This window comes from Microtus oregoni, unplaced genomic scaffold (genome assembly GCF_018167655.1).
Source record: "Microtus oregoni isolate MIOR12 unplaced genomic scaffold, Mior012 000056F_ref0000123, whole genome shotgun sequence".
Lineage (NCBI taxonomy): Eukaryota > Metazoa > Chordata > Mammalia > Rodentia > Cricetidae > Microtus > Microtus oregoni.
The window spans coordinates 8,212,455-8,467,651 of record NW_024543832.1 but is presented as its reverse complement, the minus strand read 5'-3'; the positions used below and the strand labels follow the sequence as shown (position 1 = coordinate 8,467,651).

General features: G+C 43.7%; 7 protein-coding genes and 1 non-coding gene across 16 annotated transcripts; 2 read left to right on the top strand and 6 right to left on the bottom strand.

Annotated features, from left to right (window-relative positions):
* Positions 1-14,217: 14,217 nt before the first annotated feature.
* Rpgrip1 (RPGR interacting protein 1) lies at positions 14,218-68,905 on the top strand. Of its 2 annotated transcripts, XM_041638932.1 has the most exons (24): positions 14,218-14,290; positions 17,234-17,372; positions 20,793-21,007; positions 23,555-23,654; positions 24,523-24,639; positions 29,109-29,214; positions 30,472-30,495; positions 33,423-33,569; positions 35,168-35,241; positions 37,876-38,018; positions 40,133-40,296; positions 41,591-41,734; positions 42,078-42,228; positions 45,980-46,432; positions 46,690-46,841; positions 47,835-48,177; positions 52,294-52,475; positions 52,710-52,913; positions 53,483-53,621; positions 58,595-58,695; positions 64,576-64,768; positions 65,960-66,044; positions 68,041-68,171; positions 68,793-68,905. In XM_041638932.1, the coding sequence occupies exons 1-24, from the start codon at positions 14,218-14,220 to the stop codon at positions 68,903-68,905; spliced, it is 3,693 nt and encodes a 1,230-aa protein (XP_041494866.1). The 2 variants fall into 2 exon arrangements, with proteins under 2 accessions (XP_041494866.1, XP_041494867.1); XM_041638933.1 differs by lacking the exons at positions 14,218-14,290; positions 17,234-17,372; positions 20,793-21,007; ... (9 more) ...; positions 46,690-46,841; positions 47,835-48,177 and having other exon boundaries at positions 41,696-41,734; positions 58,592-58,695.
* Positions 68,906-69,170: 265 nt separating this feature from the next.
* On the bottom strand, positions 69,171-104,123 carry Supt16h (SPT16 homolog, facilitates chromatin remodeling subunit). 2 transcript variants are annotated; one of them, XM_041638934.1, is made up of 26 exons: positions 103,958-104,123; positions 91,878-91,970; positions 90,626-90,796; positions 89,648-89,800; positions 89,057-89,203; positions 88,540-88,691; positions 87,570-87,742; positions 87,108-87,198; positions 85,975-86,048; positions 85,767-85,879; positions 84,095-84,160; positions 83,883-83,978; positions 83,547-83,662; positions 83,298-83,451; positions 82,324-82,451; positions 81,070-81,205; positions 80,855-80,981; positions 80,567-80,685; positions 79,223-79,348; positions 78,791-78,903; positions 78,421-78,496; positions 77,628-77,797; positions 72,782-72,911; positions 71,733-71,862; positions 71,252-71,329; positions 69,171-70,485 (listed from the first exon to the last, which is right to left on the bottom strand). In XM_041638934.1, exons 1-26 carry the CDS (start codon positions 104,021-104,023, stop codon positions 70,340-70,342), a joined length of 3,144 nt encoding a protein of 1,047 aa, XP_041494868.1. In that variant the 5' UTR covers positions 104,024-104,123; the 3' UTR covers positions 69,171-70,339. The 2 variants fall into 2 exon arrangements, with proteins under 2 accessions (XP_041494868.1, XP_041494869.1); XM_041638935.1 differs by lacking the exons at positions 69,171-70,485; positions 71,252-71,329; positions 71,733-71,862; positions 72,782-72,911 and adding an exon at positions 76,975-77,307.
* Positions 104,124-104,660: 537 nt separating this feature from the next.
* On the bottom strand, positions 104,661-177,885 carry Chd8 (chromodomain helicase DNA binding protein 8). 4 transcript variants are annotated; one of them, XM_041638836.1, is made up of 38 exons: positions 177,793-177,885; positions 153,254-154,304; positions 150,704-151,075; positions 148,065-148,450; positions 146,631-146,745; positions 134,750-134,932; positions 134,468-134,536; positions 133,840-133,895; positions 133,199-133,316; positions 131,667-131,750; positions 129,480-129,617; positions 128,375-128,496; positions 127,990-128,233; positions 126,703-126,879; positions 125,702-125,845; positions 125,250-125,505; positions 124,063-124,273; positions 123,713-123,908; positions 122,441-122,608; positions 121,887-122,066; positions 121,638-121,748; positions 120,543-120,739; positions 120,113-120,312; positions 119,852-120,032; positions 119,687-119,776; positions 118,668-118,771; positions 117,463-117,592; positions 115,454-115,529; positions 114,722-114,776; positions 114,344-114,551; positions 112,779-112,987; positions 111,976-112,689; positions 111,626-111,777; positions 111,096-111,398; positions 109,222-109,335; positions 108,880-109,059; positions 108,441-108,557; positions 104,696-105,802 (listed from the first exon to the last, which is right to left on the bottom strand). In XM_041638836.1, the coding sequence occupies exons 2-38, from the start codon at positions 154,094-154,096 to the stop codon at positions 105,251-105,253; spliced, it is 7,755 nt and encodes a 2,584-aa protein (XP_041494770.1). In that variant the 5' UTR covers positions 154,097-154,304; positions 177,793-177,885; the 3' UTR covers positions 104,696-105,250. The 4 variants fall into 4 exon arrangements, with proteins under 4 accessions (XP_041494773.1, XP_041494770.1, XP_041494771.1 ...); XM_041638837.1 differs by lacking the exon at positions 177,793-177,885 and adding an exon at positions 160,990-161,045; XM_041638838.1 differs by having other exon boundaries at positions 104,698-105,802; positions 119,852-120,008.
* LOC121438721 lies at positions 116,818-116,927 on the bottom strand. Its single transcript, XR_005973109.1, has one exon. It is a non-coding gene; the product is annotated as a small nucleolar RNA U6-53/MBII-28 (small nucleolar RNA).
* Positions 177,886-181,020: 3,135 nt separating the features above from the next.
* Rab2b (RAB2B, member RAS oncogene family) lies at positions 181,021-204,418 on the bottom strand. Its single transcript, XM_041638888.1, has 8 exons — positions 204,180-204,418; positions 203,895-203,966; positions 199,982-200,049; positions 194,852-194,934; positions 194,608-194,700; positions 185,791-185,902; positions 184,187-184,255; positions 181,021-183,099 (listed from the first exon to the last, which is right to left on the bottom strand). The coding sequence occupies exons 1-8, from the start codon at positions 204,223-204,225 to the stop codon at positions 182,992-182,994; spliced, it is 651 nt and encodes a 216-aa protein (XP_041494822.1). The 5' UTR covers positions 204,226-204,418; the 3' UTR covers positions 181,021-182,991.
* Tox4 (TOX high mobility group box family member 4) lies at positions 204,121-218,783 on the top strand. The gene is made up of 10 exons (XM_041638886.1): positions 204,121-204,216; positions 204,371-204,628; positions 204,718-204,786; positions 211,363-211,605; positions 212,504-212,764; positions 213,241-213,471; positions 215,439-215,519; positions 215,952-216,695; positions 217,052-217,215; positions 217,712-218,783. The coding sequence occupies exons 2-10, from the start codon at positions 204,623-204,625 to the stop codon at positions 217,770-217,772; spliced, it is 1,860 nt and encodes a 619-aa protein (XP_041494820.1). The 5' UTR covers positions 204,121-204,216; positions 204,371-204,622; the 3' UTR covers positions 217,773-218,783.
* A 394-nt stretch (positions 218,784-219,177) lies between these two features.
* On the bottom strand, positions 219,178-230,728 carry Mettl3 (methyltransferase like 3). The gene is made up of 11 exons (XM_041638887.1): positions 230,513-230,728; positions 224,354-224,571; positions 223,867-224,271; positions 222,884-223,059; positions 222,177-222,393; positions 221,781-221,968; positions 221,362-221,400; positions 221,118-221,226; positions 220,954-221,019; positions 220,350-220,462; positions 219,178-219,376 (listed from the first exon to the last, which is right to left on the bottom strand). Exons 1-11 carry the CDS (start codon positions 230,610-230,612, stop codon positions 219,265-219,267), a joined length of 1,743 nt encoding a protein of 580 aa, XP_041494821.1. The 5' UTR covers positions 230,613-230,728; the 3' UTR covers positions 219,178-219,264.
* On the bottom strand, positions 226,239-252,779 carry Sall2 (spalt like transcription factor 2). Of its 4 annotated transcripts, none has more exons than XM_041638883.1 (3): positions 252,669-252,779; positions 238,473-241,234; positions 226,239-226,382 (listed from the first exon to the last, which is right to left on the bottom strand). In XM_041638883.1, the coding sequence occupies exons 1-3, from the start codon at positions 252,742-252,744 to the stop codon at positions 226,344-226,346; spliced, it is 2,877 nt and encodes a 958-aa protein (XP_041494817.1). In that variant the 5' UTR covers positions 252,745-252,779; the 3' UTR covers positions 226,239-226,343. The 4 variants fall into 4 exon arrangements, with proteins under 4 accessions (XP_041494817.1, XP_041494815.1, XP_041494818.1 ...); XM_041638881.1 differs by lacking the exon at positions 226,239-226,382 and adding an exon at positions 236,818-237,590; XM_041638884.1 differs by lacking the exon at positions 226,239-226,382 and having other exon boundaries at positions 236,818-240,796; positions 240,917-241,234.
* Positions 252,780-255,197: the final 2,418 nt, after the last annotated feature.

The following is a 255,197-nucleotide window of genomic DNA, read 5'->3' as shown; positions in this document are numbered from 1 at the left end:
GCTTTATAAATCTAGAAATATGGTTTAATATTACTTACACAACCCATTCAGTTGTCTTGATATTTCCTATTGGGCAGGTATTTTTCCATCTGTCAGTATCCAAACATCCAGGGTCCCTTGAATTTCTCAAAGATGAGTGTTTTCCTGTGGAGATAAGAACAGAACCCTGCCCCCATTCTATATGTTTTTCTTACCACCCGTATGAATATCATCGTTGTGGATGAGTTGTCATTTCTCCTTTCCAAGAGGTTTCTCCTCTTCAAATCGAAACTTTATTAATTTTGATGGTATCCACAATTTTTCTTCTCCTGTGGAAACAAGAGCAAAACCCCTTCCCCAACGTAGCACATCTCCTGGCTTCCACTGAGAGGTCAGCACATCTTTGAAATAAATCGGTTGATTTAGTTCAGCAGACTTTTCCATTATTCAATGTCTTTCTGCTGCTGTTGTTCCTTTCTCATTAGCGTTAAGAAAATTCAAGGTTAATAAAGCATTATGTAATCTATTTCTGGGGGTATTTTCAGTCCCTTTCTGTTTGTTCAGCATATCCTTTATAGTACGATTCGATCTTTCTATAATTGCCTGACCTGTTGGATTATTTGGTATACCTGTAATGTGTTTTATATTATAATAATCAAAAAAGCGTTTCATTTTCTTAGATACATATGCTGGACCATTATCTGTCTTTATTTGCGCAGGTATACCCATGATGGCCATAACTTCCAATAAATATGTGATTACTGAATCAGCCTTTTCTGAGCTCAGGGCAGTAGCCCATTGAAAACCTGAATACGTGTCTATGGTGTGGTGTACATATTTTAATTTACCAAATTACATAAAGTGGAACACATCCATCTGCCAGATTTCATTTCTCTTAGTACCCTTTGGGTTACTCCCTGCAGGCAATTGTGTTTGATTATAGAAAGAACAAGTAGGACATCTCTTTATAATGTCCTTAGCTTGTTGCCAAGTAATGGAAAATTCTTTCTTTAGGCCTTTACTATTGACATGATGCTTCTTATGAAATTCTGAGGCCTGCAACACACTTCCAATCAATAATTGATCAATCTCAGCATTGCCTTGGGCTAGAGGACCAGGCAGACCTGTATGGGACCGGATGTGTGTTATGTACATCGGACAAAGCCTGTTCCTGATTATGTCTTGTACCTGGATAAACAATGAAGTCAACTCTGTGTCATCTGGTATAAATTCAGCGGTTTCAATATGCAAGATAACTCTTTCTGCATATTGTGAATCTGTAACTATATTAAGAGGTTCTTTAAAATCCTTTAGCACCATGAGAATGGCATATAATTCTGCCTTCTGGACAGAATTATAAGGGCTTTGTTCCACCTTACTCAATTCATCTGACTTGTAACCTGCTTTCCCTGATTTATTTGCATCAGTATAGAACGTACGGGCTCCAGTTATTGGAGCATCACGTACAATTCTAGGAAGAATCCAAGAAGTTCTTTTTATGAGATTAAGTCTATCACTTTTGGGATAGTTGCTATTAATTTCTCCCAAAAAGTTAGCACAAGCTCTTTGCCACGGTTCATTGTCTTCCCATAACTTTTTCATTTCTTCAGTAGTAAAAGGCACTATAATTTCTGCTGGATCTATACCTGCTAGTTGACGAAGTCTCAGCTTACCTTTTATAATTAATTCAGAGACTTTTTCCACATAAGTTTTTAATTTTTTACTTGGTTTATTAGGTATAAATATCCACTCTAAAATAATATCTTCCCTCTGCATTAGAATCCCTGTAGGAGAAATTCTGGAAGGCAATATGACTAGGATGCAGCTAAGATTTGGGTTCACCCTATCCACATGTGCCTCCTGTAATTTTTCCTCAATCATTGTCAGTTCCTTTTCTGCTTCAGCTGTCAGTTCTCTTGGACTATTCAAATCTTTATCACCATCTAAGGTTTTGTTTAAATGAACTATTAGATCAGGTGTTATCCCAACAGCTGGTCGTAGGCTGGAAATGTCTCCTAACAATCTTTGGAAGTCATTAAGAGTCTTTAACCGGTCTCTCCTAATTTGTGCCTTTTGCGTTTTAATTTTCTCTAACCCTATTCTGTAACCTAGGTAATTAATAGAATTTCCTCTTTGAATCTTTTCAGGGGCAATTTGTAATCCCCACCTAGGCAAGACTTTCTTTACTTCTTCAAACATCCTTTCTAAAGTATCTTTATTTGAATCAGATAACAAGATGTCATCCATGTAATGATAAATGATGGACTTGGGGAATTGTTTACGAATTATTTCCAATGGCTTACTTACAAAATATTGGCACAGTGTAGGACTATTGAGCATACCCTGTGGGAGGACAGTCCATTGATATCTCCTATTAGGCTGAGAATTATTATAACTAGGCACTGTGAAGGCAAATTTTTCTCTATCCTTTTCTTGTAACGGTATAGTGAAAAAACAATCTTTCAAATCAATAACTATAAGAGGCCATCCTTTTGGTAACAGAGAAGGCAAAGGAATTCCAGATTGTAGTGGGCCCATAGGTTGAATTACTTTGTTGACAGCTCTTAGATCTGTCACCAATCTCCATTTACCAGATTTCTTTTTTACAACAAACACAGGAGAATTCCAAGGGCTGGTTGATTCTTCAATATGGTGAGCATCTAGTTGCTCTTGCACCAGCTGTTCCAATGCCTGTAGTTTATCTTCAGCTAGAGGCCATTGTTTGGTCCATATTGGCTTCTCAGTTAGCCATTTTAAAGGTAGGGCTGTTGGTACCTCTAAAGGTTTGGTATTTGTGCTGTATGTTCTTGTACAGCCTGAATGGCTGGTGACCTTTTTCCATAATACCTCATCATATCCTTCCCAGAATTATGAGTTCCTGGAAATACAGGAATATTAATCTGGGTATCCCATTGCTGTAGCAGGTCAAGGCCCCATAAATTTATGGCAATATTGGCTATATATGGCCTTAGTCTTCCTATTTGCCCTTCGGGCCCTATGCATTCAACCCATCTTGTGCTTTGTTTTACACGAGATAGGGTTCCAATTCCCAGGAACTGAACATCTACCTCTTGAAGAGGCCAATTCGGATTCCAAGATTCTGGGGTAATGATACTCACATCCGCACCTGTGTCTAATAAGCCGTCAATAAAAGTGCCATTTATATAGACTCTTAGCTTTGGTCTTTGATTATTAATAGAAGTCTGCCAAAATATACGTTTACTCTGTCCTATTGCGTTTTTTTGACTCATCCTCCTCACGTAATTCTTCATTTAGACCAGTATTACTTTTTACAGCAGAAATTGGAGCTTTTAATTTTCTTGGTGAGGCACGTTCTCCACTGTGACTGGGAATGACTGGGCCACTGTTGGCTTGGGGGCCTGCGAGAGGCCCCCCAAGGAGTTTCCCGATGATATCGGATTGCCCCGTCTGTCTGTTGTTGACCTACATTCGTTGGACCAATGTCTGCCTTTACCGCATCTCCTACATATACCTGAAGGCCGAGGTCTCCTATTTTTGTCATTCCCAGAAGAGATATTATTCCTAGAAATTCTTTGCCTGCAATCCCTTTGCAAATGTCCTAATTTACCACAATTAAAACACCTGGCAGTTTGATGTCTCCTCATTGCTTTGGAAATCGCTTCTCCTACCCAAGATTCATCATTATAGCTAAACGTCTCAACATTCATCGTATGCTGAATCCATTCATCCATAGGTGCTGATCTAGACTTTAAAGGCCCAATTATATTTTTGCATTCTATGTTTGCATTCTCAAAAGCTAGAGATTCAAGAAGTATTCGTCTAGCTTCTGGGTCTGTTACCCCTATGTCCAGAGCCTTAATTAATCTTTGCAAAAAGTCAATAAAGGGTTCTCTCTGTCCCTGCCTAATTCTGGTATATGATTCAACCCTTTTTGCTGGATCTTGTATCCTATTCCAAGCATTTAAAGCTGCTTGGTGACATAGACACAGTACTTCATCGTCATAAAGAGCTTGGACCTGTGGATCAGCATATTCTCCTGCACCAAGAATTTGATCTTGGGAAACCTCAATACCTTTTGCTCTTCCTTGCTGTTCCATATGTTTGGATTTTTCTCTGAAATAAATTCCAAACATCAAGGAAGGTCCATTATCTAAAACTGCAGACACTAACTGATGGAAATCATGGGGAGTAGCTCTAGCATTAGAAGCCCAAGTCCTTATCATTTCCTTTACATATGCATTGTGCAAGCCAAAATTAGCAACAGCTTGCTTAATTTCTTTCAGATCATTCATTGCTATTGGCGTCTATCTAGCTTCTCTGACTCCCTTTGAGCCTTTAGAAGTTGATGCTTTTTCAGAATTAAGTATAGGGTATGTTGCTAGAACCCTGGGTAAGCCAGTTCTAATAGCTGGTGGAGGCATTGTATCCTGTCCTTGTGCCTCCTTACTCTGTTCACCAGCTGCAATAATTTCCCCAATCTTTTCAAATCTTTTTATCATTGTCTCTCTTAAATCCTGAATCTCCTGACCTGTATCTATTTCCAGTGACTTCACTGAGGTATCAATTTTTTGGTCCCCATTCTGCACCTGTGATTCCAAAGGTTTAATTTTTTCCTTCAAAGATAACATGTCCTCCTTAAACTTTTCTTGTATATCATGTAGATTCCCATCTTGGAGGTACATTCTGTCTGTTACCTTATCAAAACTTTGTGATAAAGTCTGAAGGTCAAATTCAACAGCCTGAACCCTTTCAGGTAACTTTCTAATACCCTTGGATATGGAATCAATTTTGTCTGTCATAGTATACACTTGTTCAGATAACCTCTGATTTTCAATAATTTTAATCCTGTCAATTAGTTGTTCATTATTAGTTCGTAAAGATTCTATCATTCTTAGGAGTGCCATATTCTTCTGTTCATTGTTAGTTTGTAAAGATTCTATCGTTTTTAGGAGTGCCATATTCTTCCTTAATGATAGAATATGGAAAAGAAAACTGAGGCCTAGTAACAAGCAAATTAAGGTATCCCCATAATCATATAAACCTTGTATGATGTAATTCATTGTATTAGTAAATATAAGTTTACTAATCCATTGTATTAGTGAAAACAAAGCAGTAAAATTTGCGTTAGAAAAGAAAACTGCCATATTACCTATTATCCAGCAGGTGGCACTGTTGCAGAGTCGCGGTGAAAACATGGTCCTGTTTCAGTGCCTTAGTAGATGTTAAAAACTGGAAAATGCAAGTTTCTCAACAAAGTAAATGTAATTAAATCAATTCCTGAGACGGAACCAGAAACCCAGAATCCAGGGGTAGAGAAGAGCAACCTGGATGCCGCTTATGCCTCCACGTGACAGAGTCACCCTGAGGGGTTGCAGCTTTCAGCAACTGCGTGCTCTGGTTCGTGCCACTTAAGAGCTGTACTTGCAAGGGAGATTTAAAAATGACTCAGAAAAGAGCAAACCACGCGGGCAGAGACTATGCGGGCCTGTGGAGTTTAAATCCACGTGGGGAGTCCAAGGCCACCGCTGCAAGGCACAGGCAGCGGCTGAGGAAGGGAGGGCTCCCGCCTAGCCAAACTCGCGGCTGCCAAGCCGAACTCACGGCTGCGAGCGGGGAAAGGAGAGGTTCTGAAACCAAACTTTGGGTGCCAAAATGAAGGCGTAAGTCACAAACAATGCCACACCAATTCGGGGTTATGATTATTAGGGTGGTATTTATTTAAAGGGGAAAAAACTTACAGATCACTGTCCCAGGCAACAGCCCTCTACGCAACCAGGAAAGGAGTCTAGTTGCCTGCAGAGCAGGAAGTGAAGAGAGAGAGGAGAGGGAAGTGGCCGCTTTTTTAAAGGGAGAGAGACCATGCCCCAATGGGCTGGTATCTCAGCGGTGATAGGCTGGAGGAGTGGGAGGACCTCCCGCAACACCCCCTCTCTGTTCTCACAACACTGTTCAGTCTGGATCCTTCCAGGTACCCCTGACCAAGCCCTCTCCCATATCTACACTAAACCTTCTCCTCAATCATTTCTTGGAGTGGGTCTCACTTTTCGTTCCCCTTCTACCATCAATTATTATCATAGACCCTGCTCCAGTGAAATGAATTTGCTGCAAGCTCCCCAGCAGCTTGCTGTGGTAAGCAGTCAGTCCCAAGCAGGGACGGCACAGGAGGCCACATGGCAGGTCTCCGTCCAGGTCTCCATGTGATGGCTGTGGGCGGGCGAGAGAGACAGATACATGAATAGGCACACCATGCAGAGTGAGGCTGGATGTTTATTCAGGGGGTTATGGAGGGGGGAGGGAGAAGGGGAGAAAAACAGAGAGAGAGAGAGAGAGAGAGAGAGAAATGGGGAGAGAGGCAGAAGCTGCCTCTCCAAGAGGAAGACAGAAGAGCGCTCAGGCCAGAAGCTGAAGATCAGCCTGCCACCTCGGATGGGGGAGGGAGTGGGCATGGGCATGGCTTGTCTCTTAAAGAGACAGAACAATCATTACACCAGCTAATATTCATCTTAATTATTTGTAAGGCTTTCTGACCAGCGCAATCTAGACTCAAAGATGGTGGTCACTTTATGCCTGAGTGCAGAAGTTAGGCCTCAAATTCGTAAGCCTCGCCGGGCGATGGTGGCGCACGCCTTTAATCCCAGCACTCGGGAGGCAGAGGTAGGCGGATCTCTGTGAGTTCGAGGCCAGCCTGGTCTACAGAGCTAGTTCCAGGACAGGCTCCAAAGCCACAGAGAAACCCTGTCTCGAAAAAACCAAAAAAAAAAAAAAAAAATTCGTAAGCCTCTTGCCTCAGCCTCAAGCTCTTTTGAGTACAGAACTGCACCAGATACTCTGGTTTTTCTTTCTTTTTTATTGTTTGTTGTTGGGTGTTTTGTTTTGTTGTTTTTTTCTGAGGCAGGGTTTCTCTGTGTAGTCCTGGTTGTCTTGGGAATCACTCTGTAGACTAGGCTGGCCTGTAACTCAGAGCCCTGCCTGCGTCTGTCTTTCCGTCTGCCTCCCAAGGGCTGGGGTCAAAGGCTGCTGCCACCACTGCATCTTTCTACTTTTAACACTTATTGTAAGCCGGGCGGTGGTGGCGCAGGCCTTTAATCCCAGCACTCGGAAGGCAGAGGCAGGCGGATCTCTGTGAGTTCGAGGCCATCCTGGTCTACAAGAGCTAGTGCCAGGACAGGCTCCAAAGCTACAGAGAAACCCTGTCTCGGAAAAACTAAAAAAAAAAAAAACCTAAAAAAAAACCCCAAAAAACCCACATATTGTAAGTTGGTGTGTTCGCATCACACAAGCACGTCAAAAGCGAATTGGTTTTCTCCAGCACACACCCATAGCTTTTCACCAGGGCACCCCCAAAATATGGGTTCCAGAAATTGAACTGAGGTGGCTGGTCTTGGCAACAAGAATCTTGACCCTCTCAGGTATCTCACCATCCCCAGAGCAGCAATTAAAGACTCTGTCTTGGAAACAATGTCCGAGTGCAACAGGAGAAAAGAGTCTCTCAGGTATCTCACCATCCCCAGAGCAGCAATTAAAGACTCTGTCTTGGAAACAATGTCCGAGTGCAACAGGAGAAAAGAGACAGGAGAAACCTACATTAAAGTTAACATAGGAAGCCTTTTGGCAGAGACTGAAAGCGGTTCCTGGGTGACATACTATGAACAAAGCATGCTCAAGCAGAGCCCCAAACATGGGAGTCATATGTAAATGATGTATGAAGAGACACTGTGGTGCGCGGTGCGGCTGGGCTGATTTCTAACCACGTGTCCTTGGTCGTGCTCTTGTCTTCCTTGATCACAAGAGTCTGGATACTCCAGTGGGCGTCTGCTCCCTCACCCCCCACTTCCGCCTCTCTAACCTCATTCCACCCCAGCCCCGGGCACCCATCCTTAGAGCGGGAATGGAACAGGAGGCTCCATTTCAAGCCTCTCCCCTGGGAATAGCTTTGGTCTGGACTCCACCTCTGAGAAAGCTCACCAAGCGGTGACCCCTCCCCAGAGAGGGCCAAAAAAGCCTGCCAAACAGTGGACCATGCCCACAGGCTATTTAGACTGCTGCCCAGAAAGGGAACACATGGTCTCCGGGTAGTGCATGGTCTCCCCCTCTCTTTCTTCCCCTCCCCATGCTCCTGGGCCACCCGGGAGCGCTGCGTTAAAGATGGGCATCTTTTATTCGATCCAATTTTGTCTGATTGGAATTATTTGCATCAGCGGAGAGGCTCATTTTTAAGAAACATACCTAGCCGGGCGGTGGTGGCGCACGCCTTTAATCCCAGCATTTGGGAGGCAGAGGCAGGCGGCTCTCTGTGAGTTCGAGGCCAGCCTGGTCTACAAGAGCTAGTTCCAGGACAGGAACCTAAAGCTACATAAAACCCTGAATCGAAAAACCAAAAAAAATAAAAAATAAAAAATAAAAATAAAGAAGGGGCTCCATCTTAAGCAACATGATGAGCAGGGGGTGGGGGTGGTAGGTCTCAGCTCCAGAAATGTGCAGCAGTAGCAGAAACTTGAACAGATACCCTAAAAATAGCCAATTAAGGAGCTAGGGAGTAGGGCCATAAAATTTAATGAGTTCAGATGCTCCTAGGAGGCCTCCTGTCCTTAAAGACACCTTGTCAGTAATTTATGGCTCTTTGTCAGGTTTTCACACCCAAAACTGACCAATGGGTTCAGAAACTACATTACCCCTATGCCCTCCTTACCCAATCCAAAAACGACAGGACCTGAACTCCCCAGATTATGGCATTTCCCATTTAAAAGTTCTACCCTCCCAGGGCTCCCAGCCACACTTTCTGGACCCACCATGCTTGGGTGCTGGAAAGGTGTTGGTACAAACTTGAGTTTGAATATTAAAAAAACTTCATGTAATTTGTATCAGACATGCAGCTCCATGAATTCATCTGGGGACCAGAAACTTGGGCGTAATACCTTCAACTCAGACCACTCCTGCCTCAGCCTTGCAGAGTCCTGGGATTACAGGAATGGGGTCCTATACCCGGCCCTTTAAGAAGATATGTAAAAATAATTTTCCCAATGCCAACTCATTTTTATTAGCCATAGTCAAACATGTATTTTCCAGCAGTAGTTTTAGTGAAGTTCATGTGTTAAGTGATGCTTTCATTGCGGTCTCTCCGAGTTCAACATGCATCAAGAGAAGGCAGTCTGCTGGATGGTGGTGGTGCACACCTTTGATCCCAGCACTCGGAGGCAGAGGCGGGTGGGTCTCTGTGAGTTCAAGGCCAGCCTGGTCTACAAAAGCTAGTTCCCAGACAGGCTCCAATGCTACAGAGAACCCTGTTTCAAAAATAAAAATAAAATAAAAAAGTAGTCTTCACTAGAAAGCTAAACAGATCTACAAAGAGTTAATAGCTAAAAGTGTTAGTGGATTAGCATCTCCTTGGGCCTGCAGGAGGACAAGAGGATTGGAAGAGGAGTATTAAAGGCAGCAGGAAACCCAGAGAGAAGGACTACACAAAACTCGCTGGAAGAAGCCAAGATTGTAAGATCATATCTAATACATAGATATAATTTCTCATCATTTACCCCAGATAACTTTGAGAAGAACAAATAAGTGTATTTATTTTGTGTCATTTCACCAGCCTCGGAGGTGCCTGCCAAGGTATGTGAAATCCTGTCGCTTTCTTAGGTCCGTTCAACATCCAGGCCTCTCTTCCTTCCCTTGGCCTCCCTGCTTCCCAGGGTTTTCCTGAACAAGGGCAAGGCCTTCCTAGTTCCCCACCCCCTCAGTACTCACTGTTTGTTTTTCACTCTCTGAGAAGGGTCTTGCCCCAGCTAGTCTGGACTTCACTGTGTAGACCAAGCTGCTCCTCCTACCTCTGTCTTCCCAGGGCTGGTTTTACAGGCGTGAACCATCACACCCAGGCTTCCCCCACTCTGCTGATTTAGAGCAGGGTGAATTTTCTCAAAATGCCACATTTTTACCTCTATTGATCTGTCATTCAAAGGAGAGGGATTCCTGACTTTTGTTGTCAGGTTTACTGCTTGTTTCTTAGACAAGGTCTCTCTGTTTTTTTGTTTTTTGTTTTTGTTTGTTTGTTTTTGGTTTTTCAAGACAGAGTTTCTCTGTGGCTTTGGAGCCTGTCCTGGAACTAGCTCTGTAGACCAGGCTGGTCTCGAACTCACAGAGAGCCGCCTGCCTCTGCCTCCCGAGTGCTGGGATTAAAGGCGTGCACCACCATCACCCGGCGACAAGGTCTCTCTGGAACTCACGATGTAGACCACACTGGCCTCAAACTCATAGAAAACCTGTTTGATTCTGTCTCCCTGTACTGAGATTAAAGGCATGTGCCTTTTTTGAAACACTATCTCACTATGTAGCCCAGACTGACCTCAAACTTATTATCCTCCTGCCTCTAGTAAGGATGAGGAGATGCCTCTTTCTAAATTCCCTCCAACCCCAAGCACAGCAACCATCTCCATTTTTGCGTTCCTTGGCGTAGACAGATTGTATTTCACAAATACGACAGCCGGGCATGTTGATACAAGCCGTTAATCCCAGCACTCCAGAGGCCAAGAGATGAGTTTCAGACCTGGCTGGTCTACATAGAAAGTTCTAGGTCAGTCAGGGATACATAATGAGACTCTGTTTTAAGAAAACAGATACAGGTAACAAAGAAGAGGAAGAGGGAAAAATCAAGGGTTTTGATTTGGCCCCTTCATGGCATCCTCTCTCTTATTTACTTGGTATATTTGGGGGGGGGGGTTGCTATTGTTTTCTAGAAAAGATTTCAGGAGCTATACAAGATATGCAAATGTAATGAGCTATATTGATTTTCTTCCTTCAAAGTCATTATATTTTAGATGGGGGGCAGACAATAAAGAAGTATAAATAAGAGATAATGATACCTGAGTATTAACAGTGTGATAGGAGGGGGCCTGGAGAGATGGCTCAGAGGTTAAGAGCACTGACTGCTCTTCCAGAGGTCCTGAGTTCGATTCCCAGCAACCATATGGTGGCTCATAGCCATCTGTAATGAGGTCTGGTGCCCTCTTCTGGCCTGCAAGCATACCTACAGACAGAACACTGTATACATAACAAGTAAATAAATCTTAACAAAAAAACAACAAGGTGATAGGAGCCTGGCAGTGATAGCCCATGCCTTTGATCTCAGCACTCAGGAAGCAGAGGCAGGCATATCTTTGTAAATTTGAGGTCAGCCTGATCTTACAAAGTGAGTTTCAGGACAGCCAAAGATACACAATGAAACCCTAAAAAAAAAAAAAGGATATGACAGAGATTGAGCTGGGTTTGGTGGTGGTGCATGCCTTTAATCCCAGTACTGGAGAAGCAGAGGCAGACAGATCCCTTGAGTTTGAGGCCACTTTTATATATAGGATAGTCAGTGCTACACAGAGAAACCCTGTCTCTAACACACACACACGCACACACACACACACACACACACACACACACATGATGGGGTAATAAGCAGATCAGAGCAAGTTCTTTCTTTCTTTCTTTCTTTCTTTCTTTTTGGTTTTTCGAGACAGGGTTTCTCTGGGTTCTATCCTGGAACTAGTTCTTGTATACCAAGCTGGCCTCAAACTCACTGAGATCCACCTGTCTCTGCCTCCCAGGTGCTGGGATTAAAGGTGTGCACCACCAACGCCTGGCCAGAGCAAGTTCTTTTGGCATATGGAAAGATGCTGAGGACTGGAGATGTGGCTCAGTGGTAGAGGATTTGTGTAGCACAAACGAGGCCCTGGGTTTGATCCCTAGGCCCATCGCCCTTACCCCAAGGGACAAAATGCTGAGAGACTGAACAATGAAGAGGCAATCAATTTAAAGACAAAAGAAAAAGAGGCCTTGGTGGCGCACGCCTTTAATCCCAGCCTTCAGGAGGCAGAGGCAGGAAGATCTCTGTGAGTTTGAGGCCAATCTATCTGGTCTACAGAGTGAGTTTCATGACAGCCAGAGCTGTGTAGAGAGATCCTGTCTCAAAATCCAATCAGTCGATCCATCAATAATGGTAAAAGAGCAAGAGAAACAGCTCCAGGAATGTTCAAGAGCCGTGGAGATTGGTGGGAGAGGGAGGATGTGAGGACCAGGAATGAGCAGTGTGGTGAGCTGAACTCAGGAGGCAGAGCCTGGCTTGCGCAGTCTGAGAAAGGCACCACGTTGTTCAGATGTCATTCTAAGGTACTGAAACCTCCCTTTTAAGCCTTATACATGTGGGTTACTTTATAGTCACCATGAATGTTTTCGGGATAACTGATCGAGTTTAGACAGGGAAAACATGGCAGTTCAGGAAAGACACACAGATGCCCGAATGGTGGACAGCGTGAACTTGAGGAAGAAGCCAGAGAAGAAGCTAGATTAGGGAAAGAGAGGGATCAAGGCTTTGGGACTGCTAGGGGGCCAGCAGCACACACAGAGATGGGGATAGGGATTAAAGAAATGGGAGCTCTGCTCGGCAGGCTGAGTTTGAGATATCTAGGTGCCATGCAAGTTATGATGCTTAAAAGACATCAAGTATCATGTGAGGGTTGATGCCGGAGACATAAATTTGGATGCAGCGGCATATTGGTACTCAGAATCTAAAACCAGGGGAGAGTGTTGACCAAGATATGAGACACATGCAGATAGGATTTCTCTGTCATTCAGGACAGAGAAGAAAGAATGGGACTGTCCTGGAGTTCCCATTCACAGAGATTAGTTTAAACTCTTCCCTCCCTCTTGCTCCCACTCCTCTCCTCCATCTTTTTTTTTAGGGGGTGAGATTCGAGAAAGGATTTCTGTGTGTATTCCTGGCTGTCCTGGAACTCACTGTTGACCAGGCTGGCCTCAAACTCAGAGATCCACCTGCCTCTGCTTCCCGAGTGCTGGGATTAAAGGCGTGCGCCACCACTACTACCCGGCTGGCCCCTATTTTTTTAATATTGATTTTATTTAATTTTTGTGCATATGTATGTGTGCCTGAATGTATATCTATGCATCCAGGATCCTGTGGACATCGAAGAGGCATCAGATTCCCTGGAACTGTGGGTGCTGGGAATTGAACTCAGGACCTCTGGGAGAGCACCTGCTGCTCTTAACCTCTGAGCCATCTCTCTAGACCTTCTCTTTCTTTTTTTTAAATTTATGTATGTTTGTATGTATGTATGTATGTGTGTGTGTGTGTGTGTGTGTATGTATGTATGTATACAGTGTTCTATCTGCATGTATCCCTGCAGGCCAGAAGAGGGCACCAAATCTCATTACAGATGGTAGTGAGCCACCACCATGTGGTTTCAGGGAATTGAACTCAAGACCTCTGGAAGAACAGGCAGAGCTCTTAACCACTGAGCCATCTCTCCAGTCCTAGACCTTCTCTTTCTTATTTTAACAGCATCTAGCTAAGTGGCCCAGACAGGATTCAAACTTTGAATCCTCCTGCCTTGGTCAGTGATGGGATTACCAGTATTTCCCACCATACCTAACTTAATTTAACTTTCTTTGCCCTTTTCCAGCTCTCCAGGAGATAGTACATGACTTATTGAACTCTCGTCAGATACATTAGCTATGGGGACTAGGTTGTAGGATATAAACGGGTAAGAGTCGGTCCCTGTAATCTGAGAGGAAGGAGGGTTTAGAAGCCCATTTTCCAGAGAGAAGGGTTGGTCATTTGCTCCCAGGATGAACAGACACATAAAATTAATCAAAAATGGTAAATATCAGCCGCGCGGTGGTGGCGCACGCCTTTAATCCCAGCACTCGGGAGGCAGAGTCAGGCGGATCTCTGAGTTCAAGACCAGCCTGGTCTACAAGAGCTAGTTCCAGGACAGGCTCCAAAACCACAGAGAAACCCTGTCTCGAAAAACCAAAAAAAAAAAAAAAAAAAAACACACACACAAAAAAAGGTAAATATCAACTCATCCTAAGTCTATTTATTTATCTACTATGTATACAGTGTTCTGCCTGCATGTATATACTGCAGGCCAGAAGAGGGCACCAAATGTCATTACAGATGGCTGTGAGCCACCATGTGGTTGCTGGGAATTGAACTCAGGACCTCTGGAAGAGCAGCCGGTGCTCTTAACCTCTGAGCCATCTTTCCAGCCCTAATTTTAATTTTGAACAAATAATATCATGATTACTGAGTGCATGGCCTGTTGTTGTTCACACTATCACCACCACAAATAGAACTGTGGTGTGTCACATACCACCACAAAAGTACTAGAAACTCCTCCTGCAGCAAGTTACACTTCATAAAGACTTTGCCTTTGTTTAGGGTCTTCTAGGATCTCCTGGAGCCTGATAACCGAGGTGATGATACAGCTCCTGGACCACACACCAGAGGACCTGCCAGTTAGAGACACGGATGACTCCATTCTCCTGGCGGAAGGTAGGCAACCCCACCGTGTCTAGATGTGGATGTCTTCACTGCCAGAAAGTATCACCAGTCTATCACGCCGGACAGTGTGACAGTCTGCACAACAGAAACCGTTTGCTTCCAGCCCTTTCCCTACAATTTCTTCTTATGTCAGTATTCAGGTATTTAATTGTATGAGTATGCACGTGCACCTGAGTGTATGTGTGCGTCACAGGTGTTGTAGTACTGTGTTCGTCAGGTCCCTCAAACAGGTAGGTGGTTGTGAGGCACCGTGTGGGAGCTGAACCCAGGTCCTCTGCCAGAGCAGTGCATACCCGTGACCACCGAGCCACTTCTGAGCCTCCTAAGGTTTCCTTAGTATTGTATTCTGATTCTGTGTATGTGTGTCTGTGTGCATGTGGCACGTACACACTAGAGATCAAAGGACAACCTTGGGTGTAGGCACCTGCTGCCTTTTGTTTTAAGACAGGCTCACATATTGGCTTGGGATCTGACTGTGTAAGCTAGGGAGCTTTCTGTGAGCTTGCAGGTGTTCTCCCATCCTGAGCGCCTGGTCTGCCACTGCTGGGGTCACAGGCACATGCCACCATGACTGACCTTTTATGTAGGTTATGGAGATCTAAACTCAGATCCTCAGGCTGGTGAGGTGTGCACTTTATTGACTCAGGCATCGCCTTAGTCATTCAAGTTCTTGTGTTTTTTTTAAATTATTTATTTATTTATTATGTATACAATATTCTTCCTGCGTGTATGCCTGAAGGCCAGAAGAGGGCACCAGACCTCATTACAGATGGTTGTGAGCCACCATGTGGTTGCTGGGAATTGAACTCAGGACCTTTGGAAGAGCAGGCAATGCTCTTAACCGCTGAGCCATCTCTCCAGGCCCTTGTGTTTTTTTTTTAATTAATTTAAAAGTTAAACAATTTTATTAGTAAATGAAACCAATGAAGACCTACCATCCTTGTTGTCCTGGATGCTCAACTTCCAGTTCAAGGGGAGCCTGGAGAAGGGCTGGGCATACTCTGGGACAGAATGCCCTGGGATTCTTTTCCTTGTTTTTGTTTTTGTAGACAGGGCTTCTCTGTGCACCAGCCCTAGCTATTCTGGATTCGGAAACTCGCTCTGTAGACCAGGCTGCCCTCACACTCACAGAAACCTGCCTGCCTCTACCTCCTGAGTGCTGGGATTAAAGGCGTGCGGCACCACAGCCCAGCAAGATTCTTTTTTAAAAATTGTTTATTTTTATGTGCATTGATGTTTTGCCTGTGTGTATGTCTAGGTGAGGGTCTCAGGTCACCTGGAACTGGAGTTACAGACAATTGTGAGCTGCCATGTGAGTACTGGGAATTGAACCCGGGTCCTCTGTAAGAACAGCCAGTGCTCTTAACCCCTGAGCCATCCCTCCAGCTCCCACCTGGCAAGACTCTTCTCTCTCTCTCTCTCTCTCTCTCTCTCTCTCTCTCTCTCTCTCTGTCTAAAAAAAAGAAAACAAACTATCTTTTTCCATTTTACATACTAATCCAAGTTTCCACTCCCTCCCCTCCTCCCATTCCCTCTACACACCCTCCCACCCCATTCCCCATCCACTCCTCAGAGAAGGTAAGGCACATTGTTGTGGGGAAGGTCCAAGACCCTCCTCACTATATCTAGGCTGAGCAAGGTATTCATCCAAAGAGAATAGGTTTTCAAAAACCCAGTACAAGCAATAGGGATAAATCCTGGTTCCACTGCCTATGGCCCCTTAGTCTCTGGTAAGACTCTTTTTTTGTTTTTGTTTTTTTTTTTGTTTTGTTTTTGGAGACAGGGTTTCTCTGTGGCTTTGGAGCCTGTCCTGGAACTAACTCTGTAGACCAGGCTGGTCTCGAACTCACAGAGATCCGCCTGCCTCTGCCTCCCGAGTGCTGGGATTAAAGGCGTGCGCCACCACCGCCCGGCTCTGGTAAGACTCTTAAAAAATTAACTAATAAAGAAAGATCCAGAGCCGGGCGGTGGTGGCACATGCCTTTAATCTCAGCACTTGGGAGACAGAGGCAGGCGGATCTCTGTGAGTTCGAGGCCAGCCTGGTCTACAAGAGCTAGTTCCAGGACAGGCTCCAAAACCACAGAGAAACCCTGTCTCGAAAAACCAAAAAAAAAAAAAAGGTCCAAGACAGGCACCTTTAATCCCAGCACTAGAGAGGCAAAGGCAGGTGGATCTCTGTGAATTCGAGGCCAGCCTAGACTACAAAGAGAGTTCTAAAACAGTTTCCAGGGCTGGAGAGATGGCTCAGTGGTTAAGAGCATTGCCTGCTCTTCCAAAGGTCCTGAGTTCAATTCCCAGCAACCACATGGTGGCTCACAACCATCTGTAATGAGATCTGGTGCCCTCTTCTGGCCTGCAGACATACACACAGACAGAATATTGTATATATAACAAATAAATAAATAAATATTAAAAAAAAAAACAGTTTCCAAAGTTACACAGAGAAACCTTGTGTCAAAAAAAAGAAAAGAAGAGAAAAGAAAAGAAAGAAAGGGGGGCTGGAGAGATGGCTCAGTGGTTAAGAGCATTGCCTGCTCTTCCAAAGGTCATGAGTTCAATTCCCGGCAACCACATGGTGGCTCACAATCATCTGTAATGGGGTCTGCTCTGCTTGCCCTCTTATGGTCTGCAAACACACACAGACAGAATATTGCATACAAAATAAATAAATAAATATTTAAAAAAAAGAAAAGAAAGAAAGAGAAAAAAAGAAAAGAAAGATCCAGGTAGTGGTGGTCCACGCCTTTAATCCCCGCACTCTGGCAACACAGGCAGATCTCTTAGTTAACGGTCACCTGGTCTACAGATTAAGTTCCAGGACAGTCAGGGTTACACAGAAAAACCTTGTCTTGAAAAAAATCATACAAACAAACAAAAAATAGAATAAACAAGACAAAAATGCAAAAATATTCTGCAACTTCTCTCTTCATGGGCTTCAGGTAAGAGCGTGAAGGCTCAGCCACACTTGGGCAGGATGAGCCAGGAACTGAACTGCAGACTCTGCCATCTTCACGAAGAGCCCGTATTGATGAAGGAAGTTTCTTGGAAGCAACAAGATAAAAGCAAAAGGTACCCAGAGGCGGCGGCGGTGGCGGCTTCTACTTCTTCTTCTTCTTCTTCTTCTTCTTCTTCTTCTTCTTCTTCTTCTTCTCCTTCTCTTCCTCCTCCTCCTCCTCTTCCCCCTCCCCCTTTCCCCTCCTCCTCTTCCTCTTCCTTCCCCTCCTCCTTCTTCCTTGAAACAGGGTTTCTCTGTAACTTTGGAGCCTGTCCTGGAACTTCTCCCATAGACCAGGCTGGCCTTGAACTCACAGAGACCAGCCTGGCCTGCCTCTGCCTCCTGAGTGCTGGGATTAAAGGTGTGTGCCAGCAGCACCCAACTGGGCCCAGAGTCCTTACATTTCAACAGCTGTGTCTGCAGCAGATCGGATCCACACAAAACTGAAAGGATTATGTTTCCCTCAGATGTCTGTACCAAAAATGACTCAAAGGATGTCAGGCTCAAAAATAATTGTTTTTTTTATTTTATTTTATTTTTCAAGACAGGGTTTCTCTGTTTAGCTTTGGTATCTGTCCCAGAGCTCACTCTGTAGATCAGGCAGGCCTCGAACTCACAGAGATCTGCCTGTCTCTGCCTCCCAAGTGCTAGGATTAAAGGCGTGCGCCACGACTGTCTGGCCACACCTCATAATTTAAATAGCACAAAGCAGTCCAAGTAACCTGGTGATGGCATATCAATGCACAGAGCAAGAGACTCGGCAGGTTTCTGTTTGCCTGTTAAGGGAGGAGACAGAGACAGGGTGAATGGTAAAATCTTGGCACAGGGAGGTAGGTACAAGTATGAAAAGGAAGTTTCCTTTTGAAAAGTAAACTTGATTATTTACTGAATCCAGGCATATTGTGTGTTCTGTACAAATAAATCTGTTGATTCATTTACTCGTGTCTTAGGTAAGGTTTCTTTCTCTGTGAAGAGACACCACACATGTATAGATACCAGAAGAGGGCACCAGATCTCATTACAGATGGTTGTGTGTCACCTTGTGGGTGCTGGGAATTGAACCTGTGGAAGAGCAGCCAGGGCTCTTAACCTCTGGGCCATTTTTCCAGCCCTGGAAACTCTTACAAAGGACAACATTTAATTTTTCCGTCTCTCATCATGGTGGGACATACAGCATGCAGGCAGACATGGTGCTGGACAGGCAACAGGAAGTGGTCTGTCTCACTGAGTGTGACTTGAGCACATACCAGACAGAAAGCCCGCCTCCACACTTCTTCCAACAAGACAGTACCTACTCCAAGGCCACACCTCCCAATCACACTGCTCCCTTTGGAGGCCATTTTCTTTCAAACCACTACTAGTGTGAAGGCAGGGTATTATCAGGAGGGAAAGGGAACCTGAAGAGCCAAACAACTTGCCCATGACCACACCTTGTGTTGTAATAAGGAGCTGCGTCCCTGGCACCCAGCCGCCCCCACGGATAGCTTTACCTGAAATAATTACACGGAAACTGTATTCTTTTAAACACTGTTTGGCCCATTTCTATCTAGCCTCTTCTAGGCTAGCTCTCACACCTGGACTAGCCCATATCTAATAATCTGCTGTAGCCCACGAGCTGGCTTACCAGGAATGATCTTAACCTGCATCTGTCTGGAGTGTGAGAATCATGGCGACTCACTGATTCAGCTTCTTTCTCCCAGCCTTCTGTTCTGTTTACTCCACCCACCTAAGGGTGGGCCTATCAAATGGGCCTAGCAGTTTCTTTATTGCTTAACCAATGAAATCAACAGATTGATATATGACACTCCCACATCAACCTTGGAAGTGGAGAGCTACAGCCCTTAACTCCAAGCTTTCAGTGGTGGCTCTCTGGGTACACCTGGGCAGGAATGCGAGACAGTGCAGAGATGTGTAGGAGAACAGGCATCCTGAAGTCCACCTTAGACACTTTAAATCTGGTGTCAGGATCCTTAGTCATCAGAGAAATGCAAATCAAAACAGCTCTGAGATTCCATCTTACACCTGTAAGAATGGCCAAGATCAAAAACACTGATGACAACTTATGCTGGAGAGGTTGCGGGGAAAAGGAACACTTCTGCATTGCTGGTGGGAATGCAAGCTGGTACAGCCCCTTTGGATGTCAGTGTGGTGATTTCTCAGAAAATTAGGAAACCACCTTCCTCAAGACCCAGTAATACTACTTTTGGGTATATACCCAAAGGATGTTCATTGTGCCACAAGGACATGTGCTCAACTATGTTCATAGCAGCTTTGTTTGTCATAGCCAGAACCTGGAAACAACCTAAATGCCCTCTGATCAAAGAACGGATAAGGAAAATGTGGTACATTTACACAATGGAGTACTACACAGCAGGAAAAAATAACGACAGCTTGAATTTTGCAGGAAAATGGATGGAGCTAGAAAACATCATTTTGAGTGAGGTAACCCAGACACAGAAAGACAATCATCACATGTACTCACTCATAGATGGTTTTTAAACATAAAGCAAAGAAAACCAGCCTACAAACCACAATCCCAGAGAACTTAGACAACTACGAGGACCCTAAGAGAGACTTACATAGATCTAATCTACATGGGAAGTGGAAAGTAGAAAAAGACAAGATCTCCTGAGTAAACTGGGAGCTTGGGGACCTTGGGGGAGGATTGAAGGGGAAGGGGAGAGACAGGGAGGGGAGCAGAGAAAAATGTAGAGCTCAATAAATATCAATAAAATAAAATAATAAATTAAAAAAACTGGTGTCAGGGCCTTGCCAAGACCAACATTAGGAACATAGTGTAGTAGATTGGGTTTTTTTGTTTGTTTTCAAATAGGGTCTTGCTATGTGTCACTGACCGGCCTGAAACTCACTATGTGGACCAGGCTGGTCTCAAAATCATATAGATTAGCTTGACTCTGTCTCCAGAGTGCTGGAATTACAGGTGTGTACCACCCCCGACCCCGCTGCTCATACGTGTCATTGAGCAACCTGGAGTTGTTGTTGCTTGTTTCAGCTTAGACAGACAGAGCCTAGAGGAAATGCGCACCACAAGGGGACCCAAGGCAGCTCAGTCAATGTGCAAGGTGTGAGCTCCTGCTTTGGTTTGAGACAGGATTTCTCCATATAACGGCCCTAGCTGTCCTGGAACTTGTTATGTAGACCAGGCTGATCTCTGACTCATAGAGATTTCTTATAGAATCCAGGCTCCCTCAGTCTCTACATCTGTTCCTGCCTCCAGGTTCAGGCCCTTTTGAGAGTTCTTATCCTGTCTTCCTTCAGGGATGAACTACAATGTGGAAACATAAGCCAAGTAAACCTTTTTTTCTCACAAATTGTTTTCTGGTCAGGGTATTTCATCCAAGCAATTGTTAACCCGAAGACGCCAAAGCTGGAGCTAGCTCTGAGGCTTGCTTGCTCAGCTAGAATCCAGCCTTGAGTTCAAACCCAGGGTGGGCTGGTGGATGGGGAAACCCATGTGGTCTGTTTTGCCATAGGCGGAGGAGTACCGTTAAGCAATACATCACTACCCAATTGGACCTGAGGGAACTTGTTGCACTCAGGGAGCCTGCGAGGCGGCCGCGCTCCTCTGCACCCCAGCGCCCCTTGGTTTCTAGGAGAAAAGCTCATCTACAACACTCCTGTCCCTCCAGCATGACAGGCAGTGCACAGCCTCGACCCCACGCGGGAGGAAGACTGTCCCAGACGCCAGGTGTGTAACTGCAGCAGAAACTCACGAGGGAACCGAGACAGCCATGTTTCTTCCCTGCTTTATTCTTTTTTTTTTTTTTTTGGTTTTTCGAGACAGGGTTTCTCTGTGGCTTTGGAGCCTGTCCTGGAACTAGCTCTTGTAGACCAGGCTGGTCTAGAATGCTTTATTCTTTTTTGTTTGATTTTTACTTTCAGAGACAAGGTTTCTCTGTGCAACCCTGGCTGCCTCAAACTCAGAGATCCACCTGCCTCTACGGAGTGCTGGGATTAAAGGCGAGCGCCCATCATCACCCAGCATTCCCTGCTTTAGAGTCCCCACTAACCCATCCTTGTCTCACCTTTCTACCTTCCTAAAAGCCTGCCCGCCGCCTCCTGTGGAGGTCCAGTATAAATTTCTGAATTTACTCCAGCATGTGGCTCAGTGGCAGGGGACTTGCTTAACATGATTGAGGCTGTAGATTCATCTCCAGGACCACCAAAAACAAACAAAACAACAATAACAAAAACAAACCAAGGGGAGAGCAGTTAAGCACAGGGTGATGGGAAGTGGGAGTCAGGAGGGAAGATTATCTGCGGGAGGGAAGAGAACCCTCCAGGGAAGGCGTAGGGGAGACAAAGCGGGAGACACAAAGCAGCAGTACTTATGTACAACTACAGAGAGACCCATCACTGTGTATACTACAAAAAATTAAACCTTAAAAAAAAGTCGAGACTGCCCGGCATGGTGGAGTATTCTTTAATACACTGGATGGCAGAGGCAGGAGAATCTCCATGAGTCCAAGCCAGTCTGATCTACAGACCGAGTTCCAGAACAGCCAGGAAGAAATAGAGAGACCCTGTCTCAAAACAAAACAAATAAAGGAGAGAAAGGAAGGGGGGAAAAATCGGGGCTGGAGCAATGACTCAGCAGTTGAGAGCAATTGGTGCTTTTGTAGAGGACTGGGGTTCAATATGGAGGCTCTTCTGGCCACGGTGGGAGCCAACACACATGACCTATATTCTTTCACTTAAATAACAATAATAAAAATCTTAAAAAACAACAGCTGGGCCCTGCGGTAGTGACACACGCCTTAATCTCAGCACTCGGGAGGCAGAGGATCTCTGTGAACAGTGCATGAGGATGGGCAAAGCTACACAGAGAAACCCTTACTGGAAAAACAAAACAAAACCAACAGCTGGTTGTGATAATCCCCACTCCTCCAGAGTTAAGCAGCTACAGAATCTGATAATCCCTGCCCTACATAGCAAGCTTAAAGCCAGCCAGCAGTCCATAGTGAACCCCCTTCTCACAAAAGAAAACAAAGAACCCAGTTTGCCAAAGATAAGCAGACAGTAGAAACAGAAGTTTTGCTGGTGAGATCCACAGCAGTCTAGAAAGGAGGTACCTTGAGTACTGGGACTATGCTTAGGCATGAGACTGGGAAGCCAGGATTTGCAGGACAACTGAGCCTCTGTGCTTTGATTTTGGAGAAGAGGGCTACTTTGAAACCATGACCATATTTAAGGTCCTCCCAAGAAAACTTGGCACACACACAAACTACACATGATTCTGTAGGTTCAGTGTTTCCCTGAGAGCAGCTGTGGCTGAGGTCTGGAAACCGAAGAGCCAATGATCAGCACGGGTTGTACTTTCTCTTTGATTGGCTCACTCCAACGTGGATCTCAACAGCAGCCTCCAAGACAGTTTATTCTCAAGAACCCACGTTAGTGATGAGAGGAAATCTACAAACAACAGTTTATCTAAATACTCTTATCTTATTGCTAAACACTCATTTGGTTTTTTTGTTTGCTGTCCTGGAACTCACTCTGTAGACCAGGCTGGACTCGAACTCAGAGATCTGCCTGCTTCTACCTCTTGAGTGCTGGAACTAAAGTTGTATGCCACCCCCGCTCTGAAAGACTCACTTGTTTGTGTAGTATGGTTCTAGACTTTCCAGTCCTATATTCCAGATAAGCAAACATTTGCAAAAAAAACAGCTGAAAAAGTAGGAGTCTAAATTTTAGTGCTGAGGCAGGCATCTCTTTTGTAATTCCAGCACTCAGGAGGCTGAGGAAGGATTGCTACTCTGAACTTCAGAGTGAGACTCTATGTCTCAAAACAACATCAACAAATCTGGGAGTGGTGGAGCACATGCTTTTAATCCCAGTACTTTCTAGGCAGCTGAATCTCTGTGTTCCAGGACCATGCATATAAGAATGAGCACCCGAAACACTGTCTCGAAAAACCAAAAAAAAAAAAAAAAAAAAAGAATGAGCACCCGTTGTGTACTAGGTTAGGGCTGGACACAAGCCTGGCTTGGACCAGCTTGAGTTCTTCCCTCCTCCCACTTGGACCTACCCCCTGAGTCAGTGTTCTTGGCTGAAGACATTTGCAGTTGTGATTTTTATGATGGAGGAAGGAAGCACCTTTGTGGCTAATTGTCACGTAAGGATTTCCCCCAGATCTCAAGGCCCACGGTGGCCAGCTCTTGCTGTCCAGGGTTTGGTATGTGGAGTTCTGGAAGGTACTGTGGCTACATCTCACATCTTTCTCCACCTAAACTTTCAGGGCCGAAAGACAGGCACAGCTACACAGGCCCCTCCACATTCAAGGGATGTGTGACAGATGGAAACAGCAGAACAGAAATAACCAGTGAGCCCAGCCAACTGTGAGTCTTCTTTCCAGGCCCAGGTTGTTACCAAAAAAGCTAGAGTGGAAATGTATCATTTAAGGGTCAGTGAGTGTTGCAGCTGAAAGTCAAATCTCACCTCCTTTGTTTAAAAATACAAAACAGTAGCCAAGAGGATTAGCTTTCTTTGACTCCCTCCCTCTCCCCAGCCCTCCCTTCCCCCTACTCTCTCACTCACCTGCACAGGCCAACCGGGGCTACACAGTGAGGCCCTGTCAAAATTCACATATACATTCATATTAATATTTATAAAACAAGCATTTCTCTGTTCTCTGAGGAAAAAAAAATTCTTTTCATAATGTTAATCCTGAAATTCACCAGAATAGCCAGTTCCATCATTTTGGCTGAATTTAAGCAAGCTTTTATTAAAATTTACATATCGACCGAGATGGAATTTGCTCAGAACCAACATCTGGAAACATCCAGGTAACTGACTCCTAGACAGGTGTTGGTGGGGTTTATATGGACACAACCCATGGGCCACCGTACTTTCCCATGAAGCTTTATTTTTTTTTAAGAACCACAGCTCCCAGAATTCCAGGAAGTTACCTGGTCCTTAGGTAGGTAGGGTTTACAGGTTAACTTCAGGTCTAACAACCGAAAGTGTTTCCCCTTCCTTCTAGTTTTTATCTACTATGTTGACATTTGAGGCTACATTTTGTAAGATTACCCTCTAGATCACTAACTTTTATCTAACTCTTTGGTGAGTTAACAGCTCAATTCAAGGTCTTATAAACGTTTCTGCTTCTCCCTTTTGAGGTTAATCTTCCTCTAAATGTAACAGTCTACTTTTTATCAGCCAAGTCCTGATCTGGGCTAAATTCGTTGGTCTATGTATGCCCTACAGTGCTCCCATTAGGACTACAGAGGTGGAAGAAGCAAACAAGTCTAAGGAAACGCCCAGAGAGGAAAAGTTCGTTCAGAGGAGCTCACTGGAGCGTGCGCAGAAGGCTGCCGAGCTTCGGTGAGAGCTAACATTCTTTGCTTCAAACTATACTGAGCAGAAAAAGGAAGGCCTTTTTGTTTATTTGAGCTTTTCTTCACCACAGAGGAAAAGTGATTATTTAGGGATAGATTAAATCTAGAAATAGACCTGGAGTGAGAAACCCTGAATATAAAGAGGTAGGTGGGTTAGATCTTGTGGCACATGCCTGATCTACATAGAGACAGGGTGACAGGATAAAACCAAAGAGGAGAGGGGAGGGGAAGGAATGAATTTCTCCCTGTAGTCCTGGCTGCCCTGGAACTCACTATGTAGACCAAGCTGGCCTCGAACTCACAGAGACCTGCCTGCCTCTACCTCTCAAGTGCTGGGATTAAAGGTGTGTGCCACCACTGCCCGGCTGGAGCTGATTCTTTTATTCCATCGAACGTTTCGAGAACTGAACTTGTAGCCGGGCGGTGGTGGCGCACGCCTTTAATCCCAGCACTTGGGAGGCAGAGGCAGGCGGATCTCTGTGAGTTCGAGACCAGCCTGGACTACAAGAGCTAGTTCCAGGACAGGCTCCAAAACCATAGAGAAACCCTGTCTCGAAAAACCAAAAAAAAAAAAAAAAAAAAAAAAGAACTGAACTTGTCTGACTTCTGTGGCAAGTACTTCTATGTGCTGGTCGAAGGACTGGGGACTTAGCTCAGGGCAGAGATGGCTTGCCTCTGCCTCTGGGGTGCTAGAATATAAGACTCGCAATACCCTGAAGGCGTAAGTCACAAACAATGCCACACCAGTTTGGAATTATGATTAATAGGGTGGTATTTATTTAAAGGGGAAAAAACTTACAGATCACCGTCCCAGACAACAGCCCTCTGCGCAACCAGGAAGGGAGTCTAGTCCCCGGCGGAGCAGGAAGAAAGGAGAGGAAAGTGGCCGCTTTTTTAAAGGGAGAGAGACCACGCCCCAATGGGCTGGTATCTTAGCGGCTATAGGCTGGAGGAGCGGAAGGACCTCCCGCAACAATACCTGACAAAGAGAAAAAGAGATGAGAGAGATGGCTCAGTCAGTACACTGCTTGTCACACAAGCCTGCGGACCAGGGTTTGAAACCTCAGCACCCAGAAGAAAGCAGGTTAGCCCTGCACTAGGGTGTCAGAGACAAGGGGCTCTCTGGAGCTCATTGCTAGCCAGGTTCTGTGTGAGAGACCTTGTCTTGATATGTAAAGTGGAGCGCAGGAGAGGAAGATACCCAGCATCAACCTCTGGCCTCCACATGTGTGTGTGAGCATTAGTGTGAACACACACACACCACATGGATAAGTGACTGCATTGTTTAGATCAGCTTTTTAGTTTCATAACAAAATTGAATAAGGAGTATCACACACCCTTGTCTCCACAGCCTTTTCAGGTTATTTTTTATTTAGATTTTTAATTTTCATTTTATGTATTGTTGGACTCTAGCGTCCAAACACCGAGAAGGAGTCGCCCCCAGAGACCATCTCATACACACAGCCGATGCAAAAGCATGAGATTTTATTAATTCTGCCATGACAGGGTCCCCCAGCATTTGGGAAGCTGAGGGACCTCGAATAGCGGGTACAGTCTACTTTTAAAGGGGTCACAGAAGCAAGGGGGTTGTTCTTTGATTATTCTGATTGGCTTATTTGAAAGGACTATTACCAATAATTGACTGGAGAGCTGTTGCCAGATCAGATGAGGTAAGAGGTCATTTTGACCCCGTTTCCCAGGGGACCGAACCAAAACTTACGTATATGGGTATTTGTTCAGGAACTGAGTACGTGCAAGTGTAGCTGTTAGGTCTTTGGTTCCCAGGGGAGGAGGGGAAGCACTATGGCACAGAGGCTGAGAGGATTCAGAATTGTCAAAAATGGCTTCAGGATTGTCTTAAAGTCTTACAGTATATGACTGTTTTGCTTGAGTATATGTGAGTTGCTGATACCCGTGGAGGGCAGAAGTTGGATCCAGCAACCATGTGATGCTGGGAATAGAACCCCAGTCCTCTGCAAGAGCAACAAGTGCCCTTAACTTAACCACAAGGCCAACTTTTCAGCTCCTCCTTATTTTTCAGATTTATGTATTTTTTTTAATGTAGGATGTTAGTGCACTGTGTGCGTCTGGTGCCCAAAGAGCCAGAAGAAGGCGCCAGATCCCTTGGAACCTGGGTTGGCTGCTGTTTAACCTGGGACTAGAATCTGTGCTTGCCAAGAACAGCAAGTGTTATTTACCACTGAACCCGAAGTAGAGCCTTTATTACAAAAATTAACTAATAACCAGAACACACCTTTAATCCCAGCACTTGGGAGGCAGAGGAGGGCAGATCTCAGTGAATTTGAGGCCAGCCTGGTCTACAAGGTGAGTTCCAGGACAGCTAGGGCTGTTACACAGAGAAACTCTGTCTCAAGACACAAACGAATGAATGAATGAATGAGTAAGCGAATGAATGAATGAATGAATGTTTACTGACGGCCAGACCTGGTGGCACGTGTTTTTAATTCAGCACTTGGGAGGCAGAAACAGGCTAAACCTTAGGAATTCAAGGCCAGCTGGATTAGAGAATTCCAGGCGAACTAAGGTTATGTAGTAGGACCCTTTCTCAATGAAAATAGAAATAAAAAGAACACCAAAACAAGCTAATATTGACACAGAGTCAACAGTTGATATCAAAGTTCATTCTTAGCGGGGCATTGGTGGCACACACCTTCAGTCCTAGCACTCTGGAGAGTCAGGGCGGATCTCTGTGAATTCCAGGCCAGCCTGGTCTACAAAGTGAGTTTCAGGACAGCCAGGGTTTTGTAGAGAAACCTTGTCTCAAAAGAAAAAAAAAAGTTCATTCTTGCTGTTGTGCATGCTGGGAGTTTGGGCAAATGTGTAATTATACGGATCTGGATCTATTGTAAATCACAGGGTATTCGCCGCCCTGAAAAGTTCTTGTGTTCTGCCTGTTTATGTCTCTTTCCCCAACCTCTGATGACCGTTGATCCTTTCGATCTCACTGTTGCTTTTCCTTTTACCTAAAGCACTGTTTAGCTGGGACTGTGCGAATACAGCTTTGTGGGTTCCCGCTTTTCACTTCATAATACGCATTTAGGAGTCCACCCGGTTTCCATCCCTTGAAGGCAGCCCACCTCCGCCCCACCCGCCACCTCGGGCTGAATAACAAACCGTCCATTGAGTTTTGTTTTTGTTCTTTTCTTTTTGAGACAGTGTTTCATATAACCCAGGCTGACCCAAGCTCACCGTGGAGCAGAGGATAATCTTGAAGCTCTGATCCTCCTGCTTCTACCTTCCAAGTCTGGGGTTACAGGCATTCACCACCACCTCTGTTTTATACAGGGCGGGGGACCAAGTTCAGGACCTATCAACTGAGCTAGAACCGCAAGCCTGTGGAGACCGGCTCAGTGCTGAAAGGCTAAGTCCCACATGTAATTACTCGGAGGTCAAGTCTAAGCAACAATGTAATTTTAAAGACCTCGTTCATATATAACTAGTCAGGACTGAGGGTGAGAGTCACTGGGGCAGAGCGAGCCTAAATCCTTACTAATATCTTTTAAACCTTTTTTCATTTTCTTTTCTTTTTTTTCTCCTTTCTTTTTCTTTTCTTTTTTTCTCTTTTCTTTTCTTTTGAGACAGGATTTACTGGCTGTCCTGGAACTTACTCTGTGACATCAAACTCACAGAGATCTACCTGCCTCTGCCTCCTAAGTGTTGGGATTAAAAGTGTATGTCATCAAATTTTTTTTTTATTTTGAGACAGGGTTTCTTTGTGTAGCCCTGGCTGTCCTAGAACTCTCTCTGTAGACTAAACTGGCCTTGAACTCAGAGATCCACTCTGCCTCCCAAATTCCACAGTGCTAGGATTAAAGGTATGCCCCACCATGCCCAGCTAAGTTATTTTTTTAAAAAGAAAAAAAGAAAAAGGCCTTACAGACCAGGCAGTGGTGACACACACCTTTAATTCCAGTAGCCACACTAGCTTGCCATGAAACTGGGTGGTAGTGGTGCACGCCTTTAATCCCAGTCCTAGAGAGGAATATAAGACAGGAGGAGACAGCTCTTAGACACAGTCTCTTCTTGAGATTCCTGGAGGCAGGATCGCCATTTTAGACTGAGGTAAGAGCCAGTGGCTGACTGGCTGATTTGCTTTTCTGACATTTAGGTTGAACCCCAATATTTGTTTCTGGGTTTTTATTAATCATGCTACAGTGGGGTTTGCCTTTAACCCCAGCACTCAGGAGGCAGAAGCAGGTGAATCTCTGTGAGTTCAAGGCCAATCTGGTCTACAGAGTGAGTTCCAGGACAGGCTCCAAAGCTACAGAGAAGCCCTGTTTCAGGGAAGAAAAAAAAAATTAGCAACAACAAAATAGGAGGAAGGACATTTTGCAGACTATGTTTCAACTTCCGATGTGTTCTGGGGCAACAGAAGAGGCAACAGCAGAAGGTACTGGGTCCCTGATGAAACCGTTCAGTGTCTTCTGTTTACAGAGTTTCCATTAAGGAGAACGTGGAGCTGATTCGGCTTAAGAAACTCTTATATGAAAAGAATGCCTCATTAGCAGCCACAGAAGCCCAATTAACACAAGTTCAAGAGGTGAGTTGCTATAATCAACTGTGCTTTTTAGACAAGGGAAAGCCAATTAGTTCTTGTATGAAGTCCTAGGTTCATTCCCTAGTACTGCAAAAAGGGGAGGGGGTGTTACTTAAAAAAGAAAACTAGCAAGGCCGTGGTGATGTGCATCTTTAATCTCAGCACTGGGAAGGCAGAGGCAGGCAGATCTCTATGAGTTGGGGAGGTGAATGCAGACACACTGAAGGTCAGAGGTCAGGTCCTAGAACCTGTCTGTTAGGAGGTGAATGCACACACACTGAAGGTCAGAGGTCAGGTCCTAGAACCTGTCTGTTAGGAGGTGAATGCGGACACTGGAGGTCAGAGGTCAGGTCCTAGAACCTGTCTGTTAGGAGGTGAATGTGAACACTGAAGGTCAGGTCCAAGGACCTGCCTGTGATGCTTCAGCACATAGACAGTGCACAGTTGGAGATGGGTTTTGAACAAGCTGGTCATAAGCTCAAATTCTTCTCTCCAAAAGATCTCAAAGCCTTTGAAATGCATGATATTTGAAATTCATTTTAGTACATAGAGAGAGAATATCTTTAGGAAAGTGATTACAGGCCGGGCGGTGGTGGCGCACGCCTTTAATCCCAGCACTCGGGAGGCAGAGGCAGATGGATCTTTGTGAGTTCGAGGCCGGCCTGGTCTACAAGAGCTAGTTCCAGGACAGGCACCAAAACTACAAAGAAACCCTGTCTCCAAAAACAAAACAAACCAAACCAAAAGAAGTCCATGACAGGAGAACTACGCAGACTAGTTGAGGACCCAGTGAGAGAGAAGACTGCAGAGAAAAGGGATCTCACTTTGATAAATCCAGGACAGAGAAGAATGAGTTCTGTCCTCAAAAGGAGAGAGAGTGGGGGCAATGGAGAAATGGAAGGTGGCTTCTGGACTCCCGCTTTAGGTGAGTAGACCTGGTGGCATCAGTCTCCACAGTCGGACCTTCCCATCCCGCAATCAGCACTGTTCAAGACCTGGGTGCTCCGCTGAGGCATGGAGTATCTTCTCTTTTCCCCTCTCTCTTTCTGAAATAAGGTCTCACTGTGTAGCCCTGGTGGGCTTTGAACTTGCTCTGTAGACCAAGCTGGACTCAAACTCATAGAGACCCACTTGCCTCTGCCTCCCAGGTGCTGGGGTTCAAGGCGTGGGATACCACAGCCAACTATATCTTATAGAGATGTCAAATTTCTCATGAAATTGGTGATTATTGGTGAAATAATACTTACTTATTTCTTCCAGGCATATGAAGACTTGCTCCAGAAGGTAATTGTTGTTGTTGTTTTTAAGACAGGATCTGTATCAGCACTTTCTCATCAGGACCCCCAGCCCACAAATGATTACCCAGGAACTTATTAATTATGAAAGGCTACCTGATTTATCATTTTTAAGCTATTTATTTTTCTATGACTGTCTGTACCCATTTTCTTTGATTCAGTATCTAACTACATTTTAAAGCATCCTATATCTGTTTAGAGCTTTTCTCGGTCTGGGCCTGACTTCACTGCATTCCTGCAGCATTCTCTGACCACATCAGAGAGATCTTAAACTGTTTGGCCTGGTCCTCTGCCACGGCTTTGGCTTACGACACTGGCATCCGGCTCAGCCCACTCTGGGTCCTCCTAACTGTCCCAGCTCTGGGAAGCCGCTGTGTCTTCCCTGCAGCCTTTGTATCTGGTTTCCTGCTGCAGCATTGTGAATCAGCTGCTCCTAGCAGTGCCTCTGAAGTGAGCCTCAGGGCCTCTTAACCCAGCCTCCTCTCTCTCTCTCTCTCTCTCTCTCTTTCCCTCTCTCTCTCTCTCTCTTTCTCTCTCTCTCTCCAGGGTTTCTCTGTGTAACAGTCCTAGCTGTCCTGGAAGTAGCTCTCACAGAGATCCACCTGCCTCTGCCCCCTGACTACGAGCCTGGCCTTTGAAATGAGGTGTGTTTCTGTACCTGGCAGCAGTTATGCACTGTGTACATGGCCCATGTTGGGTGCCAAATGTAGTCAGATTTTTCTTTGGGCCATCAACTCACAAATAATGACCTAGAGACTTAGTATAAATTGTGAAAGCTCAGCCTTACCTTAGGCTTGTTCCTAACTACATTGTATAAGTTAAATTAACCCCCCTCTTTTTGGGGGGTTTTTCAAAACAGAATTTCTCTATGTAGCTTTGCAGCCTGTCCTGGAACTCATTCTGTAGACCAGGCTGACCTTGAACTCCTGCATGATGGGGTTAAAGGTATGGGTCATCACCACCTAACTAACCCATATTTTTAAATCTATGTTCTTCCACGAGGCTTGTTACCTCATCTCCATGCTGCCCATCCTGCTGTATCCATAACTGTCTCTTGACTCTGCCCTTCTTCCCAGATTCCTCTCTGTCCTCACAAGTTCTGCTTAACCTTTTCCTGCCTTGCTACTGGCCATTCAGCTTTTTATTGAACCAATCGGAAGACACCTTGTCAAAGACACATCTTAACCGCATAGACCAGTATTCCACAATAAGGACCGCTCTCCATAGTTTTGTTTTGTTTTTCAAGACAGAGTTTCTCTGTGTAACAGCTCTGACTGTCCTGGTGCTCCCTTTGCAGACCAGGCTGGTCTCGAACTCACAGAGATCCGCCTGCCTCTGCCTCCCGAGAGTTTCTCTGTGTAACAGCTCTGACTGTCCTGGTGCTCCCTTTGTAGACCAGGCTGGCTTCAAACTCAGAGATTCACCTGTCTCTGACTCCCAAGTGCTGGGATAAAAAGGTGTGTGCCACCACTGCCCAGTCAAAAGGTAATTAATAAAGTTTCTTTAAATTTATTTCTTAGAGCATCAGGCTGGAGAGATGGCTCAGTGGTTAAGAGCACTGACTGCTCTTCCAGAGGACTGGGGTTCAATTCCCAGCACCCACATGGCAGCTCACAACTGTCTGAAGATCCAGTTCCAGGGGATCTGACACCTTCATACCAATGCACATAAAATAAAAGTTAAATAAACCATAAAAAATTGAAAAAATTATTTCTTAGTAATTAGAGCAATCAAACCCAAAGAAATCTATGTTCTTCTCCGGGTTAAATTATAGCAGAATTAAGGCATCTAAGTTAGTTATTGTTTCTTTTTTCTTTTCTTTTCTCTCTCTCACTCTCTTTTTTTTTTTGGTCATATTCTTTCTATTTGTTATTTGTTGTATATTTGTTTTGAGAAAAATTGAAATACAATTTCTGAGTTGAGAAATATTTGGAGTGGTATTTTTTTAGCTTATTATCACAGCAAATTATAACACTCAAAAACTTCCAGGAGTATTCTTTTGATAAGCAATGAGTTATCCTGTGTCTGTCGCAGATACTCTGGTGTCTCTAGTCTTTGGGCGAACTCACTACTGTGAATGGGGTCCAGACAAAACTTTGGCTGAGGGTCACCAGGAAGCTCATCTGGTCTCAACAGAAGCAATCACAGAAGATGGCTCACAGCTTCAAGAGCTGGCATAGTGTTTTCCAAGGAGCAAGGGGAAAATTATCATTTTAGAAATCATTCAAATATCTTAGAAAATCAAGGCAGCTTTTGAAAATGGCACCTAACTTAGAGCCAGGGATAGCATCTCAGTCCTGCCTAAGAGGAAAACTGCTCACAGAGACGCGCTAAGGAGAAAAGCATGGTCTCTTTACGGTGACCAGGCATTGTGTTGCTCATTGTCCTCCAAGTCTGTCTTAGTCAGTGTGCTGGGAAGAGACACCATGACCACGGCAACTTTTCTAAGAGAAAGCATTGTTTGGGGTTTGCTCACCGTTTCAGAGGTTGAGTCCGTTGTCACTGTCGTGGTAGCTTTCACTGTGGTGGGAACAGTAACCGCACACAGCCACATACAGTGTTGGAGAGGTTCTGCATCCAGATCCCTAGGCAACAGGAAGAGAGAGAGGGAGCCACTGGGCTTGGCTGGTCTTCTGAAACCCCAAAGCCCACCTCCCGGTGACACACTTCCTCTCACAAGGTCACACCCACTCCAATAAGGCTAGACCTCCTAAATCCAATCAAGTACTCACTCCTAGATGACCAAGCATACAAATATATAAACCTATGGGAACCTTTTTTATTCAAACCACCACATGGTCGTTCTTGGTGGCCTTTGCCTAAGAATGTTGGAGTTGCTGCTGTCTGGAGACCATTTCTGCAGAGTCACGGTCTCAGCTGATAATCGGTCCTAGAGGAATTTCCCGTTGTCTGCAGAATCAGGGAATACTGAATGCAACCCATGACGCCTTCCTCAGCCAAGTGAATGAGCTCAAGGCGGAGCTAATGGAGGAGAGCAAGAAGGTCGTGAGCTTGAAGACACAATTGGAAGATGTGTCTGTCTTGCAGATAACGCTGAAAGAGGTAAATAACAGCGGTGCCGTATTCCAGGGGTGGAAGCAGCTCTTTTATAGAGTACTTACCTAGCACAGATAAAGCCCTGGATTTGATCCCCAGCATGGCATGAAGGCAGGTGTGGTGCTGGGCATGGTGTCACATGCCTTTAGTTCCAGCACTGCAGAGGCAGAGAGGCAGGGGGATCCCTGAATTCATTCTGTCCCACTGAAACCCCACCTCAAAGCAAAGCACGTGGTGCTGATGCACAGCTGTGGTCTCAGCAATCTAAAAAAAGAAACAAGAAGGTGAGATATTTAAGGTCTTTTGTGAGCTTGAGGCCAGCTTGGGCTACATGATAAACAAACAAACAAACAAAAAAGAGCTTCGTAGCAACAATATACCTTTCCATGAAAACATTTCTTTTCCGTCTATTCTCGCTTTGCTTGCCTGGGTGTCTGTGCACCACATGAGTATCTGCTGAAGTCAGAAGAAGACATTAGATCTCCTGAAAATTGGAATTACAGATGCTTGTGAGCCATCCTGTGGGTCCTGTGAATCAAATAGGTTCTCTAGAACAGCAAGTGTTCTTAGTTCTAACTGTCTCTCCAGCCTTGCTACTTAATCTTTTTATATGAGAACAGTGAGCCTCAAAAGTGGTTAAACCACATAGTTTAGATGATTGCAATATTTGAGAATCTATACTTCTCTATTTTCTAGACTCATTTGTCTTTTCTCTTTTTCTTTTATTTTTTTGAGACAGGGTCTCACTGGGTAGCTCTGGCTAGTCTGGAATTCACTATGTAGGCCAACTGGCCTCAAACTCACAGAGATCTTCCTGCCCCTGCCTCCTGAGTGCCAGGGTTAATTGTGTGTACCACCAGGATTGGCTGCTTCTTTTTTTCGTTATGTTTGTTTGGTCGTGTGTCTGTATATGCTGGTACATAGACCACAACTCAAGGGTGGAGGTCAGAGGGCAACTTTGGAGTCAGTTTTCTCTTTCTGTCATGAGGGTCCTGAGGATCAGACTCAAGTCAGACTCAAGGCTTGGTGGCAATCACCTTTATGTTCTGAGCCATCTCCCTGACCACTTTCATATTTCATGATGCTTTGCCATTTCTCTGATGGTTGTAAGGAAAACGTACATCAAAGAGTTCACTAACTCCAATAAAAGTTCTCAGCCTACTTTTTTGTTGTTGTTGTTTTGTTTTTGTTTTTCAAGTCAGGATTTCTCTGTAGCTTTGGAGTCTGTCTTAGAACTCTCTCTGTAGACCAGGCTGGCCTCGGACTCACAGAGATCCTCCTGCCTCTGCCTCCTGAGTGCTGGGATTAAAGGCTTGTGCCACCACCGCCTGGCACTCAGCCTTCTTTCAATTAGCTCCAATCTTTTGTTTGTTTTTGTTTTTTGAGAGAGGGTTTTACCGTGTGGCCCTGGAGGTCCTGGCACTTGCTCACTCTGTAGACTAGACTGGTAGCAAACTCAGAGACTTGACTGCCTCTGCCCTGGGTTTTAAGGTGTGCGCCACTGACAGCCAGTCTTTCAAATGACAACTTGTAGAGCCTGTGTAGAGAAGCCCATGCCGTGACATGCAAGACGAGCGTGCTCGCTAGGATTCTGTCATTCTTAGTTTCAGGTCAGAGTTGAAGATTTGGAAAATGAACGGAAATTGCTGAATGACAGTTATGACAGACTTGTGGAAAAGTAAGTACAAAGCATGAGAGAATTATGGAGCCTTACAAATTTTAAACAGATAACAGGCATGGTGGCACATGCCTTTAATCCCAGCATTCCAGAGGCAAACGCAGACGGAGATGGAGGCCAGAAGGCCAACCTAATCTACAGAGTGATTTCCAGGACAGCCAGGGCTATATATAGAGAAAGCCTGTCTCAAAGAGCAAAACAAAACAGAACAGAACAAAAAACAAAGAGATAATAATGTTCAGAGGAAAGGCAAGCTGTAAACAGGTGTAAACCTGTCCTGTCCTGTGTTTTAGTGCTGAGACTGGAGGTCATACCTTCACTTCCATTCTAGGTCTTTTATCACTTTTATTTAGTTAATTTTTACTGCTGGGTGGTGGTGGCGCACGCCTTTAATCCCAGCACTCAGGAGGCAGAGGCAGGCGGATCTCAGTGAGTTAGAGGCTAGCATGGTCTATAGAGCAAGTTCCAGAACATGGCCATACACACAGAAACCCTGTCCTGAAGAAACAAACAAACAAAACCTTTTTAAAAAACTTATTTTTATTTTATGCATCTGGGTGTGTTGCCAGCATGTGTGCCTGGGTGTCTGCCTCTGGAGACTAGAAGAGGGTGCTAGATCTCAGGGAACTGGAGTTACAGATGGCTGCGAACCACCACGTATGTGCTGGGAACTGAACCTAGGCGCCCTGGAAGAACAAACTAGTGTTCTTAATCGCTGAGCCATCTCTCCAGCCCCCTCCTTTTTCTTTTCTTTTTTTTTTTCTGCTTTGTTTGAGACAGCATTTCCTCTGAGTATCTGCTGTCTGCTGTCCTGGAGCTCTCTGTAGACCAGACTGGCCTCAAATTCAGAGATCCTCCTGCCTCCACTTCCCAAATGCTAGGATTAAAGGTAGACACCACTACCACAGGTCTGCGGTAAAAAACAAAATAAACACAAACAAATAAACAAAAAAAAACATTTTTTTCTTCAAAATTTGTTTTGGACTTACTTGTTTTATCTTATGTGTATGAGTGTTTGGCCTGCATGTGTGTTTGCACCATGTGTGTGCCTAGTGCGCAGAGGTCAGAAGAGAGTGCTGGATTCCCTCAAACTGGAGTGATGGATGTTTGTGCATCAGGGTATGAGTGCTGGGAATGGAGCCTGGGTTCCCTGGCTGAGTCCCAGAAGCCGTAGAAGGGCTGGTCCTTGCTGGATCAGACAGGCCTAGTCCCAGAAGCCTTAGGAGGACTGGTCCTCGCTGGATCAGACTGGCCTAGTCCCAGAAGCCTTAGGAGGACTGGTCCTCGCTGGATCAGACTGGCCTAGTCCCAGAAGCCTTAGGAGGACTGGTCCTGGCTTGCCTCTCTTCATTTGTTCACAATTACGTCTTAGGAGAAGCGCACACCACAGCACGCATGTGGAGGGCAGAGGGCAGATTTTGGAAGTCTGTTCTTTCCTTTACCCTGTGGTACCTGGGAACTGAACTCGGTTGTCAGGCTTGACAGAGGGACCCATACACACTGCACCATCTCACTGCCCACCCAACCCAGCAGGCTAGTTTTTCTTTCTTTTTCCTTTTTTAAATAGGGCTTCCCTCCCTATGTAGACCAGGTTAGCCTCACAGAAATCTACCTGCCTTTGCTTCCTGAGGGTTGTCACTAAAGGCCAGGATCTTGGGGTTTTTTTTTTTTTGGTTTTTTTCTTTGTTTGTTTGTTTGTTTTTCGAGACAGGGCTTTTCTGTGTAGCTTTGGAGCTTGTCCTGGAACTTTCTCTGTAGAACAGGCTGGCCTTGAAGTCACAGAGAGATCTGCTTGTCTCTGACTCCTGAGTGCTGGGATTAAAGGCATGGACCACCACCATCCTGTTTAATTCTTTTTTTTTTTTTAATTTTGGATTTTTGAAACTGCATTTCTCTGTGTAGCCCTGGCTATCCCGGAATTCACTCTGTAGACCAGGCTGTCCTTGAACTCCACCTGCCTCTGGGTGTTGTGTGGTGTGTCTGTGTGTTCGTGTGTCCTCGTCCCCCCCCTTCCAGTGCGCAACAATTGCCCAAACACGGTGTCTCGGCGTCTCTTGTTTTTTGGGGGTGGGGCAGGGAGTTTTTAACGTCAGTGTCATTCCATCACTAGGGCCTGGCCTTGTTTGTTTTATACTCAAGACAAATCTAACAGCTGAATACCTCGGAATGGAGGTACAGGTGTTGAACAGCTTGTTTTTGTCCTTGAGTATAGTAAATAGTTTAAAGATACGAGTTCTCTAATGTAGCCATTGGCAAAGGCAGATGGGGGGGATAAGGTGAGAAAGGAAAGATCTTGTTTTCTCAGTTCTAACTCAGGAGGTCTCAGCACATCTAACATACTGTTTGCCTAAAGAAAGCCATCCTGTTGGAGAAGTTCCTAGAGAAATGAATGTTTGGGGTGCTCGCACAGTGGAACCCTGGAGACTTAAGTAGAAGGAACACTGAGCCACCCTCAATGCCGCCCAAAAGTTCCAAAGCAGTTGGCAAATGACAGTTACAAATAAAGCCAGGGCAGAGAAAACATGTGGAGAAAGGAACGATCAGCTCGGTCCCAGAGATGCTGAAACTGTGTAACAAAGACACCGCAGCCTTCCCCTTGGAGGGGCCCCCTGACACCTCGCCTCCGCTTCTCAGCCTGCTGGAGAGCAGCCATCAGCCTCCCTGGAGCGGGGAGCTCTTCAGAGAGCAGCAGCCGCAGGAAGCCTGTCCGCAGCAAGACCAGCTGGGTCCTGGGCTGGAGGAAACAAAAGTCCTGCTTCAGGCAGCCAACGAGAAAGGTGGGTCAGGCCTGAAAGAGCTTTCTCAAGTGCAGTCTCTGTGTATGACTTGGGAGGCGGGAACTTGGGCCTCTATGCCTCTAGTCTCCCCACATGATCCCGTATTTTGTGGGTCACCAATACTAAAATTAAAACGTGGGCAGTTAGGTCTTATTTAGCCAGGAAGACACGACACCTGCACACATGACATACATGCCTTGCCCCAAGTATTTTTGATTTATTGCTTTTAAACTTTTACTTTATTGGTCATGCTAAAAACAGATTTCTCACCCTGTGTGGTGCATGCCTTTAATCCCAACACTTGAGAAGCAGAGGCAGGTGGATCTCTGTGAGTTCCAGGCCAGTCAGGGCTACGTTAGTGAGACACTGTTTCAAAATATCAAAAGGAGCTGGGCGGTGGTGGCGCATGCCTTTAATCCCAGCATTTGGGAGGCAGAGGCAGGCGGATCTCTGTGAGTTCGAGGCCAGCCTGGTCTACAAGAGCTAGTTCCAGGACAGGCACCAAAGCTACAGAGAAACCCTGTCTCGAAAATAAAAAAATAAATAAATAAATAAATCAAAAATCAAAAGAAAAGAAAGAGAATTTGTTTGTCTTTAATTTGGTCATATCTGAGATAAGTGAAAAAAAATCACTCATGTTTTAATTTTGTTTTGTTTTTTCCACCTGATGTTTAAAATTGAGTATCGAATTACTACTCTTGATTGGTTCCTGGCTTCTACTAACATTTTAGTTTCTGACTCTTCTTCCCGTTGATTTGGTGCTGGGGATTTTGTTTCTTTATTTTGTTTTTTTGAGACAGGGTTTCTCTGTGTAGTTTTGAAGCCTATCCAGGAACTCTCTCTATAGATCAGGCAGGCCTCGAACTCACAGAGACCCTCCTGCCTCCGCCTCCTGAGTGCTAGGATTAAAGGTGTGCGCCACTACCGCCTGGTTGTTTAAAAGGCTTTTAAACACTGTCAAGATGACTGTCTTCTTCATCCGGTCTCAGATGCTGCTGTATAGTCTTTTTCAATTTGTCTTTAGATCCTAGTTTATTCAAATAAGAAAGTAGCCGGGCGGTGGTGGCGCACGCCTTTAATCCCAGCACTCGGGAGGCAGAGGCAGGCGGATCTCTGTGAGTTCGAGGCCAGCCTGGTCTACAAGAGCTAGTTCCAGGACAGGAACCAAAAGCTACAGAGAAACCCTGTCTCGAAAAATCCCCCCCCCCAAAGAAAAAAAAACATCAAATAAGAAAGTATAGGGAAAGAAAGATGACGCAAGGCCCCTACCTTTGCCTCCCAGGACATGGCAGGAAGATGGAGAGTTTGAAGCTAGCCTGGGCTAGTGAGATTCTGTCTGTCTCACACAAAACAAAACAACAAGAAAGAGCCTTCATGTTGGGCAGTAGTGCATGCCTTTTGGATCTCTGAGTTTGAGACCAGCCTGGTTTAGAGAATGAGTTCTAGGACAGTTAGAGCTCCACAGGGAAACCCTGTATCAAACAAACAAAAGAGCTTTCAGGCAGAAGCCATAAAATAAGAAAGCTTAGGAATGTATCCCAAGCACCTTGTGGTATACATAAAATACAAACTAAGTCCTACAAGATCCGAGGAATTCTCGTGTAACTTCCCTGAGACGTGCACATAACCCCCAGCCTCCCTTCAGTCAAGGTGGGTATGAGATGGGGGCTACAGAGCACGAATGGCCAAAAGTCACAATGAAGCGAAGGTGGTGAGAGACTGGTTGGACTGCCATCAGAAAGGTAATATTTGGTGGGCATGTAGTTGAGTTGGTGGAGTGCTTTTGAATGATAAGACCCTGGTATTCACCATCTGCATTATCCCCTCCTCCTCCTGACCCTGCCCGTCCAGGCAGCCATGTGACTGTCCTGTTTTCATTTCCCTCTTCATCCCACAATTCTTGGATGTTCTTCTATCATCTTGATTTTAGCTTAGAAGTACAAGTGTTGCCTGGGTTGACAGGTTCAGCTGGCTAGAGGTCCTTTTGTGTCAGCAGAGGGAATTGCTTTTCTGTAATGCTTGAAGCCATACAGAGAAACATTGTTTCAGATCACACTGATTCAGCTCCGTGCTGGCCATAACTGGTTTCTGTTCTCGGCATTTCTTCTTCTCAGCAGATCAAGGTGAAGATATGAAGCTTGAAGTCCCCAACATCTGTCACGAACATAAATGGGAAGAAGAGAGTCTCCAGACAACAGATACGGCGCCCCCGTCTCCGGGAGAGCCGTCTGAACCGCATGGTCTGCCCGCTCTGCTCCAACAGATACCTCAGGGAGAGGTAAAGGAGCGACTTTACTGAGAGGTCTCTGGTAGGGAGAAGCTAAAGGGGCCAGACAGTGCCGAGGAGGCTCACAGTAAGAAGAGTTTTGTGAGCCCCACCCAGCACCCCCATGCCTTACCGCTCAGAGGTAGACTTCTTATTTTTCATTGAAATTTTAAAAAAGAGTTATTTATTTTATTTAATATGTGAGTGTTGTGTTTGCATGTATGTCTGTGCACCATGTGTGTACCAGTGCCCATGGTAGTTGGCAGAAGGCATTAGATTCCCTGGAACTGGAGTTATGGATGGTTGTGAATTACCATGTGGGTACTGGGAAACAAACCTTAGCCTGCAGCAGGGGCAGTAAGTGCTCTTACTCGTTGAGCCTACTTTCTAATCCTTTTGTTTCATTTTTTAAAATAATTTATTTAATTTTATTTTTTGTGCATTGGTGTATTGGTGTGAAGGTATCGGATCCACTGGAACTGGAGTTACAGACAGTTGTGAGCTGCCATGTGGGTGCTGGGAATTGAATCTGGGTTCTCTGGAAGAGCAGCCAGTGCTGTTAACCACTGAGCCATCTCTCCAGCCCCCGAAAATTTTTTTTTTTCTTTTTGGATTTTTGAGACAGGGTTTCTCTGGAGTTTTTGGTGCCTGTCCTGGAACTAATTCTTCTAGACCAGGCTGGCCTCAAACTCATGGAGATCCGCCTGCCTCTGCCTCCACCTTTTGTTTCATTTTTAAAGATTTCTTTATTTATTTTTACTTTATGCATATGAGTGCTTTGTTTTCATGTATGTATGTGCGCTACATGTGTGCAGTGGCTATGGAGGTCGGAAGAGGTCACTTCATGAATCCCCTGAAACTAGAGTTACAAACGGTGAGCTGCCGTGTGGGTTCTGGGAGTTGAACCTGGGTCCTTTGCAAAAGAAGGCAGTGCTCTTACCCATTGAGCCCTGTCTCCTGTCTCTAGACTCGAACTTGAAATGATTGGCTGAACCTGCCATTTGATTTTATTCATTATCGTTTTGTGTATGTGTATGACAAGTGTGTGTGGGCACATGTGCTGTGGTGCACGTGTGGAGTTCGGGGTGGGGGGAGGGGCAACTCTGGATGGCACAGCGAGCGCTTTGTCCCTGCAGTCATCTCTCCAGTCTCCACAGCCATCTGAGCACCGCGTCACCCACACACTGACACACTGAAATGCAGCCAGCCTCGTCCTTTCTGAAGGAAACTGGCTGCTGGCCTGTTACAGCTCTCCATAGCTGCTTTAGAGAGAAGGTGACGCTTTCCCCCTGTTTTCACTCTGTAGTCCAGTGAACCGAAAGCTCAAGAAGAAAACAACCTGTCTCAGATGCTAAGCGAGTTGCAGGTGTCGCACGCAGAGACCACACTGGAACTAGAAAAGACCAGGGACATGCTCTTCCTGCAGCGCAAAATCAACGTGTGTTATCAGGTGCGAGGAAAGACAGCCCAGGAAGGGGACAGGGAGCTGGCATATGAGAAGGCCCAGGTTTCTAGGGCTGGTGGTTAGCGATGCCCGGCCCGTGGAAGAACTTGGGGACCCATATGCCCACGCACCCTGGCCCAGAAGTCAGCTAAGGGGCATCTCATGAAAGGCGAGTGCTGGACTTCTAGGTTCCTCTCTCCCCAAAGACCTTAGGGAGCTGCCAGTGCAGCCAGGCGTGAAGGTTCCTGGGGAACCTTAGCTTTCTTCCTGGTCATACCCTCCTGCTGAGGAGGCCCAGTTTTAAAGTCTGTGCCACTAAGGGGAAAGTTCACTGTCCCTTTTCTTCCAGGAGGAGCTAGAGGCGATGATGACAAAGGCTGATAATGAAAATCGGGACCACAAAAAGAAGCTGGAGAGACTGAACCACCTCCTAGACCTCAAGAACTGCCGCATAAAGCAGCTGGAAGGTATCTTAAGAAGCCACGGCCTTCCAGCATCTGGCAAGTCTGAGTCCTTTGTTTTCATTTTGGGTGATGTCACATGACTGACAGTGATCCTCCTGACTTTCTCTCCTGCTCTCTTCCTCTCTTCTCTGTAGGGTTTGTTTGTTTGCTTTATTTTTTGAGACAGTATTTCTCTGTGTTTAACCTTGGGTGTCCTGGGACTCACATAGATTCCCCTGCCTGCCTCTGTCTCCCAAGTGCTGGGGTTAAAGGCATGCATCGCCACTGCCCAGCTCACCTCTGTAGTTTTGATGCACGGCTTGTAATTTCCTTTCTCTGATTTTTTATTTTTTAAGTTTTAAATATTTATTATATGCAGTGTTCTGTCTGCATGCATGCCTGTATACCAGCAGAGGGCACCAGATTGCATTACAGATGGTTGTGAGCCACCCTGTGGTTGCTGGGAATTGAACTTGGGACCTCTGGAAGAGCAGCCAGTGCTCTTAACCTCTGAGTCATCACTCCAGTCCTGAGTATCTGATTTTTCTGGAGAATTTCAACAGGACCAGTGGTGCTTCCAGGTCATCCTAAGTGACTCTCTGGTCTCTTTTCCTGTCAGTCATTTCCCAACACAAGCCTGTCAGCCTCCAAGGCAATTACTGTCATTCATTTTCTGTCATTCTTTCCTGTGATTTTTCTCTAAAATCTCTGTTGCAATACAAGGATGTTAGCAGAGGCAGGGGAGCTGTCTTCTTATGTCAGTTTGGGGACAGGCTCTGGTTTCTACCTTGAGTGTCCAGAAGCAGGCTTCGTTATTATGCTGTGTCGGGAGAGATGACTTAACCCTCACCAAACTCACCACAGTCTGACATTTAAAGCAGAACACAAGTCACTATCCTCAACATAGGAGGAGCCACTGTGGAGTGGATTTTCTTTTCTGGCAAGAAAGTCAGTCATAAGCTGGTTTCTTGTGAGCACAGCACTAGAGGTGAGTTTGGTAAGGCTGCTGCCAAATAAAAAGGCAGTCTTCTGCTGGGTGGTAGTTGTGCACGCCTTTAATCCCAGCATTTGGGAGCCAGAGGCAGGTGGATCTCTGTGAGTTCAAGACCAGCCTGTTCTACAGAGCGAGTTCCAGGACAGCCAGGGCTACAGAGAGAAAAAAAAAGGCAATCCTTGCTTGAATTGAGTCCTCCTGGCTATGACTGAAGGTCATCTGCTTTCATTTACTGTGCTTTGACCTCTGCTGAGGTAGAATAGTTTTTCCATGTATACCACTTAGTTGTGTTATTTCTTTTTTCTTTTGGTTTCTCAAGACAGGGTTTTCTGACTGTCCTGGAACTCACTCTGTAAACCAGAATGGCCTCCAACTCATAGAGATCCACCTGCCTCTGCCTGACAAATTCTTGGATTAAAGGTATGCACCTTTGAGCCTGACACGTTTGCTGTGTAATATAGGCTGGTGTCAAACATGCAATCCTCCTTTCTGTTTCCTCGTCCTGAGAGAATGGGCGTTCAGTACCACATTTCCTTTTCTTTTTTCTTTTTTTTCTTTTTTTGATTTTTCGAGACAGGGTTTCTCCGTAGCTTTTGGTTCTTGTCCTGGAACTAGCTCTTGTAGACCAGGCTGGTCTCGAACTCACAGAGATCCGCCTGCCTCTGCCTCCCGAGTGCTGGGATTAAAGGCGTGCGCCACCACCGCCCGGCTTCCTTTTCTTTTTTAAAAGCATTTATATACTGCGTGCATGTGTGTGTGTGCACGCACGTGCGTGCGTGTGTTTTTGTGTAACGTGACACACTTATGGGGTTAGAGGACATCCTGCAGGAACCGGCTCTCTCCTTCCATCTTGTAGGCTCTACAGATTCAAACTCAGGTCCCCAGGCTTAGCAGCCAGCACACTTAGCTACTGTCCCATCTTGACAGCCTCTCTCCTGCCCACCTTCTCACATGAAGACACGGGGGTGCTGGAGAGATGGCTCAGAAGTTAAGAACAGTTGTTGTTTTTGCAGAGGACCTGTTTCAGTTCCCAGAACTCACAGGGAGGCCAACAACTATCTCTAACTCCAGTCCCAGGGGATCCACCAGACTCCCCTGTCCTTGTGGAAACATGGGGTATACATACGTATATGCTGGCAGAGCACATAAAATAACAATTTTTATTTATATTGGTGGTTTGCTGTCATGGATGTCTGCGCATCATGTTTGTGCCGGTAAAGATGAGAAGAGGGTGTCAATCCAATAGAACTGGTGTTTCAGACAGTCATGAGCTAGCTGCCTTGTAGGTACGGGAATCAAACTCTGCTCCTCTGGGAGGGCAGCCAGTGTTCTTATCGACTGGCCCATCTCTCAGCTACCAGCATGTCCCATTCTTTAACAAACAATTTAGGTTTAGTTCCACTTACGTGCACGCATTTGTCTGTGTGGAAATATATGCATATGTGTGAAGGTGCCCACAGAGGCCAGAAGAGAATGCTGAAGGCCCTGGAGCCGGAGTTACAGGCAGCTGTGAGCCACCTTACGTGGGTGCTGGGAATGAAACTCGGGTCCTCTGGAAGAGCAATGCATGGTCTTAGCCATGGAACCATCTCTCCAGGCCAACAAACAAATGAACAATAGATAAACATTCTGATATACTCAGAAATTTTTATTCTTCTGATTTAACTCTTTCTTCTTTGTCTTCTCCTCCCACCCTGAGACAGGGTTTTTCTGTATAGCCCTGGCTGTCCTGGAACTCACTTTATAGATCAGGCTGACCTTGAACTCAGAGATCTGCCTGCCTCTGCCTCTAAAGTGTGTTTGTCTCCATCGCCCAGCTAGATTTAACTTTTAAAGTAAGGTGTTCACCATCAACACACTGTAAGGATTCAGATGTTCCCATTGTTGGCCTTGAGAACGATGTGCAGATTCTGCCAGTCTCCAGGTCTCATATCCCTTTGGCAGTATTTTCAACCTCTTTCCTGTAAGTTTTCTTTCTTACATTTTAACTCATTACCCTTTGTTTTAAGGTGATTTCTTGATCTCTTGTAATGAAATCAATGTCTGGACAGAGAACAAGCTCATAACGGAGCTGGCTCCAGACAGCCTTTCCAGGTGGCCAGGGATGAAGGGATGAACACTGCCACATCTTATCCTTTCCAAGGCTAGCGGCACAGTCTTTTGGAAACAGTTTGTTTCCAGAGTAACCTATGAATCCACAGGCCCTTGATGGGAGTCAATGTCATTAGTGTGATACCTTGTATCTCCTGATTGTCAATGTCATTAGTGTGATACCTTGTATCTCCTGATTGTCAATGTCATTAGTGTGATACCTTGTATCTCCTGATTGTCAATGTCATTAGTGTGATACCTTGTATCTCCTGATTGTCAATGTCATTAGTGTGATACCTTGTATCTCCTGATTGTCAATGTCATTAGTGTGATACCTTGTATCTCCGGATTGTCAATGTCATTAGTGTGATACCTTGTATCTCCGGATTGTCAATGTCATTAGTGTGATACCTTGTATCTCCGGATTGTCAATGTCATTAGTGTGATACCTTGTATCTCCTGATTGTCAATGTCATTAGTGTGATACCTTGTATCTCCTGATTGTAGTGCTCCCTTCCCTGCCTCTCACTTGCACTCTCCTATGAGGCCTTGAGAATTCAAAACTTCTGCTTGTCATTGTGTTGCTTTTCTTTTTGAATCATGTGGTTTCTTGAAATAATCTCAGCTTGGCCTTCCACGGTTTATTTTCCTTCCACTTATCCTCCATCCCAAGGATGAGCTCTCTACCTTTTAATGCATAGGCAGTGTTCTTTCCCCCTGTAGAGCAGCTCAGAGACATTGCTTATGGCACTCGGCAACCGTCATTGTGTCCGGAGTCATTGCCAGCCCACAGAGGTGAGGATGAAGTGGACATTGCTCTGCTGCATCGAAACGAGAACCTTTTTGAACTGCACATCCACCAGGCCTTCCTGACACCCGGTGCCCTCATGCAGGCTGCAGATACCCAGCCTACCACGTTCTGCACTTATTCCTTCTACGATTTTGAAACCCATTGCACCCCATTCTCTGTTGGGCCACAGCCTCTCTATGATTTCACCTCCCAGTTTGTAGTGCAGATCGATTCCCTTTTCTTGCACTACCTTCAAGAGACTTCAGTCCGGCTTGATCTCCATCAGGCCGTGGCTAGTGAGCATCATATCCTTGCAACTGGATGGATTTCATTTGACAAGGTGCTAGAGACTGTGGAGAAAGTCCATGGCTTGGCCACACTTACTGGTAAGTGCTTTTGGCTTCTTGTAGTTCTTAGGACTAGAGGCTTTGGGAGAGCAAAGAAATTGCCAAAGCCTGGAGCTGCTTTCTGGTATTTTCCCTTTCCCATCCTCTGCCCCCAGGCTGGCCCTGGACTCATGACAATCCTCCTGCTTCAGCCTCTCAAGTGCTGTGATGTCACGCCCTCACCAGCCTGGCTTTTGCTCTACCCTTGACTTTCACTACACTCTGTCTTCCATGCCTTTCACACTTTCACCATTCAGGAGCTGGTGGAGAAGACTTGGGGGTGTTAGAGTACTGGATGAGGCTGCGCTTGCCGCTAAAATCCAGCCTCCAGGCCTGCAATAAGCAGAAGAAAGCCCAGGCCTACCTGTCAGTCAATGCGCTTGGAGCTTGGAAGGCCTGGAAGGATGAGGTGAGAAAAAAGTTGTACTTATGCATCTTAGGTCATCAGCCAGGCAGCCCTAGAGAGGCCTTGCTTTCCTGTTCCCTGTGAGTGCTTGTGAATGTGGAAGCTGCTGTATCAAAGTCGGTCTTCTCATGGTGAAACGTGAGTAGAAATGAATTCCTGCCCATGGTTAGATAATTTTCTTTGTGGTGAACAAGTCAGCTTTTCCCTATCATTCTCTTTATGGAGTTGTAATTTTTATTACATTTGGTGACTGGCACCGAAATGAAAGTGATCTTGGAGGGCTATGCCTTCAGAGACTGGAGTTGGGCAGGTTTTCACAATTCCCCAGTAGCAAAACTCAGATTCAGTCTTAACACCCAGAGCTCCTACTCCACACTGACTTCAAGGTCAGTCCCACTTGTCAGCCTGTTTCTAGGTGTCTGGACTGGCAGTATCCTCCTCCTTCATTTTAGCGAGTTGGTGACCTTCCTGTCCTGTAAATCAGTCTTCACTAGAGCTGGGAATTTGGGGACCATTAACTTTCAGATATTCTTTTCACTCTAATCACAGCCTCACCCTAGTGTAGCACTGTTCCACAGGGAATACCTGCTGAGTTCCTCCCACCTTGGTCATCATTTTTGTCCTCTCTAAGCTTTAGTTCAGATATTCCCGCTGCTATAGCTTCATTAACTTTCTATGGAATAAAATCTAACATTCAGTTCAAATGAATGAACAACATGCCATGGTGTGCATGTAGCTGTCAGAGGACTACACGTGGGAGTCGTTTTTCTTCTCCTACTGTGTTGGAACTGGGATCAAAGCTTGCTCCAATCTCTCTATCGTGCAGTAGGGTTAACTTTAGAATGATCTACACCTCAGCTACCAGAGCCAGCCAGGGCCAGGCAGACCATGGTCATCAGGCTTCCTCACCACCTGGCAGAATAGGTTTCTAGGTCACTGTTCTTGCCTATGGCGGTGGCTCAGGCTGCCCTGAGTCCAAGATCAACATCTTTCCAGTCCAGATCCGAGACTTGGACACTTCAGAACGAACTGCGGATTGAAATCACCAGATGCTGCGGTCTCCGGAGCCGATGGCTGGGAACTCAGCCCAGCCCATATGTCATGTATCGCTTCTTCACCTTTCCTGACCATGACACCGCCGTCATCCCAGCCAGTGACAGTCCACACTTTATAGACCAGGCTCTGTTCCCAGTGCGTGTGACCTCTGACCTGGACCAGTATCTGAGACGGGAGGCCCTGTCTATATACGTTTTCGATGACGAAGACTCAGAACCCGGCTCCTATCTTGGCAGGGCTCACGTGCCCTTGCTGCCTCTTGCACAAAACAAACCCATCAGAGGTGGGCGTCCCCCCTCTCAGCGCTCTCTCCCGTGTCCCCCCATCCTCACTCAACTTTCTTTGCTCGCTGGCTTAGAATAGTCGTGGTCGCTCTTCCATTTAAAAAAATAATTATCTTGATTATGTGTGTGTGTGTGTGTACATGATGTGAGTCTATGCGTGAGCCATTGTACTTGGAGGCCAGGGGACAACTTTGCAGGGTCAGTTCTTTCTTTCCTTCCTTCCATCTTTACGTGAGTTCTGGAGACTGAACTCAGGTTCTTAGACTTGTGTGGCAAGCGCCTTTTCCTGCCGAGTCGTGTTGGCCCAGAACAGTCTCTCTTAAGATCTGAGATGATTCTGGGCATTATCAAGAGCAACAGAATGAAAGATTTACAACTGCCTTGCTCTTTAGCTTCCTCCAGCTGCTCAGTCAGCCCACGGCCTCTGAAAACCTTATTTAAAGTGTCTCGTGCCGTTAACCCCAGCACTTGGCTACATAGTGTGTTCCAGGCCATCTGGGGCTCTCTTGTGTAGACAGAGACTGCTCATTAGTTCCCCACTGCCCAGACCCAAATAACCACACAGAAACTATATTACAACACTGCTTGCTTGGCTTATTAGCTCAAGCTTCTCTTTAAATAACTCTCACATCTTAAATTAATCCACTTCTATTAATCTCTGTATCACCATGAGGCTGTGGCCTATCGGGAAGGTTCTGGTGACTGTCTCCTTCAGTAGCTACATGGCGTCTCCCTGACTTCTCCTACTTTCTATCTGTATCTCTGTTCAAATTTCCTGCCTGACTATTCTGCCCTGCCATAGGCCAAAGCACCTTCTTTATTAACCAATGGTAGTAAAACATATTCACAGCATACAGAAGGAAGGAAATCCTACATCATCTCCCCTTTTCTGTCTAAATAAAAAGGAAGGTTTTAGCTTTAACATGTAAAATTGCATATAACAAAACAGTTATCAAGAAAGAATTATAGTTGGAGTATTTCTTTGTGAGTCTAAAGTTTCATATCTATCTTTTATCATAACTAAGGAAAATTGTAACTGTCTTCAGTTCTTCAAAGACCCCAGAAAGATATAATATTACCTAAGTAAACAGGAAATGCATTGTAAGCAACTTCCAAAATTCTAGAATTGACAGAGACATCTTGCTGCCTGGACAATCACCCAACGTTCTTCTGTAATGTTGGGGCATTCATCTTCAGCCTACAGGCCTGTAGTATCTGACAGACTTTTCCATGAAGCAGAACATTTGAAAGGTTGTTTCACCTTTAGGCAAGTCCAGCAGTCATTTCTGTGGGTCCTGCATGTCTGCTTCAGACAGAATACCATCAAGCAGTCCAGGCAAGAGCAGCTTCTTGCCCAAATGGCTAATCTTGTCACAATGGCAATAAACTCCATAAGGAGTTTTTTCAATGCCCATCATCTCAAAAGTAAATTGGTGCTGCCAGGAGCAGATATAGCTCATTGTCAAGAAAAGTTTAAGTCCTTAAAACATTTTAAATGCCATATTCTGTAGGTTTTTGAAGTGCTGAAGATTATGTATCTGAAATATCTCTCTGTATATCTAGAAAACCTAACTAACATGACTGACTACAGGTTTGACTATTATAAATGACTACCTATTAATCTGCAATTTTTAATTATACAGTATATTTTAAAATGAGCTGTATAAACATAATACTTTAGACAAGAGTAAAAAAATATATATGACAAAATTGACCTTAAACTTGTATCAATAAACCCAAATCCAGGGGCTGGAGAGATGGCTCAGTGGTTAAGAGCATTGCCTGCTCTTCCAAAGGTCCTGAGTTCAATTCCCAGCAACCACATGGTGGCTCACAACCACCTGTAATGGGGTCTGGTGCCCTCTTCTGGCCAGCAGGCATACACACAGACAGAATATTGTATACATAACAAATAAATAAATAAATACATATTTAAAAAAAAAAAAAATAAACCCAAATCCATACCAATACAAAATATTCATTTCTATATCATATCACCCTTTAAATGAAAACAAACATTTATAAACAATCATTTTGGGAATTTGGGTATAGTTTTCTCCAAACTGTTTCCTGCTGTTTGTTGAGTGAAGTTATTTTTAGGGTTCATGGAGACCTTTTTGGGGGGGATCTTGTTCCATCAAACCACATTAACCTGGAAGAAATCCATAGGTTCTCATCTTCTGTGGAAACAAAAGCAGAGCCTCTTTTCCAAAACAACATATCCTTAGACTCAAATTTTGAAGTCAAAATTATGTTGGTTTAACTTAGCAGCCCCAGAATCAAATGTCTCTCTGCAGTTAAAAAATTCAAAGAAAACACAATAATAAAGATCATCCAGACAAACACAATAATATATATCATCCAAACAAACCCAATAATATACATCATCCAGACAAACACAATAATATACATCATCCAGGCAAACACAATAATATACATCATCCAGACTCTGTGTGTATTCCATCTTTTTTGGTTTATTTGGTTTTTGGTTTTTTGGTTTTTTGTTTGTTTGTTTTTTGTTTTTTTGACACGTGGTTTCTCTGTAGCCTTGGAGCCTGTTCTGGAACTAGCTCTTGCAGACCAGGCTGGCCTTGAACTCCGCCTGCCTCTGCCTCCCAAGTGCTAGGATTAAAGGCATGCACAACCACCGTCTGGCTATTGTCTCTTTATATTTTAAAACTATTTCTTTCTATAACTGCTTATACCAATTCCAATTTTCTTTTTTCTTAAGCCAAGTACATTTTTAGACACACTATGACCCTTCAGAGGTGTATTTTTGTCTGAATCTGTCTTTCTTGCACATCTGTAATCCTTTTTCAATCACCGTTGTAAACTGTTGCAGGCAGAGCGGCTGCTTTGCCTATTGGTTCCACCCTGCTTGGCTTTCCAACATGGCGGAGGTCCATTTCCTGCCAGCTCTGGAAGCCATGTTTATCACCCCAACTCTCGGAGACCACCAAGTAACTTGCAGCACACTGCCCATTCAAGTGTTCAACCTCCCGAAAGATCCAAAGCTGTTAGTGCTGCTGGCATAAACCTGGAAGCTGTCTCTCAAAGAAGCCACACCCCTTTTGCTGCCAATGCTGAGTCAGAAAGACTCTCTTAAAGGAGCCACGCCTCTGCTCGCTGCCACAAACAGAGCCCACCAGAGACAATGCTGTTACCAAGAAGCTGTGCTTGACCCCCATTTTTGTTGGTCTAGATGCCCTCTTTTTTTTTTTTTCTTTTCTTAAGCTTTCTTTAAGGTCTTATATGAATTCATGTCCCAGAAAGGCTAGGCAATTCTTTGCCCAAAGACCAGTTTTGCCAAGAAGAAAACAAGCTCCAAGTGGAGTGTCTTCAGTGCTCAACAATATAGCAAGACCTTGTCTCACAAAAACCAAACCAAACACAACAACAACAAACTCTCCCGTGCTGCCCAGCACTCACACGGCTTTCAGAGCATCAGAGATGGCTGTGGCAGACAACAGGCAGCTTCAGGGGTCTGGAGCTGAGCTCTTTTCTGCCTTCCTTCCTTGCTTACTCGGGGTTGTGGGTCTGGTTTCTGTCTGGAGAGGGTTGAAGCAGTGATTTCCAGATTTTCACTAACTAGTCTGTATAGTCTGAGTGCCCTTGGGAGTACACGAGGCCTCTCTCTGGCTGGCATCATAGTTCTTTAAAAGACACTTCTGCCTAAGAGGAGAGGCGAGCCACCTACCAAGCAGGGCTTCGGAACAGGCAGAAACCTGCCACTCAGGAAAAAGCCACTTTGCTTGTATTCTTGGTTCCACTTGCACAGGTGGTAGTTTTCTGGGGGTGGCCACAGTACTTACTAGTGACAGTGAAGGTGATTCTGTCACGGTCACCAGCTGAACGACAGGTGACAGGTAAGCTGCATTCCTGCCCAAGCACCTTTTGATCATTTCTTCTGAAACTGGGAAATGCCTGTCTTTCCTATGACACTCTCACTACATGTCATATTATGTTAACTTCGTTTATGTTACAAGTTTGAATGTATGTTCATACATTACTAACAATCGCAATGAATTTTTAAATGGGAAGAAGTAGGTATGATGCTCATAAACACTAGCCTTTCTCATAAGACCAGGTGTGACCAGTTTCTCTGTGTCTCTAAGGTGAGTTCAATCTCACGGATCCTTCAGAGAAGTCCAGCGGATCCATCCAAGTGCAGCTAGACTGGATGTCTCAGTACCTGCCCCCAGAGGTCCAGAAACCAGAAGCTGAGATGGAGGATAAGGACAACAAAGATGACTTGAAGGCCTCCATCACAGAAGACCCGGCCCCTTCTCTTCCTCAGGTAACTAGCTCTCTAGAACTCCCTGGACAGTGGATCTCTCTACGCACGCGATATAGCCAATTGGAGAGAAGAGGCTTAGGGCTGGAGTAAAGGAAATTCCTTTCACGAGCTCTGTGTGTAATCAGATGTAATCTAGAAGCTTCTGATGGACAGGACCTGAGGAGCAAGAGCAGAGAGAAAGACAGACTTGGAGCTGCCATCGTTTAAGGCTCTGTCTCTGATTTGTCTGTTCAGAACCAGACGACATCTATAGAGACACCTATCGAGGCTGGCCAACATCAAGCAAAGAGAAAATCTCCTCCCACAGCAGAAAGGAAGGCAAAAGAACACCAGATTGCATGCTACTCAAGAAGAAAGCACAGCAAAAGAACGGGCGCCCAAGGCAAGAACCGAATGGAATATCTGAGCTGTAACATCCTGGACGGGAATACACTGCAGGTAAGACCTCAGAGAGGCCAGAGAGCAGAACCCGTGCCGCCATCAGAGGGGAGGAGGGGTGAAGGCAGATCATCGCGATTTAACCCAGCACGATAATGCCATGCACACTGTAACCGAGGCTTAGAATCCTAATCCTATGTACGCAAGGCATTTCTTTAAAATGGACGATTTTTTTTTTTTTTTTTTGGTTTTTTGAGACAGGGATTCTCGGCCCGGACGGAATTTTTAAAGTCAAAAAAGGCTAGTATTAAGAAAGAAGTGTAATCTGGGTGATGGTGACGCACACCTTTAATCCCAGCACTTGAGAGGCAGAGGCAGGTGAACCTTTATGAGTTCGAGGCCAGCCTGGTCTACAATGTTCCAGGACAGCCAGGTGTGTTACACAGAGAAACCCTGTCTCAAAAAACCCAAATATCAAACCAAACCAAAGCGACAGCAACAAAACAACAAAAAGGAAGGAAATGTCAAGTCTATGCCACTCATGTAGTATTGCTGTCCTCGTATGCCACTCATGTAGTATTGCTGTCCTCGTATGCCACTCATGTAGTATTGCTGTCCTCGCTCTCAAGCAGATACACTTCACCGAACAGAAGTTCTCAGGGCTCAAGAAGTCTGAAGATGATGGCTTTAAAATTCAGGACAAGGAAGAGAAAATGCCGCCATCTCATTCAGCTCCAAGACAGGAGACCCCCTCACCTCCTGTAAATGGTATTGTCTTTCACTGAATTATTTTCTTTTTATAGTATTTATGTTTATTACTTTCTATTATGTGTCATATGTGCCTGCTGGTGGCTACTGAGTCCAGAAATGTGGAGTCTGGGTGCTGGGACCCGAGCGCAGGTCCTCCAGAAGACTGAGTGTTCTTAACCACAGGGCCAACCCTCCAGCTCCTGAATTATTTTCTAAAGCCAATTATCTTAGTTACTTTCCTGTTGCTGTGTGTGATAAGACACCGTGACCTGGGCAACTTTTAAATTTGTTTTTTATTTTTGTTTGTTTGTTTGTTTGTTTGAGACAGGGTTTCTCTGTGTAGCCCTGGCTGTCCTGGAACTCACTTTGTAGACCAGGCTGGCCTTGAACTCACAGAACTAACTCTTCCTGATTCTGTCTCTGGAGTACAGGGAGGCTCCATGCCTGACTGACCTAGGCAATTTTATAAAACAGTTTCTTTGGGACTTACAGTTTCAGTGGGTAAGTCCATGACCATTATAGCAGGGAGCATCTTATCAGGCAGGTGGGCATGGTACCAAGAAAGCTGATAGCTCAGAGCTTGAGATACAGTCATGAGGAAGAGAAAACACTAGGAATGGCCTGAGTCTTTTGAAACTTCAAAGTTGTCCCCAGTGACACACCAAGTCCACACCTGTGTCATCCGCACCACCTGGAACTGCCGTCGGGCAACGGTCTGGGGAGTAAAGAACACAGGTCACTCTTGGAGCAAGAATGCCAATTTTATTGTGGTCCAGGGCAGCTTGTATAGTGCTCTCCTGGACTGGTGGCCACGCCCTAGCCCTCAGGATTTTCTACTGCAAGCTCACCAGAAACCACTCCCTTGTTATCAGGAACTCTTGAGGGTTTCATGCTCAGAGCAGCTACAAGCATAGAAAAACAAGTTATTTACATCCAGCCAGCAAAAGGTCATAGAAAATTCAGGGTCTGAGGGACTGTAGCTCCCAACACACACCTCTTAATCTTTCCCAAAGAGCATCACCGGTAACTGGGGACCAAGCATCCAAACCTATGAGCCTTTTGGGACCATTCTTATTCAAACCACCACATAGTGATAAACAGTTAATGGAAAATTAAGTTCCTAAGTCTTTCTTACATTAAAAGTGTGAGAAATTAGTCCAACGCAGGCTTGAATTCTCAAAGGAAGCTACTTTTCTATACGCGTAAGCAAGCTAGCGTAGTTTCCTAGTGTTTGTAATGTGTTAAGTTTCCCTAGCGCTTGGTAACTAAGGTCTACAAAGAAATAAGAGGGGTTTAGAGGTTCATTTGTGGGCGTGAGATTCCTCTAACATAGAGTGCAGCTGGGCTGGAGAGATGTCTCATGGTTGGTTGAGAACCCTGGCAGCCAAGGTCCTCCGGAGGACCTTGGTTTGATTCTCACCACTCACAGCCATCTGGAATCTCAGTTCCAGAGACTTGAACACTGCTTTCTGGCCTCTGCGCACACCAGGCATTCACGTGGTATGCAGACATATAGATAGGGTTTGGGAATTAAACCTGGGTCCTCCGCAAGAGCAACATATGGTCTTAAGTGCTGAGCCCTCTCTCTGGCTCCTTAATATTTTAAAAAACAGATTATACACCATGACCAAGTAAAAATAGTTCCATAAGCACCAGATTAGTTTCAAAATAGGAAATTATTCAGGTTTGGTGGCCTAAGCCTTTAATCCCAGCACTCCGGAGGCAGAGGTTGGTGGGACCATTATGAATATGAGACCAACTTGAGCTACATAGAGTATACCAGGCCAGCCAGGAATACACAGCGAGACCCTGTCTCAGAAAAATTCCACATAGGCAATTAACTTCATATGCCATAGCATTAAAGTCTAATTTGAGCTTTGAGACCATTTCATTATTTTGAGGAAAAGCAATTTTACAAAATACACCTTCCGTTCTTGATAAAAATTCTCAGAAACCTAGGAATAGAAGGAAATTGCTTTGAATGACTAAAGTATAATAAATAAAACCCATAGCGAGCACCCTCCTCTGAGGTAACCCTGAAGATGAAAACAGGGTGTCCATTTCTATGGCTCTTTCTGTTCTGGCTGTCCTGGAACATACTACATTCATCTACAGACAAGGCTGGTGTTCAACTAAGAGATCTGTTTGTCTCTGCCCCCGTATACAGATATTAAACCCACGTACAACCATGCCTGGCATAATGCAGATTCTAGGGGCTGGAGAGATGGTTCAGAGGTTAAGAGCACTGCCTGCTCTTCCAAAGGTCCTGAGTTCAGTTCCCAGCAACCACATGGTGGCTCACAACCATCTGTAATGAGATCTGGTGTTCTCTTCTGGCCAGCAGGCATACACGCAGACAGAATATTGTATCCATAATAAATAAATATAAAAAAACAATGCAGATTCTAACCAGTGAAACAAGGGGAGGAAAAACCGTAAAAATTACACAGCCTGGAAAGCAAATAGGCTTCTCTTTATTTGCAGTTGAAAAATCATGTTTGTAAGAAATCATTAAAAAAATCTACAAAAGGGGTCGCTGGAGAGATAGCCTAGTTCAGCAAATGACTGATTGACCAAATATCAACCATATTTTCACACATTAACAATGAACTATCCAAAGAAGACATCCAGGAGACAGTTTTTTTCACAGTATCATAAGAAAGAATTAAATATTTGGTGATAGACTTGACAGGTGCAGCGAAAACTACAGATTCTCAGGAATCATTGGGTGACCTAGGTAAAGTCATTAACCTGAGGCCCTTAGTTTGACCCTAAGAATCCAGAATGAAGTCCAGACCTTCATCTCTGTAATTCTAGTACTCCTAGACAGCAAGATGGGAGACAAAGACAGAATTACTTGGAGTCTCTGTGTGAGACCCTGCCTCAAAAACAAGATGGAAGTAAAGAACCCACTCCCAATAAATAATTAAATCTTTTCTAAAAAGTAATTGGGGTAATTAAAAGGGGATTTCCAGTTCAGGGAATGGTACCATCCACACTTGACATAAGATTTCCCCTAGCCTGGGCATGATGGTGCACACTGTTAATACCCATACTAAGGAGGCAAAGACCAATGGCTTTCTGTAAGTTCTAGTTCATTTTGGTCTACATGATCAGGTCAGCCAGGGTTACAGAGGGAGAGACCCTTGCTCAAAAAACCAAAAAAAAAAAAAACCCAAAACACTAGGGGAGTTACGTCAGTCAGGATAATCCCCCATAGACAAGACCAAATGTCCGTCTCTCAGGTGATTCAAGGTCCTGTCTATTGACATTTAACATTAAACATCATGTGTAATTTTTGTAAAAGAGCAAGCCCCACGTGGCCCACACTGGCCTTGAACTTACTATGTAGCTGAGGATAAAACCCCAAACTCCTGATTTTCCTGCTTTCCCATCCCAGGGGCTGGGATTACAGTCATGAGCCACTGTGCCTGTGTCTCTGTCACAAAGGTCTACCTCAGCAGAAGGGCAGTCAGGTGTGGGAGGTGCTGCACTCCACACGAACACACACGTCACAGTGCTTGCTTTTCCTTAGTGTGGTCATTTTCTTCAAGCTTCCAGAGAGGCTACTAGCCTGCCTGCATACTTTCTTATTTTTCTACAAATTTTTAATTTTTAAAATTTTATTTTATGTTTTGTTTGTATGTTTGTCTATGTACCACATGATACATGGTACCCACAGTAATCAGAAGAGGGTGTTATAGTCCCCTAGAGTTGGAGTTACAGGTGACTGTCAGCTGTCCTGCCAGGTTTTCTGGAAGAGGAGCCAGTGCCTGTAACTAAACCATCTCTCGACTCCATACTTTTTTTTTTCTTATAAGGAAAAACATTTAATTGGGGGGCTGGCTTACAGTTTCAGAGGTTAGCTCATCTAGTATCATCATGGTGGGTGGTGTGCAGGCAGACATGGTGCTGTGAAAGGAACTGAGACTTCTGCATCTTGAGCTCCAGGCAACAAGAAGTGAACAGTGTTCTACACTGACTGTGGCTTGAGCAAGAGAGACCTCAAAGCCTGACCCCACAGTGACACACTTCCTTCAACAAAGAAGACTACATCTACTCCAACAGAGCTACACTTCCACTCTCTGGTTCCCACCCCCCCAAAGTTGATAGCCATATCATAATGCAAAAATGCATTCAGTCCAACTTCAAAAGTCCCCATAGTTTATCACAGTCTCAAACTTATTTAAAAGTCTAAAGTTCAAAGTCTTTTCTGAGAATCATGCAATCTCTTAACTGCAAATCAAAAAGCAGATCACATACTTGCAACGAATATGACACAGGACATACATCACCATTTCAAAACGCAGGGAAGGGAGCATTGTGAGGAAATACTGGACCAAAGCAAGACCAAAAACCAGCTGGGCAAACTCCCACCTCTGCATCTCCATCCATGTCTGATATCGAAGCAATCTTCAGAGCTCCAAATCCTTTCAACTTTGCTGACTAAAACACACTTCTCTCTCTTGGGATGTTTGCAGTCCCTGTTAGCAGCTCCCCTCAGCAGGCACCCCATTGCTCTGGCATCTCCAACATCTTGGGGTCTCAAAGACAGTCCAGACTTCAGCTTCACAACTTCACACAATAGCCCCTCTGAGCCTCGATGCTAGGAAACTCTTGCCACATCCCTGGCCTCGGTGGCTTTCCTTAGTCACAGAGGGAGATTCCATAACCCCTTCTATTCTGGGTCTAATCTGCTTGCTGGTGCTGGAACCTGGTTCCCTCTCCACCCCATCCTTTCCCTTTTCCTCCCTCCTCCCTCTCCCACTCTCCTCCATTCTCCTCTTCTCTCCTTTTCTCTGTTCATCCTTTTCTCTCTCCTCCCCCCTGCAATGCACCCTGTGACAACAGACTTCTGAATCTTTGAAGTGCAGAGTTTGATGCTGAAGTTAATGTGATGAAACAGGGGAGCTGGTGTGGGCACTGACTCTTTGCGTGGAGTGGAGGAAGTGTTTTGAATGTGTTCTGCAATTCAGCCTCTCCTCTAGCAGATCAAGAATCCTCGAGACAAGCTTCTGAAGCGAGTGAAGCCCAGACTCTCGATAGTGATGACATCATAGTGACCCCCCAGTCTCAGTCGTGTCCCAAAGCCGTAAGTACCTGGGGTGACCATTACCTGTTAGAGGACAGTCATGAGTAACGGAGCGCTGAGTGGCTGCATGCGGTGACGTCTACTGCAGTGATGCAGGCTTCTCTGATTTTGGTGCAAATGCCAGCCGAGTGCAATGTTTCTCTTTCCTGTCTGGAACTTGTTCACACCCAGCTCAGGCTGAGGTCATTTTTCAGACTTCATGGAAGAGACGGAGACTGTAAGAAAGGAAGGGATTCTTTGTGGAGGGTTCAGAAAAATGTTTCAGTTTCTGCAGTTTTTGACTCCTCCTCCTCCTACCCCCCTCCCTCTCCCTCCTCAGGGATCAGGATGTATTACTCAGCTGCTTCTCCAGCACCACACCTATGTGCTGCACACTCTCTGCCGTAATTCTAATGGACTAAGCCTTGGAAACTGTAAGCAAGCCTCTTCTTGTAAGAGTTGCCTTGGTGGGCTGGAGAGATGGCTCAGTGGTTAAGAGCACCACCTACTTGCGTAAATGGTCCTGAGTTCAATTCCCAGCAACCACATGGTGGCTCACAACCATCTGTAATGAGATCTAGTGCCCTCTTCTGACCTGCAAACATGCATGGAGGCAGAATACGGTATACGCAATAAATAAATATTTTTTTTAAAAAAAGAGTTGCCTTGGTGGGGTTGGCGAGATGGCTCAGTGGTTAACAGCACTGGCCACTCTTCCAGAAGAACTGGGTTCAATTCCCAATACCCACATGGTAGCTCACAACTGTCTGCAACTCCTGTTCCAGGGGATTTGACACTCTTACACAGATATACATGTGGGCAAAACACCAAAGCACATAAGATACAAATAAATAAATTATGTATATATAAGAGTTGACTTGGACACGGTGTCTCTTCACAATGGTCTCACTATCTAGCCAAGGCTGGCCTGGGAACTCACAGATCCTCCTGCTCTGCCTCCCGAGTGCTGGGATTATGTTATGGACCACCATGTCCAGTTCATTCCTTCCTTTAAATTGATCATCAGTATTCGATTGGAGGGACACATGACCTTTAATTTAGACAGAATTCTGCTGGGAATTGCTGACTGAGCTTCTGTGCTGTGTGCCACACACATATTGGATGTTCATCCTCTCACATCACCTCAGCTGCTCATTCTTCTTACAAGTGATGATGGGATGCTCATCTTAGCAGCGGGCTCTGGGCACGCACAATGATTCATGTGTCAGGCTCGGTCCTCTTGTTTTGTTTGAGACAGGAGCTCACGCTGAAGCCCAGGCTCGCTTCAGACTTTTTTGTAGGAACTTGGCCTAACCCTCCTGAGTTCTGGGATTTCAGGCATGAGCTATCCACACTTGCATTGGTCCCTGTACTGGTTAAGTTTTGTCAACTTGATATGAAATAGAATCACCTGCAACAAGGCAGCCTCAACAGAATAATTTTCTCCATCAGAGTGGCCTGTGTGTGGGCGTTTTCTTGATCTCTCTCCTTAACTTGGGGTTGGCCAGTCTGAGCAAAGACAGGGAGACTGGGGGGTTCATAGTGCTGAGCTGAGCATGTCAGATCCAGGACTGGGGGGTTCATAGTGCTGAGCTGAGCATGTCAGATCCAGGACTGGGGGGTTCATAGTGCTGAGCTGAGCATGTCAGATCCAGGACTGGGGGGTTCACAGTGCTGAGCTGAGCATGTCAGATCCAGCCTTGAGCTCGCCTTGTGGTCTATGGGCACAGATGTCCTGCTGGTGGGAGGAGCCTTGTGGTCTATGGGCACAGATGTCCTGCTGGTGGGAGGAGCCTTGTGGTCTATGGGCACAGATGTCCTGCTGGTGGGAGGAGCCTTGTGGTCTATGGGCACAGATGTCCTGCTGGTGGGAGGAGCCTTGTGGTCTATGGGCACAGATGTCCTGCTGGCGGGAGGAGCCTGTGGTCTATGGGCACAGATGTCCTGCTGGTGGGAGGAGCCTTGTGGTCTATGGGCACAGATGTCCTGCTGGTGGGAGGAGCCTTGTGGTCTATGGGCACAGATGTCCTGCTGGTGGGAGGAGCCTTGTGGTCTATGGGCACAGATGTCCTGCTGGTGGGAGGAGCCTTGTGGTCTATGGGCACAGATGTCCTGCTGGTGGGAGGAGCCTTGTGGTCTATGGGCACAGATGTCCTGCTGGTGGGAGGAGCATGGCTAGCAGGCTGGCACGCAGTGTTGGAGAAGCAACTGAGGGCACACACCTGATCCACAGTTGCAGAGAGAGAGAGAGAGAGAGAGAGAGAGAGAGAGAGAGAACAAGATTGGTTCTGGTGTGGATTTTTGAAACCTCGAAAGCCACCTCCAGTGACACACCTCTTCCAATAAGGCCATACTTCCTAAACATTCCCAAAACGAGGACCAAACAGTCAAGCATATGATTTCATGGAGCCATTTTCATTCAAACCACCACACTCCCTCCCTGGCCTCCATAGGCTTGTAGCCATATCCTAATGCAAAGATGCATTTAGTACAGCTTCAAAAATCCTGATACATGCCGGGCGGTGGTGGTACATGCCTTTAATTCCAGCACTCAGGAGGCAGAGACAGGCAGGTCTTTGTGAGTTGAGACCAGCCTGATCCACGGAGCAAGTTCCTTCCAGGACAGGCTCTAAAGATAAACGCTGTTTCAAACAACAACAACAACAAACCTCAAAAAACCAAACCAAAACAAAAGTCCACCGCTTTCCAAGCTAGATGGGAAAGGGGAAGGAAGGAGGAGGGCCATAGAAAAGAGGTGGTAGACTGCAAAGAGAAAGGAAGGGACAGGAGGTGTACCTTAGTTGATAGACTCCTTAGGCAGATGCAGGAAGTCCTGGTGGTACTTCATGCCTGTGATCCTAGCACTTGAAAGATGGAGGCAGAAGGATCAGAAGTTCAAGGTTATCCCACTCCTAGACACCTACAAAAGCAGTTCAAGGCCAGCCTGGGCTAAAAGGAGCTGATGATCTTTGTGCTAAAGGTAAGAAGGTCAAATAAGTGATTTGAGAGTACAAGACTGGATAGATACTAAATAAAAATTTAAGTTGCATTTATTCATGGTGTGCACATGAGTGTGTGCCACTATATGTATGTGGAAGTTAGAGTACAACCTGCAGGAGTTGGGGGGTCCTTCTTTACCATGTGCGTCCCAGGGATTGAACTCAGTTTAGCGTATAATCTGCAGGAGTTGGGGGGTCCTTCTCTACCATGTGCGTCCCAGGGATTGAACTCAGTTTAGCGTATAATCTGCAGGAGTTGGGGGGTCCTTCTCTACCATGTGCATCCCAGGGATTGAACTCAGGTTGCCAGGCTTGGCAGCTAGTACCTTCCTCTTTTTTTTTATTGTTGTTAAGAACACAGGCTTATGAAATACAAGAAGTGCCAGACTGCACAGTAAGGAGAATATTGCCTTCAATAATTAATGTCTAACCCTTATTGCAGCAGCAGCCTGAGGAGCTATGCCACAGACCTTATGTAGGCAAAATCAGTTATCAGTGGCTTCAGCACAGAAAAGAATATCAAGCTGATGAAGTTTACTGAAGTAGAGAGAAAGGCACTGAAGGAAAGAATAAGGTGCAGGCTTCTCAGAAGAGTCCCGACCAGGGGCCTTGTTGTTGTTTTGTTTTGTTTTTCCAAGACGGGGTTTTTCTGTGTTGCCCTGACTGTCCTGCAATTTGCTTTGTTGACCAAGCTGGCCTTGAACTCGCTGAGATCCACCCACCTCTGCCTCCCAAGTGCTGGTACTTGGTGGTGTGCGCCACTACCGCCCAGCTCTGAATTCATTGAATAACAAATTCATTAAGTTGTTTCAGTAGAAGCAACTTACCAGATAACCTTGCTTTCCTTGATAGCCCTGTGGGGAGAGCATAAGTTCTTTTATTGTTGATCAATAAGTTGATTATTGATACTAACTCTCAAACCATACATTATGTATTACTTTAAAAACTGTAAAGGGGTGAGGCTGGAGAGATGGCTCTGCAGTTAAGAGCACTGGTTGCTCTTCCAGAGGTCCTGAGTTCAATTCCCAGCAACCACATGGTGACTCCCAACCAACCATAATGAGATCTGGTGCCTTTTGCTGGCTTGCAGCAAATAAATAAACAAATCTTAAAAAAGACTCTAAAGGGTTAAGAGACCACAACAAAATTCAAGAAGTATCAGAGCGGAGAAACTGGTGGCTGTAAGATGACAAACCTGCTGGGTCCTCTGCACAAGTGCTGTGGCTGCACTGTTGAGCTGAGCTGCAGGGGAGGCGAAGGACAGGCAGAGATGGTGAACCTGACTGGCTGGCAGCAATTTAAGCGGATTGGTCGCCTCCTCACATAGCAGGACCTGAGCTAAGTGAAAGCCCTGGGGTCTGCTGGGAATTCTTCTCCTGTCAGTCCCCCGACATACACATCAGATTGTTAGATGTCAGAGGATGGGCAGGGCTCAGGCTGGCATTTCTGATAAATCCTCAGGCCTGGTTTCCCGATATGCTTCTAGTATGCACATATGCTCCGTAGCTTTTGGTTCCTGTCCTGGAACTAGCGGTTGTAGACGAGGCTGGCCTCGAACTCACAGAGATCCGCCTGCCTCTGCCTCCCGAGTGCTGGGATTAAAGGCGTGCGCCACCACCGCCCGGCTACGGCTGATCTTAATAACAACTGTGTTCTAGTCTGTGTGTCCTTCTCTAATGCATTTTATTTTTATTGCTTTGTCCTTTTTTTAAGATTTATTTTTATTTCATGTGTGAAGGTGTTTTGTGTGCACGTATGTCTGTGTACCACATGTACGTCTGGTGCCACTGGAGGCTTGAAGTGGGAGTCAGATCCCCTGGAGCCTAGAGTCAGATGGCTATGGGACATGTAGCGGCTGGGAATTGAAACAGTCCTCCGGACCTCAGAGCCTCCTCGCCACCCCTCAAATCTATCTTATCTTATTCTTCCATTTTGAAGAGTGGTAGTTAGAAACAGAGAAAGAGAAGTCAGTGGTTTCCTTGTGTGGGTTCCTGAGAAGAAAACAAGCCATTTGAAGAAGAGTCCATTTGACTGCAACGCAGACTCACTGGGGGGTTGTGCCCGCTGCACTCCTCTCAAGACTCAGAAGCTCCTCTTGTTTCTGGAAATAGGCAGGGTAGAGGCTGGTGCTTGGGTACCATGGCTTGATGCTAACTGGCTGCCACTCTGCACGAGGGGCTCATGCTCGCTTGTATACCTTTGGAAACTAGACGAACGTCAATCTTCTGACACCTCCGTGAAAAGAGGCTGGTGTGGCAGTGACTTTGAAAGGGAGCTGAAGCAGACCAGATGCTGTGTGGGGCCCGGCGGCCTCCTCTTTGGCGCATGTCAGTCTAATTGGGCTCTTTGCGATAGTGACTGAGGCTGCTGTACCTCACAGGGAAATGCCGATGTGGGTGGCACTGAGGAAGTGAAACATCCATCCTTTCAGAGACTTTTCTTTATCCTTGGTGTGTGTGTGTCTCATTTATTTTTTCAGACAGGGTTTCTCTGTGTAGCCCTGGCTGTCCTGGAACTTGCTGTCGATCAGGCTGGCCTCAATCTAGAGATCCATCTGTCTCTCCCTCTTGAGTGCTGGGATTAAAGCTGTGTGCCACCATGTCCAGCCTAGCGTGTGTGTCCAAGATAGGATCTTATTACATAGCCCCAGATGGTCTTGGACTCGGGATCTCCCTGCCTCGGCTTCCCCAGTAAACGACCACTCCTAGCTTTTTCATTCCGTGTCTGTGGACATAGCCAGGAGATAGACTTAGCAGGAGATAGACTCTGTGGCAGTTTCATCTAGTTGTCTGCTGGTAGCCATTTAGCCTGTGAATTGTCAGTAAATGGCTTCTTGTAGTGTGCTATGACGAGTTTCTAGAGCTTTCTGTTAACCTTTAGGAAATCAATATTTCCATTTCAGGATTCAGAGAAGATGTGCATTGAGATTGTCTCCCTGGCCTTCTGCCCAGAGGCTGAAGTCATGTCTGATGAGAACATACAGCAGGTGTACGTGGAGTACAAGTTCTATGATCTGCCGCTCTCAGAGACAGAGACTCCGGTGTCCCTGAGGAAACCTAGGGCAGGAGAGGAAATCCACTTCCACTTTAACAAGGGTGAGCTCTCCTGAAGGGTGAGTGGGCACAGGAGGCAACCAGACATTTGTTGGGATGCAGGTGAATCCAACCATTTCCCTAGTCAACATATTGACCAAAGTAGTATATGCACATGGCTCTTCCTGCCTCTACCCCATGACTGAACTCTCTGCAATGGCTCAATTTTTTTTTTTTTGGCTATTTTAAAGAATTACTCATATATCTAAATATTTCCACTGAAATTCTAGGATATAGTAGTTGTAGATATTCCTAGCTCAGATAAAAATTTTAAGCTAGACAACTCTACATCCATGTCCTTCATTCCCACACAATTGGGTCATAATTTTTATTTCAATTATTATTTGTTATTCTAGAATATATATTAACTCTTGCAGTGCTAAGTACCTTCACTTGTTTCAGTTAACCCTCCTTTTACATTTTCTGCCTGCCTCTGCAGAGTGCGGAATTAAAGGCACACACTACCATGTGGGTTTTTTTTTTCTTGGTTTTTCGAGACAGGGTTTCTCTGTGGTTTTGGAGCCTGTCCTGGAACTAGCTCTTGTAGACCAGGCTGGTCTCGAACTCACAGAGATCCGCCTGCCTCTGCCTCCCGAGTGCTGGGATTAAAGGTGTCCGCTACCACCGCCCAGCTATTTGTATATAAATCTATACACGAGGCAGGCAGCCATAGATAGTATGCACACAGAGATGATTTTAGCTACTTTCTTTTAAATTTTTATTTAGATTTTTTTATTTCACGTCTGGGTATTCTTCCCACATGTATGTCTGCTCATCACATGCATGCAGGACCTGCAGAGGTCAGAAGATTCCCTTGGAAGGACAGTTACAGATAGTAGTTAGCCACCAGTGGGCGCTGGGAGCTGAACCTGGACTCTCAATGCTCTTCACCTGTGTCATCTCTTCAGCTCCAATTTTAGCTATTTTCTTTTTGGTTTTTCAAGTCAGTATTTCTCTATGTAACAGCCCTGGCTGTCCTGGAACTCGCTTTAGACTAGGCTGGCCTCAAACTCAGATTGGCCAGCCTCTGCCTCCCAAGTGCACCCCTATGACACAGCCAGCTCAAGTCTAGCTATCTGCAATGACATCTTCGACACAGAGCCAACCTGCAGGACCCCTTGCACACGAGGGAAACACTGTACCACTGGGCTACAGCCTCATCCCTGTGTTCTTTTTCTTTTACCTTTCATACAGTGATAGACCTGGATCCAGTGGAGCAACAGGGCAGAAGGCAGTTTCTGTTTGCCATGCTGCATGCTCAAGATCCGGAAGAGGGACGGTGAGCTACTTCACACTGGCAGTGCAGACATTCAGAGAACATTTACAGTCTGAGTTTAGACAAGATCCGGAAGAGGGACGGTGAGCCACTTCACACTGGCAGTGCAGACATTCAGAGAGCATTTACAGTCTGAGTTTAGACAAGATCCGGAAGAGGGACGGTGAGCCACTTCACACTGGCAGTGCAGACTTAATTTCTTCTTGATGACTCTCCCATCTACTCGAGTCAACTTCTTGTATCTGACTGCCCGTTCAGTGTAGATTCAGTTCATATTTCACTGGTGGAAGGGACTTGTATGTGGGTAACTGCAACATTATGAATCTCGATAGTGTCCTACACTGGGCAGACAGATCATTTGGATTTTTTAAGGTAACTTGCTGGCCTCAAACTCACAGATCCACCTGCCTCTATCTCAAGTGCTGGGATTCAAGGCATGAAACACTACTACCACCTGGTTTATACTTATATTTTAAAATACTTCAAAAATTGTATGTGGGGGCTGTCGAGATGGCTCAGTGGTTAAGAGCACTGACTGCTCTTCCAGAGGACCTGGGTTCAATTCCCAGCACCAACATGGCAGCTCGTAGCTGTCTGTAACTCCAGTTCCAGAGAATCTGACATCATTATACCAATGTCCATAAAATAAAGTTAAATAAAGTTCTTAAAAAATAAAAATTGTATGTGTGAGGTGGAGTGATGGCTCAGCAGCAACACTGGTTGCCCTTTCAGAGGACCCAGGTTTGGCCCCTAGTACTCCCACGACAGTTCACAACTATCTGTAATTTCTTTTTTTTTTTTTTTTTTTTGTTTTTTCGAGACAGGGTTTCCCTGTGGTTTTGGAGCCTGTCCTGGAACTAGGTCTTGTAGACCAGGCTGGTCTCGAACTCACAGAGATCCGCCTGCCTCTGCCTCCCGAGTGCTGGGATTAAAGGCGTGCGCCACCACCGCCCGGCAACTATCTGTAATTTCATTCAGGGCATCTAAAACCCTCTTCTGGCTTCTTGCAGGCACTATGCATAAGGTTCACAAAAACAAAATTTTATAAAACTTATACTCATGTGCATGGGTGTTTTGTCTTTCTGTCCACTCCTTCCTTCATTGTTTTCCTTCTGCTCCGTGTGACTTCAGCTGACTTTGCCTTTGATGTTTGCACCTCTTTGTCAGAGCTGGCTTTGAATCTGTGGTCTTTGCAGTGTTGCTCCATTGCCCTTTCAAGAGTGACAGACTTTCCACAGTAGTTGGTCTTGTCTCAAGCTGGCTTTCTGTAGACACAGGGCAGGGACTCTTTCACAGAGCTGAGGTTCACTATAGGGGTCCATGCCGCTCTGCTCCAGCTAGGGGATGTGGTCTTTCAGAACTAACAACACTTTGCTTTTCAAAGGTTAAGGAGTCAGGAGGGTTGGCACATACTGCAGTCATAGCATTTAGGAAGTGGAAGCAGGAGGCCAATCTCAGCTATGTAGCGAGTTGCAGGCCAGACTGAGCTAATGTAGCTTTTTGAGATTGTCTCAAAAAGGCTGAGACAGCTTCCAAATCTAATGGCTTGAGTTCAATCCCCAGGATACACATGGTGTCCTCATTTCCACAGGTGCCTAACCCTTCCCGAAACTGATTCCTGACTCTTGGCTCCTTAGGCAATGGAGGGAGGAAGGGGTGGGATTCAGATTCAGGGAAAACACTACATTTGTGATTACTTTCCGACTTGTATGGGTGTTTGCCTGCCATGTCTGTACCACGTGGCATGCCCACAGAGCCTGCCACAGTAGTGATAAATGATATGAGCCACCAGGTGGGTGGTAGTCAAACCTGTGTCCTCGGGGAGACTAGCCAGTATTCTTATTCCCTTAGCCGCCTCTCCAAACTCCATGATTACTTTTGGGGGTGAGGGGTTCACTTTGTTGCCCTGGCTGCCCTTGACCTCAGAGATCCAACCGCCTCTACCTCCGCAGTGCAATTACATGTGTTCATAACCGTGCTCCTTTTTATTTACTTTCAGTTTAAAGTTTACAGTGGTAAGTGACCCTCTGGATGAAGAAAAGAATGAATGTCAAGATGTAGGCTATGCGTACCTTGAACTGTGGCAGGTACTTCAATCTGGAAGCGATATCCTAGAGCAAGAACTAAAGAGTGAGTAGTAAAATTTTATACTTCTTAGTTCCATTTATTCAGAGGAAATAACCTACTCGTGTAACTCTGCTAACCTGCTGACATTAGCTGCTGTGAAGTCCTTCCTTAACAGCTGTATGTATTTAATTCTGGACCATGTCTATGCTTGTTTGGACTCAATCCCCAGAAGTGGAGAAAAAAGCTGGTCTTTAAAAAAAACAAACAAAAACCCAACATTTATTATACAAGTGTACACATGTGTGAACGTCAGGGGACGATCTGTAGGGCTCAGTTTCTTGCCTTCCACTCTGTAGGTTCTGGGGATCTTCACCCACTGAGTCATCTGTCCGGTCCTAAAAACCCTTTCTTCTCTATTCTGGCTTCACTTTCTTATGAAAGGAGGCACCACTGCATGTGACAAACGGCAGGTATATGTGAAAATGTATAACTGAACGGGTGTGACGGTATAGACCTTTAATCCCAGCAGCACTCAGGAGGCAAGGGCACGGTCTCTAAATTTGAGGTCAGCCTGGTCTGTACAGTGAGTTATGAGTCAGCCAGGGCTAGAGTGAGACCTTGTCTCAAACAAAAGAGTGTAAACGGAACACGGTCGCTGCCTTACGTCTCTATCCTTCTCCACAGTTGTGAGCCCTGGAGACCAGGCCATCCAAATCGGAAGGCTGAAGGTTTCCCTTCGTGCAGCTGCTGCCCTCCATAGCATTTACAAGGAAATGACTGAAGATTTGTTTTCATGAAAGAACTACTCCACTCTAAGATTTGAGGGAATCTCCTATAAAGTCACATGCTATGCCACAAATCTGGTCTCCTGTGCTATCTGCTGTCTGTTTCTCAAACTAATGGTAAGGCTCATCACAACCACCAGTGAACTTTTATAGTACTAGTTGGATAAAGGCATTTTGTTTTAACATCTTAACATTCTAGTATGCAAAACTTGATTTCAGAAACTGCAAAGAAATTGCCATAAAAGACAAATTTACAAAAAACAAAACAAAAAAAAAATCCCGGTTTATTTATCTTTTAGTTCTTCCAAAATTCAAAATATCAAGTCCTACTGCTAAGGAGAGAAAACAAACAAACATAAAATCTGAGAAGCCCCTTCTCTTAAGAGTCACAGAAGAGGAGGCCAAGTGGGACAGGCGGACGCAGAGAACCTGCAGGGAGGACGGCAAGATAAAGTCCCCCAGTGCTTCAAAGCTGATCATCACAAGTGACCAACATAAGACGCTGCGGAGAAAGGAAAGGCAGGAGCAGCAGAGTCCAGCCTTGTGCTGTGGCCTCCTTCCTGTTCTCTTCTTGTCAAGATACTTTATGCCAAAACATGACTGTGTTGACTCCCTCACCTGCAGGCCGAGGCATGACCATTCTTCCTTAGCTGTGGCAGAAGACAGTGGTAACTGTGCCTTCCAGCACTGGAAGGAGATAACCCAGCCATGGAGTGCCAGTACTCATGTCTTCTAAGGCAGCAGAAATGCCTCAAAATACGTGTGAAGCAAGAACCCAGGAAAACTTAAGGCCAGCCATCAACCCGCTCTGCCGTTAGCTCAGCTGTGTATATCACATCATTAGCAAAGCCCAAGAACCTTTCTTGAGAACTTCAGATCTGGAACTTAAAAGGGACAAGAGGAGAACTGAACCTGCAGGGCCAGAACCATGCTTCAGCTAAGGACGGCGGCTCAGGCCTGCAATCCCAGCACGTGGGAGGCAGAGCAAGAGGATTACAAGTTTGAGGCCAGCCTGGTTTACAGTGACTTCAAGGTCAGCCACAGCTACATAACAAGACTGTCTCAAAAAGCCATGAAAAAATAAAAATGCAAAGAAAAAGAACCATAGTAGAAATAGTTAATGGTCAGCTTATACCGCTGTCTTGGTAATTCAGCTTTGAAACACCAAAGATAGGTTGTCAGAAGAAAACAAACGGTATCAAGGGTGGGAGGAGCCTCCTGCCCTTCAACACCGCCTCCCTCGCCAGCCATCTGAACGGGGCCACTGGCACATGTCCTGGTGGGCCTGGAATTCCCCGAGTAGCTTGGTCCACACAAATGGCCCCTAAACCCATAAACACAAACGGCAAAACTTCAACGAAACCAAAAGGAGAAACAGTTTCTATGTCATGTCGGATTGTTAGGAGTTGTCTGCAGAGAGAATGGAGCAGAGGACCAAGGTTCATATTACTTTCTCTTCTTCTTGGGGGGTGCAGAGCTGTGTCTGGAACCACGGTTTAAGCCACGGCCTGAACTATGTACAGATGCCTTCCTCTTCCGGCTCATACTTCGACTCTGTTCTTCTTCCTCCTCATAACGGCTTTCACGATCCGCTAAGCAGAAGGCAGAATGATTCATTAGCTTAAGACACATACTATCAATGGATAGCACGAGCCAGCCTGTCACCCCAGTGTGACTCTCCATCCAGTCAGCACAGGATCCAGACAAGTGCTTAATCTTTCAGAGACTGAGCTTATTTACAAGGAGAATTCAAAGGCTACCTGCCCAAAGCACTTACCACACTGCTAACACATTCATTTTAACTTTTAATAACTTGTGTACCAGCACCAACTAGATAATACTCTTAACCATAACTCTCTGACTGGGGAGTCACACTGCTATGCGCAGTGAGAAGATTACAGAGATGGAGTCAAGCCCACCTCTCCTCTGGCCAAGTTCCACCTGTTCTCATATGTATGCATGTGTATTCTGTGTGCCCATGTTTGGGGAAGCACGCAGGGCAGAGGCTGACATTAGCTGTCTCCCTCCACTGCTCTCCACCTTAGGAGACAGGGTCTGGGACTGAACCTGGCGTAGACAGGCCAGCCAACAAAGGCCCAAGGATCTTTGCCTCCCCAGCACTGGGATCACAGGCACACGTGTTTAAATTTTATATAAGGATTCTGGGGCCCCATACTCAAGTTCCTAAGCCTCAACGCAACCACGTTTCCCACTGAGCCGTCTCCCTAACAATTTTATAGTGATCTTCCCAATCCTCATGGGCTTTTAACATTAACATCTCAGAACAAAGAATAGTGCCAAGCATTAGTACATAAATTAAATGAGTAAGTCACCCAAAACAACAAATTTTAAAATTACCTTTTCGAGCTTCTTCTTCTAGCTCATCCCAGTCCTTCCCGCTTTCTTCTTCACTGCCCAGAGATTCCTTGGAATAGTCTGGAAAAATATTGAGTGCATATTACTCATGCAGAAATACAATAGAATGTTGAATATTTTCCTTTTCTAAAAGCAATCTCTAGGAATGATATCAGATGAGGAAGCCATGATAGGTGTCTTCTCCTTTAAAACTGGTGTCTCCTGTGCGTATGGAGGCCAGAGGAGGATGTTTAATGCCCTCTCCTTTACCTTACTGCCTTCCATTGGGGCCTCTCAGTGGGCCTGCAACTCCTCTTTCTTTCCTTCCCACGGTTCTCACTTCTGCGCCCCCTCCCCGACTCTCTCATTCCCTAGTGCTATGACTGACTTTACGCGCACGCAGAGGATCCAGCTCAGGACGTGTAAGAGCGAGTGTTGCTCCAAACACTGAGTCATTTCTATAGTCCAACAAATACTCTCTAACCTGATTCTTCTGCCTCTGACGAGTAATCTTCATCACTGTCCTCTTCTTCCTCTTCATAGTCATCCTCAGAAGGATTAAAAGTCTCATCTTCAATCTCAGACTCAGAATCCCCATCCTCAGCGTCACTCCCCTGGTGAAGTACAGAAAGCATAAGTCTCATTTACTACTTCTCTCATATTCGCCTTATTAACAAAGTAACTTAATATACTCAGTCCACTAGCATTTCATATATAAAAAGAGAGCCAAATGACCAAGAAATAAAGCATCTGTCTTAAAATTATTCATTAAAGTACACTTATTAGATTCTCAAACAGCCAATTCCTGTTTTTATCTGTAGAAATTAATGACAGAAACACACTTTGTATTAAAGCTCTATGCCAAAGTAGGAGCTCTATTTAAAGTAGGTTTTTAATTAAAAATAAGAATTTATCTTTGAGACATGGCCTCACTGTGTAGCCCTTACCCGGTACTTGCTATATAGACTAGGCTAGTCTTGAATTCAGACACCTCCTTGCTTCTGAGTGCAGACATGAAAGGTGTGCATCACCACAGTTGGGGACTATTTATTTTTTCAAGATTCTATTTTTTTTTAAATTTTGTATGTATGAGAATTTACCTGCATGTATGCCTACAAACCATGTGTGGCAATGCTGTGGAGACAGAAGAGGGCTTCAAATCCTCTGGAACTAGAGTTGGATGGCTGTGGGCTACCATGTAGGTGCTAGGATTTAACTCGGGTCCTCTGGGGGAGTAGGCAGTGCTCTTAACTGCTGAGTTATCTCTTCAGCCTCAGGAGGACAATTTTTTTTTGAAGTACTTTTTGAAATAAGCCTCAATCCCATCTCCTCCAAACACTAAGAAACTTTGTGAGGAATGATTTTATAAATTAAAGCAATGTGGCTAGTGACTACCAATGCCCAATGACTTCATCGTTTACCTAAAGAAACAATAATACCACGTTGTGCTGGTCAGGCCCTTTAGCCCTACCTCTAGATGGCATTAGGCAACCCTGCATACCAAACTAAAAAAGAAACCCCACACTCACGCACCTCACCCTCAGGTTCCAGGAAAGACCAGCCACCTTGTTCAAAGAAGCCCTCAGGATCATCAACAATGGTCTTCATGATTTTAGTCCAGTTGAGGGATTGCACTCCTTCTGTGTACTTCAGGTCACAGGAACTAAAACAACGTTACAAAATCAGAATCAAACTCTATTTTCTGACAAGGTAAAGGCATGAATTCCCAGAGCACTGACCCTCACGGCAGAAAAGGATTCCAGCCCACACACATGCTTGTTCCTCACAATTCTGAGTTCATCCTTCCCCTTCCTCAGCACCAATGAGTCTGTTCTTTGACCACCCCTTAGCTTAGAACCACTGGGTCTGTCCCACAACAGTGCCCTGTTTTCCTATCTGAGGATGGGCATATCTTTCTAAGTGTGTAAAATGTTTTCAATATCTAAGGAGCTTACATGACTATTTACTAACTTGTTTTGTGGACTGCTATGTAGAGTGGATGACTGAGAAAGGAGGTCCAGAGAGAGGGCCCAGCAGTTACGAGCTCTTGCAGAGGATCCACGCTTAGTGACTATTACCCACTCGATGGCTCACAACCACCTACAACTCTAGTTCTAGGGGACCAGAATCCCTCTTCCAAGCTCCACAGGCACCAGGCAAATGTGAGTTGCACATACATGGAAGCAGAAAAATAACCCTAAAAAAGGTCCTGCCTGAGACCTACTAAAGAATCTGCTTTACGCAACGCTACCTACATTAAGATTTCTACTTTTAAATCTTTTTTTTAAATATTTATTTATTTATTTATTTATTTATTTATTTTTTGGTTTTTTTGAGACAGGGTTTCTCTGTGGCTTTGGAGCCTGTCCTGGCACTAGCTCTTGTAGACCAGGCTGGTCTCGAACTCACAGAGATCCACCTGCCTCTGCCTCCCGAATAATAACATATTTATTATGTATACAATATTCTGTCTGTATGACTGAAGGCCAGATGAGGGCGCCAGACCTCTTTACAGATGGTTGTGAGCCACCATGTGGTTGCTGGGAATTGAACTCAGGACCTTTGGAAGAGCAGGCAATGCTCTTAACCACTGAGCCATCTCTCCAGCCCTCTACTTTTAAATCTTAATAATTAACCTGGGCCCTCTGCAAGCGCTCCTATCTGATGAACCATTAGACCCTCCTTTACTCTTAGTGGTAAGGTAAGCAGGGAGTACAGTCCTTTCCACACTGAAACAACTAGAAAGCCAAATGGAAGAACAGTTTCTAGAAAATGGAAGAGATCAGCAAGAATGTAGTTTAGTTCTTTGAAAGATGAAAACAAATAAAGTTTTGTTTTAAAATCTACCTCAGTTCTCTACCTGGGGCAACTCAAGGTAGAATACAGGAAATCAAGAAACACTAGATTGCTTTCATATTCTACACCCCATGCTCTCTCTCTTCTTTTGTTCTTTGCGGGCAGGTTTTAGGAACCTCTGTCAATTGATTGTATGATGTCAGCCTCCCTTACCCTTCACCACCCTTCCCATTCTCTTTTCTAGATGCACTGTCCTTCTTTTTCTGTAAACACAGACTAGTCACTAGTGTTACTGAGGTTGGATTTTGTCTTCCCATTTGCATCCAAAGTAACCAATGCACCAGGTATACTCCATTACTATATGTTCATTATAGATTGCCCTTTCATAGTGATTAATTCTGCAGACAATATTTTCAAAGCAAGGTAAGACTGGAGATCAAGCCTGGTGACTTGGCTACCAGTCCAGCTGGGGAAAACAAGACTGCAACTTGAAACAAGAAAGGTAGTTAGGTTTAAAAAAAAAAAACAAAACAAATCCAACCAATGACCAGACAGGTAAAAGTGATAAAAAAAAAAAAAGCAGGGTGACATTACTCCTCCCAAAAATCTTTGACCTGTAGTGATGGATTAGATGAAACTTCAGAAAAAGAACAGAGAAAGCAAAATCCACACAAACTCCTAAACAAATTTCAAGAGAACACTATTGCTGAAGCAAATAAGAGAATATAAGCTATGAAAATATAAGCCATGGGGCTAGAGAGATGGCTCAGCTGCTGGAACACTGGCTGTTCTTCTAGAGGACCCGGTTCAATTCCCAGCACCCACCTGACAGTTCACAACTACAGTTACAACTCCTGTTCCAGGGGATCTGATACCTTCACACCAGTGCACATAAAATAAAGTTAAATAAAAGAGGAATTACATAGAGAGAAACAATGAAGAAACCACACTGAAATTGGCTATCAGAGGGAATCCTTCAAACTGAAGAGAAAATAGACACATCCTTGAAGCCACAGATAAGAAAATACAATAGGACATTGAGACAGGAATAAAAAAAACACCAAGCATTATAAAGTCAATCAAACCAGATGGTGGGGGCACCCACTTTTCATCCCAGCACTTGGGAGGCAGAGGCAAGAGCATCTCTGAGTTTAATGCCAGCCTTGTCTACGGAGTGAGTTCCAAGGACAGTCAGAACTATACCGAGAAACCCCGCCTCCAAAATAAATAAATAAATAAATAAAACAATAAATAAAACACAAACACAAAAACAAACAAACAAATTCAGACCAACACTCCCATCCCCACCAGGTGTGAAAATGGACATCTACAGATTCAATACAATCCCAGTCAAAATTCCAATGCATTTTTTCACAAAACGTAAAACAAATGAAGAAAAAACTTAAAATTCATTTGAAAGTACATATGATCTCAGATACCCAAAGCAATCTTAACAAGAAAGTGTAAATTCTCTTACAGCCACAGTGACAAAAACAGCATTGTAATTACACAGAACAGACACAGATCAAAGGAGCAGAAAAGAAAATCCATACACAGTGATAACCAAATGATTTTTGACGAAGATGGCAAAAATACACACCGGGGAAAAGTGTCTCTTCATTTAACAAAAAGGTGTTATAAAAAGAATATTCATGCCGGGTGGTGGTGGCACACGCACTTAGGAGGCAGTGGCAGATGGATCTCTGTGAGTTTGAGGCCAGCCTGGTCTACACAAAGAAACCTTGTCTTAAAAAACAAATGCCAGGGCTGGAGAGATGGCTCAGTGGTTAAGAGTATTGCCTGCTCTTCCAAAGGTCCTGAGTTCAATTCCCAGCAACCACATGGTGGCTCACAACCATCTGTAATGAGGTCTGGTGCCCTCTTCTGGCCTGCAGGCATACATGCAGACAGAATACTGTATACATAATAAATAAATAAATATTTAAAAAAAAAACAAAAACAAATGCCAAATGGGACCTCATAAAATTAAAAAGCTGTACAGGATTAAAAAGCTGTACAGGAAGTTAATTGAGTGAAGCTAGCTTACAAGGAGAGGAAAATCTTTGCTGATATCCGTCACAGGATTAATGTCTAGAATAAAGACAAAGACTGCTCTTCTAGAGGAGTTGGGTATGGTCCCCAGCACCCATATGTAACGCCAGTTCTAAGGGATAAGGTGGCATCTTCTGGTTTCCATGGCGCCAGGCATTTAAGTAGTGCACAGTCATACATGTAGGCAAAACATCCATACATAAAAATGAAATAAATACAAGGAACTTAAAACCTAACAAGAAATGAAACAAACCAATAATAAATGGGTTAACGTGCAGATGGGAGCCTAAGGATGGAGCCTGATTGTAGTGTGCTTCCCTTAGCACCCACAAGGCCCTAGGTTTGACCTCCAAAACGGCATAAGCTGTGTGCGAGCACACATGGGCAAACCCAGCACTCAGGAGGCAGAACAGGATTAGAAGAAGTTCAAAATTATCCTAGGTGCTACATAATGAGTCGAGACCAGCCTTGGCTTCATGAGACTGTCTCAAGAGAAGAACAACAAAATCTCAGCAACAAGACTCATCGGGGAGGGACCTGCATCCGAGCCCCTGGACCAGTATGGCAGAAGGAAAGAACCGACTCCACACTGAGTTGTGGCATGATGCTGCATTCCCTGCCAACAAATAAATAAATGTACAACATTTTGGGCCAGAGGGATGGCTTACTGCTCTTGTAAAGGACCCTGGTTCAGTTTCCCAACCTAGTCTTCTTTTGGTTCCCATGGGTTTTTACATACACACGGCACATACATATAACACAGGCACACAGATTCACAAGAAATACAATTGTTTTTTTTTTTAGATTTTTTTTTAAATTTATTATGTATACAACATTCTGCCTCAATTTATGCCCGCACGCCAGAGGAGGGCGCCAGATCTTAGTACAGATGGTTGTGAGCCACCATGTGGTTGCTGGGAATTGAACTCAGGACCTCTTGAAGAGCAGCCAGTGCTCTTAACCTCTGAGCCATCTCTCCAGAACCAAGAAATACAATTGTTAATGAAAATATGATATAAGTCACCAAGAAAGAATCAAGTGACAGTGTGGGTGTGGACAAGAGAATCCTCACACCACACTCTGTGGTAACCAGTATGAAGGTTTCTCAAGCCTAGAAATCTGGTCCATCTCTGCAGTCCAAGTCAACACATCACAGAGGTACTGTAGCTCCCTTCACAGGAACCAACCCAGGTGTCTAAGCAGATAAGGACCTGATATACATAAATTTGAAAGTCAGGACTATGTTTTCTCTCATTTAGGGTTCCTAGATTTATAGTCACATAAATTCAAGCAGCTATAGATTAAGTCAAAGTAGACATCAAATGTTTAGGTGAACAGAGGTGATTAAAGGGAGGAGAGGGTGTATATTATATACACCCAATCCATATACTTATAAATGAATGAATGAATAAAAAAATCAGAGACAAGATTCTCATATTATTACTTGGGCTGGATGCCATTTCTGGACTCAGGCACCTGAGTAGCTGGGACTATAGGCACACACCATGGTGTAACAGACAGGTTTACTTACTTCAGCCACTCTTTGATGGGGTCTAGAGAGGCGACAGGAATGGCATTGATCATTGTGACTTTCTTGCTGTAATCTTTGTAGACAATCACCATATCAAAGTTCTTCAGGTGAAACTGCACCCTCTCAAAATGGATCAGCTCCACTTCATCCAGTGTCACCACAAAGGGTGGCTGTTAAAACAAGGACCGCGTCACTACTAGTAAACCCTTCTCCTAAGACCGCATCACTGCCACATAAACCCTTCCCCCAAGACCGCATCACTACCATGTAAACCCTTCCATTAAGATTGCATCACTACCATGTAAACCCTTCCCCTAAGACCGCATCACTACCATGTTAAACCCTTCCCCTAAGACTGCATCACTACCATGTAGATCCTTCCTCCAAGACTGCGTCATTACCATGTAAACCCTTCACAAGGACTGTATCACTACCATGTTTAAACCACTGCCCAGCTCCGTCCCCTTTCTAACAACCGTGTTACTAAGAGTAAGCAGGAAGGATGTGGGTGTTACTTAGTAGTATAGCATGTCCTCAGCAAGCAGCAGACTATGGGTTTAATCTCTGAACAGTGGGGTAGGAAGAAAAGTGAAAAGGAAAAGACCAGAAAACTAAAAGTAACAGTAAGGGGGACTGGAGAGATTGCTAAGTGGTTAAGTGTACTGGCTACTATTCCAGAGAACCGGGGTTCAATTCCCAGAACCCACACAGTGTCTTAACAATGGTCTCAAACTCCTCTTCTGGTTTCTGAGAGCACCGGCATGCACACGTGAAAGGATGCACGAATACTCACCCACTCTGTAGCATTCACCAGTGCACTACTAGTGGGCTGCAGGAGACAGGTACTCCTGTAGGGAGCCCCGTTGAATCTGAAAGAGAGCAGGAAAGCAAACCGTCCACTTACTCCACCAGAGACTGCTGCTGACACCACACAAGCATCTCCCCTTCTCTCAGCCAAACAGCTCCCACGGAAATCACTCACGGAAACTCTTAGGATATTAAAAATATTTGTATCTATCTTTTATACACGTGTGCCTGAATGTGAGTGTGTGCGTGTGAGTGCAGGTGCCAGAGGCATCCGGTCCTCCTGGCAGTTTTGGGTTGTTGTCTGAAAGGTGAATGAGTCTCTGTGATATTAAATTACCGGAGAGGAAGTGCATTACCCCAGGTCCCTGAATGGCACTTCAAACTCCAGTTCCTCCTTTGTTAGAGCCTCGACTTTTTCAATAAAATTTTTAAAGGCTGTTTTCAGTTTGTGTCTCATTTCTCGTTCCATCTGTAGAGGAAAAGAGATTTATTCAGTTATCATATGACTTGTTAATAGTATTTCCCCTCAAAAACTTACAAATTCTTTTATAGTTTCAATTTTCTGACACTTATTTTAAATTTCTGACACTTTTATCTTATTTAAGGCTCATACCATAAACCATAAAGGTGACTCTCTAAGCTACGTCTAACTTATAAGTCATTACGCTGAACCACCAGAGCAGATACTGAAGCTATTTGGTACCTATTTAGGAGCATAAGCTATAACCCTCAGCTCATACTTAACCCTTCTCTACTACTCTGCAAATAGGATTCTGAATTTCTCAGACCTGCTCAGCATAGAGGTCATCTCGGTCATGCATATGTTGATGTTTCCCCAAATCCGTAGTGATCTCTCCAACTTCTGTGTAGAACTGTACATCTGTGTGTCGTTTCTTCCCAAACATAATAGCATTCTAATGATAAACCAGAGAGAAGAGGAAAATGAGAAGACTTAGGTCACCCAACCTACAAAAAGATAAAATGCAAACACAGTGGCGCACGACCTTAATCCCAAGACTCAGGAGGCAAAGACAGGTGGATCTCTGTGAGTCTACAGAGTAGGTTCTAGGATAGGCTTCTAAGCTACAGAGAAACACTGTATTGAAAACCACCTCCCCCAAAAGAGACAAGACGCTTTAAGAAACAAAACACAGTTGGGCATGGAGGAGCACACCTTTAATCCCAGCACTCAGAAGGCAGAGGCAGAATCTTGCCTGATGACAAGTGACAGGGTTTCTCTATTGCTTTGGAGTTTGTCCTGGAACTAGCTCTTAATAGATCAGGCTGGCTTCGAACTCAGAGAGAGATCTGCCTGTCTCTGCTTCCTGAGTGTGGAATAGTGGCAAGCCTGTTATGGGGTAACCAACTACCTGATTATAATAGGGGCTCACCTACAGGAGGGAATTCATGTGTTACTGAAAACCTAGTCAAATGCCATGAGGTGGGGAAGTCATAGGTCCCAGTGGGGAAACTACAGCTGTTGTTTTGCTAAATGGGTAAGATACACACATCAAATTACCTTCTAAGTAGTTACACTAATCCCTATAGATTAGTTCTGCTTTCAACTCATCTTTGGTCAGAGAAGCTTCTTTTGCAGTGTGCATTAGTAACTACAGAAACTTGTAACTAGTCAAAGCGCTAAGACTAAGTCACTGGGTCACAGTAATTTATAAACATATTATTAAAATCTTTTATTTTTTGGCGGGTGTGTGTGTGGGGGGGTAGTTTCTCTGTGTAATAGTCCTTGCTGTACCTGTCCTGGAACTTGCTTTGTAGACCAGCAGACTGGCCTCAGGCTCATAAAGATCCACCTGCCTCTGCCTCCCAAGTACTGGAATTAAAGGCATGCATCTCAGGCCGGGCGGTGGTGGCGCACGCCTTTAATCCCAGCACTCGGGAGGCAGAGGCAGGCGGATCTCTGTGAGTTCGAGACCAGCCTGGTCTACAAGACCTAGTTCCAGGACAGGCTCCAAAACCACAGAGGAACCCTGTCTCGAAAAACCAAAAAAAAAAAAAAAAAAAAAAAAAAAGGCATGCATCTCCTTTGCCCGGTTATGATTTTATGTAATAAATGAAAAACTTAAGTTTTTGTTGAGAGCATTAATCACAGCTAGCGTAGGTGAAGAATGTACCTTGAGGTGAAAGTGCAAGACAATAATCATCTCCCCATCACAGGGCTGGAACAAAGCGTGCTTAATGTTATTGTACAGAATATCCACCTTATCTCCTCGAACAGACGTGAAGCGGAAACCTGGACAAATGACAAGGTTACCAACTGTCAAGTAGTCTTAGGTCAGGCCAAAGACAGTGTATCTCTCTGTTCAGCTCAGCTCAACAAGAGCAGAGGAAGCAGAACTATCAAGTTGGCACTCTGTGTGTCTGTCTTGTAATAGAGGAAGCGACAATCCAGGCACACGTACCATTGACGTGGGCCTCCAGCGAGCCTTGCATTCTCTTCTGAGCAATGTTGGGGCGGATGTACAGGTCCTTCAGCTTTGGGTTACTGCGGTTTAGATTGATCACGAGGGAGTCTTGTTTCACAATGCCCTGTGCGTGACAAACAGCACGTGAATGCGCGTAGATCCTCACACAAACACCAGCACCCGCATGAAGCCTTGTCTGTGTTCAGACTCACCTCTTTTTCTTTCTCTTCAGCTTCTCGGGTCTTGTAACGTTTCTGTACCTCTTTTATAATTCGGAAAGCATTCTGAAGATTTAAGGCTGGTACAGTTTGTTCTCCAGGTGCTTTCATATTTGAAGCTCGGTATGTACTATTGAAGAAGGAAAATTTTGATAGATATTAGGCTAGCAATCTGATCCATTACTGTAACTTATAAGTGGGTTAATCTTTCTACTGTGTTTATGTGCTGATGTCTGTGCTGTGTGGAAGTCAGAGGTCAACACTGTCTTTCTTAATCACTCTCTGCCCTTTTATTGAGAAGTTCTTTCACAGACCTGTACAGATGGGCTGGTTAGCAAGATCAGGGCCCCTGTCTTCACCTGGGACTACAGACGCGATCTGCTGCACTTCATTTTTTTATTTTTTAATATGTGGGTTCTGGGGATCTAAGCCTAGGTCTTTAAGCTTGCACGACAATCATTTTTACCGATTCTCTCTCTCCAAGACTATCTTTTAAAAGACATCTTCATATACTCCAAGCTGGCCTTGAATTCCTGATCTACCTGTTGTATACCCTCCACCCCCAACAAGTGCTACCCTGCCTAGATGGTTTAATGTTTCTGTAAGTAAAACAACTACTGCCCGGTGGTGGTGTAGCACACCATTAATCAATCCTAGCACTCTGAGATTAATCCTAGATCTCTGAATTCAAGGCCAAGGTCAGGCTCCAAAGCTACAGAGAAACCCTTCTCGAAACCCCCCTCTCCCTCCCCCCAAAAAGAAAAACAACTACCACCAAATATGAGAATGGTCAGAAATCAGAGAACAAACAAAAAAATCTTGTCTTTAAAATGGAAAGTATTAACAGCTAATCCACTGGAGTAGGGAAATCACACTTGTATTTTTTCAAACCTGACACAGTATCTCCCAATATTCCATCCCACTCCACGAAGGAAGAACCTAATGTAGCACACACTTTGTTTTTTCTGAGATGGGTTTCACTATAGTTCAGGGTTGTTTGGAATTCACTCTGTAGCCCAGGATGGCCCTGAACTTGTGAATTTTCTGCCTCAGCCTCTTGAATGTGAGCTTCAAACTGTACTGTGTGTCACCATAGTTGGCCCACACACATTTTCTTTTTAACCTGAGAATTCTATTGCAAAATGTGTACTGTGAATATAAAATTGCCTTATGATGATTCTAAGCTAGAATCCATACTTAAAACATCACAAAGTCAGCAGTGTAATCCTTGTTTCCCGGGGGACTCACATTTCCTTGACGAAAGTGGCTTCAGGGTTGGGAAAGATGTTGCCTTCATTCCTGCCAAGAGCACTGCCTGGACAATAAAAGTTGATTCGCAAGTAAGTGTAATCTCCCTCCACAGACATACTTATGTTCTGTTCAAAGAAAGAGAGAAAAGTTAGGTTTGTTATTAGACTACAGAATGAAGCCCGGAGGCTGAGCATTTATCTATAGTGCACACGGTCCTAGTTCAATTCTTAACTGTAGAAGAAAAAAGTCTGCATTTTGGTGCTTGAGTCAAACCTATGAAACTGAACCAAAATCAAGACAGACACATTCAGCACTGTTTGTCACATGATCAAGTGACTGCCTCTCAAAAACAGATAAATAAATGAATAATAACCTAATTATAAAATACCTTATGACAGGAACACATTTTAAGGTTAAATAATGACTACAAATTCAGAGACACAAACTATAGGGGCTATAAGAGACGGCTCAGGTGGTAAAGTGCTTGCTGCAAAAACACGAGGACCCAGGTTTGCATGCCCAGCATCCACACAAAACTCAAGTTTGGTATGTATATCTATAATCCTAGGGCTAAAGGCAGGCAGAGACCTGGTGAATTCCCAGAGTTTGGTGGACAGTCAGTCACTTTAGCCAATTGTTCAGTCAGGGCTCAGTGGTAGAGAGAGCCTGGGTTAAGACACTGGACACTGACCTATGGCACATGCACCTATATGCCCCCACACAAACATACTCAAACATATGAAACACAAACAAATTAAGAAACCAAATAACTGGAAAATCATCTTTCTGGACTAATTTAATTTCCTACAAAGTGAAAACTAGAAGTGGGGGGGGGGGCACCAAGAGCAGGAGACAAAGGAGGCAGGGAGGCAGCAGCGGAGTGTAGGGTGAATGTTCAGAATAGGAGGAGAGCGGAGGAGAGAGTATTAAAGAAAACACAATGAGGACACCTGGCCAGGGAGTACTGGTACCTTGATTGTGGCAATATGAAAGGGTGTGGCAATGCCAAAGACGGGCATTATCACAGTCTCATATTTCTTATCAATATAGATCTTCATTTCTCGAATATGTGGTTCCTTAGGCATCAGAGATGGGTTTTTGTAGGATACATTAGATTTACGAGCTCTGGAGTGGGGTTAAAGAAACAAAACAAAAGGTAATTGAGAAACCTCGGCAGTTACGTATCTTTAGACAACAGCCTCCTCCACGTGGACGCCTACTTCTGAATCTGCTGCTCCCCCTTCTGCTCTGTCAGCCTCCTCTTGGCTTCCTCGTTGAGCTGGGCTGCCAGTTCCTTCTGATGTGCTCTCCGCTTCTCTTCTGCAGTCATTTCATTCTAGGAAAGTGAGAATCAATTCACCGGAACACGTGGAGCACACGTAGGACAGTTTTTGTCAGTCTCCTAATGCCTCCATGGTTGGCCTGCACCGTCTATGCGGCCCTAGCAGGAACTAACCTGGGGATTCTCTCGCCTCAGGCTGCTGAGTGTTGGGATTACAGAGGTGCATTAGCATATCCTACTCCATGGCCCCTGTGATCTAAAACGGTAAACTTACCCGTGTTCTTTCTGTCAGTAACGCTGCCCTAGAACCTCTTCCCAGAAGGTCCTCTGCCTCATCTTTCTCTTCTTCCTCCTCTTCTTCATCCTCATTCTGTTGAACAAGGTATAATACAAATACCATTTACTGCTTTTTGAAAAACTGAGGCTGCTTAACTCTTCTATTACACTCAGATTCCTCTAACAACCATTTAGGTAGGGCTTCCTCACCTTTAGGAAGATCCCCACATTCTTTACTTTCTTTTTCACCGAAGTAAGAACAGTGGCTGGGCCATCCTAGAATACAGAAGAATTTAGACCTTTAACACTTGCTCTTAACTAAGTTGGGCAATATCAAGAACTTTCTAGATTCTTCTTTTGTTGTTGTCTTGTTTTTTTGAGACAGGGTTTCTCTGTGTAGCTTTGGAGCCTGTCCTGGCACTAGCTCTTGTACACCAGGCTGGCCTCAAATTCAGAGATCTGTCTACCTCCACCTCCCAAGAGCTGGGATTAAAGGTGTGTGGTATCACCAGCCAGCTGAACTTTCTAGAATCTAAAAGATTTTTTTTTTCTTCTCTGTAGCTTTGTAGCCGATCCTGGAACTCACTCTGTAGACCAGGCTGGCCTCAAATTCACAGAGATCCTAAGAACAACAAACAGTTCTTCCTCTCCCTGTTTCTCTTCAGGAACTATAATTTGAGCAATGGCTGACTTGAAAATAGATGGCTCAGCAGCTAAGAGTGCATATTGCTATTGCACAGGTAAGACCTGAGCTCAGTCCCAACACGTGCTAGGCAACCCGTAACTGCAGCTCCAGCTCCAGGGATCCAAAGCTACTGGCATCCACAGGCACTCATACATGTACAAACACTTGGAAACAAAATCCATTTTGGGGATGATGAGATGGCTAGCCACAGGAAGAGAACAATTACTAATGAAGAACCCATACAAAAAGCTGGTGAGTGCCGGGCTGATGTGGGAGTGTCATGTATCAATTTGTTGATTTCACTGGTTAATTAATATAGAAACTGCTTGGCCTGATAGGTTAGAACGTAGGTGGGTGGAGTAAACAGAACAGAATGCCGGGAGGAAGAGGAAGTGAGGCAGACGCCATGCTTCTCCTCTCCAGGGCAGACGCCATGAAGCAAGCCACCAAGTCAGACATGCTGAATCTTTCCCGGTAAGACTGGTGCTACACAGATTACTAAATATGGGTTAGGCAAGATATGAGAGTTAGCCAAAAAGAGGCTAGATATAATGGGACCAAGCAGTGTTTAAATGAATACAGTTTCCGTGTAATTATTTTGGAGCATAAGCTAGCTGGTGGCCAGGAGCCGGGTGGCAGGAACGCAGCTCACAGCTCCTTCTACACCGGGCAGTGGTTCCAGCACTCCAGAGGCAGTCAGGTCTATCTCTAGGAGTTCAAGGTCAGCCTGAGTCTGGTCCAGGATAGACTCTAAAGCTACAGACAAACCCTGTGTTGAAAAACCAACCCACCCAAAACAAAACAAACAAGCTGGGTGAGGTCACGTATATCTGTAACCCCAGCTCTGAGTGAGACAGGTGGATTCCAGGGAATTGTTCTTACTATCCCAGCCACAAAACTTGCATCGCCCCCTTTCTAGTCTCTATGGGTACATGTGTACACACATGTATGCAAACACTCAGAGTCATACACACATACAAATGAACATGAAAAAAAGCAAATTTCAGTATTAGAATTAATTCCTGATTTAAAACACCCACACGTGTCTGGGCCAGAGTCTCTATTCCCAACCGTTCTAATAAGTCTATGTAATGGACTTCCCCACATAGAAGCCATTAACAAAGACCAGAAGTACCAGAGCCCACGACAGACTATAAAGATCAGTTTGTGAACACGGAAAGTTTAAAGATAGTGCACCTCATCTACAAGCACTGTGTCACCAATGAACAGGGCATAGGTTTTCTCTTCTGGTTTCTTCCCTTCTTTGTTGGTCAGGTCTGAAAATCCCAGGTTAATGCTGAAAACCATTCCTAAAGTAACAAAATGGCTACAGTCAGTGGCCACAGAGGGTATAGAAAAGGAAAATTTATACAGAAAAGGAATAACAGGGAATCACTCAAATTACCTTTCTTCAGCTTGTACTGATTTTTACTATTGATTACTAGAGAGCCTTCACGGAATTCAATTCCCATCCCAAATCTGAAAACAAAGAAAAATATAAGCAGGTTAAAACATCAGTAATATGGCCCACATGTGATTCCAACTTTCAAATAAAGCAGGCCAACAAGTAAAAGTAATCTACCCTTGATGCTCTATTAGTAAAGGAAGAAATTAACAAAACGAAGCAAAATAAATAAATAAATAAATAAAAACGCAAAAACCAAAAACCCAACCAAAAATTCCCCCAAAACAAAGAAGACAGTTTTAGGCCTAAATGTTATATAATTCCATTATCAAAAAATAATTCCCAGGCCCAGTGAGATGGCTCACTCGCTAAGTGCCCATCCACGAGAGAGAAAAGAATTGCTTTGAGATTTGACCTCTGATCTTCACATGCACACCACAGGACACAAGACATAAGTAAATGTAAAAAAAAAAAAAAAAAAAGTTCAAAAGTTTCCTAATCACTTCACAAAACATTTATAGAGATTTAATATTAGCATATAGTAATATTTTTAGCTTTAAAATTTAAATTTAATGTACCATTAAATAAAAAAGAGAGTTTTTCTATAAATAATACAGAGGAGACTGAACTGAGAGGCAGTTTTTCAGTAGACTAGGACTTGTTATAAGCCCGAGTCCAGGAAGAACACACACAGTGAAGAGTGCATCTAGAACTGGTTCCCACGAGCTCTCTAACGTTTTACCCAGCATTTCTGAGTAATCAGTCACTGGTCAAATAGTTTTTGACAAACACTGTATCAAGTTCAGAATAAATCCAGTAGGCCATCCTAGAGCCATTTAATTGCTCTCTCTCTCTGGTAACATTTGCTTGGCACACACGAACGTACCCATGCAAAATACTGGTGACAAAAGGAAAACAAACAAAAATACTGGTTAGACAACTGATGGCAGACGCCTGCAGGTCCAGTGCTTGACAAGTTTTGTGTAACTCAGGCTGGAAGGGGTTGGGAGGTCAGTGTGAGTTATTGTAGGAAACCCCATCTCATAACACAAAATCAAATACTCCCAAACATTAGAGAGATCAGTCTAAGAATACAGACTGACTGCTAGACACAGCACAACACTGCAACACACCCTAGGTTTTTCGTGATTTTGTTCAGCAGCTCTGGCTTCTGTTTCTTCACCACATCCATGACAGAGTTATATACATCACATATCTTTACGCCTAATGAGAGAAAAGAGACATTAAGTATTTTTTCAGTGGAAGACAACAAAATGACATCATGTAATGAAGTTATTTTTACCTACTAAGTCCCTTAAAGTAGCGTTTTTCAAAGTGTGAAAGGAGGAGTATCTGCCATGACAGGAATTAGGAATCTGAATTTTTAAAACAGAAAGCATATAATCATTTGTTTCTTTTGTGGTGCTGGGAACTGAAGCTGGTCTCTTTCGGCTGTGCTAAGGATGAAATCCAGGCCCTGCACAATCTAGACAAGCTACATCCTCAGTCCCTGAAAACCATTACTCAGAATCCCGGATCCAGGGGGACCATGAAACAGCCAGGACCTCCAGACCAGCCTTTCTTTGGAATCTTACCATGTCTTAATTCTTTTAGCAACTCCTCTTGAAGCTGGAGTAAAAAATTGTAATTTTCTTGAACTTCCTGAGTAGGGTCAACCATCAAGGTGCGAACAAGGTTGGAGCAGTAAGATTTGAAGCGAATGCCCATGGCACACGTAATGGCCCCAAAATGCATATGATTTTTATCACTAGGGAGCAAAAAAAGAAAGCATTTTATCAGCAAATCCGGCAGAGCAGCACACTCCCAACAGAATAGACGTAAACTCCTTCCACCCTAGACACACCACTTATAGTTATCACGTAATGATTAGAGACCCAAACTTTAGGATAAAAATCCAGGGAGAGATAATAACTGCAGTATAAAATGGAAAGACAGAACATGTTATGGGTGTTGGGAAGTTACTTACTTTCTGGTCCTCTATGACCTAAAATTATAATTTTTCTGTGTGTGTTTGTGTTTGGTGGTGTTGGGGATCAAACCTTCTGACACCCTAAGCCAGTGCTCTACTACTGAACTGCGGCCCTAGCAGAGCCCTTTCCACAGTAGGTCTTAATATTAAATAAAGAAATTACCTGATGGTATACCTGCCCTTTTAATTTCTTTTAGTTTATTTTGCATTTTCTAGCACTGCCCACCAGGGTCTCTCTGTAACTCTGGCTGGCCTTGGACTCGGGAGGCCCCTGACCCTTGGAGCTGTCTGCTGTAGGTAGCGGTATTTCAACTGTAGTCCTCACAGTAGAGCAGAGATATGTGCTCTTAACCAATGAACTATCTCTCCCCCTTATCTAGCATTATTTAAGAATTTGGACAAAAATATTTATTATCAACTGCCAATGTAAGATGTAATGAAATACACATATACATGATTATATGTAAAGCAGATTAGTTATTCTGTCTCTTGCTTTTTGAAAAAGTCAAAAGAAAAAAAAAAAAAAAACAGGTTAAAATGCCCTGGCCACTGTATTATGAAGTTTCCATACTTACCTCACCACACTGAATTTGAGATTATAGTTGCCACCACTCTGAATGATGGGAGGGTAACACATTTCCACAGTAGAAGGGTCAGCCCCAGCTAGGTATTTTTTCTCTTCAATGGCCTTTTCCACAGACTCAGCCAATTTGCTATGCCGAACTTTCTAGAGTATGCAGAAATACAGCAACACTCACTGGAGGGTAGCACACACAAGTGTAAGTAGAACGTGTCATTTGAAGGCACAGCACGCACATGTTGATAATAGCGTGGTGTACACACCAAACGGTATATTGATATCAAAAGAAATGTGGAGCTTACGTGGCATTCATAGCTTTCCAGGATTCTTCAGTAAAATAACAGCTTCAATGAACCACAGTACGTGTTTACTTATTTTGAAGGAGGGACAGCAGTTACCAATTTCAAAGGAAGTAAAACAAAAAACAAAAACCCTGAAAATGTGGTCCAAGCTGAGCAGAGACTCGGTACTACTTCATCAATACACTAAACACAGCCTCCCTCTTTCATTACCTCATCTGCATCCACTATTTCCATGACTCTTTCCTTGAAGAATTTGTTGAAGACCTCAGAGGTGATGCTGGCTGCTTTCTTCATCAGGTTGAGCTCACCATCCTCCTTCACAGCAATGGTGTACGCCACAACAGCACTAATATCTACCTGCAGGCGAAGTGGTGAATCTCTAACTGCCAGACACAACCCCCAGCAATGCATGCCTCAGAACGCTCAGTCTCTTCCGGAACTGAATGAACACTTAAAATGCCTCTCTTAGGACACACGTGCATTCTATGAGACATTAAGCCAATGTACTACTGAACACAAAAATTTATCTTTCTAGGTTGGAGAAGGCAGGAAGGCAGGGAAAGATGAGTCCAAAACAGTTTTTGAGTAAGAGATTCTTCTCAGCTATCTAATGTGAGTTACCTAATGTGGCCGCACCACTTCTGAATGCCTTATCTTCTAAAGGAAAATTAAACAGGAATATGACTTAGCCAAAGGACATGAAAATCAGAACTGTGAAGAATGAACATGGGTTTTCCCAAATGAAAACCCTCTGCTGTGAAGGAAGCCCACGCTGCCTCCTGTGTCTCTGGAGAACCTTACTTTGTCAAAGCCCTCCTTGTTGAGACAGTCACTCCAGCTCTTCATGAACTCTCCTGGGAACTTGTCTTTGCTGAACACTCCAATTTTCTTGCCATTCTTGCTTTCTTTAATGGCTTCAATCATTTTGTCAAAGCTGCTCTTATTACTTTCGTTCTATCAATGCCACAGGAAAGGAAATGTTAATTGAAGAATTAGACTTCTATTTTCTACCTAGCAACAAGCAGAGAGTAAACGCATGGAAAGGATGCGTTTTCTGAGCCCCACCCATTTCTTCAGAGCAGATTACCACATGCCCAATACTGACAGACATTTTTTGGGGGTATTTTGACAAGACTATTCTTTTTCTTTATACAAAGACAGAAAACTCAAATACAGAAAATTCTGAGAAATGAGCACATCTAAGTTTTTTTTTTTAAGGACTTTTATTTTTTTTTTAAATATTTATTTTATTTATTATGTATACAATATTCTGTCTGTGTATATGCCTGCAGGCCAGAAGAGGGCACCAGACCTCATTACAGATGGTTGAGAGCCACCATGTGGTTGCTGGGAATTGAACTCAGGACCTTTGGAAGACCAGGCAATGCTCTTAACCACTGAGCCATCTCTCCAGCCCTTTAAAGGACTTTTAGGTTAAGAGCTCTAATTAGTTATTGTAATAGAAAAAAATTGCATCCTCAGAAAGTGGTCAAGTTAGTACTACTCACCAAACTACAGGTCATTCCACTGCTGCCAAGCTAAGAGCTCCAGAGCTCCTTTCTTCCCATCCAACTGAAGACTCAGCACTGTGATTAAAGCTACAACTTTCTTACTTTTTGTTTGTTCTGAGAGACCTGCTTATCTCTGTGTTCCAAGTGCTGGGATTAAACACTCACTGCGTCTGGCCTTCTTTTCGTGCATTTTATAAGTCCCCAAGGCACTTGTGCTCAATGCTTAACATTCTATCCCACATTTTAAACAACATTTACTGGTCCTGACCTTCTCTCTCACGAGCAGTGTTATGGCAGGGGCTCCATTAGCATTCTCATTGCCTTTAGTATTGGCAATCTGTTTCAAAAATTCCACTTTTTTTTTGCTGGCCATGAAGATGATTTTGTCATCACAGAAGACCATGATTGTATCAGTTAGCTCATAACCAAAGAGCCATGTCTATGGAAAAAAAACAACAATGACAAAAGCATTATAGAAAACATATTTTTGGATGAACTAACACATCTGGGTTAACTTTAAAATCTGGGATGGAGTAGCTTTGATGTAGATACAAATAAAAGAATCTGGATCAAGGGTTGAATAGTAAGTGCTGAACGGTGTGTATGTGAGACATAGGATTCCATCTGCTCTTATATGCACAAAATATTTCATAGTTAAGAACATAAAATCATCGGGAGGCAAAGGCAGGCAGATCTGTGTGAGTTTGAGGCCAGCCTGGTCTACAAAGTGAGTTTCAGGACAGCTAGGGCTACACAGAAAAACCCTGTCTCAAAAAATGAAAAACCCAAACAAAAAAGTTTACTGTAAAAAACATCAAATTATTTGGACAATTTTATGTTTCATTTATGTTTCCCTGGCAATGAAGGGAGTCTAGGCCTCAGGAAAGCTAAGTTCCAGAAATCCTATGCCACGGGAGCTACCTGACTGCTCAGAACAGAAACACACAGCGTGAGCAACAGCACATTTCCATTCCATCTCCTTAGAGACCGCAGCTGACCACAACTATTCATGTCTTCATTCACAGCAAAACTATTCCTGACCCTTTCTGCCATGGTACGGCTGGCTACTAGATTATATCTCAGCCAATAAGAAATAACTATATCTATTATGTCAGACGTCAAGTAAGTCATTTTAAAACAGGAAGGTTGCTAGTTTTCCTTTCTCTGTATTTCTGCTTAGAGTAAAGAATGACCAAAGTTCTAGCAGCTACTTCATATCAAGAGCAAAGTGGAATAGTAGGAAGCTGGATACAGCCTGAGTTCCTGAAAACTGTATATAAGAAAAATACTTTGTTTAACCCACTCTTACATATAATTAAATACAGTTCATCTACACACACCTTCTTTCCTTAAATTCTACTCAGTGCTAAAGACAATGGAAACGTATGTGGCGAGGAAGACATTCCATACCTCCTCTAACCTGTAAGTGAGGACCACTGAGAGCCTCCCAAACATCAAGCACATCTTTTACTACTGAGCTGCGCACTAAACCCAGGAACTGAACGCTGTAAGCCTCTTACCTGTAAGGCAGTTGACTTGGCATACACAATTTCTTCATCCACCCCCACTGATACAACAATGGCATCAATACTGGCATATTCGTCTTCTCCTTTCTGAAAAGAGAGGATAATTTACTTACTTTCTTTATGTATGTGTTCCTGGAGGCCAAAGCAGGGTATGGGACGTCTTTTACTGCTCTGTCTTTCTGCTTTGAAACAGGGTCTCTCACTACACCAGAAATTTGTCATTTGTCTAGGCTAGCTAGGAGTTGAGATCTGTGGTCCAACGCTGAAGTTAAAGGCATGTGTGTCTCTGGTGACCTTATGTAGGTGCTGAGGATTTGAAGTCAAGTCATGCCTGCAGAAAAATTGCACATCCCAGAACCTTATTACTTTTCACACACTAGTAACAGAAATATAGATTTCAGTATCTGCCTCAGGTACAAAGTTCCTAATAGCAGGAAACCTGACGTGCACGCCTGCTTGACAACAACCATCAAGTCACCTCTTTTAGAGACTCAGCTTTGAGATACACTCACACACAACTAAAGCCACCCATTTTCGGTTCAGTGCCCTCCTAATGTACTCAGATACGGAAACATCACCATCACCAAACTTCAGAACACCTCCATCTCCTCCAAAAGAAACCTTTCACTTCTCTTTGCTTCCTCTCCAACTTTTGGAAACACTGTTTCTAATGATCTGGGTACTCTGGACATGCCATACAGCACTACTGTTAGTATCTAGTGTTTGTGTGTGACTTCTTTCACTTAACATGCTTTCATTATCAATACTTCACTGTGTGCATGGGCACATGTGGAAGCCAGAGGTTAAGATGTTGGTGTCTTCCTCAACTGCTTGCAACCTTAGTTTACTAAGACATGGCCTCACTATGTAGCCAGTGAATCGGGCTCAAACTTACAGATATCCTACTGCTGTCCAACAAGTGTGCAACCTTCTTTGAGTCGCGGTCTCAGGCTAGCTGGCCATGAGCTCCATGGAGGTCTGTCTAACTCTCCATTCCCAGCACTGGGTACACACGCTGATGCACTGGCTTTTACCTAGGTGCTAAGACTTGAACTTAAGTCTCATGCTTGTACAGAAAATACTTAATTGATAGCCAAATCATTTCATTATGTGGATATATTTCAATTTATTAACCCAATCAGCAGCTGCTTTAACATTTGGCTAATTTTTGCTTTAAAATTTGTAGTTTTATGTGTTTTAAGTGTGAGCTGGAGTAAACATGGAATGAATGTGGAACCGGCACAACCTTTAGGAGTGGCCTCCCGGGACTGAACTCAGGTCTCCAGGCTTGTGCAGCAGTGCCATCCTGTCGTATTTCCAGTTTTGAGCTATTATGAATAATGCTACTCAACCATTTGTGGACAAGGTTTCCTTTGCATAAAGCTATCTTGTGCAAGTGTTTAAGAGAGAAATTGTTTGGACATATGGTAAAAGACAGCTTTCCAGTAACTGTACTATTTTATTTTCTTTACTAGACTGTATAAGAATTCTCTCCTTCTAGTACATGGGCCCTAGAGATAGAACTCAGGCTGTCAGGCTTGGCGGTGAGCACCTTTACTGAGCCTCCTCTGTGGCCCAATTAGTATCTTAGTGCTGTTGATTTGATTTTCCCTGGTAGCTAATAATGTGTATTTTGTAACTATTTAGATTGTTCGCATGCATGCATGTGTACAATGTGTATGCCCATAAATTGTCCTCTGGCCTCCACGCATGCACACCAACCACCCTTGCCCCCACATAAAAATAAAAAAATTTAAAGTTTTCTCATTTAATTTTGGTCTTACATTTAGATGTGATTTACTCTGAAATGTTTTTGAGCGTGTGTTTATGAGTGAATGAATTTATGTACATAAACCGGGTGTGACCAAGTGCCCATGGAAGGCAGGAAAAGAAGGTATCAGATCCCCTGCACTGAAGTTGAAGGCTTTTGTGAGCTGCTATGTTGTGTTAGGAACTGAACCCAGGTCTTCTGCAAGAGAAGCCAGTTCTTAACCATGGAGCCATCTTTCATCCCCTACTCTGAAATAATCTTTATGTATTATAGCTGGAGATGTCCAACCTAACTCTCTGGACATATGTATTTGTTCAGTGTGGGAAAGACTCTTCCTCGTTGAACTGTGCTGACTCTTTTGTCCAGTATCAATCACACTGTGCTGTACAGCTTTGTAGTCTGACACTGAGATGCAGAAGTCTTCTGACTGCTAACCACTCTTGGAATGTTCCACAGCAACTAAACAATGGCAACTATAGCTTCCCCATAGGGCTTCTGATATTTCTTCTTTTTTATATCTTCCTAAAATAGAAACAGGTATTCTGACTGACATACCACCGTATCCCTTCTGTGTTTGGTATGTTGTGAGCTGCTACCCACCCTTCCTCTGTCCTCATCCCTCTGCCCTTCTGAACCAGTTGGCACTATTCATTATTCAGGTGGACCTTTAATCAAACAATTCTGTGGTAGAATTTAATTATTTCTTTTAAAATAACATTTAGATCTCCTGGAGCTAGCTAGGTAGTTGTAAGCTGCCTGATGTGGGTGCTGGAAACCAAACTCCAGCTCTCTGAGCCACCACTTGAGCCTCTGGTGTCTTCTAAAGACAAACACTGCGTGCTGTGTAGCTAGACTTGAACTTCCCACCTTCCCACCTCTAGAACCGAGTGTGACTATGGGTGTGCACTCATTCTGTGCTTGAGCGATAGTCCACTGTGTTTATGTGCCATATTTGTCTTACACATTCATTCCTGGACAGACAAGTAGGTTAGCTGCATATTTTGGGGCTGTGAACAGTAATACAACAAACAAACAAACAAACAAGGTATCTCCTGGATACACAGCTTTAATTTACTTTGCTAACTACCGAGAGGAAAGCTAACAGTATCACATGGCAGATCATTGGTATCATTCTGCATAGTGGCCACATTAATTTACATTCCCACCAACAGTATCTGAGGCTTCCCTTTCCTCCCATTGTAGCTGGCATGCTGATTTTTGATAATAGCATCATAACTGGAACAGGGATTCAACGTGCATTTTCCTGATGTTAAAATCTAACAAAACCACACATGCTAAGTTTTATTAAAAACTCATTGGAAAAGTTTTATTAAGTCTTAGAATCTCTGACAAGCTTTATCAGATAGGATATTAGTACTAGTAATTTATTTTCTTTTGAGACAAGGTTTCTCTATGTAACTAAAAATGGCCTTGAATTCATGCTCTTTCTACCTCAGCACCCTGAATAATTTCTTTCAGCAACTCCAAGAAATGGGTATTGTTGCTGCTGTATAGTCTATATTTAGAGAAATAGTATGTGTACTAGACAAACGTTAAGATCAGACTACTGTTGGCTTTTAAACCCACTTAATTTTAACCTAAACTTTCTGAACTCTAGTCTTTATCTTCTGAAGTGTTGTCCTGAGAATCACAAGAGTTAATGTTATTGTAATAATGTACAGCTCCCAGGAATCATTATCAGTATTTTCTCTCTTTAAGACTAAAATGGCGGGCTGGAGAGATGGCTTAGAGGTTAAGAGCACTGCCTGCTCTTCCAAAGGTCCTGAGTTCAATTCCCAGCAACCACATGGTGGCTCACAACCATCTGTAATGAGGTCTGGTGCCCTCTTCTGGCCTGCAGGCATACACACAGAATAATGTATACATAATAAATAAATAAATAAATATTTAAAAAAAAAAAGACTAAAATGGCTCTTAACTAAAACTCTCATTGCAAACCAGAAAGGTAACGTTACTGTTATCATATATATATATATATATATATATATATATATATATATATATATATGCGCTAGTCATCATATATAACCAGCACAAAATAAATACAGTGTATCTAGTTCTGAAAACCTATACAGCTCAAAAGGAAATGGTATGACTTCAAATAGTCAAACTCAGAGTAAAAGCGACAGTTTCCAGTTTTCTTTTACTCTTGGTCACATTAGGAATGTATATGCTTGAGCTGGTCCCTAACACTTACTACAATTTGTTAAAACAGTGGCACTTACATTATTTTTATTTTTGACATGTGACATACTTCGCGCTTATACTGGTACACACTATCATTTAAAAAATAATGTAAAGAGTTTAATAGTTTTTCAAAAGAACAACAGCAAATGAGCAAGCAGAGCTCAACTAACTACACCTGTACAAACAAGCCCTCCACTGGGAAGAAATTGGTAAGAGGTCTCATAGAAATCCAGGAAATACTAAGTACCACAGAAGGGGAATCCAGGAAATACTAAGTACCAGAGAAGGGGGGATGGGGTCCGTATATAAGAGCAGGGCTGATAGGGGTCACACATCTCCAATTCTCAGGAGTCCTGATCTAATCCCTCTGCAAAATAATTTAATTTTCATTAGAAACCACCTAGCAAAGCATTAAGCGTGCTTGGAAATGCTCAACTCAGATACTACACCCAGAAGACATGTTCTAATTTATCAGGAAATTAAATTCTGTATTCTAGATAACAATACTTGTAAACAAATCACAAGATGAGCTAAAATAAAAAATGCTCAACTTTGAACATATTTCCTGAATCCAGGAAAAACAAAACAATGCAAAATGAAAGATACTGACATTTTCTGGTTCTCTATGGAATAAGCATAGCCAATCCCCTCTTTCCAGATGAGAGGCCCTGTTCATAGAGTGCCTTAACGCCTTATTGTTAATGTGGAGAGACTATTTTTTTTCTTTAAAACAAGGTCCCACTATGTAGCCTACATGGCTTGTAACCCTCCATTCTGAGCTTACCAAGTGCTGCATTATAGGTATGCACGAACATACTTGGCTTTCATTTTGGTTTCTTAGATCGGCAAAACTTGAGCGATATAGACATATTCATCATATAGGAAGCAACCAAGACAGGGCTGAAAATCTTTCATTAAAGACTCCATAAGAGGAAAAAAAAATAAAGCAGGGGTACAACTGATGAGAAACAAGCACTAGGTGATATCACTATTATATGAACAGCACAATTTGCTCTCCCCAAGCTAGGCAGTACATAGACGGCACAAGGCAAACACCGAACATATTCTTGCTACGGGCCAGGCAGTGGTGGTGCATGCCTTTAATCCCAGCACTTGGGATGCAGAGGCAGAGGCAAGCAGATACAGAGCGAGTTCCAGGACAGGCTCCAAGGCTCCTGAGAAACCCTGTCTCGAAAAACCGAAAAGAGGCGTGGCAATGCTGGAGAGATGATTATGAGTAGTGGTTGCTTTTCCAGAGGACAAGGTTCAATTTCCAGCATCCACAATTTACAACTGTCTGTAACTCTAGTTCTGGGGAAACCAATGCTCTTTTCTGGTCTCCTCAGGCACCAAGTATGCACTTGGTGCACAGACATACATGCAGGTGAAACACCCACACACATAAAGAAAGGCACAATGTTTTACAATGACTTTCCCCCCTTTCTTCTCTTCTAGGCAGGATATCATGTAGCTCAGGTGGCCTCAAACTTTCCTATGTAACGAAGGATGACTTTTTTTTTTTTTTTTCGAGACAGGGTTTCTCTGTGGTTTTGGAGCCTGTCCTGGAACTAGCTCTTGTAGACCAGGCTGGTTTCGAACTCACAGAGATCCGCCTGCCTCTGCCTCCCGAGTGCTGGGATTAAAGGATGACTTTTAACTCCTAATCCTGCTTCCACTTACTGAGACCTGTGATCACAGGTATGTATGGGACACCGTGCTTCCGAGATCTTCCCCCGCCTCGAGACAGGGAGATTATCCCTTGGAACTTGACTTGCAGTTGGTTGAGAGTTTTCATGTGGGTGCTGGGAATCTAACCTGGGTCCTATGGAAGAGCAGTCAGTACTGAGCTGTCTCTCCAGGCCCCAGTGAGTGTTTAAAAATAAGTACACTTTCTGGGTAGGGTAGTGCATGCCTATATAACCCCAGCACTCTGGGAGACAGAGGCAGGAGGATGGTTAAGAGTTCCAGGAGTCCCTGCCCCCACCCTGAGACACCAAAACAATGCTAAAAATATAGTGCACTAAATATACAACCAGTAACATCACTATCAAGAGTCGTCAACTTCTTTTGAGACACAGGGTTTCCCTACCTGTAGCCCCCTGGCTGTTTCTGTAGATGAGGTTGGCCTTGAACTCAGAGACCCACCCACTCTGAACACTGGGAGTAAGGGCAGTGCCACTGCCTCCACACAGGGGGTGTTCTATCACCACAAACTGTAAAACCGTGAATGCGACTATAGGACTGAGTGGCGGACTGTAAGCTCCACTCTGAACGGCACTGCACTGCGGTCTGAGTAGTGGTGTGTAGCAAACACATGAACTACGAATAAGGACTGAGCTGCTAGAGATTAACAGCATAAGTCAGAGCAACGCACTGAAAGACGACAAATAAGACAGATAAAAAGTAAAATTAAAAAAAATTGCCAGTTTTAACCCAAATGGTATAAAATTACTGGGTAGGGATGTCAAGCAATAAAGCAGTAACTGCAGAGGGAACTCAAGTATCAGCATCACAGGACATGGATTTGACGTTAAAAGGACCCATAAATCAATGTAAAGGAAAGGGGACCTATTCTAACACACACTATTATGAAATTTCAAAAGGAATACCAGGTTTTCTCCAAAAGTAATACTGAAAGCCTGAAGAGCGACAAAATTCTGAGTAGAAAATTATTTTCAACCTTTAAGGAACAAAACAAAACAAAACAAAACAAAAAGGAAAGATCACTATGCAGTCCTTGCTGGCCTGCAACTCATTGAGATCTACCTGTATCTGCCTCTACTTAATGCTGAGATTAATGGCAATCCACCTTTTAAATTACTTTTCTATGGACAGATCTGCTTACTGTCTAATATATTTAAATAATAAACCAAACACCCTTACCAACGTCATGCTTGCCTCTGATCTTTCCAACATAAAATCACTACACCCCCACTTCAGTGGTCAACAAACATTTTGCACAGCTTCCTCAACAATGAGTTTTTTGAAACTGGCAATTTGAGCATTTTGGATCATTTTCTACAGGCCCTGACTAGCTGTAGGGCTCTCAGCTGGGATTGGTGGACCAGCTCAACCGTGGCAAAGTGCCCAAGTATGGCCAATCTAGGATAGCTTTGAGTAAACCATAGTTGTGCCCCAAAGAAAAGTCTCTATTGAAATTTTAATTCTATATTTTCTGTGGATATGTGTGGTACATGTGCCACAGTGCACATGTGGATGTTAGAAAACAATTCATGGAGTTGCTTCTCCACTTGTGTGGCTTCTGGGGACTGAGCTCGGGTTGTCAGGCTCGTACAGTTAGTACCTCATTAAGCTGTCTCACTGGTCCCGTAATTACATCATACATAGGGGAATGTGTGCCGTGGTACATCTGTAGAGATCAGAGAACATCTTTTCAGAGTTCCTTCTCCTTCCACGGTAAGATATGAGGATCAAATTCATGTTGTCAGTCTTATTCAGTGAATGCTTTAACCCAGTGAGCCATTCTATGGCCCACTGAATTCTTTAACCCAAAGTGGGTTGGAGAGACGGCTCAACAAATAAGAGCAATGGCAGCTCTTCCAGAGAACACAGTCCAATTCCCAGGAGCTATCTGGTGGCTCACAACCATTTGTACTCCACTTTCAGAGGATCTGACCCCCTCTCCTGTCTTCTGTGGGTACCAGGCATACAAGTGGTACATAATACACACGGCAGACACATACACTCATAATACACATATACTCATAAAATCTTAAAAAAAAATAATCCAAAAGAAAGATAAACGCTAAAGTTTGAATCATGAATTGCACCTCAAAATTCCCATGCCAAAGGCTTGATTTCCTTCCCACGACACTCTGCGAGGTAGATCTAGTGGAAGTTAGGTAAGGGGTGCCCTTGAAGGAGATGTTGTAACCTTGATCCCTCCTCTTTTTCAGGAGTGTGAGATGAGACGCCTCTTTGGTTGTGTTGTACAGTTTGTCACAATGCCAAAAGGAAAGGGACCAACTAACAACAGATTAGGACCTCTGAAAACAGGGGCTCCCAATGAGCCTTTCCTCGTTTTAAGTTTCCTCAGCTTGCTTTCTTTAAAAAGAGTGGTAGAAAGCTATCTACCACAAAAAATAACACATTTTAAAGATATGAAAAGACTTGATAAATTTACATTCTGTTTACCCATCTTTAAAAACGTTAGGATAAAATGTTCTCAAAACAAAAACAAAAACCAGGGATTGGGGGCTGGAGAGACGGCTTGGTGAATATTGCACTTTCTGTGCCAAAAGCACTCACAAAAACACGATGAACATCCCTAAGATCTGCTAGACTTTCTGTAAGAAATGTAGCAAGTACCAGCCCCACAAAGTGATACAGTATAAGAAGGCAAGGGTTCTCCTTATGCCCAGTGAAAGTGGCCTGATGACAGGGAATGGAGTGGCCATGGTGGGCAGACTAAGCTTATTTTCCACAAAAAAGCCAAAACTACAAAGAAGATTATGCTGAGATTTGAGAGTACTAAGCCCAACTGTAGATCTAAGGGAATGTTGGCTAGTGATAGATGCAAGCATTTTGAACTGAGAGGAGACAAGAGAAAAGGGCCAAGCGATCCACTTCTAAGCTGATCTTGTTATGAAGACAACAAAATCATAAGGTTTTATTTACCCTTCCTGCCAAAAAGAACACTTGCTGCTTTTGCAGTGGACCCAGGTTTGGTTCCTAGAACCCACATGGTAGCTTACAACTGTTTGCAACTCTAGTTCCAGGACATCTGACGTCTCTTTCTGGCCATCATGGGGACTGCATGCATACTGTGGGCACATCCAGACAGACATACATGTATGCAAAACACCCATAAACACAAACATCACGACAGAACAAAAACTAACGAAGGAGTAGCAGTAGCCGAGCACTGTGACATTCTATGATTCCCAGAACTCTTGAGGGTGAGGTACATGGATCTCTGAGACAGGGTTTCTCTGTGTAGCCCTGGCTGTCCTGAAACTCATTCTGTAGATCAGGCTGTCCTTGAACTCAGAGATCCACTTGTCTCTGCCTCCCGAGTGCCGGGATTATTTTGTGCCGTCACCTCCAGGCTGATTTATTGTTTTCTTATCCTGCCAGGCCACAGACCCTAACAGAAAACAAATACGGAAAAAAAATGGAGATTTTTTCAGTGCTTTGCTGAAAGTAATGCAAGAACTCTCTACATCCCACTCCCCTGCAAAAAAATCTTCTCAAACCATGAAAATAGCTGACTACTCAGAGGAAATCCAGAAAAAGACAGCAAAAGCCAGAACGCAGCACAGACGACCTGATACTCCGGCGAGACATCCCCTCTGTAGTACTTTCTTTCTTTCGGGGTCACAGCTACCCATTACCTCAGCATGACGGCTGGCAAGTTGACTACATACATGAACAAAACAGCTACAATTCTAGAACTTTATGTAATTTAAGAAAAAAAGGCAGGTGGGTGGAGCTAAGTTCATTCATAGGATGTTCTGATAATTCTCAAATTATTAGTAGGTGCTTGAACAGTAACCCTTATTCCTCAAAACAGCTACAAATCCAGGAAGGATTTTTGTTCCCCTCTACCCCATAAGTAGTATAGATCACGTTAATGATTAAAAACAATCACAAAGAATAGGCTTAAAATCTTTGAGTACGTACCCAATAAACAGAAAAGCCACAGGACAAACCTGTAGCCCAATTCATGACCTATAATTATCACCTGATACTTCCTAAAGCAAAAACAAGACAGGTACTGCAAATATATTTTATTCTTAGCAGCTCTAATATTGAAAATAGAAAAAGTAAGTCGGGCGATGGTGGCGCATGCCTTTAATCCCAGCACTCGGGAGGCAGAGGCAGGCGGATCTCTGGGAGTTCGAGACCAGCCTGGTCTACAGAGCTAGTTCCAGGATAGGCTCCAAAGCCACAGAGAAACCCTGTCTCGAAAAACCAAAAAAAAAAAAAAAAAAAGAAAGACTGGACTAGATTCAAATGTCTTAAGAATTATGAGAAATGGGCTGGTGAGATTGCTCAGTAGATAAAGATGCTTGCTGTGCAAGCCTACCAAATTGAGTTGGATTCCCAGAACCCAAATAAAGGTGGATAAAGAGAAACAATTCTACAGAGTTATCCTCTGACCTCTAACTACATGTAAGCAGTGGCACCCATACCTGCACACTTTTTTTTTAAATAATAAAAGAGTAGTAAGGTCTCCTGTTCGTTTAATTAAAAAAACAACATGGTGTTGAGGGTCCAACTTAGGACCCCACACATTAGGCAAGCATTCTCTGCCATTCAACTATAATCTTTGGCAGAACTGATTTTTTTTTTTTTATCTCAGAATCAGCCTTCTATATCCATGAGTTCAATTGTAGATTTAACTTACTTCGGATTGAAAGTATCTGAGAGAAAAAAAGAATCACATATACTCTGAACATCAGTTCAGAAGATTATCCTCTGGACAAATGCCATATTCACATCACTGACATTGATGTATGGCTTTTAGTAATGAGCAGGTATTCTGATGACTTTGTGCATAAACCGTATGTACATAACTCACCACTTAAAGACTTATGCTCCAAGCTTGTGATGACTTTCAGAAGAAGGCTTAATGTGTTAGGCATTTCAATTAAAAAATATGAGATGCTGTACTTGAGTTAGAACATGTTACAAAAAGTATAATTAAGAAACATGTTATTTATAACAAACTTAAAATGAAATACCTTAATGAACTCTAAGACTACAGAAACCACCAATAGTGTATCCCCCTCCCACCCACGCCCGGGGGCTGGGGAGGCGCTCAGTGGTTAAGAGCACTGGTTGCTCTTCCAAAGGACCAGAGTTCACATGGACCCACACAATAGCAAAGAACCTTCTGTAACTTCAGTTCCAGGGCATCGATGCCCTCTTGTGACTTTTTCAGGCAATGCATGCACGGGGTGCACAAGCATACAGGAAGGCAAAACACCCATATGCATAAAAAAACAAACTTAAAAAAGTGTATTATCTCAGGGTTGATGGTGGAAACAAGGGCTTCTGATTATCTGCGTAGCATACCAGGACGCAACGACCATTAGAAAATATCAGAGAACAGGGGTAGGGAAGACAGCTGAATGGTGCTCGCTATAAAGTGCGAAGTGGTAGGATTAATCTTCAGTACCATAAGAAACTTTTTGTTCAAATATAATTTTGCAGAAGAGATAATTTTTTTTTAGTATGGCTTTTTAGTAATGAGACAGAGAATGTTTTACTTTCAGTATGCAATGCATGTTGCTTAAAAGATAGACAGGCATTTTTTTCAGATAAGAGGCAGGTAACAACCAACTTCAGTAGATGATAAATTTTATTTACTTGGCGACTAGTTGACTGCTAAGCACAGGCTGGCTTGAAACTGGTGATTTTCCTACTTCAGCCTCCAAAATCCTGGAATTATGGGCATAAGATTAGACTGTAGAGATCAATCAGTAAGATAGTAGACAACGCTAAAACTAGAGTTGATATTTTATCAGGGCATTTTCGGGTTCTTTTTTATCGGTTGTATTTTCCCTCACTCAAAAGGTCTCAGGGCCCAGACCTATGTTAGACCGTTCAGACAGCATCACAATAGGCAACCAATAAAACATTTAAGTTAACAAGTTACTAACAACAAAAAAAAGTTCTTAATTATGAGCGATTATTAAACAGGAAAACTGCCCCATCTTTGATGAAGCCCTGGAACTTCCACGGCCCTTTCCTGAACACGTGCCCCGGGTATGCTGCCGACATGGGAACCAGGTATGAGGCATCCCACCAGTTTTATTCTTATTTCCCGGCACGGGTCTATTACCCTCGCCGGGCCTAACGTGAAGCACCAGAGCGCGGGAGCACTATTTCTCAACTCCAGCAGAGGCCCACAGGCGGAGAGCGCCAAGAGCTGCAGACATCCTTCGCGCCCCTCCTTCCCGCAGACGGTAATTCTGGCGGGACCGGGGCGGCTGCGGGGCGGGCCAGCCGCGTGCGGACCCCGCAGGCGCAGCGCGGCGCGGCAGCGCCGGGCGGGCGGAGGAGAAAAGGGCGCCGGGAAGCGGGCTATTATGGGATGTGGGGCTCCCGGGGACGCCGGGCTCCTTACCCGCCAGTTACTGTACAGTCTCTTAACTCGCCGGTAGTACGCGTCTTTATCCAGAGTCACAGCCATAGCCCTGGACGCCGCTTCCCGTCGGGCTCCGAGAATCACGCGAGGTCCCAGCTCCACCGCCCGCGCTCGGCCCGGAATCCCGCACTCTCGGTGACCCGGAAGTACCGACCGCACGAAAACCCCTTCCGCTTCCGGGTCCCGATAGCGTCGAAGCTCTGTGGAGCGGAAGGAGAACAGAGAGAAAGCCGCCAAAGTGGACAAGTCAACGGGATGCACGGCGCGGAGCCAGCTCGCGGGGCCTGCAGCGCCTCCCCGCCGCCGTCACGTGACCCAAGCGCCGGGCGGAGGTGGGAGGGGAGCAGAAAGAGCGGGACCGCGTGCGACCGGGCAGCTTCCTTTAATAGATTGACTGGTAGAATGGAAGGAAACAAATGGATTGAGGGACCCGAACTCTAGGTTTTGCCAGTCCCCTGGAGACCCAAGTTATGACAAGTACCCTTTCTGTCAGCCTGTACCTTTGCTGTACAGGCATAAAAAGCAACACTATTCTCTGGCTTTCCCCAAGCATGGTTTCAGTTACTCAAAAAAAAAAAAAAAAGTGATTCTTGAAATTCATCCTTGTCTATAAACAATGGGGCCCAACTCAAAACATTTACCTCCTTACCTTGGCTCATTTCCCTAGCTTTAGCAAGCTGACAATCCACGATTATATATATATATATATACACCTCTGAATATATACAGAGGAATACAAATGATTTTTCTACTAGTGGTATAACTACTTAACTGTTGGAGAGTGATGTTTAAATTATTCAGCATGCTTAAAATTAGTACTTATATTGTGTTTGAGCAAACAGAACATGGAAAGAATGGAAAAGGATTAACTTAAATTTATTAATGCCAAGGGGAAGGAAGGTAACAGTTCCTGACCCTCCAGCTGTATCCACAGTTTGGCCAGGAACAGGCTCTGCCAGAGGCTAGGGCCAGCACTACAGTCTGTGGTTAATGGAGGTGCTGAGGAGGGGCGAGCACACCAGCTGCTCTAGGCTCCTTTGCTTCCCCAGAAATGAGGAAGTGGTCATTTATTATTTTTTAGGAGTTTCCCTGCCCACCCAATCCTCTCAAAATTGGGAGCAATCGGGTACAAGTTTTTTTTTTTCTTTTCCTTTTCACCTCCTGAAAAGTCTTGGGTTTCCCCATATTGTTCCCTGCCCCTCCCACATTTCCAAGTCCAAGGGCCAGAGGAAGAGAATCCAGCAGCCACCCAGCAATGAGAATGCTGGGGCTTCAGTCATCAGCATCATCACTGGAGTCTGAGTTGGCTGGCATCATAGGATCATCGATGAGTGAGAAGTCCCTTTCTGAGCTCTCATAGCCCTGAGATAAATCATCATCCTCTTCCTCCTCTTCCTCATCGTCCTCATGTTGCAGTGTTGGTAACCGCAAGGCAGTACCAGAGGTGGCGGTAGCTGGTGAAGAAGGGTAGCCAGTGGTTCTCAAGCCTGGATGGTGATGGTGGGGGTGGGGGTGGGGATGGTGGTGATGAAGCATGGTGCTGGAGTCTACATGAGGGGACGCTGCTGCACCACCCATCACAAACGGCATAAACGGCAGAGTTGCAGAAGTGGTGCTGCTGGGACCGAGAGACGACACAGACTGTAGGTTACCACTGCTGTGCTGAAAGGTGTTATGCAGAGACAGGGACCCAGCGCTTCCACCCTGCATCAGGGCCATCATCTTAGAAAGGTCTGGTCTTGTCCTACGGACACGCTTCTTGCTGTTCTCTGGTGCAATAGGCCCTGGCAAAACCCGGTTGAATGCAGTTTCTGCATAGTGTCCCTGTGTGGAAGGAACAACAGAAGACAGTAAAACGATGGGGGTTAAGTCAGGCAGTGGTGGCGCACACCTTAAATCCCAGCACTTGGGAGGAAGAGGCAGGTGGATCTCTGTGAGTTCAAGTCCAGCCTGGTCTACAGAGTTCCAGGACACCTGGGTCCACATAGAGAAACCGGTTTTGGAAAAAAAAAAGTGGAGGCAGGGGAAGACAGGACTCAACCCAGAAACCTAGCTCAGAAATGATTGCTCAACAGTCAAATTTGGCCAGACTGGTGGTAATGGGGGGAAGGAAATGCTGTACTTAACTGGCTGAAGCATTCTGATATTGAGAGTGAAATCAATATTTGACCAAGTTTTTCTCCTCTTCACATAACATCATACTTTCATCGTAGGGAACCATTTCACAAATGCTTTTCCTTAGCTAGCAAGGGGTCTGAGTGAGACAGTGCACAGAGAAATGTCCTGAGTGTAGAGGGCCAGCAGCTTCCTGACGTGATCTTACATGCAGCACAACGACACGGACATGTCCTGCATCATCACACAGGGGCAGGGCAGCCTAAGACATCTAGGTTGGAATACAGCTATTTTTAAGCCAGCTTGGACTACTGAGTGAGAATTTATCTCAAAACAAAGAGGAGGAAGACAAAAAGCACACGCAAATAAATCTCTACAAAAAAAAAAAAAATCTTGGTCTGGAGAGATGGCTCAGAGGTTAAGAGCATTGCCTGTTCTTCCAAAGGTCCTGAGTTCAATTCTCAGCAACCATGTGGTGGTTCACAACCATCTGTAATGAGGTCTGGTGCCCTCTTCTGGCCTTCAGGCATAACGCAGAAAGAATATTGTATACATAATAAATAAATAAGTAAATATTTAAAAAAAAAATCTTACCTCGGCCTAATTTTAAATTCCTGCCCTAGATATTTTAATTTGGTTATACTCAATAAGGCTAGAACCTACTACCTTAGACTTTGTTTTGCTACTGTCCCAAGCACCACATGGGATGAACTACATTAAGCACATACATTAGGTACCTGAGTCTCTGGATATTTCAAGGTTTAAAATTCAAACTTAACAGTTGACGTAGAACACACCCTTTTAACCCGGAAAAGTGAACATTTAACACATGATTACAATAATGCCTAGACTCCTGCAGGTCTCAGGAATAATGTAGCATTAGAATTGCTGCCAGTTTTAGACTAAGAGGTAAGAACTGTGGAACTAAGAATTGCACCTGGTAAGGAGACATATGTCTACAGTCCCAGCTATTGAGGAGATAGCGGGAGGAGGATCACTGTGGCCTAGGAGTTTGGGGATAGCCCGAGGACAATTTTATGGAGTTGGTCTCTCCTTCCACTGTGATCTGTACTCTGAGGATTGAACAGGTTATCAGGCTAGCTTAGCAGGAAGCACTTTTACCACCAGCCCGAAGTGTTGATAGGTTAAACTGAATGTACACGATCAAATCTAAACATTATATTTGAAAATTACTATAATAATATATGTATCATAAACTATAGTATATATTATACTACACACAGCAATATATAACATATAAAACTGTACACGGGGACACTAAGAGAGACTTACATAGATCTAATCTACATGGGAAGTAGAAAAAGACAAGATCTCCTGAGTAAACTGGGAGCTTGGGGACCTTGGGGGAGGATTGAAGAGGGAGGGGAGAAGCAGGGAGGGGAGCAGAGAAAAATGTAGAGCTCAATAAAAAAAAATAAAAAAAACTGTCCACGCAATGTATAGTATAATTATTATACACACACATATATACATATAGACTATATAGATTAAGGGAAGCATGATAAAGAGGAACTTACAGAGTTATGTTTTGGTAGGAAAAAGAAAAGATGCACAATTAATCTACCAAATGGTCTATAAGTTTGGTATGAAAGAGTCTCATTGATTAAAATTGGTATTAATTTGAAAAATCTGTTTTGGGGTCTGGAGAGAGAGCACTGGCTGCTCCAGGACGTAGACCAGATCCTTAGCATTCACACAACAGCTCACAGTGGTCGGCAACTCCAGTCCCAGGGAACCTGACCCCCTTCTGACCTTTGAGGGAATCAGACGTGTAGGCGACACACAGACATACATGAAGATGAGCAGTCATAAAATGTGGTTTCCTATGCTATTTCTATTACTGACATATTATTAGTGATCCTCAATCTCCCATAACTATTTTTCTTAGTAGCAACTACTCAAGCCAATTAATTGTATATTAAGGTAGTGGGTTTAATCTAAAAAACACCCCCCCCCCCGTAATTTTTTTTTTTTTTTTGGAGACAGGGTCTCACTATGTGGCTCTGCCTGGTCTAGAACTCTATGTAGTTCAGGGTGAACCCAAACTCAAGAGATTCACCTGCCTCTGCCTCTCAAATGCTGGAATTAAAGGTATACACACCACTATTCTGAGCTTAAAACATCCAACTATGAAAGAGGTAAAGGACTTGAAAAAAAGTCCTTGTCTTGTGGAAGACAAGGATGAGCCTTGATGCTTCCTTTAACACCAAAAGTACTACAGCTGAAAACATCAATAAATAAAGTTTCTCTGTTGAACTCAGGGTAACTTTACTCAAACCGTACAGAGGACATGTCAGGAAGCAGGAGCAAAGTGCTATGCTCTCACCTTCTTCCCATTTCTAGAGTTGGCAGGCTGTATTGGTTCCATTCCCAAACAGTTCAAGTCTGTCTTATTATTTTTTTTACATCTCTGCCACTTCTGTTTTCTGCGTTCCTCCACATACTGCAATAGAAAAGAGCTGATTACCCTAGAGGAGTGTCTGTCTGACCATAAACAACTCAAAATCAGTCGCCATGGAAACTGCCATTAGAGGGAACGGGGAGGGTGTCTGTGTAATCGTTTGACAGGAACACTTAGTAAGGGATTAGTTTTAACAAGTCCCTGGATATTACAGTGTTTTGAATCTCAGAATAATTCAAGGAAACAACACTGGATGTTCCCATTCTTAGTTTGCAGATGCAGAAACTGGTACAAAATATGGCATGATTTCTTGGTCTCATACACCTAAATACCAAGAGATCTAGCTAGATGGAGCTCCACTCACCGCTAGAAATCGGGGATCAACAGCAAACTCTGGATGACCCTGTAACCACATCTCCAGTTCCGCCCGGCGAGGGGCCTCCTCACCCACCAGCAAAGTACCATCCACCTTATTGATGACAGGGATCCGGGTCTCCAAGTTCAGATCGAGGTGATTAGGCTCCTCCATGCACTCCACCTCCAGCTGCAAACCCAGAATCCACCCCCATGAGCACATACTCTGTGGAGTGAGTGGGGAGGGAAGGGAGTCGGGGCCAATGGGACCTCAATCCCAAATGCCATCAATTACTAATGATCTAGTCACAAGGTAGTTTTTTCACGAGGCAATTGGTTCCTTACCACTCACCTCCACCAGCTTTTTCCTGCTCCCCTTCTTCTTATGGAACAGTGGGTGTCCGTCTCCCATCACACCGTTAGCCATCAGTCTGTGTTTCTGGAATGTTAGCTTCAGCCCTTCTTCCTGTGGAGACAAGCGCCCACCCGAGAGATCACATCGATGTTCTTATAATAAACTGTGACTAATGGCTATCCTATGGTTCAATGATGACCAAAGAATAGAAATCAGATACACAATGAAACCCTTTCCTTAGACTTCCTATCTTCAACTAATAGCCCCCATGCAGTTTTTGTTCTATTTTTTAAAAATTACTTTTTTAGACTTTAGATTATAATATATTAACATCATTTCCCTCTTCCCTTTCCTCCCTCCAAACTCTCCTGTAAACTTTTCCTTATTCTCCTTCAAATTCATGGCCTCATTTTTCACTAATTGTTGTTTCTCAGGGCTGACATTTGGTATTGGATGCCCGGTCACTGTGCACCTGGTGGTGAGAACTACAATGTCTCCATTCGCAGCCATCTTTAGTTGTCTGTAGTTCTTTTGTCTGGGGGCGAGGCCTCGAGAGCACCCCCCTCTCATGGGAGCATGTCTATTTGCTGTCACCCTCGATTGGCTCATGTTTAGGCAGTAATGTTGGCGAGACATTATGGTGTAGCTTCTTTCTCTTTCTTGTTTTAATTTGAGACAGGGTCTCTGTATCAGTGGTGCTCCACCTTGTTAATGCTGTGATCTCTTAACACAGTTCCTCACATTGTGCTGACCCCCAACCATAAAATTATTTTCATTGGTACTTCAAAACTATAATTTTGCTACTGTCATGAATAATAATGTAAATATCTGTGTATTCCATCGGTCTTAGGTGATCCCTGTGAAAGAGCCATTCAACCCCTTAAAAAGGCCATGATCCACAGTTTAAGAACCACTGCTTTCTTCAAGCTTACTATGTAGACCAGGCTGATCTTGAACTCACAGACATCCTCTTGTCTCTCTCTGACATGAAATTAAAGGTGCATATCACCATGCCCAGCTAGCTGTAGCTTCAGTAGTCCCTAAGAGACACAGTCTCAGGGAAAGGCCTCATGGCTCTTAAAACTGGCTCAGCTCCTATGTTGCAGATCTGTCAGTTGGGTTTGGCTCTGTGCTCCTCCTACCCCCAGATGATCACAACAGCTAATTTAAGTTTTAAAACACTGAAGAACTGTTGTCCAGTATCAGCATAGCAGGTCATTATGGGTAAAATCCTGTTCTTATTAAATACTAATTTAATGCACTTTTTTTCCCCCTTTCAGTAAGGTTCATAAGGCTAGGTAACCAGGAAAAATAGAAATCTCCATATATAAGATAAAAAACAATTTTAGAATTTTAGTAAGAATAATTTTTTTGTTTTAATGTCTCAAAATCTTCAGGTGTGATTTGAACAGCATTCTTATAATCTATTTTCACACTTAAACAATCAGGCTCAGAACTAGAATTTAGCCTTCTGAAAGTTTTGTGTTTAATTCATTTCCCCCCCAAAAAATGATTTCTAATTAAACAACCTATGATATCTTTTAATTTCATTTTCAGGAGGCTCATCCTTTCTTTATGAAAAGATTTTCCCAAGAGGTCTGGCACCCTCTTCTGGCCTTCAGGCATACAGACAGAATATTGTATACATAATAAATAAATTAAAAAAAATAAAAGATTTTCCCTAAGTTTACTCTGATTTTTACGGTGTTTACCACCTTTTTTTTTTTTTTTTGAGACGGTAGTCTCACTATGTAGGATGGTCTACACATGTACTCCACTTGCCCTACCTCCCAAGTCCTATATTCTAGTAATTAAGTTAGTTATCAAGTTGCAGGTCCTCCCCTACTTCTCAACTCCTATGCTGAGCTTACATCTTTGATCTGAACCGTAAACTCCTTCTCATCCATGCCTCGGCGAAGTTTGGTAAACTGGGCTGCCGCTGTGGTGACTGCAGATGCTTCCTCCTCTACCATGGAAGCCGCACTACTACTTCGTGGGGTGGGGACCGGCGAGTCCCCATATTCTCCTGGGGTCAAAGAGGGGCTGTCTAATAAATGATTGCCTGGCCCCAAAATTCCTCCTGTTGTCATTTCCTGACTCCGGCGGATAGAAGGCCATTTTCCTGAGAGTACAGCCTGGCAGACGAGGTCAATGCGGTTTATCAGAACACGATCCTGAATGACAGAAAAAAAAAATACTTTAAGAGTCTGAATAGTATGCAACCCTCATCTCCACGGTCATGCCATTGTTATACCAGGTACAATGAAAAGACAGAAAGGAAGTAATTCTATCACATCCTTAAATAAACTATAGTGTTTCATAGAAACATAGGCAATGCTAAACAAAGGAGAAACCAAAGGAGCAACACCATCTCCTGTGTGTGTAGATAGGAGAATGGTACCTTGGGCCATTCAGAGGCTCTTTGTCTTTCCTGCAGCAGCAGCAGCTCAGGGGTCATCTGTTCTCCATCTTCATTTGGAAATCCATCTTGGGACATAGTGAGGGACAGAAGGCTCTCTTCATCATAGAGCTTCGGACGGGACCGGTCAGCAGCTAGAGATCACACACAGCATGTGTGAGCAAGGATGATTGTGTTAAATTGGAATGATACTATGTGAACTAGGCCCAACAAATAATAGATGTACTATGACATTTTATCAAGTAAAAACTGTACTCTCTCAAGAGGATGCATTTTAAAAGGGAAGGAGCAGAGGGTAGGGAGGGAGCCTACAGCCTGCTCCATGCACTCACTTAACTTCTCTTCCTTTTCGTCCTCACTCTCGTCAGTGCTGGAGCTGGAGCTGGATGAGGATGAAGAAGAGGACGACGGTGACAACTTGCTCAAGTCCAGCTCAGAGTCTGAATCCTCCTCATCCTCCAGTTTGACTGGTGGAATACTTCGGGGCAAAGGGGTTGTATCCGAAGAGGCTACACGCATTTCATAGTCTTGTGGGGCGAGTCGGCTCCTAGCCACCACCTCATTTTCTAGCTTTAAAGTCAGACTCTCCAGACTGGGGACCTGGACAGCAGTCTCCTCAGGTGACTTTTCCACAGGAGCGTCTGGGCGCAGGGGTGATGGTGAGGCAGTGCGTGAGGGACACTGCTGGTGCAGCAGTGGAGTAGAGCATCGCGACAGGGACGCAGCTGACGCTCCTGCCTGATGGTTCTGCATATAATTCATCCTGGCAGCCAGGAAAGAGAAGTCTGGGTCCTGCATGATGTTGCAGTCTGTTTGGCTCACTCCGTGGCGGGCTGCCCCTCGTAGAAGCTCCCCATCATGACGGACAGGTTCCCACCATTTGGGCAATTCAAGACCTGGAGGCTGACACAATGCCAGCCGATCTTCTAAAAGGGGGTGGCATAAAACTTGTTCCCGTAAGCGCCGAAGCAATTCAATACGGTAGAGGGTCCGCGAGGCTCTCTCTTCAGTAATGGGCTCAATGAACAGATTAGGGTCTGGGGGTTCTGCAAGAGACAAAGGTGAAAAAAGAAGTTAGCCAAAGGCTGATCTGTTAGCAACACAGCCCCGTTTACCACAGACTCTACAATCTCACCATCGCCAGCAGCTGGAGGAAGGCGGCACACTTGTCGACACATGGCCACAAAGCCATGGAAGTACTTGGTAAGGCTTTCATCTGTTTTCTTGTCCAGTCGAGCAAAAGTGCGGAAGCGATCCCAGTGAAACTGCATGTTGTCAGGGTCGTACTCTACACCAAAGGTAGACACTACTCGATAGAAATCAGTTTGCTCACGCCTTGTCCACCTAAGGAAGGAAGAGTTAAACCATTGATCACAACACAGGAAAACCGATTATTATGTAGGCTGATTTAGAATACTAGAAAATACAGAAATTAAGTCTAAAACTAACAAAGCCCAAAAGAGGTAATGAGAGGAACTACGTGACATATAGGATTATCAAGTGAAGGGGAAGATGATTTAGGCAAACACACAGTGAGATGAAGTGGAGGTCAACCACTGGGTATATACGACGGTCCTTTCGTTATCATGCCTCTGCCCATCTCTTTCTTGCTCAGTCCCTTTGTTTACAACTATACTAAAACCTTTCCATAATGAATTCCATCGTCATTAATAAAATAAAGAAAAAAGGTGAATTCGAGGCCAGCTTGGTCTACAAGAGCTAGTTCTAGATAAGTGCCAAGGCTTCAGAGAAACTGTGCCTTGAAAAACCAATAAAGAAAGAAGTAAGGGAAGGGAAGGGAAAAGAAGGGAAAGGAAGGGCTGAGGAGCCAGCTTAGTGGTTAAGAGTACTGACTCTTTCACAGAGGTTTGGTTCCCAGAACTCACTTGGCAGCTAACAACAATCCATTACTCTAGTTCCAGGGTATCTGCAACCCTTGCTGACCTTGCTGGGTACCAGGCACACACGTCACACATACATGCAAGCAAAACAATCATTCCTACAAGCATAATGAAATTTTAAAAATGCTTTTTCCTGGGCATGATGGTAAAACTTTTAATCCCAGCAGTCAGGAGGCAGAGGCAGGCAGACCTCTGTGAGTTCAAAGTCAGCCTGGTCTACCTGTTAAGTTCCAGGCCAGCTGGGGCCACATTGCCACAGAAGAAAAAAAAAGTAAAGAGGGGCGAGATGGCTCAGTGGTTAAGAGTGCTTGCTTTTCTTGCAGAGGACCAGAGTTCAATTCCCAGCATCTGCATGGAGTGGCTCACTGCTGCCAGAAACTCCTGCTTCTAATGTCCTCTTCTGGCTTCCGTCGAAAGCTATAAACAAGTGGCATTCACTCACACAGACACATACACACAGATACTTAAAAAATAAAAACAATAAAAAAGAGTCTTAAAGAACAAGTACACAGGACATCTTCCTATCATTTTGGTTGTTAAACCTAAGTGAATTGGTTTTCTTTTAAAATATCAGTAGAAGGGATTTTAGAGCCTAAGACTCTGCACATGGAAGGAAGGGCTGTGCCACTGAGCTGTATCCCCAGCCCATAGCAAAACCCTAAGTACTAGTTCGAGAGGAAGGCAGAAAGGATGATCCGTCTAGGGAATTCAAGTAAATCCTTCCTGCCATACTTCTCAGAACAGGCCCACAGCTGACCACAAACTTAGAGCTCAGTCCAAACTCCTAGCTATGCTATACCGTTGTTGCTTTTCCCGCCTTGCAATTTCTTTGAGTTTAAAGGCTGCTTCACAACGTCGGCGTCTCCGGTCCCCACGCTCTGCCGCCTCTATCTTCATCTGTTCTCTCTTGTAGCTGCGCTGATAGGCTGTGACTAGGCGGCGGAGCCTGGCTGTTAGGGCAGAGCCCGGAGGCCAGAATAAATGCCCTGGCTGTTGAGTCACCTGGGCTGTGGGAAACAAAGCAGAATGAATAGGAGGTACAGACAGAAGAGTAGAAATGATACTTGTGTTTCTACCCATGAAAAGGCAAAGCTTTTAGATATCCCAGCATAAGACAGTAGTCAAAAATCCCCCAACCTAACCCTTACAAAAATAGGCTGTTTGATCTAGAATTTACCTTCTTCTCCATCAATGACTGAGATCTCCTCATCCATCATCATCAAGGGATCACCCTAGAGAAGGAGATCCACCCCACAGGATGGAGAGGGGAGTGAAAGGGGAGAAGTTGGCACTCTGAAATCACTTTCTTGTGTATGTCCTTCTGGGGCACCAAGGGATAAGAAAAATTTCTAATGAAAGGAACTCTCACAAAAATTTGGAAGCAACCAAAGAAAAGAACAAGTAGAACCCAAACAGTTAGTTCTTGATAACGGTGAGACTCCAGGATTGGGAATTTGTTGAATAACACTTATTAACGCCCAGTTTGCATCCCACTTCCTCCGAACCAGCTCACCCATGTCCTTCAGCTGGCACTGTCATCCTTGTCATCAGTTACATTCTGTTATTCTAAGACTGATTTCTATTATCCGTGTATGGGTGCTTTGCCCGCATGTGTGTGCACTGTGCGTGTGCCTGCTGCCTGTGCAGACCAGGAATGGGAATCACAGCGTCTAGAACTGGAGTTATACAGCTGGGTCCTCTAGGAAGAACAGTCGGTGCTCTTTAACCACTGAGTCACCTTGCGAGCACTTGTGGTTTAATTCTTAAAAGTTGATTTACTTCCCACATACACAGATGCATTAGCATAATTAACACACTTCAAGTATAATTAGAATGATATACTTCAAGGTTCAGAGAATGAGATAAGACCTACTATCAGATAAAAGCTACACTCTAAAGAAGTTCTCACCTCATCCTCTGGGTCCTTTGGGGGACCCTGCAGTGGCTTATATTCAGGATCTTCACAATCCTTATCAAAGTCAATCCTAGAATTATCCAGAAACAAAGAAAATAGAACAATATATATGCTATCACAAGGAGATCTGACCAAACATACAAGCCAGCAAAGACTACTCTTTAATCTCATGCTTTCGGGAATGGGGGCCAGGATTCAAACTGTGCTTATGTTAAGAATTGCTCTGAGGGAATAAATAATTGTAATTTAACAAAGCACATATCAAAATTTCCTGACTTAGAAAAACAAAACACTTTTATCCATTTTTTAGAATGGTTTTTATGTGTATGGATGTTTTAACTATATGCACACCTGTGCATTATGTGCGGTGTGCCGGGCGCACATGGGACTGGAGTTACATACAGTATTTAGACATCATTTGGGTACTGGAAACTGAACCTGGGTCCTCTGGAAGAGCAACTAGTGTTCTTAAGTGCTGAGCCACCTCTCCATCTCTGTAGTCCTAATTTTTTGGACAGACTCAAGCATCTTTCTGCTTCAAGCTTCCAGACTACCTGCCACCATAGCTAGCAGTAAGTCAAATATTTTGATCCATCCTCCCTTTTCTTTACTCTTTTTATTGTTTAATTACTTCTCCCTCCTTCACAACTATTTACCATTTATTGTTTTTGCATGGTTTGTGTTTTTTCAAAGATTTATTTTATGTGTATGTGTGAGTGCCTAAGCAATGTATGTTTGTGTACTATGTGCCTGTCTGTTGTTGGGATGGATGTCGAATCCTTTAGAATGGAAGCTTCAGGGAATTGTGAGTAAATCTGCACCCCCTGAGAGAGCTGGAAGTGCTCTTAAGTACTGAGCCACTGGTGTTGGCTTCACACAAGCTGGAGTCATCTGAAAGGAGGAAGCTCCACTGAGGAAATGCCTCCTCAAGACTGGGCTGTGGGCAAGTCAGTAAGACATTCTTAAAATTAGTGATTGGTGGAGGAGGGCCCAGTCCACTGTGGGTTCCTGCTTTGTATACAGAGTTTCTGCCCTCACTGCTTTGATGATGAACTGTTTTATGGGATTGTAGCTGAAATAAACCCTTTCCTCCCTAAGTTGCTTTGGTCATGGTATTTCATCAAAGCAATAATAACACTAACTAAGATACCATCTCTCCAAACAATGTTCATATTTTTTTTACAATGTATTAATTTTCTCTACTTTGCTCTTGAGCAGAAGGGTGATAGAATGATTTGCAATAAATACATTTCTTTTGTTAGTCCTTTACAAACCAAAGTGAAGATGTAGTCAGTCATCAAGTCTTGCTCATGCAGAAATTTATAGAGAGCCCTTAACAAAACCCATCCTTGCAACATGTCCCTCAGGTCTCCATGTGAGAAGTTTTGTTAAACTCACTGGCACCCAAACCAGGGCAACACTGCCCTACTTGGTGACTCAGTATTAGCATGGCAGCTCATCATCAGGACATGTCCCCAGATGTTTCAGATACCATGGGAAATGACAAACTGTCTAAAGCTCTGCCATATCAGTAACCTATGAGAACCAATAGAATTAGTTTATCTTCCCAGTTACTTCAGCTATACTGTGATTATTGTGTAAGCCTTCTGGGAAGAACACAGATTTTCACTTGCAGTTACAACAATGTGTGATTAAGGCCAGTGTCTAGAGTCCAATCTGCTGGTCCTATAATTTAGTAAGAACTTGTCACACATGAGTATAACCACCATCTTAAATCTCAGTGATGGGCTGAGTCTGGTGGTGCACGCCTTTAATCCCAGCACTCGGAAGGGAGAGGCAGGTGGATCTTTGAGTTTGAGGTGCGCCTGGTCTACAGAGCAAGTTCCAGGCCGTCAGAAAGACCTATGAAAGAACTCTATGAGACCCTGTCTCAAAACAAAAACAAAAATAGAGTAAAACATTCATCAGCCCAGGCTAGCGTTAGGTAGAATCAGCACAAGCAGCAATGAGCAGACCCAAGTGAAGGCACCACCAATGCTTACCCTTCCACCAGGTCAGAGAAATTATCTAGCACTCTATGTTCCGCTGCAATAGCTTTGTCATCTGGCCTGCCAGCCTTTTCCAGGAAGCACAAGGCCGGGTCTGCCCTCATGGTGTTATATTTCTCATAGCCTAGAAGAACAAGGGACACAGATTGAAGAAATTCCAATGTCTGTATTTATTTTGTATACTGTTATTATTATTAGACTATGGCTTTGGTCAGAATAACAAATATTAACTTGGATAGGTGTTAATACCACTGTGTTTATAACTTTTGTCATTTTCATCTGGTTGACAATAACAATACATAACTCATCTTAAGGTGACTGGTCTATAGAGTCAGTTAATAATTTTTAGATTACTATTCTTAGTACAGAAATGAAGAAAATAGCTTAATAATTTATGATTTTTATCACACATTCTCAAATGAAGAACAAGAAACATACCTGAAAGTAAAGAGATTCCCAGTGAGTACTTATACTAAACTCTAAACTTCTGTGTCTTGCTAGAAAATCAAATGCCCATCTTTTAATTAATTAATTAATTAATTTTTTAACTAGGATCTCCTTGTGTAGCCCTGGCCGCCTGCGTCTGCCTTCCACGTGCTGGGATTGAAGGGATGCACCACCTAATGTCTGGACACACGCGATCTGCCTGTGTCTGCACTCCAGTGCTGGGATCGAAGGGATGCACCACCTAATGTTTGGCTTGTTCACAACTTTTCTTAGCCCATTACATTTCTAAAGAACATGTAAATTAAGTAATTTTATTTTAGGAAGTAAACAGAAAGAGTATGTTTAAAAAATTCATTCCAGTGCATCAAAGGATAAAGCTAATATTCACTGACTCTAATCCTGGAATTTCTTATCAATTTTTGCCTGATAAGAAATTAGTACTCACTGCTACCTCAGACTACTAAATCTTTAGACAAGTGAGACATAAGAAAAGTCACTGAAATTAAGTATGGTTATTATTAACAGAACTTGACATATATTGCTTGCTTTGACTTGTAGAATCCTAATATCGATCCTACAATATACAGGGAGGTGAGAAGACAGAGAGGCTCCCTGCCTTTAATCATCTATCTGGAATTCCTTGAACATTTCATTATAGAACTAGTCTGTTACAGACATTTGAATGAATTGCTCACCACAAGTACTTTGTGACACATCTTTAACAGAAAAGCAATACTGCAGAGGGTACCTACCATGCTTAAAGACGCCAATGAGCAGGGACTTATCAGCTTCACTGTCCCACCACGTTGTTGGAACTTCCAGCTGATCCACTACTGGGAACCATATGTCAATCTCACTAAATGTGAAGTCAGTAAAGCAATGTTAGAAATAGAAGTGATAATCCCTTGAAAGATTATTAAAGCCCGGCGATGGTGGCACACGCCTTTAATCCCAGCACTCGGGAGGCAGAGGCAGGCAGATCTCTGTGAGTTCGAGACCAGCCTGGTCTACAGAGCTAGTTCCAGGACAGGCTCCAAAACCACAAAGAAACCCTGCCTCGAAAAACAACAACAACAACAACAAAAAAAAAAGGAAAGATTATTAAAGGTTGCTTGCTTTATTCATTACTTTAAATGATTATGCTTATGCCATATTTCTATGAACTTGTGCTAAATACAGGATTAAAGGCCTGATACAGAGATTTTTAATTATTAGATATGTCTTATATTTTTGGTTGTGAGCCTAGCCTTTAATGGCTCATATCTCAAAGACAGTACAGGAGGAAGTAAGCAAACCAGTCACTCCTGGAGCAAGGAAGGAAATAACATGAAAGAGTACATGAATACAAAGAGGCTGGCAAGGTGGCTCAGCAGGTGAAGGAGCTTGCTACCAAGCCTGACACCCTGAGTTCAATCCCTGGAACCCACAGAGAGAAACTATGCTGGCAATTTGTCTTCTGAGTGCCACAAGCATGTCATGGCATATCCCTTTCCTCTCCACAACACAAAACGATAGATAGATAGATAGATAGATAGGAGATAGATAGATGGATGGATAGATAGGAGATAGATAGATAGATGATAGATAGATGACAGATGATAGATAGATAGATAGATAGACAGATAGACAGACAGACGATAGATGGATGGATGGATGGATGGATGGATAGATGATAGATAGATAGGAGATAGATGATGGATGGATGGATGGATGGATGGATGGATGGATGATGGACGGACAGATATAGGAGTGAATGTTAAAGGGACTTTACCTTGCGATGGCACCCCCCAACACCTTCTCTGCTTGGTCTCCAATAACTTCTTGCCTCAGATAGTACAGCATCCTTACTCTCAACAGTACCCTAAAAGGGAGAAAGAGACACCTTAGCAACAATGTAGCAAGCCTTCATGAGGACTTATCTGAACAGCACTCTTACTTGTTACACTGATGTTTCAAGTGCTTCTTATAACTCTCATCTTGGAACAGAGTATCAGGGTTATATTTCCGGATCCAGTCTGCCTTATGAATGTCAAAAGTATTTTGTGACTTTACTTTTTTCCCCTTACGCCCACGTGGCACAGGGATAGACAGACCTGGGAAAGGGGAGACATCAAAGACTTGGATTGAGAAAAACCCTTACAACTGAAAAGGACTAAATACCTTGTAGAAAGACAAAAGGGTAGGAGTTGATAATTACCTGAATGATTCTGCAATTCTTTTGTCTTGCCATTTTCAGCAGGGCTAATCAAGTCCCAAATGAAGCTTTTGATGTTCTCATCCCCACGGTAGTGCAGAAGACAGTACACAAGGATGGCACGGCATATTGTCTCCACATCTCTTTCAGTCATGCGTCGCTTAAAGCGTCCATGAGACAAAATATCTCGCCAACGTCCCCAACTAACAAAACAGGAAAGGCAACAACACATATATTTTTGGAGAGATTCAAATTCAGTGATATTATCCTGGCTCCCAGAATTGCCATCATCCCGAAAGTGGAAAACAGAAGCTCCCTCAAAGGTAGTGTTTCTACATGTTGCCTCTTGGGACACATCCTCCAATATGAAAGGCAACAGCGTCAGGAGTCAGTCAGCACAGGTATTCTACTGCTTGGCCAGTTGCATTCTTACCCATATACCAGGAGATGCTTTTCCACACGAAAGCAGTCAGTGCGCCCGTAGGTGTGATGCCGGTCATGTCTTCGGGAACGCGGCCGCTCATCATCCTCACTTTCCAAATCAGAAAACTCAACCAGGTCATCATCTTTCAGAGTGCTGAAGTGTCGAGTCTGTTTCCGCACTCGAGGCGTGTCAATCACCAAGTTATTCTATATAAAGAGCGAGAGATATTGTTCTGGTCTGCTCACAGGCAAGGTCACTTATGAACTGACATAATCTTGAATGTAAGTTACGAAAGTACTCAAGAGTTTAGGGCATGTAAAACCATCTACAAGGCTCAGGAAGGAAAAGGTGGTTGAAATAAAAATGGCCCCACAGAATCACAGATTTGAATGCTTGGTCACCAGCGAGTGCACTATTAGAAAGGATCAGAGCACAAGGCCTTGCTGCAGTAGTGTGGCCTTGTTGGAGGAAGTATGTCACTTGAGGTGGGCTTTAGGGTTTCAAAAGCTCAAGCCAGGCCCTATGTCTTTGTCTTCCTGCAGCCTTTGGATCTTATATGAAGAACTCTGAGCTACCATGTCTGCCTGTGTACCATCATGCTTCCTGCCATGACACTAACGGACTCAACCTCTGAAGTGTAAGCAAGAACCAATTAAATGCTTTGCTTTGTTGCCATGGTTGTGCTGTTTCTTCACAGCTAAAGAGCAATGACCAAGACAACATGTAAGTGTCTTTCTTTAGAGTGTATCCTTGGTAGAGAACGGTTCTATAAACTTTGTATATAATATTCTACCATAAGTTTTTTTTTTAAGATTTTATTTATTTATTATGTATACAGTATCCTCAGTATTCTGTCTGAATGTCTGCCTGCAGGCCAGAAGAGGGCACCAGATCTCATTATAAATGGTTGTGAGCCATCATGTGGTTGCTGGGGATTGAACTCATGACCTTTGGAAGAGCAGGCAGCGCTCTTAACCACTGAGCCATCTCTCCAGCCCCTTTACCATAAGTTTTAATTAGCATTAAAGAATTGGAACTAATAGAAAATGAAAGTACTTTGCCTTCTACAATATAGCCTCCCACTCAAAGGAGGGATAAGCTCACCTTGCTATTCAGCAGATCCATGTCTAGGTCTGCCTTTTTCGCCCATTTTTGCCAAAAGTTTGGATCATCCAGGGAAATATCTGTCCTATTTTCAGAAGCAACAAAGCTTGCCTAGGGAGAAATAAAGGCAGAATAAAGTTAATTACAATCTTTTATACACAAAGGGAAATTAGAAAGTATTTAAAAATCTTTAAATCCTGGAGATTGCTGTCTCCATCTCTGCCTGCCCACGGAGGATCTACCACAGACCTTAGCAAAGGTGGACCCTTTCCCTTCAGACTCAATAGTGATGGTTGTGGTCCGCCTTAGTAAGATCTGGTCTATGTCCTCCTCACAAAACTTAGAACCCTCATCATCTTCCTCCATTATGGCGGCATATGCGCCTTTCCTTAAGAGATCTTCAATCTCTTTTTTGGAGAACTGTTGAATCTGGGGGGAAAAAAGACAAGGATAAAAATCTTAAAAAAAAAAAAAAGAATAGTCGACATTTTATTCTACTTTAAAAAATGATCATCTATCCAATTCCTGGCGCTCTGCACTTGACCTCCAGAACCCACATGAGGGTGAAGGAGAACTGACTCCACAAAGCTCCTCCAAGTTCTGTATGCTCATAAACACACACAAGTTCTGTATGCACATAAACACACACAAGTTCTGTATTCACATAAACACACATAAATTCTGTATGCACATAAACACACACAAATTCTGTATGCACATAAACACACACAAGCGTCCTCTAAAACAATTGCTGTTTATCTCCCTCTATTACCGGGACCCCACAAAAGTATCTGCAGACTTACTCCAGTGATGTTGCCATCCCGACCACTCATGGACTGGAGCACAGCCTTATCCAATCCCAACTTGAGGCTAGCTTTATCAAACATCTCTCTCTCGTAGGAATTACGAGTGATGAGTCGGTAAACCTTCACAGCTTTGCTCTGTCCAATTCGATGACACCGTGCCTGGGCCTGGTTAAAAGAGCAAAGATGCACATAATATCAAGTCTTAGTTCTTCACACTCATAAAGAGCCATGAAATCAATCCCAAACCAAAAATTTCAGAAAGAAATTTCTGCCCCATCTTGTTTAACAGGGGTCAGCAAATTAGTTTTGTTTCTTTCTTCCGTTTTCCTTTTCTTTTTTGGAGACACTGTCCTGACTCACAGAAACCCCCTGCCTCTGCCTGGGATTAAAGATGTGAGCCACCATATCCACCTCTGCAAACTAGTTTGTATGCCTATCTCTCATGAAAAGGAATAATAAATGAAATCTGACTGAAACACAGACCATTCACCTCCATGCCATCTGTTATTGGCTTTGTGCCACAGCAGCGGCTGAAACAGAAACTACAGCCTCCACTCAGTATTAGATTCCCTACAGATGTTAGCTGACTACAGCCTCCACTCAGTATTAGATTCCCTACAGATGTTAGCCGACTACAGCCTCCACATCCTCCACTCAGTATTAGATTCCCTACAGATGTTAGCCGACTACAGCCTCCACTCAGTATTAGATTCCCTACAGATGTTAGCCGACTACAGCCTCCACATCCTCCACTCAGTATTAGATTCCCTACAGATGTTAGCCGACTACAGCCTCCACTCAGTATTAGATTCCCTACAGATGTTAGCCGACTACAGCCTCCACATCCTCCACTCAGTATTAGATTCCCTACAGATGTTAGCTGACTACAGCCTCCATGGCCTCCACTCAGTATTAGATTCCCTACAGATGTTAGCTGACTCGTGACCAAGTTACCAGCTCTAGGTAAATAATTTCCTCTTCTTGAAAAAGGAGTCTTTCTAAGAGAACGTGATTTATTAAAAATCTCTTGGATTAGGCACATAGTTTGTTTGTTTGTTTGTTTTTTTCTAGACAAGGTTTCTTTGTAGTTTTGATGCCTGTCCTGGAACTTGCTCTTGTAGACCAGGCTGGCCTCAAACTCACAGAGATCCACCTGCCTCTGCTTCCTGAGTACTGGGATTAAAAGCGTGAGCCACCACTGCCTGGCTTACTATTATTATTATTAATTTTTTTTTGGCACGTAGTTTTTAAGGAAATAATTTCCTTTACCTGCAGGTCATTCTGTGGATTCCAGTCTGAATCAAAGATAATACAAGTATCAGCAGCTGTAAGATTAATACCAAGTCCACCAGCACGGGTGCACAGCAAAAAGACAAAGCGGTCTGAATCAGGCTTGCTAAAGCGGTCAATAGCAGCCTGTCGAAGGTTGCCTCTAACTCGCCCATCAATTCGTTCATATAAGTACCTGGTAAGAATGGGTGGATATCAAGAGGGAAAAAGTGGTTAAGCAGAGAAGCCAAGGTCCTGCATGTGCCAAGCAAACATTCTACCACTGCACAACAACTATCCTTGAAGCTTTATGAAGATATAGAGACATTTTATCATGACTCATTTCTTACCTCCTCTGGATTAGATAATCCTCTAGGATATCTAGACAGCGTACCATCTGGGAAAAGATCAGAACTTTATGGCCCCCAGCTTTAAGCTTTGGAAGTAACTTGTCAATAAGAACCAACTTGCCAGCTGACCGAACCATGGCCTGCAAGTGGAAATCTTGAGGTATAATATGGCAAGCTTCCCGAAACTCCATCAGGATTTTTTCTTCTGCACCTACAAATATAATAATCAAAGGTGAAGTCGTGAATAAGTGAGAACATACAAAGTCTTATTTAACATAACAGCTTGAGATAAATAAGCAAAGTAAAAAGCAGTATGATCGTTGACCCTTCTTTCCTCCCTCTGTTAGCGCGCACCACACACAGACACACGCGCACACACACGCAGACATGCGCATATCACAGACACACACACACGCACACACACGCATACAGACACACGCGCGTGCGCACACACACAGACATGCGCATACACACAGACACACACACACACACACGCAGGTTCTGCTCTACCATTCTGTCACAGTCTATTGGGCAGAGGCTCTCAAAGTGAACACAGAGAACTAGGCTTGTAGCTGACACACCCACAATCCCCTTGGCATTTAAGTTACAGGTGTGCGGTAACTTAAATTGTACAAATTGGTATATGGGTACAGGGAATGCAAATTCATGTCCTCATGCTTATGCAGCAAATGCATTAATAGCAGCATTTCTCACAAAAAGTTCCAAACTTTTATATCCAAGCTAATTCTCTATTCTGCTATACAAAGCATGTTAATTAAGACAGGTCTTTCATAGACAATGACCAAACTGGAACATACCTACTATTATTAACAAACAATCACCTCCCCATGAAAATATTCATTATGAGGTACCAGTAAGAACATTTATCCAGAATGCAGAATAATCTGAGTCCTTACTCATGAAATTCTACATAAAAAAATCCTATTTAATTCGGGAAATTTTTTGTAAAACCAAGGAAATAGAAATAATCAGAATGGTCAGCAAGATTGTTCAAAAGATAAAGGTGCCTGCCTCGCAAGCCTGGCTACCCGAGTGTGATCCCAATAGCCCACATGGAGGTGGAAGGAGAGACGATTCCACAGTGTTGCCCTCACTCAAGTCCCAGCCCCCATCACAACAGACACACACGCACCCCCCCACACTGTCCAGGACTAGAGCGCCCTCACCATTGATGAGGTACGGGTGGTTACAGCACTTGCGTAACTCCATCATCGTGTTCAGCAGGTTAGGCATGTTGGTGTGACCTGCTCCTTTGGAAAGGAAGGAGAAATTCTTCTCTAAAATGGCTCGGTAGTACTTCTTCTGGATGTTGGTAAGCTCTACTTCAATGATAGTTTCCTGTTTGGGAGCCAAATTTTTTTCCACATCCTCTTTGAGTCTTCTCAGCATCATTGGCTTGAGAATGGCCTGTAGTTTTTGAACCTGTGGTTCATTATAAAGAGACAAAGAAACCACTAACATTACATTATATCAGAAGGGAAAAAGAAACAAATATCACATTACATCATAAAGAAAAAAGAAACCAATAGGATTACATTACAACATGAAACAAAATTAGTTCTCTACTATCTGAAGATTGTAGATTATGAGTTAATACCTCATCAGACAGATTTCTTACCTGCTCCTCTGTCTTGAGATCTCCAAAATCCTTAAGGAACTCTGATTCTGAAGGGAACTGTGAAGGCTCCAAGAAATGGAGCAGGCTGAAGAGTTCCTCTACAGTGTTCTGCAGTGGTGTTCCTGTGAGTAACACTTTATGCTCCTGTACGGGAGAAGACAGAGGATTTGGAGAGATCCACCAAGCATGCAGTCAGTTGAGTTTTATCGACACTATGACCCCATCATGGGTCAGATTACTGCCTTAACTTTTCTTTTACTTGCTCACTCAGTTACAAAGCTATTTAGGAGATGCCCTTATCTGACAGACTAAAACAAAGTAAATACCGACTTTAACCAAATAAAGTACTAGTAACTCAGATTACACTATCCAAATTCATGTCTCTCCACATTAACATAGAAATCCTAATTCGCTCCTCTGTGGACTGTTTTTGTGGTCATTAGTTCTCTGTAATTCCTCCCAGTAAGGCTCCCCGCTGGAACCCAGGCTGCCCTGTGACTGGCCTGACAAAGAGAATGCACTGGAGTCGGAGTTCAAGGGCTCCACACTCCACCTGACCCTTCTCCCTGGGGTCAGTCTGTAAGGAAGCCCACCCAATCTGGCCCACTAGAAGAAGAAAGGCCAGGAGTAAGATAACCTAAGTGTTCCAAAATATAACTACTATCAACTGTCAGCTGCAGCAACATTAGTGACCCAGGAAAGACCACCAGGAGAACATATTAGTTGAGTGTGGCCCAAGAGGCTCAACCAGAGAATCATGAAAAATAGAGTTGTTGTTTTAAATATTAATCTTTGGGACAGGTAACTAAGGTACCTTCCCACTGTACCTCATGATTAAGAAGCACTCATTTATAGCTAATTTTCAAATCTAAAACTTATAATGTTTATGACTTTCAGAGGCCCTCTAATATGGGTTTTCATTCTAGGGCAGTTTTCATTTCACAGGAAAGTTAGATTAAATTTCAGATGTCTGTGTGTATAAGTAACTTTGGAGTACTCACCAGGTCCATATGCTTCAGACTATCGAGTAGCTTGCAATTACGGTTCTTCAGTCTGTGGGCTTCATCGATGATAACACAGCGCCACTCAATTTCACGAAGCTCAGGACAGTCTGACAAAATCATCTCAAAAGTGGTGATCAAGGCATCAAACTTATATGCACCTGGGATGAGGCGACCCTAATTATGAAACCAGTGCAGTCAGAAGAGGCACCTCCTAAACACGTGCCCACCTGCAGAGTTCTGCATTTCCTTACATACTTAAGGAAGTTTACACAGCACAACTGCACTACTACCAACTTCTGCCACTGTTTATATTCCCAACAGTCAGTGCCAAATCACAGACGTGATATGCACTTTTCTCAACAGATTCAGCTTCTTGAAAAGAATAACATGCCTACCTCACTGAGTGGAGCTGGATATTTCTGACTATTGCATGCTTAGCTAATGTAAATCTGTCTTAGATCATTCCTTGGTTAACAATGAGGTGCACAAGATGTTGAGCAATGCTAAAACATACTACAGGGAAAAGTGGAAGCCGAGCCAGGTAGCTCCGTGTAACCTAGCTGACTCAGGGAGCTGAGGCAATAGCAGCACAGTTTGAGGCCAACCTGGGCTACATATGGAGCCCTTATTTCAAAACCACTACAATAAATAAAAAAATACAAGTGGCAATAGCTAATACAGAACATGTTAATATTGGACCCTAAAATTCAAATAATTTTAACAAAATTAAGAACTATAATATATGAGAAAATTTAGCTTAGAGATAAAAATCATAAAAAAGCAGCAATAAATAATTAATTATACAAAATGGGTGATTCAAAATTTTTTTCTTCAGGAAAAAGCACCTATTAAAATTTCAGTCATTCAAAAAAAAGGGCAATTGTATTTAAGTTTATTACCACATGTAAGTTTATCACTCTGAAAAATACTTTAAAACTCATCAGTGCTTTTAAAATTCTACTTAAATTACATGTACCAGCTGGGTATCGTGGTGCTTAACTATCATCTCGGTATTCAGGGAGCTAAAGCCAGGCCAGGCTGCACTGCAGAACTTGACTCAAGCAAAGAAACCAATTCATCAGAATGATGCATTCATATGTGAAATCAGAACGGCCAGTGACTCACGGGTAGAAACAGCTAAGTCCAGGCCCACTATTGCATAAAAGAAGACCTTAAATCACAGAGAGCCTCAGAAAACATCTTTAACTCCTAAGCAGCCCCTGAAATACTAGGTATGTAGGCCTACGTTCACTACGCACAACATTCCCAAGACATACCACTCACCCGAGAATCCTTACAGTACATTTCATACTGCTGAATCATCTGCCTGCTTGCCAGGCTGCCATGGTACACAATCGTGTTCATCTCCGTCCACGTGTTGAATTCTCGCTCCCAGTTAGTAATGGTGGACAAGGGAGCAATGACCAAAAAGGGACCGTGGATGCCTACATTATATACCTCCTGCAGGAAGGCAATCGACTGAATGGTTTTGCCTAATCCCATTTCATCAGCGAGGATGCAGTTCTGCCTGCAGATTTCGAGGTAGGAACAGGAGAGAAGAATATGTCAAAAATTTATCATCTTAATGAAAAGAATTTACCTAGGAAAAAATATATATAAGAATAATTCCTAGACTAAGCTTACATGCTATAAGATCACTTTTCTTTACCTGTTATACCAGTTGAAGAGGAGCCAATTGACTCCTTCTAACTGATATTCCCTCAGTTGGTTCCTGTTTTTATATTCATGTGACAGCTCCAATTTCTTCCAGGCACTTGCCTGTGGACGATTCTAAAAAATAAAAAAATCTGAATTAGTGGTGCAGCGACACTTATAAAATTACTAATTCTAGTAGTTCAATCAAATGAAAAACTTGCTTGGATTATAATCTGTGAAATACATTTAAATTTATGACTGCATGTTATTTTTAAAGGAAAGAATGCCCACTGGGTAACTTAGGAAGAACCCAGGAAACTACTTTAAGAAATTTGGGGTGGGGGCTGGAGAGATGGCTCAGAGGGTAAGAGCACTGGCTGCTCTTCCAGAGGTCCTGAGTTCAATTCCCAGCAACCACATGGTGGCTCACAACCATCTGTAATGAGATCTGGTGCCCTCCTCTGGCGTGTGGGCATACAAGGAGGCAGAATGTTGTATACATAATAAATAAATAAAATTAAAAAAAAAAAAAAGAAATTTGGGGTGGGGGGGCTGGAGAGATGGCTCAGTGGTTAAGAGCACTGGCTGCTCTTCCAAAGGTCCTGAGTTTAATTCCCAGCAACCACATGGTGGCTCACAACCATCTGTAATGAGATTTGGTGTCCTCTTCTGCCCTGCAGGGATACATGCAGGCAGAGCACTATATACATAATAAATAAATAAAATAACTGTTTAAAAAAAAAGAAAAAAAGAAATTTAGGGGGCTGGAGAGATAGTTCAAAAGTAAAGAACACTGGCCAGTCTTCCAGAGGTCCTGAGTTCAATTTCAGCATTCACGTGGAGGTTCCCAACTGTCTATAACCACAGAAGGATGGGCGTCAATGCCCTCTCCTGGTGTGCAGACAAAACATCCATACACATAAAGTAAATAAATATTTAAAAAAGGAAATAAATAAAGGATGGGTACATTATTAGTCAACCCTTCTTTACATGTTAGAGAATTTTCACTGTAGAAAGCTAAATTAACAAAAACTTCTGCAAGTAGGGAAAAAAATAAAGCCTTGAAATAACAACCCTTTCCATTAGCACATTTATCATCGACACCCACATGAACCTACCACTCTTTTGAGTTCTGGGTGCCTTGACTGGATCCGCTTAAATTCTCGAATCTTGCCCTCATCAACATCCTCTTTTAGCTCCCATGTACTGTCCTCGTAGGGCAGAGAGCACCACTTCACCAGGTAGTAGATGACAGGCTGGGAGAGAGCAAAGCCAAAGCAGCTGATTAAAGGGAGGAACCGGACTCTCATACGGGATGTCAAGGTATTCGTCCATAGGTGCTGAAAACACCAGGCTGAACCCACAACCACACGCTCAAGGAAGAAATGCTGAAGCTCCAACTGAGACCTATTCTATAGGTGTCCACTGTAGAAGGGGAGACAATACCTCTTCTCTTTTTGTAATTTAAGATAGTCACTGCTGGGCTGGAGTGCTGGCCCTAGTATGCTGAGGACTCTGGGTCTGATTCTAGGGACCACAAAAATAAAATTAAAAAGATGATCATTCAGTCCTGCAAAAGTATTTCCATTATAGGCTTATATAAAGCAGGTACAATTGGACAGATCAGGCATAGCCAGGTGTGGTGACCCATGCCTTTAATCACAGCACACAGGATCTATCTGAGTCCAAGGCCAGTGTGGTCTACAGAGGAAAGCGCTAGGCAGGAAAGGGCACAAAGAAACCCTGAACAAAAATTTTTGGGAGAGTGCACTCATAGGAATCTCTATGAATTCACGATTCCTCCTTGAAACAGCTCCCATTAGGGTGTATGTGTTTCAAACAGAAATGATCCAATGGCTCTTTCTTTACCGTGGTGACTCGAGCCATTCCATCCAAAACCTTTTGTACAAGTCACATGTTTCTAGCATATCAGCTTATTTTTTCTAAATAATATACTTATTTCTATTGTTAGCTAATGAAAAATAGAAATCAAACCTACTTTGGAGAGGGGGAAATGAATTCACAGAATACTACTGTCAAATACTGGGAACATTAACTATAATATCAAAAGGCCAGAACATTTTCAGCACACCAGTTGTACATTTCAAAGGGTCCAAACATAAGGCCAGTTACTTTGGCTAAGTACGGTGACAGGAAACATAAGACTGCCATGGTAGAAAAGACTGAGGAGGACATATATTATATACGTTATACTTAGTAGACTATTTAGACATTAAAACATTAATAGGCCCTGAGTATCTAAGGTCCTATCTGAGTTCCTCTGAAGTCTGAGAAAACAACTTTGCAATGTCACAGAAGGAGGACTGACTCACAGATCCTGTTGGGAGTGACATGTGGGAATGAATCTCATAGCTCATAAGCCTAGCTTACCACTTAGCATTGGTGCCTGAACAGAAATCTATTCTCTCCTGGTCACTGAAACAGGCCATAAAAACTTTGTGAACATTTTAGAAGAAAAGGAAGTCTGACATGTAGATATAATTTAAGACGGGGGTGAGTTCATTTTTGGCTTAGATCAAGTGTGACTCTTTGGAAAATGAAAAAGGAAACTTCAAATACATGACCATAAACAGAATATGTTCACTAATCTATAGAAGTTTTAGTACAGTGATTCCCAAACAGTTTATGAAAGAAATATTCCCAGAAAACAAACTTGAAAATACATATCTTGTACCTTCAGTCTAAATTTATACAACAGGAACTGTAGGTTCCAAAATGGTCCAAAATGACAAATGAAAATTACTAAATTGCTGGGCAGTGGTGGCGCATGCCTTTAATCCCAGCACTCAAGAGGCAGAGGCAGGTGAGTCTCTGAGTTAAAGGCCAGCTGGGTCTACAGAGCAAATTCCAGGGTGGCCAGAGTTGTTACACAGAGAAACCTTGTCTTGAAAAACCAAACCAACCAAACAAACAAACAAACAAAAATGTACTGAACTAATGGTAAGTTCAGGAAATACAGAAAGCCGGAAACCTGTGGAGTGTTTTTATACTCATTGATTTAAGGATTAGTGTGCAGGGTCTCCACACAGCCTGAAGGAAAGGGAGAGACCACAGTGAGTAGCTCTTCTATACTTGCAAATGGAGCTCTAAGAGCCATGAAAAGCTATCTCTAGTTCTTGTACTCCTTTGCCTTCCCACTATATTCTAAGAATCCCACAAAAGAAACTCAGAAATACCTTTTCAGTCCAATTGGTTTTTCGGCCACATCTGAAAAATAAAGGATTGGCAAGCAAACCAGCAGAAACCTGAAGAAAGTCTCTCATGTTTCTCCATGCCCAACTCACCTCACCATTATCCTTGTCAACACTGTGAGACTCGTCCAGTATCCTATCAACCTCTACGTAGTCTGGATTGAAGGGTTCTTCATCCTAGGTGAGTTATGAAATCAAACAGTAAGGGAGGAAAATCACTGCCAGTAAACCTAGCTATACCTTTCTATTTCATCTTTACAAGTTTAAAAAAATAAATTAATTGGAATTGTGTATTTTTCATAGCATTAAAATATATAAATTTTACTCAGGAGGATCTCTGTGAATTCAAGGCTTCCCTGGTTTATAGAGCTAGTTCTAGAACAGCCAAGACTAACACAGAAACCCTGTCTCAAAAAACAAACAAAACCTATAAATCTATTTCTTACTGTTACCAGACACAGAATCTCTTCTCCCTAACAGGCTACTGGATGTTCTGGATGCTTTCTGGTCTTCTGAGTACTCTCTATCTGTTGAACTAGTCACCAACACATATAAACTTGCTCTATTATATTTCATAATGCAAACAAATGCCTCTTCTTGACTATCACTCTGAAACTGTCTTTCTGCTCTGCTTTATTGAGCTTTCCCAAGTGTTTCACAAAGATGCCACCTCCATTGGTGGAGAATATAGTGGGAAGGCAAAGGAGTACAAGAACTAGAGATAGCTTTTCATTATTAGAGTAATAAGGCCTTAAATGAGGCAGAGCAGATTACAGGGATTTTATCACCTCCATTGGTGGCATCTTTTCACTCTCCCTTATGCTTGTATAATACAGTTACAAGTCAAGGTCATGAAAAACTTCTAATTGTTAAATATAATGGACACATTTCTTTGCTTATGTAGCTTCTTTGCTTAATTAATTAGTAGTAATTCTAGATATAAGAAATTAAATTTCCTTTATTAGTATTTCTACCAATACTACATGAGAAATCTGATTTTTAAAAGTTTTCTCAGACTGGAGATGAAGTTCAGTTGACAGAATGTTGTTCAGCACAAAAAGCCATGGATCACATCTCCAGCACACATAAACTATGACCCAGCACTCAGAGGGAAAGGCGGTTTAAGGTCAGAGTTACACAGTAAGTCAGCCTGAATGTCTCAACAAAACAAGTTTTCTCTTAGTGAGAAAGTTGTTTGTATCTAAAGAAACAGCTGATAGTTGAAAGTTAAAAGACCAGTATAGGAGAGAAGAGAGCTGAGTGTGGATCAGGCTACTTTATCGTCTTCCAGAAAATCCTCCACGCACAGACTTATCACAATCTCACAGTGCTGAACTTTATACCTCTCTAACAGACTGTAACCAAACCCAATAAAACAATGGAATGGTACCAATTAAATAATCAAAATTAAAATTCTATACTCATGCACACAAGTCAAGCATATCTTTTGCAGAGGCTGATAGCCTGGTAACTAATTTGTGCCAGGAAAGAAAGGGAAGGCCATGTGATGGGTACGGCTCTGTAATAGCAGCCCTTGAGAGGGGAGTCTGAGGACAGCCTGGATACAAGAGCCTGTCATCTCATAAGAAAGTAGAAAGTAATAGTCAATATTGAGTCCTAATTACCTCATGAAAGAAGTGTCTCATCTGAGCCATTTTTGTTTTGAACCGCTTTAGTTTCTGATGGATCCTCTTATCCTTCTCCAGCTGGGAGATAGTTGCCCACTCACAGTGCAGGTAGGAGCTACAGTGGGTGGAAACAGCCAATCACGCCATGAGAAACCAGCAACAGGTGGGGCAAATGTGTGCTTTAACAGAAGACAGCTTAGGCCAATGTCTTAAAACTTGAACTGTGCAAATCACCTACTCTGGTACACATCTAGACACCCACACTTCCTACCAGCTACCAAGCAATGCTAACTCTGTTTGTTTACAAACTACAGTTTACAGTAATAAGGTCTTAAATGAAGCAGGGCAGATTACAAGGAATTTTATCAGAAACTGCCCTCGCCTTACTTTGCTAAAAGGAAACAGTCATATTAATTCCTGAGATTGTCTGATTAGCCCTTGGAAAAACTTAAAACAAAAAACAAATAGACAAACAAACCAACAAAAAAAGGAGGGGATAAGGCATATTCCCAAGCACATAGGTCTCCATGAGAGACTCCTTCAGAACTTGTGGACTCAGGGTGAGCAGTAGTCTTGATGGGAGACCCTTCCCCATCCTGTTGACATAGGGTGAGCAGCTCTGACTGCATGTAACTTACTAGTTCTTATACTTGACAAAAAACTCCTCGGCCTCAGTGTACTGTCCAGAAGGAAGCTGAGAAGAAGTATAGAAATTATAGTCATTTATATATCAAAGACAGATCTTTTAATTTCATCAACACACGGCAGAACTTCATTCTAATGTTTCCTAAATATTTCATTAATCAAGGGACTAATCTGGCACCAGAGGTCTGAGAGCTAAAAACAGTAATCTCTTATCCATTGTAAACAAAACAGTGAAAGAAGTGTTTTCTAGCTAGTTTTCATACAGCATCTTAAAACCATACCCTAGCAATATACTCTGCTATTGAAAGGTGTTCACTAAATAAAACTTGTGTGGGCTGGAGAGATGGCTCAGAGGTTAAGAGCACTGACTGCTCTTCCAGAGGTCCTGAGTTCAATTCCCAGCAACCACATGATGGCTCACAACCATCTATGAGATCTGGCGCCCTCTTCTGGTGTGTGGGAAGCAGAATGTTGTACACATAATAAATAAATAAATTAATTAAAAAAAAACAAATAAATAAAACTTGTGAACTATAGATGCAGTCCCTGTCACAGGGAAAATAAACCTATGAATGCAACATAAAAATGCTACGAATGACATTAAGGACAGAGAGGCCTCACCTCTTTCTTCACAACTCGCATGGAAAGCACTTTGTCCACAATAGCAGCATCTTCTTCACTGGGATTCTCCTGTGGCAAAAGATGTTGTCAGTCAACTAATGGTTGAAAGAACAAAATGAGTGTGGCCATTCACGCCAATAACCCTGCACTCCAGAGGCTGAGGCAAGAGGATTGCTGCCTGGCCTGTAGAGTAAACCCTATCTAAAAACAACAACAACAAACAGTAAAACACACACACACACACACACCGCACAAACTCTCACATGGCTAACGCTAGCTTACCACAAAGAACTGCATGGAAGGCAGAGTCTCTCCATCAGGTTCCTGCACTGGTTCTGGGATGATGGGCTCGGGTTTTATTGGACCAGTTACATCGACCTCCTCCTCTTCTTCATCATCTGTTATCTTTATATCCAAGTCCTCTGTATATTTTTTTCGTTTAACTTGGCGGTTTGAACGTCTCTTCTGTAGAGGAAATACAAAGTGAGAATTTTTTGAGGCAGTGACTCATGTATCTGTGTTATAGGTTGGCCCTGAACTAAAGTATTGATATTACTTCCATGCCATTTTTTTTGTTTTAAATATTTATATATTTATTTAGTATACAATGTTCTGTCTGTATGCCTACAGGCCAGAAGAGGGCGCCAGACCTCATTACAGATGGTTGTGAGCCACCATGTGGTTGCTGGGAATTGAACTCAGGACCTTTGGAAGAGCAGGCAATGCTCTTAACCACTGAGCCATCTCTCAAGCCCCCATGCCATTTTTCAAAAAGAAAACTTTGAAAGGTATTTGCCTATGCTAGACGTACATTTTATTCCAAAGTTCTCATGAAAAAACAAAATTCTGTGTGTGTGTGTGTTCGCGCACACGCGTAGTGTATAGTTCAGGTGTCAGGAAACTTTTGGATCAATTCTCTCTGTCCACCTTAGGTTCAAGGATCAAATTCAGGTAGTCAGGCCTGCATGGGAAACTCTTTTACCCCATGAGCTGTTTCTACTGGCCTTTGATATTTTGACAAAAATATCCATTTTCATATGTAGTCTTCTGTCACTTTTTCAGCTAACGCTACTTCTTTTCTCTTTTCCTTCCTTCGGTTTTCTTTTCCTTTTTGGTTTTACAAGGCAAGGTTTCTTTGTGTAACAGCCCTGAAACTGGGCTATTCTGGAACTTGCTTTGCACACCAGGCTGGCCTCAAACTCAGAGATCCGCCTACCTCTGCCTCCCAAATGCTGGGATTAAAGGCATGGACCACCAACTCCCAGCTCTTCCTTTTTTGTTTATTGTTTTTATAAGGCAAGTCTCTCTCTGCATAACCCCAGCTGTCCTAGAACTCACTATATAGATCAGGGTGGCCTTGAAGTCTGCCTCTACCTCCAGAGTTCTAGGATTAAGGGTATGTGTTACCATGCCTTCAAGTTTAGTTAACAATATTCCTTTGAGACAGTTTTCTCACTTCCCTGTTTTCTTAAATTTTTAAAATTTTTATTTTATGTGAATGGATGTTTTTGCTTGCAGGTATGTATGTCTGTCCACCACTTTTACACCTGAGGCACACAAAGGTCAGAAGAGGATGTGGGACCCCCTGGAACTGCCATGTCGGTGATAGGAATCCAACTTAGGTCCTCTGAAAGAGCTGTCAGTGCTCTTAATCATAGAGCCACCTCTCCAGTCTTGAGACAGTTTTCTTAATAAATTTTAGGTCGGTTGGGCATAGCAGCACATGCCTTTAATCCCAGCACTCAGGAGGTAGTCAAAGGTGGATCTGAGTTCAAGACAGCCTGGTCTACAGAGCTAGTTGCAGGACATCCAGGGCCACACAGAAACCCTGTCTCCAAAAATCAATAAATATAATACATATATATTTATGTTATATCTATAATAATGTAACACACACCATATAAATATATAGGTATATGTATGAATATTTATATATCTATGCATATATAGACATGTATATTTAGATCTACTTTATTCTTCCAAATGGCTAAATAAGTCATTTTTACTGTAATTTAATATTTGCAGTTCATAATACAAAAATAGGGAAGCAGAAATTATTTTTCAGCATAATATATCCCCAGAAAAAGAATCAAATTACAGAAATAATAGAATTGAGCAAACTTGCATAACATAAAATGACTTTGTAAAGTCAATATTCCTAGGGTTTGGGAGATGGCCCAGTGGTAGGGCACTTGCCTAGCACACACAGTCTTGGGTAAAGTCCCTCAGCACAGCAAATAGATAAATAAATGAATCAGTAACAATATTCCTTTTTGGAGGAGGACAGAATGCAGTGAAAAAAGGATACCATTTATAAAAGTAAATACTAGCTAGATGATTAAATCTCTTAAGACACAAAATCATATGAAGAAAAAAAATTATAGGTTATAAAGACAAATTTTGGTAAATGGGTATATAAACTTGATCTAAAACATTTAATTAGAGAAGCTGATCCTAAAATACGGAGAAATAAAACAGTTATTCTGAGAAAGAAACCAAGAGAAAAAAATATAACTTAAAAAAGCCCTAAAGAGGGTAAAAGATCTCTAAAATTAAAACTTTAAATACTGGTGCATATAGAGTCTCTGTGAGACTTTCTTTGGGGCCAAACGACTGTGGGAACTGGGCAGGACAGAAACCCCAACAAGCCGGCCCTCCCTCATGTTACAAAATACAAAATAGAAACCACTACAAGAAAAGACTCCCCTACTCACAGAGTTAAGGAACTAGTGTCACAAAAAGTGGTCCATCTCCAAAAGTAATTTACAGACTTGATGTATCCCTGTCAAAATGACCACAATCCCTTCCAGCAATAGAACAAAAACCTTAAAATTATATGGAAGCACAATAGACAAACCCGAGGACCCGGGTTCAATTCCCAGCACATACAAGACAGGCAGCTCTCACTGTCCATCTCTCCAGGATCTGACACCCTCACACATACACACAACAGGCAGCTCTCATTGTCCATCACTCCAGGATCTGACACCCTCACACATATACACGACAGGATCTGACACCCTCACACATACACACATGGCAGGCAGCTCACACTGTCCATCTCTCCAGGATCTGACACCCTCACACATACACACAACAGGCAGCTCTCACTGTCCATCACTCCAGGATCTGACACCCTCACACATACACACATGGCAGGCAGCTCACACTGTCCATCTCTCCAGGATCTGATACCCTCACACTGTCCATCTCTCCAGGATCTGACACCCTCACACATACACACATGCATGCAAAACCCCAATGCACATGAAATAAAAATAAATAAATTAAAGGGGGGGGCACTGGAGATGGTTCAGCAGTTACGAGCACTGACTACCCTCCAGAGGACCCAGTTTTAATTCCCAGCACCCATACGGCAGCCACAACCGTCTGTAACTCTAGTTTCATGGGATCCAACATCCTCACACAGACCTGCATGCAGGCAAAACACCAATGCACATAAAACAATAAATTACTTAAAAAAATATAGTAAAACCATCATTCTGTACACAGAATAAACATTATATAAAACAATAAATAAACATCAGATAATCAAAAGGTGAAGTAGGAACACTTCCTCACACTCACTGAGCCTCAGAGCACGACAAGCTCGCGGCCTCTGAGGGAAGCAAATGAGGTCATGCCCAGGAACTGACCAGAGACTGCCAGCCAGGCAGACAGTAGCAAAGAAACACCTCCGAAAGAAAGATGCTAAATATGTAAGACAATCTAAACATCTTCTAAAATAATTTGAGTATGCAAAATTATTCTAAAAATGGGCAAATTTGATAATATTTACTAATTTAAGGTTATATGCAAAAATAATCCAATATAAAGAAAGCTAGAGAAAACAAAGAAAAATGCTGTAGATATACTTCTTAAGCATAAGAATTCTGAATAACACAAAGCGTTGACTATCAAAATAAAGGAAAATGACATGAAACAGTTAAAAAAAAAAGATATAATTGAAAAAAAAATTGTTTGGGACTCAGGCAGGCATCAAGCTTTCTATGTAAGAAGTGATGACCCTGAACTTCTGACTCTCCTGCTTCTACCTCCCAAGTGCTGGGGCGAGAATCATAAGCTATGATGCTCATCTGTAACCTGTTTGTGCACTGTGTATGTGCAGTGCCTATGGAGGGCAAACGAGGGCATCTTTTCCTGCAGCTGGAGTTAGGCGTTAATTGCCAAGCCGTCTCTCCAATCCCTATACTGAGTTTTTCGTGCTTTTTCTTTTTCCCTCCCTACCTAGCAGACTGGAAAAAATTCAGAACATTTGAGGAAAACATTTTAAACATAGGCTAGGAAAATACTTGAGTGGAAATATTTGTCTAACATGCTCAAGACCCTAAATTTGATGCCCAAAACAGAAGGAAAAAGAAAAATCAGGGAACTCAGAAATGCTTGGTTGGGTGTATCAATGTGCATGATCAGTGGAGGAAACTTTGGCTTTATCCTTTGACAGCAAATATACTTCAAAATGCTGTTTTACATATTTGTACATGTACACAAATTTCTGTAGTGTTAACTGCAGGAAAATACCAGAAAGAAAATGACCATAGACAGAGCACAAATTAAAGAAATCATGTCATAGCCTTAAAATAAAATAGCACAGAATTATTAAACAGATGAGACAAATGGAAAAGTTTCAGCTGTATAACAGAATCCAGGGCAGGGCAGTGGTGGTACACACTTTTAATCCCAGCACTTGGGAGACAGAGGCAGGTGATCCTCAGGGAGTTCCAGGACAACAGGACTACACAGAGAAACCCTGTCTAAAAAGACAAAACAAAACAAAAACCAGAAACGCTTATTTAAAAGGGTAAAATCTGTTTTACAAATGACACATCATTTGTTTTTTTTTTAAAGATTTATTTATTGTGTATACTGTGTTCTGTCTGCATGTATGCCTGCAGGCCAGAAGAGGGCGCCAGATCTCACTTCAGATGCTTGTGAGCCACCATGTGGTTGCTGGGAACTGAACTCAGAACCTCTAGAAGAGCAGTCAGTGCTCTTAACCTCTGAGCCATCTCTCCAGCCCCATGACACATCATTTATAAAACAGATTTTAGCCAGTTATATGCTTACCCTATAGTTATTAATTTGATTTCTAAGGGTGTAGTAATAAGACATGAAAATCTATCCAAAAATAATTTGTGCTAAAATTTCTCATTTAACCCTTGCTCATTAACAGTAACAAAGCATATAACTCAAATGTCCATCAACAGGAGAATGGATACACAAATTATACTCATACCTAATTTAAGTCAAATAATTCTCATTGAGAATGTAATGACACATTCATCACTGATGATCTCTTTTCTGTTGTTGTTGGTTTTGTGTGTGTGTGAGCATGTGCATGTGTGTGTTCTTGAGACAGGGTTTCTCTGTGTCCTTGGCTGTCCTGGAACTCACTCTGCAGACCAGGCTGGCCTCAAATTCACAGAGATCCGCTCGCCTCTGCCGTCCAAGTGCCACCACTACTTGGTAACTGACAATCTCAAAACATTTGAAAGCAATGAGATCCCAGATCAACCCCAGGACCATTAATTAATTAATTAATTAAGAAAGAAAGAAAGGGAAAAAAGGCAGGCACAGCCATTTACATCTGTAATCTCACATCAGGTGGAGGTAGAAGGCTTGTCAGATGTTCAAGGCTTTGAGGTAAGCCAAGCTACCTAGTGAGCTGAAGGCCATACTGACCACAGTACAACAGCAACCAGATCACAGATGTAACGTACACATATGACTGTGTCCTATTACGCCTTATATCACCTAGGTACTCGGCCAACAAGTTACCACATGAAGGCTATCCACCAGGTGGTGGCTGTGGTGTGTGCCTTTAAACCCAACACTGCAAGGGAAAGGTACGCCACAGCAACACGGAGAAACTCTGCCTCATGGGGGGGGGGCGACTACAAGAGCAACAAATAAACCAAGAAACAAAATAAATTTCATTTTGTTGAAATATGCCAATAACACACGATAATGTGTTATCTCGAACTGAAAACTGATTGATACAACTCACATTTGTTGTACATCCCTAAGGAAAATCTCGTTACTGAGAAAGGATTACGGACACTCTCCACTTTTTACCTTCTGTATTACTTGCTTTTATAGTTATTGTGTAGCATTCTTAAGATAACACTATTTAAGAGACAGGATCTCACTATTAATTTGTTTCAAGACAGTCTCTTTGTGTAGCCTTGGCAGTCTCACTAGGTAGATCAAGCTGGCCTTCAACTCACAGAGATTTGCCTTCCTGTACCTGGGATTAAAGATATGCACCACCACACCTGGTTTAAAATAGCATTTTTTTTTTAATTTAAAAAAAGTTTTAAAGTAAATAGGTTTACTTTAAAAAACCTATTTTTTAAATAGGGGCAATGGCCATCTATCGGTAAATCCTTAAGTAGGCATGGGATACCAGTATTAAGTGGCAGCAGCCATTTCTGGAAGGGTGGGAAAGCACCCTGCACCCTCACTCAAACTAAACTGGTTCTTGGGGAGAACTGGCGGGTCTGGTGTCTGGAATGGAACCTTTTTGTTCAGATGGTTTCTTTTTTGTTTTTTTGACTTGTATGGTACACACTGTGACAACTGGTTGTCTTTCTTCAACTGCCCTCCACTTTATTCATTATTGAAACAAAGTTTCACTGTGTAGCTCTGGCAACCTTGAATTTAGAGATGATTTGCTAGAGTTATGTATGTACCTCCCCCAACACACACCTTTTTTACAGTGTTTCACAATGACCCTGGTGTTAATGGATGTGGTTAGGTTTACTGAGCTTTAGAGGCCCATCTGCCCCCAACACCCCCAGCACTAATTTTGGGGAATCTTTTTTTCTTTGGGGAATGGGTGGTTTTCGAAACAAGGTTTCTCTGTGTAGCTTTGGAGCCTGTCCTGGAACTTGATCTATAGACCAGGCTGGCCTTGAATCCAGAGATCTGCCTGCCTCTGCTTCCTGAGTGCTGACCACCGCCCAGCTTAGTTTTGGGGAATCTGTACTGAGGTTCTAATGCTTTGGGGCAAACAATTTCCCAGCTGGACCACATCTCAGTTCTTTGTTCTGTGTTTTTGATAAAGAATCTCACTCAGCAGCCCAGGTTATCCTTGAACTCACAGCAATCATTTTTATCTCAGTTCCTCAAATATTTATCTCAGTTTTCCAAATTTTCCACTTGGTTTGGAACAAAATTTCATAGTTTACAAATTTAGCATTGCTAAACTTTTTCTCAGATCTCTATGTATATGTGTATTTAATACATGTTCTCAGATCCCTGCAAGTATGTGAGTATGTGTATTTAATACATGGTCTCAGTTCCCTATGTGTATGTGAGTATGTGTATTTAATACATGGTCTCAGATTCCTATGTGTATGTAAAATGTGGTCTCAGATTCTTGGTTTCAAGTAATCTCTTGCCTTAACCTCTCTACAAGTTAGACACACAGAGTTCTCTACCATGTGCAGGTCTCAATTATGTGTGTGTATACATGTGTAATTTTCTTTTTGAGCCAATGTGTCATGGATCATTGAACTTACTGTGTACATGAGAATGGCCCTGGTTTCCCTCCCCGTGCTGGGATCACAGGTGTTTGCCATCATGCAGAGGCTGACACTCGGGACACTCTACCAATGGAACCACATCCTAGCCCCAAATGTTTTAGCTAAAAAAAAGAAAATGGCTAATGGCTAAATATCAAACAATCAAACAAAGAGCATCACAGTCCCAGAGGATAAAAAGAATATAATAATCATGATTTCACTTATGTTAATTAATTAAAGTTAATTCTTAAAAGCTGGACCTTATCCAAGGCTGGTGTTCCCTTCCCTGATTCATGTTGTTTTCTTCCCTTTCCTTCTCTCCTCTTCCCTGTTCCTCTCACTAACATTTTTTTTCCTTGCTATTTCCTTTCCCCTTTTAAATTATTCTTCTTAATATGCTGCTAGACTGGCCTCCCAGATTCAAGTCTTACAGACATATGGCGTCACCCTTGGCCTTGTGTTCTTGTGAGAAAAGGAATTGTGACCAGAGTGTGGCTCATACCCGTAATCCCAGAACTCAGTATGTGTAAGAAAGTCTGGGATACAGAGTGCCTTACCAACCGTCCAAATAAATAAACCTGAAATTTGGACACTAACACACCAGGGCCATGTACTGGTGGAGAAAAGACCGTGTGAGGACCCAACAAGGGTGATCAGCTACAGCTCAAGGAAACCGTCTCAGGAAATCGTAGAAGATCTTAGCTCTTCTTGGACTTCTAGGCTCTCAGACTATCAGAAATAAATATTTATCTGGGCACAGTAGTACACCCTGTAATCCCAGCTACTCGGGAGGCTAGGTGGGAAAGTAAAGTTTGAAATCAGGCTGGCCAACATAGCAAAACTGTTCCCAAAATAAAGCAAAGGGCTGGGGACATACCTCAACAGCAGAATCCTTGTCTAGAATGTACAGGGCCCCAGGATTAACCCTAATTTCAAAACCACACACGACACACAAAACAACCAAGTGCTAAGCCGCACTAATCTGTGATATTTTGATAAAATGGTCCTAGTGAATTAATATACTACCTCCAAAATTTTACTTATTATTTATATTATAAAAATTTGTTTTTCATCTTAATACATAGTTAAAAAAATTCTTGCTAGGCAGTGGGGCTTTATTCCCAGTCAGTATTCGGGGAGGCAGAGGCAGGCAGATCTCTGAGTTCAAGGCCAACTTGATCTACAGGGCAAATTCCAGGACAGCCAAGGCTACACTGTCTCAAAAAACAAAGACCAAAAATCTAGCAAGTTATATAAACTACTTAATATTAGCAGTTTTAGGACAGCAGGGCTACACAGAGAAACCCTGTCTCGAAAAAGACAGAACAAAAACAAAATTTTTGGAAGAATTTCATATATGCACACAAAGCATTTCTATCATCCAAAGTATTACTTAATCTTGTTTGTTGAACAAACAGGGACAGTGCTTTCATTTGTTCTTGATTGTATTAGTTGAGACGTCTCTCTATGTAGTGCACGCTGTCCTAAAACTAAAACTAAACCAGGTTGGCCTTAAACTCAGAGATTCATCTGCCTGCCTCCAGAGTACTGGATTAAAGGACATGCACAGATGGGTGGGGTTCTTTCGTGGAAGATGGTAGATGAATGGATCAAATGGGGAAGGGGATAGTCATACGGAAGAGATGGCGCATGCTTGATAACATAGATGTTATCTTTTTTGAACAAAATTAAGTTGGTATAAACAGTCTGTTGATTATGTTAATATATTGAATTATGTTAATAAGAGCTATATAATTGACACAGTATGTGTAAATGCATTGTGTACTATATGTATTTAATGTACTATGTGCATTATTAATACTGGATGGGGCACTACACCCGGTTTTCATTATGATTTTATCAAGAGCTAAGCATTATTTTATGAATGTTTACATTTAATCCGACTAAGCGTATAACAGTATCTTCATTTTATAGTGAAGAAATCAGGTACCAATAGGTTAAGTAATGTGCTCACAGTGAAAAGGTTAATAAATAAAAGAAGTAGGGTTGAGACCACATGAGAGAAACTATGTTTATTTCTGGAATATTTTTATCATTGTGTGTGTGTGTTTGTGTGTGTGTGTGTGTATACTTATGATTTTGAATTTTTAAGATTGTATTTTTCAGGCTGGAAAGATGGCTCAGTGGTGACTGGTCGCTCTTCTAGAGCATGTGTGTTCAATTCCTAGCACTCACGTGGTAACTCACAACCATCTGTAACTCCAGTCCTAGGGAATGCAAAAGCTCTTCTGGCTTAACAGGCACTGTACACATGTGGTGGACATACATAATGCAGATAAACACCAATATGCATAAAAATAAATAATAATTTTTTTAAAAGGTTTATTTTTATTTTATGTGAATGACTGCTTTCCTATATGTACGAATATACACCAAGTGCATGCCTGGTGATCTCGGAGGCCAGAAGGCATTGGTAATCTTAGCACTCAAAATGCAAACGCAGAAGAATCACGAATTTGAGGCCAACATGGGCAATAAAAGACTGTCTAAAAAACAATAGGGCTGGGTATGATGGCATCATTTGACCACTCGGGAAGCAGAGGCAGTCTCTGCTGCATAGAGAGCTGAACACCAAGCTAAACCAAAACCCAGAAAGAAAGGAAGAAAAGAGGAGAAAAGAAAGGAAAGGAATGGCGGTATAGGCTGAAAAGGAGGCTCAGTGTTAGGTGTCCTGCTTGTCTTGTCAGCATGAAGACCTGAATTCACATAAAAAGTTGGGTTTTCTAGCCACCAGCCTGGCTCCAGGTTCAATTTGAGACTGTCTCAAAAGAATAAGGCAGATGGCAGTAGAGAAGGACTCTCAACATCCTCTTGTAGTCTCAAAACATATATGAGCATGTGCACATTTACATTCACAAACTAAAAATGAATTAGTATAAAAAAATAGAAAGGGGCTAGAGAGATGGCTCAGCAGGTAAGAGCACTAGCTGCTCTTCCAGAGGAATTTGGAAATATTCAATTTCCAGCAACCACATGGTGGCTTACTCACTAACTCCAACCACAGGGTCGGGTATTTGACTCCTCTTCTGACCTCCATAGGCACAAGACATGCATGTGACACACATATATACATGAAAGCAAAACACCCATACACACAAAATAATAAAGTGGAGTTTGTTTTGGTTTGGTGTTTTGGTTTTTTGAGACAGGGCTTCTCTGTGTAACAGCTCTGGCTGTCCTGGAACTCACAGAGATCTGCCTCCTTCCCAAGTGTTAGGATGAAAGGCCAGCACCACCTGATAAGGTGATCAGTTTTAGTCAGCAAATTTTAGTTCTTTCTGTCGTTACAAACTGTGAAACAGACAGCAGTGCATGGCAGCAGAAGAGACCTGGACGCTGGGCTTCTGCCCTGGCCTCTCTGAGAATCGGAACCTGAGCACAGAGGAGGAGGAAGTGTCAGCCGCCACAGCCTCTGCAGTGCATTAGGAGCTCACATGCTTTGCTCAGTTTTTGAAACAAAGAAATTTAGGGAAACGAGTATTGACATTTTAATAGTGATTGTTTTTATTTCAAATGTTCAGAACTAGAATGTTCCCGTTTTGCAAAGTTTCCTGAATGCCACTAACAGGTTGTTTGCCCAAAAAGGCAGAAATTTAGATATATTAACTAGGTCCAACCTCTTTTTGGGCATTTTTTTGGTTCTGGTTTATTAGCTCCATTTAGGCATTTTTTTTTTCTACAGGTGAACTATACCTTACACAAAAGGTTTAGGACTAAAAGTAGTCCAGATTTGAGCTTTTTCAGTTTTAGAATATTTGCAAATACACAGCAACGCCCAGTAGTTCAGACCCGTAGTCCTAGTCACTCAGGAAGCTGAGGCAAATAGGGTGAAAATTCAAGCCTAACTTGGGCTACAGGGTGAAGATGAGAGCAATTCTGTTTCGCTTCAAAACAAACACAGGGCTAGTTCAGTGGCAGAGCATTTATCTAGAGCATTTGGCTTCCACATCTAACACACACACAAAATGTGTGCATATACTAAATACTATGATCACTTAACACTTATACAATAGCGAAAAGCACTTTTATACATTGTTTTTATAAGATTAGAAATGAAACTTTATTTTCCCCTTGACTTTTCGAGACAAGATTTCTCTGTATAGCTTTGGAGCCTGTCCTGGAACTCTCTCTGTAGACCAGGCTGGACTTGAACTCACAGAGATCCCCCTGCCTCCGCCTCCTAAGTGCTAAGATTAAAGGCGTGTGTCACCACCACCCCAGGTGCACGAAATTTTTTTCTCACTTGTGTCGCATTGACACACAAAAAAATTTGGACATCGGGGCTGGAAGGAAATTTCTGGCTCAGTGTTAAGAGCACACACTGCTCTTACAGAGGACCTGGGCTCAGTTACCAGCACTTATGGAGTGGCTCACAACTGCTGTAGGCACTGTATGCACATGGTGCACACAGACACACAAGCACATACACACAAAGAAGTTTTAGACTGTAAACTGGATATGCATAACTATAATCCCAGAATCTGGGAAGTCCAAGAGGCAGGGGAATGACTCACCAATGACAAGGCTCTCTAGGCTAGCCTGAACCATATGGACTACTTTAGTTTCAGGTGTTTATGCCCTGCTGAGTTCTTTACCTGGATGCTGCTCTCTTCATCCTCCCGGGGTGACTGTGCAGGCATGACTTCCACATCAGAGTTGTCAGAAGACGTGTTACGTTTTCTCTTCTTGCCCACGACTGGAGTGATGGTACTGAAAAAAAAAAAAAAACAACGAAGGCAAAGATACCTTACGAGTGAGAAAAGCACGAATACAAACCATCACATACCAAACTTCCAGTCAGAAATATGTGGGGTCTAAAGATAATAAAAATGTTCGACATTCCAGTCTACAGTACAAATACTGCTGAGTATAATGTCTGAAAAAGACGACACTCGGGCTTGAAAGAGTAACCCAGGCCTGAAAGACACTTTGCTAAGGAGCTAAGGACCAAATAACAGAAATGAAGACGTATTTATTTTACGTGGAAGAAGTGTTTTGTCTACATATATGTGGATGTACCAGCTGTACAGAACTCAGAAGAGGGTCTCAGATCCCCTGAAATGGAGCTATAGATGATTGTAAGTTCCATGTGGTGCTTGAGAACTGAACCCGGTCCTCAGCAATGGCAACAAGCATTCTTCCTGCTGAACCATCTCTCCAATCCCCCCAAACCTGCCTTTTGATAAAGTGAAGTCATATAGCTACCCAGCTTGAAGAACACATACAGAGTAGAAGCCAATAAAAAAAAAAAAACAGTTACAAGAAAAAAGACATAGATTACAAGAACCATAGCAAGCCCCACTCCCTCAACAAGGTAAATGGTTGACAGTGACTGAAGTTTAAGGGTAGGGAAGCTGTGTCCTGCAGCTGTCTTGTGAGCGGATGGTAGGGGTACTAAGAAATCTCTTTTACACAACAGTAAGGAAAATGTGCAGTCACAGCTGTCTGAGACACAATTCATCTGCCCTTTTGAAAATACACATATTTGCCAGGCAGTGGTGGTGCACGCTTTTAATCCCAGCACTTGGAGGCAGAAGCAGGCAGATATCTGTGAGTTTGAGGCCAGCCAAGTCTACAAGAGCTAGTTCCAGGACAAGCTCCAAAGCCACAGAAAAACCCTGTCTCAAAAAAAAGAAAAAAAAAAGGGGGGGGGCTGGAGAGATGGCTCAGAGGGTAAGAGCATTGCCTGCTCTTCTAAAGATCCTGAGTTCAGTTCCCAGCATCCACATGGTGGCTCACAACCATCTGTAATGAGGTCTGGTGCCTTCCATGCCAGCAGTACATTGTATGCTTAATAAATAAATAAACAAAAAGAAAAAGAAAGGAAAAAAACGAAAATACACGTGTTTATACATTTCTGCTACACATATAAGCACCAGGATAGAGAAGCAGACGCTTATCTTCTGTGGCAGGTCCAATGGGCAGCTGCTATACACAGCTTCCCCCAACTGGAGTAGGAACTCTCGCAGGACTGCGCTGCCCCCCCCCCCACCTCACCCAACTGGGCAGGGGCAGCAGGGAGCACTCACTTCAGCTTACTCTTGCCCTTCGTTTTGGAGGCACCAGAGGTTTTGTTCTTCTTTGGCTTTTCCTCCTTCAGCCTTTCTCCGCTGCTCTTCTTCCTGCGTTTCTTTTCACCTTCCTCCTCTGGCCGGACGCTAGGCAGCTCATCCTCGTTCAGGACTCGAGGTATGTTCTGCTCGCCCCGAGCCCGGGCCCTAGCAATGGCCTCTGCTACAATCCGATTTGCTTTCTCTTGCTTTTTCTGGTGCTCCAGCCTGCGGTTTTCCTCCATTCCAGTCTTCCCCCCAGGATGAGGAGCACAGTTTGCTGGTGTGGACAGGGCTGCCACTTCACTGGCACTTAGAACTTTCACCACAGAGAGGCCAGAAGAGGCTCCCTGAGAAGAGCCAGCCTGGAGAAACAAGGACACTACAATTTCAGTATGTCTACAATTTAAGTAGCCTAAAAACAAAAACAAACCCAGGTGTACTCAGCCAGACATGGGGGCAGAGGCCTATAATTCTAGTACCAGGAGGCAGAGGAAATCAAATTGATTGCCCAGTAGTCAACCTGGTCTATATAGTTAAGTACCAGGTCAACAATAGGTTACATAATGAGACCTTGTCTTCACACTCACTCACACACCCCACAAACTAACTAGGTATTTACTTAAAAATCAGGCTCAGAGTTAAGACTCACTGAACCTAGATCCATTTAAAAAATAAATGTCGTTTCTGATGAGAAGAGAAAAGAATTCTAGAAAATTAAACTACATAATCTTTTTAGGGGATGGGTGTTAAGATAGGGTTTCTCTGTGTATCCCTGGCTGTCCTCGAACTGGTTCTGTAGACCAGGCTGGCCTCAAACCCTGAGAGACCCACCTGTCTCTGCCTACAAGTACTGGGATTAAAGGCGTGCGCCACCACCAACTGGCTCAAACTTTACGTATTCTTTTGCTATGCTTTTATAGTCACTGTTTTAGAAAAATTACAACCTACAAAACCACTACTGATCTTTGTCCTAAACATTAAAAAGTTTGAATCATTCCCTTAAGTTACCTTTATCACCCTGGTGTGTGTGTGTGTGTGTGTGTGTGTGTGTGTGTGTACATATGCACATGAGTGCAGGTGCCCCAGGAGTCAGAGGCATCGAAGTGGAATTACAGGTAGTTATGAGCCACCTGATGTGGGTTCTGGGAACTGAACTCAGATCCTCTGAAAGAGCAGGAGTACTCTTAATCACTGAGTCATCTTACCAGATTCATTAACTATTTCTTTATCCTTCAAATGAAACACAATTTCATCCAAATAATATTAACTAGTATGTATGTGGTGTGAGCTAGGAAGATGATGGATGTTCTCTCTTGCTCTGACTAATTTTCCGTGAGACAGTTTCCACTAAACCTGGAGTTAAACTAGTAACCAACAAGTCCCAAAGATCCTCTTTGTCCCTCAGCAGGACTGGAGTTAAACCCACTTTTTAATGTAGATGCTAGACATTTGAACTCAGGTCCTCATGCTTGTACAGCCACACAGCCATCTCCTCTCCATGTTTAAATGCTGATTCTCTGTGTGCTCTATGTGTATGTACATGTTTGGAGAGTGTGCTCTATGTGTATGTATATGGAGTGTGCTCTTTGTGTATGTACATGGAGTGTGCTCTATGTGTATGTACATGTTTGGAGAGTGTGCTCTATGTGTATGTACATGTTTGGAGAGTGTGCTCTATGTGTATGTACATGTTTGGAGAGTGTGCTCTATGTGTATGTACATGTTTGGAGTATGTTCTATGTGTATGTACGTATTTGGAGTATGTTCTATGTGTATGTACATGTTTGGAGTATGTTCTATGTGTATGTACATATTTGCAGTGTGCTCTATGTGTACGTACATGGAGTGTGCTCTATGTGTATGTACATGTTTGGAGAGTGTGCTCTATGTGTATGTACATGTTTGGAGAGTGTGCTCTATGTGTATGTACATGTTTGGAGAGTGTGATCTATGTGTATGTACATGTTTGCAGTGTGCTCTATGTGTATGTACATGGAGTATGCACAGCACATTGAGGACCAAAGGACAATTTTCTTTTCTGTGTCTCCCTCAATTGCTTTCCACTTTGCTTTGTTGTTGTTTTGTTTTGTTTTTAAGATAAGTTCTCACCACTTAATTCTAGCTGGTCTCTGCCTCCCAAATGCTGGGATTAAAGGCGTGCGCCACCACCGCCCAGCTCAAACCATTCTTTTCTTAAATTTTTATCCATTTCTTTGAGACAGGGCCTGGCTCTCCTGGAATTCACTATGTAGACCGGACTGACCTCAGACTCACAGACATGCATCTACCTCTGTCTATCACCATGCCTGGCTCTTTTTGGGGTGTGTGTGTGGAAACAGTCTTGCTATGCAATACAGTCTAGGTCCAATTTTCCCCCTACCCATAATACTATAATAAAAGACCAAGGTTTAAAGACAACTATTACAGAAATCATCACCTCAAACTCAACAATAATTCCTAATCTTTGTATGACTGAATCAAAACAAGATTCTCATGGATGAAATAACAAATTGCACCTCAGTTCTAGACCATAAGTTAGAATTCCTCCGTTAGCGATAGAGGCTACTGAAGGAAGGCAGGGAAAAGAGACTAAGGGGAGGTTTCAAGTCACTCACCTGTGGCTGCAGCACCATTTTGAGTGGCACTGAAAGCCTCTGTCCTGGGCTTTGTCCTGGTCCCATTATCTGAGCCTGCTGCACAGAGGAAAGTGTCAGAGGCTGGGCTGCGGGTGGCGGCTGTGGTTGTGGCTGTGAAGAAGGAGGCTGGGGTACAATCTGGATTTTCTGCTGTGGCTGCTGTACCTGCAGCTGAATAGTTACGACTTTGGCAGGCTGCCCCTGGGCATTCTTGGCTTGAGTCAAGGCTGCCAGCTGGTTGCCCTGTAACACTATCTTGCCTGGTAGACTCCCTAACACAACATGCCGATGTCCTTGGGGACCTCCGGTCTGTGGCTGCTGGAGGACCAAGGTGATGCGTTTCGATTCACCCTACATGGAAAAAGGAAATCACAGAAGAGGGACATTAAAGAATATTATACACAGAAGTATTTATATCAGCTTTCTTCATCTGAGATTCATAAAGGTGAATGTCGAAAGAGAATCCATTTTTGTTTACCCTCCAAATGTCTCTAGGGCATATTTTTCTGTAACACCTCTGCCCAGTGGTTATCAAGCCTATCACACACACACATACAACTTTTAATAGCTATCTTCTAAGGCAGTCATTTAATGTTTAAAATGAAACATGCCTCCACATCACTTCCATCCATTTCGGTGTCTACAGGTGCTCCCCAAATTTCTAGGCCTTTATTGAAAGCTCTTCCTTTGCATGACAGAAGCAGGAAGAGAACAGCAGTGTTAGCAATGATGGGAGAGAAAGGTGCAGTGGCTCGTGTGCAATCTGGGCATCAGGACACTGAGATGGAGGAGGTCAAGTTTGAGGACAGCTTAGACTACTACACAGTGAGACCCTCTCAAAAACAAAAGCCCCTACAATTGGTGTGATGGCACACACCTCTAATTCCAGCAGTAAGGAGGTGGAGGAAAGTCGATCTCAAGTTTGAGGCCAGCCTTCCTTGGCTATATAGAATCCCAGGCCAGCCTGGGCTATACAGCAAGAATCTGTCTCAATAAATAAATAGATAGATAAAAAGGAGAGCACTTAACAAGTCTTGCAAATATGTGTTCCCAGAACACACTATATTAAATGACAACTTACAGCATACATTTACTGTGAATTTTTGTTTAATGTCCGCATCTCCCTGCAGAGCTTGTGGTAAGAGCTGAGAGGCTCACAGACAGTAATTACTACCACCAAAACTGTTAACAAGTGGCTGTCAAAGCTCATTGGTGAAAAGTAAAGACAGTCAGACGGTGGTGTCATGATGGAGGAAGGTCATTGGTTAAATAAAAAGAAACTGCTTGGCCCTCATTGGTTAGAAGATAGGTGGGAGGAGTAAACAGAACAGAACGCTGGGAGGAAGAGGAAGTGAGCTCAGACTCCACAGCTCTCCTCTCGGGAGCAGACGCCTCAGAGAGATGCACGCGACGAAGCTCCGACCCAGGATGGACATAGGCTAGAATCTTCCCGGTAAGCACACCTAGGGGCTACAGCAGATTATTAGAAATGGGATAGTCCAGGTGTGAGAGCTAGCCTAGAAGAGGCTAGACAGAAATGAGCCAAGCCGTGATTAAATGAATACAGTTTGTGTGTTATTTCGGGCATAAGCTAGCCAGGCAGCTGGGGTGCTGGGGGCGCAGCCCCGCTGCCCTTATTACTACAGTGTCATACCCCCTTAATCCCAGCACTTGACAGGCAGAGGCAAGCAGATCACTGAGTTTGAGGCCAGCCTGGTCTACAGAGTAAGTTCCAAGACAGACAGGGCTACAGAGAAACCTTGTCTTGAAAGAACCTCCCCCACTCCAAAGAAAAGACAGTCACACATGGTGGTTAGTGCCTGTAATCCCCACACTTGAAGACCAAGACAGAAAGACTGCCATGAGTTTGGGACCAGCCCCAGTTAGAGTGACTTTGTTCCAAAAAAGCCCATAATCTGCAAGATGACAGATCTGAACAGACTTTCCTGTAAACAGTTCCTATGTACCAGTGTTCTACGTCCTACGTACCGGTGTTTCCTGTAAACAGTTCTTATGTACCGGTGTTCTCTCCCTCCACCCTCATTGTTCCTAAGTCCTATGTACCAGTGTTTCCTGTAAACAGTTCTTTGTACCGGTGTTCTTTCCCTCCACCCTCACCGTTCCTACGTCCTATGTACCGGTGTTTCCTGTAAACAGTTCTTTGTACCGGTGTTCTTTCCCTCCACCCTCACCGTTCCTACGTCCTATGTACCGGTGTTTCCTGTAAACAGTTCTTTGTACTGGTGTTCTCTCCCTCCGTCCTCACCGTTCCTACGTCCTATGTACCGGTGTTTCCTGTAAACAGTTCTATGTACCGGTGTTGTCTCCCTCCGTCCTCACTGTTCCTACGTCCTATGTACCGGTGTTTCCTGTAAACAGTTCTTTGTACTGGTGTTCTCTCCCTCCGTCCTCACTGTTCCTACGTCCTATGTACAGGTGTTTCCTATAAACAGTTCTATGTACCGGTGTTCTCTCCCTCCGCCCTCACTGTTCCTACATCCTCTAGAAACCACAATTCACTCAAGTCACCTGGGTAGGTGTAGAAGTCAGTGTGACTGCAGGCTTCAGTGGGGGTCCTGCAGCCCCAGGGTTTCCAGCAGGAGCTGAACCCTTAACTGGCTGGAGGACTAGCTGCTTTACTGGTCGGCTTGGCTGGACAATGCGCTGAACAGCAGCCTGGCTCCCAGGGACCTTGGTGGCCAACACTGTATTACCAGAGACAATGGAGACACCTGGTCGAAGGGGTGTACCAGTTAGCACTTTGGTAAAGGTGACTTTTCCACCATTGGCTGTGCCAGCCACTAGGGGCTGAGCCGTACTGGTGATACCTTGGGCCTGAATTTGTGCCACATGGGCACCCGTGACTGAGGAGTTTGGTGGGGCTTTAAGGATAACAATCTTAGGGGCTGACTGAGATGGTTGCCCTCCAGTATTACTGGGAGAGACAGCTGTGGCAGAGACACCCATGAAAGGATTCCCTTGGCTCAGGATCTCTTGGCTCTTGGAGACCTGCAAAAGTCCTGATGCTGGCACTGACGTCTGCAAGACAGGTTGGGCTGGCTGTTCTTGGCTGGCGGGCTGAGTGGTATAATCATGCAAGGTTAAGGATTCTGGAGCTGGAGCTGTGGATTCTTTGGGAAGTTCAGGAGGAGCTGTATCCTCTGGTTGGGGAACCAGGTCACTTGCTGATGAATTTCCCACATCAACACCTCCGCCATCTTGGTTCATCTGATCCAAGGAGTCCAGAGAGCTTGGCAGTCCAAGTGCTTCTTCAATGGGGTCTTGAGTGACCTGATTAAAGCTGTCATCAGTCAGGGAGTCCAGGCCAAATAAATTCGGGTCATCAAACAAATCCATGATGGGGTCTGCCATCTTGGTAAAGCAATGAAGGGTATCTGTAGAAGTCTACGGAGGGAAGGGGAGGGGGGGAACCAGTTCTCCCCTCCCCTTCCCTATGAAGAAAACAATGGACACAATGGACGAAAACTATTCTTCAAGTGAAGATACAAGAAACAAGTGCATGTCAGATTGTCCTGACCTTCATGAACAGCAAAATCTTCAGAGGAAGAAGATGGAGCTCCTATGATGGAATATAAATATAAACATAAATGAACAAAGTTGGTGATTTCAACGAAAAGTCCTAAGGTACCATCTAAGGTTTCAATTCTGTTAGAATAATAGGACGATATGAGGGACTTTGTAGATGAACACATGATAAAAAGAATACCCACATTTTTGTCTCAAAACTAAAAATTAAGAAGAAATAACCCCCATTTTAGGCTCTTATAGCTCTACACCTTGAAGTTTCTATCAAGAATATTCAGCTTGTTAGGTGTGGTGACACACAGTTTTATCGCAGAACCTGGAAGGCAGAGGCAGAAGGGTCTCTATGAGTTCCAGGACAGCTAACCAGAGTTACACAGTGAGGCCCTGTGTCCAAAAGCCAAAGAAACAAAAACTAACAAATAATAAAAACATATTAATCAGGGGTGGGGAAAAAACAAAAAAAAAATCATTAAGCCTGTTTCTGCTCATTTCGTTTGACAATTATCTTTTTAAAATAATATTAATAAAGTTTACATTTACTAACTGTTAAATTGGCACAACTCTAAAATGTAGCAAGAACACCTAAAAAAGTAGATTAAAGTTTCTGGATCCATTGTTATAAATTCTCCTTTCAGTCCAGATACTTCTTCTACTTACGACTGGTAAAAAAGCAAGCCACCTGTAACCAAGCTCCTAACAATGTGAGCTGAGGCCAGTGTACTTTCTCTAACAATATTCCACTAAGCATTTATACACAGCATTTTCAGATGTTTTCTTTAATGCCTTTCTTATATTTAAGATTAAAAATATTTGCCAGAATGGTGGTACATACCTTTAATTCCAGCACTTGGGAGGCAGAGGCAGGCGAATGTCTGTGAGTTCAAGGACAGCCTGGTCTACAAATCGAGTTCGAAGACAGCCAGGGCTGTTAAACAGAGAAACCCTGTCTCAAAAAAACAAAACAACAAAAACCTTTCTTTGCAGGAGACTTAGCCTCTCAGTTCTAACTCACACACCCAGCTCTCCCCCTGACCATTACCTGTACAAATCCTACATCCTACCTAGGGAGTTCTTGTGTCCATCATGCTGTGGTATCTACACAGAACATAGCCTCTTCCACCCTTTCATCCCACTGCACACATCCCTTCCAGCAGAGAAACTACCCACCCAAAGCTCTGTATGATGACTTGATTGATCTTCTACTTGATATAAAAAGCTACAGCATTCTATCTTATTAAGGCACATATGCCTTGAGTTTCTTATGCACATCCTATGAAGGTATGAATCATACCTTTGAGCAGGTTACAGAAAAACTACCAACTTCTCAAGATGCTTGTCTAACATGCGTGAGAAATTATCATAAATACATAAAAGTGAACAATTATGGATCTTATTCAGGACAATGTATTATGACCCAGCTCCTGAGAGATCCTTGATGATGGGAAATCTGTAGGACAACACACACAGGAGCCATCCAACAAACGGTTAAAGGTAACACTTGCTCACATTACTGGAATAAGTTTTTCATTCTTCACAGAAATCACAATATATAAGACAGTGTGAAAGCCTCCTATCTTGGAAAACTGCGCCATAAATGATATGTTGATAAATTTCACATCTATGGCTTAAAGTTTACGAAAATGCTAGTGGGGAAACAAAGGAAATTAAACAACCATGTGAAAAGGAGAGGTGGCTCAGCAGTTAAGAGCACTGACTGCTTTTTCAGAGGACCCAGGCTCTCCAGCAGCCACATGGAGGCTCACAATCATCCTTAACTCCAGCCCCAGGGTATCCTTTGCGGGCACGAGGCATGCACACAGTACACACACACTTATATGAAGATGTTTGCTCTTGGGCTAGTGAGATGGCTCAGTGGATGAAGGTGACGGGAGTTCAATCCCCAGGACCCACATAAAGGTAGAGGAAAAGAGCTGACTCCAGAAAGCCATCCTCTGACCTACACACGTCTACCATGGCACATCCACAGCCATAATGATAAACCTCATAAAACACTCTAAAAGAGTATAATGTCATAACAATCTAGGAAGACCTTTTCCTAGCTATCTGAAGACATCGAATAAAAAATCTGTCAGGAAATATAATGTAGTCTGACAAAAAAGACTTTTCCACAGAAGTTTCATGCTCTGTATGTGTGTCTGTGAGAATGTGCATGTCTGCTGGGGATGGGAGGGTTGAGGAGTTCTTGTTTTTTGTTTTTAAAGACAAGGTCTCAGCATAGAACAAAAGATATAACCTATCCCAGGATGGTCTCAAACTCACAAGCCTCCTGTCTCGGCTTCCCGAGTGCTGGGATAATGGGTCTGTGCTACCAGTGGACTGGGCTTCCAGCTCTCCTTACAAACAATGTAGTAGATCAGGATTTCTTCCCGGCGTCAATAACTGTATCTTTTCAAGTCTCAAGATCTGTATCAATGCCTATTTTTGGCCAAACTATTCCAGCATCTCATTCCAACTTGTAATATTTGCCCACAAATTACTCAAAATGGTAATCAGCACATTTATGCATATTTCTTGATATAATGAAAAACCTATTCAATAATTTTTTTTTTTTTTTTTTTTTTTTTTTTTTTAAATATTTATTTATTTATTATGTATACAACATTCCTTCCATGCCTGCCTGCATGCCAGAAGAGGGCACCAGATCTCATTATAGATGGTTGTGAGCCACCATGTGGTTGCTGGGAATTGAACTCAGGACCTTTGGAAGAGCAGGCAATGCTCCTAACCTCTGAGCCATCTCTCCAGCCCTCAATAATTTTATATATTTAAGTCTCAACAACTTTTTTTTTTCCTGGTTATGCCCCATTTTGCCATCTATGATCTTTTCTCTACTCACGGTCAGAAGTTACACTAAGCATCTGTAGCTAAATGTCAAACAAAACAACAAGGGACAGTACAGTGGCTCATGCCTGTAGTCCCAGCATAAACACTACTACAAGTTTAACTGACAATAATCTACAGGAGTATACACTTCACAATAACTTGTTTATTCATTCTACTCCCACTGCGCCCAGTCAGGGGTAAAACTCTGGCAATGATCTTTTAAAAAGTATTTATGAGATAGTCTTCTATGCTGCCTAAACTGGCTCTGGGTTTGGCAATCCTTTGCACAGGTCTGCAAAGGCCAGGATTATAAGCATGTATCACTTTGTTCAGAAATTTTGTTTTTCATTTTGCAGTACTGGTAACTGAACTCAGGGCTTTGAGGATGCCAACTAAGAACATCACCACAAAGTTAATTTCACCTTTTTATTTTTTAAATTTAAATTTTTATTTTGGGCCCAGCACAGTGGCATACTTTTAATCTCAGTACTGGGGAAGCAGAGGCAGGAGGATATTTGTGGTTTCCAGGCCAGCTTGGTCTACACAGCAAATTCCATGACATCTAAGGCTATATAGAGAAACCTGTCTAAAAATATTTATTTCTTTAAAATTTTTGTATGTGATTTTTACATGTATGCCACTGCACTGCATGCCTGCCCGTGGTGCCTGCAGAGACAGAAGAGGACATCAGATCTTCTGGAGCTGGAAATTACTAGCAGAAGTGAGCTTCCTTTCACGTGGGAGTTGGGAAACACACCAAGGTGCTCTGGAAGAGCTCTTACAGCCCCTCACTTTACCTTCTGTTTAGACATTGTCTCACTAAGTTGCACAGTCTGGCCTTGAAATTATTCAGTAGACTAAGCAGGCTTTGGTTCTCTTCCACATCAGCCTTCAAAGGAGCTGTGTTTACAGGTCTGCACTACCAGACTGCAATAAAGATGGTACTTTTTAATAAGAAACAGTACCTGAACTTTTTCCCCTCAAATATTTCACTGCATGTGACTCAATTATTAAGCTTTAAAAATCAGTGTATTATCTTAGTCCTTGTCTCCCAAATCTCTTTTTGGCCAAATGCAGATGTTTTAGTGTGGGCTTAAGCATGAGGGTTAAGTCAAAAAAGACTCAGTGAGGCACACTAGACCAGGTGAGGGTTTCCTTGAAATAGGTACTTTTTGTTTCTTTGTAGACAGGGCTTCTCTGTGTAGCCCTGAGGGGTCCTCAAATTCAAAGATCTGTCTGCCTCTGCCTATCAGTGCAGGGTTTAAAGGTATGAACCAGAAGGTGCACCACCATGCCCAATCTTACTCTTTTTTTTTTTTTTTAAATAAGGTCTATGTAGCCCAGACTGTTCACAAACTTGAAACAATCCACCTATTCAGTTTCCTGAGTGCTAAGATTGTAGCCATTACTATTTCTGCTTTCTACTTGTCAGTCTAGATTCAACAACTTGAAAGTCTCCCCAGGTACGGTGGCTTACCCTGCAACCCCAGAATTTGAGAGGCTGAGGCAGGACTGCTATGAGTTTGAGGACAGACTGATCGCAGAGGGAGTATCAAGGCCACCCAAGGTTACATAGCGAGAATGTCTCAAAAATAACCGTGCTTCAAACCCTGGCAACTGACTCAATCCCACAATAAAGTATTACTACTTCTCAACTGCTAACTTGTGAGGTTTTAAGCCTAGCTCCAGATTCTCTGACTCCCGTTTTAAACATCCTGGATTTTCACAAGTCCAAGCCTCCCTATACCTCTAACTTTCTTAATTGCTCTACTCCTGTACATATGGATCATCCTGCCTGCACCAATATACAGCTTAGTTTACCATCTGACACACCGCATGAATTCTCTTTCTACAGCTCGAACCCTGGTAAAACAAAAAATGGATGTTCTACAGGTTTTAAGGTAAAATAACTATCTAGATAATAAAGTGACATCAGACTTTGTGTTACTAAGAAGGAAAATGTAGTCTTCACCTACCACTGCCCTAAAGAGAAGCACATGCATGTACCCTAAAGGAAAGCCAGGATTTAGTGGTTGCACTTAATCACTTTCCATAATCAAAATATATAGATTCATGATACAAATCCCAAGGGAAATTCAAGGTCACCAGGATAATGTCGTCTGTTGTCTTCCCAGAAGTCCCCACACCGGTGCTCGAGGCCTGGCCACCTTCAATACCATTCTTGTACGTCTGGAGCCTTGGCGCTCCGACTCCCTGATCCTTGTGTTTTGTAATAATCTTGCCCATTTCTATCCCTTGTCTGTCTCATCACACTGTATTTTAATTCTATTCTACTCATCTACCACAAAATCTTCATGTCTTTCAACCAAATGGTGACCGCACACAGGGTGTGGAAGGAAGGTACGCACACTGAGAAGAGCTATCATGGGGTGGGTGGGGTGGGAAGTGTAGTTTTTAAATGTGCACCTAGCATCACGATTCTGTATTTGTACTTATACTTCCTTTCTATTACTGTCAGTACAAATGGACAAAATCTTGACCAGTACGGATCTGTAAAAGACAATGGGCAAGGGAACTGATGTCAGTAGGAAGAAAAGAGCATGAAAAAAGTCACTAGTACCTCTAGGCTGGGGTAAGAGTTCTCACATCACCCCCAAAGGGCATTTATTGTAGTTTACTGTTTACAATGCGAGAGAAACACTGCAGTAGATACCATTTCATCACCTAACAGATACATTATATAAACTGAACTACAGGCACAGATTCTCCATTTGTAGATTTCTCAATGAATAAATGACATACTGAGCAACATTGACTCTTTTCTGTAGTATACAGTCTTAGAAAGCCTACTCATGCCCACCTAACCTCTACGCCCAAAGATTCAGAAAATAAACTTTTTTTTTTACTTCAAAGCATAAACCTTATTGGAAATTGTATCATTTTCAGGAGATTGAGTTAGACACAGATATTAAAACACAGAATGAATAGGGAAAGTTTAATTTAAACAAGAAATACCTTGAAAATAAAATGAATATAACATTTAAAAAGACAAAACAAAAAATAACCCAATAATTTATAGAAGGGAACACTAAAAAACTATGCCATAGAAACATTTGGGACACTCGGAGAATCTTAAACCTTAAAGATAAATGAGAAATAGACACCCAAAGTGAATAAAATCACAAGTTAGGGTCAAAGAATGATGAGGCTGGAAGGACACAGAACACAAGAAATGAAGCTAATAACTTGGAGCCACTCAGGCTTCCTCAAATAAGTCGAGAGCCTATCTTCTCTGTATTCACCATTCAGTCAAATGAGTGGCAACTCTGTTTCTGTTTTCTAATCGCTGTAGGAAGAAGCATACCCAAATTACGGGTGCAGACATTTGGGGGGCAAATATGGCTGGTAACAAGGAGCACCTCGTTAAAAATTGGGAAAGCTAAATAGCCAACCATAAAACCTAAAACCATGTATTTTTCAGAGGCCAAGAGGGAAACTGTAGAAATTAATGTTATTCATACGGGGAAAGGGAAGGAAGTAGAACTGATGGAGAGGTAAACGCTACTGAAAGTGGGGGTGGGAAGAGGGGTCGGGTACATTACCTGCTCTTACTGCCGGGGTTGGTGCCAGTAAGGCCCATACGGCAGAGGCAGGCACAGGCACGGGCGGGAGACTTCAGGCCAACTAGATCCCCAAAAGGAGTTGAAGTACATGCACTTAAGCGAGGGAGCTATCGGGGGCACCCTCCGAGGTGGGGATGGTCAAGATGGGAAGATGCGGGGGGTGGGGGTGGGGGTGTGATGCCTGGGGAAGAAGCAACGTTAGGACGCAGGCTGCAGGTTGAGAGGCCTAGCAAGCCCCGAAGGAGAAAAGGGCCTGCACCTCACCCCGATGGGAGGCAAAGGTGGCTTTACCTGCGGTGGCCGTGGGGCCGGTTCGCTTCTCGCTGTCTCTCCAGCACCAGTTCCCCTCCTTCTGCGCAACCTAACTTGATGCGCTTGCCCGCCCCACACTTCCATTGGTCGAATCGCACTGCCACTCAAACAAAGGCGCAGAGACGCAAAACAGCGCAAGGGCGGGACTAGAAGCAGCTCCCTTCCCCCGCAGGTTAGGTTGAGAGCGCACAGCGAGGCCTATCCGGTTTCTAGGGCCGAGACCAAGCCTGCAGCTTGCTTGAAAACGAAGGTGCAAAGAGCGCAATCCTAAGGGTGGTTTCTTAGCACTCACACCGCTAGCACATCCGAGAGGAGCTCTGGGAAGGTGTTCTGCACTAGGCCAGCTCCGCCTCCCTCTGGAACCCCTGCCTTCCGGCAGCCCTGTCACTCCCTCCCACTCCCCACCACAAGGTGCCCAGACGATACCAGGAGGCAGTACAGTTGCTGGGCACGCAGCCTTTCGCTCTCCTCTTCCAAGATAAAACACTCTGTGCTATAACCCAGGAAACTGGCTTGCATGCTTGACACTTCTGCTTCCACAAAGTTAGCTCAGGTGCTTCTAACAATTCTGTGACCCGGTGCCCTCCAAAATACACACCCAGTCCTCCCCCAGGCTCTTTCTCTCCAAACAGTGAGTTTGACTTCGCTCTCACGGCACTGAGATCCATCCCCATTGTCCCAAGCAGTCTAGGAGAAAGATCAACTTGAACTTAAACCTCCTACTTTTAAAGACCCCAGTGTTGCCTACCACAAGACAAGCCAGGAACACCCAGTTAGACTGTAGTAGTATTAAGGCTTCCTATTTAGGCTGGCTCTGAACCTCCATATTTAGCATCCAATTAACTGCCAAGTCCTACTGACACAACGGCAATGTATTGGAACAGACTTCAGAACCTGCACTGCGCTATGGTTGAAACTCAACCACTTTGAATCAGACGAGAAAACCGAGCCGCTGAAGAATCCAACTAAGAAACTAAGTAGCAAAGTCAGGATTTGCTTTCTTGCAAGTCTCGTAAACGATCTTTCTCACTCCTGATCCCATCTTGCTACTTTAATTATCTTTTCTTTTATTGTTGTTTTGTTTTTCGAGACTCTGTAGCTTTTTGGAGATGTCCTGGAACTCGTTCTGTAGACCAGGCTGGCCTCGAACTCAAAGATCCACCTATCTCTACTTTCCCTGTGCTGGTATTAAAGGAATGCCCCAACACTGCCTGGCCTAATTTTCTAATACACAATTTGACCAAACAAACTTCATGCTTAAGAACTTTCAAAGACATCCTGTTAGTCTTGTAAATGTGTGGGGCATGTCTGCAATTCTAGCATGCAGGAGGCTAAGGTAGATTTAATAGCACACCTTGCCCTTTTTGTACTAGTTCCCACTGTTATTCGATGCAAACACTTACATGCTAGTCAAAAAAGTCATTACTATTGCTATATGTTTTCTCATATGGGTCTAGTCAATACTGCTGCATTCAAACTGTATACTACCATTGATTTGCTGTGTCCAAATCTTACGTTCTAAGATCTACATTTCTTCATTCACTACCTCAATTTTTGTCTGAGACAGGGTCTCACAGTACATAATCTAGATTGCCTTGGAACTCACTATGTAGCCCAAGCTTGCCACAAATTTATGGTGATTCTCCTGCCTCAGCCTCCCCAGTGCTGAAATTACAGCCATGATTTCAGGATTACCATGCCCAGTTATCTAAACATTTACTGAGGAGCTGGAGAGATGGCTCAGCCGTTAAGAGCACTGACTGCTCTTCCAGAGGTCCTCACCACATGGTGGCTCAGAACCACCTATAATGAGATCTGGTGCCCTCTTCTGGCCTACAGGCAGGATACTGTATAAATAAATAAATCAATAAATAAAAAAAATTACTGAGTAGACAGTATACTACTAAGTAACTTGATAATATTAGGAGTCCAAAAATAAATAACCCATTACCCACCAGACATGATGGTGCATGCCTGTAATCTAGCACTTGAAGGGGGGGGGGGAGGAGACAGGAGTATCAGGCACTCAAGGCCTATTTAAACAAAAACAAGATAGAAGGAGGGAGATGGGAGGGGAGTGTGTGTGAGAGATAATCACTACTCCTATTGGATGTGTGTAATGTGGGAAAAGGTAAGTAGTAGGCACTATGATAATAACAAGTGGGCAAGTATAAACAGTTACAAGACGGTAACACAACCAGCAGGGCTCACTACAGAGACAAAAGAAGAAGGTAAAATTAATTTAGGAGGAAAAGATACCAGGAAGTAGTTTCTTAAATTATAGGAGATAGGTTAAGGTGGACCACACGAAAAAGACAACCAAGCAGCAGAGATAGCAAGAAGGAAGGCAAAAACAAAAGCATGCAAATGAAGAGTATGTGACACAGAATTCTGTGGTTCAATCCTACCAACACATACATCACAGGAAACTGAACAGACAGAAAGCTGAAGGGCAGGCAAGAGTCAGGCATCAGAGAGCCATTGTCTTACAGAAACAAAAGTAATGACTTGATCAGAACTAACCTTAGTTACCTAACTTGCTTTGAGGGATGGAAGAGCAGAAGATGTAGGGTCAGTCAGGAGAGTGCCATGAGTCCAGTAAAGATACTGGAGATTTACTAACATGCTCTTTCTGTCCAGCAATAAAAGGCATATATGATGAGATACTTATGCATGAGACGTTGGGGGGAAGTCCTATCTGCAGAGCCACATTGTTCAGTGTTGTGTCTGGTCTCTGTGGACATACCTCTCTGGCTTTCAGACCATCTTTTAAACCTTCAATTTGTGAGCCACTTAATAAGCTTCCAATAAATTCCCCTTCTGCATCCTACCTAACAAGATAATTAAGATCTGAACTATAGCAATGTGATTCAAAATATGACGGGAGGAAGGAACAGGGCCCAGAAACAGGCCAAATGTAGTTTGAATAGAAGGCAAGAGCTAATAAAAGAGGATGGATGTTAGGCTGGGTGGTGGTGGCACAGGCAGGCAGATCTCTGAGTTCTAGGCCACCCTGGTCTTCAAAGTGAGATAAAAATTAGTAGACTATGGAACTTAGCTATACTGAATGAGTTGTTTATAGCATATTAAATTGTGACATTCAATAAACTGGCTGTAAAAAATGCAGTTTGTTGATAGATTTAGAGAGTCCTCATAACTAGATGGTAGATTTAAAAGTGGAGACTAGCTAAGAAATGTGAGCAATAGACCAGGTATAAGAAAAACTGCTCTGATATCATTGAGAGACTAGAAGATGTTGGTGTCTGTGAGAAACTGGAGAGACCAGGATTTCACTACATAGCCCTGACTGGCCTGAACTCACAGAAATCCACCTGCGTCTGCCTTGGGAATTAAAACAGTGGATCAGGGATTTAAAAAGTTTACCACACATGGCCTCCCTAGGTCCCCTTTAAACAAAGTAGCTACTATAAGAAATATATATCCAAGATGGAGAGAGAAATTTTGATTTCTCAAAAGTTAGAAATGTAGAGTTCGTATGTAATATCTGTACTTTCAAGTGTAGATACCTAATTTAATATAATGCAGACTAAACAAAATATTTAGCTGGAGGCCAAATGCAGTTTGAATAGAAGGCAAGAGCTAATAAAAGAGGATGGATGTTAGGCTGGGTGGTGGTGGCACAGGCAGCAGATCTCTGAGTTCTAGGCCACCCTGGTCTTCAAAGTGAGTTCCTGAACAGCCAGGGCTAAGCAGTGAAACCTTATCTCGAAAAACAAACAAACAAACAAACAAACACAAAAACAAACAAAATGGGGGGACATTATAATTTAAGGAACAGAATGAGCTATGACAACTTAAAAAAAATAAACAGAAAGGAACTAGAGATGAAGGGAGCAAGCAAGGAGAGTAAAGATTTTAAGGATGGAGACCAGTTTATCCTATCAAAGGAAAAATACCCATTGGAGGGACAGAGGGCTCAGGAGTTAAGAATACTTGCTGCTCCAGCAGAGGGCTCGGGTTCAGTTCTCAGCATCCGTGTGGTAGCTCACAACTACCCATTTTAGTTCCAGGGCATCCAAAGCCTTCTTCTGGCCCCTGAAGGTACCGGGCACACATGTGATTGCAGAAAACCACCCTCTCCTTACACATCTTCCTCCTGGCTTCAAGGCCCCATGTTGGTTTTCCCTCTGCCTCTGCAGCCACTTCTCTCTTCTCTCTGCTCTGAGATTCACTCAGGCTCCCAGGTTTCTTCTCTTCACACCGTCCTTTCTTCAAGGATGTCTAATTCGTACAGCCCCAACTGCTATTCTTTCATTTCTTCACTGAATGATCCACATGCCCTCACTTCTTTCATTTCTACCTCTGAACCCACTGCCCCAGTTAAAAGCTTACTCAACATTCTTTCTTGGTGCCTCTCCAATCCCCCACCACTAAACATGACCACCTTCCAGCAACCTCCTATCAAGTCACAGCCAGAAACAAGACATCCTTTTCTTTACCTCCTGTATCACCTACTTTTGCTCTATCCGTTCTGGTTACTACTGGACCACTGCACTTGTCTTGTAACCGAAGTAATCCTTTCCTTCTCCTTTCTCTCTGCTCCAATCCAACGTCACATGGTATTAAGGAGGAATTAATAACCTAGGAACTGCCGGGCGGTGGTGGCGCACGCCTTTAATCCCAGCACTCGGGAGGCAGAGGCAGGCGTATCTCTGTGAGTTTGAGGCCAGCCTGGTCTACAAGAGCTAGTTCCAGGACAGGAACAAAAAGCTACGAAGAAACCCTGTCTCGAAAAATCAAAAAAAAAAAGAAATAACCTAGGAACTGCTCTACTAACAAATTATACTCAACCTTAATTTTCTTAACAAGCTGAAACACTTATCTTGAGGAAAATGAGACATAAGAGATTATTAATTTGTCCAATATCCTACAGCCAGTAAAAAAAGTAGTACCAGATTTAAATCTAGGCAATGTAACTACCATACCATATCTACTGTCCTAAGATACATACTCCTACTATAAATTCTCTTAGCCAGGCATGGTAGGTAGTTCATGGCTATTATCCTAACACTCAGGAGGCAGGCAGGAGGATCATTTGTGAGTCAAAGGCCAGCCTGAGCCACAAGCAGAGTTCCAGGCAAATCAGGGTTATAGAGGAAGACCCTATCTCAAAAACAAAAACAAACTAATAATCAATAAAGTCACTCTTAATAATCAATACTTTCTCCTTTTAAGTGGAGACTGAATAACCAATTACATAGTTTTTGATGTCTTCCTTGTTAGAATGTAAGCAAAGACTATTTCTAACCTGTCTTGGTGGTGATGGGCATTCGATGTACTTTTGCTGAAGAACGTATTAAACCTCCAATCAAAAGTGTGTATGAGGCTCCAAAGCCACAGAGAAACCCTGTCTCGAAAAACCAAAAAAAAAAGTGTGTATGAGTGAAGCCCTCATCTCTTTCAACGTCTTCCCTTACTAAACATACAACAAACGAGAGGGGAAACGAGAGGGGAAAGGCTTCACTCAGAAAAGGCATCATAAACCAAAATCACCTTCACTTCTCAGGACCAGTTGTGGGCACAGCCTTACACAGAGCAAAAGAAGCCGTAAGACTAGAGACTCTTCCAGAGACACCATGTTTGATTCTCAGCACACACACACACACACACACACACACACACACACACACACGACAGCCCGCACCATCTGTAACTCTAGTCCCAGGAGACCCAATACTCTTTTCTGACCTTCATAGATACTGAACAAGCAAACAGTGCAGATATACTTGCAGGCAAACCTGTACACATCAAATTAAAAACAAGGGGGTATACATACACACAAAAGACTTTTCTACGGCATGTATCACTATCGGCAGAAGTGAAATTTTGGTGATCCCTTTTATGTTTAGAATGATGACTCCTCGTCTATGGCCATACCACCCTGAACACTCCCGATCTCGTCTGATCTTGGAAGCTAAGCAGGGTCAGGCCTGGTTAGTACTTGAATGGGGGAATGATGACTTAAATTATCCAGTGGTGATAATTTAAGGTGGTGGCAAAAAGCAAGTGTTAACAGTATATACACCCACAGGACTTAAAAATAGGGTCTGTTCGAGACCAGCCTGGTCTACAGAGCGAGTTCCAGGACAGGCTCCAAAGCCACAGAGAAACCCTGTCTCCGAAAAAAAAAAAAAAAAAAATAGGGTCTGGACTTTTTTTTGTTTTGTTTTGTTTTGTTTTTTTGAGACAGAGTTTCTCTGTAGTTTTGGAGCCTGTTCTGGAACTCACTCTGTAGACCAGACTGGCCTCATACTCAGAGAGATCCACCTGCCTCTGCCTCCCAAGTGCTGAGATTAAAGGCATGCACCATCACTGACTGGCAAAACTTCTTCAAGCACAGAGCAGGTAAGTGATGAACAGGAACCCAGTGATCCTTTATTTTTTTGCCTGCCACCCCGGCCAGACAGGGTTTCTCTGTGTAGTTTTGGAGCCAGTCCTTGGAATTAGCTCTTGTAGACTAGGCTGGCCTCGAACTTACAGAGATCCGCCTGCCTCTGCTCTCCCTAGTGCTGGGATTAAAGGCGTGCACCATGATCCAGCCTGGACTCTTTTTTTTAAGTCAACCTCATTGTAGAATTTTTTTTTTTTTAACTACAGGTAAAACTCTAGAGTTTTGGTCTAAGCCTGAAGAGAGAAAATAAGAGTGTAATCTTTGAGTCTTTAAGGATCTTTGCCCTTAAACTCAGGCTGAATCTGAAGCAATACCGCATCACTGGCTCATGGTCAGAGAAGGAGAAACTATGGAGCTGAGGACAGGTCTGATGCTCAATGGGAAAGGAGATTGCCACTCAAGAGGAAAAGGTTGAGTTCAGGTCCTGGAACACGTGTGCAGGAGGAGAGAACTGATGGCTCCAGACAGCAGACACACGCCTACCCACACGTACACGATAGAAACACTCACAAAATGATGATGACGGAGTTCCAGAGAAGTCTAACCTGACCAGGACAGCGACTGCTGCTGCTACCTCTGGGTGTGTAAATCACCACGTAGAGCACTCAGCTAACAGCCCCGGTCTCCACCTCCATGCAACCTAGCTTTCCCTATTTTAAGTAAGCCACTCTTCATACATTGTTCTGAGTGTTTCCTCAATCAACTACATGCTATAAAACTAACAGACCATGCATTCAAAGCAATCCTAAAGAGTAGAAGATAATATGTAACGTTTGACACAGAGTAGGCAAATGAAGAGGAATTTATTCCTTAGCCAATATTTTATAACAATGCCACTAAAATCCATCATCTAACGTCTGCTAGGCAGGAAGATGGGAAACCAAATTACACAAATGAGTTTCCCAGCTGGAGCTGCAGGGCCAAGGGACCTGGCATTAACATGCAGAGCGAGCGCAGCCCTCAGTAGATCTCAGCATTAGAATCCAGGGCGATGCTGAGGAATCCAACTCACCACCACGTGCGCAGGAGTACCTCAGCATCTATCATACAGGATGTTCTTTTTTTTTTTAAGATTTATTTATTTATTTATTTATTTATTTATTTATTTATTATGTACACAGTGTTCAGCCTCCATGTATGCCAGAAGAGGGCACCAGATATCATTACAGATGGTTGTGAGCCAGCATGTGGTTGCTGGGAATTGAATGAACTCAGGACCTCCAGAAGAGCAGTCAGTGCTCTTAACCTCTGAGCCATCTCTCCAGCCGCCCCTCCCTCCCAGGATGTTCTTGTGTAATTCGTAATTCCCTTGCTAGCTCAGGCCCAGCTCCTGCAGACTTAAGCCTGCACCAACTTTCATGAGAGAAATAAGGAAATGACCAAAACCTGTACAGATATTTAAATGCCTCATTTAAAAAAAGTTCCCTAGCAGGGCAATGATGGTGAATACCTTTAATCCCAGCACTAGGAAAACAGAGGCAGGTAGAACTCTGTGAGTTTGAGGCCAGTCTGGTCTAAGAAAGAGCTTCAGACACAGAAAAACCCTTGTCTCAAAAAAAAAAAAAAAAAAGGAAGGAAGGGAAGGAAGAGAAGGAAGGGAGGGAGGGAGGGTGGGAGGGAAGGGAAGGAAGGAAGGAAGGAAGGAAGGAAGGAAGGAAGGGGAAGGGAAGGAAGGGGAAGGGAAGGAAGGAAAGAAGGGAGGGAGGGAAGGATGGAAAGAAGGAAGGGAGGGAAAAGAGAGGGAAGGAGGGAGGGAGGGAGGGAAGGAAGAGAGGGAAGAAGGGAAGGAGGGAGGAAGGGAGGGAAGGAAGAGAGGGAAGAAGGGAAGGAGGGAGGAAGGGAGGGAAGGAAGAGAGGGAAGAAGGGAAGGAGGGAGGAAGGGAGGGAAGGAAGAGAGGGAAGGAGGAATGGAGGGAAGGATGGAAAGAAGGAAGGGAGAGAGGGAGGAAGGAAGGGAAAAAAGAGAGGGAAGGAGGGAAGGAGGGAGGGAAGGAAGAGAGGGAAGGAGGGAAGGAGGGAGGGAAGGAAGAGAGGGAAGAAGGGAGGGAGGGAAGGAGGAGAGTCATACTCTGCGCTGGCAGAGGTTGGTTCCCAGCATCCAGAGGTGGCTCAGAACCATCTAAATAAAACTTCATCTCCAAAAGGATCTAACTCTGGCTCTTTAGGCACCATGCTCTACGCACCTACACACACACACACACACACACACACACACACACACACACAGCACACACACAAAAGTTAAAATAAATCTTTTAAGAAAAAAAGGGAGCCGGGCGATGGTGGCACACGCCTTTAATCCCAGCACTTGGGAGGCAGAGGCAGGCGGATCTCTGTGAGTTCGAGACCATCCTGGTCTACAGAGCTAGTTCCAGGACAGGCTCCAAAGCTACAGAGAAACCCTGTCTCGGAAAAAAAAAGGGGGCGGGGGTTAGTATAGAAGAGAAACAAGGAAGAACAAAACACTAACAAAAGTCAAAACCCCCAGCAATGCCATTCATGGTGGTGTAGGCCTTACATCCTAGCACCAAGGAGGCAGAAGCAAGTAGATCTGTGTGAGTTCAAAGAGAGCCTGGTCTACATAGTAAGTTCCTGAAAAGCCAGGGCTATATAGAAACCTAGTCTCCAAACCTCCCCTCTCCCACAAAACAAAAACAAAAACCCAAGAAAAGAAAAAAAGAAAACTCAGAAACAGATGATACAGTTCACTGGGCTAGCTCTGGTCCCATCCCTATACAGCAACACACACACACTCATGTACACACGCATGCACACAGACACTCATGTACACACACTCATGCACACACGCATGCACGCACACACAAAATCGACCAGAAAAAGCTTCTCACTGATGTAGTTTACTTAGACAAACCTAAAACCACACCTCACCTTCCAAATTCTGTTATCTGAACTCTAAATAGGCAATTAACATACAAAAATCACTAATTTCTCGACTGGGGATATATTTAAATGCCTTGTTTTAAAAACAATAAAAAACAAAAACTCCTAGAGCCAGGAAAAGAAAAAAAAATCACTAAATTTTCAAAGAACCAGCTAAAAAGAAATTCTATCACTAATGGAACAATATACTTACAAATACTTATTATGTCCCATCACCAAAGATGTCTTCAGCTCACTCTCAAAATATGCAGTGGAATTTTTTTAAAAAGGCAGGAAATCCCTAAGGTTTCTATAATGACCATAAGGTGCAATTCCAAGAATCCTGCAGGATCCACAAGTGTTCAGGAGCTTGGCTGCCTTCTCAAATGAATTTAAGAATTAAGTTGCATGGGGCTGGAAATCTCAGGGGTTAAGAGCACTTGCTGCTCTTGCAAAGGCCCTCCTGATTTTGGTTTCCAGTACCCACAGGGAGGCTCACAAACATCTGTAACTCCAGCTCCAGGAGATCCAAGACTCTCCTTTAGCTTTCTTGTGTACCAGGCATACACATGGTACACATACATACATGCAGACAATATTCATACACATATTTGGAGATAGAGTTTCTCTGTGTAGCTTTGGAGCCTGTCCTGGAACTTGCTCTGTAGACCAGGCTGGCCTTGAACTGACAGAGATCCGCCTGCCTCTGCCTCCCGAGTGCTGGTGTGAAAGGGTGAGCCACCACTTCCAGCTACGTAATCTTTTTATTTCTAATTCAGTTACCGTGGCTGAGGGAAACGTTCAATGGTAGAGAAGATCCTGAATTCAGTCCCTAAGCACACCAGATAGAAAGGCATTTACTTACTATATAACCTTTCTCAGAAAGTTATTGACCTAATACCATAGGTTGTAAACTCAGCATGGTGGTTCAAGTGCATAATCCCTGCAGTCAGGAGTTGTGACAGGAAGACTGCGTAAAAGTCCCAGGCAGGGCAGGAGATGGTTCAGTGGTTAAGAGCACTTGCTGTTCTTGTAGAGGACCTGGATTTGATTTCTAGCACCCACACCGGGCAGCTCACGACCACCAGTAACTCCAGTTCCAGGAGATCTGATGCCCAGGTCTGGTCTTCACAGGCACCCGAATAAAAGTGGTGCCCACAGACTTAAGGCACACACATTACAATGAAAAAACCATATCTAAGCCAGTCTATGGTAGTTAGTGATTCCAGGCCAACCTGGGTTAGAATAAGATCCTGTCTCAAAGGGGGGGGGGGGTGCGTTTTGTGTACTGGAGATAGCTCAGTAGCTAAAAAGACTTGCAGCAAATCAAGAGGACCACAGTTCAGATCTAGCACCCCCCCTAACAAGCCAGACCTTATGTGATTGTAGTGCTCTCTTCTGGAGGCACATGCCTTAAATCCCAGCATTTGGGAGACAGAGGCAGGTAGATTCTTTGTGAGTTCAAGGCCAGCCTGGTCTACATCATGAGTTAAAAGACAGCCAGCACTATGCAGAGAGACTCTGTCTCAAAACAAAACGAATAATGATAGAAATAAAAACACTAAAAAATTAAAGTTTTAAAAAAGAAGCTATAGAATCTCAGAACAAAAGGTCATTATGGGGAAAAAAAGGTCATTATGCAATTATTTTACCAGACTGTGGGGAATTAGGAAAAGTTTATCACAATCACATTTTAGGTGCTGACATATGGGGAGGGTTCAATCCTAGAAATTTCTGCCAAGTAATTTCGGTAGAATGCTACTGGACTATCATTTCAAAATAAAGTGAGGTTATATACTACAAATTTCTCTGGAGATATGCAGAAGAAATAAAATCAGGGATATTTTATTCTTTCAACAATAAAAAGAACTTAATAATTATGCATACCAATAAATAATTATTTTTGGCAATCTTTTCAAATAAATTAGTGAGACCATACAATGATAACTAGAATTTGAAGAAGATAGAATTTTGTCTAAGCTCCCTAAACTGTTTAGTGCTCAGAATATACTCTTGGATCTATTCCTGCTGAAGACGAATATGATGCGATTATCCATGCAAGGTTCATTGCTATCTATGTCTACCGACTTTTCTGATTTTTTTTTTTTTGGTGGTATTATAGACAGGACTCGGGGCCTGTAAATACTAGGCAAGTGTTACATCAACAGCCCCTTCTATTGGACCTTTGATAACTGTGTAATATACAGTTAGTGAATGGAATTTAAATATTTCAGTTTTTAAAAAGACCCTTGCTATAATCCAAAAGCAAAATATAAGTTTGAACATTTTGCTTCATGTGGCACTAAACAATCCAGGAAACCCCACTGAAGGACAGAAAGTAATGGACAATAAGAAAAAAGTAAGAAGTCAGGTGGTGGCGGCGCACACCTTTAATCCCAACACTCAGGAGAGAGAGGCATGTGGATCTCTGTGAGTTGGAGGCCAGCCTGGTCTACAGAGTGAGTTCCAGGACAGCCAGAGATACACAGAGAAACCCTGCCTCAAAAACCCAAAAAACAAACAAACAAAAAAACAAAAACCCCCCAAAAAAGAAAGAAAAGAAAATAAAAATGGCGGCACAGACCTGCTCTGTCAGCATCTGGGGATATTTAGGAAGATGGATTAACAAGTTCAAAGCCAGTCTCAGGCATATAGCAGAGTTCAAGGGTAGCCTAACTATGTGAGACCTGCCTCAAAACAAAAAACAAACAACAAAAAACAAAGCAACCCCCACCAAAGTCAAGATCCTGCTACTCCTTAAAGAAGAGTTATAGGCAATTAATGAAAGAGGAAGAATCAGTCCTGTCTAAAAATGAGCCCCCCATAGTTAAGCCACACCAGAAGGTCGGTCCTAAGTACATATACACGGAAGCAACACTGGATGGACTCAGCAGGCGTGCACACACACACTAATAATTAAAGAGGTCAATAATGTGAGGAATCAGGGGGCATGGGAGGAACTGGAGGGGAAAGAAGAATGGAAATGATATAAACATAGCATTCCTGACTGAAATTATCAAAGAAGGAAAATTAAGAGAGAGAGAGAGAAAAAAAATTCCCTACAGAATAGTTTAACTATACTGGGAATTTAACCCATAGCTTTGTATATTCTTTGCAGGTGTGCTACCAAGCTGTATCCTTCACTCCTTACAATGAAAAATTTAAAATATAAAGTACAGCAACAAAACACAAAGAGTGAACTTTGAGCCAGGCAGTGGTGGCGCACACCTTCAATCCCAGCACTCAGGAGGCAGAGGCAGGTGGGTCTCTGTGAGTTTGAGGCCAGCCTGGTCTACAAGAGCTAGTTCCAGGATAGGCTCCAAAACCACAGAGAAACCCTGTCTCGAAAAAGCAAAAAAAAAAAAAAAAAAAAAAAACAACAACAACAAAAAACAAAACTGTGAGGACAATGTCTAGAACGTAGTAAACAGTGAGATAGGCACTTTAGGCACTAGAAAATAGCTGCAGCTGTAACTATTTTATGATTTTTATAATACAGCTGGCTGGGTGCAGAAGAGATGGCTCAGAGGGCAAGAGCTCTGGCTGCTTTTCCAGAGGTCCTGAGTTCAATTCCCAGCAACCACATGGTGGTTCACGATCATCCATAATGAGATCTGGTGCCCTCTTCTGGCCTGCAGGCAGACATGCAGAAAGAACACAGATACATAATAAACAAATGTTAAAAAAAAAAAATACAGCTGTCATGCAGATACTGGACATCCAGCAAATCACAGGATCAATCCTAATAAGAAAACCACCATGGGCTGGGGAGATGGCTCAGCGGTTAAGAGCACTGCCTGCTCTTCCAAAGGTCCTGAGTTCAATTCCCAGCAACCACATGGTGGCTCACAACCATCTGGAATGAGGTCTGGTGCCCTCTTCTGGCCTGCAGGCATACATGCCAGATAGAATATTGTATACATAATAAATTATTAAAAAAAAAAAAAAAAAAGAAAACCACCAATGCTACAAAATTCCCTCTAGGGGAGAGATAAAGCCTACGTGTGTGACACAGGAAACACGAGCACCTACCGATGAATCAAAAGCCAAAGAAAGAGACAGTAAGTACCAGAATGGCCACAGAAGTGCTGGGGGAAGTCATTCGAAGACCTGAGATCTCAGAATCAAGATCTAAAAGGCAAGCAGAGAAGCAGAGTGACTTCTACTGGTGGCCTACAGGTTTCAGGGAAAGTTCGTCTTTAGTTTTTCTCCCAAGTATTAGACTGAATTTGAGCTCAGAAAATAGATTTTAGGGCTGTGGATAAATAATTTCATAAAACTATTTAACATTCATATGAATGTTGTAGCTCTTCCAGGAATTAAAGTATTAAGTCTTACTACTTTAGTAATCTTCAGTCACAGTACTGCTTACAGAAATTCTCTTTTCTGCCAGGTGGTGGTGGTATAAACCTTTAATCCCAGCACTCGGGAGGCAGAGGCAGGAGGATCTCTGTGAGTTCGAGGCCAGCCTGGTCAACAAGAGCTAGTTCCAGGACAGGCTCCAAAGCTTCAGAGAAACCCTGTCTCAAAAAACAAAAACAAAAATAAATAAATAAAAATAAAATTCTCTTTTCTTTCGTTTTCTTTTTTTCTTTGTGTGTGTGTGTGGGGGGGGGGGGGGGTGAGACAAGGTTTCTCTGTATAGCCTTGGCTGTCCTGGAACTCACTCTATAGATCAGGCTGGCTGGGAACACACAGAGATCCAACTGTCTCTGCCTCCTGAAGGGAGGAGGATTAAAGGCATGTACCACCACCAACCAGTTAGAAATTGTCTTTTCAGAGGTGTAAAGGTTTCCTTCAAAAGATACCCTTAGCATCCTCTTACAGAATCTGTTGTCTCATATAAAATTATGCCCAGATGGGTACAATGCCCTATCATCTAGTCCTACAAAAAAAGGTTGTTGTAGGAGACTAGATTCATGTTTCCTGGTAATACAAAATCAGCTCAGCAGATATATTCTCTATCCACATCAAAAACGATGTGGCCAGTTTGATGGGGACTGGAGAGATGGCTCAGAGGTTAAGAGCACTGGCTGCTCTTCCAGAAGGCCTGGGTTCAACTCCCAGCACCCAGGTGGTAATTCATAACTGTCTATAATTCCAGTTCCAAGTGACCTGGCACTCTCACACAGATATTAGCCTATAAAATAAAATAAATAGTTAAAAAAAAAAAGGATGTGGCCAGATTGAGAATTGGAAAAATCAAAAGACCACATGCACATGACAGATCAAACATAGAGATTTGAACTATTCAAGAACCTATGCATACATCCCAGCTTGCCCCCACCTCAGGCCTCCTGTACACACACACACACACACACACACACACACACACACACACTGACTGTCTTTTCTAGTGGAACCAGATTCCATTCCCAGCACCCACATGGCAGCTCACAACTATCTGTGACTCCAGCTCCAGAAGATCCAACACCCTCACACAGATATACATGATGGCACACACAGAAAAAAAAAACACACACAAAAAAAAACAAATCAAAACAATAGCAAAAAACAATGCATATAAAATAAAAATAGGAAGCCGGGCGATGGTGGCGCACGCCTTTAATCCCAGCACTCGGGAGGCAGAGGCAGGTGGATCTCTGTGAGTTCGAGACCAGCCTGGTCTACAGAGCTAGTTCCAGGACAGGCTCCAAAGCCACAGAAAAACCCTGTCTCGAAAAACCAAAATAAATAAATAAATAAATAAAATAAAATAAAAATAGGGTTGGAGAGATGGCTCAGAGGTTAAGAGAACTGACTGCTGTTCCAGAGGTCCTGAGTTCAATTCCCAGCAACAACATGATAATATACACCCATCTATAATGGGATCTGGTGCTCAGAACACTATATACATAATAAATAAATTTTAAAAAATAAAAATTATAAATTATAAAAGAGTTGTCAAGTCGGGCAGTGGTGGCGCACGCCTTTAATCCCAGCACTCAGGAGGCAGAGGCAGGCGGATCTCTGTGAGTTCGAGGTCAGCGTGGTCTACAAGAGCTAGTTCCAGGACAGGAACCAAAAACTACAGAGAAACCCTGTCTCAAAAAAAATCCAAAAAAAAGAAAAAGAAAAAAAAAAGAGTTGTCAATTACATAGTCAACCATAAAAATTATTTTAAAAAAATGCTGGATGTTGGTGACGCACGCCTTTAATTCCAGCACTAAGGAGGCACAGGTAGACGGATTTCTTTGAGTTCGAGGCCAGCCTGGTCTACAAGAGCTAGTTCCAGAACACGCTCTCAAAAAATCCAATAAATAGCCGGGCGGTGGTGGCGCACGCCTTTAATCCCAGCACTCGGGAGGCAGAGGCAGGTGGATCTCTGTGAGTTCGAGACCAGCCTGGTCTACAAGAGCTAGTTCCAGGACAGGCTCCAAAACCACAGAGAAACCCTGTCTCGAAAAACCACAAAAAAAAAAAAAATCCAATAAATAAATATTAAGGAGAGAGAGAGAGAGGTGCACACCTTTAATCCTAGCACTGGGAAGGCAGAGGCAACAGGATCGTTGTGAGTTCGAGGTCAGCTTGGTCTACAAAATGAGTTCCAGGACAGTCAAAAATCCTGTTTCAAGTGTGTGTGTGTGTGGGGGGGGGGGGATGGCATCCAAATCACAAGTTCACTTTCCAGTATCCGATGTGACCTCCGCTGACACTAGGAAAAGCCAGTAAGAAAGAGGCTCTTGCGTTAACAAACTCTATGAGATGGCAGGATACAGCGTACACTGACAGAGCAGTTTCTCACTTGTGTCTGAGATGCCCCATTATGTCTATCCTTTAAAAGAAAATTGCGTAGTGTTTAACAGTCACTTTGCTCACTCAGTGCAAAGACTGGCCCACTACATACCTCTTCTGGGAAGCCTTTACCGACTACCCCTTAAAGAGGAGCTGCTGCATATGCACAGATGCAGCAAATGGCAAGCACAGTTTTGGAGACACCGGAGACAGGTAAAACAAAACAAAACTGTCTACGCTAAAAGACAGAGGGAGGGGTCCTCTCTTAGTGAAAAGTTTACATAATGTGTCAAAACCTGCAGACCTGTCAAAGAAGACAAGTCTTGAGCGGGTTCCCCATCATCTCTACTTTGCAACAGCCCCACAGTAATCGGGTACATAACAAATCTACGCACGCTCACCCCATGCTTTTCTACCCACGTTTACTAAAACACAGAAAAGACCGGAGAGAAAACAAAAACAGCCAAACAAAATAAAACCCTAGCCTCACACTTCTGAGTCCAAAGTATGGAGTAACCAAACCGAGCAGGAGACTTTTTCTTCCCGCGAAGGAGGAAGAAGAGCAAGGCAGCTGCCCCGAGTGTGCGCCTCGCCCAGGAGGGCGATGACAAGCTCCAAACTCCACGACCGCCCCGGCGCAGGGACGGGCGCCGGCCTCTCACAAAGGAGCATCCCCGCACCCGAGCGCTCCCAAGAGCGCCCGCGTGACCCCACCCACTGCCGGCTAGGCGGAGGCGCGCGTGCCGCAGGCTTACCTGAGCCGGTCCCGCAGCCAGCTTCCTTCCCCGGCCGAATTGCGAGCCGCCGTCCGGGAGAACAAGGCGCCTTCCGGCGGAGCACGGCCAGCCCTCGCAGCAGGCAAGCTTGCTAGGCCTCCACGGGGGCCCGCCCACCGTCCGCCGCCCACCAATGGGAGGGCCGGAACGGGCCGCCGTCCAGGAAGTCTCCCACGGCTGGGCGGGCCCGGGGCTGAGAAGGCTGCTTAGGCATCCGCAGATTTGCCTGATTGGAAATACAAATGCCCCGCGGGCTGGCAGCACCGGCGGGGGTACCCCAGACACGGGCCGCACCTGCTGCCTGTCTCGGGTCGGCTGGCTCCGTGAACACACCCACCTTTGGGTCCTGCCCCAACATACTCTCCCTTCACATACTCATGACACCTATTGGTCAGGGTGACGGACTCTGGGAATAACGTGGCAAACGTGATTGGGAGCAAGCCCCACTATCCTCTCACTTAGATGTAGGAATGATGCTGTTTTATCATTAAAGTCAACAAAATCAAGTTTTTCGAATGACCTATGTGTGACCAGTTCTTGGGGGTGATCCTTTATAAACAGGATTATCGACACAGATTACAGTTTACATAGCCATTCTACAAGCTTACCTATGCATCTATTAAAGATTTTCCAGCATTGGTTTTTAAGACAGGGTCTTAATGTTGGCCCTGGCTGGTCTGGAACTCGCTATGGAGCCCAGGCTGGCCTCAAAACCAGAGACCTGGCTACCTCTTGCTGCTGAGTACTAGAATTTAAGACCTGTGTTACCATACCCCAAGTCCCCTATTCTGATTTTAGCAACCCAAAATACTGAGTCATTTAGTAATAATAGGAGCGAGGAATTTCACTTAAAAAAAAAAAAAAAACAAAAGACCAGCCGGGAGGTGGTGGTGCATGCCTTTAATCCTAACACTTGGGAGGCAGAAGCAGAGGATCTCAGTGAGTTCGAGGCCAGCCTGGTCTAAAGGATTGTTACACAGAGAAACCCTGTCTCAAAAAAACAGAAACAAAAACAAAACAAAAAGACCTAAACCAGGCAGTGGTCGTGCACACCTTTAATCCCAACACTTGTGAGGCAGAGACAGACAGATCTCTGTGAATTAGAGGCCAGTCTGGTTTACAAAGTGAGTTCCAAGCTTTAAAGAGAAACCCTGTCTCGAAGAAACAAAACAACCAGCACCAACACCTAAAGGACCTTAAATAAGTTTACCAATAGTTCAAACTATTCAAGAATACACACAGGACAAATAAGTCCTAGAAGAGGGATCATTGGCAGGGTCATTTATGCTGGAAAGAAGCAAAATTTCATCTGAGAAATGAACTGAGAAAGGCATTCCTGTATTTTCTGGAGTTCTGCCAACTACAGTTTCACACTAGTTTTGGGGTTTGTTTGTTTGTTTAAATACCACTACTGGAAACTGTCAGGGTGCTTGGGCTGCATGGCAAGACCTACAAAACTTCCTCTTAAAAATATTTTTATTATATTTGTAATTATGTGTATATGTATGTGCATGAGTGCTGATGCTGGCACAAAGTGGAGGTGTGGGATCCCCTTGGAGCTGGAGTTACAGGGGGCTATGAGCCATCCAACATGCAGGACATGGAACTGAACTCTGGTCCTTTGAAGGAGCAGTACATGCTCAACAGCTCAGCCATCTCTCTAGTCTTTCAAAAATCTTTAAAATATATTTTTTCAAGATTCATGGATGGAGGCTTTTCAGTTATTAAAGGAATTTTCCAAAAAGTAGCATAACTCTATGCATGGGCATAGAGTTAAGAAATCATGTCAAGCTAAGTGGTGGCGCACGCCTTTAATCCCAGCACTGGAAGGCAGAGGCAGGAAGATCTCTGTGAGTTGAAGCCAGCATGGTCTATAGAGTTCTAGGACAGCCAAGACTATACAGAGAAACCCTGACTCGAAAAACAAAAACAAAACAAAACCCAAAATATCATGTAATATTTTATGAGAAAAAAGACTTGATCACTAATTGTCCTTGTATACTGAATATATCTTTGTCAAATTCTTTCCTAGCTCTAAATACTACTGTATAAATTTGAAGTATTAGGATTTATGAGAACAATGTTTTGTGTAAACAGTGTCTGTGCAAATGCAAAGAGGCACAATCTCAATTATTAATGGTTTCTATAATAAGAGGCTATCACGGTTCTAGCTATTTTCTGGTACAGAATACAAGACCCACCAACAAAGGAAGTCATTATAAGCATCGTAGCAAGGGGGAAAGTGTCTGATCTAATGATTTCTGCTAATTACACTGATTTGTTCCTATAAATTACATGATTGTCAGTGTTCGTGGCTTCAAAAGCCAACTGACAGCCAGCATGTCTCCTCATTACCATTCAGCACACGTGGGTGCGAGATGTTTCTGTTTTATTTTTGTTTTTTTTTTGTTTTTTGGTTTTTTGAGACAGGGTTTCTCTGTGGTTTTGGAGGGTGCGAGATGTTTCTGTGTACACTCATGGTCACTCGACTCAGGTCATGAATTTATAGCCACATTCTTTTCTGTTTCCTTTCAAAATGACAAAAAATACCTAACATAGGTTATAAAACATGATACAGTTGGATATGGGAATTAAGTTTTTCCCTTTTCTAATGCTCCAACAACACTTAGAATGCTTCCCTTTCACACACTGAGAATAACAGCTGTAGGCAAAATACTGTCTTTGGCCAATTCTCTAATCCTTATGAACTGCTAAAAAAAGAATTGAAGAGTAAAGAAAAACTTTTTAATAGAAACTACAACATTGATGAATGTGCTGGCACAGTCAACACTCGGAAGGCTAAGATAGGCAGATCAGGAGTTCTAGGCCAGCCTGGGCTATATGGTCTTATTAAAAAAAGAAAGAGAGAAAAGAAGAGAGGGAGTGAAAAATGAAAAAAAAAACATACTAAATTATATACTTTAGTTTTTTGCCTGGTAAGGAAACAGACTAAATAAAACTCAACAACCAACAAATCTTTTTGGAATGAGTAGTGTTAAAAAACAAAACAGCAAAAGCATAATTACTTCAATGCCCATATGTCCTCTAAGTTCCTGTGATATAATGTTGACTTTACTGCTTCTACCAGGGCTAGAATTCAGTATAAACCAATTCTGAGAAGGCGGTATGTTTGACACAACACTCTAGAGGGTATCATCTACTTACACTTATGGTATCATCAGAAATGACACATGAAATAGAAGCAGCTTGGATCATGCATATATTTAATAGTAAAACAGTCATTAACAATAAAAATTAGAAAATTTGGTGAGACCTCAATGCTGTGAAAGAAAATGAGACAAGTAAAAAAGAAAGCAGCTGTCCCAGAAGGCGGTGCGCTGGGTGAAGCAGAGGTAACTGCATCACACAGTCTAAGAGCAGATGAGTCTTGTTGCAGGCGTTCCTACTGTATTTGGCACGGAATGGAGCCAGGAGAGAAGAGCAGCAGAGAACCCAGGATAAGCAGATGGGGAAAACAAAAACATTTACAAAGACACAACTCTAAGGCCTTTCGTTTCTTTTAAAGTCTAAAGCCTTAAGTTTTAAAGTATGTCACTCAAATTCCAGATCATAAATTGCACAGGTAAAAATGGTGGGATGGGTTGGGAATGTCATTGACCCTGCTCTCACAGAGCTTACATCCTATATGAGACAGAACCCCTCCAAAAAATAAAACCTATAAAACATATTTACAAGGTAAAACAAATAGATACACATATGAATAACTGAGATAGGAATGCTAAGAGACACTGTGTTTAATCATTTCTTAAACTCTCTAGGCCAGTCACCAAGAATCTCCTCAAGGAGAAAGTCAGCAGAATGTTAGTAGAGGGAAGAGCATGTGCAGAAATATAGAAGTTGGGAGAAATATGTCATTTTCAGTAAGCCAATTAGATCGATTAGAGTACAAGTCTAATAGTTATGGTTAGGAGTATATCAGGATCCCAAATTTAAGGCCTACAGTTCAAGGCTAGCCTAGGCAACTTGCCTCAAAACAAAAAAGAGAAAGCTCCTAAGGGTACAGCTCAGTGGTACAGCACTTACCTAGCATGTTCAAGAACTTAGATTTGATCCCTAGCACAGCCCCTCTCAAACAACACACACACACACACACACACACACACACACACACACACACACACACAGAGACACGCATGCGCGCAGGCACGCACATCAAAACGAAAAATGAGGCAAAAGAAAGGATGAAACAGTAGGAATCAATTTGGTGAAAGAAACTGTAATGCTAGAACTGGTCCCCTAAACAAAATGAAAAACTAACATTTTTTTAAGTAAACGATGTGATTACAGGTCCAGCACCAACTCTGCTGCTCTCAAAGTTCTGTAGTTAACAACCAGGAACTAACAATGAGAAGGGCCAGCTAGCCTTGCTCCAGGTTCCTGTGAGAGATGCTGTCTCAAAAACCAAGGCGGTGGGCTCCTGCAGAATGGTATTTAAGGCTCTGTACGTGCACAATAAATAAAAAGAAACTAGGAATGAGATGGTACCGAGGCACCCAGCTTCTAGAGGAACTCTTATGAAATGACAAGCGGGTTTCCACGGCAAAGAAATAAACTCAATGAAATTACTATGTACAGAGCTATCATCCAAATTATGCAGATCCTTAGTCCTAAATGTTCCATCAGCATATCCTTCACCCTAGCTACTAAAAATTAGGTGAAGAACAGATATATGCATTTTTTTTCTCCTTTCTCTACTTTTTCCTTTTGAGACAGGATGATACTATGTTAGCTGTGTATACTATTAGCCTGGTAATACTTATGTAGCCCAGACTGACTTCAAGGCTCATGGAGATCCTCCTACCAAAACTCCTGAGCGCTAGAATTATAGGTATGTGCCACCACACCTAGCAAACAGATGTAGATACTGAGTAAGTTGTTTATTTTTTAACTACTGTGACAATCAACTTTGATCCTAACATTTTAGAAATCAGAGGATGAGAGGAGCCCTGATCTATTTGGTTACTTGTGGCCCTAATGGAGGACAGGTTAGTAAGGGCCCAATTTTCTCCTGGTGTTTTAAGTGAAGGGTGAAACATCACACACTGAAAAGAGCCTGCTCTCAGCCAAAGCAAGTAAGACCTCTTTTTTTAAGCTGATTGATCTGAAGCTGTTCCAGGAAAGGAAAAAAAAAAAGAGTTCAGGCCAGATGTCAGATGGTCAGCAGCAGCCAGAGTCAGAGCCTATGTCACAAGAGTTCCGCTGCGAGGAACTTGGTCCTGATGATTTTGAAATTGACTGTTGGGGCCCGATCTTAATGCCATTTGCCTGCAAAAGAAAAAAGGCAACAATTCCGACATTAGTGGTGAAGTGAACGAGAGTAAGGTCAGGGATAAAGGAGAAATCTTCAGATAAACTCTGAGAATCTTGTTCTCCTCACACGGCTGTAGAGAAATCTGGCCATGATGCGGGGCGACCAGAGGTAGCTTTGGGGCCGTTGTGCATAAATCTCATAGCTGTGTGCAGAATTGAGCAGGAGAACTAAGGGGGCTGAAGAGATGGCTGAGCAGGAAAAGTACTTGCCATGTAAACATGAGAGCCACACTTCAGATCCTTAGAGGCCATATAAGGGCCAGAGGGGCCATGGCAGCACACCTTCAATCCCAGTCCTCAGGAGGCAAAGACAGGGAATCCCTACAGCAAACTGACTAGTCACACTAGTCTAAATAGTAAGCTCTGGATTCAGCAAGACACCGCACCTCAATATGTAAGGTGAAGACCAACGGTGAGGTACCTGCTGCCAACATTAGACCTCCACATGAGCACCCACACTTTTGCTTACACACATGTGAACATGTATAGATACACATGCATACCACATACACATACTTTAAGTAAGTGAAGCAAAAGAGAAGTGGCATATTAGCATATGATCATTTTTTGTCCTGTCCCAGACCTTCCCCTCCTAAGCAATTACGAATTAGCTCTCTCTCAAATTTTGGAATAGTAAATAACTGAAGTCAAGAAGAAAAAAACTCATATAAGTCTGTAGACCACCAACTTATCTCTTTCAGCACTGTGGGGCTCAGATTTGAGAGAAAACAGAAACTGATGATGGGTTCTTAGACATCTATACTTTTTAAAAACACCAGGCAGTGGTGGCAATGCCTTTTAATCCCAGCAGTCAGGAGGCAGAGACAGGCGGATCTCTGTGAGTTTGAGGCCAGAATGGTCTACAAGAGCTAGTTCCAGGACAGGCTGCAAAGCTACAGAGAAACCTTGTCTCAACTGCCCCCACAAAAAAAAAGCTTGAATTGATAGCTGTGATTGATTGGTCTGACATCAGGCAGGAATGCTGACATTCTAGGGTGCTTCCATCAAGGTAACTGCCAGTTCCAGCCCCAGCCTTTCTTACCTCATTGTGGACATCAAATAAACCCTGCTGGATCTTCCTATATATTTCTTTGGCTGTGTTAATGAAGGCCTGAGGGAGACATAAATCATTTATCAATCTTAAATTTAAATCAAGAGATGAGAGAAGCCGGGCGATGGTGGCGCACGCCTTTAATCCCAGCACTCGGGAGGCAGAGGCAGGTGGATCTCTGTGAGTTCGAGACCAGCCTGGCCTACAAGAGCTAGTTCCAGGACAGGCTCCAAAGCCACAGAGAAACCCTGTCTTGAAACACCAAAAAAAAAAGAGATGAGAGAAATACAAATATCCCTATTTGGATTACTTTGGCGAATTAAGGATCTGGCTGTGGTGGTTCATACCTGTAATTTCACCACTGAGGAGTTTGAGGCCAGCCTGGTCGACACAGTAAGTTCCAGATCAGCCAGAGCTACCAGAAACACTCTACCTCAAACTAACTAACTAACTAACTAACTAACTAACTAACTAACTAACTAACTGAAATCTTAAGAAACAGTAGAAGGCGGTAATACAGAAAATTTCAGCTAAGTATGGTGGTAGTATATGCCTTTAATCCCAGTGCTATGGAGACAGAAGGCAGGTGAATCTCTATGACTTTGAGGCCAGCCTGGTCTATGTAGTAAGTTCTAGGCCAGCCAAGGTTACATAGATCCTGTTTCAAAAAACAAAACAGACCATCTTAGCTAGGAAGTAGTGGCGCACACCTTTGATACCAACACTCAGGTGACGGATCTCTAGGTTCGAGGCCAGTCTGGAATACAGAGTGAGTTCTAGAACAGTCAGGGCCACACAGAGAAACCCTGTCTTAAAAAAACAAACAAACAGGGCTGGAGAGATGGCTCAGAGGTTAAGAGCACTGACTGCTTTTCCAGAGGTCCTGAGTTCAATTCCCGGCAACCATGTGGTGGCTCACAACCATTTGTAATGAGATCTGATGCCCTCTTCTGGTGTGCAAACATGCTGTATATATACATAATAAATAAATCTTTGAAAAAACAAACAAAAAAAGTATAATTTCCACAAATGTCCTTGTAGAAGTCATTGAGTAGATATGGAATGCATATCTATCATCCCAATACTCCAGAGACTAATATATTCCATGATTGCAAATTTGAGGCCAGCTTGAGCTATACAGCAAGTTTTGGGGTAGTTTGGTCTGTATAGCATGACCGTATTTAAAGAAATAAAACCACCACCACCACCACCACAAGGAAACACATTAAGTACAGTTGTAAAAAGGTGAAGCTACTGTATTCAGGTACTGATGTTCCTAGGTTATAGGTTAGCTGCCAGCGCAAATAAAACAAACAACTCAGCCAGGCAATGCAGTCAACACCTGTCATCACCATGAGGAGAGTTTCTGTCAGATTCCCAACTGTAGTGACTTGTAAGTAACAGTGGTATCTAATCCTCACATACCAATAAGGTTATAAAAAGGCAAAAGTAAAACCTTAGGAATTAGGGTGGAAGAAAATGGAACAATTCTGACCACAATGCATCCTTTGCCTCATATCCCCTGGAGAAGAGGATTCTGAAGACTACAACAGCACAGCCTCTGAGCCCTTTTCCCCACTCCCCTGTAGTGATACCTCTTCAACATTGCAGGCCGTCTTGGCTGATGTCTCCATGAATATAAGGCCATGCTCCCGAGCAAAGGCCTCTCCTTCTTCTCTTTTCACATCCCTCCGGGATTCTAGATCACTGGAAGAGATTAATTAGGGAGAACACTTTCTAAAATTTGTGAGGTTTTTTGTTTTTTTTCGAGACAGGATTTCTCTGTGTAACAGTCATGGCCATCCTGGTACTCGCTTTGTAGACCAGGCTGGCCTCAAACTCACTGAAATCCACCTGCCTCCCAAGTACTGGGATTAAAGGCATGCGCTACCACCTCCAGGCAAAACTTTAAAGATTTAAGAGAAGGCGGTAACCATAGTTCTAAAAGGATCCCATCATAGTTAACTGCCAACTAATGCTTGAGAGGTGTGAACCCTATGATAACCTTGCAGTCTCTTGGGAGGTATTATTTACATTCACAGTAGCATCTGCATGGCTGAAGATACTACTGTTCTCTGTTACAAGAACAGGCTTACAGAGAAGTGAGCAAACCTCACTCACCCGAGGTACCCTATGTCTTTGTTTCTTTGTTTGTTGTGTGTTTTTTGAGACAGGGGTGTCTCTGGGTAGCCCTGGCTGTTCTTGAAACTCATTCTGTAGACCAGGTTGGCCTGGAACTCACAGAAATCTGCCTGACTCTGCCTCCTGAGTGTTGGTGTTTGCAGCTACTCCCAGCTACCCTGTGACTTTTCAAATGGGATCCAGGATAACACAGTAGAGATGATAAAGTGAGGTGCTATTTAGTAGCAGGCTCAAATTGAAGGAGATCTCACCCTGTAGTGATGATACTTTCTTTTCCTAGAATGAACTCAAGAGAGATTAATTCAGAAATAAGGAGAACAGTCCTTTCTAGTGTGTATAAGGGAGACTTCGCACTTCATAATTAGAGAAAGTGATATGGATCTATGGTCTAACAGGAAAGAAGAGCCAAAAGCAGAAATGGAGAAAAGTAGCATAGAAAGGCCGGGAAACCTAGAATTGAAAGCTGGTGAAAACAGATTGACCTACCTGGCTTTGGTTTTTCAAATGGTAAATTTTGTCTGAGAGATTCTATAGTCTGGCTTTTTAATCATGAAAAAGAATAAGAAATCTATTGTGTTAGTTAGAATTACTATTGTTGCTGGGCGGTGGTGGCACACACCTTTAATCCCAGCACTTGGGATGTAGAGGCAAATGGATCTCTGTGAGTTCGAGGCCAGCCTGGTCTACAGAGGGAGTTCCAGGACAGGATCCAAAACTACAGAGAAACCTTGTCTTGAAAAACAAACAAGCAATCAAACAAATAAAAGAATTACTATTGTTGCAGTGAAGCACCATGACCAAAAGAAACTTGGAGAGTGTTATGCCCCTGCAAGCCAATGAGGAAACCAAGAGTCCCGTGTGTAAAAGCAAAGAGCCTTTATTTCAGTCGAGTTTGCAAACTCTCCGCATGTCCAATGTGCTGGAATAACTGGAGAGCCCCGAGTTCAATTACAATAGGGTTTTATAGTAGTAAAGGTGGGGGTGAGGGGTTTCTGTGGTTTTAAGTCCCCTGATTGGCTGACATTCACCTAGGGTTTCCTGGTGACTGGCAGGTGTTTCCATCTACAGTGCTTGGAATGCCAGGAATTTCCTTTGAATGGTCTGTTCTTGGGTGGGGGTCGAGTGAGTGATCTCAGCTTGTAGTTCCTCCTGCAGCCTGGCACTGTCTCGGGGTAAACAACTGAGACTCCAGCCTCCATGGAATTTCATCCATGGCCAGAGTCCCAGGTAATAATGGTTGGAGGAAGTAAAGAATTTCCTTTGGGTGACCTGCCCAGACTTAAGATTTTCACAGCTTGCCCTCACAGAGAGGAAAGGGTTTATTTAACTTAAATTTCCACATCACAGTTCATCATCAAAGGAAGTCAGGATAGAAACTCAAAGCAGGAACCTGGAGGCAGGAGCTGATGCAGAGGCCATGGAAGGGTGCTGCTTACTGGCTTACTCCTCATGGCTTGCTCAGCCTGCTTTCTTATAGAACCCAAAAACTACCAGCCCAGGGTGGTCTTACTCACAATGGGCTGGGTCCTCCCCCATCAATCACTAATTAAGAAAATACCCTGGGGGCTGGAGAGATGGCTCAGTGCTTAAGAGCACTGAGGTCCTGAGTTCAATTCCCAGCAACCACATGGTGGCTCACAACCATCTGTAATGGGGTCTGGTGCCCTCTTCTGGCCTGCGGTCATACACACAGACAGAATATTGTATACATAATAAATAAATAAATATTTAAAAAAAAAGAAAAAAAAAAGAATTACTATTGTTGCAGTGAAGCACCATGACCAAAAGAAACTTGGAGAGTGTTATGCCCCTGCAAGCCAATGAGGAAACCAAGAGTCCCGTGTGTAAAAGCAAAGAGCCTTTATTTTAGTCGAGTTTGCAAACTCTCCGCATGTCCATTGTGCTGGAATAACTGGAGAGCCCCGAGTTCAATTACAATAGGGTTTTATAGTAGTAAAGGTGGGGGTGAGGGGTTTCTGTGGTTTTAAGTCCCCTGATTGGCTGACATTCACCTAGGGTTTCCTGGTGACTGGCAGGTGTTTCCATCTACAGTGCTTGGAATGCCAGGAATTTCCTTTGAATGGTCTGTTCTTGGGTGGGGGTCGAGTGAGTGATCTCAGCTTGTAGTTCCTCCTGCAGCCTGGCACTGTCTCGGAGTAAACAACTGAGACTCCAGCCTCCATGGAATTTCATCCATGGCCAGAGTCCCAGGTAATAATGGTTGGAGGAAGTAAAGAATTTCCTTTGGGTGACCTGCCCAGACTTAGATTTTCACAGCTTGCCCTCACAGAGAGGAAAGGGTTTATTTAACTTAAATTTCCACATCACAGTTCATCATCAAAGGAAGTCAGGATAGAAACTCAAAGCAGGAACCTGGAGGCAGGAGCTGATGCAGAGGCCATGGAAGGGTGCTGCTTACTGGCTTACTCCTCATGGCTTGCTCAGCCTGCTTTCTTATAGAACCCAAAACTACCAGCCCAGGGTGGTCTTACTCACAATGGGCTGGGTCCTCCCCCATCAATCACTAATTAAGAAAATACCCTGGGGGCTGGAGAGATGGCTCAGTGCTTAAGAGCACTGAGGTCCTGAGTTCAATTCCCAGCAACCACATGGTGGCTCTAAACCATCTGTAAGGAGATCTGGTGCCCTCCTCTGGCGTGTGGGTATAAATGGAGGCAGAAAGTTGTATACATAATAAATAAATCTTTAAAAAAAAAAAAGAAAAAGAAAAAAGAAAATGCCCTGCAGGCTCACCTGCCGCCCAGTCTTATAGAGGCATTTTCTCAACTGGGGCTCCCTCCTCTCCCAACTGCAGCTCAGTGGTTCTCAACCATCCTGATGCTCTGACTCTTTAATACAGTTCCTCATGTTGTGAAGATTGGTACTTCATCACTATAAGCAGAGGCAGGAGGATCTCTGTGAGTTTGAGACCAGCCTGGTCTACAAGAGCTAGTTCCAGGATAGGCTCCAAAGCTACAGGGAAACCCTGTCTCGAAAAACCAAAAAGAAAGAAAGAAAGAACATCAAATCAACAAAAATTAACATAAAAATGCAGCTTCTGCCTTCTATTCCCCTGCAGCTATGTCCATCCTGGCTTCCACACACCACAAATGGCACAAGACAAAAATACAAAGTGTTCGCCGGGCGGTGGTGGCGCACGCCTTTAATCCCAGCACTTGGGAGGCAGAGGCAGGCGGATCTCTGTGAGTTCGAGACCAGCCTGGTCTACAAGAGCTAGTTCCAGGACAGGCTCCAAAACCACAGAGAAACCCTGTCTTGAAAAACCAAAAAAAAAAAAAAAAAAAAAAAAACACAAAGTGTTCAAAGTTTGTAGTTGGGAAACCGAGACTAAAGGATTGTGACTGAAGGCCAGCCTGGCTACAACAGTAAATTCTGTTTCAAAATTGAAAATAAAGCTGGGTGTGATGCACACCTTAAATCCCAGCACTCCGGAGGCATATAGTGATATTTTATTTATGTTTTAGTAAATAAAGCTTGCCTGAAGATCAGAGGGTAATATTAAGCCACTAGAGGCCAGGCAGTGGCATCATACACCTTTAATCCCAGGATTTGGGAGACAGAGGCAGACAGATCTCTGTGAGTTCAAGGCCACCCTGAGCTATACAAAATCAATGCAGAAATAGATCCTGGTGGTGGTGGCTCACACCTTTAATCCCAGTACAAGGGAGTTACATACCTTTAATCCCAACACTAAAAGGGAGGAGACAGAGGATCAGGGCTCAGTCTGCAGTCTCCCAGCCTTGGTAGAGGTAAGACTTCTCTAGTAACTTGGTTGTTTTGCTTTTCTGATCTTCAGCTTGAACCCCAATATCTGTATCTGGGTTTTTATTATTAGTGCTATAGAGACAGAGACAGGCAGATCTCTGTAAATTCCAGGGAATTTTGGTCTACAGAGCAAATCCCAAGCCAACCAGGGCTACATGGTGTAATTCTATCTCAGAAAATAAAATAATGGTAATAGTAATAATAATTTTCAAAATCAGTATGTAATAGGAAATGAGAGTGGAAGACTCCACTGCTGATTTCCATGCTTTACTATGCATAAAGAAACAGATACACAGGTGAATAGCAACTATTGCAATTTGAAAACAGAATTTTGCTTTTTGTTTGTTTGTTTTTCTTTTTTTTCTTTTGTTTTGTTTTTCAAGACAGGGTTTCTCTGTAGCTTTGGAGCCTGTCCTGCAACTAGCTCTTGTAGTCCAGGCTGGCCTCGAACTCACAGAGATCCCCCTGCCTCTGCCTCCCGAGTGCTGAGATTAAAGGCATGCGCCATCACGGCCCGGCTGCTTTTGTTTTTCAAGACAGGGTTTCTTTGTGTAGCTGTGGCTGTCCAGGAACTCACTCCGTAGACCAGGCTGGCTGTGAACTCAGAGATCCACTGCTCTGCCTCCCAAATTCTGGGATTAAGGAATGCAGTACCACCACTACCCAGTAAGAATGGAGTTTTTTAAAAAAGGAAATAGTTTTCTTTTAATTTATCCTTACAATTCTTCAAATAGTTGTTACTGAGGAGGCCTAGCAACATTAGTGCAGCAGTGATAGATTGCAGACAAATAGTACAGGGATACTGAGGCCTAGGCCTTACCTTTCCAATAACCAGGAAAAACTACAGACTGTACCCTGAAGGGACCAATCAGAATTGAGATAAACAAGCACCAGGGGCTCCAGAACTTTAAAAATAGCTTCCTTAACTTGTACATAGGTTGCCAGGTTCCTTGCAGCAACACCAGTACCAACCTTTGTTTGACAAGACTTCTGTAACCCCAGTCCTGTCCAATCAGGAGTTCAACTCCCATGTGAATCAGGAATTCCCCTACCCCCATCCTTTACTCCTTAAAAACCCTGCCATAGCTAAGCACAATGCTCTCCCTGATCCAACCGCTGTGTTGGAGCGGAAGGAGAGGCCAAGTCCAAGTTTGCAATAATGGCTCTTTGATTTGCATATGAACTCAGACTCCTGGTGGTTTCTGGAGGGCTCATGATGTGGGCATAACAATTACATTATTATTTCAGAGTCCACAGTGTGGACTTAAGGTGGTAGAATGCTTGATTAATATGCACAAAGAAGTGGTTTCAGTCCAGGTATGCAGTGCTTACTGTTAGTAATCCCAGCACTGAGAAGATAAAAGCAGGAAGATTAGAAGATTAAGATTACCCTTGGCTACACAGTGTGTTAAGACCAGCCCACGACACCCAAGGTTCTGTCTCCAGAGAAGTATGTTGTTTTCAATACACTGTACTTATTTATTGTGTGTGTGTGTGTGTGCATGCATGTGTCTACCCGTGTGGGTATACATGTGACATGCCATATATGTAGAGGTCAAAGGTAATATGTGGGAAAAGTTGGCTCTCTTTTTCTACCATGTATGATCCAGAGATCAAACTTTATGTCATTAGTCTTGGCAGCAAGTGTCATTACCTACTGAGCCATCCTAATGACCCAAACAAAATGTTATTTAGATCTAGTTCATGTTTTAAGATTTTTTTTAAAAAAAAAATCTGTGTATGTATGCCACTTGTGTTTGGGTACATATAGAGGCCAGAAGAGGGTGTGAGAGCCCCTACAGCCGGAGTTCCAGGCAGTGGTGCTGGGCATGGGAACTATCTCTCCAGCCTGTTTTGGGGTTCATTTAGGCCAGGCTAATCTCCACCTCCCTGTATTACCAAAGACAGTTTTAAAATCCTGATCCACTTACCTCTACTCCTCAGATTTTAGGATTACATGGTGATGCCTGGCTCATTGAATATTATTATGTTGTTGTTTCTGTTTTTTGAGACAAGGTTTCTCTGTGAAGTCCTGGCTGTCCTGGAACTCACTCTATAGATCAGGCTGGCCTAGAACTTGGAGATCGGTCTGCCTCTGCCTCCTGGGATTAAAGGTATATGCTATCATTGCCTGGCTTTGATTTTTTTTACTGCATTTATTTATTGATCAATGTGTATGTCTCTGCGTGTGCGCGCCTCTGCGTGTGCGCGTCTCTGCGTGTGCACATGGAGGCAACAGGACAGCCCTCACAGCCACTCTCCAGTTCTCCCATATGCAGCCCAGGCAGTGCACTCAGGCTGCCGCTGTGGTCGCTACCTTCACCCACCAAACATCTCCCTGGCCCTAACCTAATTTTTGAGACAGAACAGGGCTCTGATATATAAGCCAGGTTAGCCTAGAACTTGCTATATAGTCCAGACTGGTCTTAAACTTGTGAAGCTCTTACCTCTGTCTCAAATAGATACGCACCACTACACCTGACTTAGATCTAACTCAGCCAGGCATTTCTTTTAGCCTATGGATACAATTTTTTAATTGTATTTTAAAACTAAAAAATTTTAAAATTATTTTTAAAACTTAAACTGTGAATGAATACAAAGTCTTGCCAAAAATGTAAATTGGAACCCCTGTGAATTGCTGGCAGGAATGCAAAATGGTGCTGTTGCATGGGTGGTTCCTCAAACACGAAACACAGAACTACCATAGATTCAGCAATCTGACTGGCTACATAGCCAAAAGAACTCAGAGCAGGAATCTCAACAGTCAAATCTTTCTTCCCGTGTTCATGACATTATCAGTCACAATAGTCGAAAAGTGGCAGCAGCCCAAGTGTCCACAGAAAGATAGGTGAATGAAATGTAATAATAAATACTATAATCCAGAAAAAGGAAGTTCTGATTCATGCTATAATATGCTATAATAGTGCATGAAGACATTATGATAGATAAAGTAAGCCACTTATAAAAGCACAAGCATTGTGTAATTCTACTTATAAGGTGCATACGGTACGTGGTACTTATTCATTCTTTATGTCTTTCACATCATGCATCTCAATCCCGAGTACTTGATTTTATAAAGAAAGAATTTAGGGGCTGGAGAGATGGCTCAGACATTAAGAGCACTGGCTGCTCTTCCAGAGGTCTTGAGTTCAAGTCCCAGCAACCACATGGTGGCTCACAATCATCTGTAATGGGGTCTGGTGCCCTCTTCTGGCCTGCAGGCATACAAGCTGGCAGAATACTGTATGCATAATAAATAAATCTTTTCAAAAAAGAAAGAGAGAGAGAGAAAGAGAAAGAAAGAGGGACTCTAGAGGCTGGGTGTGATGGCACACTCATGTGACCCCAGCACTTAGGCCTAGGCTATCTAGTTGGACTGAGGCCAGCCTAAGGTACAGGCCCAGCTTCAACAACAACAAAGAAAGAAAAAAAAACAACAACAACAACAACAACAAAGAGAAGCAGAAAAGTTGTTGGCGGACGGTGAGGAAGACACCAAGGTCAAGGCAGATGGCATAATTCAAAGGTTCCAAAGTCTGCAAAAATGACAAAGTTATGAAGATGGATAATGGTGAGATCTGCAGAACAATTCTAATATGTTTAGGGCTATAGAATACACCTAGAAGTAGTTAAAATGGTAAATTTTACGCATATCTACCACAGTAACATTTTCTTACTAAGATGATATATTAAGAAAGTCTGAGGGCTGGTGAGATGGCTCAGTGGTTAAGAGCACTGACTGCTCCTCCAGAGGACCCGGGTTCAATTCCCAGCACCCACATGGCAGCTCACAGCTGTCTGTAGCTCCAGTTCCAGGAGATCTGACATCGTTCTACCAATGCGCATGAAATAAAGTTAAAAAAAGAATATTCTTTAAAAAAAAAAAAAAAAAAAAGAAAGTCTGAGTATCAAGAAATTCAATGTCTGAGCTGGGCAGTGGTGGCGCATGCTTTAATCCCAGCACTTGGGAAGCAGAGGCAGGTGGATCTCTGTGAGTTTGAGGCCAGTCTGGTCTACAAAAAATGAGTTCCAAGCCAGCCAGGGCTGTTACACGAAAGGAATAAATTCAGTGTCAATCAGATGATGCACACCTACAATCAGGAGGGTCACATAAAGTTTTCGGCCAGGGGGCTGGAGAGATGGCTCAGAGGTTAAGAGCACTGACTGTTCTTCCAAAGGTCCTGAGTTCGATTCCCGGCAACCACATGGTGGCTCACAACCATCTGTAATGAGGTCTGGCGCCCTCCTCTGGCCTGCAGACATACATGGAAGGAATGCTGTATACATAATAAATAAATAAATATTAAAAAATAGATAAATAAAAAATAAAGTTTTCAGCTAGCCAGGACTACCGAGTGAGTTCTAGGCCATCTAGCACTACTTTGTCTCTAAAACAAAACAAAACAGAACAAAAAGAAATCCAGTATCCAGAGGGAGTATCTGGTGCCTCCTAGTAACTGGTACTCACAAAGACAAAGCCTTACCTCTTATTTCCGATCAGCATGATAACCATGTTTGAGCTGGAGTGCTGGCGGGCATCCTCTAACCATGAGGTCAGGTGGTTGAAGGTTTCACGTCTACAGCAGAACAATTTAGAATGTTGGTCAGGACCCTGTTTCAAAAAGCCAAAGTTGCTCCAATATATGAGAAGGGAAGTTACATGTGTGCAAAGGGCGGCAGAAGTCAGCCCAGGTGCCCCCGCCCCTGCCCCGCAGCCCGCCCACTCACCGTGTGATGTCGTACACCAGCAGTGCCCCAGCTGCTCCCCTGTAGTAGGAACGGGTGATAGAACGGAAGGACTCTTGCCCAGCCTTTACCATCAACACGGCAACAAAAAATCCCAGTAAAACTAGGTTATTTCCAGAGATAGAAACTTGCTCACATGCCACCCTAAAACACAGAATTTAACTAAAGAAGAAACTTATGCTAGATTAATAAGAAATTAGAGAGAAACTTGCCTGTCCAGGGAGGAGCCCAAGTGGGCTACTGTTCAATAAGAGTGTGTCAGAGAGTGCAGGTAGGTCAATTACTACTCCTATGAGACTGTCCACCAAACTACAAGATATTCTTACCCTTAGGTCCCAGACACTCAATGCTAACAGCATGACACCCACAACTTATGCATTTCCCAACAGCCCCTAGTGCAAAACTGGAAATGGGGCTAAAAACTCAATCCCAAATATTATGTTGAATATGCTACATTACTTTTTCTGTTCTTATTAATTTATCTGCAAAAAAAAAATGCCTTAGAATGTCAATACCCTGTCCAGTGGAAGGCACATTCCAACACAACAATGCAGAAATTCAGATATGAGCAACTGAGTTTATGCTAAGTAGCCCTTAGATTTCTCTGATAACAGCAAGACTACCTGGAAGTTCTTTGCTAAGACACTGTGGTAGAAAATAGGAATAAGGACTAGAGAATGATGTTCAGGACCTAGGAGAGTTTTCCTTAAAAGAATCATGTACAGCTGGGCAGTGGTGGCGCACGCCTTTAATCTCAGCTCTTGGAGGTAGAAGTAGGTGGATCTCTGTGAGTTCAAGGCTAGCCTGGTCTACAGACTGAGTTCCAGGACAGTTAGGGTTACACAAAAAACCTATCTTGAAAAACAAACCAACAATCCTGTTCATAATCTTATCTCATTTGTAATGGGACCAAAATGTTGCCTTATTTATAACTGAGAATTGATTCCTCCCGTGCTCTAGATACTTTCTTTGTTTTTCAAGACGGGGATTCTCTGTGGCTTTGGAGCTTTACAATCTAAATTAGGGTATAAAAGAGTCCGCTAACCTACAGTGGTCATCTCCCTAGATGGACAACATGTGAGGCTCTGTCAGCATCACACAATTGCTTAGCCTTTTACTGGTGATTCTAAATACAACTGTAAGATTTGAAAAGCACCTCTGTCCACTAAGGGCTCCGTAGAATTTTATATTTACTCTGCCATATAATATACCCTAGCTCCTTTGGGGTCCTGTTTACTCTTTTCATTCATTCATTCATTCATTTATTTATTGGCTTTTTGAGACAGGATTTCTCTGTAGCTTTGGAGCCTGTCCTGGAAATAGCTCTTATAGACCAGGCTGGCCTCGAACTCACAGAGATCCGCCTGCCTCTGCCTCCTGAGTGCTGGGAATAAAGGTGTGCGCCACCACGCTAGGCTCATCTCTTGCTCTTTTCTACTCTATTGAAAACCTTCCTCCTTATTCCTTCTAAGGTAAGCTGCTACACACACAGGAGGCTGAGAGAGGAAAAATGAGACTGCTACCCCATCCAAAGCTACACAGTGAGACCCTGATTCAAAAATGCAAGGTGTGTGTGTGGCCGGGGATAGACAAGGTGGGGAAAGTGAACAACACAAAGAAAGACAGCGACTTCCAGCAGAGGACCAGGAAACTCCTCAACATCCAGTCAAGTTCAGGACCATTGAAGCCAGGATGCTAGGAAGGCACTTCCACTTAGGTGGTCTACATCAGTCTCAAATATCCTTGTCCATGTTCAGTTAAAAATGGTTGAACTAACTAACTAACAACTAACATGGAGTTTTCTTTGTTCTGGGTTTTATTTTGTGATCTGAGTCTCACTCTGTAGCCTTGACTAGTCTACAACTCTCAACATAGCTCAGTCAGCCATGAATTCAAGGAGCTCCTGCTCCATCCTGCTAGGGACCAGCATACAGGTTGTGTGAAAGAGAATGGCCCCATAGGCTCATGTTTGAATGTTTGGTCCCCAGTTAGTAGAACTGTTTGGGAAGGATTAGGAGGTGTGGCCTTGTAGGAGGAAGTGTGTCCCTGGGGTTGGGCTCTGACTGATGCTTGCAGATCAGGAGGTGAAGCTCTCAGCTGCTGTCCCAGTGCCTGGCAGTCTGCTCCCTGCTCTGATGACCACTGAATACCCCTCTATAACTGTGAGCAAGTGCCCAGTTAAATGCTTTCTTTCTAAGAACTGTCTTGGTCGCGATGTCTTCTCACAGCAACAGAACAACAGGTGGGACACAGGTGCAGGCCAGCCACCAACATCAAGTGATACGTGGATCTCTGGTGAAGAGACTCCATAGCTTTTTAATTTCTCCCACCAGAGAGTAAGATATAGAGTTTGAAATATCAGCTATAAGCCAGATGCTGGGTTCTGTTTTGATTTTTGTTGTTGCTTTGTTGGTGTGTGTGGGAGAAGTGTTGTCTGCTTGTTTTTTTTTTTTTTGTCTGTTTGTTTGTTTCATTGTATTGGCTAGCCTGGAACTCTATGTAGACCAGGCTGGCCTCTGCCTCCAGGTGCTGAGATGGCATGCACCAACATGCCAAGCTTGCCATGCAGTTCTTCTTCATTTAAAATTTGCATAGATGTCTGTGTGAGGGTGCCAGATCCCCTGCAACTGGAGTTACAGACAGTTGTGAGCTGTCATGTGGGTGCCAGAAGTTAAACCGATGTCCCTTAGAAGAGCAGCCAGTGCTCTTGACCACTGAGCCATTTCTCCAGCCCTATCCACATAACATACATTTGTGGCTCTAAACTTTCTTCATGACCCAACCATTTCTCATGTCAGCACTTAAGGCAAAAAAAAAATCCATTTGAGAGGCAGAGGCAGGTGGATCTACAGGAGTTCAAGGCCAAGGCCAGGCTGGTCTTAGAGTGAATTTCAGGACAGCCAGTATTATACAGAGAAACCCTGTCAAAAAAAAAAAAAAGCCATCAAGCACATGGCCCTGGCCATACTACTAGCTGGCATCTACTAGATTTTATTCTTGGAACTAAAACATTTATTTTTTATACAGATATGGTGGCACACACCTGTAATTGGGATGAAGGCAGGAGAATAAGGAGTTCAAGGTTATCCTTAGCTACACAGCTACCTGGGCTATCTGAGGTCCTGTTTTTAAAAAGAAAAAATTAAGTGACATTAACTTAAGTCAAAAAGGCAGAAGCTAACTTATACTGGTCTTTTATCTCCACTGGCTTCACTCTTGGATGGGGGCTCCCGTTAACGGAAACACCATCGAGTTATGAGTGAAGAATGACAATGGCCTCAGAACAGCAGCAGAAGAGAGTGTGAGGGGACTGAAACAGGGCGCGAACCCTGACAATGAAGTCATAGTCGATAGGCTTTATGGGGGCAGAGTGCTAAAACAAAAACTGGCCAAATGAGGCAAGTCTGAGGAAAAAAACAACCACGGTCAAATAATAAGAATTAAATAAAAACAGGAAGAGACTTTAGCTAAATATTTTGAACTATTTTCTAGTTCTCCTTAACTAGAATTGAGACTACAATATTTCCTTTAAGGAAGAAATAATATAAATGAAACATTGCACACAAAGGCAATTTCTCTAGTAAACCAAGTCAAACTTTGCCCTAAAAAAAGTTGGTTTTTTTTTTTTTTGGCTATCTTCCTATTTCTAGGAAGATAGCCCACAGAAATTCTCAAATATTTGTATAATGGGGCTGGAGAGATGGCTCAGCGGTTAAGGGCATTGCCTGCTCTTCCAAAGGTCCTGAGTTCAATTCCCAGCAACCACATGGTGGCTCACAACCATCTGTAATGAGATCTGGTGCCCTCTTCTGGCATACACACAGACAGAATATTGTATACATAATAAATAAATAAATAAATAAATAAAATATTTGTATAATATTATAATAAAAGAGTGTTTAATAAGCTGTGCAATGGCTTTAGGAACAACCTAAATATCCACCAATCCATACACACTTCTGTGACAACGCTCACAGAACCCTTGAAAAGCTGGGAGGAGGTCCGCTCCACAAAGCAGGTGTCTCATTTCCACATGCACCAGGCTGCACGCAAATCCTGCCACACACAAGTGGTAAATAAATTTTAAAAAGTCTTTGAAAAATCTTGGGCTGGAGGAAAGGCTCAGGGGTCAAGAGCACTGACTGCTGCTCTTCTAGAGGCCGAGTTCAATTCCCAGCTACCACATAGTGACTCATAACCATCTGTAATGAGAACTGGTGCCCTCTGCTGGCCTGTAGGCAAACAGGCAGGCAGAACATTATATAATAATAAAGAAAACAACTCTACTGTATACTTGTACTTTTATTTACTTATTTATATTTATTTGTTTTACTGAGACAGGTCTCACTCTGTAGCCTGGCTGGACTAGAACTCACTATGTAGGCCAGTCTGGCCTCTAACACAGAGATCCTGTTTGTCTCTGTCTCCCCAGTGCTGGGATTAAAGGTGTGCACCATCATTCCTGGCAAAATGCCTATTATTTATAAATTTAGTTTTTATGTGCATTTGTGTTTTGCCTGCATGTATGTCTGTGTGAGGGTGCCAGATACCCTGAAACTGGAGTTACAGATAGTTGTGGGTGCTGGGAATTGAACCCAGGTCCTCTGGAAGAGCAGTCAGTGCTCTTAACTACTGAGCCATCTCTCCAGACCCTAGCCACAGTGTGGGAACAGAAAAGGTCTTATGTAAAAGGAAATGTACTTTTTGCTACATAAACTTTGTTTTTTATATTTTACTGTATTACTTATGTCTCTTTTTTGGGGGGGTTCAAGACAGGGTTTCACTCTTTAGTCCTGGTTGTCCTAGAAGTTGCTTTGTAGACCATGCTGGACTTGAACTCACAAAGATCTGCCTGACTCTGTGTCCTGAGGGCTGTGACTGAATGCATACACCACCACTGGCACACAAAATCGAGCCACTTAAAATAAAGTGTGACTTTTTTTCATCTGAGTATTTCAGTATGTAATCCCTCTTGGCTTGACCTTTCTTCAGCTTCTTGCCTCATCCTATAGTTTTCAATCTACAGGCGTATAGCACCACACATGGCTACATTAGCTTTTACTGTTATAACTGGGTCTTGGTCTGGTATTAAATTATTTCGCCCTCTCTTACCGTATCCCAGATTTGCAGCTTGATTTGTTTTCCATCAATGTTGACCATACGCGCTCCAAACTCCACACCTGCCAGTGAAGACAGAAAACGGATACGGCTGTTATGAATACATACATGTTAATCTGGAGGTGCATACTTTCCCCCAAAGTGTTAGCATGAGTGTTTTGTCTTCACTCACTGACATTCAGCCCATTACTGCTGTTTATTGCTCAATTAAGTCTGTATTCCTTTGGACTTCTTTTCTAGAATTAAAAATCCATGGACTAGGGGGATGTCACTCACTTGATAAAGAACTTGCCTAGCATGCATGAGGCCTTGGACTCAATCTCTAGAATCAAACAAAACTGAGCATGGGGTTGGAGAGATGGCTCAGAGGTGAAGAGCACTGACTGCTCTTCCAGAGGTCCTGAGTTCAATTCCCAGTGCCCACAAGGTACATGTAGACAGAATACTATATACATAATAAATAATACGTAATAAATAAATAAATCTTTGAAAAAAAGAAAGAAAAGCATATACTGCTCTTGTAGAGGACCGGAATTTGGTTTCCTACACCCTCATCAGATAGCTCCTAACTGCTTGTAACTCCAGCTCCAAGGGATCCCTTTTCCGGACCCCATGGGCACCTGCATGCTCACTCGAGCGCGCGTGCAACACACACACACACACACACACACACACACACACGGAAACCCCTTTACTGGTCATGGCAGTACATGACTGTGATCCCAGCTCTCAAGAGGTAGAGGCAGCAGGAACACTAGGATCAGAAGTTCAAGGTCATCATCACTTGTGTAACAAATTCAAGGTTGGCCTGAGGCTGCACAGGTTGAAAAAAACATCACATTCTACATCTCTATGTATACCTCAGTGGTTGTGCAATTGCAAAAGACATAAGTTTCTTGGTTTAATCCCTTGCACCAAGAATAAATAAGTGGATTCTAAGTGCTAATACACCCAAATGTAGATAAGGGAATAAAGCTAATTAAAATTTAAAAATACAAATATTCTCACTGTTCTGATTTTAAAATCAGGGCAAAATTTACTGTATTAAGACCTGGGGGGCCGGGCGGTGGTGGCGCACGCCTTTAATCCCAGCACTTGGGAGGCAGAGGCAGGCAGATCTCTGTGAGTTCGAGACCAGCCTGGTCTACAAGAGCTAGTTCCAGGACAGGCTCCAAAACCACAGAGAAACCCTGTCTTGAAAAACCAAAAAAAAAAAAAAAAAAAAAAAAAAAGACCCTGGGGCTAGGCAGTGGTGGCACACACCTTTAATCCCAGCACTCAGGAGACAGAAGCAGGTGGATCTCTTTGACTTCGAGGCCACTCCAATCTACAGAGTGAGTTCTAAGACAGGACAGGATCCAAAGCTACATAGAGAAACCCTGTCTCACAAAAAAACAAACAAAACAAAAATGTCTCTGGTTGGGAAGGCAGGGCTGGAGAAATGGTTCAGAGGTTAAGGGCTGCCATTCCAGAGGACCCTGGTTCAATTCCCAGCACCCATATGCCAGCTCACAGCTATCTGTAACTCCAGTTCCAAAGGATCCAACACCCTCACACAGACATACAAGCAAGCAAAACACCAATGCATATAAAATAAATAAATAAATCTTAAAAAAAAAAAAGACCCGGGGGCGGGGCTCTGCAGAGATGGCTCAGTAGTTAAGAGCACTTGTTGCTCTTGGAGAGGACCAGAGTTTGGTTCCCATGCCTGATGGCTCACAAGCACCTTTAACTCCAGTTCCAGGGGACCCTGTAGACACCTGTACACATATATGCAGCCAGTGCTCTTAACTGCTATGCCATCTCTCCAGCCCTGAATCAGCACTTCTTTACTGCAATTCTGAAATTATTTTCATGTGCAATTAAGAAAGTTGACAACAAGCAGGTGGAGTTCTGTGAGTTCAAGGCCAGTCTGGTCTATGGAGCAAGTTCTGAGATTGCCGAGGCTGTTATGTGCAGAAAAACACTGTCTTGAAAAAAACACAACACACATTAAGAAGAAAAAAAGAAAGAAAGAGAAAAAAGGAAGAAAGGAGAAAGAAAGGAAAAAAGCTGCCTTGTTCAAGGACAAAATATCTTCAACCACCAGTAATTCCCAGAGTTCATCAGAAATTGCCTCTCTCAAAGCGGTATGGAAACAGGCAAACAGATAAGGCTTTTGTCATTCTTCTATTTCAAGGTAAAATTCATCTCAAGAACAATATTCCAAAAACAGTCATGTTTAAAACATTGCATCATAAGTCAGACAATTTGTCCCCTTTTCTATTTTCATATTTTGCACATAGCACAAGGAATTCAGATTTTCAAGATAATTAATCCAGTTTACCTTCAGAAATGCTATACCAATTCAGTCATCCTATGTAGATATCCTCTCTCTATATAATATTTCTACTTTAAATGCTACAATCTATAAGAAAGATAAAAAATTGTTTCCACCTGTTACCTCATCAAAAGTCAAAAGATACTTTTTTTAAAAAGATTTTATTTATTTATTATGTATACAAAATTCTTCCTCCATGTATGCCTGCATGACAGAAGAGGGCACCAGATCTCATTACGGATGGCTGTGAGTCACCATGTGGTAGCTGGGAATAGAACTCAGGTCCTCTGGAAGAACAGTCAATGCTCTTCCACTGAGCCATCTCTCCAGCACCAAAAGGTACTTTTTGAAAAAGAAAAAAAAAATCACTGTCAGTTCTGTCAGTTTTCCGTTCTTTCAAAATAGTTAAGAATGTAATTTCAGTCAGGTGGTGGCGGTGCACGTCTTTAATCCCAGCACTCGGGAGGCAGAGGCAGGAGGATCTCTGTGAGTTTGAGGCCAGCCTGGTCTACAAGAGCTAGTTCCAGGACAGGCTCCAAAAGCTACAGAGAAACCCTGTCTCAAGAAACCAAAAGGCTGTTTGGTTGTTCACCTTACTAGACCTGGAAGGAGGTGGGAGGTCCTTGGACTCCCCACAGGACAGGGAACCCTGACTGCTCTTCAGGCTGATGAGAGAGGGGGGAGTTGATTGGAGGAGGGGGAGGGAAATGGAAGGCAGTGGCAGGGAGGAGACAGAAATCTTAAATAAATAAATAAATAGTTTGAGATTGGCCTGGTCTACAGAGCTAGTTCCAGAACAGCTACACAGAGAAACCCTGTCTTGAAAAACCAATAATAATAATAATAATAATAATTAATAAATGAATAAGAAACTAAAGCAACAACAAAAACCAACCAGGTTGAGCACAATTAATTCCAGCATTTAGAAGATGGAGACACAGTAAGATTAAGACTGTTCAAGGGCATCTTCAGGTTACACAAGGAGTTCAAAGCCAGTATTTGGCGCAAAAACAAAATGAAGCCTGTTTGACAGTGCATGCCTGCAATCACAGCACTCGGTGGCTGAGGCAGGAGAATCTCTGGGAATTCATGGTCAGTGTGCATTATAGAGTGACTGTGCAGCTAGCCTGGACTACAAGTGCAGAACCTGTCTCAAAAAGCATGAGAATGAGAAGTGGGAGGAGGAAGAGAAGGACTGGGATGGCTCTTAAATGGACTTTTTCCTCTCCAACACAAAAAGAATCGTTTGTCCGTGTTTACTTCAAAAAACGTGAGGTTGGTAGTTAAGTACTGATGAGTTTTTGAATAAGCAGTTGTGTTTTCGTGGGATTTTCCATAAACATACAAGTTGCATTTGAAGAAAAAAAAATGCTATGGCAACTAGTGTTTATCTCACGTCCATCTCTAAAGTCACCTTTCAGTTATTTACCCTCTATTACCAGCTTTTATCGTTTTTCATATACCATGCCTTCGGACTAAGGCAGGGAGGCGTAATTTTTTACTTAGAACACCGGGGCTGTGAACTTTCTCCTTCAGCAGTTCAGTCGGACAGCTTTCCTCGGTTCTGGAACGAGGGGATACGCTTACCTATTGTGAGGTCGTGCACGGGCTGGAACCGCTTATCGGTGAACTGCAGGAGGAGGCATGACTTCCCCACACCTGAAAAACGACGGTGTGCACTGGACACGCCACCCGGGAAGCCGTGGGCTCCCGGGAGGGGCCCAGGGTCCAGGGAGAGGACAGAGCCCCGCCCCCGGAGCTCGCCCCGCCCCCTCTGCTCGCCCCGGCTTGCCCGGCCCACTCGCCCCGCCCCGCCCCCAGGCCGCTTTCGGAGGTGGGCCCCGGCCCCGACGGCGGTGCCCCGCGGGTTACCTGTGTCTCCGATGATGATGTACTTGAAGAGATAAGCGTAAGTCATGGTCCCGAGGCGTCTGTGTTCCCGGTCCGCCTGATTCCTCCGGCCACTTACCTCCGACCTCTCTAGCCACCCAATCTACCGCTCTCCCGCTTTGCCTCCGCTCCAGCCCTTCTAGCTCAGGCCGCGTCTCTATTGCTCTCCGCAGGAATCCTCGCTGGCTCCCGAGAATCCTACGCCGCCTCTAGGGCCGCCCCGCGCTCTTGTACAGGCCATCATCCCACCAAGCTCCAGGGGGCGACAGCGAGCCTCCGGGCAGCTCGGCTCGCGACTGGCTCGGCCGGGTTCCGTCCAATCAGCGGACAGCGACGCTCCTCCTGGAGGAAGTGACGCGCTCGGAACCCGGCGGGGCCGGTGGGAGCGATGCGGACGCGGAGAAACTGCTAGTGCTGCCGCGAAGATGGAGGTAGGCGCCGCGCCGGGAGGGTCGACGGGGCCGCGGGGAGCCCGCCCCTGCTGCGCTCGCTCATCCCCGTGGCTGTTTTTGGTTTACAGTTTCCCGGAGGAAATGACAATTACCTGACGATCACTGGGCCCTCGCATCCCTTCCTGTCAGGGGCCGAGGTGAGCAGAGGCTGGCGACGCTGGGGCGCGGAAGGGCCTGGGCAGCGGTTGGGGCGGACAGCGACAGAGGCTTCCAGAGCCTCTGAGACGACTGTCGGGGTTGGGGGGTGGGGACGAACGGGAAGCGGCTGTCATCAGAAAACCAGGGTGTCCAAGAGACTGCCGATTTAAGGAAGGATTTTGGTTCTGAATGCGAAGAACGAATGGAATTGTCTGCATTGGTTAGGGTGAAATAGTTGCAACAACCTTGGAAGAGAGCAAAGAAGAAAAATTCTTCAGTAAAGAAACCGAGATAAGAAAGTTTATCTAGCAATAACCCCGGACAGGTGTTAATTCTTAAAATTCGGTAGGGGTCTTTTTTATTTGAAATTTCTGATAAAAATAGTTGCTTTTACCAACGTGGTTTCTGCTTGTTTTGCTAACGAAGGACGGAAGGAAATGGCTGCCAGAGAATATAAAAGGAGTACATTATACCTGTTTGCTAGTGATTATAAACTTTGAGTTTACTTATATTTTGGGTCACAGTTGTCAAATAACTATAATAATAGGGTTTGTTAGTTTTGTTCTTTCAAGATGGTGTGAAGTAGAAAAAATGGTTACTGGAGCCTGTAAGACAGTGATTCTCAACCCATGGGTCGCACCCCTCTGAGAGCCCAGCGACCCTTTCATAGGGGGCGCAAATCAGATATTTACATTATGATTCACAACCCACAAAATTACAGTTATAAAGTAGCAACAAAATAATTTTATGGTTGGTCACCACAACATGAGGAACAAAGGGTCAATGCTTTAGAGAGGTTGAGAACCACAGCTCTAATGTATTCCAGAAAACTTGGTTGACAGATTTTCCTATTCTAAGCATGACACTTATATTAGGCAAAGCAAAAGTAAAAGGTGCAGTGTATGAAAATTTCGCCTTTTTTGAGCACTTTAGCCTTGGACCTTCTTTTGAGAATTATATACTCCTCCCTCTCCCAAAGCAATGTGAATCATTTGCTCTTTTTTTTTTTGCACCAAAAGTTGTTGATTGTTGTTTTGTGAGTTTATCCTATAATAAATCCTTAACATTTGCACAGTTGAGAGATAGATTGACAGTGAGTAGTTGCTAGTTTGTTTTTTTTTTAAAGATAATCTTACCATGTAAGTCAGACTGGCCTGGAACTCACTGTATAGATCTCTGACTGTCCTCTACCTTTCGAGTGCTAGGATTAAAGGCATATGCCATCACCACCCAGCTGCTAGTTTATTTTTTAATTTACAATTATTGAATATTTCCTAAGCAACGGAAAGTGTTACTCAGAATTGGAAAGAAACTCAGTCTTTAACTTGTTCCTTCCAGATGAGGTCTCTATGGTCTAATTTTATTGTTTGAAGTGCCGTAAACCTCACATTGTCCTTATTCATAGACAGTGCATTTTAAAAGTAAATACAAGGCTGGGTGAATTGTTGCACACCTTTTTCATTTCAGCACTTGGAAGGCAGAGGCAGGCAGATCTCTGATTTTGAGGCCAGCCTGGCCTACATAATTTCAGTACTGCCAGAGCGCCATAGGAAGACTCTGTCACCAAAAACAAAACAAAAAACAAAAAAAAAACCAGTTTTCCAATTTATCCCACCACCAGCCCCTTTTATGCAGTTGAACATGATAACATGATAGGTGGCCCCTTTTATATCCAGGAATTATGGCTAGGCTAGGCAGTGGAGCTCTTGCCTGCTGTATTCCAGCACTGCGGGAGAAAGGAAGGAAGTTTCCAGACTTGCATCTGCCCTATGTTTAGTGAGGGTGACACAGCTACAGTTTAAGCTTAAATTCAGTAGCATCCTTTAGGCCTGGGTTCTATTATTGTTATTTATTTATTTATTTATTTATTTATAGGCAGGGTTTCCCTGTGTAGCCCTGGCTGTCCTGGAACTCATTCTGTAGCCCAGGCTGGCCTTGAACTCTTGAGTTCTGCCTGCCTCTGCCTCCTGAGTGCTGCTTAAAGGCACGTGCCAAAACTGCTGGGTCTGTTTTTTTTTATGCCTTCTTATTTCTTCGTCTCTTGTTGATGCTGAATTTTTTAATGTTTATGGTTTTTGCTTTGCTTTGGGGGATGGTTTCCCTATGTAGTCTTGGCTGGAGGCACACTTGCTATGTGTACAGGCTGGCTTTCATCTGCCTCTGCTTCCTGAGTGCTGGGATTAAAAGTGTGTGTGTCCACCCATGCCCGGCTTTTAATCTTTATGTTAATGAGTGTATGAGTTTTATTGTCGTCAATCTTATTTTGAGCCTCACAAGTAACTTAAAAGTGGGCAACTTTTTTTTAGCAATTCTTTTTAGAAGAACATTAATTTTTTTTCAAAAAGAACAATAGAAAAAAAATAGGTCCTCATAGAATACTAACCATAAAATAATTGAAAAATTTGACTGCCTTCAAATTAGAAACTTCTTCATATCAAAAGACATCATTATAAGGGCTAGAGAGATGGACCCGTGGTTAAGAGTACTTACTGCTGTTGCAGAGGACCTGGATTCAGTTCCTAACACCCACACAGCAGGTCAAAAGGGCTTGTAACTCGAGTTTCCACACCCTCTTCTGGCCTCTGTAGGCACTGCACACACATAGAACACAGGCTTACATGCAGGCAAAACATTCATACACATAAGTAACCTCTGTAAACACTAGGTATGTTGTACATATAAAATAAATCTTTTTTTTTTTTTTTTTTTTTTTTTTTTTGGTTTTTCGAGACAGGGTTTCTCTGTGGTTTTGGAGCCTGTCCTGGAACTAGCTCTTGTAGACCAGGCTGGTCTCGAACTCACAGAGATCCGCCTGCCTCTGCCTCCCGAGTGCTGGGATTAAAGGCGTGCGCCACCACCGCCCGGCTTAAAATAAATCTTAAAAGGAAAAAGTGTAATAGCGCACACCTTCAATCCCAGCACTTAGGAGGCAGAGGCAGGCAGATCTATGAATTCAATGCCAGCCTCATCTACAAAGTGAGTTCCAGGACAGCCAGGACTGTTAGACAGAAAAACTCCATCTTCAAAACAAAACAGAACAAAAAGAAGGCATCATTGTAAATACATGTACAGAACTTCATGTGTGAAATTCTGAAAAAATTAAAAAGATATCATTACCAAATAGGAACTCCAGAAGAGAAGGTATTTATAATAACACCTCTAACTCGTATTTAGAATATACCAAGCACGAGCATAGCTTTAAACAGTTTACAGAGAGTCCATTCAAATACACTGGGTATGTGGGAAATCGGTTTGAAAGAACGGGTGTCACAGAGGAAGGTGTATTACTGCACTGCTTCAGACAGAAAGCTTGTGCTGTGAAGGTTTAGTCTTCTTCCTCAGTTGAGTTGACTGGTACATGGTGCTCTGTATTTGAACACCACTTTAATCCCAGCACTCAGGTGGCAGAAGCGGCAGTTCTCTGCCTTCCAGGCCACCTAGTGCTACATATATATCAGATTTTCTTTTCAGTTTCATTGTTTGGCTTTTATGAGATAGGGCTTCATGAAGCCAAGACTAGCTTTCAGTGTCTGATGTAGTTGGTGACGCTGACTTTCCTAATCCTCTTGTCTACCTTCTAAGTCAGTGGTTCTTTACCTGTGGGTTGTGACTCCTTTGGAGTTTAACAACCCTTTTACAGGGGTCACATATCAGATATTTGCTAGTATTTAGGCATCTGGCCTGGCCTGACCTTGGGGTTCCGAGAGGCTATATCTTGGCTGCAGCCACTAGGAGAACCTGCTGGGCACATTCACTACACTTTTAAAAGACCCCTGCCCACCTCCTGTCTCTTTCTGTTCCTTTCTTTCTCTCTCCTTCTCTCTGCTTCTTTGCCTGTCTCTCCCCCCTTCTCTCTCTCTGCCTCTCCTGCTGCTCTTGTCCCCAGAGGCCAGTCTCCCCCAGTTCCTTTCCCCTATTTTCTGTTTCCTCTCCCACAAAAATATACCCTTCCACATGAGCTCTGTCGCATGGCATCTTTCTCTCTGTTATCCCTTTTTAAATTACAACATTATTTACAATGCAATTCATAATAGTGGCAAAATTACAGTTACAGAGTAGCAACAAAATAATTTTATGGTTGGGGTCACCACTACATGAGGAATTGTGAAAAAAAGGTTGCAGCATTAGGAAGGTTGAGAGCCCCTGTTTTAAGTGCTGGGATTGTAAGTGAGTACCATCACACCCAGTATATTCTATTGTTTTTTTAAATTACTTTATGTTCATTGTTGTTTTGCCTGCATGTATGTCTGTGTGAAGGTCCCCTGGAATTGGAGTTACAAACAGCTGTGAGCTGCTGTATGTGTATTGTGAATTGAACCTGGGCCCTCTGGAAGAGCAGTCAATGCTCTCAACTTCTGAGCCATCTCTCCTGCCCGTATTCTGTTGTTTTTTAAGATTATTTTAAGGATCCATAATAACCACACTTTAGGATAAATTAGATGTTAAAGTCGGTTTCTTTAAAATGAATACACAAGAAACTTTTTTAACTTAAAAATTTTATATGTATGGGTGTTGTACCTGCATGTATGTTTGTGCCCATGGAGGTCAGAAGAGGGCATGAGGTCCCCTGGGACTGGAGTTAGAGTTGTGAGCCATCTAGGAATAGAACCTAGGTCCTGAAGAGCAGCAAGTGCTGTTAACCACCGAGCCATCACTGTAGCTCTAGGGAATTATTTTTTTAATAGTGAATAGTCAGTATATGGGTTCATTTTAGAGTTTTTGTTTAGTAAGTAATAGGCTCTGGGTTCAAGCTTCAGGACAAATGAGAGAGGATAGAGAACATGGAGAGGATGAGTAGAGAGGAGGGAAGTGGTAGTTTTCGTGTTTGTTTCGTGTGTATGCAGAGGGCAGAAGGCACCACCAGAGTGGGTGCTGAGAAGTGAGCCCCAATGCTGTAAGAGCAGCAGATGTTCCTAATTGCCGAGTCATCTCTCCTGCCCTCCTGTGCTCAGTATCTAAGCATCCTTTATTTATCTGTTTGTTTATTTGAGACAGGGTTTCTCTGTAGCTTTGGAGCCTTCCTGGAACTAAGCTCTTGTAGAACAGGCTGACCTTGAACTCACAGAGGCTAGGATTAAAGGTGTACCCTACCACTGTCCTGCCTTTATTTACTGTGTGTTCTCTCTAACACACACACACACACACACACACACACACACACACACACACACGAGCGCGCACGCGTGCAGGCACACATGCACCCCCTAAGGGGTCGGTGGTGAGGAGTAGGTTTTCTCCCTGTACTATGTGGAGCCCAAGGATTCACCTCAAGTTGTTAGCTAGGCTGGGTAGCATGCGCCTCTGTTTACACACTGAGCCATTTCACGAGCTCCTGGGTATTAGTCTTATAAACAGAATAAAAAGCCCAGGGTTTGGAAACAGTTTAGGCTGAGTGCGTTTCCTCTGCTCTGGAGTGTCCATATGAGGCTCATTTTTTTCTTGAGGTAGGGTCTTGCACTAACTATATAGCCCAGCCTTCTGATACTCATGGTACTCTTCCTGGCTAAGTCTCTGCAAGCTGAGGTTGCAGGTGTGACCACTGTGCCAGGCTGTAATCTCTGTTTTATGTATTTTATAGATAAGGAAAACCTACTTAGGGTCATGAGCGTGAGCCACAGTTCTTTCTACAAAGCCTCTTGCTTATTACTTATAATATTTTATTGCTACAGTTGCTTCTATTTGACAGGAAGCTGTCAAATAATCTGAGACTAGACATTTCTGTCAGTCCTAATAATAGTGGCTCCATTCCAAGTAGGAGTGAAGCTGGGTGTGGTGGTCCAGCAGTCAGGAGGCTTGCCGTTTGGGACTAGGTCTTGAAAGGAAGGAAGGAAATAAAAAGGGGGGAACCAATAGACCAGAAGAGGGATCATTGTTAGTCAGACTCAGGAGGGGACAATGAACCGCGTGTACTTTTTTTTTTTTTAAGACAAGGTAGGCTGGCCTCAAGTTCACTTTGTAGCTGTTATCCTTTTTCTTGGTATTATTGAACCCCCAAATTCTATACGAATGAGAATCTTATTTGTTAATGCTGAAATTTCTAAAATGGTGAGATTTTTATTTGTTTGGTTGTTTTTGGTTTTTCAGCACAGGGTTTTTCTGTGTAGCTCTGGCTGTCCTGGAACTAGCTCTGTAGACCAGGCTGGCCTAGAACTCACAAAGGTTCGCCTATCTCTGCCTCTTGAGTGCTGAGGTGGGTAATTTTTCTATGGCAGTATCTTTTAGGATTTGATCCAGAGGAACCTAAAACAACAAAGAGTGATTGGCTGGTCAACACAACAGTTAGTTTCTGTGGCCTGAAAATTCAAGTATACCATTGTGAAATAACTGGTGTGTTTAGTATCGGCAGCAGGATATTAAGCATCATAGGCTGTTTCCTTACTTGTGCTGACTTATTAGAACAGGAGAGATAATTGAAAGGTGGTAAAGGCTAAAAAGAGAGACAGTAATTGAACATAGTGATGGATGCTGGAGTTTCAGTTGTGTCATGTGACCAAGTGGGATAGAAGCAAGCAGAAGCACACTGGCATCTTGTGCTCAGCTCCTCTCCTACTAATCCCTTCTCTTTTTCCATACAGACCTTTCATACACCAAGCTTGGGCGATGAGGAATTTGAAATCCCACCCATCTCCTTGGACTCTGACCCCTCCCTGGCTGTCTCAGATGTGGTTAGCCACTTTGATGACCTGGCAGACCCGTCTTCCTCACAGGATGGCAGCTTTGCAGCTCAATATGGAGTTCAGACATTGGACATGCCTGTGGGCATGACCCACGGCTTGATGGAGCAGGGCGGGGGGCTCCTGAGTGGGGGCCTGACTATGGTAAGAGGGGACATAGCAGCAGGCTCACCGAGCTTCTAGGGACGGCTCTAGTGGGACAGAAGTTCATCTCTAGTCCCTGCTACACTTGGGTAGTTCTTGTTTCTTCTTTCTACGTAAGCTAAAGACTCAGCAACAAAGACTTCATTTTACTTGAATAAATGAGATTTTCTTTAAAAATAACTTTAAATTATAAAATATCCAATCTTAATTTAGATATTTGAAATGAAAATGATTCATTTTAAAAAAGGGTTTTGTTTGTAATAGCCTTCAGTCTTAATTCAGATGGCACATAGAATGGTTTATTAAAAAATGGGCTGAGCCAAATAAAGTGCTAATTATAGACTCAGCATTTATAGGTGTTAGCATCTCCATCTCATGTGTTTATAGGTGTTAGCATCTCCATCTCATGTGTTTATAGGTGTTAGCATCTCCATCTCATGTGTTTATAGGTGTTAGCATCTCCATCTCATGTGTTTGAGGACAGCATCTGTCTCCACCCCAGCTCCTGTGCTCATTGCCCATGCACTACCACTGTAAACATTATTGTTAGAAGATGCTAGTGGGTATAGATTGTTCTCACTACTCACGGGGTATATTAAATGAATTATTTGTCCTTTTCTGTTTGTTTTTGAGTCAGGGTGTCACTATGAAGCCCTGAATGACTTAGAACTCAAATATGTAGATCACGCTGGCCTCAAACTCTATCACCCCCTTCCTCTTATCTCCTGAGTGTTGGAATTACGGGCAGGTGCCTCTTAACATGTTTTTTTATGTAGACAGATTATCTGATGTTTTATAAGATTTAAGTGATCATAGTCTACATAAGCCAGGGATGTGTAAGGAGGGGGACTTGCTGTTTAATGTTGTGTGTTGTAATTAGTCCTTCTGCTTCTCTCAGGACCTGGACCATTCTATAGGAACTCAGTATAGTGCCAACCCACCTGTCACAATTGATGTACCAATGACAGACATGACATCTGGCTTAATGGGACATAGCCAGTTGACCACTATTGACCAGTCAGAGCTGAGTTCTCAACTTGGATTGAGTTTAGGAGGTAGCACCATCTTGCCACCTGCCCAGTCACCTGAGGATCGTCTTTCAACTACTCCGTCACCTACCAGTTCACTTCATGAGGACGGCATTGATGATTTTCGGAGGGTAGGCATTCCCTGCCAGAGTTCATTCTCCTGTTAGTCGAGGTAAAATGCTTGCCAGATAAAGCCTAATCATCTTTACTTGGTTCTGGGTGTGGGTTCCTACCTCTTAATTTTGTTTATAATACACTTCTTGATTACTGTTCTTAGTGATCCTCACATACATATATGGCTTTCAAAACCATTGCTTACATTTTTAGCTTAAATGCCATGGCTGTGGCTACTTTTCTTTCTTACTTACTGAGCCATCTCTCCAGCCTAATTTTGTTCCTATGAAAAACCCTTAGCCAGGCTGTGGTGGCGCATGCCTTAATCCCAGTAATCGGGAGGCAGAGGCAGGTGGATCTCTGTGAGTTCAAGGCCAACCTGGTCTACAAGAGCTAGTTCCAGGGCAGGCTCCAAAGCTACAGAGAAACCCTGTCTCGAAAAACAAAACAAAAAAACCCTTTTCTTAATTCTGTCCGTTTTTCTCCCTGACAGCAACTTCCGAGTCAGAAGACAGTGGTAGTGGAAACAGGGAAAAAGCAAAAGGCTCCCAAGAAGAGAAAAAAGAAAGACCCTAATGAGCCTCAGAAGCCAGTCTCCGCATACGCATTATTCTTCCGTGATACTCAGGCTGCCATCAAGGGACAGAACCCCAATGCTACCTTTGGTGAGGTGTCGAAGATTGTGGCTTCCATGTGGGACAGTCTCGGAGAAGAGCAAAAGCAGGTGACTAGTGGGTGGTAAACATTTGCTAAGGTTTTAATTGAACAGAATCTTAGTGTTCTGTTGCTGTGAATAGACACCAAGACCACAAAACTCTTATAAAGGAGGCTTGCTTACAGTTTCAGAGGTTTAGCCCTCTCTGATCATGGTGGGGAATGGGGCTGATGTGGTGCTGGAGGAGCTGAGAGCTCTACATCTGGATCAGCAGGCGGCAGGAAGAGAGCAGCACTGGGCCTGGCTTGGGTTTTTGAAACCTCAAAGCCCACCTCCAGTGACACACTTCCTCCAACAAACAGTGCCACTCGTACTGACTGGGCGTGGGAGCCATTCTTACTCACACCACCATGGTACTTAGCTGTCAGAGCTTTGTTAATGGCAGCCATGCATCCTTTATCTTAGCACTTAAACAAAAAATCATTTTTATTTAGTAGTTTTTGTGGTGCTTGGTAGCAAACCCCAAGGCTTCTATACATGTATGCTCTCCTACCCCAGAAGATCCATGGTTCATGGTAGAAGAGAAGAACTAACTTATATAAGCTGTCCTCTAAATGCTATATGCATTTCCAGAAACATACACACGTATACACAAAATAATTGATTTAAGTTCATTATAAAAACACTGCATCTTTCATAAACTGTAAAATAACTATCGTTCTCCTCTTTACTAAAGATGGACTTTGCTAGGTGTGGTGGTGGCACAGGCCTTTAATCCCAGCACTGGGGAGGCACAGGCAGGTGGATCTGAGTTCGAGGCCACCCTGGTGTACAGAGTGAGTTCCAGGACAGCGAGGACTATAAAGAGAAACCTTGTCTCAAAAAACTAAAGATGGGACTCTAAGGTTCACTGCCCAGTTAAGGTCATACAGCTTCTAAATGATAGGGTTAGGATAGTCTAGTTTCCTCATTTCAACATTCCATGTGGCATCCATTCATAGTGCCTAATCCCTTTTGTGTCTTCAACTGTTTAGTTTTTAGGCTAACTTCCTAAAGCCTTGTATTTCTCCTGTTTGTACAGTTAAGCTGTTTCTTGATAAGTTGCCTGTTAAAATTATGCCTCAAAGTTTCAGATACAATTTCATTAACGGCTTTCTCATGAACTGTAAACTTGAAAACTGTAATTTCCCTAAATTTAAACTGAATTAAAAAAATCAACCAGTAATAGTGGTATGCACATATAGCACTTGGGAGGTAGAGGCATATCATGAATTTCAAAGGTCAGCGTGAAGGTGTGTGCCGCAGGGGCACATGTACACTGAAGATAGCTGTAATTTTCACTACCCCACATGCCTGTATCTCCTGTCAAAGCAAATCCTCAGTGTCTACAAGGTTGGGTTTAATATTATTTTATATTATTAATATACCATATTTCAGATATTTGTTGCTGCTTTAATTCTCACCCTCATCCTTTTGGGTTAGTTTGGTGTTTCTGCTGTTCTTGCCTGGATTTCTTACTATTGTAACAAAATGATAGAATATGGCTGGTTATAGCTGGCAGTTATTACCATCTGTTAGTCGGTATGTTGTTGTTCCTCCATGTAGTTTCTCATTTTTTAAGAAATATGGTACATTCTAATGATCAGATCACAGAGAAAGCCCAGACTCAATAGAAGAGGAACTGCCTTCAGCTTTTGGTGTGGGAGGGGAGGCACACAAGAGGTAAGGACTCTTGGGGCCATCTTTGATTACTTAGCACATTTATAGGGGAAGTCTTGGAGTTGGGCAGTATTGGGCTATATAGGCTACTGATAGGAGGTGGTTTTATTTTTGATATAGCAATGAGCATGGATTGCTGTTTACTTTAGAAGTATAGAAATTTTAGTAAGGCAGTAGAGTGAATTTGCCATAAAGGTTGTCATTATGGCTTGCTCCACTGAGAAGAGTGGTCTATGGTTGGACTGAGTTCTTGATGTACAAAAACAGTCAGTTTCTCCTTGGAGTGTGGTTCATTTGAGATGGTGTCTTTCTCTTAGGTGTATAAGCGGAAAACTGAAGCTGCCAAGAAAGAGTATCTCAAGGCACTAGCTGCTTATAAAGACAATCAGGAGTGTCAGGTAAGATGATAATAAATGGATGTCTTAAACCAATTCTTTTTTAAAAAATTGTTATAGGCAGATCTCAGTCTTTCTCACATACACTAACACACACATGGAGGGGCTGGAGAGATGTTCCCAGCACTCACACGGTAGCCAAGGACCAACTCTAACTCCAGTTCCTGAAGCTCTCCAAGCATACATACGGCGCACATATGTGCAGGTAAACACACATACACATAAAATAAAAGCAGATCTCTGTGGAACCTATTATTACAGAGTAAAAACTGATTTAAAGCTTCCCTAGTATTTCATATCATAAGCTTACTTAAATAGTCTTTGAGTTTATCCATTATTTTCAGCATTTACTTAGTCTTTATTTTTCTATATGTTACTTATCTTTGCTTGAAATGTACTGAGAGTGAATGTGTTGCCTTTTGTTTTGGTCATCAGGCTACTGTGGAAACAGTGGAATTAGATCCTGTTCCACAGTCACAGACTCCTTCACCTCCTCCTGTAACTGCTGCTGACCCAGCATCTCCAGCACCAGCCTCAACAGAGTCACCTGCTTTGTCCCCTTGCATTGTAGTTAATTCCACGCTTTCATCTTACGTGGCAAACCAGGCATCCTCAGGGGCCGGAGGTCAGCCCAATATTACCAAGTTGATTATTACCAAACAGATGTTGCCTTCTTCTATTACCATGTCTCAGGGAGGAATGGTTACTGTTATCCCAGCCACTGTAGTTACCTCCCGTGGGCTCCAGTTAGGCCAAACAAGTACAGCTACTATTCAGCCCAGCCAGCAGGCCCAGATTGTCACTCGGTCAGTGTTGCAGGCAGCAGCTGCAGCTGCCGCTTCTATGCAACTGCCTCCACCCCGACTCCAGCCTCCTCCATTGCAACAGATGCCTCAGCCCCCAACTCAACAGCAAGTCACCATTCTGCAGCAACCGCCCCCACTTCAGGCCATGCAACAGCCTCCACCTCAGAAAGTTAGAATAAATTTACAACAGCAGCCGCCTCCACTGCAGAGCAAGGTTGTGCCTCCACCCACTCTAAAAATGCAGACTGCCCTGCTCCCTCCAGCTGTGGAGAGCAGCCCCGAGCAGCCTCTGACCTGCAGCCCCGAGGCCCATACAGCAGAGGCAACCTCTCCTGAGACAATTTGTGAAATGATCACAGATGTAGTTCCTGAGGTAAGCTTGAATTGTTTCCTCAAAAAAGGAAAAGAAAATCTATATTTGGGATACATATCTGATGTAGGCCAAGATAGACTGTGTTACCAAAGATAGCCTTAAATCTGATTCTCCTGCCTCTGCATGCCAGTTTTAACTTATAAAGTTATTTTAAAATAAAATTCTTAGATAGACTTTTCATGTCATTCTGCTTATCAGAACTCTAAAGCTTGGTTATGAAGGAGAAGACTAGGAACCCACCCTTTTCTGAAACTCCTTATGTGAGGGGTGTGGTGCCTGTTTCTCTACTGGTGTGTGTAATGTTTTGAGTAGGTATGTTGCACTCTAATACATCCTTGTTTGTTCCCTGTTGTAAGGTGGAGTCTCCTTCTCAGATGGATGTTGAATTGGTGAGTGGATCCCCTGTGACACTGTCACCTCAGCCTCGATGTGTGAGGTCTGGCTGTGAGAACCCTCCTGTCATCAGTAAGGACTGGGACAACGAGTACTGCAGCAATGAGTGCGTGGTGAAGCACTGCAGGTGAGCTCAGCAGTTCCTGGAGACACAGCAACCTTGAGTACGCAGTCAGGACTGCCTTAGCTGGAGCAGCTTGATGTGTGCAGATAGGCAGACGATGTCTGACCAGAGCTGCTACTAGAAGGAAGCTTTGTTCAGTTGCTTCGGGATGGGTGCAGCTCCATTGAAGATAGCTTGCCTGGCATGAGTAAGGGTAGCAGTACTCAAGAGATTGGCGCAGGATAGGTAATGGGAAAGCAGCAGAGTAAATACTAAACATTCCAGGGCATTCCTATGTCCATGAAACAGGGCGCCTGCGTCCTGTCCCCAGACCTCTACGAGATGGATCAGCACCGTCACCACTTTCGACTCTGAGGCTCTTTGTTCCTGTATTTACTAAGATGATAGTGTTATATTTTGGAGATTTAGGGAATTATTTGCATGTATTTTTCATTGAGAAGATAAAAGGATAGTTAGAGTATATCTAGGCTGTAATAACTGTTGTTTTTCCTTCTCTTAGGGATGTATTCTTGGCCTGGGTGGCCTCTAGAAATCCAAACTCCGTGGTGTTTGTGAAGTAGCCTTTCCTCTTCTCCAAGCCTTGAAGATTCATCTGCTGGACACAAGTCCAGGAGCCTATTTTTGAAACACAAGCTGGGCTTCTTCTGGTAGTGCCTGACCTTTACACCCATAGTCCTTCATGCCCCCACCTTTTCTTCAGCAGAGGCCAGATTTAAGGAACAGGGCCAGCGAATTTACTGTGATTTGGAATTACTTTCACTCTCAACTACAAGCAAAATTGCCAGGTTAATAGTACAGGGAAGGGTGAAGGGAAGATGGAAGCAAATCATAGAGGATTATTAGAAGAAATGTGTTGGTAAAATTGTCAGAGCCTAAAATGTTACTGGGGAAGTGCTCAGCTCTGTTCTTAGGAGACAGCCCTGGAATGGGGCTTGGCTACAGCTCAGTGATAAAGGGCTTTGGGTTTAAGTCCCAAGAGGAATGAAAATACTGAGCTAAAATGCCCCCCCCCCCTTAAAAGGGAATTACTATTATTAATCTACACAGTGTTTTAAGAACAAAGATTTGTGGGGCTGGGGTTATGGCCTAGCACTAACAAAGCTCTGAGTTAAGTCCCCAGCAGAAAGGTCAGGAGTTCAAGGTCATCCTCAGCCACCAGTAAGTTTGAAACCAGTTTAGGCTACACAAGGCAAAGGTAGAATAAAGGTTTTTCAGAGCATGGTGGCCCATGCCTTTAATCCCAGTATTTTGGAGGGGAACATAGGTAGATTTCAAAAAACAGAGGCTGGGTATGGTGCACTCTTCCTTTAATCCCAGCAGTTGGGAGGTAGAGGCAGGCTGTACATAGTGAGATCCTATCTCAAGGTCCCCTCCCCATTCCTACACATACACCTCTCTCTGCACATTGGGCTGGAGGGGAAATGACATCATCTAGGATTTTTTTTTCTCTACAAGCATTTCTGCAGTCAAAACTTTCTTTACCTGACTTGATTACCAGTTTTGCATGTAAGAGGCAGAACTCTATACCCTTAATGAGAGGTTTTGCAAAGTAAAGTTATATTTGAAACATCTTTTAAATGTGCTTTCATTTACATAAAGCATAAGATAATTATTTTACATTCTAGGTTCTTCTTTAACTGAAGATGATCTTATTTTTCTTAGAAATAAGCTATAGAATAATAAACCAGCAAAGTCACATAGAATAAGCAAAACACATGCCTGGTAAAACTAAGTAAAATTCAAATTAACCCTGTTTATGGTATACTAATTGCTAAGCACTGTGAACCTGTGTACTCCTGTGTTAAATGATCGATATGTTGATGCTACTCCATATTATCCATTTAATTTAAACACTCAAAACTAATGAAGTAGGTAGTTCACATTCCTTTTACATAGTGAGAAAAAGACTTGCACAAGAACACATGCTAAGTGGTGAAAGCCAGAATTTCACTTCAGAAATCTCAATTACAATACAAACTTTTATTTAAATATGGTGGGGGACACTATTGTATAAACACTCCTCTTAAGGCATAGCCTATGGAGCCATGGCTTCTATAAATTCTTGGGCTTAGAGATGATACCATCCGGATACCTTTGCTTAAACCGGGCAACCACATCTGGGTCTAGTAGGTGTATCCCATCCAGTTGGTTTCCAAGAGTAATCCTAAAACAAGGGGGAAGAGGAGGAAAACCAAACATCCTGTAAGGGGCTCAACACTGTTCATGCCAGGTTTTGTTTCTTTGGGTCTCAGGCTGTCCTGGAATTCTCCATGTAGACCAGGCTAACCTTGAACTCATAGATCTGCCTACCTCTGCCTCCCAAGTGCTGGGGCTAAGGTGTGCTCCACTATGCCTAACCTATGTCAGTTCTTAAAAAGATCATAACAAAGTATATGGCAGTCCTGGTACAGGTGCAGATATTAAAACTGGCTGAATTTTTCTTTGGTGGTGGTGGCTGTAACTGGGGATTGAATCTAGGGGTCTTATATATATATGCTCTAATGCTGAACTATATCAGTCAACACCCTCTCCCTTTTGATACTAAATTCATTAAACTTGTAATCCTTCTGCCTCAGACTCATGTCAGCTGGATCTGCATATTTAAGGATTAGTAAGTGATGTTGTTAGCCAGGCCTATTTCATTCATAATCATTGCCAATGAATAATCTTTGGATAATTAAAATGCCAGCCATAGGAGTCAAAAGCACTAAAATTGACAGATTAAGTAAATAATTAGTAGTCGCTAGGGGGCAGATTTAATATATCCCATAGACTAGCTGAGGATCCTTAGGCTGTTATAACTTTAAGAACAGCCCTTTGAGGGGCTGGAGAGATGGCTCAGTGGTTAAGAGCATTGCCTGCTCTTCCAAAGGTCCTGAGTTCAATTCCTGGCAACCACATGGTGGCTCACAACCATCTGTAAAGAGGTCTGGCTCCCTCTTCTGGCCTGCAGACATACACACAGACAGGATATTGTATACATAATAAATAAATATTTAAAAAAAAAAAAAAAAAAGAACAGCCCTTTGAAATCTAGTGAATGTTGTAGAGTCCAGGAAAATGATTTAAACATAAGCTTATGCCACCTGAGTTCTTTACAGCCCATCGGTAGTTTTGCCCTGTTGTGGTAACGTTACCAGTTGGGTTGCACATTGTGTGGTCGTCCAAATAACTCAATCTTGCGGGTGCCTGGGGACAGTCTCTCAATCATGCCATATATTTCATCTGGTTTATGACTGGTGGAACGAACCTAGAAAATAAAAACCAAGTCATTTAAGATTATAGGGCTAGAGAGATAGCTAAGCAGTTAGGATGGAGCACTGACTACTCTTCCAGAGGACCCAGGTTCAACTCCCAGCACCCCCATGGCAGCTCAGAATTCTGTGCTCCAGTTCCAGGAGATTTGACAGTTCACAAAGAATTATATGCAGGCAAAACACTGACACACAGGAAGCAAAAATAAATTTTTTAAAAAAGCTTTTCTCAGCCAGGTGGTGGTGGCGCACGCTTTTAATTCCAGCACTTGGGAGGCAGAGGCAGGCGGATCTCTGTGAGTTCGAGACCAGCCTGGTCTACAAGAGCTAGTTCTAGGACAGGCACCAAAGCTACAGAGAAACCCTGCCTCAAAAAAAAAAAAAAAAGAAAGCTTTTCTTAAGATTGCAATTCTAGTAGCTCTGTATGTTATCCAAATAAATAAAATGTTGGAGACTATACCTGACAGAGGTAATTGTAGCACATACCTCAGCTACAATCACATCACAGTCCAGACCCTGGTTGAAGCCTTGGGGATTTCCTTTGACACCAACCTGCTCATCACAGAGAACAATTGTTACCTTATAAAACCACAGCTTTTGGACTTTTATTAAACAGTCCCTCTTGCTAAATTGGGCCTATTGTTACTCACTAAGCAGTGTTCCTTTCCGTGGTTCAACCAGTGACCTGTTCGTCCTGTCCGAATGATGCGCTGCAGTTGGTTAGTCTTCACCCAGATGATTTCATCCACCCGTTCATAACTGTGGAGCACAGAGAACTAGAACTTTAACTAGCGTTACAGTTGAGGCACACTGCTAGATACAAAGGCAAAGACTGATAAGAATACTGAGAGAAGTCAATTTCCCTCAGAAAAATACAACACAACTTCTACTTACCCCCAGAGGTTCAGACACTCTCTGCCCAATTCCATGGCCCTAGAAAGATGTAAGGGTTAAACAACTTGTTTGTCCTTATTTTTCCTTTCAAAATATTTCATGTGTTATAAACATCAAACATTTACATGGAAAACATCATCGGGGCAACCAAATTAAGAATGAATGAAAAGATGAAATGGCATCTAATCTGAGTGACTTTATTTTTCTAAAATCAAGAATCCCAAGTATTTGTGCTATAAACAAACATTAAGCCCCATGGAAGGGGGTTGGCACCCTAAATCAGTGACACTTAACTGCAGGACTGAGAAAACCTCATGGAAGGGGGAGGCTTCCTTAAATCGGGAACCCAGGATTTTATTCCCACCCAGCTTTCACACTGTACTATATTTGCCCGTACCTACATATCTGGATTATATTACCTGCCTGTGACCCAGAGGAAAAGAAAGCCATCATCCTGCAGTACTGGGATATTGAGCCTGCGCATCTCATCATCTGTTAAGGTCCCATATGGTAGCTCCATGTGAATATCCCAAGGTGGGTCAGCCATCACAACTGCAAATTTGCCCAAGATACTGACGTCCAGGTAGCGGATATCACAACAGATCCACTGCATGAGGTAGTATTTGGTCATCTTTCTTTCCTTCACAGATTGATGGTCCCAAACCCTCTAACTCAAATGTTCCTATCCCATTCCATTCCCATCAGTGAGCCAGACTGCTAAATTTATTCCCTGTTTTTCTACATGTACGGATGCCCCATTCAGTTTGTCTATAGGTTGAAATGAGTTTCCCCAGGATATCCAGACATGTAGGTACCTGAGGTGGAAAGAGTCGATCTGCGCTGGAGTCACCCCCAACACTCTGCGTAAGAGCAAGCTCCTGGCTTGGTGTATGCTCCTTGCTGCCAGGACCCTCAGAATCCATGCAAGCGTCAATTTCATAGTGAACATATTTGCAGGTGTCCATGTGGAAACATGTGTTAAGAAAAGAGCAGTCACCTAAAGACTCATCGGTGTGCTTATTGATAATTCGTCTGGGAAAATTAAAAAAGGGGGCTCAGAATCCAAATGGTACTTCAGAAGTAAATCATATATTCAAATGCAGGATTTCTTATTCTCCCCCAATTGTCTGTATCACTAAACTAAAAGAACTAGTTTTTCTCTTGAATAAAGACGACCTGGGTGCAGTGGCTTAGGCCTCTAATCCCAGCACTGGTAGTAGCCCTAAGGTTAGAAAGGTCATCATCACAGGCAGCCTGAGCTCCAAAAACCCTATCTCAAAAACAACAAAAAAAAAGAGACTTTCTTCTCTTCCTAGAGAAGGTTGTTACATCAGAATTAAACACTGGCCCTAAGCCAGTTTCTATCCTCCTTCCAGAGAACTTTTAACTTGCACTATTGGTCGGAGACACAGATGCCTGACTAGAAATCTTTTTAGTTACATACAATGTAAGACAGCTGGAATATGCTGGAAAGAATTCCTGTTTCTGGAGAAACCCTCCCCACCTCTCCCTCCCAAGAGACCTGAAGTGCAGCTTGCGACAAGGCCGGTCAGCATCAGTGGCTTTCATGCACTCTTCCTTGGTCCCATAGTCACAAAATTCTTGCACCTGGGCCCGACCTCGAGAGCGGAACTTTTCAACAATGGACTGCTCCTTGGCTGTTGTGGTATTTAATAGCTCTAGGATCTCCTGACTGACCTGTTTGACAGAAGTAGCCTTGGTCTTAAGGATTTGTATATAAATTAGCCCTTAAACCACCTCCACAAGTCTACCTCATAGTAATGTCTGATAAGAGATAAAGGAGCTAACATCGTAGGAGGATGGGTTCACTCACCACAAGTATTTAGAAAGGAATTCAGATACGAAGAGCCTGGTTTCTACAATGAGTACCAAGCTGATAGTACCCACCTAATAGTCTAACATCCCCTTAAGCCAATTTTTTTTGATTGGGTACTAAGAAAGGGACAATGCTAGTATTTTATTGCTTATCTCAGTATATTTGATAATTCTGTAAGGGAAAATACTAGTTATCCTCATAGAAGGCCAAACTAAATTTTTATAACTAAACTAGAAGTCATAAACATGAAAATTCAATGTAGTTCTAATCAGAACAATTGTCTTGATAATGTCATTGATTTCTATAACTTGATCTAAAGGAGTATCGTTTAGTATTCTCCACTTGTCTTCCTATATCTATTTGAATTTCTCTTTCCGTAATTCAGGACTTCCTAACAAGGGAATTACCTGCGGGGGTAGTGTGTTTAGCAGATTTTTGGCCCCTACCTTCTAGATCCTGTATCTATGTATCTACTCAGTGTCAGTAGCACTCTGCCATGCTGTGACAACAATGCAGCAAGACACTGCTACAATGGTGGAGGTGAAGGTAGAGGAAACCATCTCCAGTTGAGAACCATTGCTCTATGTCGTAATTCTAAAGCTACTTCTTGTCAAAGGAAACAAAACTGCAAATTGGAGCACAATGTGAACATTTCCGCGTGACCCGACCTTCTTGCTCTGCTGCTCTTTAGTAGACTGTTGGTTCAGAAGACTTTCAATCTCCAGATCAACATCCGAGGCAGCATGTTTCCTTGACTTCTTAGCTGGCTCCTTAACTGGCTCTGATGTCGAAGAGGTCAAACTAGATGCTAAGGAGCTGGCAAAGACAGCCACTGCAGTCGAGTCCTGTTCTGCACGACGTTTCTGCCCTGCGATAGTCCCTGCTCCCTCTCCAAGGCCTTTCTTGTCCGCCACGGCGCCCATCATGGCAGAGAGCTTGGAGTGGTCAGCGTAAGTTACAAGGGTGGGATGTGCATCATCTTGTAGGAGACCTCGCTTTACCTCAATCAGCTCCTGAGCTGCAAATTTCTGTAGAAGACTTTCTACCCCATCTTGAGTGGCAGGTGCATCTGGCTAGAGAAAGGAGAAGAACATAAGAGACACTACCACAACAACAGCAAACATGTGATAAATTCCAACTTTATCAGCTCATTACCGTAGAGATGGCAAGACGGATGGATACAGCATCAGTGGGCAATGTTAAGGCCAGATCTGAGAGGTGGTATAGCAACTTCTTCTCTAACTCAGGGTCTGTAGCTAATTCAGGAACTATAGAAGTTGTGCTGGGCTTAGGGCCACTAGAGGTAGGCGCAGTAGGCACTGGGCTATCACTACGGAAGGTTGGGGACAGGGCTGCTTCTGGATTCCTTAAATCTAAAAGAGAAAAATAAAGTGAAAAGGGTCAATACTGGCAATCTTTACATTCCTCAAGGCCAAATTCTCCAACATTCCTAGCACACAAATCTTTCATCTCAAGCAAGTTCTCTGACCAGCAGAAGCACTAGATCACCTTTCAGTCATACATAAGCATTTGTTGTTTTGCCAAAATAAACTATGCATCTTTTTTTCTCTGTTGGGGCAAAAGTTTTTTCCTAATTCTCTGCCCTCACTATTTCAGAGGAGGTAAAGCAGCATGGTACATTTATAGGGCTCTGCCACCTTTTCTTCTTCTTTTTTTTTTTTTTACTATTTCATTTATTTATTTATTCATTATGTATACAATATTCTTTCTGCGTGTATGCCTGAAGGCCAGAAGAGGGCACCAGACCTCATTACAGATGGTTGTGAGCCACCATGTGGTTGCTGGGAATTGAACTCAGGACCTTTGGAAGAGCAGGCAATGCTCTTAAACTGCTGAGCCATCTCTCCAGCCCCCCTTTTCTTCTCTTAATAATAAATCAATCTATACTTTAAAATTAAAAAAATGAAATTTTTAATAATCAAAGCTGGGATCAGATTACTTTTTCCAGGGATGAATTTTGGATTTATTTATTTATTTTCAAGACATGGATTCTCTGTGTAGCCCTAGCTTGGCTCTCCTGGAACTCAATTTGTAGACCAGGCTGGCCTCGAACTCATAGAGACCTACCTGCATGCCTCTGCCTCTGAGTGCTGTGAAGCCAAGGCTTCACAGAGAAACCCTATCTTTAAAAACAAAACCAGATTGGGCGGTGGTGGTACACACCTTTAGTCCCAGCACTCCAGGAGGCAGAGGCAAGCAGATTTCTGTGAGCTCGAGGCCAGCCTGGTCTACAAAAGCTAGTTCCAGGACAGACTCCAAAGCTACAGAGAAACCCTGTCTCGAAAATCAAACAAACAAACAAAAGAACCAAAAACAAAAATAAAGCAAAAAAAAAAAAAATGCTATCAGGTATCGTTGCATCAGGTATAAGTAAAATATCACATATTTGTGGTATGAAAAGTAATGTTTCCACACAGAACTTGGATTAGATTACATTAAAATGAATGTTTCTGAAGTTTTAATTAGAAGTTTGAAGTCATGGAAAATGCTCAGTAATTTAACATTTATTTACTTAAATTTGTTTTGAACATGGACAGCTTTCTCAAAGTATTCTCATTAAATTGACATAGATTTTTTTTAAAAAGCCTAACAAAACCTACATATAATTGCCTAGCGAGGCCTTGGGTCTTTATTAACAAAACATTCATGAAAACAGCATTATATGGCACAGGGCTTGGCACATAGTTGGTTTTTTTTTTAATTTATGAATATGAGTTTTGCTTTTATGTAATTAAGTGTACTGTGTGTGCTGGTACCCTTCGAAGCCAAAGAGGGCTTTGGATCTCCTGGAACTGGATTTACAAACAGTTGTGAGACCCACGTGGGTTCTAGGACCCCCCAGGTTCTCTGCAAGAATAGCGGGTGTTTTAACCATTGAGCCATCTTTTTGGCCCTGGGCACATAGTTGGAACGTAATTGGGGAAATGGTTACTATATGACTTAAAAACATTTCAGAATCTATTTATCAAGCTAAGCATAGCATCACATGCTTATACCTCAGCAGGAGAAGGCAGAATCCTAGGTTAGTCTGGGCAAAGTAGGCCAGGTTTCAGAACAAACCGAGGCAGCTATCTCAGCACATTGGAGGCGAAGACAGAAAAATTTGAGGTCACTCTGAGCTACATCATAGCTTACAGGACAGTTTGGATTGTACATTAAGACCCTGTGGAAAACCAGACATCTGCATGACAAAGTAGTAATATACTTTGATTTAAAATTTACCTATAGCCGGGCGGTGGTGGCGCACGCCTGTAATCCCAGCACTCGGGAGGCGGATTTCTGTGAGTTCGAGGCCAGCCTGGTCTACAAAGAGAGTTCCAGGACAGGCTCCAAAGCTACAGAGAAACCCTGTCTCGTAAAAATAAATAAATAAATAAAATAAAATAAAATAAAATTTACCTATATTAGGCCAGGCATGGTGACACAGGTCTTTAATACCAGCACTTGGGAGGCAGAGGCAGGTGGATCTCTGTGAGTACAAGGCCAGCCTGGTCTACAGAGTGAGTTTCAGGACAGTCAGAGCTACACAAAAAAACCAAAAACTTACCTACTTATTTTCTTATAGTCTCTATCAAAAGTCCCATTTGTTTAGGGGAGGGAGGGGTGTTATTGGGGATTGTGCCTAGGGTTTTCACATGCTGAGCAAGCACTCTACCTCAGCCATATGCTAGCCCATACTTACTTTTATGTATTTATATATTTAATTGGCTTATTTTTTCTTGAGACAAGGTCTCATCATGTAACTCTGGCTGGGCTGGAACTTACCGTGTAAACCAAGCTGGCCTCAAACTCAGATCTATTTGCCTCTGTTTGAGTACTGGAATTAAAGGCAACGTGCCACTATGCCCAGTTGCCTTTTCTTAATTTGTATTTTGAGACAGGTTTGTTAAACTGCCTAGGCTTAAGCCATGAACTAGTCTATAGCCCAAATATTCTGTGAACTTGAAACCCTCCTCCCTCGGCTTCCCAAGAAGCTAGGATTGTACACCTGGCTTCCACAATTTATGTAATACCCCCTTAGGCATACTTTATGAGTCAGGAAAATGTTTTACAATTAAATTTGTTGATATAGTCTGAATTCCTTTTGAAAAATAGCTTGTGTTTCCTTGTTGCAGTAGCTTTGATCACTGTGCATATTTGCTTATTGAAAGTAATTTTTGGTACTTCAGATTTATAACCTGAATAAGACGACTCGGGATCTGCACCTAGTATGACTGATTCAGTTCACGTTTATTAGATTTGTGGGATCTCTGCTAAAAATGCAAGTCTTTCTCTTACACTCTAGGTATGCTACATAGTAATTATTACTTATATGTCGTGCATCCTTTTACCTAAGATGAGTTATTTTAACTCATCCAAGTCTTCAAAGTGCTTCTGTGACCTCTTCATGTGTACAGTTGGTGGAGTAAGAACATACGGTGGAAATATGCTGTGGCCCCCATTTGCTGACCAGGCCTTTGGACAAGTATTCCAAGAGACTAGGGTTTTTTTTTTTTTTGTTTTGTTTTTTTGGTTTTTTTTTTTTTAAGATTTATTTATTATATACACCGTGTTCAGCCTCCATGTATGCCTGCAGGCCAGAAGAGGGCACCAGATCTCACTACAGATGGTTGTGAGCCACTATGTGGTTGCTGGGAATTGAACTGAGGACCTTTGGAAGAGCAGTCAGTGCTCTTAACCTCTGAGCTATCTCTCCAGTCCTGGGCCTAGTGTTTTTAAGTGTGAAACATATTCTTGATGACCAATGGCCTTGATTCATTAAAATCCGCCAGGTGGTAGTGACACATGCCTTTAATCCCGGGAACTTGTTGTGTAGATCAAATTGGCCTCAAACTCAAAGAGATCTGTCTGCCTCTGCCTCCCTTGATTAAAGGTGTACGCTATCACTCCCTAGCAATACCACATTTAACAAACTTTTTTGTACTTTAAACAAAACACTGAATCTACCAACTCAAAGCAAGCAATTTGACAGTTGTGTCTATTAATTTTTTGGTGATTAAAATGATACTGCTCGCTGGACAGTGGTGGCATAGAATCCCAGGACTCAGGAGGCAGAGACAGGCAGGTCTGAGTTTGAGGACCAGGACAGGCCCCAAAGCTATAAACCCTGTCTCGAAAGACCAAAAAACAAAAAAATAAAAATAAAATGTTACTGTTCTTAATTCTTTGTTTTTGTGTTTTGAGACAGGATCTGAGTATGTAGCTCTACCTGTCCTGGAACTCCCTATATACATCAGGCTGGCCTCAAACTCAGAGATCCACCTGCTTCTGTCTCATTTTTGATTTTGAAACAAGGTCTTTTTGAGTCAGGTGAGCTATATCCAAGGATGACCCTGAACTCAAGATTCTCTTCTTTCAGTTCAAGATTAAAGGTGTATGCTACCACATGCAACTAGACCTACAACTTTCAACATGTTTTTAAATAAATTGAGATTTTTCAGAAACAGCCATATAAATATATTAAGAATATTTTACTACGTTGTTTTTGCATTTGTGTGTGTTCCAAGTGGCAGCCTCTACTACTCTCTGCCTTGTTCACGCCCTTGTCTCTGCTGCTGACAGTGTTTGGGGGGTTTGAACTCTGGGCCTCATGCTTGTGTGAGCACTCTTACCTGCTGAGCCATCTCCCTACAGCCCCCAAATGACTGTTTTTTTTTTTTTTTTTTTTTGGTTTTTCGAGACAGGGTTTCTCTGTGGTTTTGGAGCCTGTCCTGGAACTAGCTCTTGTAGACCAGGCTGGCCTTGAACTCACAGAGATCCGCCTGCCTCTGCCTCCCCCGCCACCATCGCCCGGCAAAAAGCCTACTCTTCCAAAGGTCCTGAGTTCAATTCCCAGCAACCACATGGTGGCTCACAACCATCTGTAATAAGGTGTGGTGCCCTCAGGCATACACACAGATAGAATACTGTATACATAGTAAATAAATAAATAAAACACCTAAAAAAGGCACTAAGTAATTGGAGTTGTTGGTAAATTGATTAAAAATCAACTTAATTATATCTCTATGATAGCCATGTAAATACATAAAACTGACATACAAAATGAATCAGGAGCCTGGGGAAATGGCTCCGCTCAGCAGTTAAGAAGACTGCACTTACAAGAGACCTGCTTCAATTCCTAGATTTCCAGCAGCCACATAGTGGCTCACAACCTTCTGAAACTCCAGCTGCAGGGGGATGGAGGGGTGAAGGGAATCCTTCTCTGGCCCCATGGGCACCAGGTGCATGGTGCACAGACATCACAGCATATATGTTGGCAAAATACACCATACACTAAAACATAAATGGGAAAAATAAAACTAAACTCACCAGGCAAAGAAGTTAGTTTGTATGGTGAGGTAAAAAAGTTCTTCAAAGCCGGGCAGTGGTGGCGCACGCCTTTAATCCCAGCACTCAGGACTCATTCACTTAACACCTTACATGTATGCTACTGTATCTCTAACTTTTTTTGGTTTGGTTTTTGCTTTTTGAAACCAGAGTCTCTCTATGTAGTCCTGAAACTCACAACTTCCTGTGTAGACCAGGCTGGCCTCAAACTCATAGATATCCTCCTGTCTCTGCCTCCAGAATGCTGGGATTAAGGCATGCACCACCTTGCCAGGCTTTCTCCTGGCCTTTTCTTCTACCTTCCTTTGACTCTCACCTAGATTTGAAGGTCCTTTAAGGTAAGAACAGAGTCTTAGTTTTGTCACGACTCATGAATAGTGTAGATGTATAACAAATGCTTACTAATTATGTTAAGAATCTTGCCTGAGAATACAGGTCCAGAAAATGAACACATGAATTTAATGTCATCAAAATCTGCTGATGGGCGCTGAGACTACTAAGCACTGTCACAAGCTAGCCACACACGTGATATGAATTCAGTATTCTTGCAGAGTTTTCCAATTGCTCATTAAACAATTGACCTTGTGCTGGGAAAGAATGTTGGGGTAGGACTCAAAACCTTTTAATGTTCTAGTTTTCTGAATTTCTCATACATGGGAGAGGGGTAAATGTTTAAAGACCAAAACTAAGTGTTTTCTGATTCTCACAACATTTGTAAACACTTTCCTAATCATTTAGCACCATCTAGTGAGGACCTTGTTGTGGTTGCTAAACTAGGCACTGGGGGCATGCAGGTGCAATCCTTGCTCCCCGCCCACAACGTTAAAGAAATGACAGTGACGGAGCAGTCACTAGAACTGAGGTGGACGGCTCAGAATAGGGTACCGAGAGGCTTCTCAGAGGAGGCAGCGCCGCCCGAGCGGCCGCTCGCCCCTCCACGGCCCGCCCCACCACCCCGCACCTCACCCAAGTGCCCCGAGTCCTGCTTCCGCCTCCGCTGCAGTCGCTCACGAAGCGAGTCCAGCTGTTTCTTGTGCGCCTGGATAGAGCTCCACGTGTCCGACATCCTCCTGCCCGGCTCCGACTCCGCTCGAACCGGCCGAGGGAACTAGCACCTCCCAAGCCTAGAACAGCGAGACATCCAGTCCTCGCGCGGACGCCAGAGCCGAGATGGAAAGCTACTTCCGGTTTCTCGAACGCATGCTTTAAGTGCTGGCGAAACAGCGGATGTAACCATGAGGCGGTTCTCGCTCGTGCTTCCGGGACCGCTGAGGCTGGGTTTGCCATTTTGGAAGCTGGCAGAGCGGCCATGTTGATTCTTTGAGCGCTTCCTTAGTGACCACACATTCAATTAGCGGGAATAGAACGGCGTGAGTGGATGACGGACGGATGGCCTGGCTAGCGAGATAGACAGGCGGGATGGGGGTGCACACATTGCTACTCAAGTAGATGTACGCCCAGGTCCTTGCACACGCTAGCGATCACTATACCACAGATTTGTACCCTTAAGCCACAGATTTCTTTCCCTCCCTCCCTCCCTCCCTCCCTCCCTCTCTTTCTCCTTATCTGCCTGTCCTGAAACTCGCGTGTAGACCAGACTGACCTTGAACTCACAGAGATCTGGCAAAAACTCAAATCAGCCTTGGTTTATGGTAGAGGTTGGGTGTTGATTTTTTTTAAAGATTGATTTATTTATTATGTATACCGTGTTCTGTCTGCACATATGCCTGCAGGCCAGAAGAGAGCACCAGATTTCATTACAGATGGTTGTGAGCCACCATGTGGTTGTTGGGAATTCAACTCAGGACCTCTGGAATAGCAGGCAATGCTTCTAACTGCTGAGCCATTTCTCCAGCCCCTTGATTTTTTTTTTTTTAGATTTGTTTTATTCATACAAGTGCTTCGCCTGCATAGATTCTGTGCACCAGATGCATACTTGTACCTGAGGTGGTGAGTCTCCATGTGGGTACTGGGAATTGAACCCAGATCTTTCACAAGAACAAGTGCTCTTAACCACTGAGCCAATTCTGCGGTCTCCCAGATTTTCTTAATGAAAAAGTATTGGTGTCTTCTTTCCTTTTCTGTATGTGGAAAGACATGGAGTTTCACCATGTGGCTCTGCCCAGTCTCCATCTAACACTCCTCCTGCCTCAGTATCCTAAGCTTTGGGGTTTTAGGCATGTCCCAAGACAAAGATCTTTGCAGCATGAGGGAACAGAGTCTAAACGTGCAGGGAATGTGCATGAGACTCTGAGGTTCCCAGAACCCACAGACATTTAAGGAAAGGAAGACTTTTTTTTTTTTTAAGTTTAATTTTGAAAAAGACTCCTACTTTGGTGTATGAATGTTGGCCTGCAGGTATGTATACCACATGTGTGCCTATTGCTCTTGAAGACCAGAAGAGGGAGTCATTCTTGTGAGCAGGAGTTGCAGACCGTTGTGATCTGTGATGTGAGCCTTGCTAAATGAACCTCCAAAAGAGCAGCCTGCAGGCTGGGTTTCTCTGTAGCTCTGGAGCCTGTCCTGGAGCTCACTCTTGTAGACCAGGCTGGCCTCCAACTCACAGAGATCCCACCGTCCCGCTTATAGTTAAATATTTTTATATAAAATATTGGTTGTGTGTGGTGCTAGAGATCAGGTACTGCAGCACTTGCCTGCATGCTCTGAAAGTGCCCTACTGCTAGGTTGTTCAGTCCAACACTAACCTTCATGGAGAACCACAGTACTAGATACAGTCTTGCGATGCTGTAGAAGATGAGAATTTTGATCCCATCTTAAAAACAGTAGCCCTTAGGACCTGGAGAGACATCTCAATAGTGCTTGGTACTCTTCCAGAAGACCCAGGTTCAGTTCCCAGCACCTGAATGGTGGCTCACCATCTATAACTGGATTTGACTTCCTGGAAAAGCTTCTGTTGCTATTGACATATAGCATATGCTATGATAGGCACACACACACACATATAATTTCAATTTTTTTGTTTTGAGACATGTAGCCCTGGCTGTCCTCTGCCCTCCAAGTGCTGAGGGTAAAGGTGTGTGCCACCACATCTGGCAGTAATTTGAACTGTTGAGCTTTAGCTGTGCTGTCTTTTGGTAAAAATGTCCGTTTTACTGGGTTAGTTTAGCAGTGTACAATTGTATAGAAATTCACATTGTTCTAACAGTGGTAAACTACTGTTTTCCCTTCATGCAGAGGTAACAGGCCTGTATTAATCACGTAAGGTCTTATCTACAGTTCAGTGGTGGAGCAGGCACCTGGCATGCACAAAGCCAGAGAGATCTGTCTCCTGGGCAGCAGAGCAAAATCAGAGTGTGGTCCCAACTGTGAGCAGAGACATTGCATTCCTCACACCCTCATCACTCACATTTTGAGACAGAGTCCTAACTGAGCTGTATCCACAGCCTTTTTTTCCCCTTGACAGTCTTTGAACTTACTCTGTAACCCAGGCATGTCTTGAGCTTGCAACCTCCCTTTCCAACTCCCCAGGGACTGAGATTACAGGCCCCTGCCACTAGCCCAGCCTTGTCACTTCCTTACTACTTGGCCAAAACCTAAATGTCCACTAGGATTTATCAGTTTACTGTTATTAAAGGTGTGAAAAGACAAGCACAAGGGAGGTCAAAGCTGGGCCTTACTGGGAATGGGACCAGTGCAATGATTTGGGAATCATGAGATTCTGTTTATTAGTTAAATTCTGTTTATTAGTTAAATTCTAAGAATTTAACTAATAAACACACGCCAGTACTGATCTCTGTAAGCTCGAGGCCTGTTCCAGGACAGGCTCCAAAGCTACAGAGAAACCTTGTCTCAAAAAACAAAAACAAAAAGCCAGTAGTCAGGAAGGGGGGGTGGGATGAGGCAAACCTTTAATCCCAGCTCTTGGATTTAATCCCAGTAGAGGTAAGTGGATCTCTGAGTTCCAGGTCAGCCTGGTCTAGAAAGGCAACCCAGATAAACCCTGTCTTTGTCAGTGAGGTTTGACACTAAGGAGGAGGAAAAAAACCCGTGGGTGACACGGGAGGGGGGCAGATGCTGAGAGCAGAAGGAAGGAGAATGAGGCGGGTCTAAGGGGCTGCCTTTGCAATGGCCGGGCTCAGAGCTCACTACTCACTAAAGGCCTAAGTGTTACTTTGTATCAGGTTTTGGTAGAAGACTCAGATACCCAAAGACTATCAGTTCACCAGGCTCCTTGAAGATGGCTGTTCTTAAATGGGCATCTCAAAAACACCACATCTGCATGCCAAGGGGAGTTTAGCGGGCGGATCTTATATAGGTTTGTACAGTGGTATCTAGATTGTTGAGTGGATTATTCAGTAACTATGTTTAAAATGGTTATTCTGTAGACATGTCCCCATTTCTAGTGTTGAATTTGAGTTAGTTATCTCTAGGATACCACAGGATATTTTTCTTATCTATCACCATATAAAAGAATCTGCTTACATAATCCTTCCACCTAGAGTAGGCTCATAGAAGTGCTGTCATGTCCTATTTACCTTCTTACCTAAGGGCACTTGGCCTATTAAGTTAAGTAAATCCTCAGTTTTCTCTCGCTTCTCATCCATATATTTATTCCTCCAGCGTGGACTAGAGTCTCTTGTTCATGTAAAGTGTTTTGCAAGCTGCATTCGCACATATTCATACTAGCAGGTTAACATCAACTTCCAGAAAGACAGTGGGGCCCTAGCAAGGAAGAATCAAGAAAAAGGAATTAGTGGTAAAGAGAAAACAAACATAAAAAGCAAGAAAAGTAGACCAGGAAAAGAATGAACAGGAAATAGAAAAGAGCCCTGGAAGAGAATGGAGAGGCAGGTTTTGTGTCAAAGAAACTTCCCTGACAGCTGTTACCATAATGAGAACTGACAGCTAACTAGCAGGCCAGTCTGGTGTGATTAGGAAAATGGCATTATCTCCATCCAGTGGGGATGAAGGAATTTAAAGGAAGAGAAGAAACAGTCACTTGCCTTTCTCCATAGATTGAAAGGGGAGAAAATGTATCTACAGATATTTGCCAGGAATTTAAAACAAAGGAGCTGTTTCAGCCCACTAAATCCCCAACTTCCCAGGTGCTAAAGAGGGCCTCCTCCACTGCTCTGGTGGGGACGTCTAGAATCAAAAGGTTCTTTCTGTTCTACAGAGTGAAGAATAGATCTACTCACCTCCGTCTGCGGGGAGCCTACAGAGTGAAGATAGATCTACTCACCTCCGTCTGCGGGGAGCCTACAGAGTGAAGATAGATCTACTCACCTCCCCGTCTGCGGGGAACCTGCCGTCACAGTAGCGATGCTGCGTGAAACAGCATCTGATGATCCCTGAAAGTACCACTAAGACTGGGAATCTTGGGACCTAGGTTTTCTTTTCTTTTCCTTCCCTTTTGTCTTTTTCTTCTTCTTAAGAGTATTATATAGTCCAGGCTAGCCTTCCACTTGTGATACTCCTGCACACACACACCCATATCAGGATTACAGTTCTCCATCACCCCACCCAACTGGACCTGGTTCTTTTAAGTTTCTTGATTTTGGGGGTTTGTTGTTTTGTGGTAGTCTCATATAGTCCAGGTTGGTCATTAACTTCCTATATAGCCAAGGATGACCTTAGGTTCTTGATCCACCTGCTTGTGCCCCAAGTGCTGGGGCCACAGGTTTACCGGAGTGTCTGTCTGAATCTGGGTCTGAGATATTGTGCTTTTGCTTTTAAAAACAAATTCCATTCCTTTAGCATAAAGATTTAGTGATATTATCATCCTATAAGGGGGGAAATCTGGAGAATTTACTAAAGGTTTTGTTTGGGAGGGCTTAGGTGGGAAGGTTTCCTGGAGCTGAACCCTGGGCTTTTCATATGCTCTACTGTTGAGTTATACGCTCATTTCTAGGAAGTCAATCCTTTAGGGAAAGCAAAGTCTTAGAGAAAATTCTGAACTCTACTGTTGTGGAAACACAAAATTTAAAAAAATATATAATACACGCTCATTTCATGCCACATATACTTATATCTTAAAACAATGTTCTTGCCAGCTGTGTAGCATGACCTTAATCCTAGCAATAAAATAAAAAATAATATAAAATAAATATATAAAAAATAAATAAAAAGACAAGGTTCTCATGTATTGTGTAGTTGAGAATGATGCTGGCTTATTTCATGCATACTAAGCAAGCTCTACCAACTGCGCTACAAACCTAGTTCTTTCACTGAGTCATTATTATTTATTGATTTTTTTTTTCAAGACGAGGTTTTGTTATGTAACCCTAGCTGTCCTGGAACTAACCCTTGCAGACCAGGCTCGTCTTAAACTCAGAGATCCACCTGCCTCTGCCTGGGATTAAAGATGTGCAGCAACACCAACTGGCTTGAGTTATTGGTTTGTTTTTTTTTTTTGTTTGTTTGTTTGTTTGTATTTTTGGTTTTTTGAGACAGGGTTTCTCTGTGGTTTTGGAGCCTGTCCTGGAACTAGCTCTTGTAGACCAGGCTGGCCTCGAACTCACAGAAATCCGCCTGCCTCTGCCTCCCGAGTGCTGGGATTAAAGGCGTGCGCCACCACTGCCCGGCTTGAGTTATTGTTTTTAAAAATTATTTTATTTCATGTGTTTGAGTGTTTTGCTTTCATATGAGTATTTGCACCATATGAGTGCCAGGTGTGCCTGGCACCCAAAGAGGCCAGAAGGGAATGTCAGATCTCCTGTAACTGGAGTTAACAGTTATGAGTCACTATGTAAGTATTGGGAATTGAACCTGGGTCCTTTGGAAGTACAGTCAGTGAGCCAATGCTCTTACTGACTTATCTCTCCAGTCCCAATGTGTGCATTCTTAATAATAGGAATTGGTTTCTTGGTAAAATTTTTTCCTTTCTGATTACAATATTAGATCTCAAAAGTCATAAAATAACAATTATCTTGTTCTATAGATTCACTGATGTCAGCAGGCTGCTTGAGATATGGCAAAGACTGGTGATCAATTTTTAAACCCAAACAAAACAACACAAAGTTGTGTTTTGGTAAAAAGTCCTAAAGCGAAAACCTAGATGTTGCCTGGAGACTGGGCAAATACCTTTTAAAAGAAAAAAATCTCCGTTTAAAAAAGCCTTTTTCCCTGAGAGTGAAATCACACTCAGTGCAGGTTGTTTCGGGACAAAGCTGAGTAAATAAGTATTTCTATACCATATGTTTTGCTTTGTCAGGAGAAAAGAGTGGGAAGGGAATCTCCGTGCCAGCCAATGCCAATATCACACCCCATCTGGATATTTATCCACAAAATAAGGAGAAACACACAAACACTTGGCCAAAACACCTTTAATGATGGAGGGACAGATACGTGTATCCCGCACTCTGCTCTTACACGTCTGTGTTAGGAGCTCTGGAGTCGCTACTTTAGAATCATCGTTGACATCAGCTAACAGCAAAATCCAGCCTCCCCTCAGAACTCCTGTTCCACAGGATCCTATGTTAAGAGTAAGTACTACATCTCACTACACAACAGAGAGGCAGGGAGGAACCACTTGAAGCTCATCTCTCTTGGAAGCATACAGAAAAATGAAGACATAAGCTCTGGTCCACTAACGATCAGGCAAAGCTGGGGAGGGAAGGGGTTTTGAGAAGATGAAGGACATACAAGGGGCAAAGGGATAAAATCGGGAGTCATCTAAAACTAAAAGCACTCTAGTGCCAGGAAGTCCCCTGACCCCTGCTGCTGCTGCAACACCACCTCACCATTAGCCCAAAGAAACGTCATGAATGTCACACTCAACCAGAGCTGAAGCTCCTCTCTCTTATGTGCCATCTCATTCTTCAGCAAATAGGTTCCCAGAAATCCCTGTTTCAGCAACACTCCTTCAGTCGTGATTACTTCACTAACCACCCTCACCAATAAGGCTCTTTATATAGCCCATGGAAGACCTCTTGGCAAGAGATCTGCTTGTTGGTTAGGAGGATAAATGAGAAGTTGAAGGAGTCCTTGCATCTTGACCAGCCAACCTCTTTGCCTTAATGTGACAAGTCAAGAGACATACTGAAAAAGCATCCCAATCCTTCATTCTTCTTTGCAGCACCTTCTGGAGTAGGGGGAAGGAGATAGAAGTTATAACTTGCTACTTTTCTCTGGTGTGCTTGGTAGGCACCACCTGAGTATGGGAGGCAGAAACAGGAGAGAGGCTATGTTCTCCTCTACCCTTCTGGATCATGTTGGGGTCACCTTCTCAAGCACAGTTCCTGTTCTTAATAGCAATGATGGTGCTACGGCCGAAGTGGTACCGCAGGTGAATCTAGAATTCCAGGGCTTGCTGCATAGGCCACCTGACAGGAACAACTGTGTACCAGTTGCAGAAAGGTAAGAAACCCACCCCTCCCAAGCTTCTCAAGAAGGTCCAGATCACCATGGAGTAGCACTGGGCCCTCCATAGACCGTTGCCTGCCCCTTTGAGCGAAGCTGCCATTCCAAAGATGGCGGTTCTCACATGCCTGCCAGAGGGAAAGGGAGAAGAGGAAAGGGCTCCCCTTGAGAATGAAAGCTACAGAGAATTCATTTTCCTTAGCTACAAAGAACAAAAAGGTGATACAAATTTCTTAGAGGGCATTCCCTTTTAAACGCATTTTTTTTGTTTGTTTTGTTTTTGGAGACAGGATTTCTCTGTAGCTTTGGAGCTTGTCCTGGAACTCGCTCAATTTTTAAGGTCAGGGACTAGAGAGAAGCCATAGAAACATCATGTCAAAACTTGAGAAAAGGGAAGGTTAAGTCTTGAAAGTCCTTCTATGGAACGCCCAGTTTCTGTGCCCTGGGTCATGGGGACTGGGTACAGAAAACAGGCTCATGGGATGGCAGGGTCATCTTTTCGAGGGAACGGGGAGAGCCCTGGAGAAGTGATGGAAGAGGAACAGCCAGGGACCAAGGGCAGAGTAGCAATATTCTGAGGGCCATGGGGTGCAAAGGGCGGTACCTGGTGGTGAGCCAACAGCATGTGCTTCTTGAGGGTAGGACGGTCAAGGAAGCCCTGCCTGCAGAACACACAAGTGAAGAGCGGCTCTTCCTTAGGATGGTTCTTCTGGTGCTCCTCCAGGGCTGCCTGGGCAGGAAAGGTCTGGCCACACACTTCACAGGCCTTTCTGCTGCTGCCTTCTCCTGGCTCCTCCACCAAAGGGGTGCTGGTGCCCTCCCCTTCTTGGGCGAGTGCTGCAATGGGGCTTGGGGTCCCCTCCAATTTGGCCTCTTCTTCTGTGCCTCCGGAAACATCACTGGTTCCCTGCTCCATGGGCTGGGGGTGATCCAGGTTGTCAGGTGGAGGTGGTGGCAGGGATTGTTGAGTGGCTTTCTCAATACTATCCATCTCCTTCCCCACAGTGGGTGCTGCGCTCACTGCTCCCACTTCCTCCTCTTCTGAGTCACCTCGCACTGATATGGCCCTCTCACCCCCACTCTCTGAGCCTCTTCCTGCTAGGGAATCTTCATCTGTTGCATCTTCCTCTTCTTCCTCATCCTCTTCCTCTTCCTCAGACAACTCCTCCTCCGGTGATGGTTGCTGGGGTTGCTGTTGGGGGAAGCTCCCTGGTCCAGAGGCTGTAGATTGCTCAGAGCTGCTCTCCTGGGCAGCTCCCCCACCTTCAGGGAGTGTGGAACCACCGTTGGGGATTTGACCCCCCAAGTGCATCCGGACATGTTGCTGCAGAGTGACGGCGTTAGTGAACTTCTTCTGGCAGATGGGGCAGGAGTTCTGGGCCCGGGCAGCTGAACTGGTCTTGTGACCCACAAAATGTGCACGCAAATTGCCCCTTGTGGAGAAAGCTCTGCCACACACTTTACACTTGAAGGGCCGCTCGCCGCCGTGCTGTCCATAATGGAGGCGTAGAGCCCGGGGACAGCTCAGCACCCGGAGACAGATGACACACTGGTTAGGTCCTGAAGATGAGGATGAAGGTGCAGGGGTAGAAGTGGTCGGAGCTCCTGAGGCAGTAGAGGCCACAGCCACAGCTCCTTGGCGGTCAATCTTCTCTACCAGCTGCTGCAACTTTGAGGTCTCAGAAGGTGAGGCCCCCAAGGGTTCTAGCACATAGGGGAAGGGGAAACTTCCAGTTGACTTCAGGTGATTAGTAAGCAACGCCCAACTTGGCAGTGATGTCACCAGCTTACTTAGCTGCATTCGGGTTGCTGCGCCACCGTCTGCTACTCCGGTAATGGCTGAGCCCTCACTCCCTGGAGGAGTATTTTCATCAGCTTTACTCTTGGGCTCCACGGCTTTCATGAATACAAACTTGTTGAAAGGAGGGAGCCCAGGTGCCACGGATGTGCTTGTGCCAGTGGACAGCAGTGTCAGGCTCTCTGTGGCACTGAGTGCTGTGGTGGATGCCACTAGAGGTTTGCGTTCAACGCCTCCGCCCGGCATGGCTGCCTCCTCTTCTGCTTTTTCTGGCGGCACAGACATTCCATAAGGCAGCCCACTGCTGGTGATAACGTAGTCTAGGTGCTCCGGCACGGGATGTGGATTCATTTGCACGTGTGGGTACTTCTCACGATGCCGGTGGAAATGTACTTTGAGGTTGCCCCGAGTAGTGAAGCGATTACCACAGACGTTGCACTTATAGGGCCTCTCTCCAGTGTGGGAACGAAGATGGATCTGCAGGGCGCTATCACTGCCAAATACTTTGGCACAAAAGCGGCATTTGTGCCTTCCACCAGGCTTTTCCAAGGAACTGATTATTTCCCCATAGCCCAGCTCACCACTTCCATTCTTTGGCTTCAGGAGCCCTGGGGAGGCCGCAGCCTCAAGACCCCTTGCTGCCCCAAGACACTGAGCTGCCAGGAGTCCTGTGGTGCCTGGGAATGCCAGATGAGGTGAGGCAATCAGCTGATCTGTGCTGCCTGACAGGGCGGGGGAGGGGGCAGGGGTAGGTTTGTGGCTTCGCCCTACCCCTCCGACAGAGAAGGGATGCTGCGATCCCAGCGGGTGGTAAAGGTGGAAGAAAGCCTGTTTAGGGGGTTCTGCCCCTGTAGAGGAGGAAGAGGAGGACGAAGGTGCCAGTGTCTTACCAGTTTGGACAGGTTTGATGGGACTGAAGAGGGGCAGTAGGGGCTTGGTGGAGGAGGCAGTCCCTGTCCCAGGTAGCTCTGAGGGACTGGTAGGGGCACCCACCGTCTGCCCTAAGGACCCAAGCAGCAGCACCTGGCGGCAGATTTGTTCCGTCATCTGCATCTGATGGATCTGGCGCTGCTGCAGCACCCGCAGCTCTTCCAAGATCAAAGGGATGTTCAAGTGGCCACTGCCTACACCTGAAGGTGGAGGGGGAGGTGGTGGAGGAGGGGGTGCAGGGGTAGATTCTGGAGGTAATGGGGTTGCTCCCAGCTTGGGACTGGCCAAGATCAGGCCCCCACCTCCCCCAGTCGCTGTACCTGTGGCAGCGACCAGGAAATGCCCAGAAGACTCCTCTCCTCTCCGCTCTGGCCCCCAGGTAGGATCAGGGGGCCCAGAAGACCCAGAATCTGGGGCATTACTGTGCTCTGTGTCCATGACCTGGGGCCTACTGTGGCCCTCTGGCCGGGGTGCAGAGGAGGCTGAAGAATTGCTGGGGTTCTCCTGGCCCCCAATTATCACCATTACGGGTGGGTCAGTACAACATGCATTCTGGTGAGCGAGGAATTCGGTCGGGTCAGAGAATTGTGCGCAGCATTTGGTACAGACTTGGGGGTGGTCCTCCTCGCTAGCATCACCTAGGGGGAAGACAAGGAGAGAGTGTGGGTAATGCGGTTTTGTTGGGTAACGGAAGCTATAAAGAACGGGCAACCCAGGAACCGCAGGTTAGGGTGGGAAGGAAGCTAGCGCTCGGACTGGACCCGACCCGCGTTGCTCCCGGACACCCAGCAAAAGGGGGAGGGGGACAGAGCGCGCATACTCCGAGCCTCCTCCGTCACCCCTCCCCCTCCCCTGGCCCAGGAAGAGTGGGAATGGATGTGAGAACGGGGGCCTATGTGTAGAATCACACATTTTATCCGTCCACTTAAAGTCCTTACACGCAAGCGTCCCCTCAGCCCCCATCTCTGCCCAAGCCTGGCCCTACCGCACCTCCGCGCTCCGCAGGCTCCCCGCAGGGCCCCACGAGTCGAGAGCTGCTCCCGGTTTCCTGCGCCATGGCCGTGGGGAAGTGGACAGCGGGATGGGGTAGGACACAATGGATATCCGGTCTGGGGAGGCGTCGGTGACCGCCGGCGCTGCGGCGGTCTCTGCGCCCAGCGGCCCAGACTGCGGAGGAGATCGGCTGTGGCGGGGGCAGGGAACAGCGGCAGAGGGGGAGGGGAGCGAGAAGGCGCAGAGGAGGGGAGGAGCTGGAGCGCGAACGCTGGTAGAGGGGAGATGGGGGAGGAGGAACTGCCAGGGAGGAGGCAAGAGCAGAGACTGTGTCCAGGGGGCAAGCTAGGGGGCTTTACCCAGGCTCTGGGACAGGTGCTGTGACGCACCTTGGGGGCCCACTGTGCCCTATCCTTGCCAGTTCCCCACCCTAGATGTCTTTATCCTAGCTGCTCCCACTGGGTCAGCCCCAAGCACTCAGTGGGAAACATTGCCCGCTCAATAGATTAAGGCGATAGGCTTCAGTAATTTTTCTTCGGATAAAGGATCTGCTGAGCTTGGAAAAACGTGGATTCCAAAGGGTGGTCGGCCGGCCTCAGAGGTCGGAGGACAAAAGTGGGAGGAGCCACCCCAAAACCCACCCCCTTACCAACGCACACATCACAGAAAGATCTCAAGTTTTATTTTCATCCCTGCTCCCACCCTATCCTCGTCCTTCTTAAAAAAGAAGTTCCTCAGGGGGGCGATTGCAAGATTTCCAATAAGGTAATTTGAGGACCCCTTCTTGAGGAACACTAAGCCCTTCCCCCAGAATAACAGGTCAACACAAGCTAGTCCTCAGGCCACCGGCCCTATACCGTACTTAAAAGAGTTCGTACTTAAAAGAAACCCTCTCCTGCTCCGTACCCTCTTCTCTACTGCCCACTCCCCCTCCCTACGCCCTGCTCCCGGTCCCTAACACGGACAATTAAAGACATTAGCTTGCAAAAGCCCATGGAGGTCCTTCCAGCTCCAACTTTGGGGGAGGGGAGCTCCTCCTGAAACAATGAGGAGGATGCAGAATCAGCCGCTAGTCCAAAGCCCCTAACATCCCCAATTAGATCTGAATCCCTAGACAAGGCTGGCACCTCCTCACCTCCACCGGGGGAAAATGGGGATACTAAGGTGCCTCAGACCAGGTACTTTTCTTCCTTGAAATGAGATTTAGAGTCCCTCATTTCCTAAAATCCTTTATTTTTACATGTAAAAAGTGAGCTCTGGTCTTGGATTTGTGGTTTGGTGGAAGTGGTCAAAAACTCATATTGTCCTTTTATTTATTTTTATATATTTTGAACCATGTTCTTACTATGTAGCTCAGACTGGCTGTGTGGCTGAGTCTAGTAAGAAGCCCCCTAAGCCTCCTGTTTCTTCCTCAAATGCTGGGGTCACATTCTTGCTCATACCCCCCCAACACACACACACACACACACACACACACACACACACACACGGTTTCTTTGTATAGCAGCCTGGGCTGCACTGAAACTCACCCTGTAGCCCAGGTTGGCCTTGAACTCACAGAGCCTCTGCCTCCCAAGCACTGGGGTTAAAGTTGTGTGCCACCAAATATGCCACCATCTCCCTTTTTTATAGAGAGACAATATTTTATGTATACGATCTTTATCAGAGGAATATTTTGAAAGCAGAAAAATTGAAAACAGTTTTTTGTTGCCCTTTTTTTAAAATTGTGCATGTTACTAGAAACAAGCCTTGTGCCAAGTGTCTCACCACTGAGCTGTATGCCCACTATAAAATGCTAGGAATAATATTAACATATATAGGGATTTCCATAAAAAGAGAATATAAATGAGGAACTTTTTTTTTTTTTTTTTTTTGGTTTTTCGAGACAGGGTTTCTCTGTGGCTTTGGAGCCTGTCCTGGAACTAGCTCTGTAGACCAGGCTGGTCTCGAACTCACAGAGATCCGCCTGCCTCTGCCTCCCGAGTGCTGGGATTAAAGGCGTGCGCCACCACCGCCCGGCAATGAGGAACTTTTTAAAGTTTAAAGAGCCTTAAATATTATGGAACAGGGGTTTATATTTTAATAATATGATTACCTAAAATAAACACACACTAAAATATCATCCTTTTGTTTGTTGGTTGCTTTTTTTTTTTTTTTTATATAGAATCTTCTGTAGCCTAGACTGGCCTCAAACTCATTTATGGCTAAGACAGACTTTGGTCCACTACACCCCTGCATGATTGAGCTACGTGCTTAGCCCTCATCCCTCAATCTTGTTAACTTCTCTGCAATATCATTGACGTGTCTAAGTTAGAGTCTATTTTGGGGGTGAAGGGGTGGGAGGGTGGGAAGGTCAGGTGAACCAAAATCAAATCTTAGTAAATCTAATCAAAATTTTAGCAGGTAGTTTGAGAGTGGTGACACTCAGGAGGCAGAGGCAGGCGGATCTCTGTGAGTTCAAGACTGACCTAGTCTACGTATCTACATAGGGAGCTCTTTATGTTATACAGCGAGACCCTGTCAAAAAAGAAAAAAGTAAATACTGCCTTTATAAATTGAAAACAATTTACAGGGTGATGTTTTAAAACTTCAGATAATCTCAGTGATTTTAGCCTTGTGAAGGTGAGAAACGGGTGAGACCTGGCCTTTGCAGATGAAGAAGGTGTCTGTTTCAGTTCGTCTTAGACACAGGTAAGTGCAGAATGCTTTAGTTTTACAGATAAGGAAACTGAAGATGGCAGAGGTTAAGTGTCTTTTCCAAGTTCACAGAGTAATTCAGCGGAGCAGCATTCAGGTCTTTGGCTTCTGACCAGCGCTCCTCAGGCACATCCTAAGGCTGGAGAAAGAGGCCCTCGGGGTGGAGAGAAGAATCAGATGGTGACTTTCTACCTAGCATTTGGTAATTAGTCCCGAACATTTGATATCCTATTGCTGTTCTGTGAAGTCCTTTCCTTTTCTTCTCCTGGGAAACAGTGTCCCCTTTCTTGCTTTTTAATGAAATGTGCTTTCTGCAGTGTCATCTGATCTACGCTCTAAAGGTAAATTTCACCTGATGAAAGGTGATGTATCAACAGCCACCTGTGGGAGGAACTATCTACTGCTCAGTGCCGTTTACACTCCATGCCTAACCTGAAAAAGGGAGCAAGATTCTTATGCAAACAAAACTAAAGTCATCCAGCACAGGGGCAGGCTAAACTGGTAATGGTTTACCTAGAGAGCAGAAAGTACGAAAGGAGATGCAGTCTGTGATGGCTGGACCTGCTTCTTCAAATTTACAAAGAGCTTAAATGACGAAAAAATAAAAATAAAAAGCAAACCAAAGCTGGATGTGGTGGTTGGTGCACCCCTGCCCTTGGGGAGCAGGGGCAGATGTGGTGGTTGGTGCACCCCTGCCCTTGGGGAGCAGGGGCAGACGGATATCTGAGTTCAAGGCCACCCTGGTTTACAGCAGAAGTTCCAGGATAGCTAGGGCTTTTCACAGAGAAACTCGGTGTCAAAAAACCAAAAATAAATAAAACAAGATTTGAAAATAAATAAAAAAAAATAAACACACAAAATAAAATAAAGAACTGAATAGCTTTTCTTCTAAACCTGGTGCTCGGGGGGGGGGGGGTAGTTCAGTTGGTAGGTAGGGAGCACGCCAAGCAGGAACAAAGCCCTGGGTTCAATCCCCGACATAAACCAAGCAGACACCTGTACTTCTAGCACTCTGGATCATACAGTTGGGTCAGAAGTTCAAGATTATTCTCACTGACCCCATCACAAGCTGATGGCTAACCTGAACTATTTTTATTTATTTATTTATTACGTATACAATATTCTATCTGTGTGTGCCTGCAGGCCAGAAGAGGGCACCAGACTTTATTACAGATAGTTGTGAGCCACCATGTGGTTGCTGGGAATTGAACTCAGGACCTTTGGAAGAGCAGGCAATTCTCTTAACCACTGAGCCATCTCTCCAGCCCTAACCTGAACTATTTAAAATACAATGTGGAAAGTAGACAAAAACCTGACCCGGGTGGTGGTGGCACACGCCTCTAATCCCAGCAACAGGGAGGCAGAGGCAGGCAGATCTCTGTGCGTCCGAGGCTAGCCTGGTCTACAGAGTGAGTTCTAGGATAGACAGGAAACCCTGTCTCAAAAAGTAAAACAAAACAAAACAACACAAAATAAAATGAAAACAAAAACCTGGTGCCCTGGCAAACTGCTTCAGGGTTGGGAGAGAATGGTTGGCTGAGCAGCAGAGCGGTGGATCTAAATAGGGACTCTCAGCCTTTACTATACTAGGATTACCTTTAGAATTTAGGACATAGTAATGCCTTAGGCTGGGGCCATAACTCCACAGTAGTGCACAACCCTAGACCTCAGGAAGCTTTGAGTTCCAGTACAAACACTGGGGGAAAAAAGCAATCTCAAGGCTAACATAAATTTAAAAATTCTAAGGGTAGGATCCTAGCATCATTATCATCATCATTATTATTTTGATAGAGTCTCACCATGTAGCTCTGGCTGGTCTGGAACTTGCTATGGAGGCCAGACTCAAGAGATCAGTCTGTTCTGACTCCCTGGTGCAGAGATTAGAGGTGTGCACCACCATGCCCAGCTCAAGCATTAGTGTTTTTATGAAGCCCCTCACTTATTCTATTGTCCAGCAAAAGGCTGGGAATGTCGCTTCCAGGGGTAGAACACTTACCTATCATGACTTGAGGCTCTGGGTTTAGTCCCAGGCATGTGGACACACCCAAACTGGGCGTTTTGGCATACACCTGTTATTCCAGGATTTGGCCATGCCACTACTTAATTTCTGCACTCTTGATACACATTGTGGATACAAAATTATACGTTAAAACTAAGGTCTGATGATGATGTCCAGTGGCAGAAGGTTACGGGCCCATGGGCCTTAAGTTCAGTCTCCAGCACACACGTATAATCCCTCCCCACGACACACACGAAAGACAAGTACTCCAATAACAGAGCTGAGAGGACTGTTCTCTTCTAACCATCCCTATTCCTCACAAATCTTACCTCAACTGAATCATTACTGATTGGCAGCCTTCAGAAATATAAATAGATTTTGTGACTGTTGCCAGGGTCACTTTTTAAAGAATGTCCTATTTTCTCTCTCAGTCTTCTCTAGTAAGTCATACACATATTTCTTTGCCAAACCAAACTACTATACTAAAACCTATGGATGCACCCATGGCCTGGTCCAGATGGTACACAAAGGAAGAGGGACTCGGACACCAGGTAACAAGTGAGAAAGACATTTGCATCAGAACATGAACATCTTCAAAACTCCCACCAAGTCTCCATGCACACTTTTCTGAAATCAAGGAGTGCAGCACAACACGGAATTTAAACACTGTTTTGGAGCTCAAAGTCATTTTAGAGATCTGACCCTTCACTGAGCACAAAAGCAAAACAAAACAGTTGAAGTCTCAGTTTTGATTTTTTTCTCCTCATTTTTTTGTGGGGGAGGGGATTGAGATGGGGTCTTACTATGTAGTTCTGGCTGGCTTGAAACTCATTGTGTAGACCAGGCTACCCTGAACTCACAGAGATCTACTTGCCTTTTTCTCCTGAGTGCAAGGTGCAAGGATTAAAATTGTGTGCAGCCACATTCAACTAATTTGGGGAAAGTTTCTTTATATTTCTTTTCTTTTCTTTTTTCTCTTTCTTTCTTTCTTTCTTTCTTTCCTTTTCTTCTCCCCCACTCTCTCTTTTGTTTTTTGAGACAAGTTTTCCGAGTAGCCCTGGCTGTCTTGGAACCAGCTCTGTAGACCAGGTTGCCTCTGTATCCTGAGTGCTGGTATTAAAGACATGCACCATCACATCTGGCTCAGGGAAAGTTTCTTCTTCTATGGTTATGACTTCTTTTTTGTGAAAATGGAAGTAAGGAGTACAGAGGCTATAGAGATGGTATATCTTATCTTATCAGATAAGAGCACTTGCTGTTCTTGTAGAGGACCAAGATTTGGTCCCCAGAACTCACATGGCAGCTCACAACTGAATGTAACTTCAGTTCTAAAGGACCTGACACCCTCTTCTAGCCCCTATGAGCACCAAGCACACACATGGTATACTGACATACATGCAGGCAAAACACCAATACACACAAATAAAGTAAATATATCTAAAATAATAATAATAAAACAAAACGCAAAACAGCTTGAGAGGGAAGTTTCTCTACCTTGAAATAATATACCTTAGGAAATAAAGAATTTGTTTCTTTAAGAATTTGTGCCAGGGTTGAAGTCCAGAATAGTTTGAAAACCCTGCTTTCTCTGCTGGATGGTGGTAATGCACGCCTTTAATCTCAGCACTCGGGAGGCAGAGGCAGGCAGATCTCTGAGTTCGGCATCTACAGAGTGAATTCTGGGACAGCCAGGATTACTTAGAGACACACTGTCTCAAAAAACAAACAAACAAACAAACAAAAAACCAAACCAACCAAAAAAAACAAAGCAACAACAACAAAAAGAAAGGAAGGAAGGAAGGAAGGAAGGAAAGAAGAAAAGAAGGAAGAAAAGAAGGAAGAAAGGAAGGGAGGAAAAAGAAAGGAAGAAAACAAGACTGGGTTTTCTTCTTCCTTATCTCATGCTGTAGCCAAATCTGACTCAGCCTCTCTCTCCTTTACCTCTGTGCCACCCCCACCCATCTGTTTTGATGGTCTAGAATTGCTCAAGCTGGCCTTGAACTCATGGTCATCCTGCTTCAGCCACAGCACAGACTTCTAAAATACTTTCTGTTCTCTTAGAGATATATTCTTCCTGACTCCCCACTCATCTTCAGGGGATTCAGAAGCCTGAGAGCTCAGCTCTGTACTTTCTTGAGTAGGGTTGTTCTTGCTTTCTGCCAACTCCTTTCTCCCCGCCAAGGTCTGCTTGGCTGTTGTCCTGGTTTCTCCTCACTAAATATCTGGGTTTCTGATCATTTCCTTTGTTTCCCAGATGTACCAGTTAGCATTTCCTCCAGGATACCCCTGAGTTCTCTAGTTTGGATATCTAGACTCTGTAGGGGAAGAGGTTATTTTTTTTATCTAGAGTTTTAAAAGTAAATTGACTATTTCCTGCCCATCACTTATGTGCAGTAAGTATTCTGTTAGGTTTAGTGTTCTAGTCAGGGAACAGTACAAGAAGAAAAGTGGAGAAATAGATTTTTCAAGGCTTTTAAGTTACATGCTTATAAGGGCAGGAGAGAATTTCAGATAGCCATGTCAAATTGCAGGTGAGACCCAACAAACCTCCATTCAGGTCATGGAAGTAGACTAAATGAGAAAGTGTCTACGGAGTTCTGATATGAAGACCCTGCCCTCTTCCTTCCTCCTCCTCTTCCTCTTCCTCCTCTTCCTCTTCCTCCTCCTCCTCCTCCTCCTCCTCCTCCTTCTTTTTTTGGTTGTTGTTGAGACAAAGTCTCCTTATGTAGTCCTGGATGGTCACAAACTCACAGAGATCCAACTGTCTCTGCCTCCTGAGTACTGGAATTAAAGTTGAGCAGCACCATGCCCAGCCCTTTAGGAGTTCTTAAGATAGATTTTCTTTAAAGAAGTTTCATTTATTTGTATCTTGTACGTACGTATGTATGTATGTATGTGTGAGTGTTTTGCCTCCGTCTATTTATTTGTACCACTTTTGTGCCTGGTGGCCTTGGAAGTCATAAGAGGGCATTGGGTCCCTGGCACTAGAATTGCAGAGGGCTGTGGGCTATAAATCTACACTGGGTCCTCTGGGAGAACAATCAGTGCTCTTATGACTTAAAACAAATCTTAAAAAAAAAAACAACTTTGTTTATGATGATGATTATTATATTAGTACTACTAGCAGTATTTGTGTGTGCATACATGCCATGGACCAGTGGTTCTCAACCTGTGGGTCGTGACCTCTCACAAGATTGCCTAAAGCCATCAGGAAACAAAGATATTTGCATTATGATGCATAACAGTGGAAAAATTACAGTTATGAAGTAGGAACAAAAATAATTTTTTTTTTTTGAGACAGGGTTTTTCTTTAGCTTTGGAACCTGTCCTGAAACTCATTCTGTAGACCAGGCTGGCCTCGAACTCACAGAGATCTACTTGTCTCTGCCTCCTGAGTGCTGGGTTAAAGGCGTGAGCCACCAATACTCAGCCACAAAAATAATTTTATGGTTGGGGGCCACTACATTGAAAGACCCTACAGACCCCCTCCCCAAAACCCGCAGCTAGCATGCTCCCGGGGGAACGTCCTGTTTGTTTTAAACAAATCTCCGGATCAGCAGCCAGCCTGCTCCCATTAGAACATCCCAGGTGCCTGAGAGAACAGGAGATAGAGATAGGAAGACTGCAAGGCAAGATGTCAATAAGATAGGATGTCAACAAAGCAGGTTAGCTATAAGATAGGAACAGGATGATTGTTGCCAGGCATCCATGCTGAGAGAGGAAACCTTTCATGCCCCCCGCCGCATTCCGATAACCACGCTTTTGCTTCTGTAAACTTGCTTCTTGCTGACACCCATGCTGAGAGGGGAAACCATTCATGCCCCCGCCTCATTCCAGTCGATCGATAACCACGCTTTTGCTTCTGTAAACTTGCTTTTCGCTCTTCCCTATAAAAAGCCCGCCCTCCAGTTGGCAGGTGCGCAGATCTTCCGAGAGATCTTGCTGCCCACAGGTACCTGTGTCTACTCAATAAACCTCTTACGATTTGCATCCGTGCGGTCTCGGCCTGTTCCTTGGCGTTGGGGAGGTCTCCTCCCGAAAAGAGGTCCTCGTCGAGGGTCTTTCAACATCATGAGGAACTATGCTAAAGGGTTGCAGCATCAGGAGGTTGAGAACCCCTGCCACGGACAGTGTGATGAAGCCGGCCAGCGCTTACAGCAGTCTGACAGGCATTTCAAATGCTTTCCTGTGCTGTATTAGTTTTTGCCTTTCATAGCTCAAATGCAAAGTCCTAATTTTCTTGCTTCTACTCGGTGTAAACCTTTATGGGTCCTGAAGGAAAGGACTTACAGCAACATCATCACACTCTTGGGTGTTCAGAGCCCCAAGAGGGAGCTGTACCCTAAAAGGCTTGAGAAGACAACCCTGGCAGCCGCTTTTGACTCTACAGAAACCCTTCCCTCAGCCATGGTTTAGGGAATGAGTGAGCAGATGGGAGGAAGGAGAGAAGAAGATGCCTCTTGGGGGCTGGGGGTGGTGTTCAGCTGAGTTCCAGGATTGAACCAGCAGGGAAGCAGGACTGTGAGGGAACTCTGGGGCTCTAGGGGAAACCTCCTATAGAGCACAAGGAGGAAACATCCGGCCTACAGCAGCATTAAGGAGGCTTAATGTGTCTCACGAGGGAGGGATGCCATCACCATAGAACCTCTAAATATGGGCACAGTGGTATTTTAGCCAAGCATCGGCTTGGGGAAGATGTGCCCTACCCCAAACTTAACTTGTTTCTTAAGGTTTTATTGTACATATTGCACTGACAAGACTTAGAGGCATTTTTGTACAAGTGGAAAGACAAGTTCAATCCATGATTTGTTCTAGTCACCACAGATACACTATCCCAGAGCCTCTCACGTTCCCTAAAGAAATGCTGAAGCTGCCCAGAGGTTCCTCAGTGATCGCTGCCCTTACATATGGTAATGGTGATAGTTCTTCCCATTAAGTACTGATGGTAGGTGTCACTAGGAAATGTGATTTATGCTGGTTATTTCCCCAAAGGATTTACACAAGTTACTAAGGTAACTATTATACCTGTCAATCTGTTTAACAGATGAGGAAACTGAGGCACAGAGAAGCTAAGTAAGCCAACCAAGCTTACATAGGTAGCCAAGAGGGGGGAATCAAAGTTTGTCCAAAAGCTAGTCCTAAAAAATACAGCTTTGGAACCCTTATGGCTAATCTTATCGTATATTTTTGGGCATATCAAATGTTCGCTAAGCAACTGATTAGTCCAGAAGTTGGGCTTCCAGACTTCCACCTTGTGATCACATGTAGCCATACCGGACACAGACACCAATTCCTAGTCCCAGCTCATCCCTAGAGAGTGAGTACCACCAGACTTAGATAAGGACAAGCACCTGGATTCCTAAGCTTTTGTGCTGACTCTGTCTTTTCGTTGTCTTCTAGTCCTATCATGGCCTTCCATATGCTGGAGGGTTTTAAGAATGCGCTGACTTATCCACCCAGCTGTGCTGCTGCGTGCCTGCAATCAGCACACAGAAGGCAGAGGCAGGATGATCGGGAGCTTAAAGCCAGCTTGGCTACATTGCTTGTTCTCTTCTCCCACAGGAGATTTGTTGGTTAAAAACAAAAACAGAAAAAAACATGGATTGCACGATGGCGCACACTTGTTCAGAAGCCTGAGCCAGGAGAATTGCCAAAAGTTCCAGGCCAGCCTGGGCTCTGGAGTGACTTCAGGGCTGGTCTGAGCTACATAAGGAGATTGTCTCAAAAACCAAAAGTAATGAACTAGCAAGATCCCTATACAGTGATAGCATATACTAACAGGTATGCTAACTTGCACGAAGGTATTATCTTTGCCTCCCTTAAAACACAAACCTGAGTGTGGGGTTGAGTCCCAGCCTCTCCTCTAGCTAGCCTGCATTCTGACGACATTAGCTCTCTCCCTCAGGGAGCTCTAGTCTGGTCTCAGCTCAGCCCAACAATGAGAAACTTTATTCTCTTCTCCCTCAGGGGAACCTTCACGTTTATCCAATTCATTCCCTTGCAACCCAACTCTCCAGAAAGAAGAGGGGGAAATCCCATCCCTAAGAGACGGGTCTTCAGGTCTGAGGACGTTACTTAGCAACGGCACAAAGACCAGTGAGCAAAGAAGGACTTGGAGAGAAAACTCTTGGGTAGGGAGACAGAGCCAGTTTGAAAACTCCATTTCATCCAGAGAAAAGCAAGAAAAACACAAACAGATACCAAGGGGGGTATCTCCCTTCTACAGCTCATCTCACAGCCTGAAGTCTGCAGTCCTTTACATCCCCAGTGACCAAATTCTGCTCAGGTTTGGCTCATGGCCGAGGTGCCCTCCACTGCCCTGGCCTGGACCAAGCAGGTTTTGACTCAACCCTCCCATCCCCTCTCCCGTCCCCAGCACCCACCGTTCTCAGATGCGCTGGGACCTCCGCAGCAGTCGGAGATTAACTGCTGGGGTCTCCGCTGCTTTCGCCGAGACATTCCCGAGTAGAGAGCGGTAGGAGAGGGAGGGCACCACGCACTGAGTTTTAACTGGGTGACCTGGTCGGATCACCCTCTCTGGTCTGAGGCCAACGACTGTCTGTCCCCCAGTGCAAATCACTGTGAAGCAGAGGAATTCTCCCTTCCCAGAGACGGGCGGACTAGCGTGAGCCCTTCCCGACGCCCTTTCTCTCTCAGTCTCTCAAGTATAAAGAAGAGACGCCCCCTCTTTTCCCCTTCAGCTTCTTCTCAACGCTCCTGCAGCTCCTATTGTAAAAGCAAAAATCCTAATCTTTCCGCACACTCTTTTCTTTTGTACTGCGGAGGAAAGGATTTAACCCTCTCCTCCCTGCCAGGACTCTGCGGGCCTCCCTGGGACTGCCCCTGGCTTGTTTTTTGTTTTTTTTTTTTTTTAACTTTTCTCCCAAGATCTTTGCAAGAACTTTTTGATTTCCCCATAATTGTGCCCCTGTGTTTGATGATGCTCAGCTTCTGGGTTATAAACTTTAATACAAACTTTCTTGTATATTTTGAATTTTAGGTCAAGAAGTCAGCGATTGTCAGGTGAAAATGGGAATACAAAAGATTTGGTACATGGTGTGAAAATAGATGTTATAATAATCATGTAGTTGTAGCTTTGATAATTTGTTCAGATTTTCATTTATATGATGTATTTTAGTATTACAACTCTTGAGATTAGCTCAGTGGGTTTTCTTTTTAATTTTTAATTAAAAAGAATTTAATTTTTAAAAAATTAAAAAGAATTAAATTTTTAATTAAAAAGTCGTTATTGAGCCAGACAGTGGTAGCACAAGCCTTTAATCCCAGCATCTGTGAGTTTAAGGCCAACCTGGTCTACAAAGAGAGTTCCAAGACAGCCAGGGCTACACAGAGAGAAGCCCTGTCTCGAAAACAAGCAAACAAACGAGTTATTATTGTGTATGTGTGCACGACACATGTATGTTCCTGACAGGACATGAATGATGGAGATCAAAGGACAACTTTGGGGATCTTTGCACCTGTACATGGAATTTGGGGATCCAGCAAGGACCGTGTCCTTCCACAGCAGTTTTTTTGTTTTTTGTTTTTTTTTTTTTCCTGTCCCCCTCCCCCTTACTTGTAGCTCTGGCTGGCTTGGAACTCACTGTGTAGACAGGTTGGCTTCACATCTAAGAAGATCTGCCTGCCTCTGCCACCTAAGTGCTGGGATTGCAGGTATGCCACCATATACTACATCCACATCCGGTTTTATAAAGCTACTGTGTACAGGAAATCCCGATTACAGATAAATCAGAAGGCACATGGAGGTTAGGTAACCTGCCCAAGAGACCCAGGGCATATTTTATGTTGACAAGACAGTGAGTATGAAAAATAAAAGTGATACATCTGAAGGAATTTTATTTAAAATAGCACCACAGGCGGGCTGTCTTTCCTGGTCCTGCCCAGGTCTTGCAGGGGAAAGGATGCCTATGAGAGTACAGCAGATGAGTTCTTTCTGCACTTCAGAGTAAAAGCCAAAAGGAGGCTCTGGTCAATCTCTGAATTTTCTGTGATGTGTTCCCAGGCAGAAATAACTGTGGCTGGGCAGTAGTGGCTCACACCTTTAATCCCAGCACTCAGGAGGCAGAGATACTTGTGAGTTTGAGGCAGTTCCAGGACAGCCAGAGCTACCCAGAAAAACTGGGAAGGATTCTGTGTAAAAGACTTTCTTGTGGCTAGCAGTCGGGCTGTGTACTTGCCTAGGATGGTGAATGGCTCTGCTTTAATCCCCATCACCAAAGGGGAAAGGCACAAAGGGAATTCATCCAGCTGGGCACGCTGCTGCCCACCTGCCTTCCTAACACTCAGGAAGCAGAGACAGGATTATCATAAATTTAGGGCCAACACCGGCTGCACACAGAGATGCTGAGTCAGAAAAACAAACAAATGACATCCACTATTTTTTATTTATTCATCTATTTTATTTGTTTATTTGTTTGTTGCTCTATAGTCCAGACTAGCTGGAAGCTATACAGTCCAGACTAGCCGGAAGCTATACAGTCCAGACTAGTTGGTAGGTATACAGTCCAGACTAGCCTGAAGCTATACAGTCCAGACTAGCCTGAAGCTATACAGTCCAGACTAGCCTGAAGCTATACAGTCCAGATTAGCTTGAAGCTATACAGTCCAGACTAGCCTGAAGCTATACAGTCCAGACTAGCCTGAAGCTATACAGTCCAGATTAGCCTGAAGCTATACAGTCCAGACTAGCTGGAAGGTATACAGTCCAGACTAGCTGGAAGGTATACAGTCCAGACTAGCTGGAAGGTATACAGTCCAGACTAGCCGGAAGCTATACAGTCCAGTCTAGCCTGGAACTCATAGCATTCCTCTTGCCTCAGCCATTAGAGTCCTGGGATTATAGGCATAAAGCCTCACACCGTAATTTTAAAAATGAATCCAGCGACAAGCAT

Excerpts from the sequence above, each read along its gene's own strand:
- Rab2b (XM_041638888.1), bottom strand. The coding sequence starts at position 204,225 with ATGACTTACGCTTATCTCTTCAAGTACATCATCATCGGAGACACAG. Across the intron at positions 200,050-203,894 it reads CGTGCACGACCTCACAATAG|GTGTGGAGTTTGGAGCGCGT; the intron begins GTAAGCGTATCC and ends CTTCACTGGCAG. Across the intron at positions 184,256-185,790 it reads CGGCCTGCAATGTTGAAGAG|GCCTTCATTAACACAGCCAA; the intron begins GTATCACTACAG and ends TGTCTCCCTCAG.
- Mettl3 (XM_041638887.1), bottom strand. The coding sequence starts at position 230,612 with ATGTCGGACACGTGGAGCTCTATCCAGGCGCACAAGAAACAGCTGGAC. Across the intron at positions 221,969-222,176 it reads ATCGACTCTTTCCACCTCAG|TGGATCTGTTGTGATATCCG; the intron begins GTACCTACATGT and ends TACCTCATGCAG. Across the intron at positions 221,401-221,780 it reads TTCCTCTGGGTCACAGGCAG|GGCCATGGAATTGGGCAGAG; the intron begins GTAATATAATCC and ends ACATCTTTCTAG.
- Rpgrip1 (XM_041638932.1), top strand. The coding sequence starts at position 14,218 with ATGATACAGCTCCTGGACCACACACCAGAGGACCTGCCAGTTAGAGAC. Across the intron at positions 17,373-20,792 it reads CAACAAGATAAAAGCAAAAG|GCGGAGGAGTACCGTTAAGC; the intron begins GTACCCAGAGGC and ends GTTTTGCCATAG. Across the intron at positions 23,655-24,522 it reads ACCAGTGAGCCCAGCCAACT|TGCTCCCATTAGGACTACAG; the intron begins GTGAGTCTTCTT and ends TATGCCCTACAG.
- Tox4 (XM_041638886.1), top strand. Across the intron at positions 204,787-211,362 it reads CCTTCCTGTCAGGGGCCGAG|ACCTTTCATACACCAAGCTT; the intron begins GTGAGCAGAGGC and ends TTTTCCATACAG. Across the intron at positions 215,520-215,951 it reads AAGACAATCAGGAGTGTCAG|GCTACTGTGGAAACAGTGGA; the intron begins GTAAGATGATAA and ends TTTGGTCATCAG.
- Chd8 (XM_041638836.1), bottom strand. The coding sequence starts at position 154,096 with ATGGCAGACCCCATCATGGATTTGTTTGATGACCCGAATTTATTTGGC. Across the intron at positions 134,933-146,630 it reads ATGAAGAGAGCAGCATCCAG|AAGAGACGTTCAAACCGCCA; the intron begins GTAAAGAACTCA and ends TTTCCTCTACAG. Across the intron at positions 126,880-127,989 it reads TGTACTGTAAGGATTCTCGG|GGTCGCCTCATCCCAGGTGC; the intron begins GTGAGTGGTATG and ends TTTCATAATTAG.
- Sall2 (XM_041638881.1), bottom strand. The coding sequence starts at position 252,744 with ATGTCTCGGCGAAAGCAGCGGAGACCCCAGCAGTTAATCTCCGACTGC. Across the intron at positions 241,235-252,668 it reads TCCCAGCGCATCTGAGAACG|GTGATGCTAGCGAGGAGGAC; the intron begins GTGGGTGCTGGG and ends TCTTCCCCCTAG. Across the intron at positions 237,591-238,472 it reads TGCTGTTGGCTCACCACCAG|AAGGTGCTGCAAAGAAGAAT; the intron begins GTACCGCCCTTT and ends CCCCTACTCCAG.
- Supt16h (XM_041638934.1), bottom strand. The coding sequence starts at position 104,023 with ATGGCTGTGACTCTGGATAAAGACGCGTACTACCGGCGAGTTAAGAGA. Across the intron at positions 83,979-84,094 it reads ATGTGGGGATCTTCCTAAAG|AATGAGGATGAAGAAGAGGA; the intron begins GTGAGGAAGCCC and ends CTTGTTCAACAG. Across the intron at positions 71,330-71,732 it reads GTCAGAGGCAGAAGAATCAG|ACTATTCCAAGGAATCTCTG; the intron begins GTTAGAGAGTAT and ends ATATTTTTCCAG.